At 51.6% G+C, this 288,358-nt stretch overlaps 2 protein-coding genes across 3 annotated transcripts; one reads left to right on the top strand and one right to left on the bottom strand.

The window, feature by feature from the left end:
- Positions 1-17,014: 17,014 nt before the first annotated feature.
- On the bottom strand, positions 17,015-130,494 carry LOC140188844 (mitogen-activated protein kinase kinase kinase 11-like). Its single transcript, XM_072245498.1, has 10 exons — positions 129,016-130,494; positions 43,216-43,396; positions 41,607-41,755; positions 38,249-38,424; positions 36,480-36,720; positions 34,063-34,185; positions 32,893-33,046; positions 26,722-26,819; positions 22,661-23,128; positions 17,015-17,951 (listed from the first exon to the last, which is right to left on the bottom strand). The coding sequence occupies exons 1-10, from the start codon at positions 129,749-129,751 to the stop codon at positions 17,404-17,406; spliced, it is 2,874 nt and encodes a 957-aa protein (XP_072101599.1). The 5' UTR covers positions 129,752-130,494; the 3' UTR covers positions 17,015-17,403.
- Positions 130,495-160,913: 30,419 nt separating this feature from the next.
- Positions 160,914-283,109, top strand: LOC140189267 (pecanex-like protein 3). 2 transcript variants are annotated; one of them, XM_072245961.1, is made up of 35 exons: positions 160,914-161,151; positions 172,639-172,847; positions 175,665-175,770; positions 185,601-185,640; positions 189,142-189,237; positions 191,508-192,794; positions 193,648-193,777; positions 196,578-196,747; positions 199,470-199,566; positions 204,730-204,865; positions 209,548-209,708; positions 213,384-213,537; positions 215,281-215,313; positions 218,476-218,647; positions 219,622-219,732; positions 220,928-221,019; positions 221,888-221,997; positions 225,607-225,712; positions 230,304-230,396; positions 238,160-238,310; positions 245,401-245,542; positions 246,905-247,082; positions 248,937-249,045; positions 253,629-253,758; positions 254,830-254,888; positions 257,476-257,691; positions 259,628-259,881; positions 261,411-261,641; positions 263,971-264,074; positions 268,810-268,960; positions 269,137-269,367; positions 270,907-271,181; positions 273,652-273,836; positions 275,945-276,375; positions 278,405-283,109. In XM_072245961.1, exons 1-35 carry the CDS (start codon positions 160,999-161,001, stop codon positions 278,573-278,575), a joined length of 6,474 nt encoding a protein of 2,157 aa, XP_072102062.1. In that variant the 5' UTR covers positions 160,914-160,998; the 3' UTR covers positions 278,576-283,109. The 2 variants fall into 2 exon arrangements, with proteins under 2 accessions (XP_072102062.1, XP_072102063.1); XM_072245962.1 differs by lacking the exon at positions 275,945-276,375.
- Positions 283,110-288,358: the final 5,249 nt, after the last annotated feature.

Here is a 288,358-nt window from a genome sequence, read left to right as displayed (position 1 = left end):
GGTTGATTTGCAGGTTGAGTCTGTGGTGAGGAAGGCAAACCCAAAGTCAGCGTTCATTTCGAGAGGAATAGAATATAAAAGCAAGGCTGTAACGGTGAGGCTTTATAAAGCAGTGGTGAGGCCTCACTTGGAGTGTTGTGAGCAGATTTTAGATTATGAAGACACGCAGTCCTCTTTTATTGTCTTTTAGTAATGCATGCATTAAGAAATGATACATTATTTCCTCCGGTGTGATATCACAAAGCACAGGACAAGACCAAGACTGAAAAAACTGACAAAACCACATATAGTTACAAACAGTGCGACAATACCATAACTTGATGAAGGACAGTCCGTGAGCGCAGTAAAGTTCAAAGTTTCTCAGATGTCCCACATCTCACGCGGACGGGAGAAGGAAGAAGAACTCTCCCTGCCTTGCCCGATCACAATTTTGGCCCCTTATCTCAGAAAGGGTGAGCTGACACTGGAGCGGATTCAGAGGAGATTCACAAAAATGAATCCGGGATTGAATGGCTTGTCATATGAAGAGAGTTTGATGCCTCTGGGCCGGCACTCACTGGGATTCAGAAGAATGATGGGTGACCTCGATAGGCCTTGGTAGAGTGGATATGGAGAGGATGTTTCCTATGGTGCGGGAGTCTAAGACCAGAGGGCACAGCCTCAGAATAGAGGGGCATCCTTTTAGAACGGAGATGAGGAGGAATTTCTTTAGCCAGAGAGTGGTGAGTCTGTGGAATTCTTTGCCACGGGCAGCTGTGGAGGCCAAGTCTTTATGTGTATTTAAGGCAGAGGTTGATAGATTCTTGATTGGTCGGGGCAGGAAGGGATACGGGGAGAAGGCAGGATACTGGGGGCTGAGAGGGAAAATGGATCAGCTCTGATGAAATGGCGGAGCAGGCCTGATGGGCCGAATGGCCTAATTTGCTGCTATACCGTATGCCCTATACACGTAAGTCACCGTTCCTCCTGTAATCCACAACCAGCTCATTTTGCAACAATGAGGGAGAGGTTGAGACGTGGGGAGAGGCATCAGAGGGAGGTGCTGGGCAGGTAGGGAGATGAGGTGAGAGAGGGAAAGGGAAATGGGGAACGGTGAAGGGGAGGAGTGTGTCTGGGGGGCGGGGGAGTGGAGATAATTACCGGAAGTTCGAGAAATCGATGCTCATGCCTTCACGTTGGAGGCTACCCAGACAGTATATAAGGTGATGCACATGAAATGCTGGAAGAACTCAGCGGGCCAGGCAGCCTCTGTGGAGGAGAGAAAACAGATGACGTTTCGGGCGGTGACCCTTCACCATGGGCGCTGCCTGGCCCGCTGATTTCCTCCAGCGTTGTGTGTGTGTCGCTTTGGGTTTCCAACATTGAGTTGAAGCGGGCGGCCACCGAGAGTTCCCGCTCTTGGTGGCGGACGGAGGGAAGGTGCTCGGGCGAAGCGGTCTCCCAATCCGCGCCCGGTCTCACCGATGTACGGGAGGCCGCGCCCACCGGGAGCACCGGGTCCGGTAGATGACCCCAGCAGACTAACAGGTGGACAACAACCGTAACAGAATCAATGAAAGACCGCCCGACTAGGATCTTCAACCAGAAAGCAGGAGACAACAACAGGCGTGATAGAAGCCGATGGAAAGGTTTAAAGAACAAGGAAACTAGATCTAAATACAGGTGTGGGGTTTGGAAGTTGTATAAGTTAACATAGTGAAACTTTTGAGTCGTTTGAACTAATTGCTGGCGTTGTATAAGGCGTCGGTGAGGCCAAATTTGGAGTATCGTGGGCAGTTCACATTGCCTACCGGCAGGAAAGATATCGATAGGATTGAAAGGGGACACGGAAAGTTTACAAGGATGTTGGCCGGGGTGTGACTTGCTTACGGCCCGTTACGCCGCTGGCGATGGAGGTCCTCCATCTCTGGCGGTGTTCAGGGTTTCCTTCATCGTGTCAGTAGCTTCCTCCCGGTTTTCACGACTGTCCGTCACGCAAGTCCCGGGTGGAGACTCAGGAATACTGTCACACTCGGATGGAGAAGGATTCTTCATTGCTGTTTCGGTAACAGTTTTGTCTGACCAGTCAGGGTTGTTGGCCCCGAACCTGGAAGACCGGTGGACCACTCTCAGTCTGACCTCTACCCTTGGCATGGGTGGCCCTCCCAAGAGCAGAACCATAAAGCCCTGACCCCAGCCAGCATAGCCCCCGGGTCACTGAGGCACGCATTGAGACAAGGTCGTGGTGTGAGGAGCTGAGTTACGAGGAAAGATTGAATACGTTCGGACTTTAATCCTCGGAACGTAGAAGAATACGGGGAGATTTGATAGAGGTGTACAAAATTATGAGGGGTATAGATAGGGTAAATGAAGGCAGGCCAGGGGTCGTGGGTTAAGGGTGAAAGGTGAAGTGTTTACGGGGAAACTCCTTCACTCAGAGGGTGGCGGGAGCGCGGAATGAGCTGCCGGCGGAGGTGGGTTCGATTGCGAGGAGGTAAGGTGTGAGCACCGCGCCGAGGAGGTGCGGAGGGAGGGCCACGCGATGGGAGGGGAGGCGGGGAGCCAGTGTTGGGGGGGGGGGGAGGACACCGCACTGTGAGAGGGGCGGAGGGGAATCTCGGCAAGAACAAAATGGCACAGGGAATGAATTCACGGAGGGTGAACTTGACGTCACGCAGGGGTCACGGCAGCGCCTCGACTTTCTTGGAAGTTTGCGTTGCTATGGCAACGTCGCCAAAAACTTTTGACAGTTCTACAGGTGCGCGGTGTTCTGCCTGGTGCGCCCAGGAACGGAAAGTGGTGGGACACAGGCTAGCCCAGCCCATCACGGGCAAAGCTCTCCCCACCACTGAGCACGGCTCCGTGGAGGGGTGCCCCAAGAAAGAAGCGTCCACAGCCAATGACCCTCCACCATCCGGGCCATGCTCTCTTCTCATTGTTACCATGGGGGAAGGAGGTACAGGAGCCTCAGGTCCCACACACCAGGTTCAGGAACAGTTATTACCCCTCAACCATCAGGAAGGAGGTACAGGAGCCTCAGGTCCCACACCACCAGGTTCAGGAACAGTAATCACCCCTCAACCATAAGGGAGGAGGTACAGGAGCCTCAGGTCCCACACCACCAGGTTCAGGAACAGTTATCACCCCTCAACCATCAGGAAGGAGGTACAGGAGCCTCAGGACTCACACCACCAGATTCATGGACAGTTATTACCCCTCAACCATCAGACTCCTGAACCAGCGTGGGTAACTTCACTCACCTCAACTCTGAACTGATTCCACAACCTGTAGACTCACTTTCTCCCTTTCTCTTTACAACCAATGGACTCACAGAGCACTACAGCACAGAAACAGGCCCTTTGGCCCATCTAGTCTGTCCTGAGCTGTTCCTCTGCCTCGTCCCATTGACCTCCACCATAGCCCCTCCATACCCACGTACCGGTCCAAACTTCTCTGAAACATTGAAATCAAGGTCCCCTGCACCACTCAGAAAGGTGAGAAGAGATCTTATAGAAACATATGAAATTATGAAAGGGGCAGGAAAATTGTTTCCGCTGGTAGGTGAGACTAGAACTAGGGGACATAAGCCTCAAGATTTGGGGGAGTAGATGTAGGACGGAGATGAGGAGGAACTGCTTTTCCCAGAGAGTGGTGAATCTGTGGACACCGTGGGAGGAGCAGTAATAGATAATAGACAATAGGTGCAGGAGTAGGCCATTCAGCCCCTCAAGCCAGCACCACCATTCACTGTGATCATGGCTGATCATCCACAATCAGTACCCTTTTCCTACCTTCTCCCCGTATCCCTTCACTCCACTATCATTAAGAGCTCTATCTAACTCTTTCTTGAAAGCATCCAGAGAATTGGCATCCACTGCCTTCTGAGGCAGAGCATTCCACAGAACCACACTCTGTGTGAAAAAGTTTTTCCTCAGCCCTGTTCTAGATTGCCTACCCCTTATTCATAAACTGCAGCCTCTGGTTCTGGACTCCCCCAACATCGGGAACATGTTTCCTGCCTCTAGCGTGTCCAATCCCTTAATAATCTTATATGTTTCAATCAGATCCCCTCTCATTCTTCTAAATTCCAGTGTATACAAGCCCAGTCGCTCCAACCTTTCAACATATGACAGTCCCGCCATCCCGGGAATTAACCTCGTGAACCTACGCTGCACTCCCTCAATAGCAAGAATGTCCTTCCTCAAATTTGGAGACCAAAAGTGTACACAATGCTCCAGGTGTGGTCTCACCTGGGCCCTGTACAGGGCTCCTGTAAGGAGGGAGCGCTGCGCTGTCGGAGGGGCGATGAGGAGGGAACACCATACTATGGAGGGGCAGTGAGTAGAAAGAACCACGCTGTGGGAGGGGCATTGAGGAGGGGACGCCACACTCTGGGAGGGGCAGTGAGCGCTCTGTTGCCTAGACTAATCATCTTAAAAGTGCGTCTTCCATATTAGCCATTTTCGCCGAGGGGGAGAAGTCTTTGGTTGTCCACTCAATCTTGTCATACTTTATACTTTATACTTTATTGTCACCAAACAATTGGTACTAGAACGTACAATCATCACAGCGATATTTGATTCTGCGCTTCACACTCCCTGGTTTACAAATATTAAATATTAAAAACATTAAAAATAGTAAAAGTCAGTAAATATTAAAAATTTAAATTATAAATCATAAACAGATAATAGAAAAATGGAAAGTAAAGTAGTGCAAAAAAACTGAGAGGCAGGTCCGGATATTTGGAGGGTACGGCCCAGATCCGGGTCAGGATCCGTTCAGCAGTCTTATCACAGTTGGAAAGAAGCTGTTCCCAAATCTGGCCGTACAAGTCTTCAAGCTCCTGAGCCTTCTCCCGGAGGGAAGAGGGATGAAAAGTGTGTTGGCTGGGTGGGTCGTGTCCTTGATTATCCTGGCAGCACTGCTCCGACAGCGTGCGGTGTAAAGTGAGTCCGAGGACGGAAGATTGGTTTGTGTGATGTGCTGCGTTGTGTTCACGATCTTCTGCAGCTTCTTCCAGTCTTGGACAGGACAACCTCCATACCAGGTTGTGATTCACCCTAGAAAAATGCTTTCTACGGTGCATCTATAAAAATTAGTGAGGGTTTTAGGGGACAGGCCAAATTTCTTTAGTTTTCTCAGGAAGTAAAGGCGCTGTTGGCCTTCTTGGCAGTGGACTCTGCCTGGTTGGACCAAGTCAGGTCATCATCGTAGTCGAGTATGATTCTTCTCCTGGTCATTGATCTGGTCACTTTTGGGTCTTGAGATGACTGAGGAGGCCGATCCGTGATCTACAAGTCTATTGCAGTGATGGCGGGTGTAGGTCACTGAGGTGGTGGTGGACATAGCTGGTTGGGCCTTTCCCAGTCTCTCCTCAGTCTCAGCAGCATGGTGGAAGCATTCTTCGAGCTGTGCAGTGCCCTTATAGACAGCTCTTCTCCAGCTTTCCCTACCCTGTGCTGATTCCTCCCATCCAGTCAAGTTGACGAGGTACTTCCTCAGGAGGGTGTTGGACCACTTTCCCGGGAGTGCGCTCTGCATCCCTGAGTTGGCAGACAAGAGATGTTTCGGGAGGCGGGCGCCAGGCACGCGGAGGATGTGGCCGACCCATCGCGGTTGGTGTTGAGTCGCTGTGGCCGTGGAGTTAATGTTAGCTTCCTCCAAGACGCTGGAGTTGGTACACCTGTTCTTCGCAGAATCTTTTGGAGGCATCTTTGATGGTAAGCTTCTCGGGATTTAAGGGTCCTGCTGTACATTGTCCAAGACCAGAAGCTATAGTCACCTCTCATCGTCCTTCGCTCCAAAAAGAGCAAACTTGCTCAGCCCATCCTCTTCAGACACGCTCCTTAATCCTGGAAGCGTTCTGGTAAATCTCCTCTGCACTGTCCCTTCCTTCCTTCGACGAGGCGACCAGAACTGAGCACTGTACTCCAACGTGCAAGACGAGCTTTTCAACGTACCTCGCAGACATCCCACCTCTCCCGGAAGTTCCGGGAGTCCCCCGCAAATAAATAGTGCCTCCCTGCTACCTTCACAACATGCTGGAGGAACTCAACGGGTCGGGCAGCATCCGTGGAAACGATGAGTCGACGTTTCGAGCCGGAACCTTTCGTCAGGACTGAACAGGGAAGGGGCAGAGGCCCTATAAGGAAGGTGGGGGAGGGTTGGAAGGAGAAGCCTGGTAGGTTCAGTTGAAAAGCCAGTAATTTGAAAGACAAATGGGTGGGGGAGGGGAAGCAGGGAGGTGATAGGCAGGAAAACAATGGGTAGTAGAAGGAGGCGGAACCATGAGGGAGGTGATAGGCAGCTGGGGGAGGGGGCAGAGTGAAATAAGGATAGGGGAAGGGAGGGGGAGGGAATTACCGGAAGTTGGAGAATTCTATGTTCATACCAAGGGGCTGGAGACTACCTAGACGGTATATGAGGTGTTGCTCCTCCAATCTGAGTTTAGCCTCATCATGGCAGTAGAGGAGGCCATGTATGGACATACCTGAATGGGAATGGGAAGCAGAGTTGAAGTGGGTGGCTACCGGGAGATCCTGTCTGTTGTGGCGGACGGAGCGGAGGTGCTCGACGAAGTGGTCCCCCAATCTGCGTCGGGTTTCACCGATGTAGAGGAGGCCGCACTGGGAGCACCGGATGCAATAGATGACCCTAACAGACTCACAAGTGAAGTGTTGCCTCACCTGGAAGGACTGTTTGGGGCCCTGAATGATGGCAAGAGAGGAGGTGCAGGGACAGGTGTAGCACTTACGCTTACAGGGATAAGTGCCGGGTGGGAGATCCGTGGGGAGGGACGTGTGGATAAGGGAGTCGCAGAGGGACCGATCCCTGCGGAAAGCGGAGAGGGGTAGAGAGGGAAAGATGTGCTTAGTGGTGGGGTCCTGTTGAAGGTGGCGGAAGTTGCCGAGGATAATGTGTTGGATCCAGAGGCTGGTGGGGTGGTAGGTGAGGACAAGGGGAACTCTGTCCCTGTTGTGGTGATGGGAGGGTGGGGTGAGAGCCGAAGTGCGGGAAATGGAGGAGATGCGGGTGAGGGCATCATTGATGACGGTAGAAGGGAAACCATGATCCTTAAAGAAAGAGGACATTTGAGGTGTCCTGGAACGGAAAACCTCATCCTGGGAGCAGATGTGGCGGAGATGGAGGAACTGGGAATAGGGAATGGCATTTTTGCATGTGGCGGGGTAGGAAGAGGTGTAGTTGAGGTAGTTATGAGAGTCAGTGAGCTTGTAGAAGATGTCAGTGGACAGTCTGTCTCCAGAGATGGAGATCGAGACATCGAGAAAGGGGAGAGAAGTGTCCGAGATAGGCCAAGTGAATTTGAGGGCTGGGTGGAAGTTTGAAGTAAAGTCGATGAAATTGACGAGCTCAGCATGGGTGCAGGAAGCAGCACCAATGTAGTCATCAATGTATCGAAGGAAAAGTTGGGGAGCAGTACCAGAATAGGTTTGGAGCACAGACTGTTCTACATAACCAACGAAGAGGCAGGCGTAGCTGGGACCCATGCGAGTTCCCATAGCTACACCCTTAGTCTGAAGAAAGCGGGAAGAGCCAAAAGAGAAGTTATTAAGTGTGAGTACCAGTTCCGCCAACCGGAGGAGGGTAGTGGTGGTGGGGAACTGGTGAGGTTTACTATCGAGGAAGTAGCGAAGGGCTTTGAGGCCTTCTTGATGGGGTATGGAGGTGTATAAGGATTGTTTTCTGCAGGGATCGGTCCCTCCGTGACTCCCTTGTCCACATGTCCCTCCCCACGGATCTCCCACTAGGTACTTATCCCTGTAAGCGTAAGTGCTACATCTGTTCCCACACCTCCTCTCTTGCCACCATTCAGGGCCCCAAACAGTCCTTCCAGGTGAGGCAACACTTCACTTGTGAGTCTGTTGGGGTCATCTATTGCACCCGGTGCTCCCGGTGCGGCCTCCTCCACATCGGTGAAACCCGACGCAGATTGGGGGACCGCTTCGTTGAGCACCTCCGCTCCGTCCGCCACAACAGACAGGATCTCCCAGTAGCCACCAACTTCAACACTGCTTCCCACTCCCGTTCAGATATGTCCATACATGGCCTCCTCTACTGCCATGATGAGGCTAAACTCAGGTTGGAGGAGCAACACCTCAAATAACGTCTTGGTAGTCTCCAGCCCCTTGGTATGAACATAGAATTCTCCCTCCCCCTCCCTTCCCCTATCCCTATGTCACTCTGCCCCCTCCCCCAGCTGCCTATCACCTCCCTCATGGTTCCGCCTCCTTCTACTACCCATTGTTTTCCTGCCTATCACCTCCCTGCTTCCCCTCCCCCACCCCTTTGTCTTTCAAATTACTGGTTTTTCAACTGAACCTACCAGCCTTCTCCTTCCAACCCTCCCCCACCTTCTTCATAGGGTCTCTTCCCCTTCCCTCTTCAGTCCTGACCAAGGGTTCCGGCCCGAAACGTCGACTGATTGTTTCCACGGATGCTGCCCGACCTGCTGAGTTCCTCCAGCGTGTTGTGAGTGTTGCTTTGATCCCAGCATCTGCAGATTATTTTGTGTTTATAATAGTGGCTCCCTGATGCCCACAATTTATATACAATATCACGGAAGTCAATTTTTGGAGAGCAAGTAAGCGAGAACGCGTCATGGCAGAGTGTTCCAAAAAAAGAAAATATGAAATGTACATCACCCCTGACTACACTAGCGTGTACCCCTGCCTAATAGAGGTCAAAATAATGACAGTGTTGCTCGCTGCACTGTTTGCAACAGTAACTTTTCTATTGCCCATGGTGGGTGAAAATGTAAAGACATAGAAACATAGAAAATAGGTGCAGGAGTAGGCCATTCGGCCCTTCGAGCCTGCATCGCCATTCAGTATGATCATGGCTGATCATCCAACTCAGAACCCTGTACCAGCCTTCCCTCCATACCCCCGATCCCTTTAGCCACAAGGGCCATATCTAACTCCCTCTTAAATATAGCCAATGAACTGGCCTCAACTGTTTCCTGTGGCAGAGAATTCCACAGATTCACCACTCTCTGTGTGAAGAAGTTTTTCCTCATCTCGGTCCTAAAAGCCTTCCCCTTTATCCTCAAACTGTGACCCCTCGTTCTGGACTTCCCCAACATCAGAAACAATCTTCCTGCATCTAGCCTGTCCAATCCCTTTGGGATTTTATACGTTTCAATAAGATCCCCCCTCAATCTTCTAAATTCCAACGAGTATAAGCCTAGTTGATCCAGTCTTTCATCATATGAAAGTCCTGTTGAGGTGAGTTTAACAGATGTCATTCGTTCATTAGCATAGCTAATGTTATTTAAACTAGCTGGCTAGCTGTTCAGGAGCTACTCTATTGCAGACATTCCACCTCTCCTGGAAGTTCCGGGAGTCTCCTGCAAATTGATGGTGCTACCTCCCTGAAATGGGTTTTTGCAGGGTGGGATGTCTGACCTCGGGGCATGAGATGATATCAAACCATTTACAGTGCAAATAAGAAACTCCACCATGGACAGTCCCAATCCTGAAAAAGAGGAGGGTTGGGCAACCCCGTCCCGTAAAAGCCCAGCACAACAGAGGCGTCGGCAGCGAAGCTCTGAAGGAGCTCATCCCTGGCAGAGGAGGGTGGACTACGCCTGGGGCCCAGGGCAGGTGACTCTGGTGATTGGCTTAAGAAGGAGAAGGATTCAGATTAGGAACTAATAAAATCGAACTCCGGCCAGACTCATGTAGGGTGGCGCGACGTTATTTCACTCAGGGTGTTGGGAGTTCAGAGTTCAATTCCCGCCACTGCCTGTAAGGAGTTTGCATGTTCTGTCCCCCATGACCGTGTGGAGTTTCCTCTGGGTGCCCTGGTTTCCTCCCACCGTCCAAAGACGTACCGGTCGGTAGGTGAAATGGTCATTGTGAATTGCCCTGTGGTTAGGCTGGGGTTAAATAGGTGGGTCACTGGGCGCTGTGGCTTGTGAGGCCGGAAGACATTTCCATGCAGGATCTCGGGGAAAAAGAAAACCACCCAGAAAATTAATACAGATCGCGGCTTTTGCAAGTTGCGAAAGGTAAACCAGAGACTTGCGAAACTAAAGAGTTAAGTAACTGCTTGAAATGATGCAAAGGATCTTTCCGAGTTGCCGGATCTATCACTGCTTGGCCGCTTTTGGACAAAGTCACTGAGTGTGTGTTATTGTGAGCGTTGGTAGAGCTGCCTGCCGGGCGGAGTGGTGGAGAGGTGAAAAGTTGAAACGTTTGCGGTAATCTAGGTGGTACTTGAGTGAGCAGGGTAGGGAGGGATAAGGAATTACTACAGGCAGGCGGCTTTGTCATAGTCATAATCATACTTTATTGATCCCGGGGTAAATTGGTTTTCGTTACAGTTGCACCATAAATAATTAAATAGTAATAAAACCATAAATAGTTAAATAATAATATGTAAATTATGCCAGGAAATAAGTCCAGGACCAGCCTATTGGCTCAGGGTGTCTGACCCTCCAAGGGAGGAGTTGTAAAGTTTGATGGCCACAGGCAGGAATGACTTCCTATGACGCTCTGTGCTGCATCTCGGTGGAATGAGTCTCTGGCTGAATGTACTCCTGTGCCCAACCAGTACATTATGTAGTGGATGGGAGACATTGACTAAGATGGCATGCAACTTGGACAGCATCCTCTTTTCAGACACCACCGTCAGAGAGTCCAGTTCCATCCCCACAACATCACTGGCCTTATGAATGAGTTTGTTGATTCTGTTGGTGTCTGCTACCCTCACCCTGCTGCCCCAGCACACAACAGCAAATATAATCGCACTGGCCACCACAGACTCGTAGAACATTCTCAGCATCGTCTGGCAGATGTTAAAGGACCTCAGTCTCCTCAGGAAATAGAGACGGCTCTGACCCTTCTTGTAGACAGCCTCGGTGTTCTTTGACCAGTCCAGTTTATTGTCAATTCGTATCCCCAGGTATTTGTAATCCTCCACCATGTCCACACTGACCCCCTGGATGGAAACAGGGGTCACCGGTACGTTAGCTCTGCTCAAGTCTACCACCAGCTCCTTAGTCTTTTTCACATTAAGCTGCAGATAATTCTGTTCACACCATGTGACAAAGTTTCCAAAGTAGCCCTGTACTCAGCCTCATCTCCCTTGCTGATGCATCCAACTATGGCAGAGTCATCTGAAAACTTCTGAAGATGACAAGACTCTGTGCAGTAGTTGAAGTCCGAGGTGTAAATGGTGAAGAGAAAGGGAGACAAGACAGTCCCCCTGTGGAGCCCCAGTGCTGCTGATCACTCTGTCGGACACACGGTGTTGCAAGCATACGTACTGTGGTCTGTCAGTCAGGTAATCAAGAATCCATGACACCAGGTGAGCATCCACCTGCATCGCTGTCAGCTTCTCCCCCAGCAGAGCAGGGCAGATGACGGAGAGAGGCATGGTGGTTGGCATCAGTGAGGTAGGCCGAAGAGCCTGTTTCTATGGCAACACACACAGAAACACTGAAGTTACTCAGTAGGCCGGGCAGCTTCTATAGAAAAGAGTAAACAGTCGACGTTTTGGGCCAGGACCCTTCCTCAGGCCTATTTAATTGAGATTCCCCTTTAATGGTGACTAACATACCAGTGGCCAGTTTGTTGTAACTATACAGGGTACTGGTGAGGCTGCACCTGGAGATCTGTGTGCAGTTCTGGTCTCCCTGCTTGAGGAAGGATATACTGACTTTGGAGGAGGTGCAGAGGAGGTTCACCAGGTTGATTCCAGAGATGAGGAGGTTAGACTATGAGGAGAGATTGAGTCGCCTGGGACTGTACTCACTGGAATTTAGAAGGATGAGAGGAGATCTTATAGAAACATATGAATGGGGTAGATAAGATAGAGGCAGGAAAGTTGTTTCCACTGGTAGGTGAGACTAGAACTAGGGGACATAAGCCTCAAGATTCGGGGGAGTAGATTTAGGACGGAGATGAGGAGGAACTGCTTTTCCCAGAGAGTGGTGAATCTGTGCCCAATGAAGCAGTGGAGGCTACCTCAGTAAGTATATTTAAGACAAGGTTGGATAGATTTTTGCACAGTAGGGGAATTGAGGGTTATGGGGAAAAAGCAGGTAGGTGGAGACGAGTCCATGGCCAGATCAGCCATGATCTTATTGAATGACGGAGCAGACTCGACGGGCCAGATGGCCGACTCCTGCTCCTATTTCTTCTGTAGGCCTTTGGTGGACAACCTCCTCACTCAGGGGAGTAAAAGTGACTGAAATTAGCTACTGGGCTTCTGAGGGAGTGGGGAGGGAACATCATGCTCTGGGAAGGGTGTTGAGGGCGGAGTTCCGCACAGTTGGAGGGGAGATGAGGAGGGAGCGCCCTGCTGTGGTGGGTGGGTGGGGGGTAGTGAGGAGGGAACGCCGCACCGTGGGAGGAGGGGGCGAGGAGGGAGGGCCACGCTGCGGGAGGCGTGGTGAGGAGGGGGTCTCGCACGGAGGGAAGGAGGTGAGGAGGGAACACCGCGCTACCAGTAGGGGAGTGAGGAGGGAGCACCGTGCTGTGGGAGGGGCGGCGAGAAGGGAGCACTGCGACGTCAGAGGGGCGATGAGGAGAGAATTTAGCGTGGTGGGAGGAATGGATCGCCTCGCTGTTTGGAGGAACGGTGAGTAGGGTTCACCTCACTGTTGGAAGGGCACTGAGTGCTCTGCTGCCTTGACTAACCTGCTCTCTTCCCTTTTCTGTCCCGATAAACAGTCTTCAACCTGAGACGTCAACCGTTTCTCTTTCCGCAGATGCTGCCTGACCTGCTGAGCTTTTCCCCACTTTTTTTTTCTGTTTTTCTATGCTGGGGTGGCCAGAAGGGGACAGAATACCCCAAAATGCGATCCAACAAGAGTTTTACAGAGCTACAGGATTACCTCGTGACTCCTGAACTCAACTCAAAGGCCAACACACCAAACGCTTTCTTAACAACCCTTCTGCTGTTGCCAGTCTTAAGAATACTCCTTGTGGAGGTAGTTTACAATTTTGTTCAACCTGGAGAATAAATATCAAGTTTTCTTACGGATGGTCAGGTTTCCGGCTAACCTTTACCAATTCAGGATGGAACCGTGGCGTGGCGGCTACCACGGTCACTCTGCGGCTGCTGTCTGCACGCTCTCCCCGTGACCACACGGGGTTTCCCCTGGGTGCTCTGGTTCCCTCCCACATTCCAAAGACGCACGTTTAAGGCTGGCTAGGTCACGGGTGTGGTACCCGTTGGCTCCTGAAAGGTGGCGGCACTTTCGGGCTTCCCCGGCGCCGTCCTCGGACCGTGCTGGTCGTGGACACTAAGAGAGCCGACGTTATCTGTGTTCTCAGACGGCTGGCTCCTTTGCTTCGCTTCTGGAGTTCATTGACAGGGGCTATTTCTGAGCTGGGAAGAGACAATTTGATGTCTTCTGTCTGTCGCGGTGAAGAGATAGTTTGACCTGGGAAAATATGTGCAAAGCTGGTTCTTTGCAATTCCCATCCTTAGTATTTTGGGGATGACCATCGGGTCTAGGAGTAGAATTAGGCCATTCGGCCTATTGAGTCTGCTCTGCCATTTCATCATGGCTGATCCAATTTCCCTCTCAGCCCCAATCTCCTGCCTTCTCCCCGTATCCCTTCATGCCCTGACCAATCAAGAATCTGTCAACCTCAGCTTTAAAGACTCGGCCTCTGCAGCTGACTGTGGCAATGAATTCCGCAGATTCGCCACTCTCTGGTTAAAGAAATTCCTCCTCTTCTCCATTCTAAGAAGACGCCCCTCTATTCTGAGGCTGTCTCCTCTGGTCTTAGACTCCCCCCCACCACAGGAACCATCCTCTCCACATCCACTCTACTGAGGCCTTTCGAAAGAGTTTTCAATGAGACAAATCCCACCCTTCCCCACTCTTCTGAATTCCAGTGAGTACAGGCCCAGAGAACATCAAACACTGCTCGTATGACAATCCCAGAATCCCCTGCACTATTATGCCAAGAGAGGGCCACCAACTTTACCGAAAATCTCCTCGGACCCCCCCCCCCACCCCTTACCATCAATAGACAATAAACAATAGGTGCAGGAGTAGGCCATTCAGCCCTTCGAGCCAGCACCACCATTCACTGTTATCATGGCTGATCATCCACAATCAGTACCCTTTTATTACCTCCTCCCCATAACCCTTGACTCCGCTCTCTTTAAGAGCTCTATCTAACTCTTTTTTGAAAGAATCCAGAGAATTGGCCTCCACTGCCTTCTGAGGCAGAGCATTCCACAGAACCACAACCCTCTGTGTGAAAAAGCTTTTCCTCAACTCCATTCTAAATTGTCTACCCCTTATTCTCAAACTGTGGCCTCTGGTTCTGGACTCCCCCAACATCGGGAACATGTTTCCTGCCTCTAGCGTGTCCAATCCCTTAATAATCTTATATGTTTCAATCAGATCCCCTCTCATCCTTCTAAATTCCAGTGTATACAAGCCCAGTTGCTCCAATCTTTCAACATATGACAGTCCCGCCATCCGGGGAATTAACCTCGTGAACCTACGCTGCACTCCCTCAATAGCAAGAATGTCCTTCCTCAAATTTGGAGACCAAAACTGCACACAGGGATCTGTGAATACAGATACAAAATTCCCTAAAATTGGCGTCACAGGTAGATAGGGTCGTAAAGAGAGCTTTTGGTACATTGGCCTTTAGTAATCGAAGTATTGAGTATAAGAGCTGGAATGTTATGATGAGGTTGTATAAGGCATTGGTGAGGCCGAATCTGGAGTATTGTGTTCAGTTTTGGTCACCAAATTACAGGAAGGATATAAATAAGGTTGAAAGAGTGCAGAGAAGGTTTACAAGGATGTTGCCGGGACTTGAGAAACTCAGTTACAGAGAAAGGTCGAATAGGTTAGGACTTCATTCCCTGGAGCGTAGAAGAATGAGGGGAGATTTGATAGAGGTATATAAAATTATGATGGGTATAGATAGAGTGAATGCAAGCAGGCTTTTTCCACTGAGGCAAGGGGAGAAAAAAACCAGAGGACATGGGTTAAGGGTGAGGGGGGAAAAGTTTAAAGGGAACATTAGGGGGGGCTTCTTCACACAGAGAGTGGTGGGAGTATGGAATGAGCTGCCAGACGAGGTGGTAAATGCAGGTTCTTTTTTAACATTTAAGAATAAATTGGACAGATACATGGATGGGAGGTGTATGGAGGGATATGGTCCGTGTGCAGATCAGTGGGACTAGGCAGAAGATGGTTCGGCACAGCCAAGAAGGGCCAAAGGGCCTGTTTCTGTGCTGTAGTTTCTATGGTTCTGTGGTTCTATGGTACAATACTCCAGGTGTGGTCTCACCAGGGCCCTGTACCACTGCAGAAGGACCTCAAGCAGGAGGTTCTGTAGCATTTGGACAAGGGCTCTCAGGATGGGCTTCTCCCCACCCCGCAGCCGTGAGGCGACTGAACTCCCTGCCCTCCACCCAGGTCTCGTCACATACGAAGAGCCAACAGCATTAGGCAGCTTGCTTTTTAACTTCCGCCATAAATGCATCTTCTGATAAATGCCAGTCTCCTGAAATACATTTCATTATTTGTTCATTTATTTGTGGTAGTATTACTTTATATTGTGTGTGTACAGTACTGTGGTAATTTTATGTATTGCACTGTACTGCTGCCAAATTTCATGACACGTGAGTGATTCTGATCTGAGTCTCTATTGTAGACAGAGAGTGGGAAGGGAGCAGGGAGAGGGGAATCATGGTTGGGAAAAGGGGGAGGGAGCGGGTAGCACCAGAGAGACATTCTGTAATGATCAATAAACCAATTGTTTGGAATCAAATGACCTTGCCTGGTGTGAGTGTGCCCATGACACCCCTCCCGACCCCTGGCGCTCCTCTGCCCCCTGTCCCTACACCCCCCTCCCGCCGTTGCCAACGTTGTTTGCTCTCACCAGATTTACAAACCGTTCCCCGCTGAGAAAAGAAATTCAGCAATGTGCAGGCTGATTTATACTTGTGCGTCAAATGTACGCCGTAGCCGCGTACCCTACGCTGTAGCCTAACCTCTCCCAAAATGTAACTACGCGTCGCGGCGACGCACACCACAACAACTGTGACTGGTTCGCCTGGTAATATCGCATTTCCCCCTATACTGCAATAGCTTGCCATTGGGCGACTGAAGGGCGGGGAAGGAACTCTGGCTGTAATGCTTTCCGTAAAGCTTTACAGACCTCCGAAATTATGGAGGACCCCGTGCTCGACGCCAGTTTGTAGCAAGCTGTTACAGCCTATTGACTTCCACCTGAAGCTAAAACTCGAATGGTGATTGCCAGTCTCTGAGTTTACTGATGCAAAATAAATGGTTGGAGACCATGAACCAAATTGTCAAATCTACCTGCCGACATCCGAAAATACTTGAAATGCGTTTCCTCGTCCATGTCTCTCAGTGGCCGGATGAGCACAGAAAATTCACCCCCCCCCCCCGCTTCAGTTTCAGTCGCCACTGTCTGAAGTTTGAGTTTCTTCGTGTTGAGTTTCAACACAGTGGCATAGAAACCCCACCGCCAACTAGCGTAAACAACAGGAATTCTGCAGATGCTGGAAATTCAAGCAACACACATCCGAGTTGCTGGTGAATGCAGCAGGCCAGGCAGCATCTCTAGGAAGAGGTACAGTCGACCCTTGGGTCTCGGCCTGAAACGTCGATTGTACCTCTTCCTAGAGATGCTGCCTGGCCTGCTGCGTTCACCAGCAACTTTGATGTGTGTTGCGCTAACTAGCGTTTTGGTGGTGAATTGCAGAGCGACGCAGACACACCAACGCACAAGTGTAAATGGTCCACAACAGCGTAAGCTAGTACGCACTAGTATAAATCAGCCTTTGGGCACCTAAGACTTTTGCAGGGCGCTGCATGTCTCGTGTTGTGCACCTTGGTCCGGAGGAACATTGCTTCATTTGGTATGTATACGTTTAAACAGCAAGACGTGCATCTGAACCAGTCGGTGTGGGGGAGAACGATATTCAGGAGGTAAAAATAATTCCAAAACGGATGTGATACCGGAGCTCAGGACCTGCAGTCCAGGCACTGAGAGCAAATAAATCGGCAGAGAGAGGTCAGAAAGTTTTATTTAATAATAATATTTTTTTTGGTCCCTCTTTTGTAAAACTTATTTTCCTAAAAATACCACGAGGCCCAGAAGGGCCAGCTGTGACCGCCCGCGGGTCTTGCTCGGCCCAGAGGCCGCGGTCCCCCGTTCTGCGTCCCCCTCCCACGCTCACGCTTTGCGGGCGGACGCACCGGCGAGGGAGAGTCTCACGCCCGCGCGTCCCAGTCTTTGTCCGAGCTCGATTGGGGGAAATGATTCCCAGCTGGCACCTGGCAAGAGGTGCCCGCCTTTCCCTCTCTGACGGTCCGGCGGATGGAGTCCAAGGTAAGGGGGCGGGGGGGGGGCGGGAAAAACGCTTCCAATCAAGATTGGCGAGTCCTCATCCCTGCACTGACTTTCCCACGTCCCAGCCGGGTGGCAGGGAGTCCTTGGCCCACGCCTCGGAGTCCAGGTGGATGAGGCTCTGGTGCTGGGCGGCTGGCGGCAGGAACGGCGGGGCCCTCCCGGAGGGGCTGAACCTCAGTCCGGAGAAGGGGCAGCTCGAGAAGCCAGCTCCGTCGGCGAGGGGGCCGGAGGCGGGCGCCGGGGCGAAGGGGTTCCCAGGTCCCGGGGTCCGGAGGCGCTCCCAGGGTGCGCCACCCTGCTGGGGCGGGCGGAAGGGGTTGCCGGGCGAGGGGGGCCGGGGCCCCGGCGTGCCGAAGGGGTCCGGCGCCGGGCCGCCCGGGGCCCGGCTCGGGTCGCTGGGGCCGGTGGAGACGCAGCTCCAGGGGTCGATCCTGGCACGCGCCGGGGAGGGCCGGGGCCGGGGGAGGGCCGCCGTCTTGGGGTGTTCCGCTCGCTGCCAGGCCCAGGGGTGCCGGTGTTCGGGGACGCGGGGGAAGCCAGACGTGTCCTGGTCCCTCAGCCTCGCTGGGGAGTTAGTCTCTCCTGGAAGGAACAGAGAAAGGAGGAGGTAAAAACTTTCTACTTGGCCAGTACAGACATCAAATAATTAATTTAAAAGTTTTCTGGATATACCCCTATTTAGCTCTAGCCTAATCATGTGGGAGGAAACCAGAGCACCCGGAGGAAACCCAACACGCACTCCTTACAGGAGGAGTGGGAATTGAACCCTTGTTGCCTGCACGCTAACCCGTTGTGCTAACCGCTACACTACCAAGCCTCCTGGGTCCCTGCGCCCCTGCAAGTGCCAGTAGCTACCCAACATTCAAATTTATTTCCAAGGGACTGGATCCAACAGAAATCTGACCATCAGGCTCCCCAGGATTACCAGGGACAAGGCGGTTGAGGCCACACACACACAGACAAAACTGCTGGAGGAACTCAGCAGGTCAGCCAGCATCTGCGGAGGGGAATCGACGGTCGGCATTTCCGGCCGAGACCCTTCTTCAGAATTGGGGAGGAAGGGGGTGGGGGCAAGATGGCAGGTGATTGGTGAGACCGGGTGAATGGGTGGGGTTTCAAGAGAGATGCTGGCAGTTGATAGGTGAATCCAGGTGAGTGGGTGGTGGTTGTAGTGACACGCTGGGAGGTGAAAGGTGAATTCAGGTAAGTGGGTGGGGTTTGAAGTGACACGCTGGGAAGTGATAGGTGAATTCAGGTAAGAGGGTGGGGTTTGAAGTGACACGCTGGGAAGTGATAGGTGAATTCAGGTAAGTGGGTGGGGTTTGAAGTGACACGCTGGGAAGTGATAGGTGAATTCAGGTGAGTGGGTGGGGTTTGAAGTGACACACTGGCAGGTGATAGGTGAATCCAGGTGAGTGGGCGGGGTTTGAAGAGAGATGCTGGCAGGTGATAGGTGATTCCGAGTGGGTGGGGTTTGAAGAGAGATGCTGGCAGGTGATTGGTGAATCCAGGTGAGTGGGTGGGGTTGGAACTAAGATATTGGGAGGTGATCAGTGAGTGGGTGGGGGGGGATTGAAGTGAGACACTGGGAGGTGATTGGTCAGTCCAGGTGAGTGGGTGGGGTTTGTAGTGAGATGCTGGCAGGTGATTGGTGGAAGAGTTGAAGTGCTGAAGGGGGAATCTAATTGGAGAGGAGAGTGGCCCATGGATCACGTCGCCGAGGCAAGAGGGCTGATGGCCTATATGTAGGTGGTTAGAGATGAACCTGGCGCGAAGTGTTAAGACACGTGCGAGAATTCAGGACGGGGGCGGGGGGGTGGGGATTGGCAGAGGAGGGGCAGGATTGGCAGAGGGAGTCTGTAGCACCTCCAGAGCCAACGAGCTGGGCACCGGCGCCCCCTAGAGGTGCTGGCGCACGGCTGCACTGCTAGATCCAGTTCGGACATCAAGTTCGCAGATGAAACCACAGAGAGCAACCTCATCGACACCAATGAGTAGGCGGCACGCAGAGAGGAGTTAGAGCGGCTGGTGGAACGCGCTCAGCGTGGGCCAAACTAACGAGACGACTGCAGAATCACCAACCAGAGAAAACCTGCAGGCTTGCTGGAAATCCAAGGCCACACACACTCAAAACGCTGGAGGGGCTTCGCGGGACTGAAAAGAGGGCAGTTGACATTTCGGGCCGAGACCCTTCGTCGGGACTGGAGAAAGAAGGTGGGGGGGGGGGGAGGGGAGGAAGATGTACGAGGTGGTAGGTGATAGGTGGAACCCGGAGAGGGGGAGGGGGTGAAGTAAAGAGCTGGGAAGTTGATCGCTGAAAGAGATACAGGGCTGGAGAAGGGGGGAATCCAATCGGGAGAGGAAAGAAGACCATGGAAGAGAGGGGAGGAGGAGGAACACCAGAGGGAGGTGCTGGGCAGCTAAGGAGAGAAGGTGAGAGAGGGAAATGGGAATGGGGCTCGAGAAGAAGATGACTGCGGACTTTAGAAAGGTGCAGGCTGACTGATCCTCTCTGTACATGGACGTCTCCTCCGTGGAGAGAGTTAGGAGCCCCAAGTTTCTGGGACAGCACATAACGGACAACCTCACCTGCTCCCTCGGCGCCACCTTTTTAGCCAAGAACAGCCTCCAGCAGACTGAGGCGAGCCAGGCTGCCTCCCCCGATTCTGACCAAGTTTTACAGGAGCACCAGCGAGAGTGTCCTGACCAGCTGGTAGGGGAACTGCGAGGCATCTGACCACAAGATCCTACGCAGGACAGCTGGAAGAATTATCGGGGGTCTCCCTCTTCCAACCATTTGAGATACTTGTCCCTCCCATCCATCCAGCAATCTGTCAGGCAGGAGGTACCGTAACCGTAGGACGTGGACTCTGGGGACGGGAAACTGCTTCTACCACGACCCCAACCCCGCCAGGCCGTGGGACGACTGAACTCCCAGATCTCATCAGGTCTGAAGTGCCATTACTGATGGACTGTTCACTTATCGACTTGGGTCGCAAATATGCCTTATTTGAGATGATATCGCTTTACGTGTTGTGTGTGGGTCATGTGTACTGTGTTGTGCACCTTGGTCCAGGTGAACGTTGCTTCGTTCCTGAATGTCACAAAACCAGAGGAGCTGGTTGTGGACTACAGAGGAATGGAGATGGGCTAACCCCTATTGACATCAGTGGATCTGGGGTTGAGAGGGTGAACCGCTTTAAGTTCCTCAGCATAAACATCACTGAGGACCTCACATGGTCTGTAGATACCGGCTGTGTGGTGACAAAGGCACAACAGAGCCTCTTTCACCTCAGATGGTTGAGGAAGTTTGGTGTGGGCCCCCAAATCCTTGCCCTGCCTAACGGATGTCGGTGCGGTTCGGGTGTGTGGATCGACTCAAGCTGAGCAGCTTGTCGGGCCCAGTCCCCACTATCTTATCCGAGAGACAAGTCCACACGACTTGAGCTGTCTCTCCTCGACACCCACAGTCCCATTCAGGGATGCAAGTAGGAGGTACCTTTATGGGCTGCTGCTCCACACCCTCCACTTCCTGGCCCTTGTCCACCGTTCCGACACGCCATGGCGGTCGGTCTTTCCACCTGGGGGTGAGAGGGGTCCCCAGAGGAAGTCCCTTTACGAGGAGGTTCTTCCCATGCACCTTGGGGATCTCGGCTGGAGGGTGCTGCACAGAGCGGTGCCCTGTAATAAGTTCTTTAGTTTGTACACGGATCTCCCAGCCGTGTGTCACTTCTGCGGGCTGGAGGAGACCATGTACACGGAGTGTGTGAGGCTGCAGTCCCTTTTTGCGTATTTGCGTGGGCTGCTTCTCACCTTCTGGTTGCATTTTAGCCCCACCCTATTTATATACGGTCATCCAGTAAGGAGGGGGGCACAGAGGGATGAGGATGTCCTTGTCAACTTGCTCCTGGGGCTGGCAAAAACTGCCATCCGTGGGTCTTGGGAACGGGTGGTGGGAGGATCTGCCCGGGCAGACTGCCTGGCAATGCTCAGGGGGTGTATTCGTGCCTGGGTGATTATTGAAAAGGAACACGGCGACCTTAGAGGCGTTCCGGGACCGTTGGGCTCCATGGGGGGGGGGGGGCGGGGGGTAATTGCCATCATTGATAGAGATGGAAACATTTTGGTTTAATGTGTATTGTCTATTTGTAGTAAAGTAATTGTGTTAGTCACTGTTTTGTATATATTGTATAGCACTGATATTTGTAATAAAGGAATTTTCTTATATATAAAAAAATCCTAAGAACTTTCTACAGGGGCACAATTGAGAGCATCCTGACTGGCTGCATCACTGCCTGGTACGGGAACTGTACCTCCCTCAATCGCAGGACTCTGCAGAGAGTTGTGCGGACAGCCCAGCACATCTGTAGATGTGAACTTCGCATGATTCAGGACGTTTACAAGGACAGGTGTGTAAAAAGGGCCCGAAGGATCATTGGGGACCTGAGTCACCCCAACCACAAACTGTTCCAGCTGCTACCATCCGGGAAATGGTACCGCAGCATAAAAGCCAGGACCAACTGGCTCCGGGACAGCTTCTTCCACCAGGCCATCAGACTGATGAACTCACGCTGATCTGAGTGTATTTCTATGTTACATTGACTGTTCTATTTATTATAAACTATCATAAATTACTATGACTGCACATTGCACATTTAGATGGAGATGTAACGTAAAGATTTTTACTCCTCGTGTGTGAAGGATGTAAGAAATAAAGTCAATTCAACTCCCAAAAGACCATAAGCTATAGGGGCAGAACTCGCCCATTTGGACCATTGTCATTCCCCCCATCCCCTCAGCCCCCAATCTCCTGCCTTCTCCCCATATCCCTTCACACCCTGACCAATCAAGAACCTGTCAAACTCTGCCTTAAATATACATAAAGACTTGGCCTCCACAGCTGTCTGTGGCAATGAATTCCACAGATTCAACACCCTCTGGCTGAAGAAATTCCTCCTCATCTCCATTCTAAATGGACCTGCCTCTATTCTGATGCTGTGCCCTCTGGTCCTAGACTCCCCCACCATGGGATATGGTTATAGGGGTGAATGACAATTAAACTCAAACTGATTGGACTGAATGAGCACAGTGCCACCTGCAGGCAGGGAGGGGATGGTGCAACCTATCGCCCTCATTGGATTAATTAGCACAAATTACTGGCCGTGATGGGAATTGCAGCCTGGTTAGTGATCGCTGGCACCGTATCAGTGCCAGGCTACTCCTCGGGGCCAACCCGTTGGCCGTGGCAGCACCATCGCTTCTTCCCTCCTCTACCCCTGCCGCAGCCTCACCTGCAGTGTCGGTGCTGATTTCCGACGGCCTGCTCCCGCTGATGACGCGCCTGCGCTCCCTCCTTGGGGTCACCGGGGGCCCGGGCAGTAGCAGCGGCCGCCCGCTGGCGGGCGCCAGGTCGATCAGCACCTCGGACGGGTCCAGGCCGTCGGAGAAGCGGATGAGGTCGCCGGGCGGCTCGCCGGCCTCCTTCCGGGCCTTCTTGCAGTGCGTCAGCTGTGGCGAGCCGCCATTGCCGCAGCCGGGGGGGGCCTCCTGCGTCGCGGAGTCGGCCAGGCGCAGGCGCTGCAGGCTGCGTCCCAGCGCGACCGAGGCCAGCACGGCGGCGCTGGCTAGCAGCGCCCGGCGCGGGCTCTTTAGCGGCCAGCGGCCTTCGCCCGGTCTGCCGTCGTCGGCGCGGTCGGCGGCGGCCTGAGGTAGGTGAGGGGCGTCGACGGGGAGCTGCTCGTCGCTCCTGGTGTCGTCGGCTGCCGTTTTTTTGTAAGAGAAAGAGAGAGGGGGGAAGAAATGAGATTACGATGTCATCCCGTGAACGTATTGCCTACCCATCGGGGACCCGGGACTGAGCGGATGGGGCAGCGTCCATACAGGGGTAGGGACAGTCGGGACCCTCCTCAGAGTGCTGGGGATCTGAGCCCTCCCAAATCCACAGGCCCTTCGGCCCTACTGTTCCATGGCAACCCAAGGTAGTTCCACCCCAACCTTTACCCATCTCAACCTCTCCTATCTACGTACCTGTCCAAGCGGCTTTTAGATCAAGTTTATTGGTGTCGTACACACACATACACAAATACCATGAAAAATATCTTTGGCTTTGCAAGGGCAAATTTGGGATGTTTCCTCCGGAGCACCGGAGATCTGACAGAGGTTTATGAGGGGCGTCGGTAGAGTGGACAGGGAGTATCTGTTTCCCAGGGTTGAAATGTCTAATACCAGAAGACAAGCATTGAAGGTGAGAGGGGGGATGTGAGGGGTAAGTTATTTTTACTCAGAGTGGTGGATGCTTTGAATGCACTTCCCGGTATGGTGGTGAGGCAAATACATTAGAATCAGAATCAGGCTTATTATCACTGTGACGTGAAATTTGTTAACTTAGCAGCAGCAGTTCAATGCAATACAAAATATAGAAGAAAAAAATAATAAAAAGTAATAAAAAAATAAATAGTAATTGGGCATCGGTTAGTCTTACGAGACCATGGATCTGCGCCCGGAAAGTGTTCACTCTCCAGGGCGCAGGCCTGGGCAAGGTTGTATGGAAGACCAGCAGTTGCCCATGCTGCAAGTCTCCCCTCTCCACGACACCGATGTTGTCCAAGGGAAGGGCATTAGGACCCTGCAGCTCAGCACCGGTGTCATCGCAGAGCAATGTGTGGTTAAGTGCCTTGCTCAAGGACACAACACGCTGCCTCGGCTGGGGCTCGAACTCACGACCTTCAGGTCGCTAGTCCAATGCCTTAACCACCTGGCCACGTGCCCACTTAAATAGTATTAGTAGTAATAATAATAAATAAGTAAATCAATTGTAGTATATGTATATTGAATAGATTAAAAATCGTGCAAAGAACAGAAATACTATATATTAATAAAGTGAGGTAGTGTCCAAGGGTTCAATGTCCATTCAGAAATCGGACGGCAGAGGGGAAGAAGCTGTTCCTGAATCACTGAGTGTGTGCCTTCAGGCTCCTGTACCTCCTCCCTGATGGTAACAGTGAGAAGAGGGCATGTCCTGGGTGGTGGAGGCCTTTAACAGACGTGTGGATAGACGTGAGGAAGATGGAGGGATATGGACATGCGGTAGGTAGGAGGGATTAGTGTTTGCATGTTTTTGCTTTGCTGGTTCAGCACAGCATTGTGGTCCTGTAGTCTTCACTACTTTTTTTTGCAGTTATTTAATTTAGCTGATATATTAGCTTTTTCTTGAAACTGTTTTAAGGAAAAGTTTGCGAACCCTTTGCAGTTACCTGGTTTTCTGCATTAATTACTCATAAAATGTGGTCTGATCTTCATCTAAATCACAATAATAGACAAACAAAGTTACAATAATAGACAAACACAAGTGGCCTAAACTAATAAAACACAAACAATTGTACTTTTCGTGTCCTTTTTGAACACATTATTTAATCATTCACAGTCCAGGCTGGGAAAAGTATGTGAACCCTTGTGTTTAATAACTGGTAAAACCTCCTTTAGCAGCAATAACCTTCACCAAACGTTTCCTGCAGCTGCTGATCAGACTTGCACAGTGGCCGGGAGGAATTTTAGACCATTCCTCCATACAAAACTGTTTCAGTTCATCAATATTTCTGGGATACCTTGCACGAACAACCCTCTTCAGGTCATGTCACAACATCTCAACTGGGTTAGGGTTGGAATGGACTCTGACTTGGCCATTCCAAAACAAAACTTTTCCATCTTTTGAAACCATTCTGCTGTTGATTTACTCTTGTGTTTGGGATCGTTGTCTCATTGCATCGTCCAACTTCTATTGAGCTTCAGGTGGCTGACCGCTACCCTGACATTCTCCTGGAAAATGTCTTGATACAATTTTGAATTCATTGCTCCCTCAACGATTGCAAGCTGTCCAGACTCTGAGGCAGCAAAGCAGCCCCAAACCATGATGCTGCTTCCACCATGCTTCACAGTTGGGATGAGGTTTTGGTGTTGGTGGGCAGTGCCTTTTTTCCTCCAAATAGAGCAATGTGCATTTCTGCCAGAAAGTTCACCTTTTGTCTCATCTGTCCACAGAACATTGTCCCAGAAGCGTTGTGGAGCGACCAGGCGGTCTTTTGCAAATTGGAGACGTGCAGCAATGTGTTTCTGGAGAGCAGTGGTTTCCTCCGTGGTGTCCTTCCATGAACACCATTCCTGTTCGGTGCTTTGCTTCTAGAGACTTTAGCAAGCTCCAGAGATCTCTGCAGGTCTTTTGCTGTTGTCCTTGGGTTCTTATTCACCTCCTTCAGCATTGCACGTTGAGCTCTTGGTGTGACCTTTGCAGGATGCCCGTCACAACAGTACTGAATTTCCTCCATTTGTAGACAATTTCCCCTACTGTGGACAGATGAACATTCGGGTCTTTAGAAATGCTTTTCCAGCCTTTTCCAGCTTCATGCAATTCTTCTAAGGTCCTCTGAAAATAATTTAGTTCAGGGCATGGTGCACATAGACAGATCTTTCTTGAGAAGAGCGGTCACCTGACTTTGTATGTCCCTTTTTTTTTATATAGGGCAGGGTACCTCCACAACCCCCACCCCCAATTTCATCTCATTGATTAGAACACCCAACTCCAAATAGATTTTGTAGAAGGCATTACCCCAGAGGTTCACGTACTTTTTTTGAACCTAGACTGCGATTGTTTAAATGTTGTACTCGGTATTGCCGAGAAGTACAATTGTTTATGTGTTATTAGTTTAGGCAGATTGTGTTTGTCTACTATCGTGACTTAGACGAAGATCAGACCCCATTTTATGAGTAATTGATTCAGGTAATTGCAAAGGGCTCACAAATATATACACACACACAGTTGCAAGAATAATAAAAACTGTGATTTTATATTTGCTGCAATTTAGTTTTTATTTTTACGTCCTGCTGCCGCAGAGACAACAAATTTCACAGCACATGCCGGTGATATTAAACCTGATTCTGACTCATCGATAACCCGTCGACGTTTCGAGCCGAAACCCTTCACCAGGACTGGAAAGGAAGGGGGGAAGCCGAATTTCGGACTCCCGTCCACTTCCTGGTGAAGGGTCTCGGCCCGAAACGTCGACTGTCTACCCTGCGAAGTGAACGCTGCAGACGCTGCCTGGCCTGCCGTGTTCCTTTAGCGTCTTGCCCAAGATCTCGTCTACAGGATCTTTTGGAATATCTGTCTCCAGGTCCGCCTGGGAGGGCAGGCGGAGCCCGGGGTTAAACGACCGAAGAGGCAGCACCCGCGCCGGGGTGGGGGGGTGCGTTTTAGATTGGGATTGGGGCTTACTGGACCGTGCACCAGCAAGTAGGCGGACAAGAGGATCCCGTCAAAGAGCAGGCGGTTATCGCGAGATGCCTGCTGTCTGCCTACCCGGATTAGAGTCTCCAGTGGAGTTAGTCGAAGACGGAGTTGATCCTTCGTCCCCAGATTCACCAATCCATATTTCGTTGTCCACTCGAGGTCTTGTCCTGAAGGCAGAATGCTCACATTATTCTCGGTATCCCGAGTTAACAAGGTTACTGTCCACATTGTCCCACCACGCACTCTGGGGACAGAAACAGCATGGATCGCACAGAGGGCGGGTACAACTTTCAATACCAAATGCTGAAAGGACTAGATAGGGAGGATGTTTCTTATGGCGGGGTGGGGTGTGGGGGATCCAGAACTGGACGTCACAGCCTCAAAATTGAGGGGCGACCTTTCAGAACAGAGGAATAGAGTATAAAAGAAAGGAGATAATGCTAAGCCTTTATAGGACACTAGTCAGGCCACACTTGGAGTACTGTCAACAGTTTTGGGCCCCACATCTCAGAAAGGATGGTGTTGTCATTGGAGAGAGTCCAGAGGAGGTTTACGAGAATGATTCCAGGAATGAAGGGGTTAACATGCGAGGAGCGTCTGGCAGCTTTGGGCCTGTACTCACTGGAACTTAGAAGAATGTGGAGGGCTCTCATTAAAATCTACCAAATGTTGAAAGGACTAGACGGGGTGGATGTGGAGAGGATGTTTCCTCTGGTGGGGTGTGGGGATCCAGAACCAGAGGGCACAGCCTCAAAACTGAGGTCAGGAGGAATATTTTTAGCCAGGGAGTAGTGAATCTGTGGAATACTCTGCCACAGACTGCGGTGGAGGCCAATTCTGTGGGTATATTTAAGGCGTTTCCTGTTCGGTTGGGGCATCAGAGGGTACAGTGAGGAGACAGGCGCATGGGGTTGAGCGGGATCCGGGATCAGCCATGATGGAATGGCAGAGAGACTCGATGGGCTGAATGGCCTGATTCTGCTCCTTTGTCTTGTCATATAAAAACGTGATTTAAGAAAACTCATTGTCATCCAGGTGACAACTTACTCTGGGGTTAAGCTGTGACTTGCGTGTGTGATTTGACCCTCACCCTCTGAAGATAACACTCACAAGAGGCTGGAGGAAACTGAGCAGGTCAGGCGGCTTCCACGGAAAAGAATAAACAGTGGACGTTTTAGGCCCAGACCCTTCATCTGCTGCCTGACTCGTCGAGTTCCTCCAACATTTTCTGTGTGTTACCGTGGGCTCCCAGCTTCTGCAGAATTCCTGTGGGATACAGCTTGGAATAGGCTCTTCGAGCTGAGCCACCCAGCAATCCCCCGGTTTAATCCTCGCCTAATCACGGGGCACTTTACAATGACCAATTAACCTACCAACCGGTCCGCCTTTGGACTGTGGGAGGAAACCGGAGCACCTGGAGGAAACCTACGCAGTCACGGGGCAGAACGTACAAACTCCTCGTAGAGCAGCGGCGGGAATCGAACCCGGGTCGCCTGCACTGCAAACCGTCGCGCTGACCGCCGCGCCACCGTGCCGAGAGCCGCTTGCGTCTCTGAAGCCGATGGTTCCTCTCACCGTCCCCTCTTTAACTTGCCCGATTCGATAGAAGTTAAATTGATTTATCCTTAGTAAATGTGGACGATCGCTCCTGACACGAATGGGTTGTGCAGGCAGTGAACTATCGGCCAGTTTGGTGGATCTGAATTCCGACAGGTGTCATCTTTTCCTCCCCAGAGAACATGGACGGACAAGGGGGCACAGTTTTAAGATGGTTGGAGGAAAGCACGGGGGGTGGGGGGGGGGATGTCAGAGGTAAGTTCTTCACACAGAGAGTGGTGGGTGCGTGGAACATGCCATCAGGGTTGGTGGTGGAGGCAGATACATTAGGAGCATTTAAGAAACTCTTGGACAGGGACATGGATGATAGAAAAATTGAGGGCTACGTGGGCAGAGAGGGCTGGATTGATCTTGGTACAGGTTAAAGGGTCAGCACAACATTGTGGGCTGAAGGGCCTGTACTGTGTCGTACTGTGCTACGTTCTATAAATGAACTAGTGTGGTTAGTCATTTTCCAAAGGACGTTGCCGAACCTGATGCATTTTTTTTAACAACAGTCTGATATTTTCACAGTAACTATTCATGATTTGTTCATTTTATTCGAGATTTATTATTAATTACTGAACATAAGGCCGTGAGACACAGGAGCAGAACTAGGCCCGTTGGGCCTGCTCAGCCTTTTCATCATGGCTGCTCCATTGTTCCTCTCAGCCCCAATCTCCCGTCTTCCCCCCCATCGATCTGCTCCACTATTCCATCGTGGATGATTTATTATCCTTTTCAACCCTATTCTGCCCAGAACCTTAGATGCCCTGACTCACCACCAACCTATCCACCTCCACTTTAAATACAGCCATCCTTGGCAGTGAATTCCACAGATTCACCATTCTCCGACTGAAAAAAATTCCTTCTCATTTCTGTTCTGAGTGAACTTCTCTCTACTCTAATCTGGTCCTAGAGTCCCCCACCATAGGAAACATCCCCTCCACACCCCCTCTGTCCAGGCCTCTCAATATCTAAAACTCCAACAAATCTAGGCCCCGGCACCATCAAATGAACGCCCTTCACATTGTTAACCCTTTCATTCTCAGAATCATTCTTGTGAACCTTCTCTGGACCCTCGCCAGTGCCAGCCCTAAACAAGGCCCCAACACTCCAAGTGCGGCCTCACCAGTGCCTTACAAAGCCTCAGCGTTACAGCCTTGCTCTTGTATTCCGGTCCTCTCGAAATGAACGCTTTCCTCACAGCCGGCTCAACCTGCAAATTAACCTTCAGGGAATCCGGCACAAGGACTCCCAAGTCCCTTTGCAACTCCAGTTTTTGAATTTTCTCCCCACTTAGAAAATAGTCCACACCTTTATTCCTTCTACCAAAGTGCGTGACCACACTATATTCCACCTGCCACTTCTTTGCCCCTTGTCTCGATCTGTCCAAGTCCTTCTGCAAATTCCCTGCTTTCCCGCCACCTATCTTCACATCACTTGGCCACAAGCCCATTAATTCCATCATTCAAATTGTTGACATATAACTTGAGAAGGAGAGGTCCCAATATCAAACCCCTGTGGTACACTGACAGACAACCAGAACAAGGACACTCTGAATCTTTGCCTCCTGCCAATCAGCCTTCTATCCACGCCAGTACCTTTCCTATAATGCCATGGGTTCTGTTCTTGTTAAGCAGCCTCAGGAGTAGCACCTTGTCAAAGGCCTTCTGAAAACCCAAACACACACCATCCCCTAACTCTCCTTTGTCTATCCCGCTTGTTATTTCCTCAAAGAATTCAAACAGATTTGTCAGGCAAGATTTCCCCTTAAGGAAACCATGCTGACCTTAGCCTGATTTGCCATGTGCCTCCAAGTACCCCGATACTTCACCCTCAGTTATGGACTCCAACATCGTCCCAACCAAGTCTTGCTGATTGGCCCATAATTTCTTTCCTTCTGCCTCCCTCCCTTCTTAAAAAAATGGAGTGACATTTGCAATTCTCCAGTCCTTTGGAACCATTACAGAGTTTAGTGAGTCTTGAAAGATCATTGTTAATGCATCCACAATCTCTTCAGCCACCTCCTTTAGAACCCTGGGGTGTAGTCCACCTGGTCCAGGTGACTTATCTACCTTCAGGCCTTTCAGATTCCCAAGCACCTTCTCCTTAGCAAGGACAACTCGACACACTTCTGCCCCCCGATACTCTCAAACCTCCAGCATACGGCTAGTGTCTTCCACTGTGAAGATTGATACAAAATACTTATTCAGTTTGTCTGCCATATCCTTGTCCTCCATTACTACCTCTACAGCATCATTTTCTGGCAGTCCACTCTGACCTCTGTTTTATTATCTGAAAAAACATTTGGTATCCTATTTGATATTTTTTTTGGCTAGCTTACCTTCGTATTCCATCTTTTCTCTTCTTATGGCTTTTTTAAGTTGCCTTCCGTCGTTTTGCAAAGCTTCCCAATCCTCTAACTTTCCACTAATTTTTGCTGTATTATACGCTGTCTCTTTTGTTTTGATGCTGTCTTTGATTTCCCATATCAGCCACCGTTGTCTCATCCTCCCTTTAGAATGCTTCTTCATCTTTAGTCTGTATTTATCCTGCACCTTCTGAGTCGTCCCCAGAAGCTCCAGCCATTGCTGTTCTGCCATCATCCCCGCTGGTGTCCCCTTCCAGTCAACTTTGATCAGCATCTCTCATGCCTCTGTAATTCCCCTTTACTCCACCATAAAACTGATACATTTGACTTTAGCTTCTCTCTCTTAAGTTGCAGGGTGAATTCTGTCATATTATGGTCTCTGCATCCCCAAGGATTTCTTTACCTTAAGCTCCCTAATTAAATCTGGTTCATTACACAACACCCAATCCAGAATTACCTTTTCCCTAGTGGGCTCAGCCACAAGCCGCTCTAATAAGCCATCTCGTAGGCATTCTACAAATTCCCTCTCTTGGTATCTAGCACCAATTTAGTTTTCTTAATCTACCTGCATATTGAAATCCCTGATGACTATCGCAACGTTACCCTTTTTTCACGTGCCTTTTCTACTTCCCATTGAAATTTATATCCTACATCCTGGCTACAGTCTCAGGCCTGTAAACAACTCCCATCAGGGTCTTTTTAGCCTCGTGGTTTCTCCACTCTCCCCACAAGGATTCTACATCTTCTGATGCTCGGTCATCTCTTTCTAAGGATTTAATTTCACTTTTTACCAACAGAGCCATGCCAGTCCCTCTGCCGACCTGCCTTTCGATACAACGTGTACCCTTGGATGTTAAGTTTCCCACTGTGATTTTCTTTCAGCCACGTCTCAGTGATGCCCACAACGTCACAGCTGCCAATCTCTACCTGCGATTCAAGATCATCTACCTTATTCCGTACACTGCGTGCATTCAAATATAACACCTTCAGTCCTGTATTCGTCACCCTTTTCGATTTTGGCCTCCTGTCCCACTGACTGCAATCTTGCCCCATCATCTCCCTGACCTCCCTCACAGTCTCACCACACACCCCATTGACTTGTATACCAACTGCCCCGTCCTCAGCCCTATCACTGGTTCCCACCACCACCCCTACCCCCGCCAAATTAATTTAAACCCTCCCGAGCAGCTCTAGCAAACCTGGCTGCAAGGATATTGGTTCAGGTGTAACCCGTCCTCTTTGTGCAGGTCGCACCTCCCCAGGAAGAGATCCCAATGATCCAGGAATCTGAAGCCCTGGCCCCTGCACCGCGACCTCCGGCTGGTCACCCTTCCTCTTCAGGATCTTCTGCAGCCGCTCCCAGACCACCCGGACCCTGGCACCTGGGAGGCAACACACCAGCCTGGCATCTCTTCCGTGGCCACAGCGTCTCCCTAACTACTGAGTCTCCCATTGCCTCCGCTCTGCCTGACTATTTTTACCCCTACCTCAGAGCCGGCCACAGTGCCACTGACCTGGTGGTCACCTGTCTCCTATCTGACACCTGAACTCTGGGTGTCACCACCTCAGTGAAAAACTCACCTATGAAACTTCTGCCCCCCGCCCCCCCACAGAATGTCCTGAGTGGATCCAATTCCAGCTCCAGTCCCTTGACCTTCTCGGACAGGAGCTGAGGCTGGGTGCACTTCACAGCAGGTACCCTGAGGAGGACCACTCCAATGCCTCACCTACCATCCAGTCTACGCTTTTTATGCCTCCAACTTCTCAAACTTCAGTTTTAGATTCTCCCCCATGCCTGCTGAGCCAAAGCCTGACTACTCTAACAATGGCCCGCTCCAATAATGGCCAATCCCAAAATGGCCGCTCCAAGTAAGCCTCGCTTCTTTTTATTGACCCTTGCTAATTACCCCTAGTTACTATTAACCTAGGCAATCTCCCGCCCGGCAGACCCCACTTGCTTTTTAAAACTGGCAGGTAATGTCCACAAGGAATTGCCTCCAACTCACTCTGTGGTCTCCCGCCCTGCAGGCAAGTCCCAACTGCCCCCGGTCACTTTTTAAAACTGGTGGGGAAAGACTGGAAGAAACTGTCTCTAACTCACTCCACAATCTCCCGGTCAGCAGGCAAGTCCCAATAGGGCACACTCGCTTTTAAAAAAAAAATCATGATTGAATTTGAATTCATGCCTTGCGGTTAACAGTCCGGCAATTTAACCTCTTGCCTTACCCCAGCCTAAATGAACTGTAATTGTTTCCCCACACCATTCCCACCTTCCATCAGCCGGCAGCTCCCAGGGCTTATTGGCGTTGTTTCGCTGGGCGCATCCAGGTCTCCTCTCTCCTTTGCCACAGTCCTCCCCATCGGAGCTCTCGGGACCCCAGGCAGGACACCTGCTCCACGCGCCATTGTTCTCATTGGGAATCACTGCCAGGGAGCAGGGGAGACAGAAGGGGACAAGACCGTGAGACAGACAGAGAAAACATTAAAAAATAGGTGCAGGAGTAGGCCATTCGGCCCTTCGAGTCTGCACCGCCATTCAGTATGATCATGGCTGATCATCCAACTCAGAACCCTGTACCTGCCTTCTCTCCATACCCCCTGATCCCTTCAGTCACAAGGGCCATATCTAACTCCCTCTTAAATATAGCCAATGAACTGGCCTCAACTGTTTCCTGTGGCAGAGAATTCCACAGATTCACCACTCTGTGTGAAGAAGTTTTTCCTAATCTCCGTCCTAAAAGACTTTCCCTTTATCCTCAAACTGTGACCCCTCGTTCTGGACTTGCCCAACATCGGGAACAATCTTCCTGCATCTAGCCTGTCCAATCCCTTTAGGATTTTATACGTTTCAATAAGATCCCCCCCTCAATCTTCTAAATTCCAACGAATATAAGCCTAGTCGATCCAGTCTTTCATCATATGAAAGTCCTGCCATCCCAGGAATCAATCTAGTGAACCTTCTTTGTACTCCCTCTATGGCAAAGATGTCTTTCCTCAGATTAGGGGACCAAAACTGCACACAATACTCCAGGTGTGGTCTCACCAAGGCCTTGTACAACTGCAGTAGTACCTCCCTGCTCCTGTACTCGAATCCTCTTGCTATAAATGCCAGCATACCATTCGCCTTTTTCACCGCCTGCTGTACCTGCATGCCCACTTTCAATGACTGGTGTATAATGACACCCAGGTCTCATTGCACCTCCCCTTTTCCTAATCGGCCACCATTCAGATAATAATCTGTTTTCCTGTTCTTGACACCAAAGTGGATAACCTCACATTTATCCACATTAAATTGCATCTGCCATGAATTTGCCCACTCAGTGGAGGAGAGAGGGAGGGAGAGGGGAGAGAGATAGATAGATAGAACCAGCAGAAAGAGGGACTGTATTTGCGGGAGGAAGGGTTGACAATTCTATCGACAGGTTGGGTGAGTTCCTTACACTGTATTGCCCTCAGCCGTGGGACAAAGGTCGAGTTATTGGCCAAGCTGGAGCTGACGTCAAACAAGCCTTTCTTCTTATTGAGAACCGGGGAGGCCTGGACGGTGAGCTTGTGCTGGAAATCTGCATCAGAGAGAGAGAGAGAGAGAGAGAGAGGGAGATCAGTTGGACAATTGTCTGCTGACAGAACAGTCACCGTCGCAAGAACTCACACATCCTTTTGGAGCAAGTTCCAACCTTTGCCAAATTGCGATCACCAAATCAGCCACAAGGGAGGTCTTTTCATTGGATCGGTCCAGTGGCCCATTTTTTTCTCTCTTTCTAAGTACAGTAGGGAGGTGTGTAGGTATGTATGCATTTATCCAGAAATACAGTGTGGAACTTGCTCTCTGGCCCAATGAACCACGCCAACCAGCAACCCAACTGTTTAACCCTAGCCTTTTAAAAATTATCTATTCATTTACGGGACGTGGGCATCGCCAGCTAAGCCAGCATTTATCGCCCATCCCTAGTTGCCCCTGAGAAGGCGGTGATGATCTGCCTTCTTGAACCACTGCCGTCCCTGAGGTGTAGGGACACCCACAGTGCTGTCAGGGAGGGAATTCCATGATTTTGACCCAGCGACAATGAAGGAACGGCGATGTGGTTCCAAGTCAGGATGGTGAGTGACTTGGAGGGGGATTTCCCAGTGGTGGTGTTCCCAGGTATCTGCTGTTCTCGTCCTTCGAGATGGTGGTGGTCGTGGGTCTGGAAGGTGCTGCCTTAGGAACTTTGGTGTGTTGTTGCAGTGCATCTTGTAGATAGTACACACTGCTACAACTGTCTGTCGATGGTGGGGGGATTGGACACGTGTGGAAGGGGTACCAATCGAGTGGGCTGCCTGGTACTGGATGGTGTTGAGCTTCTCGAGTGTTGATGGAGCTGCACTCACCCAGGCAAGTGGCGGGTATTCCATTACACTCCTGACCTGAGCCTTGCAGACGGTGGACAGGCTTTGGGGAGTCAGGAGGTGAGTTACGCACCGCAGAATTCCTAGCCTTTGACCTGCTCTGGTAGCCACGGTGTTTATATGGCTAGACCAGTTCAGTTTCCTGTCAATGGTCACCCCCAGGATGTTGATAGGGGATTCAGTGATGGTGATGCCACTGAATATGAAGGGACGATAGTCGGAGCCTCTCTTGTTGGAGATGGTCATTGCCTGGCACTTGTGTGGCTCCAATATTACTTGTCAGCCCAAGCCTGGATATTGTCCAGGTCCTGCTGCATTTGGGTGTGAACTGCTTCGCCATCTGGGGAGTCGCGAATGGTGCAGAACATCGTCCAGTCACTTGCGAGGCAAGGGGGCCTTGCAGGAAAACGAGCCACCGTGACCAGTGCCCCACCCCATCGTAGGACACTTTATAATGACCCATTAACCTGCTAGCCAGTACGCCTTGGGACTGTGTTGGGGAACCGGAGGAAACCCACGCGGTCACGGGGAGGAACTCACAAAGGGAACGCCGGAATTGAACCGTGAACTATGGCGCCCTGAGCAGTAACACCCTCTTGCTAACCACGATGCCTGAACACAGACATGAAAGTTATTTTCCCTCGCGAGCGTTTCCAATTCCCTGTGAAGGCCCGCGGATCAGGGCTCCCACCAGCTCTGCGGGCAATGATAATTATTCTGCAAAAGACATTTCTCCTCACACTTTTGCCTGTATCCTTTGCTCAGAACTCTAAATCTGTCCAAAAGTCGAGTCAGTAAACAATTTGATCTAAACATGGGACCTGGGTATAGACTGACTCCCCAGCAGTCAGTGCAGTAGTTCTGATAGTTTAGGAGTTTGTCAATCCATTTTATCGAAATGAGACCGGCACTGACCAATCGAAGGGCCCCTGAACTGCCTTGACCAATTGAGGAGGTCCCGGGACTGCTACCGACCAATCGCGGGGCTCCTGGACTCGCCCTGACCAATCAAGGAGTCACCGGACTTATACTGACCAATCGAGGTGCTCCTCGGCTGCCACAGGCCAATCCAGGAGACCCTACACTGCCGAGGTGCTCCTGGGCTGCCATTAACCAATCAAGGGACTCCTGGACTGGCTGTGACCAACTGGGGGTCCCTGATAGGCTCAGACTGATTAAAGGGCTCCTGGACTGGCACTGACCAATGAAGGAGACGCTACACTGCAACTAACCAATCAATAGGCTCTTCGACTGGCATTGGCCAACTGGGGGTCCCTGGTAGGTTCAGACCGACCAAGGGGCTCCTGGACTGGCACTGACCAATCAAGGAGACCCTACACTGCAACTAACCAATCAATAGGCTCTTGGACTCGTACTGGCCAATTGGGGGTCCCTGATAGGCTGAGACTGACATAGGGGCTCCTGGACTGGCGCTGATCGATGGTGGGGCCTTTGGTTTGCTCCTTACCGATGGGCCGGCTGATGCGATGGCCATCTTTCACCTTCAGCTTGTTCTTCTTGAAGGTGCCCTTCCGCTTCTTCACGTTGGGCTTCTCGGCGTTCATCTGGTAGATGAGGAGGCTGAGCTCGCGCTCGAAGACGTCCAGCTCCCACTGCGCCAGCGCGTGCTCCCGCTGGCGCAGGGACTCCTCGTGCGACTTCTGCTGCAACGCTGCCCGCTTCAGTTCCTCCTCGCGGCACAGCAGCTCCTGGCCAAACAAATCGGGCAGCTCAGCGCCGTAGCAACAGAACCCGATCGCTGCTCCGCGACGCAAGAGACACCGGAAGCCCATGGCAACGCACGCGAGATGCTACAGGAGCTCAGCAGGGCCGGGCAGCGTCTGGGGAGGGGGATAAGCAGTCGATGTTTCGGGCTGGACTGGAAAGGAAGGGCAGGGTGGGGGGGGGGGTGTGCGGCAGAAGCCAGAATAAGGAGGTGGGGGTGGGGGAAGTTGTACAAGCTTGCAGGTGAGGGGAAGAGAGGTGTGTCGGGGATGAAGTAAGAAACATAGAAACATAGAAAATAGGTGCAGGAGTAGGCCATTCAGCCCTTCGAGCCTGCACCGCCGTTCAGTACGATCATGGCTGATCATCCAACTCAGAACCCTGACCAGCCTTCCCTCCATACCCCCTGATCCCTTCAGCCACAAAGGCCATATCTAACTCCCTCTTAAATATAGCCAATGAACTGGCCTCAACTGTTTCCTGTGGCAGAGAATTCCACAGATTCACCACTCTCTGTGTGAAGAAGTTTTTCCTAATCTCGGTCCTAAAAGGCTTCCCCTCTATCCTCAAACTGTGGCCCCTCGTTCTGGACTTCCCCAACATCGGGAACAATCTTCCTGCATCTAGCCTGTCCAATCCCTTTAGGATTTTATACGTTTCAATAAGATCCCCCCCCCTCAATCTTCTAAATTCCAACGAGTACAAGCCCAGTTCATCCAGTCTTTCTTCATATGAAAGTCCTGCCATCCCAAGAATCAATCTGGTGAACCTTCTTTGTACTCCCTCTATGGCAAGGATGTCTTTCCTCAGATTAGGGGACCAAAACTGCACACAATACTCCAGGTGTGGTCTCACCAAGGCCTTGTACAACTGCAGTAGTACCTCCCTGCTCCTGTACTCGAACCCTCTCGCTATAAATGCCAGCATACCATTCGCCTTTTTCACCGCCTGCTGTACCTGCATGCCCACTTTCAATGACTGGTGTATAATGACACCCAGGTCTCGTTGCACCTCCCCTTTTCCTAATCGGCCACCATTCAGATAATAACCTGTTTTCCTATTTTTGCCACCAAAGCTGGCAGGTGGAAGAGGTAAAGGGCTGAAGAAGGAGGAATCTGATTGGAGGGGAGGGTGGACCATGAGAGGAAGGGAAGGAGGAGGGAGTCAGAAGGGGGAATGGAAAAAAAGAGGGAAACGGGGAAGTGGGAAGAGAGAAGTCGGAGAAGTCGATGCTCACACCGGCAGGTTAGAGGCTACCCAGACGGAATATGAAGGTGTTGCTCCTCCAACCTGAGTGTGGCCCCATCGCCACAGCAGAGGAGGCCGTGGACTGACACGGCGGGACAGGGATCGAAGTGTGTGGCCGCCGGGAAGTCCCGCCTTTGGCGGCAGACGGAAGGAGAGAGATCGGCCGGGCAGCAGTGGAAGCGGATAGCGGCGCAGGCGGCAGAACCACTCCGCGCACCGCCTCACGACCAGCACGAACCCGCTGGTGCAGATCGGCCCGCTTACCTTCTCCTTGGCCCTCAGCTCGTCAAACATGTCCTGGATCTCCAGCTTCCAGTCCTCCTGCATGGAGTGGAACGACTCCTGGGGCATCTCCAGCAACACCTGCTCCTCGATGGCGGTCAGCTGCTCCAAGATGGAGGTGAACTGCGGCCGCTGGTGCGGGTCCTCATCCCAGCATTCTTTTCGGGGTTAAAGTAAAATTTATTAGCAAAGTACGTTAATGTCAGCCTAAGATTCATTTTCCTGCAGGCTTTCACGGGAAGACAAAGAAATATTTCAAAATCAGGAATCGATAAATACAAGAGGTCGTCACTGAGCAAGGTTTATAAAGAGCCCAGGGCCTGTCGGAACTCTTTGGCAGGTTGCAATTGTCGCGATCTTCTAGGCGCTCAGCCAGTGAAAAGAAGTGAGGTGTAAGCGGAGCGGCCATTGTTGGAGTGGGCCAGTGGTAGAGCAGCCAGGCCTTGGCTCAACAGGCTTAGGCAAGAACAGGCGCAGGCTAGAAATTCGAGAAGTTAGAGGTATAAAAAGTGTAGGCAGGATGGTCGTTCAGTGCTCCTCCTGTGAGATGTAGGATTTCGGGGTACCGAGCGGTCTCCTCGATTACTACATCTGCAGGAAGTGCACACAACTTCAGTTCCTGACTGACAAGGTCAAGCAGTCAATGCAGGGTTCCCCTGTGGCTTTTCCCCTCAACAACAAGTATACCCCGGCTGGGGCAAGGTGACCTATCAGGGCACAACAGCAGCAGCAACCAAGCCTGTGGCACTGCACTGGGCTCCGAGGCTCAGCGGGGAAGGGTAAAGTCAGGCAGAGCGGTGGTGACAGGGGATTCGATAGTTAGGGGGATGCTGTGTTGTCTCCCAGGTGCCAGGGTCCAGGATGTCACAGAGCGACCACAGAAGATTCCCAGGAGGGAGGGTGAGCAGCCAGAGGTCACGGTGCACGTTGGCACCAGTGACATGGGTAGAAAGCACCAGAGTTGAGGTGAGTGAAATTACCCAATGCTGGTTCAAGAGCCTGCTGGTTGAAGGGTAATAACTGTTCCTGAACCTGCTGGTGCGGGACCTCCTTCCCGATGGCAGCAGTGAGGAGGGAGCATGGCCTGGGTGGTGGGAGACCTTGATGTTGGATGCTGCTCTCCTGTGACAGCACTCCTTTGTGGATGTGTTCAATGTGGGGGAGGACTTGACCTGTGATGGACTGCGCCGTCCACCACTTTTTGGGTGGAGGTAGTCAACTGTGACAAAATAAAAAGACTGCACTTAGTTCTTAAATCTCTTGTTTCTTCATATCAGTGCTCAAGAATCTAAAGCATCTCCAACATGGTAAAAAAAAAGTTCTTAAGCCATCTCCAACACCATAAAAAAGTTCTCAAGCCATTTCAAGTATGGTTAAAAAAAGTTCTCAAACCATTTCCAACACCATAAAAAAGTTTTCAAGCCATTTCAAACATGGTTAAAATAAGTTCTCAAGCCATCTCCAACACCATAAAAAAGTTCTCAAACCATTTCCAATACCATAAAAAATCTCCAACATGGTTAAAAAGAAGTTTTCAATCCATCTCCAACATGGTTTAAAAAAAGTTCTCAAGCCATCTCCAAAACCATAAAAAAGTTCTCAAGCCATCTCCAAAACCATAAAAAAGTTCTCAAGCCATTTCCAATACCATAAAAAAGTTCTCAGACCATCTCTAACATGGTTAAAAATAAGTTCTCAAGCCATTTCCAATACCATAAAAAAGTTCTCAAGCCATCTCCAACATGGTTAAAAAGAAGTTCTCAAACCATCCCCAACACGGTTAAAAAAAAGTTCTCAAACCATCTCCAACATGGTTAAAAAGAAGTTCTCAATCCATCTCCAATATGGTTAAAAAGTTCTCAAGTCATTTCCAATACCATAAAAAAGTTCTCAAACCATCTCCAACATGGTTAAAAAAAGTTCACAAGCCATCTCCGACATGGTTAAAAAGAGATTCTCAAGCCATCTCCAACACCATAAAGAAGTTCTCAATCCATTTCCAATACCATAATAAAGTTCTCAAGCCATCTCCAAAATGGTTTAAAAAAATTCTCGTCATTCCAACAGCATAAAAAAGTTCTCAAGCCATTTCCAACATGGTTAAAAAGTTCTCAAGCCTCGTACAACATGGCAAAAAAGGTCTCAAGCCATTCCTCCCCCTGGGATCAATAAAGTATGACTATGACTATGACTAAAAAGTTCTCAAGCCATCTCCAATATGGTAAATAAAATCTCAAGACATCCCCAACACGGTAAAAAAGATCTCAAGCCCTGTCACGAGTGCAAGATCAGAATCAGAATTAGGTTTAATATCAGGGGTATATGTTGTGAAATTTGTTAACTTTACGGCAGCGGTACAACATGATAAAAATACAATAAGGTAAGCCTACAGAGAGGAAGTCATCTCTCTGATACAGTGGTGTCAAGAAAACAACCTCTCCCTCAATGTAGCAAAAACAAAGGAGCTGGTTGTGGACTACAGGAGGAATGGAGACGGGCTAACCCCTATTGACATCAATGGATCTGGGGTTGAGAGAGTGAACAGCTTTAAGTTCCTCGGCATAAACATCACCGAGGACCTCACATGGTCTGCACACACCAGCTGTGTGGCGAAAAAGGCACAACAGAGCCTCTTTCACCTCAAACAGTTAAAGGAGTTTGGTATGGGCCCCCAAGTCCTAAGGACTTTCTACAGGGGCACAATTGAGAGCATCCTGACTGACTACATCACTGCCTGGTGTGGGAACTGTACTTCCCTCAATCGCAGGACTCTGCAGAGAGTGGTGCGGACAGCCCGGTGCATCTGTAGATGTGAACTTCCCACTGTTCAGGACATTTACAGAGACAGGTGTGTAAAAAGGGCCCGAAGGATCATTAGGACCTGAGTCACCCCAACCACAAACTGTTCCAGCTGCTACCATCCGGGAAACGGTACTACAGCATAAAAGCCAGGACCAACAGGCTCTGGGACAGCTTCTTCTACCAAGCCATCAGACTGATTAATTCACGCTGATACAATTGCATTTCTACGTTATATTGTCTGTCCTGTTGTACATGCTATTTATTATAAATGACTATAAATTGCACATTGCACATTCAGACGGAGATGGAATGTGAAGATTTTTACTCCTCATGCACGTGAAGGATGTAAGAAATAAAGTCAATTCACTGCTGCCCTCAACGCCAGTGGTGTAACGGACAGCAGGGAGGTGGGTAGACGCAAAGCAGCAATTCACTCCCGTCCTTTCAAACACGGAGCCGCGAGAGAGATGGCGGAAGCCACGGAGAACCAGGCCGGCTCCCTGATCGGAGCCAGGCACACCGCCGCTCGGTCACCTACCTGACATCAACTGAGCGAACATCTCCGGACACGTTGACGGGATTGGGAGCGTAAGCTTGTTGACCGCCACGCCGTAGGCAACAGCAAGGCCGTCAATCCCTTTGTAGGGGACCTCGCCTGTCAGCAGCTCCCAGAGCAGCACCCCGTAGCTGTAGAGAGAGCAAGTGTGTTCATCAGCAAGGCGAACGTAACACTGTCACTTTTAATATCGTAACATCAATCTACATATATAAACTATCTTGTGCATTTATATTTATTGTGTTTTTTGATCATTATTGCATTCTTGGGAGCGGACCGGACTGGTTTCGAACCTGGGAACCTCCGCTCCCGGGTCTGGTGCTGATGTCATTCTGCCACCAGTCGGGCCAGTGTTCTTTATCTTACTGTGTTTTTTTTGTATCCAGAATAAAAATTCTCGTTTACACTTGTGTACTGGAAATTATATTAAACAATCTTGAATCATTAAGGACCCCCACCACCCAGGACGTGCCCTCTTCTCATTGTTACCATCAGGGAGGAGGCACAGGAGCCTGAAGACACTCACTCAACGATTCAGGAACAGCTTCTTCCCCTCCGCCGTCCGATTTCTGAATGGACACCGAATCCACGACACTATCTCACCATTTTTTTTGCAATATGTATTTAATTGAACTTTTTACATGTATACACGCACGCACACACACGATTTTTAAAATCATGTATTGCATTGTGCTGCTGCCACAAAGACAACAAACTTCCCGACTATGCCGGTGATATTAAAACCTGATCTTGACTCTTGCAAACGTCCCGCAGTGCCGCCCCCAAGGGAATATCGATCAAAATAGCAGGCTGGATGAAAGGAAAGAACATAGAACAGCCCAGCATATTGTACAGGCCCTTCGGCCCACAATGCTGTACTGACCCTTTAACTTAGTCTCAGATTAATCTAACACTCCCCACTGGAAAGATGTAAAGAAGGATGAAAGAGTGCAGAGAAAATTTACGAGAATGTTGCCGGGTCTGGAGGACCTGAGTTATAAGGAAAGATTGAACAGGTTAGCGCTTTATTCGAGGAGATTGCGAGGAGATTTGATAGAGGTATACAAAATTATGAGGGGTATAGATGTAAATGCAAGCAGGCTTTTTCCACTGAGGTTGGGGTGGGACTACAATCAGAGGTCATGGGTTCAGGGTGAAAGGTGAAAAGTTTAAGGGGAACATGAGGGGAAACTTCGTCTCTCAGAGGGTGGTGGGAGTGTGGAAAGAGCAGATACGTTAGGTAGATTTAAGAGGCTCCTGGGCACACGCCGGCTGGTGGTGCAGTGGTGACAGCACTGGGCTTTGGGGCGAGTGGTCCCGGGTTCGATCCCTTGCGTGCTTTCCACCCGTGTTGGGTTGAGCTTCGAGCCTCGTGGATGGGCATGTGGATGACAGGAAAATGGAGGGTTATGTGGGAGGGAAGGGTTACGATCGATCTTGGAGCAGGTTAAAGAGCCGGCAGGACATTGTGGGCCGAAGGTGGAGAGCAAACAAGAGAGCCAGCTGGAGTCAGGTCAGAGGCACTGGCTTGTGATTCCCCGAACCCGCGGGTGCAATCCACAGCGACGATTACCGCGTGCCGGTCGCTCACCTCCATACGTCGCTGCCTTTGGAGAACGTTGACGTCTTGATCACCTCGGGGGCCATCCAGGCGTACGTGCCAGCAGTGCTCATTTTCGTGGTCCTGTGCCACTCGCGGGCCAGTCCGAAGTCGGTGATCTTTAGCGTCTTCCCCTCCATGTCATCATCCACGATGGGCTGGAACAGCAGAACTGCAGGCACAAGCGGACAGGTCAGTGATAAGACCGCGAGATCTCGGAGCAGAATTGGGCCATTCATCACGGCCAATCCATTTTCCCTCTCGGCCCCAGTCTCCTGCCTTCTCCCCAAAACGTTGGGGGGGGAGCAATCTATTCAAAATACGCTCAGTGGTAACTTTATTCCGGACACCCGTACACCTGCTCGTTAACACAAATACCTAATCAGCCAATCACGTGGCAGCAACTCAATGCATTAAAGCATGCAGACACGGTCAAGAGGCTCAGTGGTTGTTCAGACCGAACATCAGAATGGGGAGAAAATGTGACCTAGGTGACTTTGACTGTGGAATGATTGTTGGTGCCAGATGGGGTGGTTTGAGTATCTCAGAATCTGCTGATCTGGGATTTTCATGAACAGCGGTCTCCAGAGTTTACAGAGAATGGTGCAAAAAACAAAAAAAAAACAAAAAATCCAGTGAGCGGCGGTTCTGTAAGTGAAATCATCATCATCATCATTATGCGCCATGTCATATGACATCATCATTATGTGCTGTGTCATATGACGCGGATGATACATGGTCTTTCCACGACCATGATTGTTCCTGGCAAATTTTTCTACAGAAGTGGTTTGCCATCACCGCCTTCTGGGCAGTGACTTTACAGGATGGGTGACTCCACAACTTCCCCCCAGCCATTATCAATACTCTTCAGAGATTGTCTGCCTGGTGTCAATGGTCGCGTAACCAGGACTTGTGATGTACACCAGCTCCACGAGCTGGTCCCACGGCTTCACGTGACCCTGATCGAGGGGGGCTAAGCAGCTGCTACACCTTGCCCAAGGGCGACCTGCAGGCTAGTGGAGGGAAGGAGTGCCTCACACCTCCCCTGGTAGGGATGCACCCCCACTCCGCAACCCGCAAAACGCCTTGTTAACGGGAGAGGTCAGAGGTGAACGGCCAGACTGGTTCAGGCTGACAGGAAGGCAACAGTAACTCAGATAACCACCCGTTACAACAGTGGTGTGCAGAAGAGCATCTCTGAATGCACAACACGTCGAACCTTATGGTGGACGGGCTACAGCACAAAAGATCATGAACATACACTCAGTGGCCACTTTATTAGGTACAGGAGGCGGCCACTGACTGTAGTTTATCCTCTGATCCTGCATCAGTGAATATCCAGTTAAATTCTGTCCAGTCACACACAAGAGAAGATCTGCAGATGCTGGAAATCCCAGCAACGCACACAAAATGGTGGAGGAACTCAGCAGGCCAGGCAGCGTCAATGGAAGAATGTACAGTCAACGTCTCAGGCCAAGGTCCTTCGGCAGGACTGGAGAATAAAAGATGAGGAGTAGATTTAAGAGGTGGAGGGAGGGGGGAGAGAAACACCGGGTGATAGGTAAAACCAGGAGGGGAGGGATGGAGTAAAGAGCTGGGAAGTTGATCGGTGAAAGATTCAGAAACCATGGAAGAAAGAAAAGGGAGGTGGAACACCAGAGGGAGATGATGGGAGGGCAGGGAGATGAGGTGAGAGGGGGGAAAAGGGAATAGGAAATGGTGAAGGGGGGGCATTACTGGAAGTTAGAGAAGTCAATGTTCATGCCATCATGTTGGAGGCTACCCAAACGGAATATAAGGTGTTGTTCCTCCAACCTAAGTGTGGCCTCATCCTGACAGTAGAGGAGGGCGTGGATGGACATATCGGAATGGGAATGGGAGGTGGAATTAAAATGGGTGGCCACTGTGAGATCCCGCCTGTCCTTGCGGACAGAGCGTAGATACTTGGTGAAACAGTCTCCCAATCCACATTGGGTCTCGCCGATATGCAGGAGGCCACACCGGGAGCACCGGACACAGAGGATGGCCCCGAAAGGCTCACAGGTGAAGGTCACCTCACCTGGAAGGACTGAATGGTAGTGAGGGAGGAGGTGTAGGGCCAGGTGTAGCACTTGTTCCACTTGCAAGGATAAATGCCAGGAGGGAGATCAGTGGGGAGGGACGAATGAACAAGGGAGTCGCGTAGGGAGCGATCCCTGCGGAAAGCAGAAAGTGGGGGGGAGGGGGAAGGATGTGTTTGGTGGTGGGATCCCACTGGAGATGGCGGAAGTTTCGGAGAATTGTGCACTGGACGCGGAGGCTGGTGGGGTGGTAGGTGAGGACAGGAGGAACCCTATCCCTGTCCACTTACTTTGCCGTTTAACAGAAGACTTCTTTAACTGGCAGTTCTGTGTGAGGCTTGAAGGGGTCTTTTAGTCGCCACCCTTCACCCTCTCTGGGCCCAAGAGCACCCGGTGGGTTAACTTTGCCGGCTGGACGGAGGTGGCAGTGAACACTGGAGCCATCACCCCAGCGGCTCTGCTTTCGTCGGGGGTTTTAAGAGACTGCGCGCAGCAGCAAAGGCGCTTGCAAATTTCTACAGGTGTGTGCGGGGGAGGGCTGGGTGCGTCACACCCTGGGGGTGGGGGGTGTGGAGGCTCCAACACACAGGATTCGCGAGGGGCTGCGGAGAGTCGCAGACCCCAGCACGGGCACGACCGTCCCCGCCATCGCGGGCAACTTCAAAAGCCGGTGCCTCACTGAGGACTCTGACCGTCCAGGACAATCCGGGAGCAGGTACCAGAGCCCGGAGACCCACACTCAATGTTTTAAAACACAGTTTCTTCTCGTCCGCCATCAAGTCTATCAATCCTTTAGCATCTTCCAACCTGGTGGTATGATTGATTTCTCCTTCCGGTTAAAAAATATTCCCTCCCCACTCCCCTCTTCTTTTGTCTCCCACTCTGTCTTCCGTCTTGCCTATCACCTCCCCCTGGGTCCCCCTCCTCCTTCCCTGTCTCCGATGATCCACTCTCCTCTCCTATCAGATTCCTTCCTCTCCAGCCCTCGACCTTTCCCACCCACCTGGCTTTACCTGTCACCTTCCAGCTACCCCCCTTCCCCCAACCCCCACCTTTTTATTCTAGAGTCCTCTCCCCCTTCCTTCCCAGTCCTGAAGAAGGGTCTCGGCCCGAAACGTCGAGTGTTTATTCCTCTCCATAGATGCTGCCTGATCTACTCAGTTCCTTCAGCATTTTGTGTGTGTGTGTGTGTGTGTGTGTGTGTGTGTGTGTGTGTGTGTGTGTGTGATGTTTCAGATTTCTGCACTTTATGATCGACTACCTTTTATTTGCTCCTTGCTCCCCTTGAACAAACTTCACGACACACCTCAGTTTGAGGATAAACCCAATTCCGACTGGGAATCGACTCTTGGAAAACTATGGCTGCAGTGCAGCAGAGTGCCACCAGGTGGCACTGTCTGCCCCGCTCTACTTCAGGAGGTGGCCATCCGACCTGCTGTAATATTCCATCAGGACACAGGTTTGATTTCAAGATCTTCAGTGCCCCTTGTCCACTTAATAATTGTGTCCGAAAGGCACAGACAGAAATTCAAGAGGCTTGACGGGGGATCTGATATTATCTGCAGTATAATGCAGGAGGCCCAAAATATATACTGTAACACACAAAAATTGCTGGAGGAACTCGGCATTTTGCCTCCCCCCTTCACCATTCCCCATTCCCATTTCCCTCTCTCACCTTATTTCCCTACCTCCACATCACCTTCCTCTGGTGCTCCTCCTCCTTTACCCTCTCCTATCAGATCCCCCCTTTGCCAGCCCGTTATCTCTTTCACCAATCAACTTCTCAGCTCTTTACTCCAATGCCTCCCCCCTCCTGGTTCCACCCATCACCTGCCACCTTGTACGTCTTCCTCCCCGCCCCCCCCCACCTTCTTACCCTGACTTCTTATCTTCTTTTCTCCCGGTCCTGATGAAGGGTCTCGGCCTGAAACGTCGACTGTTTATTCCTCTCTGTAGATGCTGCCTGGCCTGCTGAGTTCCTCCGGCATTTTGTGTGTGTGTTGCTTTGGATATCCAGCATCTGCAGATTTTTTTTTTGTCCCCGAAATACCTACCGCTCACCCCTCTCCAAAGATGCTGCCTGACCTGACGAGTTACGAAGGGAGCTCCTGTACCGAATAAAGTGGCCACTGAGTGTATGTTCATGAACTTCTGCTGCTGTTAGCCCGTCCACTTCACGGTCCGACGTGTTGTGCGTTCAGAGATGCTCTTCTGCACACCGCTGTTGTAACGGGTGGGTATTTGAGTTACTGTCGCCTTCCTGTCAGCTTAAACCAGTCTGGCCATTCTCCTCTGACTTTTCTCATTAACAAAACATTTTCACCCACAGAACTGCCGCTCACTGGATGTTTTCTTTTGTTTTTCGCCTGTCTCTGTAAATTCTAGAGAATGTCGTGCATGTAAACCCCAGGAGGTACTGAGATACTCACACCACCCCATCTGGCACCAACAATCAAAGTCGCTTAGATCACATTTCTTCCCCCATTCTGATGTTCGGTCTGAAAAACGTTGAGCCTCTTGACCATGTCTGCATGCTTTAATGCATTGAGTTGCTGCCACGTGATTGGCCAATTAGATATTTGCATTAATGAGCAGGTGTACCAGTATACCTAATAAAGTGGCCACTGAGTGAATGATATTTCATCCTGAACGTATTTGCAAACTAGTGAATCGTTGCCGTCTTTGACGGGGGTAAATTGGGAGAAAGACCGAAGGAGTTCCTCGGCATTTTCTGCTTGTTTTTGGGGAAAATATCTGTCATGTACCCTTCACCATATCATCTCAAAAACACTCGTACAATAGGAGTGGATTACTGTAAATAACACAGCCAGTCTGGGTGTTGTTACGTGGAGGGAACTGAAAGGTGTCTCGATGTAATGTGACCGACAAAACTGGTTTCAAGGGAAGCTATTTCATGCACATCCATCTGCTAATGTAACTTGTTAAAAAGTTAGATTATTTGTCACATCTGCATTGAAACATACAACCCAGTCCATCAACGTGGAACGCTGTCACAGGAAAGCAGCATCCATCATCAGAGGTCCCCACCACCCAGGCCAGGCTCTCTTCTCACTGCTGCCATCAGGAAGGAGATACAGGAGCCTCAGAACGCACACCACCAGGTTCAGGAACAGTTATTACCCCTCAACCACCAGGTTCAGGAACAGTTATCACCCCTCAACCATCAGGAAGGAGGTACAGGAGCCTCAGGACACACACCACCAGGTTCAGGAACAGTTATCACCCCTCAACCATCAGGAAGGAGGTACAGGAGCCTCCGGACTCACACCACCAGGTTCAGGAACAGTTATTACCCCTCAACCATCACACTCCTGAACTAGAGGGGATAATTTCACCAAACTTCACTCACCCTATCACTGAACTGTTCCCACAACCTACGGACTCACTTTCAAGGACTCTTCGTCTCATGTTCTCGACATTTATTGATTATTTATTTATTTATTATTATTTCTTTTTGTATATGCACAGTTTGTTGTCTTTTGTATGCTGGTGGAACGCCCACGTTGGTGCAGTCTTTCATTAATTCTGTTATGATTATTGTTCTGTTGTTGGATTTATTGAGTACACCCGCAGGAAAATGAATCTCAGGGTTGTACATGGTGACATCTGCGTACTCCGATCATAAGTTTACTTTGAATCTTTGAAACATGCAGTGAAATGCATCGCTGTTGGGCCAATGACCAACGCAGTCCGAGAGCGGGCTGGGGGGGGCGGCCCGCAAATGTCAGCACCGCCTCTGGTGACCACGTGGCACGCCCACAACCCGCTGACGCTAACCCATACGACTTTGGAATGTGGGGGGTGGGGAACCGGAGCACCCGGAGGAAACCCGCGTGGGAAGAAGGCACAAGCCCCGCTCAGGCACCAGCGCAGGAAGTAAAGTTCAAAGTTCAAAGTGCATTTATGATCACAGTGTGCATATTTATACAACGCCGAGACTTGTCTGCTTACAGGCAGCTCCGGAACAAAGAGAGCCCCAAAGAGAGCCCCAAAGGACACGGTTTAAAAAAAAGGCATCAAGACATCGAGAGGAAGAAACACAAATCGCACAAACAATAAAAGTAAGTAAAGCAACATTTGGAGCTGAAGTTTTACGAATGGCGCGGGGCCAGGTTTCACGGCACCGGAGCAGGCCACAGGCCCAGTTCAGTGTGGAGCAGAGCGGAGAGAAGAACTGGCCTACTCCAGTCCCGATACCCTTCACCATCCACCCTGGCCCCGGTGCTTCTGGTTCTGGGACCGCACTGTAGCCCTGAACCCTGCCGCCACGGCGCGGCCCGTACCCGACCTCTACAATGCCACCCGGCCGCCCAAATCGACCAGACGCCGGGACTTTCCCCTCTCTCTCGACCCCACCTGCCACCTCAGCCTTCGCTTGCCTCGACCGGGCCTTCTCTGCTCCCCACGCCTCTGCTCGTTTCCGCTCCCCTCGACCGTGTCTCACCCGCATCCCCGCCACCGCTTCTCCGCCGTTAACACTCAGCACTTCCACAACGCGTTATTAATAGTTTGTTTTGTGCTTTGATGCCAATAAGTGGTCGCTGGGCATTACCCACTAGATCTTAACTACCTCCTCCCCATTCCTAGTCCGTTTTCAGCGGACGCTAAAGCTACCAACGTCGGAAACCGTTCATCAGTGCTTTAATCTAAAGCAAAGAGCAGATTATTATTGAAATGGTGAAAGATTGCAGTATGCTGCTGTGCAGAGGGACTCGGGAGTGCTTGTGCATGAATCACGAAAGGTTGGTTTGCAGGTACAGCGGGCTATCAAGCAGGCAAATGGGATGTCGGACTTCACTGCTGGAGGGATTGAATTCAAGAGCAGGGAGGTTATGCTGCAACTGTACAGGGTACTGGTGACGCGTGGCCAAGTGGTTAAGGCGTCGGTCTAGTGATCTGAAGGTCGTGAGTTCGAGCCCCAGCCGAGGCAGTGTGTTGTGTCCTTGAGCAAGGCACTTAATCACACATTGCTCTGCGACGACACCAGTGCCAAGCTGTATGGGTCCTAGTGCCCTTCCCTTGGACAACATCGATGGCGTGGGAGAGGGGAGACTTGCAGCATGGGCAACTGCCGGTCTTCCACACAACCTTGCCCAGGCCTGTGCCCTGGAAACCTTCCAAGGCACAAATCCATGGTCTCACGAGCCTATATAACATAGGGTACCGGTGAGGCTGCACCTGGAGTACTGTGTGAAGTTCTGGTCTCCGTACTTGAGGAAGGATCTACTGGCTTTGGAGACGGTGCAGAGGAGGTTCACCAGGTTGATTCCAGAGATGAGGGGGTTAGACTATGAGGAGAGATTGAGTCGCCTGGGACTGTACTCACTGGAATTCAGAAGAATGAGAGTAGATCTTATAGAAACATATGAAAGGGAATAGATAAGATAGAGGCAGGAAAGTTGTTTCCACTGGTAGGTGAGACTAGAACTCGGGGACAAAGCCTCAAGATTCGGGGGAGTAGATTTAGGACGGAGATGAGGAGGAACTGCTTTTCCCAGAGAGTGGTGAATCTGTGGAATTCTCTGCCCAATGAAGCAGTGGAGGCTACATCACTAAATATATTTAAGGCAATGTTGGATAGATTTTTGCATAGTAGGGGAATTAAGGGTCATGGGGAAAAGGCAGGTAGGTGGAGATGAGTCCATAGCCAGATCAGCCATGATCTTATTGAATGGTGGAACAGGCTCCGACGGGCCAGATGGCCGACTCCTGCTCCTATTTCTTATGTTCTTATCTGTTATGGTAGGGGATCCCAAACTCTTTATGCCAAGGACCAACACTATTAAGCAAGGGTCCGTGGATCCCAGGTTGGGAACGTCAGAGTTCTGGATTTGACTGTCACCCTGGATCTCGCACTCCGTGCTTTTCCTCTTCCTGCCCTACAACGTACCTGTACCTGCCCATGTCTCCCCCACCCCATCCTGTCCTTATCGAAGTTCAGAGTGAAGTTTATTGTCAGAGTACGTACACCACATCCAACCTCCGGAACCCCCTTCCCGCAGGCGCCCCAGGCACGCCATCGTATCCGCCAAAAGCCCCAGCCCCACGCAACAGAGGACAGACTGGACAAATAATTCGCAATAAAAAGTTGCACGAACAATATATATCGAACACGAACTGCAGAAAATGAGTCCCGGGGCTGTGGAGCCAGTTCAGCGCGGCGGAGAGCGAAGTCGGTCCAGGACAACAACTGCCCCCGACCCCGGCGGCGTGGGACCCAGGCCTCAAATCCTCCCCCTTGCGGCTCGCTCCTCTTCCATACTTTTCCCCGCTTCCCTCCCCGTCTCCTTTTCTGCTTCCTTCCAACGTCTCTGTTCTCACCTTCCTCCCATTTTTCCCTCGTTCGTCCTTGTTCTCTCCCTCTCGTTCCTCATTACCTCCGGCATCCCCATCTCTCATTTCCCCATCGTTCCTCTTTTTCCTTTGCTTTCGCTCTTGTTAACTATTTATCTATTTCTTGCAAAGCTCCCTTATTTTCTTCAATTCTTCCACTCTCTCACTTTAGCTCTTTCTCACTCTCTTCCGTTCTCTCTTTCTCACTCTCTCCACTTTTCTCACTCTCTTTCTCACTTCCTCCCCTTCTCTCACTCTCCCTCTTTCTCACTCTCTCTCCCCCCCCTTTTCTCACTCTCCCTCTCTTTCTCTCTCCCCTCACATTCTATTCGTCTCTCACTTTCCCTCTCTTTCTCCATCTCTCCCCCTCTATTTCTTTCTCCTCTCTCTCCCACATACTCTTTCTTACCTCCCCTTTCCCTCTCTCACACTCTCTCTTTCTCTCTCTCACTCTCCCTCCTCCTCTGTCTCACTCCCTCCCTCTCTTTCTCACTCCTCCTCTCTCCCCTCACTCTCTCCCTCTCTCACGTCTTTCTACTCTCCCTCCCCTTTATCCCTCTCACTCCACTCTCTCTCTCACTCCCTCCCTCTCTGACTCACTCTCTCGCACCCCCCCCCCACTCTGACATATCACGCCAGTTACCATGACAACTACAGAACACTAAGAACGACCGGGTGCAGACCGTAACATGTCAAAACACGCGCCGACCGGGAACTCCGAAACTTTATCCGACGCCCCTCGCGGTCTTTCCCGAGAAAGCGCGGAATTACGGACATCGCTGCTATGCTCGGCCTGCTCCTGACCAGGGCTGAGTTTAAACGATTAAAAATAAAAATGATCTGATGCCAGAGGAGACAATACGACTCACTGGGGAGAAACGATTTTCTCTGGCGGGGTAGGACCGGGATGTTAGCAAGCATTTTCTTTACACAAAGGGGAGTGGAGATCTGAAACTTAACTCCAGCAAAGCCGTTGAGGATGCAGAAGGTCAACTGGGATCTGAAAGCTGACAGATTTTTGTTTGATTATGAAGCTCAAGCCGGTCAGATAGAATTACCAAACAGCTCAGCTATGTTCTAATTGAATAGTGGGACTGAATGCCTCCTCTGTCTTGCTTGTTGTGAACGATTGGTGTTTGTATCTTAAACTTCCGGTTCCTGGGGAGCTGGTTTTTAACTCTTTCAGGCCCTCATCCCTGCAACCCCTCCACGCCACCTCTCCAACCTCCGCAGCCCCTCCACGTCACCTCTCCAACCTCGCTCCTCTTCATTGTCAACTGGATCCCCGGCTTCCTAACCAGAAGACCACAATCTATGCAGTTTGGACGATCAACACTGGTGCACCTCAGGGACGGGTGCTCAGCCCACTGCTCTACTCTCTCTCTCTCTCTGCACCCACGACTGTGGGGCTAGGCACAGCTCCAGTGCCAATCACAGATCTGCTGACCGTACAGCCATCATTGGCAGAACCTGAAATGGTGACGAGAGGGCGTACAGGAGCGAGACAGATCAGCTGGTTGAGTGGTGGGGTAAGTCGAGGGAACACACACCAGTCCTCGTAGAGGGGTCAGAGGTGGAAGGAGTGAGCAACTTCAAGTTCCTAGATGTCAACGTCTCTGAGGATCGAACCTGGACCCAACATATCGATGAGGCTACAAGGAAGGCAGAACAGCGGCCATATTTCATTGGGAGGTTGAGGAGATTTGGTTTGTCACCAAAAAACACGCAAATTTCTACAGATGTGCTGTGGAGAGCATTCTGACTGGCTGCATCACTGTCTGGTATGAGGGGCGGGGGCTACTGCACAGGATCGAAGTAAGCTGCAGAGAGTTGTAAACTCAGTCAGCTCCATCTTGGGCACCAGCCTCCGTAGTGTCCAGAACATCTTCAAGGAGCGGTGCCTCAGAAAGGCGGCGTCCATCATTAAGGACCCCCATCACCCAGGCCATGCCCTCTTCTCATTGATACTGTCAGGGAGGAGGTACAGGAGCCTGAAGACACACACTCAACGATTCAGGAACAGCTTCTTCCCCTCTGCCGTCCGATTTCTGAATGGACATTGAATCCATGAACAATACCTCACTACTTTTTAATTTCTATTTTTGCATATCTTATCTAATTTATATAAACTTACTGTAATTCTCAGCTTCATTCTCTATTATTATGTATTGCTTTGAACTACTGACGCAAAGACAACAAATTTCACTATATATGCCGGTGATATTAAACCTGATTTTGGCTTCACGCTCCACTGCCCCCTTTTCAGCCTTGGGTTACATTCCTCAAGCCTTGCTCCTGTGAGAAGGCATTGCAACCCTTTTTACAGCTGCTGTCAAAGACACACAACCAGGTGACGGCGGTGGGGGAATAGTCTAGGACTACCAATGACTGCCAATAACGTCTTTATTGATACAACAGAAACCAAAAGGACTGGAGACCGGACAATTGCGGAATCTGCACAGAGTTCGATTGAACTGAACTGAACTGGATGTGCCTGGACTGGTTGGAGGACTCTGTGGTTCGATGCTTTAGGTTCTGTGCCTGGTTTTTTGCCGTTCACGCAATTTGCTCTTTCGCTTTGCGTGTTGGAGGTTTGACGTTTGTCTTTGAATGGGTTCCATGCTCTTTTCTTTCGCTGTTTCGCAGCTGTCTATGGGGGAGTCGAACCTCAGGGCTGTACACTGCATGCGTAGTTCGGTAATGAATGCCATTTGAATCTTTGAACTGTGTTCAGGTCGAACAGCAATGAATCTAAAACAGGGTTCCCAGTCTTTTTTTATGCCACTGAGCCTTACCATTTACCGAGGGGGGGCGGTGTACGTGGACCGCAGAGAAACAGTGTAAAATAACAGGACGGGACTGTAGCGTAGCGCGTATGACAGCCCCAGCTGTATGATCAGGGTTCGATTCCCGCTGCTGCCCGTAAGGAGTTTGTACGTTCTCCCCGTGACCGCGTGGGTTTCCTCCGGGTGCTCCGGTTTCCTCCCACATTCCGGAGACGTAGGAGTGAGTAGGTTAACGAGTCATGGCAAATCGTCCCGTGAATTGGCCCGCCAGAGCAATGGATCTCAGCCAACCCGTTCCATTGCGAGGGCGTTACCCCATAGTTGGGGGTCAGCGGGCTGCCGGCGCGCTACGTTGGCGCCCGGAGGTGTGGCGCCACCCGCGGGCTGCCCGGCGCAGTCCCCGTTGACTCGCTTCGGCGCAAGCGACGTCCTTCGCGGTACGTAGCGATGTGCGCGCGGGGAAACAGCCGATCTTTTCCCCCTCTCTTTTGGCCCCTCCCCTGTCGAGGCCTTCCAACATTCGACAAGGCTGGGCGCAAACACGAAGCGGGTCATTGTCTTTGAAAGCGGATTCCTCGCCAGGTCAGGATGAAGCACGTGTGGAAGGAAGGAATTCAGGTAACCCCAGAGGCTCTGGCTGTACTTTTTCAACCTCTCCTCCCTGGCTAAAAAAAAACCAGGCCAGCAGCCTGAAGGCACGCACTCAACGATTCAGGAACAGCTCCTTCCCCTCTACCTCACTACTGAATGAGCAGTGAATCCATGAACACTACCTCACGACTTTTTAAATATTTTTTCACTGCTTAACTAATTTACCTCTAAGAGGACCACAACATTGTCGTAGAGTTTGGAGGCTTGCAGTCCTTAAAGAAACATATAAAATTATGAAAGGGGTAGATACGATAGAGGCAGGAAAGTTGTTTCCACTGGTAGGTGAGACTAGAACTAGGGGACATAGCCTCAAGATTCAGGGCAGTAGATTTAGGATGGAGATGAGGAGGAGCTGCTTTTCCCAGAGAGTGGTGAATCTGTGGAATTCTCTGCCCAATGAAGCAGTGGAGGCTACGTCAGTAAATATATTTAAGAGAAGATTGGATTGATTTTTGCATTGTGGGGGAATTAAGGGTTATGGGGGAAAGGCAGGTGGGTGGAGATGAGTCCATGGCCAGATCAGCCATGATCTTATTGAATGGCGGGGCAGGCTCGACGGGCCAAATGGCCGACTCCTGCTCCTGTTTCTTATGTTCTTATGAGCCAGGGAGATACGTTGGCTGGAGTCAGGGCTTTGTGCTTTGGCTCTTGGTAGGGTCACCCATGCCAAACAGGGTCAAAGGGTAGAGGTCAGGCTAAGAGTGGCCCACCTGTCCTAAGGGTTCGGGGCCAACAACCCTGACTGGTCAAACGAAACTGTTACAGAAACAGCAGCGAAGGATCCTTCTACATCTGAGTGACCAAGGATAGACAGAGAATGGAGGATCTTCATCGATGCCCTCAACACCAGCGGTGTAATGGGCAGTACATTATTTAATTTAACTTAAAAAAAATATATCTATCTACTTAATGAAATTCACATTTTTTTCTGTTATCGTGTATTGCATTGTGCTGCTGCCACAAAGACGACAAACACATTTCACCGCGTACACCAGTGATATTAAGCCCAATTCTGATCAGAGTGGACTGTAAGATTATAATATTATTTATAAAGGGAGGGTGTGAGCACGTGGCCAAGTGGTTAAGGCATTGGACTAGCGACCTGAAGGTCGTGAGTTCGAGCCCCAGCTGAGGCAACGTGTTGTGTCCTTGAGCAAGGCACTTAATCACACATTGCTCTGCGATGACACTGGTGCCAAGCTGTATGGGTCCTAATGCCCTTCCGTTGGACAACATCGGTGTCATGGAGAGGGGAGACTTGCAGCATGGGCAACTGCCGGTCTTCCATACAACCTTGCCCAGGCCTGCGCCCTGGAGAGTGAAGACTTTCCAGGTGCAGATCCGTGGTCTTGCAAGGCTAACGGACCCCGTTATTTATTTACACTTTATAAAGGGAGGACGGGATCAACTGAGAAATTTCAGATTTCCACCGTCTACATCGTTAAATTGATAGTGATTTCCTCAGACAGTGAGGCAGTTCACACCCAAATGCAGCAGGACTTGGACAATATCCAGGCTTGGGCTGACAAGTGGTAAGTAACGTTCGAGCCACGCAAGTGCCAGGCAATGACCATCTCCAACAAGAGAGGCACTAACCATTGTCCCTTCACATTCAGTGGCATCACCATCACTGCATCTCTTACTATCAACATCCTGGGGGCTACCATTGACAGGAAACTGAACTGGTCTAGAAATATAAACACCGCGGCTACCAGAGCAGGTCAAAGGCTAGGAATCCTGCAGCGTGTAACTCGCCTCCTGATTCCCGAAAGCCTGTCCACCATCTGCAAGGCTCAGGTCAGGAGTGTAATGGAACACTCGCCACTCGCCTGGGTGAGTGCAGCTCCATCAACGCTCGAGAAGCTCAACACCATCCAGTACCAGGCAGCCCATTCGATTGGTACCCCTTCCACAAGCATCCAATCCCCCCACCATCGATGAACAGTTGCAGCAGTGTGTACTATCTACAAGATGCACTGCAACAACACACCAAAGTTCCTAAGGCAGCACCTTCCAGACCCACGACCACCACCATCTAGAAGGACGAGAACAGCAGATACCTGGGAACACCACCACTGGGAAATCCCCCTCCAAGTCACTCACCATCCTGACTTGGAACAATATCACTGTTCCTTCATTGTCTCTGGGTCAAAATCATGGAATCCCCTCCCTGACAGCACTGTGGGTGTCCCTACACCTCAGAGACTGCAGTGGTTCAAGAAGGCAGATCATCACCGCCTTCTCAGGGGCAACTAGGGATGGGCGATAAATGCTGGCTTAGCTGGCGACGTCCGCTAAATGAAATATTAAATGAATGAATATAAAAATAATTACAGATCAGCGGAGGGGTGGAACTGACCCTGAGCGACATTTGGGTTGGTTTAGAAAATCACAGATCAATCAGGAAGAGTGATCCTTGGATTTATGAAGGTAAGATGCTCCCCCTCTGAGCAGGTTAAGGTTTGTTTTTGGTCTAAGTGGTGGAATACATAAAACTTTACGCGGGACGGTGGCGTAGAGTTTAGCGCGGTCGTTTCACAGCGACCCGGGTTAACCTCCCGCCGCTGCCTGTTGTTAGAGTGTAGATGATTCGTTTACACTTAAATGACTTTGGCCACCAGACTTCTATTTGACAAATGCAGGCCAGGCAGCGTCTCTAGGAAGAGGTACAGTCGACGTTTCAGGCCGAGACCTTTTGTCAGGACTAACTGAAGGAAGTAAGTAAGAGATTTGAAAGTGGGAGGGGGAGGGGGAGATCCAAAATGATAGGAGAAGACAGGATGGAGCCAAGAGCTGGACAGTGAATTGGCAAAAGGGATATGAGAGGATCATGGGACAGGAGGCCCAGGGAGAAAGACAAGGGTAGGGGGGAACCCAGAGGATGGGCAAGGGGTATAGTCAGAGGGACAGAGGGAGAAAAAGGAGAGAGAGGGAAAGAATGTGTGCATAAAAATAAATAATGGATGGGATACGAGGGGGAGGTGGGGCGACCCAACGCAGACTGGGAGACCGCTTTGCCGAACACCTATGCTCTGTCCGCCAGAGAAAGCAGGATCTCCCAGTGGCCACACATTTTAATTCCACGTCCCATTCCCATTCTGACATGTCTATCCGCGGCCTCCTCTACTGTAAAGATGAAGCCACACTCAGGTTGGAGGAACAACACCTTATATTCTGTCTGGGTAGCCTCCAACCTGATGGCATGAACATTGACGTCTCAAACTTCCGCTAATGCCCCACCTCCCCCTCGTACCCCATCCGTTATTTATTTTTATATACACATTCTTTCTCTCTCTCTCTCCTTTTTCTTCCTCTATCCCTCTCACTATACCCCTTGCCCATCCTCTGGGATTTTCCCCCCTCCCCCTTGTCTTTCTCCCTGGGCCCCCTGTCCCATGATCCTCTCATATCCCTCTTGCCAATCACCTGTCCAGCTCTTGGCTCCATCCCTCCCCCTCCTGTCTTCTCCTATCATTTCAGATCTCCCCCTCCCCCTCCAACTTTCAAATCTCTTACTAACTCTTCCTTCAGTTAGTCCTGATGAAGGGTCTCGGCCTGAAACGTCGACTGCACCTCTTCCTAGAGATGCTGCCTGGCCTGCTGCGTTCACCAGCAACTTTGATGTGTGTCGCTTGAATTTCCAGCATCTGCAGAATTCCTGTTGTTTCTATTTGCCAAAGTACTGTGGATTGAGTTCACAACAATGCGCTTCCTAAAAAGGTGTGAATACCAGACGCTTCTGGCGCTGTAGTTTGACCAGATGCTGTAGTTTCGAAGACAGTGTTATCTATACTTTATAAATATTAATTGTCTTCTATGTTAGCATGGGAAATGCCAAATAAATGTATGGTAGACTTAACTTACATTCCTAAAGGTTGTGGATACCAACCCAGACATGTTGGCGTCGGAAGGAAAGGATGGTGTGATATTTTGTATGTAGCTTCAAAGGGAAGCATTGTCTATAACTTTTTAAGTAGCGATTGCCTTTGTGTTTAGCATATAAATATCGAGCCACGTTGAGCTAGCAGACCTTTCTGCGGAAAGCGTCTCCGTCCGTATGATTCCTGCTTGTTGTGTCGAATAAAGAAGCTGCTTTGTATCTACCAGTGACTCTGTCTCTCCAGTGATTTCATCCACGCTACAACACCCGTGAGGAGTTTGTACGTTCTCCCCGTGACTGCGTGGATTTCCTCCGGGTGCTCTGGTTTCCTCCCACAGTCCGAAGATGTACCGGTCAGTAGGTGAATCACGGTACACTCAACTGGGATTAAATCGGGTTGGTGGGAGGGGGGGATGTGTGTCTCGAGAGGCCGGAAGGACCCACTCCACACAATAAACAAACAGATAGGTAGATAAATAAGCCCGATAAATTGGATCGAAAGATGCACACAAGAAGGTAAGGAAAAGGAGCAGGAGTCGGCCTTTTGGCCCGTCGAGCCTGCTCCGCCATTCAATACCATCCTGGCCGCCCTGGCACAAGTTCACACAGTGGATTCACTATCGAAGTACGTGTCTGTCACCGTATACTACCCTGAGATCCATTTTCTTGTGGGCATTCACAGGCAAGTAACGCCCGAGGGACTCAGCAGGTCAGGCAGCGTCTATGGAGGGGAATGAGCAGCCGCTGTGTCGGGCCGAGACCCTTCTTCGGGACTGACCCTGAGCTAATGAGGGACCCTGGTCCTGAAATATCGACCGCCCCCCCACCTCACTCCCCCCCCCCCGGTTCCCCTCCGCAGATGCTGCCCGACCTGCTGAGTTTCTCCAGCGTTATGAAGGGGGCACAGACTGGGTAAATGCAAGCAGACCTTTTCTTTCCCCACCTCCCCTCCCACCCCCACTGAGGTGGGGCAGGGCGACAACCAGAGGTCGGGGGTTAAGGGTGAAAGGTGAGAAGTTGAAGGGGAGCGTGAGGGGAAACTTCTTCACTCGGAGGGTGGTGAGAGAGTGGGATGAGCTGCCAGCACAAGTGGTGTGTGTGAGCTCGAGTTCAACATTTAAGTAAAGTTTGGATAGGTACATGGACGGGAGGGTTATGGAGGGCTTTTGTCCCGGTGCAGGGCGATGAGAGTAGGCTTCAGCACGGACTAGATGGGCTGAAGGGCCTGTTTCTGTGCTGTACCTTTATGATGAGTTTGTGCGTGTCACATGAGATTTAAGGTGACATTGTTGCCCCTCTCCCAGACCGAGCAGGGGTCGGAACTGGAAGCTCTCACCGCGCTTACACGCCACCTAGGTGTGCACTCGAGGAGCTTGACCCGGTGACAGAAGGCGGGATTACGCCGGGCGTCGCAGGCAACTGCCCCCACCCCCCCCCAACGCCCCCAGGCTGTGTTTAAACCTTCAACGATTTCGCGACAGGCTCCGAGGGAAGCAGAGTGGTTTCTGTCAAACAGGCCGGGTGAGTTTCACTCAGCCCCTGGACCTGCCCTGACGCAGATGGTGTGATCCAGGAATATACTTACTTCCTGTTTTTCTCTCGGCCAGACTGATTCAAAACCAGCCACTGCAAAGAGGAACCTCGGTCGGAGCAAGTCAGGACACAGACCTGTCACCCCCCCTCCCCCACCCCCGCCCCGGGGCAAAAGTCCGTCACCACATAACGCCAGGGGTACACGTCGGTCGATGTGTCCCGTCAACAGGCAAGGCATGGAAGGATATGGCGCGAATGGGACAGCGGGACTAGTGCGGACAGCCCGAAGGGCTATCATTGGCACGATGGGCTGAAAAACCCATTCTGTACCGTATGATACTCTGACCTTAAACACAGCAGGGGGCTCAGACAGGACTGACATGAAAACACCGGGCTCCTAGGCTGTTCAATACGACAGCAAACTTCCAAAGCACCCTTAACGTATAAATTATACAACCTTGAGATTCACCTGCCTAGAGGCAGTCGCAAGGCAAGAGACCTGAAAGAAGCCGGTTTAAGAAAAAAGACCAACACCAGATGCACATTTGGGGGGGGGGGGGTGCAAATAAATCACACAAACAACAGAAATGGGCAGCCGTTCCGAACCAAATTGAGATCTAAGGAGCAGCCCAGAGCAGGCCCGAAGCCTTGGTATCAGCCATCTTGTTAGCGGGCGCTGAGCATAGCAGGTGGGGGCAGCCATCATGGCCTCATGGACAGAGGACTTTAATAATTGAGTAATGCATTGGTTGCTACAGTACTGATAGAACATAGAACATAGAACATAGAACAGTACAGCACAGTACAGGCCCTTCGGCCCACAATGTTGTGCCGACCCTCAAACCCTGCCTCCCATATAACCCCCCACCTTAAATTCCTCCATATACCTGTCTAGTAGTCTCTTAAACTTCACTAGTGTACCTGCCTCCACCACTGACTCAGGCAGTGCATTCCACGCACTAACAACTCTCTGAGTAAAAAAACCTTCCTCTAATATCCCCCTTGAACTTCCCACCATTTAAGGCTGATTTATACTTGTGCGTCAAATGGACGCCGTAACCTACGCAAGTGGCCTACGTGCGTAGTGAGCATTTACACTTGTGCGTTGGCGTGTCTGCATCACTCTGCAATTCGGGCACATCATGGTAGTCTTTCTCGGGGTAAACAAGTTTAAAGCGAGCGTTTTTTTTCATAGAAGCGAGATGTGTCCTCCATAATTTCGGAGGTCTGTAAAGCTTTACGGAAAGCATGGCAGCCGGAGTTCCTTCCCTGCCCTTCAGTCGCCCAGTGGGAAGCTATTGCAGCGTAGGAGGAAATGCGATGCTACCAAGCCGACCAATCACAGTTTTTGCGGTCTGCGTTGCCGCGACGCGTAGTTACATTTTGGGAGAGGTGCGCGTCAGGCTACGGTGTAGGGATCCGCGTAGGGTTCGTGGCGACGCCGTACGTATGGCGTCGAGTTGACACGAAAGTATAAATCAGCCTTTACCCTAAAGCCATGTCCTCTTGTACTCTGGGGAAGAGGCGCTGGCTATCCACTCTATCAATTCCTCTTAATATCTTGTACACCTCTATCATGTCTCCTCTCATCCTCCTTCTCTCCAGCTACAGCTATCACCTGCCAGTAAAACCACATGTTCGGCAGAGCGTTGTACTGTGCTGTAGGTTTCCCATGTTTCTGTGCTTAGATTTATTAATTACTTATTGGGATATGGGGCGGAATATTCCGGCCCTTCTGCCCCCTAGCAACACCTCAGCCCCCCACCCGGTTTAATCCCGAGCCTAATCACGGGACAATTTACAACGGCCTATTAACCCACCAACCGGTACGCCTTTGGACTGCGGGAGGAAACGCGCGGGGTCACAAGGAGGGGGCGGCGCCGCAGTGTAGTGGCGACCGGGGTTCGATGTCCCGCCGCTGCCTGTAAGGGAGTTTGTATGTTCTCCCCCTCCGTGACCGCGTGGGTTTCCCCCGGGTGCTCTGGTTTCCTCCCACACAGCCCAAAGACCCACTGGTCGATAGGTTAATCGGTCACTGTAAATTGTCCCGTGACTAGGTTAGAGTTAAATCAGAGCAAAATGGCTCGGTGCCGGAATAGTCTCAATAAATAAATAAATAAATAAGGTACAAGTTCCTTACAGGCAGCGGCAGGAATTGAACCCGGGTCGCAGGTACTGTAGCGTTGTGCTAACCACTATTCTACCGTACTACCATACCAACCCCCCCTAACAGTATCGTAACCAGGTCTTTAACAGCATAGCTATGATATTTCTGGAAGGGGGGTAGCCAATTTCTTGGAACGCGCTGTGGAGTATAATCGGGTAATCATTCTTTCTTTTTCAATCTTTTTATTAATTTCAAAATATAGAAACAAAACATAGCAATAATACAGATAATATGAGATGTATTGTTACGTTTAAAAAAAGAGTAATTGCAAAACCAAATAGTGGAAATTACCAAAACTCCCATACATGTAGAACTGATCACGGATAATATAAAGCAAAAAAAAGAAAAAAGAAAGAAAAAGAGAAAAAAAAACCCATCCCAAAAGAAAAAAAAACAGCTAAACTAAACTAAAAGACTTGGGCAAAACTAACAACTTAAAAATGGAAGAGAAGAAAACCTCAGTGTCGACGATTCCATTCTCCTCCAACAACAGTACAGAGAAATAAAACAAGTTTGGAAATGATCAAATTACATCAAATGAAAATGCTGAATAAATGGCCTCCAAATTTTTTCAAACTTAATAGAAGGGTCATAAACTGCACTTCTAATTTTCTCCAGATTCAGACACACCATAGTTTGTGAAAACCAATGAAATACTGTAGGAGGGTTGATCTCTTTCCAATTCAACAAAATGGACCTTCTAGCTATTAAAGTAAGAAATGCAATCATCCTTCGTGATGAAGAGGTTAAATTATTTGAGTCTATCATTGGTAGTCCAAAGATAGCGGTAATTGGATGAGGTTGTAAGACTATATTTAGGACCGTTGAAATAATATCAAAAATATCTTTCCAATATTTCTCCAACAAGGGACATGACCAAAACATGTGAGTTAGAGAAGCAATCTCAGACTGGCATCTATCACATATTGGATTAATATAAGAGTAATAACGAGATAGTTTATCTTTGGACATATGAGCCCTGTGAACTACTTTAAACTGTATCAACCTATGCTTAGCACATACAGAGGATGAATTCACCAACTGAAGAATTTTTTCCCATTTTTCAGTCGGTATATTAATCTCAAGTTCTCTTTCCCAGTCAGCTTTAATTTTATTAGAGGCATCAGGACATAGATTCATAATTATATTATATATAATTGCTATTACACCTTTCTGAGAAAGATTTAAGTCCAAGATTTTTTCCAAAGTGTCCATTGGATATGGGTGTGGAAAATTAGGAGAGACAGTAATTAAAAAGTTTCTAATATGTAAATATCTAAAAAAGTGAGATCTGGGTAAGTTATATTTATTAGAGAGTTGATCAAAAGACATAAAACAGTTATCCAAGAATAAATCGCGAAAAGATATTATACCTTTGGTTTTCCAATCAAAGTAAGCTTGATCCATCATGGAAGGTTGAAAAAGAAAATTTGATATAATAGGACTTGCTAGAATGAATTGATTAAACCCAAAAAATCTTCGGAATTGAAACCATATACGTAAAGTATGCTTAACTATTGGGTTATTCATTTGTTTATATGATCATTACACCAAGGGACACAGCCCTTTACGACTGCGTTCCTAGTAGTCTTTTCATTTATCCGCACAACTTGTCCTCTTTTGCACCTTGGTTATTTGTCAACCTTTGTTTGTGCATGTTTTTCTTTTGGTAAATTCTATTGTATTCCTTTATTTTCCTGTACCGGAGGAGGGGTGATGCTTTGCTACTGCTCCTGTGCGGGAGGGGACTTCAGGGTTTTAACGCTTTCCTGTCGGCCGTGCTTTCCGGGTTTCTCTGGTTGCCGTGGATGTCTGTGAAGAGTAAGAATTCCAGGTTGCACACGGTGTACGTTCTTTGACATTAGAGGGAACCGTTGGACCAGGGGATTTGAATATCACCAAGAAAAGTGAACCTCAGGGTTGTATACGGTGACATATCTGCACTTTGACAATAAATTTGACTTGGTCATTGCACACAGTGCGTACAGGTCTGATATTGAGGCACGAGTTGGTAATTGTACTAACTAGCCCTGGAGTACTGTTAGGTAAAAACTACAGCACAGAAACAGGCTCTTCGGCCCATCCAGATGGGGGCAGCACACACCAATCCTCACAGAGCAGCAGTCCCCAACACCAGGCCGCGAACTGCTACCGGGCCGCAAGGAAACGATACGAGTCAGCTGCACCTTTCCTCATTCCCTGTCACGCACTGTTGAACTTGAACACAGGGTTGCCAACTGTCCCGTATTTGCCGGGACATCCCGTATATTGGGCTAAATTGGTTTGTCCCACACGGGACCGCCCTTGTCCCGTATTTCCCCCGCTAACGTACAGCGTTCCTATGAAACCTTTTGTGCCGAAATTGTGTGAAGCAAAGAAGCAATTACCATTAATTTATATGGGAAAAATTTTTGAGCGTTCCCAGACCCAAAAAATAACCCAACAAATCATATCAAATAACACATAAAACCTAAAATAACGCTAAACACATAGTAAAAGCAGGAATGATATGATAAATACACAGTCTATATAAAGTAGAAATAATGTATGTACAGTATAGTCGGGAAGATTAAGGCAAAACTGATTTGTGGGAAAAAAATTGGCACGTACGCGCATGTTCACACAGGTGCCCACGCAAGGCTTCATGGTCATGGTAGTCTTTCCTGGGGTAAAGTGTCCCAGGGTTTGACTGCTACTTTTGTCCCTTATTTGGGAGTGAGAAAGTTGGCAACCCGAACTGTAAAAGACATGTTGAGGTGAGTTTAACCCGATTTGAACTCCACCCCCTCCCCCAGAGTCGGCCGGTCCACAAGAATATTGTCAATATTAAACCGGTCCGTGGTGCAAAAAAGGTTGGGGAGCCCTGCCATACAGGGATCAGAAGTGAAGGGAGTGAGCAGTTTCAAGTTCCTGGGTGTCAAAATCCCTGAGGACCTAACCTGGTCCCAACCGATGCAGCTACAAAGCAGATGAGACGGTGGCCATTTTAGGAGTCTGAGGAGATTCGGTTTGTCGCCAAAAGCACGCAAATTTCGACAGATGTACCGTGGAGAGCATTCTGACTGGCCGCATCACCGTCTGGTATGGAGGGGGAGGGGGAAGGTGGGGAGGCCACCGCACAGGATCGAAATAAGCTGCCGAGAGTTCTAACTTCTCATCAGTGAGCCCACAGTCAGTCCCCGAGGGCAGCTGCGTCTCTCGTCCCGTCACGCCGAGCGCCGGCGCTCCCCGAGGCTCTGCGTGCTCAGTTCACGCTGCTGACGCAGGACTGTGTCGCGAGGTCCAGCTCAAACCATGCCGTCAAGTTTGCCGACGACACAACAGTGTCCTATCAAGAACAATGACGAGACGGAGTATAGAGAGGAGGTGGGGCGGCTGGTGGACTGGTGTGAGAAGAACAACCTGAGCCTGAACGTGGAGAAGACAAAGGAAATCATTGTGGATTTCAGGAAGGTGCGGTCAAACCATCCCCCTCTGTGAATCCATGGCTGCTCCGTAGAGAGAGTTAAGTGCACCAAGTTCCTGGGAATTCACATCACGGATGACCTCACCTGGTCCCTCAATATCACCTCTGTGAACAACAAGGCACATCAGTGCCTCCACTTCCAAGTGAGGCTTCCCTCCCCATCTTAACCGAACTTTACAGGAGCACCATGGAGAGTGTCCTGACAAGTTGCATCTCCATCTGGTCTGGGGGCAGCCGAGCATCGGGCCGGAAGTCACTACAAAGGACTGTGAGAATGGCCGAGGGGATCATAGGGGTCTCCCTACCGTCCATCGGGGACATTTATCAGGAGCGCTGTGTACGCAGGACCCTCAGTATTATCAAGGATCCCACCCATCCATCCAGCATCCTCTTTGACTTTCCACCATCAGGCAGGAGACTCCGATGCATAAAGAACGGTCAGGACGGGAAACATCCTCAGACCATCAGGCTTCTGAACTCCCTGCTGCATCACATTGGAACTGTCACTGGTTAATCTGTTCTGTACCTGACTCCAAGGTTGTCAAGCCGAGGGGTGGTAGTGGGGACAATCTCCCACTACCTAAAAGTGCTCCTCACGGCACGCGCCTCAAATAGCCTCTGACAACCGCGTCCAATTCCTGGCCTTCTCGTGTGGCTTAGCCTCTAAGCCCGGCGGAACTGTTTCTACTGACAGGAGAAGGGGCGAAGGCGGGTTCTGGCACCTTAAAACCAGTGCGTCGGGTAGATGCAGCTCGTCAGCCTGGGAAGGCAGCCCATCTAAGAGAGGATTTCAAACCTCCGCTGCCTTGCGGCCATACCCACTCACGGGAAAGGCTTCGGGAGTAAACCCTGAGGACAAATCCGGAGCTGGAGTCCCTGAGGCAGTCCGACGTTGCCTTCAACCTCGTGCTGGCAACTCCTGCGACAACACCGGTGTCAAGCTGTATCGGCCCTTGCATTTCCCGTGGACAACATTGGTGTCGTGGAGAGGGGAGACTTGCAGCATGGGCAACTGCCAGTCTTCCATACAACCTTGCCCAGGCCTGCGCCCTGGAGAGTGAAGGCTTTCCAGGCACAGATCCATGGTCTCGCAAGACTAACCGATGCCACCATCACCTGATAATATTTAATATTAATGCACTTTAGGTTGTTATTGATGTGTGATTCACCTGTAGATTTTATCTTCACCCCCATAAGTTATTGTATGTTATGTTATGTTCCAGTGGTTCAAAGAAACACTGTCTCATTTCTATATACGTTATATGATTATATACATTATAGACATATATATATAGTTAAATGACTTGACCTAAACTCAGTTGGCTCCATCTTGAGTACTAGCCTACGAAGTACCCAAGACATCTTTAGGGAGCGGTGTCTCAGAAAGGCAGCGTCCATTATTAAAGACCTCCAGCTCTCCCTCTTCTCATTGCTACCATCAGGGAGGAGGTACAGGAACCGGAAGGCACACACTCTGCGATTCAGGAACAGCTTCTTCCCCTCTGCCGTCTGATTCCTGAACAGACACTGAACCCATGAACACTACCTCTCTGCTTTTTTAATTTCTATTTTTGCACTGCTTATTTAATTTAACTATAACAAATACATCCACTTACATTTATATAGTGATTGTTATTCACAGTTCTTTCTCCCTGCTATCATATATTGCGTCGTGCTGCTGCCGCAAAAGACAACGACTGTCGCAACACGTAACGGTGATATTAGAGCTGATTCTCATTCTGACCGTCAGTGCTAAAGGCTGGTCTTGTATCTCGGTTCCATCTTTCACTAGTTTCCCACATCAGCTGCTTCGCTTAATGTCCAGAAATTCTCCAAATGGAATGAAGTCGTTCTCTGACCGTTACTGAGCACGCTGTCAGAGCAGTGCTGCCAGGATAATCAAGGACACGACCCACCCAGCCAACACACTTTTCGTCCCTCTTCCCTCCGGGAGAAGGCTCAGGAGCTTGAAGACTCGTACGGCCAGATTTGGGAAGAGCTTCTTTCCAACTGTGATAAGACTGCTGAACGGATCCTGACCCGGATCTGGGCCGTACCCTCCAAATATCCGGACCTGCCTCTCGGTTTTTTTGCACCACCTTACTTTCCATTTTCCTATTTGTAATCCAGGGAGCAGGAAGCGCAGAATCAAATATCGCTGTGGTGATTGTACGTTCTAGTATCAATTGTTTGGCGACAATAAAGTATAAAGTATAAAGTATTTGGGGATACTGCACGGAGTGGGCCTTTCCAGCCCTTTAAGCTGGGCTGCCCAGCAAACCCCCGGTTTAACCCCAGCCTAGTTTACAATGACCAGTTAACCTGCGAACCGGCACGTCTTTGGACTGTGGGAGGAAACCAGAGCGTGCGGGGACGGTCTGAAAACGTATCGGTTCGTAGGTTAATTGGCCTGTGATTTCGGTTGGGGTGAAATTGGCGGGTGGCTGGGTGGTATGGCTCCTCAGGCCGGGAGGGCCCGTTCCGGCCTATAACACCGTTGCTATGGTGATTTCCCACAACCTCTGTGGTTGAGAATCCAAAAGAGCTTCACCACCATTTGAACGGCAGGGTTTCTCCTCATGTTCTAAATGGCCTTCCCCTTACTCTAAGACTGCGGCCTTTGTTCTGGGTTCCTCAGTTTGCAGAAACCCGTCCTCCCCACGTCCAGTTTGCCAGGCCGTGTATTTCAATGTTTTTATGACAGTCACCTCTCATCAAGCCAAGAAGCAGGCCCCTCAGCCAACTTGAGCGCACCAACAAGTCGTCTATCAATTTGCCTGCGCTTGGCCATTATCCCGCTGAAGGTTTCGTGTCTAAGCGGCTTTTAATTGTCTCGTAATTGCGCCCAACTCCACAGTTTCCTCTTACGGTGCACCCACACAACGTACACCGCGCAGCACATGAGCTAAAATACTACCACAAATAGCACAAACAAGAGAAAATCTGCCGATGCTGGAAATCCAAGCCCACACACACACACACACACACACACACACACACACACACACGAAGTGCTGGAGGAACCCAGCAGGCCGGGCAGCATCTATGGAAAAGAGTGAACAGTTGACGTTTCTTGCCAAGGCCCCTCATCAGGGCTGGAAAAGAAAAGGTGAAGAGTCAGGGCAAGAAGGTGGGGGGAGGGAGAGGAAGTAGAAGGTGGTTAGGTGATAGGTGAAACCGGGAGGTGGGGGAGGAGTGAAGTAGAGAGCTGGGAAGTTGAACTTTGAGTAATTGTCCCCCCCCCATTCCCATTTCCCTCTCTTACCTCATCTCCTTACCTGTCCATCACCTCCCCCTTCCCTTTCTTCCATGGTCTTCTGTCCTCTCCTGCCAGATTCCCTCCTTCTCCAGCCCTTTATCCCTTTCACCAACCGACTTCCCAGCCCTTTACTTCACCCCTTCCCCTCTGCTGTTGTCTTCCATGCTCTTGATCTTTCATTGATCCTGTTTACAGTTACTATTCTATAGATTTGCTGAGTATGCCCGCAGGAAAATGAATCTCAGGGTTGTATGTGGTGATAATAAATTTCTATTTGAACTTTGAATAAGACCGTAAGAGATGGGAGCAGAATTAGGCCATTTGGCCCATCGAGTCTGCTCTGCCATTCCATCATGGCTGATTTATTTTCCCTCCCAACCCCATTCTCCTGCCTTCTCCCATGTGGTGTATTTAATATTACAGTAGTCTCCTGTATATAAGATTATAAGCATTCTTGTTCATTTAAATAATCAATTATGGGTTAGAAGTAAAAGTACACAAATGGCATACGTCATCACGTCACCAGGTGATACGTGCTTAACTTGCTTAAAAAATAAACTCGAAGTCAGATCCATATTCCAGGACTCCCGTGTCTTCCTTTGAGCTTGTCTAATGTTTTGAAGTTACGCCCTGTAACATTTTAAACCCCTTACTAATCAAGAACGTATCGACCTCTGCCTTCAATGTACTCAATGACTTGGCCTTCCGCGGCTATCCACGGCAAGGAATTCCACAGACTCACCATCAAGTACCAGAACTAGGTCCCAGGAGAAATGAGAAATTAAGCTCTGTTTTTCATTGCAGAGAAGCACCAGAGTGGTGACAGCAAACGGAACATCTGATTGGATGAAGAACAGGACGTCCCCACCCTATCACAGACACTGACAACCGTCCGCAGTAGCACAAGACACAGGAGCAGAATTAGCCACTCGGCCCATTGGTTCTGCACCATTAATCAGTCACGGATGATTTAATAACCCTCTCAATCCCATCCTGCTGTCTTCTCCCCATAACTTTTGACCTATCACTTTAATCAAGAACCTATCAATTCACTTCAAGTTCAGGTTTAATTGTCATACTCATGAATACAGCCAAACGAGACAGTGTTCCTCTGCGGCCAAGGTACAAAACATAATACCAACAGTCACACACAGCACAAAGCACGCATAGCACATACAAGACAGCAAGCACAGAGGCAATGGGTAGCGAGGAGAGGCTGTTAATCAGGCAAAATGCAGTCAACAGGATGAGTTGCAACATAAAAGGTGGGCTAACTCGAGAAGGGTGTAACTGAATGCATGCAGTATATGGAAGAAGGCAGATGAACGTTCAGCACAGTTGCAGACTGGTATGATGTTGTAGGCATCACTGAATCATGGGTCAAAGAAGATTATAGCTGGGAGTTTAATGTCCAAGCATACACGTTGCATCAAAAGGACAGGCAGGAAGACAGAGGGGGCAGCGTGGCTCTGTCGGTATAGGGTCATTGTGGATAGAGCTAAGGAACTGCAAGGGTAAAAAGACCCTGATGGGAATTGCATACAGACTACCAAACAGTGGTAAGGATGTGGTCTACAAATTATAACGGGAGATAGAAAATGTATGCCAGAAGGGCAATGTTACAGTAGTCATGTCAACATGTAGGTAGATTGGGAAAATCAGGTTGGTGCTGGATTACAGGAGGGGGAATTTCTAGAGGGCCTACAAGATGGCTTTTTAGAGCAGCTGGTGGTTGAGCCCACTTGGGGATCAGCTATTCTGGATTGGGTGTTGTGCAATGATCCAGAATTGATGAGCGAGCTTAAGGTAAAAGAACCTATAAGGTAAAGTGATCATAATATGATCGAATTCACCCTGAAATTTGAAAAGGAGAAGCTACGTCAGACGTATCAGTATTACAGTGGTGTAAAGGGAATTACAGAGCCATGAGAGAGGAATTGGCCAGAACTGATTGGAAAAGAACACTGGCAGGGATGATGGCAGAGCAGCAATGGCTGGAATATCTGGAAGCAATTCGGAAGGTACAGGAGATATACATCCCAAAGAAGAAGTATTCTAAAGGAAAGATAACACAACAAGACAAGTCAAAGCCAACATAAAAGCCAAAGAGAGGGCATATAATAGAGCAAACATTAACAGGAAGTTAGAGGACTGGGAAGCTTTTAAAATCCAACAGAAGCCAACTACAAAGTCATTAAGAAGGTAAAGATGGAATACGAAAGTAAGCTAGCCAATAATATTAAGGAGGACACCAAAAGTTTCTTCAGATATATACAGTGTAAAAAAGAGGTGAGTTGATATCGGACTGCTGGAAAACGATGCTGGAGAGGTAGTAATGGCGGAAGGACTGAATAAGTATTTTGCATCAGTCTTCACTGTGAAAGACACTAGCAGCAGGATGGAAGTTCCAGCTGTCAGGGGTCATGAAGTGCATGAAGGTACCATTATTAGAGAGAATGCTCTTGGGAAACTGAAAGGTCTGAAGGTAGATAAGTCACCTGGACTAGATGGTGTAGACCCAGAGTTCTGAAAGAGGAGGCTGAAGAGATTGTGGGGGCATTAGTAATGATCTTTCAAGAATCACTACATTCTGGAATGGTTCTGGAAGACTGGAAAATTGCAAATGTCACTTCACTCTTCAAGAAGGGAGAGAGGCTGAAGAAAGGAAACTATAAACCAGTTAGTCTGACCTCAGTGGTTGGGAAGATGTTGGAGTTGATTATTAAGGATGAGGTCTCAGGGTACTTGGAGGCACATGATAAAATAGGCTGTAGTCAGCATGGTTTCCTCAAGGGAAGATCTCGCCTGACAAATCTGTTGGAATTCTTTGAAGAAATAACAGGCAGGATGGAGAAGGGAGAATCGGTTGATGTTGTGTACTTGGGATTTCAGAAGGCCTTTGACAAGGTGACAGACGAGGCTGCTTAGCAAACTACGAGGCCATAGTATAACAGGAAAGATTCCAGAACGGATGAAGCAGTGGCTGATTGGCAGGAGGCAAAATGTTAGAGTAAAGGGAGCCCTTTCCTGGCCAGCTGCCGTTGGCTAGTGGCATTCCACAGGGGTCTGTGTTGGGACCGATTCTTTTTACACGTCCATTATTTTGATATTGGAATTGGTGGCTTTGTTGCAAAGTTTACAGATGATATGAAGATAGGTGGAGGGGCAGGTAGCTTCGAGGAAGAAGAGAGGCTACAGAAGGATTTAGACAGAATGGGAGAATGGTAAATAAATGGCAGATGCAATACAGTGTTGGGGAGTGTATGGTCATGCATGTTGGTAGAAGAAATGAAAGGGTTAACTATATTCTAAATGCAGAGAAAATACAAAAAAATGAGGTGCAAAGGGACTTGGGAGTCCTTGTGCAGGATTCCCTGAAGGTTAATTTGCAGGTTGAGTCTGTGGTGAGGAAGGCAAATGCAGTGTTAGCATTCATTTCAAGAGAACTAGAATATAAAAGCAAGGATGTAATGTTGAGGCTTTATAAAGCACTGGTGAGGCCTCACTTGGAGTATTGTGAGCAGGTTTGGACCCCTTATCTTAGAAAGGATGTGCTGAAACTGTAGAGGGTTCAAAGGAGGTTCATAAAAATGATTCCGGGATTGAACGGCTGGTCATATGAAGAGCGTTTGATGACTCTGGGCCTGTATTCACTGAATTCAGAAGATTGAGGGCTGACCTAATTGAATCCTATCGAATGGCGAAAGGGCTTGATAGAGTGGATTTGGAGAGGATGTTTCCTATGGTGGGAGAGTCTAGGACCAGAGGACACAGCCTCAGAATAGAGGGGTGTCCTTTTAGAACGGAGATGAGGAGGAATTTCTTCAGCCAGAGAGTGGTGAATCTGAGAAATTCTTTGCCACAGGCAGCTGTGGAGGCCAAGTCTTAATGTATATTTAAGGCAGAGGTTGACAGATTCTCTTTTGGTCAGGGCATGAAGGGATACAGGGAGAAGACTGAGAGAGAAAATGGATCAGCCATGATGAAATGGAGGAGCAGACTCGATGGGCCAAATGGCCCAATTCTGCTCTGGTATCTTAGGGTCTCAGGGTCACACAAAGGAATCAGGAAGATACGGCCACACAATAAAAGAGTCCAAGCCTGAGTCATCCAATGTGGCAGAAACCTGCAGCCCAGCGCAACAGAGCTTGCCTTCTGTTGAGCAAACACTGGGGGGCAGCACCGACCCCAGCCTGGACGCACCGTGGGGCGCACCGTCTCCGACGCCCCCCTCCTGGCGGCTGTAAGCAGGCGAGGCCGCGGCTCGAGGCCTACTCCCTGCACATACGAGGCAGCAAGCCGCAGACAATAAAAATAAACCACGCAAGGCAGAAGAGGGATAGTCTGGACCCCGAGTCCACCGCAGGTCGCGGAAATCTTCAGTCAACCACAATAGAGCTCGTCTTTTGCCCAAGTGAACTCCAGCTTAGTATCCGTGCCACACTGACCCCACAGCCGTCTGCGGCAAAGAACTCCACCGACTCACCACCCTCTGGCTAAAGAAATTCCTCCTCATCTCCGTTCTAAAGGGAATTAGAACTCTGGTCTTTTGCCCTCTGCTATGCCCAGTCCGTCTGGGCATCTTGCTGCATTTTCTTGTTGGTTTTCAGTGTACGCAGGACACCCAGGATCTTTGAACTATCGATATTCCCCACTCCCTCACCATTGTTACCCATCACGTGTAGATTGGCCGGTGTTTGGCTTATAACAAAATATTTATGTGATCTGATTAGCTTCACAGGAAAATTACAAAATCAAAATTTGACGTCAAAACTTCAGTTAAAATGATAAGATTAAAGTGGCACCTTAAAGAAGGAGAGAGGTAAAGGCTGAGGGAGGGGATTCTGGACCCTAAGGGACAGGTAGGTTAAAGCACTGATGTCCAAACAGAGAAATGAAATCTAGATTTTCAAACAGAGACACAGCACATACAGTCAGTGGCCACCTTTTTGGGTGCCTCCTGTACCTGATGAGGTGGCCACTGGGTGTACGCCCGTGATCCACTTCAAGCTCCAACGTGTTTGTGTGTTCGGAGATGCCCTTCTGCACCCCACTGTCAGCTCGAGCCAGTCTGGCCCTTCCCCTCTGACCTCTCACGTGGACGAGGTGTTCTCGCACACGGAACTGCTCTCTGCGCCATTCCCGGTGAACTCCAGGGCCGGGTTCCTAATCCCTTTTTTATGCCAAAGGGCCCCCCGGATTGTGAACCCCCTGCTCTGGAGACTGGTGTGCTTGAAAACCCCAGGAGTTCACCAGTTTCTGAGATACTCAAACCTCCCCATCTGGCACCAACAATCAAAGTCACATTTCTTCCCCGTTCTGATGCTTGGTCTGAACAACAACTGAATCTCTTGACCACGTTGGCATGCTTTTACGCATTGAGTTGCTGCCACCTGATTGGCCAGTTAGATATTTGCATTAAAGAACAGGTGTACCTAACAAAGTGGGCTACGTCAGGAATGCACGTTTTAAAACTGGGACACTGTTTAAAAGGAGCGGAGGGAGCAAGCACACAGACGATGGATCGACTGTGCTTGGTTAGGGCAAAGGGGTGACACGGTCGGCGTAACGCTCCCTCTGCTGTCCATAAGGAGGGGTGTCCTCCCCGCGACCGCGTCTGTTCACCCCCCCCCACCCCCCCGAGTGCTCTGGTCTCCTTCCGCGTTCGACAGATGGATAGGTCAGTAGATGAATTGGTGGCAACACGGGCGCATTGGGCCGGAAGGACCTGTCACTGTGTGGTGTCCCGACAACGGACCGTGAGAATGGCCGAGAGGATCGTAGGGGTCCCCCTACCACCCATCGGGGACATTTATCAGGAGCGCTTAGTATTATCAAGGATCCCACATCCATCCAGCATCCTCTTTGACTTTCTACCATCAGGCAGGAGACTCCGATGCATAAAAACAAGAATGGTCAGGACGGGAAACATTTTCTTCCCTCAGGCCATCAGGCTTCTGAACTCCCTGCCACATTGCATTCAAAGTGTCACCGGTTAATCTGTTCCATACCTGACAATGTTTAATATTAATGCACGTTACTCTGTTTATTGTGTGTTATGTGCAGTATTGTGTACTACGGTAGCACTCACATCGACAGTGATGAAATGCTTTGAGAGGTTGGTCATGACTAGACTGAGCTCCTGCCTCAGCAAGGACCTGGACCCATTGCAATTTGCCAATTGCCACAATAGGTCAACGGCAGACGCAATCTCAATGGCTCTTCACACGGTCTTTGACCACCTGGACAACACAAACACCTACGTCAGGATGCTGTTCATCGACTATAGCTCAGCATTTAACACCATCATTCCCACAATCTTGATTGAGAAGTTGCAGAACCTGGGCCTCTGTACCTCCCTCTGCAGTTGGATCCTTGACTTCCTAACCAGAAGACCACAATCTGTGCAGATTGGTGATAACATCTCCTCCTCGCTGACAATCAAAACTAGAGCACCTCAGGGGTGTGTGCTTAGCCAACTGCTCTACTCTCTCTATACCCATGACTGTGTGGCTAGGCATAGCTCAAATACCATCTATAAATTTGCTGACGATACAATCATTGTTGGCAGAATCTCAGGTGGTGACGTGAGGGCGTGCAGGAGAGAGATATGCCAACTAGTGGAGTGGTGCCGCAGCAACAACCTGGCACTCAACGTCAGTAAGACGAAAGAGCTGATTGTGGACTTCAGGAAGGGTAAGACGAAGGAACACATACCAATCCTCATAGAGGGATCAGAAGTGGAGAGAGTGAGCAGCTTCAAGTTCCTGGGTGTCAAGATCTCTGAGGACCTAATCCAGTCCCAACATATCGATGCAGTTATAAAGAAGGCAAGACAGTGACTATACTTCATTAGGAGTTTGAAGAGATTTGGTATGTCAACAAATACACTCAAAAACTTCTATAGTTGCACCGCGGAGAGCATTCTGACAGGCTGCATCACTGTCTGGTATGGAGGGGCTACTGCACAGGACCAAAAGAAGCTGCAGAAGGTTGTAAATCTAGTCAGCTCCATCTTGGGCACTAGCCTGCAAAGTACCCAGGACATCTTCAGGGAGCGGTGTCTCAGAAAGGCAGCGTCCATTATTAAAGACCTCCATCACCCAGGACATGCCCTTTTCTCACTGTTACCATCAGGAAGGAGGTACAGCAGCCTGAAGGCACACACTCAGCGATTCAGGAACAACTTCTTCCACTCTGCCATCCCATTCCTAAATGGACATGGAACCCGTGAACACCACCTCACTTTTTTAATATATAGTATTTCTGTTTTTTTCACAAAATTTTTAATCTGTTCAATATACATATACTGTAATTGAGTTACTTATTTATTATTATTTTTCTTCTATATTATGTGTTGCATTGAACTGCTGCTGCTAAGCTAACAAATTTCACGACACATGCTGGTGACAGTAAACCTGATTCTGATACTGATTATGTTCTGGTCCAGAGAAAAGTCTCGTTTGACGGTATACCATATGTGATTATATGAGACTATAGTTAAATGACAATGAACTTGAGCTGACTTGATAAGAAGATGAATGACAGGTTTCATGCACCGACAGCATAGATCAGGGTTCAGCTGTGGCTGAACTGAAGCAAAGGCAGGATTGGACAATGTTTTAACTCGTCTCTCCGCTGGGGAATTTAAATAAAAGCTTGCCTGCCCCCTCTTAAAGTATTCCTTGTCGGTGTTTCGAGAAGGAGTTGGCAAGTTATGCCTGGGGCCCATATTTACCCCTCTCCCGATGTTTCTGATGGTTCCTTAAGGTTGTTCTAGCCGGTGGTGGTAATGGGGACAAGCTCCCAGTACCTGTTAAGAGCTCCCAATGGCGTGCGTCTCAAACAAGTCCAGCTCCCGGCCTTCACGTGTGGCTTAGCCGCTAAACCCGGCGGAACCGTTTCTACTGACAGGTGAAGGAGCAAAGGCAGGTTACTGGTGCCTTAAAACCAGTCGCTTCCAGCTCGTCAGCCGTGGTTGGCAACTCATTTAGCAGAAGGAAAATTGATCTCCGACCGCCGCTGCCTTGCGACGGTCCCACTCACGGGGGAGGCTAGACAGCGAGGACACAACATCCACGGTTGACCCTGGCCGACAGGAGGCCTCATCCTCAATCGTTGCTTCTGCAATAAACCTGGGCCGCACCCATTTGCTCCTTGTTGGCAGATCGGTTTTAATGACGCTCGCACGACCCGAGGTATCGCGAAAACCCCGTCTTACGTGCCGTCCATCCAGACCGGAGTCTTACAGTCACACAGCGAGGGCGGCGCGGGCAGGCGCGAAGGCGCAAGGCCGCAACGAGGTAGGTTGTGATGCCAAGGGTCCGCCCATCAAACAAGGGAGCCGTTCAGCATCAGAATCCGGTTTAATATCACCGGCGCATGTCGTGAAATCTGTTAACTTTACGGCAGCAGTACAATGTAATTTATGATAGAGGAAAAAACTGTGAATTATGGTGAATATATATAGTAAGTATAGAAACATAGAAAACCTACAGCACAATACAGGCCCTTCGGCCCACAATGCTGTGCTGAACATGTCCTTACCTTAGAAATTACTTAGGGTTACCCATAGCCCTCTGTTTTTCTAAGCTCCATGTACCTCTCCAGGAGTCCCTTAAAAGACCCTATCGTATCCGCCTCCACCACCGTTGCCGGCAGCCCATTCCACGCACTGCGTAAAAAAATACTTACCCCATAAAGAAACTTCCCCCTGACATCTCCTCTGTACCTACTTCTAGGCACCTTAAAACCGTGCCCTCTCGTGCTAGCCATTTCAGCCCTGGGAAAAAGCCTATGGCTATATAGACTCAAATATAAAAACACTAAATATATATATAATTATATATTACACACAAGAAAATCTGCAGATGCTGGAAATCCATAACGCTGGAAGAGTTCAGCAGGTCAGGCAGCCTCCTTGGAGATGAATAAACAGTCGACGCTTCAGGCCGAGACCCTTCTTCAGATGTTGGAAATCTGGAGCGACACGCACGGCAAACCTTGGGAATGAATAGGTAGTTGACGCGTCGCGGCCCGAAACTTCGACGGGTTACTCTGCAGATGCTAAGTTCCTCCAGGTGTGTGTGTGTGTGTGTGTGTGTGTGTGTGTGTGTGTGTGTGTGTGTGTACACATATAAAACATTAAATTCAATAAGTAGTGCAAAAAAGTAGTGAGGTGGTGTTCACGGGTTCAATGTCCATTTATGAATCGGACGGCAGAGGGGAAGGAGCTGTTCCTGAATCGCTGAGTGTGTGTCTTCAGGCTCCTGTACCTCCTCCCTGATGGTAGCAATGAGAAGAAGGCATGTCCTGGATGGTGGGGGGTCCTTAATGATGGACGCCGCCTTTCTGAGGCTCCGCTCCTTGAAGATGTCCTGGACACTACGGAGGCTGGTGCCCGTGATGGAGCTGACTGAGTTTACAACTTTCTGCAGCTTCCAGAAAACCCACGCAACAAAGACTGTCGAGCATCCCAAAAAGAGCAAGCAATTTAAAAAAATTCAACAAATAACACGCAGAACGTGAACTGCGGAGTCCCCGAAAGTGAGCCCACACAATGAAGGAGTTAACGCCTTTGGAAGCCGAGGGTCGGGGAAAGTTGATTACAATATGTCCCGGTATGAGGCCGTCTTATTACCGGATTGCGAAGAGAGCACGACAGTGCCTGCACTCCATCAGGAGTCTTCGGGAAGTCATCAAAAAACCTTGGCAAACTTCTACAGATGTGTGGTGGAAAGCGTGCTGACTGGCTGGTACGGGAACACCGATGTCTTTGAGCGGAAAATCCGACAAAAGGTGGTGGACTTGGCCCAGTCCGTCACGGGTAAAGCCCTCCCAACCATTGAGCAACCTACGAGAAACACTGTCGCAGGAAAAGCAGCGTCCATCGTCAGACCCAGGCCGTGCTCTCTTCTCGCCGCTACCATCAGGTAGAAGGTACAAGAGCCTCAGGACTCGCACCACCAGGTTCAGAAACAGTTACCACCCCTCAACCACCAGGCTCTTAACCACACTCATTTAAGGACTTCGTTAAATTGTTAATTCACACTCACCATTCATTGCTATTTATTTATTATCTGCGTTTGCAGTTTGTTTACACTTCCAGTTTACAGCTTACAGATCCCGTTTACAATTACTGATCTACAGATTTGCTGGGTACGCCCGCAAGGGAAAAAGAATCTCAGAGGTTGTGCTTGGTGCCTCCGACAATAGGTTCAGCTTTGAACTTTGAACTTTATGAGCAAAGGTTAGGTTTAGGAGCAGAAGTAGGCCATTTGGCCCGGTTTAGAGTGAGGCCCCGAGGGATCTCTACAAAATAGAGGCAGATATAATTTTTCCTCTGGTAGGAGGATCACTATTTAAAAATAAGGAATTTCTATTTTAAGACAAAGATGAAACTGATATTTTTTTCTCTCAGTAGGCCGTGTGTCTTTGGAACTCCCCTCGGAGGGCGATAAAAGCCGAGGCTTTGAATATCTTTACCACATGGTTGATAATCGAGGAGCTTCCCAGGAGTGGAAGGGGTCACCACGTTGCCACGGTCAGATTCGCCTCAGCCTTGTCAAAGGCTGGAGGGGCCAAGCCCTCTCCTCCTGCTAAACGCCAAGCGATTCTCCAGAAGCCGGAAATCCAAAAGTAACACACACACACACACACACACACACACAATGCTGGAGGGACTGAGCAGGGCCGGCAGCAAACCGACAGCTGATGGTCTAGGCCGAGGCCTTTCTTCAGGACCCCTGCTCCGGGTTCACTGACTGGTTGCCTCACTCCCCGCACAGAATAACTACACCGAGTTTCCCCCGAAACCTTTAGGGACATCGGGCGCTGTGAAAAAAAAATGTAAATCCTTCTGGAAGGGCCTTTAGGTTACCGGAGAAATCGCTGGCAGGCGGTGCACATTCTTGACCTGCCACAGGTCAGACATCATCTGGACTCCCCTTGGCAAAATGCCTGACTGACAACGGTACCCAGACTGGCTGTGGACTTCAGAAAGGGTAAGATAACAGACATCCCACCTCTCCCGGAAGTTCCGGGAGTCTCCTTCACATTAATAGAGGCTCCCTGATGCCCGCAAGTCATACACAATGTCCTGGAAATTTATTTTTTTGAGAGCGAGCAAGAGAGAGCACGCGAGAGCGAGACAGCGCGCGAGAGAGAGCGAGAGAGTGAGCACGAGTGAGAGCGACGAGCGAGAGAGAGAGCGCGAGAGAGTTCCAAAAAAAATTCAGAGTGGCAGAGCGTTCCAAAAAAAGAAAATATAAAACGTACGTCACCCCAGACTACACTAAAGTGTACCCCTGCCTAATAGGGGTCAAAATAATGACAGTGTTGCTCGCTGCACTGTTTGCAACAGTGACTTTTCTATTGCCCATGGTGAGTTAAGACTGTAAAAGACATGTTGAGGTGAGTTTAACAGGTGTCATTCATTCATTAGCATAGCTAACGTTATTTAAACTAGCTGGCTAGCTGCTCAGGAGCTACTCTATTGCAGACATCCCACCTCTCCCGGAAGTTCCGGGAGTCTCCTGCAAATTGATGGTGCTACCCCCCTGAAATGAGTTTTTGCAGGGTGGGATGTCTGAGACGAGGGAACACCCACCAATCCCCATCGAGGGATCAGAGGTGGAGGGAGTGAGCAGTTTCAAGTTCCTGGGTGTCAGCTTCTCCGAGGACCTAACCATATCGATGCAGCTACAAAGAAAGTGTGACGGTGTCTATATTCCACCAGGAGTTGGAGGAGGTTCTGGATTTGCCACCAAAACACTCAAAAACCTCTGCAGAGCCCTCAAACTGGCTGGGCTGCCGAACAGAATCAGAAAGTTGTGAAATCAGCCAGCTCCATCACGGGCACTGGCTTCCGTAGTATCCAGGTCACCTTCGAGTAAGCGGGGCCTCAAAAAGGCTTGGACAACGTCTCCTATCCACTACATAACGTACTGGGTGGGCACAGGAGTACGTTCAGCCAGAGACTCATTCCACCGAGATGCAGCACAGAGCGTCATAGGAAGTCATTCCTGCCTGTGGCCATCAAACTTCACAACTCCTCCCTTGGAGGGTCAGACACCCTGAGCCGATAGGCTGGTCCTGGACTTATTTCCTGGCATAATTTACATTTTATTATTTAACTATTTATGGTTTTATTACTATTTAATTATTTATGGTGCAACTGTAACGACAACCAATTTCCCCCGGGATCAATAAAGTATGACCATGACTATTAAGGACCCCCATCACCCAGGACATGCCCTCTTCTCATTGCTACCACCAGGGAGGAGGTACAGGAGCCTGAAGGCACACACTCAATGATTCAGGAACAGCTTCTTCCCCTCTGCCATCTGATCTCTGAATGGATATGAACACTACCTCACTACTTTTTTTACTTCTGTTTTTGCACTTCTTATTTAACCATTTAATAAACTAGCTGCAATTCAGCATCTTCCTACGTTAATCGTGCCTTGAGCTGCTGCCGCAAGGTTAACAAATCCCACGCCGCGTGCCGGTGACGTTCAGCCTGCTGCTGACAAACGCAGCTCAGCGCCAGGTCCATCCCACCGAGGCGGTAGGGTTAGGTAGGCTGGCAAGCTCGAGAGCCTCCCGGCAAGAGTGTACACCTTCCTCTGCCTGTGAGTCTGCTCGCTGCGCCTGCAGCAGGAGCACAGGGCCGCGCGACGCCCTTCCGAGCTTCCTGCCCTAACCACCAGACGGGGCCGGGCCCCGGTTGGGGAACGTTGAGTGGCAGGCCTGGATTGCTGCCGTTTCACCCCTCCCACTTCCCGCCCAGCCGCGGGCCGAGAGGGCAGAGGTCGAAGGAGACTGTGCGGAAGAGAGTGGGAATTTGATACGGGGGGGGGGGGCGCGGAGGCCAGGGAGGGGCCAGCTGCTCAGCAACTTTACCAGGCACAGGAAGTACGCTCGTGGTCTTCTGCTGCTGTAGCCCATCCGCTTCAAGGTTCGACGGGCTGCGCACTCACAGATGCTCTCCCGCACACACCTCTGTGGTTATTTTGAGTTACTGTCGCCTTCCTATCAGCTTGAACCAGTCTGGCCATTCTCCTCTGACCTCTCTCTCATTAACAAGGCGTTTTCGCCCACAGAACTGCCGCTCACTGCATTTTTTTTTTGCTGTTTTGTTTTCTGCACCATTCTCTGTAAACTCTCAAGACCGCTGTGCGTGAAAAGCCCAGGAAAATCAGCAGTTGCTGAGACACTCAAACCACCCCGTCTGGCACCAACAATCGAAGTCACTTTGATCACCTCCCTTCCCACATTCTGATGTTCGGCCTGAACAACAACTGAACCTCCTGGCCGCGTCGGCATGCTTTCAGGCACTGAGACGCTGCCACGTGAGTGGCCGATTAGATACCTGCATTAACGAGGTGTACAGGTGTACCTAATAAAGTGGCCATAAGCCTAACGTTTCAGCGCACCAGCGACCTGGGTTCAATCATCACCGCAGAATATAAAGAGATTGTATGCGTTCTCCCCGTCACCGCTTGGGTTTCCCCTGGGTGCTCCAGTTTCCTCCCACATTCCAAAGACGTACCGGTTATTACGTTAATTGGTCATAAGGGTGGATATAATTGAGACATTCCCACAACCAATGATCTCACTTTCAAAGACTCTTTATCTCACGGTCTCGTTATTTACTGCTATCTATTTATATTTGCATTTGCCCAGTTTGGCGTCTTCTTGCACTCTGGTTGATCTTTCACCGATCCTGTTTACAGTTACTATTCTATAGATTAGCTGGGGATGCCCGCGAGAAAATGAACCTCGGGGTTGTGTGTGGTGACGCCTATGTACTCCGATAATAATTTTTCACTTTGACTTTGAGACCCCCCCAGCATTTTGTGTGTGGTCTTCCCACCTCCCCCTGTGAGCCTCACCCGGCTGTGACTGAATTCCTGTAAAATGGCTGTGAAAATCTCGGGGATGTACCGGGAGAGGCGCGTTGGAAGGTGCTATAGGAGCCCTCTCTGTTTTTTTTAAAAAAAAGCACAAAGATTTCAGTGCTCTAGCCAGGTCCCGATTGTCCCAGAAGCCTCCCGTGCTGCAGGGACAAAGGAATTTACAACAGGAAGTGGAGGGGAAACGAGGGAACAGAATCATGACTTGGCAGGGCGGGGGGGTGGGGGCGCGGTGGGTCTGTTGCTAAGTGGAGGAATGTCAAAGGTCAAAGCCAGACAAAAGCAGTCAGTTCCTGTCAAAGGGACAGGCTGCTTAACTTTGACAGGCTGTGGGCTGTCGGACCTCATGGGTCTGACACACACACACACACACAACTGACACAATCAGAAACTTGCTCGGCAACCAGAGAAATTCGACGTGGTTTTTTTTTCTCTCTCTCAGGAGCCCGGGGAGGCTGCTATTTTTAACCCCGATCCTGTTATTTTCTTCCCTTCCTCAGCTTCTGCTATCTGCACCTCAAGCCCCAACCACTAACATACTCTGAGTCGCAAAATACCGGGTAGCCAGCCGGTCTGCAACTGTGCCCCGACGGAGGGTCTGGGCCCGAAGCATGTCGACTGTTTACTCTTGACCACAGATGCTGCCTAGCCTGCGAGTTCCTCCAGCATTTTGTGTATGTGTTACTTTGGATTTCCAGCATCTGCAGATCCTCTCACATTTATGAGATGAAGAGTGTCTTTACTCTAAATAGCTTGGGGGTTGGGGTCGACAGTTTGACAGGACTAAAAGCATCCGTTAGCCTTGCGAGACCATGGATCTGCGCCTGGAAAGTCTTCACTCCCCAGGGCGCGGGCGCGGGCCTGGGCAAGGTTGTATGGAAGACCGACAGCTGCCCATGCTGCAAGTCTCCCCTCTCCATGACACCGATGTTGTCCAAGGGAAGGGCATTAGGACCCATACAGCTTGGTACCGGTGTCGTCGCAGAGCAATGTGTGATTAAGTGCCTTGCTCAAGGACACAACACGTTCCCTCGGCTGGGGCTCGAACTCACGACCTTCAGGTCGCTAGTCCAATGCCTTAACCACTTGGCCACGTGCCCACAACAGGATACAGCCTCAGAATAGAGGGACGTCCCTTTAGGACGGAGATGAGGAGGAATGTCTTTAGCCAGGGGGTGGCAAATCTGTGGAATTCATTGCCACGGGTGGCTGTGGAGGCCAAGTCGCTGGGTATAATTAAAGCAGAGGTTGATAAGTTCTTGATTGGTCGGGTGGGTGGGTCAAAGGTTATGGGGAGAAGGCGTGAGAGGGAAAATAAACCAGACTTGATGGGCTGAATGGCCTAGTTCTATTCTGACATCTTATGGACGTTACTCAGCACCTCTTCCATGCCCGAGTGTGATCGATGGGAAGCAGGAATTTTGCAAGTAATCAGCTGAACCAAGTCCAACTTTGTGACAGGTTGGAAAGTCGAAGAGGTTCCCTTCGCTTTTGCCAGGTCCCCCCCCCCTGCCCCCACCAGCGGGCACCTCCCATCCCCCCCGACGGCTTCCACCTTCCAGAGTCGGGCGATCCCAGGTCTATTTCTGTCGCGCATTTCAAGAGAAAACGTGAAAACAAGACGGGCGGCCGCTCACACAAAGGCAACGTTATTTAAAGTGCTCGTTCGCCTCAGTTTACTTCCCCTTGAAGCTTTGCTGTGCTTCCTCCCATTGTTGTTGCTGGGCTGAGCAGCTCGTGTTGTTTGTGCTTCAAAATTTCACAGTTTCAAGGTGTGTAAGTCTCTCTCTCTCTCTCAGACACACACACACACACACACACACACACACAGTGGCCGAGAATGGTCAACATAATTTTCAGTCCATATTATTACATATTATTAGTCCAACATATTATTCTCTGTAACTTCCACCGCCTCCAATGGGATCCCACCACTAAGCACACCTTTCCCTCCCCCCCCCCCCGCTTTCCGCAGGGATCGCTCCCTACGTGACTCCCTTGTCCATTCGTCCCCCCCATCCCTCCCCACCGATCTCCCTCCTGGCACTTATCCTCGTAAGCGGAACAAGTGCTACACATGCCCTTACACTTCCTCCCTTACCACCATTCAGGGCCCCAGACAGTCCTTCCAGGTGAGGCAACACTTCACCTGTGAGTCGGCTGGGGTGATATACTGCGTCCGGTGCTCCCGATGTGGCCTTTTATATATTGGCGAGACCCGGTGCAGACTGGGAGACCACTTTGCTGAACACCTATGCTCTGTCCGCCAGAGAAAGCAGGATCTCCCAGTGGCCACACATTTTAATTCCACGTCCCATTCCCATTCTGACATGTCTATCCATGGCCTCCTCTACTGTAAAGATGAAGCCACACTCAGGTTGGAGGAACAACACCTTATATTCCGTCTGGGTAGCCTCCAACCTGATGGCATGAACATCGACTTCTCTAACTTCCGCTAATGCCCCACCTCCTCCTCGTACCCCATCTGTTATTTATTTATATACACACATTCTTTCTCTCTCTCTCCTTTTTCTCCCTCTGTCCCTCTCACTATACCCCTTGCCCATCCTCTGGCTTCCCCCTCCCCCTTTTCCTTCTCCCTGGGCCTCCTGTCCCATGATCCTCTCATATCCCTTTTGCCAATCACCTGTCCAGCTCTTGGCTCCAACCCTCGCCCTCCTGTCTTCTCCTATCATTTCGGATCTCCCCCTCCCCCTCCCACTTTCAAATCTCTTACTAGCTCTTCTTTCAGTTAGTCCTGACGAAGGGTCTCGGCCCGAAATGTCGACTGTACCTCTTCCTAGAGATGCTGCCTGGCCTGCTGCGTTCACCAGCAACTTTGATGTGTGTTGCTTGAAATTCCAGCATCTGCAGATTTCCTCGTGTGGCCGAGAATGGTGTCTGCTTGCCACTCTGTCGTCAGTCTCTCTCAGGCAAGCCTTCCCCCATGATCATGGATTTCTCTAAATTCCCACAATTTCTCCCACCCCCAACTTCCCTCTTTGTCCATCCCCCCTTCTGACTCCTTCCTTTCTCCCTCTCTTCTTGGGCTGAAGGAGTGACACCTCATATTCCACCTGGGGAGCCTCCAACCTGACGGCCTGAGCGTCGATTTCTCTGACTTCCAGCGATTTCCCCTCCCTTCCCCTTCCCGCTTTTTCTGTTTCCCCAATCTGGCCCCCCCCACCCCTTCTCTTCTTCTCACCTCCCTCTGGCTCACCTCCCATGGTCCTATCGGATTCCTTCTTCTTCAGGCCTCTACCTTCTCCATCTATCACCTCCCAGCTTGCTATTTCATTGCCCCCCCCGCCCCCACCCAGTCTCACCTATCACATCCCAGCTTGTACTCCTTCCCCTCCCCTTTCCACTTCCTTATTCCAGCTTCTGTCCCCTTTCTTTCCAGTCCAAATGAAAGGTCTTGGCCTGAAACACTGACCGCTCATTCCCCTCCACGGATGCTGCCCGACCTGCTGAGTTCCTCCAGCAATTTGTGGGCCTTCCCCGGTACTCCTGGGAGAGAGCGAGGCAGCTCCCTCTCCAACCCCACAGGAAGTTGCTGACTCTACTCAAGACAATGGGAGCGGGGTCGTGAGTCTGTTGGTCTAACCTCACGTCTAATTCGTTCATTTGCAGAGAGATTCAGGACAGTTAGAAGAGTGGGCTGAAAGATGGCAGATGGAGCTTAATGCTGATAAAAGTGAGGCGCTACATTTTGGTAGGACTAATCAAAATAGGACATACATGGTAAATGGTAGGGCATTGAAGAACACTGTAGAACAGAGGGATCTAGGAATAATGGTGCATAGTTCCCTGAAGGTGGAATCTCATGTGGATAGGGTGGTGAAGAAAGCTTTTGGTATGCTGGCCTTTATTAATCAGAGCATTGAGTATAGGAGTTGGGATGTAATGTTGAAATTGTACAAGGCATTGGTGAGGCTAAATTTGGAGTATTGTATACAGTTCTGGTCACCGAATTATAGGAAAGATGTCAACAAAATTGAGAGAGTACAGAGAAGATTTACCAGAATGTTACCTGGGTTTCATCTCCGAAGTTAAGAGAAAGGTTGAACAAGTTAGGTCTTTATTCTTTGGAGCGTAGAAGGTTGACGGGGGACTTAATAGAGGTATTTAAAATTATGAGGGGGATAGATAGAGTTGACGTGGATTGGCTTTTTCCATTGAGAGTGGGGGAGATTCAAACAAGAGGACATGAGTTGAGAGTTAGGGGGCAAAAGTTTAGGGGTAACATGAGGGGGAACTTCTTTACTCAGAGAGTGGTAGCTGTGTGGAACGAGCTTCCAGCAGAAGTGGTTGAGGCAGGTTCGATGTTGTCGTTTAAAGTTAAATTGGATAGATATATGAACAGGAAAGGAATGGAGGGTTATAGGCTGAGTGCAGGTCGGTGGGACTAGGTGAGTTCAGCACGGACTAGAAGGGCTGAGATGGCCTGTTTCCGTGCTGTAATTGTTATATGGTTATATTTGTTACACACAGTGTTGTTTGACGTGGGCGATCATGCTCTTTCCAAGATCATAATTGTTCTTGGCAAGTTTTTCTACAGAAGTGGTTTGCCATTGCCTTCTTCTGGGCAGTGTCTTTACAAGATGGGTGACCCCAGCCGTTATCAATACACTTCAAAAATTGTCTGCCTGGCGTCAGTGGTCGCATAACCAGGACTTGTGATATCCACCAGCTGCTCATATGACATCAGAACATCAGAAATAGGAGCAGGAGTTGGCCATCTGGCCCGTCGAGCCTGCCCCGCCATTCAATAAGATCATGACTGATCTGGCCATGGACTCAGCTCCACCTACCTGCCTTTTTCCCATAAACCTTAATTCCCCTACTATGCAAAAATCTATCCAACCTTGTCTTAAATATATTTACTGAGGAAGCCTCCACTGCTTCATTGGGCAGAGAATTCCACAGATTCACCACTCTCCGGGAAAAGCAGTTCCTCCTCATCTCCGTCCTAAATCTACTCCCCTGAATCTTGAGGCTGTGTCCCCTAGTTCTAGTCTCACCTACCAGCGGAAACAACTTTCCTGCTTCTATCTTACCTATCCCTTTCATAATTTTATGTGTTTCTATAAGATTTCCTCTCATCCTTCTGAACTCCAGCAGTCCCAGGCGATTCAATCTCTCCTCATAGTCTAACCCAGTGGTCCCCAACTTCCGGGCCGCGGACCGACACATTGCCGCGAAGCATGCAGGGGTACAGCGGTAGTCGGACTGCACCCAGCACATCTTTAAGAAAAAAGCCGAATAAACAATCTAATTAGTTAGGTTAATCTCCCACCCGGCACTTATCCCTGTAAGTGTAAGTGCTACACCTGTCCCTACACCTCCTCTCTTGGCACCATTCAGGGCCCCAAACAGTCCTTCCAAGTGAGGCAACACTTCACTTGTGAGTCTGTTGGGGTCATCTATTGCACCCGGTGCTCCCGGTGTGGCCTCCTCTGCATCGGTGAAACCCGACGCAGATTGGGGGACCGCTTCGTCGAGCACCTCCGCTCCCTCCGCCAAAACAGGCAGGATCTCCCGGTAGCCACCCACTTCAAGTCTGCTTCCCACTCCCATTCAGATATGCCCATACATGGCCTCCTCTACTGCCAAGATGAGGCTAAACTCAGATTGGAGGAGCAACACTTCATATACCATCTAGGTAGTCTCCAGCCCCTTGGTATGAACATAGAATTCTCCAACTTCCGGTAATTCCCTCCCCCTCCCTTCCTCTATCCCAATGTCACTCTACCCCCTCCCCCAGCTCCCTCATGGTTCCGCCTCCTTCTTCTACCACCCATTGTTTTCAGGGCTACGACGTCAATGCTTCCCCTCCCCCGCCCCTTTGTCTTTCAAGATACTGGTCTTTCAACTGAAGCTACAAGCATTCTTCAAATCCTACCCCATCTTTCATTCTTCAGTCCTGACGAAGGGTTCCGTCCCGAAACGTCGACTCATCGTTTCTGACTGATGCTGCCCGACCTGCTGAGTTCACCCAGCGTACTGAAAGTGTTGCTTTGATCACAGCAGCTGCAGATTATTTTGTGTTCGTAATTAATTAGGTGCCGCCCGGCACGTAAATGTCGGCCCTGATCTGGTTGTTTAGCTTGTTTATTTCGGCTTTTTTCCTGAAGACGCGCTGGGTGTGTCCCGACTACCGTTGTACCCCGCCTGCTTCGCGGCAGTGTATCAGTCCGCAGCCCGAAGGTTGGGGACCACTGGTCTAACCCCCCATCTCTGAAACCAACCTGGCGAACCTTGTTCGTACCACCTTCAAAGCCAGTATATCCTTCCTCAAGTAAGGAGACCAGAACTGCACACAGTTCTCCAGGTGCCACGTCACCAGTACCCTGCACAACCTCCCTACTCTTAAATTCAGTCCCTCTAGCGATGAAGGCCAATGTTCCATTTGTCTCCTCGATAGCCTGCTGCACCTGTAAACCAACCTTTCAACGTCTGCCCACGTGGCTTCACGTGACCCTGATGGGGCTAGGGGGAGGGAGGCTATGCAGGTGCTACACCTTGCCCAAGGTGGCCTACAGGCTGCCTCACACCTCCCCCGGTAGAGACACTTCTCCACCCCGCCACCCACACGTATCATCCGCCCACCTTTCGTACAATCACCAAGTCCCCTGGAGCGCACAAAGAAAGATCACACAGCCTTCAACGACCACAGATCACGGGCGTGCACGGGCGAACAAAAATCACGCGACCCTCGGAAAACAGATCCCGCCCCCACCTGACGGTGGATTTCTTATCCCAGATCGCCAGCCCGAGAAGCAAAGATTCAGATTCAGATCCGTCTGTCAGCTGGACTGAATCAGAGTCACAATCAGGTTTAACGTCCGGCACACGCCGTGAGATGCGTTAGCTTCACGACAGCAGTCCAACGCAATGCGCGATACAGTGAGGTAGCGTTCATGGGTTCAATGTCCATTCAGACATCTGTTCCTGAATCGTTGATTGTGTGTCTTCAGGCTCCTGTACCTCCGTCCTGATGGTAGCAGTGAGAAGAGGGCATGTCCTGGGTGGTGGGGGTCCTTAATGATGGACGCCGCCTTTCTGAGGCACCTTGAAGATGTCCTGGATACTACGGAGGCTGGTGCCCATGATGGAGCTGACTGAGTTTACAACTCTCTGCAGCTTACTTCAATCCTGTGCAGTAGCCCCCACCACACCCCCCACCCCCCATACCAGTGATATAGCCAGTCAGAATAAGACCAAGGAACTGATTAAAGACTTCGGGAGAGGGGAACCAGAGGTCCATGAGCCAGTTCTCATCGAAGGATCAGAGGTGAAGACTGCCAGTAACTTTAAGTTCCTGGGTGTCACTGTCTCAGAGGACCTGTCCTTGACCCATCATATAAATATAATTGTGACGAAAGCACGACAGTGCCTCTACTTCCTCAGCAATCTGCAAACTTCTATAGATGTGTGGTGAAAAGTGTGCAGACTGGCTGCATCACAGCCTGGTGTGTAAACACCAGTGCCTTTGAATGGAAAATCCTACAAAAGATAGTGGGTTCGGCCCAGAACATCACGGGCAAAGCTTTCCCAACCACTGAGCACGTCTACATGAAAAGCTGTCGTAGGAGAGCAGCATCCATCATCAGAGATCCCCACCACCCAGGCCGCGCTCTCTTTTCACTGCTGCCATCAGGTAGAAGGTACAGGAGCCTCAGGACTCGCACCACCAGGTTCAGGAACAGTTACTACCCCTCAACCATCAGGCTCTTGAACAAAAGGGGATAGCTATACTCATTTCAGACTCTGATATCTTGTTATCTCGTGTTCTCGTTATTTATTGCTGTTTATTTATATTTGCATTTGCACAGTTTGCTGTCTTCTGCACTCTGGTTGATCTTTCACTGATCCTGTTTAGAGTTACTATTCAAAGTTGCTGGTGAACGCAGCAGGCCAGGCAGCATCTCTAGGAGGAGGTACAGTCGACGTTTCAGGCCGAGACCCTTCGTCAGGACTAACTGAAGGAAGAGTGAGTAAGGGATTTGAAAGTTGGAGGGGGAGGGGGAGATCCAAAATGATAGGAGAAGACAGGAGGGGTAGGGATGGAGCCAAGAGCTGGACAGGTGATAGGCAAAAGGGGATACAAGAGGATCATGGGACAGGAGGTCCGGGAAGCGAGTCTGAGTCAAAGTGTGGTCGAAAAGTTGAAGAGCCGAAGAAATTACAGATGGGGAGCAGTGAGAGATCGTTTCACTGAACTCCCGTCGAAGAGAGGATCTAAACTTCTTCGGTGTAGGCATCACTGGAAGAGGCTTCGCAGTAGTGAATTTAAACGCCACACTTTGACTCAGACTCACTTCCCGGACCTCCTGTTCCATGATCCTCTCGTATCCCCTTTTGCCTATCACCTGTCCAGCTCTTGGCTCCATCCCTCCCCCTCCTGTCTTCTCCTATCATTTTGGACCTCCCCTCCCCCTCCAACTTTCAAATCTCTTACTAGCTCTTCCTTCAGTTAGTCCTGACGAAGGGTCTCAGCCCGAAACGTCGACTGTACCTCTTCCTAGAGATGCTGCCTGGCCTGCTGCGTTCACCAGCAACTCCGATGTGTGTTGTTTGAATTTCCAGCATCTGCGGAATTCCTGTTGTTGGAGTTACTATTCCATAGGTTTGCTGAGTCTGCCCACAGGGTTGTATGGGGTGATGTGTATGTATTCTGCTAATAAAATTTGAACTTTGAATGCTCTCCACGGCACATTGGTCAAAATTTTCAAGTGTTTTTGGTGACATACCAAATGAGGGTGCGGGCATGTGGCCAAGTGGTTAAGGCATTCGACTGATGACCTGAAGGTCGTGAGTTCGAGCCCCAGCCAAGGTAACGTGTTGTGTCCATGAGCAAGGCACTTAACCACACATTGCTCTGCGACGACACCGGTGCCAAGCTGTATGGGTCCTAATGCCCTTCCCTTGGACAACATCGGTGGCGTGGAGAGGGGAGACTTGCAGCATGGGCAACTGCTGGTCTTCCATACAACCTTGCCCAGGCCTGCACCCTGGAAACCTTCCAACGCGCAAAGCCATGGTCTCGCAAGACTAACGGATGCCTTTACGAAATGAAATATACCCTTCATTGTAGCTACACCAATAAGCTAAGTCCAGACAGATCCATGAAACATTAAAAAACCCCGAAGAATGAAAGACAGGAAAACGTTTGAGCCACAAAGCCCTCTCCCCCTTCCCAGCCACCCCCCACCGTGCAAACAACAGCAAAGCCCCCCAGGGAGATCTGGAGTCCCATCGAAAGCTCCAGTCCACAACCCAGCACTCGGACAAGCCATGGGCTCTCTCTTGCCAAGGAGGGAAGGGGAGAGGTGTCACCCGTCACCGCGAGAGGGAAGCCCAACGTCTCGCTGTTCCGATGTTCTTGTCGTTGCCTGTACTGAGCGCTGTGTTGCCGCTGGAATGCGTGGCGACACCTGGCGCCCCTAGGCCATGCGGGCTGCTGACGCAAACAATGCACGTCCCTGTGCGGTTCAATGTCCACCTGGTGAATAAACCGGAACCTGAATCTTGCTTCACGGGCTGGTGTTCCAGGATAAGAAATCCACCACGGGATGCAGTGCAAACCGTTCTCTGACAGTGGTCAGTCTTTGGTAGTCTGTACGCCCGTGATCTGTGGTTGTTCAAGGCTGTGTGATGGTTTCTTTCTGTACTCTGAGGGAATTGATGGCAAGACCATAAGACGTAGGAACAGAATTGGGCCATTCAGCCCATCAAGTCTTCTCCGCCATTCCATCATGGCGGATCCCGGATCCCACTCAACCCCATACCCCTGCCTTCTCGCCCTATCCTTTGATGCCCTGACCAATCATGAAACGATCAACTTCTGTCTGCAGCAGAGCATTTCCACAGAGTTACTACTCTCTGGCTAAAAAAATCCCTCCTTACCTCTGTTCTAAAGCGTTGCCCCTCAATTTTGAGGCTGAGCCCTCGAGTTCTGGATACTCCCACCATAGGAAACATCCTCTCCACATCTGCCCTATCTAGTCCTTTCAACGTTTGGTAGGTTTCAATGAGATCCCTCCGCATTCTTCTAAATTCCAGTGAGTACAGGCCCAAAGCTGCCAAATGCAACTCATATATTAACCCCTTCATTCCTGGAATCATCCTCATGAACCTCCTCTGGACTCTCTCCAATGATAACACATCCTTTCTGAGATATGGGGCCCAAAACTGTTGACAATACTCCAAGTGCGGCCTGACTAGTGTCTTATAAAGCCTCAGCATTATCTCCTTGCTTTTATATTCTATTCCCCTAGAAATAAATGCCAATGTTGCATTTGCCTTCTGTACCACAGACTCAACCTGTAAATTAACCTTCTGGGAGTCTTGCATGAGGACTCCTAAGTCCCTCTGCACCTCTGATGTTTGAACCTTCTCCCCATTTAAATAACAGTCTGCACTATTGTTCCTTTTACCGAAATGCATTATTATACATATCCCAACACTGTATTCCATCTGCCACTTTTTCCCCATTCTTCCAATTTGTCTAAGTCCTGCTGCAATTACATTGCTTCCTCAGCACTACCTACCGCTCCACCTATCTTCGTATTATCTGCAAACCTTGCCACAAGGCCATCAATTCCATCATCCAAATCATTAACTACTACAACTACTGCGTCAACTCAGCCCTAGGGGGCCGGCGTCAGGCACGATGACAGACCCTCTCCCTCATCAGTGTGTTCAGTTCATCTACATTAGCCGCGCCGCTGTCTTCTAGCAGCGTGTTGACCACAGTCTTAGGAGGGCGCCCAGGGTTCATCCTCCCGTGCTTGGGCTCCCATATGATGACTAGGCTGGCAGGTAGCTCGGGGTGGCGTAGGGTTGCAGTCTTCTCGCCTCGATTTTAGTGGCGAGCGTCGGTAGGTCGTTATAGAGCTCGACGTTCGTCATGTGCGCTTGCCAACTCACGTCAAGAGCCATCCGGAGCATTCGTGTACAGCAACCATCTAGAGACTTCCGCATCGTCTTGGTGAGTGTCCACGTCTCACATCCGTACGTGAGAGTGGACTCTATGACTGCTATGAATCACGGACAAACAATGTGTAAAGCAATGTTCCCAATACTGACCCCTGAGGAACAACATGAGTCACCGGCAGCCAACCAGAAAAGGCCCCTTTTATTCCCACTCACTGTCTCCTGCCTGTCAGCCATTCCTCTATCCATGCCAGTATCTTTCCTGTAACACCATAGGATTTTATCTTGTCGAGCAGCTTCATGATTATGCAAAAAGGCAAGTAGACATGTGGCTGAGGGTGGCGGGGTGGAGATGCGTCTCGACCAGGGGAGGTGTGAGGCGCCTCTTCCCTCCGCCGGCCTGCAGGTCACCCTCGGGCAAGGTGTGGCACCTGCTTAGCCCCCCCCGATCAGGGTCAGGTAAAACAGGTGGGCGGATGCAGGTCACAAGTCCTGGTTACTGCAGGCAATCTCTGAAGGGTATTGATAATAGCTGGGGTCACCCACCTTGTAAAGACACACACAGAAGAAGGCAATGGTATACCACCTCTGGAGAAAAAATTTGCCAAGAACAATCACGGTCAATAGAGCCTGGTGGTCCGCAGACCGCGTGCTAAACGGAATTCGTGCAAGGCTAGCAAAAGCTTGGAAATCTATTTATCTATTTATTGAGATACGGCACGGAATAGGCCCTTCCGGCCCTTGGAGCCACGTCGCCTAGCAACCCCCGATTTAATCCCGGCCAAATCACAGGACAATTCACAATGACCAATTAGCCTAGCAACCGGTCGGTCTTTGGACTGTGGGAGGAAACCGGAGCACCCGGAGGAAATCCACGCAGTCACGGGGAGAACGTACAAACTCCTCGCAGGCAGAGATGGGAATCTAACCCGGGTTGCCGGGACTGTAAACCGTCATGCTAACCACTATGCTACTGTGCCACCCCAGGGAACCCCCGCAATAGGCCGCGATGGCCCACCTGGTACAATGACACGGCTCACAACGATGATGGCGGTAGTTACGGCTTCTGCCTCCTGGCGTCAGCGACCCACGTTCGGCCCTGACCTTTGCGTGGGCTTTCTTTGACACAATCCACTCCCACCCCCACCCCTTGACAGGTTGGGGTTCCCCTGGGGTGCTCCGATTTCCCCGTCTGACCTTTGGTCATGCAGTTCAGTCGGTCAACTGGCTGAGGTGCACTTATTCGAGTCTCTGAATGAGGGGCAGAACCCGGGGAAGTGGAGGGGTGTAAACTGGAGATAGTATCAATGATCCTTCACGAGGTCCACAACCTCGTCGTAGGGTTTGGAGGCTGGCGTGCCTCAGTGACCGGGAGAGCTATGCTGGCTGGAGTCAGGGCTTTGTGCTTTGGCTCTTGGTAGGGTCACTCATGCCAAACAGGTCAAAGGGTAGAGGTCAGACTAAGAGTGGTCCACGGGTCCTCCAGGTTTGGGGCTAACAACCCTGACTGGTCAAACAAAACTGTTACAGAAACAGTAATGAAGACTCCTCACTGTATAACACCGGGATACGGTACCGGTGGGGATGGGTCTGTCGTAACACCGGGGTACTGTACCGGTGGGGACGGGTCTGTCACTGTGTGACACCAGGGTACGGTACCGGTGGAGACGGGTCTGTCACTGTATGACACCGGGGTACGGTACCGGTGGGGACGGGTCTGTCACTGTGCGACGCCGGGGTACGGTACCGATGGGGACGGGTCTGTCACTGTGCGACGCCGGGGTACGGTACCGATGGGGACGGGTCTGTCACTGTGTAACACTGGGGTACGGTATCGGTGGGGAGGGGTCCGTCGCTGTGTGACACCGGGGTACGGTACCGGTGGGGACGGGTCTGTCACTGTGTGACACCAGGGTACGGTACCGGTGGGGACGGGTCTGTCACTGTGTGACACAGGGGTACGGTACCGGTGGGGACGGGTCTGTCACTGTATAACGCCGGGGTACGGTACCGGTGGGGACGGGTCCGTCACTGTATAACGCCGAGGTACGGTACCGGTGGGGACGGGTCCGTCACTGTATAACGCCGGGGTACGGTACCGGTGGGGACGGGTCCGTCACTGTGTGACACCAGGGTACGGTACCGGTGGAGACGGGTCTGTCACTGTGTAACACCGGGGTACGGTACCGGTGGGGACGGGTCTGTCACTGTGCGACGCCGGGGTACGGTACCGATGGGGACGGGTCTGTCACTGTGCGACGCCGGGGTACGGTACCGATGGGGACGGGTCTGTCACTGTGTAACACTGGGGTACGGTATCGGTGGGGAGGGGTCCGTCGCTGTGTGACACCGGGGTACGGTACCGGTGGGGATGGGTCTGTCACTGTGTGACACCAGGGTACGGTACCGGTGGGGACGGGTCTGTCACTGTGTGACACAGGGGTACGGTACCGGTGGGGACGGGTCTGTCACTGTATAACGCCGGGGTACGGTACCGGTGGGGACGGGTCTGTCACTGTATAACGCCGGGGTACGGTACCGGTGGGGACGGGTCCGTCACTGTATAACGCCGAGGTACGGTACCGGTGGGGACGGGTCCGTCACTGTATAACGCCGGGGTACGGTACCGGTGGGGACGGGTCCGTCACTGTGTAACACCGGGGTACGGTACCGGTGGGTCATGGCCTTTAACACATGGACAGAAAACTGGTCAGAGACGGGGTCGGAGAGCAGGCGCAGGAGGTTTTATTCGAAAACAGCACGGTTCTGGATGTTTCAAACCCTCTGTGTGAACTCCATTTCACCTGCGGTACCTTGGGGAACAAAAGTAAGCGTAACCTGCCGAGCTGCTGTTCTTGGAGCCGAGGTCGCTGCGAGCTTTGTTGTGTTTGGCTGGGACTGCCTGAGGAAGTCCCTTCTCCAGGGACACAGATGGTGCACATCTGATAAGCAGAGCCACACTAACCCCCGGAAAAGAAAACAAACAGCCACCAGAGCTTTGGCTGATTTTCCATCGCAGGCATGCAGCGAGGAGTCCTGTGCCCTGGGAGGACGTGCACAGAACTGCCGGAGGACCTCGGCCGATCAGGAGCGCCTGCGGAGGGAGGACCCCGGCCCGAGGTGTCTCCGTGGACGCTTCCTGATTTCCAGCTCCTGCAGTGGTCTGTGTCTGTTGCTCTGGATTTCTGGCATCTGCGGCCAATCAGCTGTCTCTCACCACCGGGGAGCTGGGGTTGGATTGGAGATGTGGCCTTGGTGAAGGGATAAACCCCACAGACCTCCGACAACTTGGCCCCGGCCTTCCCGATGGGAAGCAGGCGGGTCTTAAGGCATGCAAGCGTAAGAAATAGGAGCAGGAGCTTGTAGGATCTCCCCGGTGACCGTGACGGCTCGCCCCACCCCCCCTACTGCCCCCACCCCCGAGCGCTCCAGTCTTCTCCCATCTTCTAAAGAAGTACGGAGGGATGAATCGGTCGCAAGGATGCAATTTGGGCAGGCCCGCTAGGCCGGCAGGGCCTGCTACTGCACAAATACGGCTAATACGGGACATCCCTTATACTGGGCTAAATTGGTTTGTCCCATACGGGACCGCCCTTGTCCCGTAATCCCCCGCTAAGGTAGAGCGTTCCTATGAAACCGTTCGTAAGCCGAAATGGCGTGAAGCGAAGAAGCAATCACCATTCATTTATATGGGAAAAATTTTTGAGCGTTCCCAGACCCAAAAATAACCTACCAAATCATACCAAATAACACACAAAACCTAAAATAATGCTAACATACAGTAAAAGCAGGAATGATATGATAAATACACAGCCTATATAAAGTAGAATTAATGTATGTACAGTGTAGTCAGGAACATTAAGCCGAAAGTGATTTGTAGAAAAAAATCAGCACGTACTCGCATGCGCACACAGGTGCCCGCGCAAGGCTTCATGGTCACGGTAGTCTTTCTCAGGGTAAATTAAAGTGTCCCGTATTTGACTGCTACTTTTGTCCCTTGTTTGGGAGTGAGAAAGTTGGCAACCCTAACTGTAAAATACATGTTGAGGTGAGGCCTGCTACTGCGTAACTAGGGTCGCCAACTGTCCCGTATTAGCCGGGACATCCCGTATATTGGGCTAAATTGGTTTGTCCCATACGGGACCGCCCTTGTCCCGTATTTCCCCCGCTAAGGTAGAGCGTTCCTACGAAACCTTTCGTGCCAAAATGGCGTGAAGCGAAGAAGCAATCACCATTAATTTATATGGGAAAAATTTTTGAGCGTTCCCAGACCCAAAAAATAACCTACCAAATCATACCAAATAACACATAAAACCTAAAATAATGCTAACATACAGTAAAAGCAGGAATGATATGATAAATACACAGCCTATATAAAGTAGAAATAATGTATGTACAGTATAGATGGGAAGATTAAGCCGAAACCGGTTTGTAGGAAAAAAATCGGCACGTACGCGCATGCGCACACAAGTGCCCGCGCAAGGCTTCATGGCCATGGTGTCTTTCTCGGAGTAACCACAACTGTCCCGTATTTGACTGCTACTTTTGTCCCTTATGTGGGAGTGAGAAAGTTGGCGACTCTATGCGCAACACCTCCACATAAACACTCCCGAGCCTCGAGCAAGGGCCCCACAGAGCCACGTGGATAGAAGTCTCGTCTCCGTATTTATTTACTTCCTGAGGTACAGCACAGAATAGGCCCTCTGAGCCGTGCCACCCTGCCTGGTCACAGAACAATTTACAACGACCCACTAACCTACTACCAACCGGTATGCCTTCAGACTGTGGGAGGAAACCGGAGCACCCGGAGGAAACCCCCACGGTCACGGTGAGAGAACTTGCAAACTCCTCCCAGGAGGGAACCGAACGCGGGATGGCGGGACGGTAAAGTGTGGTGCTGCCTCCATGTCTGTCGCCCCCTTTCCCCCGAGATTAAGGCCCGGGGAACCTCCTGCCGCCCTGCCTCCGGCCTCGGCGTGACTTCCGCCAGCACCCGGTGCACCGACAACACTGGGTGTGGGCCAGCCAGAATGCCTGGCGGGACGCGGCTGCCGGCGGCAACACCGCGCTGTTAATAGCCAGCCGCTCTCGGCCTGCGCGGCAGCTTAGAACTTGGGGGAGTGTGTCGGCTGCGCTCTTGACGGCGGGCGGGGAGCCACACTGCATTACAGCGGGTACTCGGTCGGTGTCGGAACGGAGTCCGGCGTTGACCGGTCTGGTCCTGGTGCAAGATCTTAGACCCAGCAAGATCAAAGTGGATCAAAGTATTCACATGTTACCAGCATCTACGCCGAGATTAATTTCCTAGGCAGATATTCACTGGAAAAAGTAAAATACTAAAGAATCTAAGAAAAAAAAATGCATTAAAACAAGAGTGACGAACAAGCAATGTTCAAACAGAGGACAAACTCTACGGAGAACATGAGTTGTAGAGTCCTTGAAAGTCTGTGGAATCGGTTCAGGGTTGAGGTGAGTGAAGTTATCCTCACTGGTTCAGGAGCTCCTGTATATCAGTGAGACCTGACGCAGATTGGGAGACCCCCTCCGTCGAGCACCTGTGCTCCGTCCCCCAGAAAAAGCTGGATTTCCCCAGTGGCCGCCCACTTCAAATCTACCTCCCGTTCCCATTCCGACACGCCAGCCCACGGCCTCCTCTACTGTCGCGACGAAGTTGTGGGGAGAATTACCTTATATTCCCTCTGGGTAGCCTCCAACCTCACAGCCTCAAACATCCCCCCCCCCACTTCTTCTCCATTCCCCATTCCTGCTTCCCTCTGCGCCTCCCCGTTCCCTTTCGTCCACGGCCTTCTGTCCTCTCCAGACATCCCACCTCTCCAGGAAGTTCCGGGAGTCTCCCGCATTTCATAGTGGCTCCCTGATGCCCGCAAATTATATACAATGTCCCGGAAATTGATTTTTTTGAGAGTGAGTGTGAGAGAACGCGTGAGAAAGAGTGAGAGAGCGAGCGCAAGAGCAAGAAAGCAAGCACGAGAGAGCGAGCAAGAGTGAGCGACCACGAGAGAGAACGTGAGAGCGAGAAGCAAGCGCGAGTGAGAGCGACCACGAGTGAGAGGGCGCGCGCGCGAGAGAGAGCGAGAGTGTTCCAAAAAAAGAAAATATAAAACGTACGTCACCCCAGACTACACTAAAGTGTACCCCTGCCTAATAGGGGTCAAAATAATGGCAGTGTTGCTCGCTGCACTGTTTGCAACAGTGACTTTTCTATTGCCCATGGTGGGTTAAGACTGTAAAAGACATGTTGAGGTGAGTTTAACAGGTGACATTCGTTCATTAGCGTAGCTAACGTTATTTAAACTAGCTGGCTAGCTGCTAAGGAGCTACTCTATTGCAGACATCCCACCTCTCCCAGGAGTCTCCAGCAAATTGATGGTGTTACCTCCCTGAAATGAGTTTTTGCCTGCCTCTCCGATTGGACTCCCCCGCACCTTCTCTGGCCCTTTATCCCTCTCACCAATCGACTTCCCAGCTCCTTACTTCACTCCTCTCCCGGTTTCACCTAACACCTGCCACCCCGTACGCCTTCCTCTCCTCACCACCCACCCCCCACAACTTCCTAATCTGACTCCTTTCCCACTCCCTTCCCAGTCCTGATGAAGGCTCTCGGGCCTGAAACAGTTCGCTCTTTTCCACAGACGCCGCCTGGGGGGTGTGTGTGTGTGTGTGTGTGTGTGTATGTGTGTGTGTGTGGTGTGTGTGTGTGTGTGTGTGTGTGTGTGTGTGTGTGTGTGTGTGTGTTTTGCTCTGGACTCCGGAGATTCTATCGAATTTGCCGTTCAGAAGCCTGATGGTTGAGGGGGTAATAACCTGGACCCAGGAGGTGTGGGACCTCCTGTAGTGAGGGGAGGACATGGAGGGTGGGGACAGGGGGGGGGTCTTTGATCACGGATTCTGCGTTCTCGTGACACCAAGGACGAAAGACCACAACGAGACTTCAGTTTCCCCCGCAGGGCTGGGCGAACAGGCCCCTCCGTCACCAGGGGCCTGGTCTGAGCGTGACCGCTGGGGGAAGGCAGAGCCAGTCGGCCTTCCCTTGCAGGCTCAGAGCGAGCGAGAGCCCTGGGACTACAGCCGCCGCAGTTGGTCTGCCCTGACTCAGCACTCCCAGGAATCCTTTCGGAGGGAGCTGACTTAAAAGGCAGAGTGGGAGGAGAAAGCTGGCGAGGCCACGGAAGGCATTTCCTTCAGCACAGCCACTCCTCCCCTGTCAGCCAGCTGCCGTCAGCAGCACAACTCTGCAGAGTACTCCGATGTTCCCTGCCCTCCCCCCTCACCGTCAACGCCTGAGGAACCCCGCCGGCCCCACCCCACCCCCTCACCGTCACGCCCTGACGCACCCTGCGCCCTTCCGACGCTCACTGATCACGCGCCCCTCAGCAACACCCTGACCGACCCCCCGCACCCCTCAGTTTTACTCCATGTACTCCACCACGGGTGCTCCCGGTGAGGAGTTTTACTATCTCCTTTACGTAACGATTCAGGAGAGAAAGGAAGAAGAGAGGCCTGCTTTAATGGTCAAGGTTACACCAAAACACACGGTCGAATTTGTCGTTGGCGTCAAATCAGATCAGCTGGGACAGTGCCAGGCAGCCCGCGAGTGGCGCCATGCCTCTCGCACCAGTGCCGCGTGGCCACAACTCAGTAACACTAAGCGGGACGTCTTTGGACTGTGGGAGGAAACCAGAGCACCCGGAGGAAACCCACGCGGTCACGGGGAGGGAACGTACAAACTCCTCGCAGAATGAGGTGGGGATCGAACCCTGATCTTACAGAGGTGTAGTAACACTACGCCACCGTACTGAATGGAGGAGTCCATTCGGCCTATCGGAGCCGTGCCAGCCCCCAAGGGACCGGCTTCAAACCTATTCAGCCAGTTCCCCGTGCCTCATGCTACAAATAAGCTTTCGTGCATGCCCTTCAACCTCCCCTTGGACCAGCCCTGCATTAGAGAGAGGTTAAAAACTTCCAAGTGCATTTATTATGAAAGTATGTATGCCTTGTACAACCTTGAGATTCGTCTCCTTACAGGCAGTCACGAAACAAGAAACACAAAAGAACCCGTCATTAAAAAAGTCCAACAAACACCCAATGTAGGGAGGGGGGGGAGGGAGATAGGGGGACAGTGAGAGAGGGGGGAGGGGGAGGGGGAGAGGGGGGGAGAGAGGGGGAGGGGGAGAAAGAGGGGGAGGGGGAGAGAGAGGGGGAGGGGGAGAGAGAGGGGGAGGGGAGAGAAAGAGGGAGGGGGCGGGGAGAGAGTGGGAGAGGCAAGAGAGAGGGAGAGGGGAGAAAGGGAGGGGGAGGGAGAGGGGGAGAGGAGAGAAAGAGAGAGATGGGGGAGTGGGAGAGGGGGAGGAGAGGGGGAGAGGAGAGAGAGAGGGGGAGAGTGGGAGAGGGGGAGAGAGGGAGAGGGAGGGGGAGGGGGAGGGGGAGAGGGGAGGGGAGAGAGGGGGGGGAGAGAGGGGGGAGGGGAGAGAGAGAGGGGGGAGGGGAGAGAGAGTGGGAGGGGAGAGAGAAAGAGAGAGAGGGGAGGGGGGAGAGTGAGAGAGAGGGAGAGAGAGGGAGGGGAGAGAGAGAGGGGGGGAGGGGGAGGAAGAGGGAGGGGAGAGAGAGAGAGGGAGAGAAAACCGTAGATCGTGCAAATGATTAAAGGAAGCAACGGCATTTGGAACTAAAGTGAGGCCGTAGACATGAAGCCTGGAGCAGGCCCCAAGCCTCAGCCTCAGTTCGTCACCCAGCAGAGTGAAACGGGGCCATTTAACCTCTCCGCAAATCTCTGGCTGCAGGAGGAACCAGGCACAGGGGCACAAGGAAAGTGAGGGAATTAGACACACACACACACACACATAAATTGAACTCAATATCAGAATCACAGAACGCAGAGCAACGCTGCACAAGAACAGGCCCTTGTACGGCACACGGTGGCGCAGTGGTCAGCGCAACTCTGAACAGCGCCAGTGATTCGGGTTCAATTCCTGCCACTGCCCCTAAGGAGTTTGTACGTTCTCCCCATCACCACGTGGGTTTCCCCTGGGTGCTCTGGTCTCCGCCCGCATTCCAAAGGGTTAGCAAGCCGTGGGGGCGCTGCGTCGGCCCTGGACGGATGGCGCCGCTTGCGGGCTGCCCCCCCCCCCAGCATGCCGCCGGACGGTGCCGGTCGTCGACGGAAGCCACGCATTTCACGGTATGTGTCGAGCTCTGCAATGTCTATCTGATCCCACCCGCCTGGCACGGCCTGCGTCCCTCTGTTCACTGCCCGTTCACAGTCAACTTATTGTCAAAGTAGGCATACTGTACGTCACCACACACAACCCTGGGATTCGTTTTCTCGTGGGCATTCATAGTAATTACGAAGAAAGGCAATAGAATCAGTGAAAGACCGCCCCCCCCACGCCCCCCCCGACAAGACGGACAAACGCCACTGTGCAAAAGACGACAAACTCTGCAAATACACGTTGACTACGGATCTTTGCGCGAATGGCACCCGCCCTTGGGGTTTCACGGCTGGCTGGTATTTGACATGCCAAGGTCTGAGATTTCGTGGCTCTGGAGATGGGGGGGAATCGAAGGTCCATGTCCCGGCAGGAAATCAGTGCGTCATGGAGAGTCAGAAGATCTAAGGCCATGTTCCCAGAGACCTGAGATCTTCGGGCACAGAGCTCGAAAAAAGCGACGCAACGGACTTTTAACGCTATAAACCAGCGAGTTGTTTGTTATGTCTCCCCTCTCGCTGTGAAACGGGGGCACCTCTTTCTCCCTTGTTAGGGAGAGAGAGAGAGCCTGTGGTATGTCGAATACCGGGTGAAGGAGTAGTCTTTGGGGTACTGCAAGTCTGTGACTTTACTGTTGTTTTGCTGCACGCTTGAGTGCTCGGTGGTGGGTGCCGATGATTTATTTTTTGCTGGTGGGGGGAAGGGGATCGTTGCTTTGCTGATGCTTACAGCGGGAGGGGGAGCTGGGTGGGGAGGACTTTGGGGTTCTAACATTTTACTGTCATTCATTCTTTGGGGCACCCCTCTGTTTTCGCGGGTGTTTTGCGAAGAAAAAGTATTTCAGGATGTATATTGTATACATTTCTCTGACATTAAATGTACCAATTGAAACCTTTGAAATACACAAGGAGAGGGAAATAATGATAAATTAGTAAGCAATAAGTATCGGGAACATGAGACCGGCTCAAGGCGCGACTGAACCTGGGTCCCTGGAACCGTGAGGCGGCAGATCTACCGGTTTCTCATTTCCATAACCGTGACGCTCGGCCGCGTTCCACAACCCTCCTCGGGAGACGTTCGTGGTCGGACGTGGAAGGATTTCCAGAGGATGGGAAACCAGATCGCGGGCCGCATAAGGACAGGTGATCCAAGACCCCGATCGATGGGGTCTAATTCAATAAGGCACCCTAAGAACGGCGAGAGTGGAGGGGAGTTTTTTTCTTGGGCGGGGGAAGGTTTCCAGATGGCTTAAAAGTATGGCTGCCAGTTCTCAAAGGAGAATGGGAGGCCTGAGGTGGAAGAGCACGTCTACAAGGGACGCTGCCAAAAGAAATCCATGGACCCCCCCCACCCCACTATCTATCCCACGCTCGCTTCTCACTGCTGCCATTGGGGAGGAGGTACAGGAGCCTCAGGTCCCGCACCACCAGGTTCAGGAACAGTTATCACCCCTCAGCCATCAGGAAGGAGGTACAGGAGCCTCAGGTCCCACACCGCCAGGTTCAGGAACGGTTATCACCCCTCAACCATCAGGCCGCCGGACCAATGTGGATAACTTCACCCACCTCAACTCTGAACTGATTCCACAACCTACGGACTCACTTTCAAGGAGTCTAAAACTCAGGTTCCCAGTATTATTTATTTAATAATTATTACTTGTGTTTTTGTTTTCTATTTGCACAGTTTTCCTTCTTTTGCACATGGGTTGTTTGCCGGCCTTTGCAGTTCTTCATTGATTCTATTGTATTTCTTTGTTCTACTGTGGATGCCTGCAAGAAAATTAATCTCAGGTGATACATACATATTTTGGAAAATAAATTTGCTTTGAACTTGAACTTCTGATGGTTGAGGAAGATCTGAAATGCGGGGAGGGATTTTTTTTCAAAGGTTTGGTTCGTTGGTTATCAGAAATCTGTGTGGGTGGGTGATCTCACGGTTTGACGGGTTTGTGGAGCTGGGTGCAAGTTGGGACACCGCTGTTACTGTGCGGGGCCTCGGAGTTCAGAGCTCCATCTGTAAGGAGTTTGCACGTCCTCCCCCTGACCGTGTGGGTTTCCTCCACGTGCTCTCATTTCCTCCCACAGCCCAAAGACGTGCTGGTTGGTAGGTTAATTGGTCATTGTAAACTGTCCAGTGACTAGGCTAGGGTTAAATTAGCGGGGGGGTGGAGGGCCTGTTTAAATAGAGAGAAAGGTGAGAGAGAGATAGAGAGAGACACAGAGATAGATAGAGAGAGAGAGAGATTGAGATAGAGATATGCAGATAACATACATATATATGTTTAGATAGATAGACAGATAGACAGACATGCGCCACACACACACACACACACAGACGCAGACAAGTAAACGTTTCCGTCGACACCACCTGATTGAAGAGCACAGACGGTGTTTCCAACCGCACCGATCGTCAGGTTGCTCTTCAAGGTGACAACAGGGACTTGACGGGACGAATACCTTGTGTATTGCGGTCCTACGGTCTCCCCCAAGAACACCCTGAGGAGTGACTCTCCCACGTGCTAGAGCATCGGCCCACAGGTCCCCAGCTCCTGAGCCATTCCCCCGGGGTTGGGGACACAACTTGGGCAAATGCTGGAAGGAACGGCCTCGGGGACTGCTGGAATGATTGGCGCCTGTGGAATCTGCTCTCCTGGGAGGAGGGCGATGCAGGAAGCAACAGCCAGGAATTGACGGGAACTCTTGGGATATGCAGCAAACTACTAAGCTATTCGGCAACGCAGTCAAGAACAATACACTCCTGGTAAACTTGTTTCTGCAGCTCCGTCTCCAAACTTCACCAAAGGCTGGGCAGTCCGTAGTGAGAGATTTCAAAGTGTTGTACATTTATTATCAAAATTCTACAACCTTGAGATTTGTCTGTTTACGGGAAGCCACGAAGCAAGAAACCCGAAAGAACCCAATCAAAGGAAAAAAGTTTTAAAAATTTAAGAAGACCAACACCCGATATGCAAGAGAAAGAAAAAAAAAACAAATCACGCAAACAACAGAAGCCAACAACAAGATTGCCTCCTCAGATCCGAACTCCGGAGTAGGCCCGAAGCCTCACTATCAGTTCGTCATATTAGCGGGCATGGAGCACAGCAGCCAGGGCAGATTTCGTAGCGTCAGCGCCATGGAGAGAGATGGGAGTGACCACCGTGGAGATCGAGCGAAATCGGCTCTCGCCCCAGACCCCGACACCCTGTCTTTTCAGTTGATCTGGGCCGGCGTTTAAATTGACCAAATGACAGAACAGCAGAGGGCTCCGGCACCCTGGAGAGAGGCGAGAACGTCGCGGAGAGCGAGTGAAGTCGGCGCTCACCTCTGATCTGGGCCGCCGTTTAAACAGTCTAAACAGCGTATGGGACCTCGCCCTGGGACCCGGGCACCGCCGTCGCGAAAGGCTCCGGGCCTAGACCATGCCGCCCAGCGACGCGCCCCGGGCCCAGATTTCGCTGCCCAGCCTGAAGCCGCTCTCAACCTACTAGCGGGTACGCCTTTGGAAAGTGGGGGGAATGCACACCGTCACGGGGGGAACGAACAATCTCCTTACGGGCAGCGGGGAGAACTGAATCCTGGTTGCTGTCGCGTTAACAGGTTACGCTAAACACCCCGAATTTGTTGATTTATTATCCCTCTCAACCCCCATTCTCCTGCCTTCTCCCCGTCACCTTTGACGGCCTAACTAAACAAGAGTCTGCTTTAGTATCCTGCCAACCCGAACCAACGGCACTTCCTCCAGATTGACACAATTTGGAGCCAAAACAGATAAGATCATCCTGGACTAATTCGTTAGACAGACAGGCACAAGCGCACATTATACGTTCAAGCATTACTACAGAAAGAGAGAAAGAAAGAGGCTTTTTGACCCATCCTGTTTGCACTGATTCTTTCTAGGGCCTTCTAACCAGTCCCACTCCATTCCTTGTGATGCCGAGGCTGAGGGCCAAGGGCGAACCAGTGTTCAGCTTACTACTCTGCGAGGCTTCGCTTGCCTCCGCACTGAACTGACTCCGTGGCCTGCAACCATTGGCCCTCACCTGAGGGCCGAACTGCCTCGACGGCTGTGGTCTGTAACCATCAGCACTTGTCTCAGGGCCGAACTGCCTCGACGGCTGTGGCCTGTAGCCATCGGCATTCGCCTGAGGGCCGAACTGCCTCGACGGCTGTGGCCTGTAGCCTTCCGTACTCGCCTCAGGGCCGAACTGGCCTGATGGCTGTGGTCCGCAACCATCAGGCTCCTGGACTGGCCACTGACCTGAACTGGCTCAAACAAGAGTTCCACATTCACAAAACTATAATTTCAAGGTGATTGGAGGAAATAGTTGTGGGGGGGGGGAATGTCAGAGGTAAGTTGTTTTTTTTACAGGGAGATCAGTGGGTGCATGGAATGTGCTGCCAGGAGGAAGATACATTAGGGACGTTTAAGAGACTTGTAAATTGGCAAATAGATGATAGAAAAATGGAGGGCTATGTAGGACAAAAGGGTTAGATTGATCTTAGAGTAGGTTAAAAAAGTCAGCACAACACCATGGTCCAGAGGGCCAATGCTGAACTAAAATGTTCTATATCTATCAGTGACCTGGTTGGGGGGGGGGGGGGGTTGTCAATCATTCCCTGAAGGGCATTAGTGAACCTGATGGAGTTTTTTTAAAACAATCCAATAGTTTTACACTAACTATTACTAGTCCTGGTGATTTATCAATTACTGAATTCAAACCTAACGTGTCACGAGGAGATCTGAGCTCAAACCTTAGGATTAACCGTCTTGTGATTCACAAAGATAGAAGCTGGCCGAAGTTGACTGGAAGGGGACACTAGCAGGGATGATGGCAGAACAGCAATGGCTGGAGTTTCTGGGGGGCAATTCAGAAGGAGCAGGATAGATATTGTACCACCCAAAGATGAAGATGAAGGGTGGACATGGCAGCAAGTCAAATGGTCAATTCCTGTCCATTGGTTGTCTAACTCAAGAGTCTTAGAGCACTACAGCAAAGAAAGAGGCCTTTCGGCCCAACTAGTCTGTACTGAACTGTCATTCTTCCTTGTCCCATCAACCCACACCTGGACCACGGCCCTCCACGTTCTTATTCAACCTTCTTAAACGTTGAACCCACACCCACTTCGCACTCACACCGCTCCCTAAAGTGCAGAAGCTCCCCCTCAGGTTCCCCTTAAATATTTCACCTTTCAACCTTCGCCTATGACTCCTAGTTCTCGTCTCGCCCCCACCTCAGTGGAAAACGCTGGCTTGCGTTAAGCCTAACGGCTCGTTCGTTCGGTGCCACGTTGAATGACACCATCATTATGTGCCGTACCCTATGACGTCATCATTGTGCGCCGTGTCACATGACGTGGGCGATCACGGTCTCATGACCATGATCGCCCCTGGCAGATCTCTCTACAGAAGTGGTCTGCATTTGCCATCTGCTGGCCCAGCGTCCTTACAAGATGGGTGACACCCCCGGCCGTTATCAATACTCTTCAGAGGTAGTCTGCCCGAACCGGGTCTTGTGATCTGCACCTGCTCCCACGGCTTCACGTGACCCGGATCGGGGGGCTAAGCAGATACTACACTTTGCAGGCCTTTTTTTTCCCCAGCAATGTCCCCTTGTTCTTTGATTGCTTTCACGTTCAGAGGTCTCACCGACTGAGATTCTAGAGTGAAGCCATTCCTCCTCAACTGAACCGTAACCAGCTGACTTCCCGTTCTGAGACCGTGCTCCGCTGGTCCAAGGCTCAGGCACCATACTCCTTGCCAGCAGCCTATCACGCCTTTAAAGAATTCCGTACAATCCCTTCGCCTAAACTCTGCAGAATAGAGGTCTCGTCTCCTCTCTCCTCTTTCAGCAAATTGAGCATGCCGGGGATATCTATCATCAAAGATCTCCATCATCTGGCCCATGCAATCTTCTCACAGGTATTACGGAAGCGTGAAGACCCACTCTCTACGAAGCTCAAGAACAGCTTCTTTCCATTTAAAACTTTGACAAACTTCTATAGATGTATAATGGAGGGTACATTGACTGGTTGGCATGGAAACACCAACGCCCTCGAATGGAAAATCCTACAAAAGGCAGTGGATTCAGCCCGGTACGTCACCGGTAAAGCTCTCCCCACCACTGAGCACATCGACATGAAATGCTGTCGTAGGAGAGCAGCATCCATCATCAGAGATCCCCACCACCCAGACCATGCTCTCTTCTCGCTGCTGCCATCAGGTAGAAGGTACAGGAGCCTCAGGACCCACACCACCAGGTTCAGGAACAGTTACCACCCCTCAACCATCAGGAAGGAGGTACAGGAGCCTCAGGACTCGAACCACCAGGTTCAGGAACAGTTATTACCCCTCAACCATCAGGCTCTTGAACAAAAGAGGATAACTACACTCATCTATTGAGATGTCCCCACAACCAATGGTCTCACTTTACGGACTCTTTATCTCATGTTCTCGTTATTTATTGCTATTTATTTATATTTGCATTTGCACGGTTTGTTGTCTTCAGCACTCTGGTTGATCTTTCATTGATCCTGTTTAGAGTTACCATTCTATAGATTTGCAGAATATGCCCGCAGGAAAATGAATCTCAGGGTTGTATGTGGTGACACATATGTACTCAGATTATAAATTTACTTTGAACTTTGACCTCAACCATTTGCTACCCGGACCAACCTGCAAAATCCTAATCACTACCTTCTCAGTATAGGAGCACTATGACCACTCAGCACCACAATGGACTGTTTTGTTTTGTACAAACTTTCAAAAACGAGAAAAGTCTGTAGATACTGGAAACCCAAAGTGTTTGATTTTAAAAGCACTTCTCATTCAGAGAGGACATAGTTCGGGAACACCGAATTATAGGAAAAATGTCAACAAAATAGAGAGAGTACAGAGAAGATTTACGAGAACGTAACCTGGGTTTCATCTCCTAAGTTACAGAGAAAGGTTGAACAAATTGGGTCTTTATTCTTTGGAGCGTAGGAGGTTGAGGGGGGACTTGATAGAGGTGTTTAAAATTGTGAGGGGGAATTGATAGAGTTGCCTTTTCCATTGAGAGTAGGGCAGATTCAAACAAGAGGACATGAGTTGAGAGTTAGGGGGCAAAAGTTTAGGGGTAACATGAGGGGGAACTTCTTTACTCAGAGAGTGGTAGCTGTGTGGAACGAGCTTCCAGCAGAAGTGGTTGAGGCAGGTTCTATGTTGTCATTTAAAGTAAAATTGGATAGATATATGGACAGGAAAGGAATGGAGGGTTATGGGCTGAGTGCAGGTCGGTGGAACTAGGTGAGAGTAAGAGTTCGGCATGGATTAGAAGGGCCGAGATGGCCTGTTTCCGTGCTGTAATTGTTATATGGTTATAGTTTGGTTTGAAGTTTAAGAATTATTCTGGTTATCCTCCATAAGCTGTGGTGTAGCAACACTAAGCTGTGATTTGATAGGTGGAAGAACTGAAGAAGAGAGAATCTGATAGGGCAAACATGATAAAATTGGCAGTAATTGGAAATCCAAAGAAACACACACAAAATGCTGGAAGAACTCAACAGGTCAGGCAGCATCTGTGGAAATGAATGAACAGCTGACGTTTCAGGCCGAGACCCTCCTTTAGGCTTGGAAAGGAAGGTGGGGGGTCGGGGGGGGGGTGGGGAAGATGCCTGAATAAAAATGTGGAAGGAGGGGTTGGAGGTAGCTGGAAGGTGATAGGTGAAGCCAGGTGGGAAATGTTAAGAAGAAACAATCTGATAGGACAGGAGAGTGGACCATAGGAGAAAGGGAAGGGGGGAAGGACTGGGGGAAGTAATAGGCAGGTGAGAAGAGGTGAAAGGTCAGAATGGGGAATAGAGGAAGGGGAAGCGGGGGGAATTGATTAATCAGAAGGAGAAATCAATATTCCTGTCATCAGGTTGGAGGCTACCAAGACAGAATATAAGGTGTTGCTCCTCAACCTCATCTTGGCACAAGAGGAGGCCACGGATTGACATGCCAGAACGAGAACAGGAATTAAAATGTTTGAAACATAGAAACATAGAACAATACAGGCCCTTCAGCCCACAAAGCTGTGCCGAACATGTACTTACTTTAGAAATTACCGAGGGTTACCCATAGCCCTCTACTTTTCTAAGCTCCACATACCTATCCAGGAGTCTCTTAAAAGACCCTATCATATTCGCCTCCACCACCGTCGCCGGCAGCCCATTCCACACGCTCACCACTCTCTGCCCTTGGGAAGTCCTGCTTGTGACCGATGGAGGGGAGGTGCTCGACGAAGTGGAACCGCCCCCCCCCCCAAGTTACCAATGTAGAGGAGGAATCACTGTGTACCTTCTCGTAAGCATTCTGCACAATTTATCATTTTTTTTTCTTGTGTAGCTGCTGCTACGTGCCTGTGCTGCTGCTGCAAGTAAGTTTTTCAATTCACCCTTGAACTCGTGTACTCATGCACGTGACGACAAACCAGACTTTGACAACTGGGCGGGATTCCCTCCATAGCCAGAACAGGTAAGGAGCCTCGGGCCTACTCTGGGGATTTGGTTCTATGGACTCATTTTGGTGTGGAATGCTGTCGCTCGGGTCTACTGTTTGCGTGATTTGTTTTTTTTTTCCTCTTTCTCTCAGCATTGGGGGTTGGTCCTTTTCGTTAACTGGGTTATCTCGGGTTTCTTGCTTTGTGGCTGCCTGTAAGCAGACAAATCTCAAGGCCGTATAATTTATGCATAGCTTGATAACAAAATGTAACTGGGATTTAAATGGTTCACGATGCTCTAAGTGTCGTGCTACTGCTGCAAAGAAATTTCCTCACTCGGTGCCCTAGGTGGCACGGTAACGTAGCGGTTGGCATGGTAACGTAGCGGTTGGCATAGCGCCAGCAAATGCAATCGGGGTTCAATTCCCGCCGCTCTCTGTAAGGTTGTCACCGTAACCACATGGATTTCCTCCGGGTGCTCTGGTCTCCTCCCAACAGGTTAGGGTCGGTAAGTTGTGGGCGCGCTATGTTGGCGCCAGAAGCATGGCGACACTTGCGGGCTGCCCCCAGCACAAACCTCGGACTGTCGCGGACACAGACGCTGCATTTCACGCTATATTTCGTCCTACATGTGAGAAATAAAACTAATCTTTAACCCCTATGAACCTCTCTTGTAACAAAGGCTAACAGGCACTTTATCCAGTACACCCTGCTCGCTGACGCAAATATCTCATCAGCCAATCATGTGGCAGCAACTCAGTGCATAAAAGCACGCAGACACGGTCAAGAGGTTCAGTTATTGTTCAGATCAAACATCAGAACGGGGAAGGAATGTGATCCAAGTAACTCTGATCGTGAAATGATTGTCGGTGCCAGATGGGGTGGTTTGAGTATCTCGGAAACTGCTCTGATCTCCTGGGATTTTCACGCACAACGGTCTCTGGAGTTTACAGAGAATGGTGCAAGGAACAAAAAACATCCAGTGAGCGGCAGTTCTGTGGGCCAAAACACCTTGTTAATGAGAGAGGTCAGAGGAGAACGGCCAGACTGGTTCAAGCTGACAGGAAGGTGACAGTAACTCAAATAACCACACGTAACAACAGTGGTGTGCAGAAGAGCATCTCTGAACACACAACACGTCGAAGCTTGAAGTGGACGGGCTGCGGCAGCAGAAGACCATGAACATACACTCACTGGCCACTATGGTACAGGAGGTAATTACTAAAGTGGCTGGCGAGTGTAGGATCCCCTGCTGTGGCGAACAAGCACTCGGTCCCCTGTGACCGCCAGCACTCTCTGACCTACCATTTCACAAACACGGGTCCTTTCAAGATTACGGCAGGGTCCTGTTATTGTAAGCTGCTCACAGCCCAGGAAAGCAGCCATGAAACAAGTTCCCACACAGTACAAATCAGTGGTTAAGAATAGGCTGAACATAAGTCGGGCACTTGTGAGCTGGGGAGGACCTATACTTTGCAATCCTGTGCCTAACAGCGGATAAACTCATATTTTTCTGCCATCTTTCACACTCTCCCTCAATTACTCGTCCCCTCAAAGCCTCTCCCTGCCCATCATCTCGTCTAGGTTGGTGTCATTCGCAGACTTGGAAAAGTGACATTTGGCCAATTGTAGTTGACAGGGATTGTGGAGGGCTGGGGTGACTGAGCGAAGGCAGTTCTCCAGCGGTCAGCGACGGTCCATTTGAGAAAGGCATGCCTGTTCCCACTCCCTGGCTTCTGTCCGAAAATCCGAACATTACTCCCACAGCAGGGACTGGCAGGAGAGAGGGAGGCTGACAGACAGACAAAGACACGTGAGACGGAGGGTGGGAGAGACACACAGAAACAGACAGAAAGAGCGGGGGGGAGGGAGGAAGACAGAAAGAGAAACAGAGAAACTGAAAGAGAGAGACTCAGAGAGAGGGAGAGAGAGAGAGAGAGAGAGACAAAGAGAGAGAGAGGGAGGGAGGGAAGGGGACTGTCAGAGAGGCTCTGTTAGAGAGAGAAAGATACAGGGACTCTCTGTCAGAGAGAGTCAGAGACAGAGAGAGAGATACAGGGACTCTGTTAGAGACAGAGAGAGTCTGTTAGAAAGACAGAGAGACTCTCTGTCAGAAAGAGAGAGAGAGAGAGAGAGAGAGAGAGAGATGAGAGGGACAGGGACTCTCAGAGAGACAGGGACTGTCTGTCAGAGAGAGAGAGAGAGAGAGACAGAGAGATGAAAGAGACAGGGACTCTGTCAGAGAGAGAGAGAGACAGACAGACAGATGGAGGGACAGGGACTGTCTGTCAGAGAGAGAGAGAGAGATGAGAGGGACAGGGACTCTCAGAGAGACAGAGACAGAGAGACAGGGACTCTCAGATAGAGAGAGAGAGACAGAGAGATGAAAGAGACAGGGACTCTCAGAGAGAGAGAGAGAGACAGAGACAGAGAGACAGGGACTGTCTGTCAGAGAGAGAGAGAGAGAGACAGATGAAAGAGACAGGGACTCTGTCAGAGAGAGAGAGATGAGAGGGACAGGGACTCTCAGAGAGACAGAGACAGAGAGACAGGGACTGTCTGTCAGAGAGAGAGAGAGACAGATGAAAGAGACAGGGACTCTGTCAGAGAGAGAGAGAGAGAGAGAGAGAGAGACAGGGACTGTCTGTCAGAGAGAGAGAGAGACAGAGAGATGAAAGAGACAGGTACTCTGTCAGAGAGAGAGAGAGAGAGACAGAGAGATGAAAGAGACAGGGACTCTGTCAAAGAGAGAGAGAGAGAGAGAGACAGGGACTGTCTGTCAGAGAGAGGGAGGGAGAGTGGGAGAGACAGAGATGGGAGGGACAGGGACTCTCACAGAGAGAGAGAGAGAGAAAGAGAGAGGGACCCTGTCAGAGAGGGGGAGGGAGAGAGCGACAGACAGACAGACACACGTACAGAGGGAGGGAGAGAGATGGGAAGGAATGGACAGTAAGAAAAACAGGGGTGGAGAACGTAGCACATTACTGCTAACCGCCAAAACCCATAAAAGGGACACAGGCCGCTGATTTTAATGTTGTCCCTTTTATTTCGGCACTTGCCGCATGCAGACCCTACAATTTCTGCCCGTTTTCCTTACTGTGGCGGGCAGGCTCTTGCTGTTTGCCAGCCGTTGCAATGGTGACTCAGAGAAAGTGCTCAGTGGGCCGAGGAGCTTGTCGCAATGCCCCAGGGGCACGTGGAAGAGATGCGAGTCCCTTTATAAAAATATATCTTTAATTGCTACCCTGCGGTCCCTGGAAGGAACAGCAGAACCACAGAGAGCTCCAGTTACAACAATGCCGGCTGGGGCCTCCCTGGAAAGGCTGCCCACACAGATAGGCCGAAAGACGCCACAGTGACAATCAGCTTATTCATGCAGCCAGCCAGCCAGTGCCCCAGTAAACCCCAAGACCTCAGCCCCACGGGCTGTAAGCAAAGGGATGAGATCTCATTCCCACTTGCAGGAGTGGCAAGGCCAGAAGATTGGCTTTATTGTCACGCGCACCCTCGAAGCACACAGTGAAATGGCTCTGTTCTCCCTGCAGCCATCAGGAAGGAGGTACAGGAGCCTCAGGACTCACAGCACCAGGTTCAGGAACAGTTATTACCCCTCAACCATCAGGAAGGAGATACAAGAGCCTCAGGAATCACACCACCAGGTTCAGGAACAGTTGTTACCCTTCAACCATCAGGAAGGAGATACAAGAGCCTCAGGACCCACACCATCAGGTTCAGGAACAGTTGTTACCCCTCAACCATCAGGAAGGAGGTACAGGAGCCTCAGGAATCACACCACCAGGTTCAGGAACCGTTATTACCCCTCAACCATCAGGCTCCTGAATAAAATGGGATAACTATGCTCCTGTAGATCGGCCAAGTTATCTGTGATTTAACTACACTCAAATTCACTTTCCCCATCCACTGAGATGCTCCCACAACCAATGATCTCACTTTAAGAACTCCTTATCTCATGTTCTCGTTATTTATTGCTATTTATTTATATTTGCATTTGTAGTTTGTTGTCTCCTGCAGTCTGGTTGATCTTTCATTGATACTGTTTACTATAGATTTGCTGAGTATGCCCACAGGAAAATGAACCTCAGGGTTGTATGTGGTGAAACAGTGATGACAAATTTACTTCAAACTCTTTGAACTTTGAAAATCAAACCGGTGAGGTTTGTACTGGGGGGGCTGGGAGGCAGGGGGGAGCCCACAAGTCTCACTACGTTTCCAGTGCCAACGTAGCACGCCCATGGGTTACTAAACCCAGCCGTACATTTTTGGAATGGCGGGGCGAGGAGGGAGAACGGGAGCGCCCAGGGGAAACCCACGCGGTCACGAGCCGAAGGTGCAAACTCTTCACGGGAATCGAACCCTGGGTCACCGGCGCTGCAAAGTGTTGCGCCAGACGCTGCGCTACCAAGCTGGAGGAGGCCGTCCCCGCCGGGGGGGGGTGGGGGGGAGGTGGGGATGGGGGTGCACAGAGGTCTTCCGCCCAAGCACAGAGCGCCAGGGCAAGGATAGACACTTCCTCAGGAGGCCGCGTCACCGCGGCTTCGAGAAATCACAGGGCACTGCGAACGCCGCCCCGTCCATCGTGCAAACCGCCCTCCTGCCTACTAACTCCGTCTACGCCTCCCGCGGCCCCAGGAAAGCACAATGAAGGATCTGTCATTCCTCCCACACGGGTATTCGTCTCCTCCCCTCTCCCGTTGGATTTCTTTTCCTGTCTGTTCCTGGTGCTTTCCTTGTTCCTTGAGTACTTCTTGCCTGTTTCGTTTCTGAGACCGAGTCGCCAGCTCGACGCTCCACCCAGCAAGGGTAGAAAGCGTGCAAGGAGCCGGCGGGATTCGAACCCGGAACCACTCGGCTCAAAGCCCGGTGCGGATGCCACTACACCACCGGCCGGCCTTGCCCCATTGGATAGCAAAACGTATCACCTGACTCAAGGACAGATTCCATTGGCTGCTATCAGACTCTTGAGTGGATCTCTCAAAGGGCTAACGAAGAACACTGGATCTCCAAATCTACCCCATCACGGTCCCTCGGTTACAGTCTGTGCAACTGCAATCTGTTTTTCTCTTTTTCCTCCCTCCGTGTAAAGAGAGAGAGATAAAAGATTAGCTTTATTTGTCACGTGCACACCGAAATATACAGAGGAATGCGCCATTTTGTGTCACTGTCTCGTCTGGTGAGGGATGGAGGGGGGATGTTGCTACTGCACAGGATCGAGGTAAGCTGCAGAGAGTTGTAAACTCAGTCAGCTCCATCACGGGCACCAGCCTCCGTAGTGTCCAGGACATCTTCAAGGAGCAGTGCCTCAGAAAGGCGGCGTCCATCATTAAGGACCCCTGTCACCCGGGACATGCCCTCTTCTCATTGATACCGTCAGGAAGGAGGTACAGCAGCCTGAAGGCACACACTCAGCGATTCAGGAACAGCTTCTTCCCCTCTGTTATCTGATCTCTGAACCCATGAACACCACCTCACTACTTTTTTATTTCTGTTTTTGCAGTACTTATTTAATTTAACTTTCTTATACAATGTATATTTAAGACCATAGGACATAGGACATACATGGCAAATGGCAGGGCATTGAAGAATGCAGTAGAACAGAGGGATCTAGGAATAATGGTGCATAGTTCCCTGAAGGTGGAATCTCATGTGGATAGGGTGGTGAAGAAAGCTTTTGGTACGCTGGCCTTTATAAATCAGAGCATTGAGTATAGGAGTTGAAATGTAATGTTGAATTTGTACAAGGCATTGGTGAGGCCAAATTTGGAGTATTGTGTACAGTTCTGGTTACCGAATTATAGGAAAGATGTCAACAAAATTGAGAGAGTACAGAGAAGATTTACTAGAATGTTACCTGGGTTTCATCACTTAAGTTACAGAGAAAGGTTGAACAAGTTGGGTCTCTATTCTTTGGAGCGTAGAAGGTTGAGGGGGGACTTGATAGAGGTGTTTAAAATTATGAGGGGGATAGACAGAGTTGACGTGGATAGGCTTTTTCCATTGAGAGTTGGGGAGATTCAAACAAGAGGACATGAGTTGAGAATTAAAGGGCAAAAGTTTAGGGGTAACATGAGGGGGAACTTCTTTACTCAGAGAGTGGTGGCTGTGTGGAACGAGCTTCCAGCAGAAGTGGTTGAGGCAGGTTCGATGTTGTCGTTTAAAGTTAAATTGGATAGGTATATGGACAGGAAAGGAATGGAGGGTTATGGGCTGAGCGCAGGTCTGTGGGACTAGGTGAGAGTAAGAGTTCGGCACAGACTAGAAGGCCCGAGATGGCCTGTTTCCGTGCTGTAATTGGTATATGGTTATACGGTTACAGGAGCAGAATTAGGCCATTTGGCCCATCGAGTCTGCTCCACCATTTCATCATGGCTGATCCATTTTCCCTCTCAGCCCCAATCTCCTGTCTTCTCCCCGTATCCCTTCATGCCCCGACCAATCAGAAATCTATCAACCTCTGCCTTTAATATACCCAATGCTTACAGCAATTCAGTTTTTAAGAAGTTATTATGTACTGGTGTGGCAAAAACAACACATTTCATGACAAATGCTGGTGTAATTAAACCTGATTCCGATACCAAATCAAGTCCGCGTGGAATGTTATGGGCAGCCCGCAAGTGTCGCCACGCTTCCAGCACCAGCGCAGCATGCCCACAACTCACTCACCCTAGCCAGCAGGCCTCTGGACTGTGGGAGGAAACCAGAGCACCCGGAGGAAACCCACGCAGTCACAGGGAGGACGTGCAAACTCCTTACAGGCAGCGGCGGGGAATCAAACGCTGACTGGTGATTGTCGGTGCCGCACTGTTTTCACGCCCTCAGTGTAATTATGTATGGCCTGATCGCAGGGCAGACAAAAGAGTTTTTTTACTCTTTCTTGGTGCACGTGACAATATTAAACCTATAACAAGTGACGTGGACTTACAGCGATGACGACAGAAGGCAAAAGCACAAGAAAGTCTGCTGATGCTGGCAACACAGACAAAATGCTGGAAGAACCCAGCAGGTCAGGCAGCATCTGTGGAAATGAGTCAACATTTTGGGCCGAGACTCAACTTCACGACTGAGGAGGAAAATACCAGAATAAAAAAGGTTGGGGAAGTGGATCGAGGGTAGCTAGAAGGTGACAGGTGAAGCCAGGTGGGTGGGAAAGGTCAAGAGCTGGAGAAGAAGGAATCTGATAGGAGAGGAGAGTGGACTGTAGGAGAATAGGAAGGAAGTCACCAAGGGGAGGTGGTAGGCAACTGAGAAGAGATAAGAGGCCAGAGTGGGGAATAGAAGGTGGTGGGTTGGGGGGGGGGATTTCTTTTCAAAACTGGGAGGAGAAATTGATACCTATACCATTAGGCTGGAGGCTACCCAGATGGAATATAAGGCTCTGCTCTTTCACCTTGCTGGTGGCCTCATCATGGCACAAGAGGAGGCTGCGTCAGAACGAGAATGGGAATGGGAATTATAACATTTGGCCACGGGGATGGCCTGCTTCTGTCGGATGGAGCAGGAGGGCGCTTGATGAAACAGAGTGCAGAAGAAGCTGAAAGTGCCCAGGAGGTTGGGCAGCGGCCGCGGAGGAGGAAGCAGGGTTGATATTTCAGATTGACGGATCTTTGTTAGGGAGTAAACGCAGGTGTTTTGAGCGGCAGGGAAGGGTGGGGTTTGAGAGCACAAAGGCTGCAGCTGTGACAAGGCGGAGACCAAACAGGTGACACACATACTGCTTCCATGCAAGAACAAGTGATGAAAACCTGCCAATCACAATGAAACTCAGCTCGAGGAATAGCATCGCATCTACAGCTTGGAGCTCTGCGCAGAATCCAACCACTTCAGATACCCAGCCAGTCCTGTTTGTGACCAGTTCAGATACCCAGTCCTGTATGTGACCACTGCAGATACCCAGTCGGTCCTGTTTGTGACCAGTTCAAATACCCAGTCCTGTATGTGACTACTTCAGATACCCAGCCAGTTCTGTTTGTGACCATTTCAGGACATTCAAAGTTCAAAGTAAATTTTAGTATCAGAGTACACATACAAACTAGAGGTTCATTTTCCTGCGGGCATCCTCAGCAAATCTATAGAATAGTAACTGTAAACAGGATCAATGAAAGATCAACCAGAGTGCAGAAGACAACAAACTGTGCAAATGCAAATATAAATAATGAGGCCGTGAGATAAAGAGTCCTTAAAGTGAGATCATTGGTTTTGGGAACATCTCAGTGGATGGGCAAGTGAGTGTAGTTATCCCCTTTTGTTCAGGAGCCTGATGGTTGAGGGGTAGTAACTGTTCCTGAACCTGGTGGTGCGAGCCTTGAGGCTCCTGTACCTTCTATCTGATGGCAGCAGCGAGAAGAGAGCATGACCTGGATGGTGGGGGTCTCTGATGATGGATGCTGCTTTCCTACGACAGCACTTCATGTAGAAGTGCTCAGTGGTTGGGAGGGAAATCAGTGTAACATCCAACAATTTCAGATGTCCAGCCTTTCCTGTTTGTGACTCAGGACATTCCTGAACCCAGAAAGTTAATTCAGTTTTTTTCTCTCTGCAACGTCCTACTGTCTGTTATTTCCCGCCAGTCTAACTTGATGAATTTTTCAGCCAACTGCTGCAACCTACTTTTCGCCCTCCTCCTCTGCGTCATCGCCCTCAACTAATAGCTCCTCAAGGCAGCTCAGCTGGAAAGAACACTCACTCCCAGAGGGAGACAACAGAATTAGGAGAACCTCCCTGAAAACTGTTCACTTGTCACTCGTCACCCTCTCATTTCCAACCATCACAGAAACACATCCATGTGAAATCTTAACTTTGCTTCTATCTCCACAGATACTGCCTCACCTGATCAGTTTTTACAGGATGTAAAACTGGGCTGAGAAGTGGCAGATGCAGTTCAACCCAGATAAATGTGAAGTGGTTCATTTTGGTAGGTCAAATATGATGGCAGAATATAGTATTAATGGTAAGACTCTTGGCAGTGTGGAGGATCAGAGGGATCTTGGGGTCCGAGTCCATAGGACACTCTAAGCTGCTGCGCAGATTGACTCTGTGGTTAAGAAGGCATACGGTGCACTGGTCTTCATCAACCATGGGATTGAGTTTAAGAGCCGAGAGGTAATGTTGCAGCTATATAGGACCCTGGTCAGACCCCACTTGGAGTACTGTGCTCAATGCTGGTCGCCTCACTACAGGAAGGACGTGGAAATCATGCAAAGGGTGCAGAGGAGATTTACAAGGATGTTGCCTGGATTGGGGAGCATGCCTTATGAGAATAGGTTGAGTGAACTTGGCCTTTTCTCCATGGAGCGACGGAGGATGAGAGGTGACCTGATAGAGGTGTATAAGGTGATGAGAGGCATTGATCATGTGGATAGTCAGAGGCTTTTCCCCAGGGCTGAAACAACTAGCACAAGGGTCATAGTTTAAGGCGCTTGGAAGTAGGTACAGAGGAGATGTCAGGGGTAAGTTTTTTACGCAGAGAGTGTTGGGTGAGTGGAATGGGCTGCCAGCGGCGGTGGTGGAGGTGGAAATGATAAGGTGTTTGAAGAGACTCCTGGATAGATACATGGAGCTCAGAAAAATAGAGGGCTATGGGCAACCCTAGGTGGTTCTAAGGTAAGGACATGTTCAGCACAGCTTTGTGGGCCGAAGGGCCTGTATTGTGCTGCAAGTTTCCTATGTTTCTATATTTGTTTTTCTGTCACTTTTTGCTGGAGGGGAACAAGTCTGTCAGTGTGTGGAACTGGTGTACAATACAGAGGAAGCTGCTACCTTTGAATATTACGGCACAGAACTGGTGGGGACGGGTCTGTCACTGTAACACTGGGGCACGGTACCGGTGGGGATGGGTCTGTCACTGTGTAACACCGGGGCGTGGTATCGGTGGGGACAGGTCTGTCGCTGTGTGACACCGGGGTACGGTACCGGTGGGGACGGGTCTGTCGCTGTATTACACCGGAGTACGGTACCGGTGGGGACGGGTCTGTCGCTGTGTAACACCGGGGTGCGGTATCGGTGGGGATGGGTCTGTCACTGTGTAACACCGGGGCGTGGTATCGGTGGGGACAGGTCTGTCGCTGTGTGACACCGGGGTACGGTACCGGTGGGGACGGGTCTGTCGCTGTATTACACCGGAGTACGGTACCGGTGGGGACGGGTCTGTCGCTGTGTAACACTGGGGTGCGGTATCGGTGGGGACGGGTCTGTCACTGTATAACACCGGGGTACGGTACTGGTGGGGACGGGTCTGTCACTATGAACACTGGGGTACGGTACCGGTGGGGACGGGTCTGTTACTATGTAACACCGGGGTACGGTACTGGTGGGGACGGGTCAGTCACTGTGTGACACCGGGGTACGGTACCGGTGGGGACGGGTCTGTCACTGTATTACACCAGGGTACGGTACCGGTGGGGATGGGTCTGTCACTGTGTGACACCGGGCAACAGTACCAGTGGGGACGGGTCTGTCACTGTATAACACCGGGGTACAGTACCGGTGGGGACGGGTCTGTCACTATGAACACTGGGGTACGGTACCGGTGGGGACGGGTCTGTCACTGTGTGACACCTGGGTACGGTACCGGTGGGGACGGGTTTGTCACTATGAACACTGGGGTACGGTACCGGTGTTGACGTGTCTGTCACTGTATAACACCGGGGTGAGGTATCGGTGGGGATGGGTCTGTCACTATGAACACTGGGGTACGGTACCGGTGGGGATGGGTCTGTCGCTGTGTGACACCGGGGCACGGTACCAGTGGGGACGCGTCTGTCACTGTGTAACACCGGGGTACGGTACCGGTGGGGACGGGTCTGTCACTGTATAACACTGGGGTACGGTACCGGTGGGGATGGGTCGGTCACTATGAACACTGGGGTACGGTACCGGTCGGGACGGGTCTGTCACTATGAACACTGGGGTACGGTACCGGTCGGGACGGGTCTGTCACTGTATAACACCGTGGTACGGCACCGGTGGGGATGGGTCTGTCACTATGAACACTGGGGTACGGTACCGGTGGGGATGGGTCTGTCACTATGAACACTGGGGTACGGTACCGGTGGGGAAGGGTCTGTCACTGTATAACACCGTGGTATGGCACCGGTGGGGATGGGTCTGTCACTATGAACACTGGGGTACGGTACCGGTGGGGACGGGTCTGTCACTATGAACACTGGGGTACGGTACCGGTGGGGATGGGTCTGTCACTGTGTAACACCGGGGTACAGTACCGGTGGGGACGGGTCTGTCGCTGTGTGACACCGGGGTACGGTACCAGTGGGGACAGGTCTGATACTGTATAACACTGGGGTACGGTACCGGTGGGGACGGGTCTGTCACTGTATAACACTGGGGTACGGTACCGGTGGGGACGGGTCTGTCACTGTGCAACACCGTGGTACGGCACCGGTGGGGACGGGTCTGTCACTATGAACACTGGGGTACGGTACCGGTGGGGACGGGTCTGTCGCTATGAACACTGGGGTACGGTACCGGTTGGGATGGGTCTGTCACCGTGTGACACCGGGGTACGGTACCGGTGGGGACGGGTCTGTCACTGTATAACACCGGGGTGCGGTACCGGTGGGGACGGGTCTGTCACTGTATAACACCGGGGTACAGTACCGGTGGGGACGGGTCTGTCGCTATGAACACTGGGGTACGGTACCGGTGGGGACGGGTCTGTCACCGTGTGACACCGGGGTACGGTACCGGTGGGGACGGGTCTGTCACTGTATAACACCGGGGTACGGTACCGGTGGGGACGGGTCTGTCACTGTGTGACACCGGGGTACGGTACCGGTGGGGACGGGTCTGTCGCTGTGTAACACCGGGGTACGGTACCGGTGGGGACGGGTCTGTCACTATGAACACTGGGGTATGGTACCGGTGGGGATGGGTCTGTCACTATAAACACTGGGGTACGGTACGGGTGGGGATGGGTCTGTCACTATGAACACTGGGCTACGGTACCGGTGGGGATGGGTCTGTCACTGTATAACACCGGGGTACGGTACCGGTGGGGACGGGTCTGTCACTGTATAACACCGGGGTACGGTACCGGCGGGGACGGGTCTGTCACTATAAACACTGGGGTACAGTACCAGTGGGGTCGGGTCTGTCACTATAAACACCAGGGTACAGTACCGGTGGGGGCGGGTCTGTCACTATGTGACACCGGGGTACGGTACCGGTGGGGACGGGTCTGTCACTATAAACACTGGGGTACGGTACCGGTGGGGACGGGTCTGTCACTATAAACACCGGGGTACGGTACCGGTGGGGACGGGTCTGTCACTGTATAACACCGGGGTACGGTACCGGTGGGGACGGGTCTGTCACTGTGTGACACCGGGGTACGGTACCGGTGGGGACGGGTCTGTCGCTGTGTAACACCGGGGTACGGTACCGGTGGGGACGGGTCTGTCACTATGAACACTGGGGTATGGTACTGGTGGGGATGGGTCTGTCACTATAAACACTGGGGTACGGTACCGGTGGGGATGGGTCTGTCACTATGAACACTGGGGTATGGTACCGGTGGGGATGGGTCTGTCACTATGAACACTGGGCTACGGTACCGGTGGGGATGGGTCTGTCACTGTATAACACCGGGGTACGGTACCAGTGGGGACGGGTCTGTCACTGTATAACACAGGGGTACGGTACCGGTGGGGACGGGTCTGTCACTGTATAACACCGGGGTACGGTACCGGCGGGGACGGGTCTGTCACTATAAACACTGGGGTACAGTACCAGTGGGGTCGGGTCTGTCACTATAAACACCAGGGTACAGTACCGGTGGGGGCGGGTCTGTCACTATGTGACACCGGGGTACGGTACCGGTGGGGACGGGTCTGTCACTATAAACACTGGGGTACGGTACCGGTGGGGACGGGTCTGTCACTATAAACACCGGGGTACGGTACCGGTGGGGACGGGTCTGTCACTGTATAACACCGTGGTACAGCACCGGTGGGGACGGGTCTGTCGCTATGAACACTGGGGTACGGTACTGGTGGGGATGGGTCTGTCACTGTATAACACTGGGGTACGGTACCGGTGGGGACGGGTCTGTCACTGTGTGACACCAGGGTACGGTAACGGTGGGGACGGGTCTGTCACTGTACAACACCGGGGTACGGTACCGGTGGGGATGGGTCTGTCACTATGAACAGTGGGGTACGGTACCGGTGGGGACGGGTCTGTCACTATAAACACCGGGGTACAGTACCGGTGGGGATGGGTCTGTCACTATGAACACCGGGTTACGGTACCGGTGGGGATGGGTCTGTCACTTTGAACACCGGGTTACAGTACCGGTGGGGATGGGTCTGTCACTTTGAACACTGGGGTACGGTACCGATGGGGATGGGTCTGTCACTGTGTAACACCGGGGTACGGTACCGGTGGGGACGGGTCTGTCACTATGAACACCGGGGTACGGTACCGGTGGGGAGGGGTCTGTCACTGTGTAACACCGGGGTACGGTACCGGTGGGGACGGGTCTGTCACTATGAACACCGGGGTACGGTACCGGTGGGGACGGGTCTGTCACTATGAACACCGGGGTACGGTACCGGTGGGGAGGGGTCTGTCACTGTGTGACACCGGGGTACGGTACCGGTGGGGTCGGGTCTGTCACTATAAACACCGGGGTACGGTACCAGTGGGGATGGGTCTGTCACTATGAACACCGGGGTACGGTACCGGTGGGGATGGGTCTGTCACTATGAACACCGGGGTACAGTACCGGTGGGGTCGGGTCTGTCACTATGAACACCGGGGTACGGTACCGGTGGGGATGGGTCTGTCACTATGAACACCGGGGTACGGTACCGGTGGGGAAGGGTCTGTCACTATGAACACCGGGGTACAGTAACCGGTGGGGTCGAGTCTGTCACAATGAACACCAGGGTACAGTACCGGTGGGGTCGGGTCTGTCACTATGTGACACCAGGGTACGGTAACGGTGGGGACGGGTCTGTCACTGTACAACACCGGGGTACGGTACCGGTGGGGATGGGTCTGTCACTATGAACAGTGGGGTACGGTACCGGTGGGGACGGGTCTGTCACTATAAACACCGGGGTACAGTACCGGTGGGGACGGGTCTGTCACTATGAACACCGGGTTACGGTACCGGTGGGGATGGGTCTGTCACTTTGAACACCGGGTTACAGTACCGGTGGGGATGGGTCTGTCACTTTGAACACTGGGGTACGGTACCGATGGGGATGGGTCTGTCACTGTGTAACACCGGGGTACGGTACCGGTGGGGACGGGTCTGTCACTATGAACACCGGGGTACGGTACCGGTGGGGAGGGGTCTGTCACTGTGTAACACCGGGGTACGGTACCGGTGGGGACGGGTCTGTCACTATGAACACCGGGGTACGGTACCGGTGGGGACGGGTCTGTCACTATGAACACCGGGGTACGGTACCGGTGGGGAGGGGTCTGTCACTGTGTGACACCGGGGTACGGTACTGGTGGGGTCGGGTCTGTCACTATAAACACCGGGGTACGGTACCAGTGGGGATGGGTCTGTCACTATGAACACTGGGGTACGGTACCGGTGGGGATGGGTCTGTCACTGTATAACACTGGGGTATGGTACCGGTGGGGATGGGTCTGTCACTATGAACACCGGGGTACAGTACCGGTGGGGTCGGGTCTGTCACTATAAACACCGGGGTACGGTACCAGTGGGGATGGGTCTGTCACTATGAACACCGGGGTACGGTACCGGTGGGGATGGGTCTGTCACTATGAACACCGGGGTACAGTACGGTGGGGTCGGGTCTGTCACTATGAACACCGGGGTACGGTACCGGTGGGGATGGGTCTGTCACTATGAACACCGGGGTACGGTACCGGTGGGGATGGGTCTGTCACTATGAACCCCGGGGTACAGTACCGGTGGGGTCGGGTCTGTCACAATGAACACCAGGGTACAGTACCCGTGGGGTCGGGTCTGTCACTATAAACACCGGGGTACAGTACTGGTGGGGACGGGTCTGTCACTATGAACACTGGGGTACAGTACCGGTGGTGATGGGTCTGTCACTGTATAACACCGGGGTACGGTACCGGTGGGGACGGGTCTGTCACTATGAACACCGGGGTACAGTACCGGTGGGGACGGGTCTGTCACTATAAACACCGGGGTACAGTACCGGTGGGGACGGGTCTGTCACTATGAACACTGGGGTACGGTACCGGTGGTGATGGGTCTGTTACTGTATAACACTGGGGTACGGTACCGGTGGGGACGGGTCTGTCACTGTGAACACCGGGGTACAGTACCGGTGGGGACGGGTCTGTCACTATGAACACCGGGGTACAGTACCGGTGGGGACGGGTCTGTCACTATAAACTCTGGGGTACAGTACCGGTGGGGACGGGTCTGTCACTATAAACTCTGGGGTACAGTACCGGTGGGGACGGGTCTGTCACTATAAACTCTGGGGTACGGTACCGGTGGGGACGGGTCTGTCACTATAAACTCTGGGGTACGGTACCGGTGGGGTCGGGTCTGTCACTATAAACACCGGGGTACGGTACCAGTGGGGATGGGTCTGTCACTATGAACACCGGGGTACGGTACCGGTGGGGATGGGTCTGTCACTATGAACACCGGGGTACAGTACGGTGGGGTCGGGTCTGTCACTATGAACACCGGGGTACGGTACCGGTGGGGATGGGTCTGTCACTATGAACACCGGGGTACGGTACCGGTGGGGATGGGTCTGTCACTATGAACCCCGGGGTACAGTACCGGTGGGGTCAGGTCTGTCACAATGAACACCAGGGTACAGTACCGGTGGGGTCGGGTCTGTCACTATAAACTCTGGGGTACGGTACCGGTGGGGACGGGTCTGTCACTATAAACTCTGGGGTACGGTACCGGTGGGGTCGGGTCTGTCACTATAAACACCGGGGTACGGTACCAGTGGGGATGGGTCTGTCACTATGAACACCGGGGTACGGTACCGGTGGGGATGGGTCTGTCACTATGAACACCGGGGTACAGTACGGTGGGGTCGGGTCTGTCACTATGAACACCGGGGTACGGTACCGGTGGGGATGGGTCTGTCACTATGAACACCGGGGTACGGTACCGGTGGGGATGGGTCTGTCACTATGAACCCCGGGGTACAGTACCGGTGGGGTCGGGTCTGTCACAATGAACACCAGGGTACAGTACCGGTGGGGTCGGGTCTGTCACTATAAACACCGGGGTACAGTACCGGTGGGGACGGGTCTGTCACTATGAACACTGGGGTACAGTACCGGTGGGGACGGGTCTGTCACTATGAACACTGGGGTACGGTACCGGTGGTGATGGGTCTGTCACTGTATAACACTGGGGTACGGTACCGGTGGTGATGGGTCTGTCACTGTATAACACTGGGGTACGGTACCGGTGGGGACGGGTCTGTCACTATGAACACCGGGGTACGGTACCGGTGGGGACGGGTCTGTCACTATGAACACTGGGGTACGGTACCGGTGGTGATGGGTCTGTCACTGTATAACACTGGGGTACGGTACCGGTGGGGACGGGTCTGTCACTGTGAACACCGGGGTACGGTACCGGTGGGGACGGGTCTGTCACTGTGAACACCGGGGTACGGTACCGGTGGGGACGGGTCTGTCACTGTGAACACCGGGGTACGGTACCGGTGGGGACGGGTCTGTCACTGTGAACACCGGGGTACGGTACCGGTGGGGACGGGTCTGTCACTATGAACACCGGGGTACAGTACCGGTGGGGACGGGTCTGTCACTGTGAACACCGGGGTACGGTACCGGTGGGGACGGGTCTGTCACTATAAACTCTGGGGTACACTATCCTGGGGAGACGACAACACCCAATAGACATCCAGCTTCTGCAAGTTTTGCACAATCACAGAACAAGCCAACCAGATGCAGACTTGTACCATCACAACGTTCGTGCCCTCCGCACAACCTCGTTCAACGCGGACCACCCATTGCAGTGCACGCGCGGCAGGGAAATGCAACCGCCAGTGCCCGGCGGCAAACGGGTGCGGCCCCACCCCCAGACCCCAGCTCCTTACCGTTGTTGGACTTGAGGTCCCGATGGATGACCGGGACGATGGCTTCGTCGTGGAGGTACTTCATGCCCTGGCTGATCTGCACGGCCCAGTTGACCAGGACGTGGGGCGGGATCCGGCGGCCGGCCAGGGCCCGGTTCAGTGCCCCTCCCGACGCGTACTCCATGACCAGGCAGAGGTTGGGCTCCTGCAGGCAGACGCCCATCAGCCCGATGATGTTGGGGTGCCGCAGCATGGCGAACAGCCGTGCCTCCTGCTTGACGTTCTGGGCCGTGGCGCTGATGTCCTCGTCGGGGTCCTGCCTGGCGGCCTTCACGGCCACCAGCCGGCCCCTCCAGGTGGCGCGGTACACCTTGCCGAAGCCCCCGACCCCGATCACCTCCTGGAGGGTCAGCTCGCCGAAGGCCACCTCCCGCGGGGTGGGCAGCTCCTCCGCCTGGCCACCGGGCAGCTTGGCGAAGCCGGCCGGCTTGAAGGACACGTAGTTGGCCGGGAAGATGCCCACCCGGTCGTGCAGCTTGCCCGCCCACCAGCCCTCGTCGCCGGAGATGGCCGAGTCCTTGGAGAGGATCTCCACCCGGTCGCCCTTGCGCAGGGTCAGCTCGTCGGTGGCATGGGCCTCGTAGTCGAACAGGGCCGTCCAGATGGGGTTGACGTACGCCGCCTCAGTGTCCTCGGCCACGGGGGGCTTCGGAGAGTTCCAGGTGGCCCTCCCGAATATGTTCCGCAAAGGCTCCATCAGGGATGGAGGAAGATCTCGATCTCGGCCTCCTACCTGTTTAGAACCATCTCCATCTCGTCCCTCCCCAGCTCGGGGAACAAGAGCCCGCCACAAATCCCTTCCTCCTGCCAGCAAGAAGCACTCTACCGCCTCATGGGGAGCGCAGATCTCCTCCCAGCCTCGGGCGACTTCAGAACTACATCCACTCGGGACAATTTCCACCGGGGAAGACTTTCTTTAAGATTGTAGCCCCTCCTCCTCTCTCGCTCTCTCTCTCTCTGGGTGCTCAAACTTCCCGCAAAAAAAAAACAAACCTTCAGAATTGTCAGGTTGAAATAAATAAAGTTCTCGTCCGCCACTCAGCCGCCCCGTTGAAAATTCTTCCACGAAATCGGAGAGAAAGAGAGAGAGAGAGAGAAAATAACTTATTTGACTTGAAGTTAAAACTTTTCCTGTTGTCACTGCCGGTGAAGTTCTCGGCGCCGGACGAGTTTCAGGAAGTTTGCTTCCCTGTGATCTTAACTCGGAGTCGGTTTCTCCGGACGGCTCCTCCAGACCCGGTCGTCCCGATCCCAGTTCTGGCCGCTGAACTCTGTAACCGCTGGGACCGACTTTCTGTACCGGGAACTCAGAAGACTCCGCTCCGCCATTAGCGACAGCTCTGTCTTGTGCTCGGTCCGTGCACTTTAACCCAGCCCATCGCATCAGGGTGGGGCGTCGCGTTTCTTTTCCCCTCCCTGCGAAGGTTTTTTTTCCACTCTTCGCGCACAGGAAAGGGACGGACCGGTCGTGCAGGGGCGTGAAGACAGCCCCGACACCACCAGCGAGGCAATCCAGCCCCCTGACCAACTCCGCCCGGCCGGGTGCTCCGAGGGCAGCCGGAACCCGACTGTGAAAAGTTTCAGAAAGTCATCGGAAACTTCGGCTGTTTATTCCTCCCAGTGCCGCCGGCTGTCCGCATCTGAGTCGGAACAGGGCAAGCGGAGAGTCACGCCCCGGACCCTCACACTCCGCGTGTCCGTGTCACACCCCGGACCCTCACACTGTCCGTGTCAGTGTCACACCCCGGACCCTCACACTGAGCGTGTCGGTGAGTGTCACACCCCGGACCCTCACACCGAGCGTGTCAGTCAGTGTCACACCCCGGACCCTCACACCGAGCGTGTTGGTGTCACACCCCGGACCCTCACACCGAGCGTGTCGCTGTCACACCCCGGACCCTCCCACCGAGCGTGTCGGTGTCACACCCCGGACCCTCACACTGACCGTGTCCGTGTCACACCCCGGACCCTCACACTGACCCTGTCCGTGTCACACCCCGGACCCTCACACTGACCGTGTCCGTGTCACACCCCGGACCCTCACACTGTCCGTGTCGGTGTCACAGCCCGGACCCTCACACCGAGTGTGTCGGTCAGTGTCACACCCCGGACCCTAACACCGAGCGTGTCGGTGTCACACCCCGGACCCTCACACTGTCCGTGTCGGTGTCACAGCCCGGACCCTCACACCGAGCGTGTCGGTCAGTGTCACACCCCGGACCCTCACACCGAGCGTGTCAGTTCACACCCCGGACCCTCACACCGAGCGTGTCGGTCAGTGTCACACCCCGGACCCTCACCCCGAGCGTGTCAGTGTCACACCCCGGACCCTCACACCGAGCGTGTCCGTGTCACACCCCGGACCCTCACACTGACCGTGTCGGTGTCACACCCCGGACCCTCACACCGAGCGTGTCGGTGAGTATCACACCCCGGACCCTCACACCGAGCGTGTCAGTGTCAAACCCCGGACCCTCCCACCGAGCGTGTCGGTGTCACACCCCGGACCCTCACACCGAGCGTGTCGGTCAGTGTCACACCCCGGACCCTCACCCCGAGCGTGTCGGTGAGTATCACACCCCGGACCCTCACACCGAGCGTGTCAGTGTCACACCCCGGACCCTCACACTGACCGTGTCGGTGTCACACCCCGGACCCTCACACCGAGCGTGTCGGTGAGTATCACACCCCGGACCCTCACACCGAGCGTGTCCGTGTCACACCCTGGACCCTCACACCGAGCGTGTCGCTGTCACACCCCGGACCCTCACACCGAGCGTGTCGGTCAGTGTCACACCCCGGACCCTCACCCCGAGCGTGTCGGTGAGTATCACACCCCGGACCCTCACCCCGAGCGTGTCGGTATCACACCCAGGACCCTCACACTGAGCGTGTCGGTGAGTATCACACCCGGGACCCTCACACCGAACGTGTCGCTGTCACACCCCGGACCCTCACACCAAGCGTGTCGCTGTCACACCCCGGACCCTCACACCGAGCGTGTCCGTGTCACACCCCGGACCCTCACACTGACCGTGTCCGTGTCACACCCCGGACCCTCACACCGAGCGTGTCCATGTCACACCCCGGATCCTCACACTGTCCGTGTCGGTGTCACAGCCCGGACCCTCACACTGACCGTGTCGGTCAGTGTCACACCCCGGACCCTCACCCCGAGCGTGTCGGTGAGTATCACACCCCGGACCCTCACACCGAGCGTGTCAGTGTCACACCCCGGACCCTCACACCGAGCGTGTCCGTGTCACACCCCGGACCCTCACACTGACCGTGTCGGTGTCACACCCCGGACCCTCACACCGAGCGTGTCGGTGAGTATCACACCCCGGACCCTCCCACCGAGCGTGTCGGTGTCACACCCCGGACCCTCACACCGAGCGTGTCGGTCAGTGTCACACCCCGGACCCTCACCCCGAGCGTGTCGGTGAGTATCACACCCCGGACCCTCACACCGAGCGTGTCAGTGTCACACCCCGGACCCTCACACCGAGCGTGTCCGTGTCACACCCCGGACCCTCACACTGACCGTGTCGGTGTCACACCCCGGACCCTCACACCGAGCGTGTCAGTGAGTATCACACCCCGGACCCTCACACCGAGCGTGTCAGTGTCACACCCCGGACCCTCCCACCGAGCGTGTCGGTGTCACACCCCGGACCCTCACACCGAGCGTGTCGGTCAGTGTCACACCCCGGACCCTCACACCGAGCGTGTCGGAGAGTATCACACCCCGGACCCTCACACAGAGCGTGTCGGTGAGTATCACACCCCGGACCCTCACACCGAGCGTGTCCGTGTCACACCCTGGACCCTCACACCGAGCGTGTCGCTGTCACACCCCGGACCCTCACACCGAGCATGTCGGTGAGTATCACACCCCGGACCCTCACACCGAGCGTGTCGGTGTCACACCCCGGACCCTCACACCGAGCGTGTCCGTGTCACACCCCGGACCCTCCCACCGAGCGTGTCGGTGTCACACCCCGGACCCTCACACCGAGCGTGTCGGTCAGTGTCACACCCCGGACCCTCACACCGAGCGTGTCGGTGAGTATCACACCCCGGACCCTCACACCGAGCGTGTCCGTGTCACACCCCGGACTCTCACACCGAGCGTGTGGCTGTCACACCCCGGACCCTCACACCGAGCGTGTCGGTGTCACACCCCGGACCCTCACACCGAGCGTGTCGGTATCACACCCGGGACCCTCACACTGACCGTGTCCGTGTCACACCCCGGACCCTCACACCGAGCGTATCCGTGTCACACCCCGGACCCTCACACCGAGCGTGTCAGTCAGTGTCACACCCCGGACCCTCACCCCGAGCGTGTCGGTATCACACCCGGGACCCTCACACTGAGCGTGTCGGTGTGTATCACACCCGGGACCCTCACACCGAACGTGTCGCTGTCACACCCCGGACCCTCACACCAAGCGTGTCGCTGTCACACCCCGGACCCTCACACCGAGCGTGTCCGTGTCACACCCCGGACCCTCACACTGACCGTGTCCGTGTCACACCCCGGACCCTCACACCGAGCGTGTCCGTGTCACACCCCGGACCCTCACACCGAGCGTGTCAGTCAGTGTCACACCCCGGACCCTCACACCGAGCGTGTCGGTATCACACCCGGGACCGTCACACTGAGCGTGTCGGTGAGTATCACACCCGGGACCCTCACACCGAGCGTGTCGCTGTCACACCCCGGACCCTCACAACGAGCGTGTCCGTGTCACACCCCGGACCCTCACACCGAGCGTGTCAGTGTCACACCCCGGACCCTCACCCCGAGCGTGTCGGTGAGTATCACACCCGGGACCCTCACACCGAGCGTGTCAGTTCACACCCCGGACCCTCACACCGAGCGTGTCCATGTCACACCCCGGACCCTCACACTGTCCGTGTTGGTGTCACACCCCGGACCCTCACACCGAGCGTGTCCATGTCACACCCCGGACCCTCACACTGTCCGTGTCGGTGTCACACCCCGGACCCTCACACCAAGCGTGTCGGTGAGTGTCACACCCCGGACCCTCACACTGACCGTGTCCGTGTCACACCCCGGACCCTCACACCGAGCGTGTCAGTGTCACAGCCCGGACCCTCACACCGAGCGTGTCGGTGTCACACCCGGGACCCTCACACCGAGCGTGTCGGTGTCACACCCTGGACCCTCACAACGAGCGTGTCGGTGTCACACCCCGGACCCTCACAACGAGCGTGTCCATGTCACACCCCGGACCCTCACACTGACCGTGTCCGTGTCACACCCCGGACCCTCACACCGAGCGTGTCCGTGTCACACCCTGGACCCTCACAACGAGCATGTCAGTTCACACCCCGGACCCTCACACCGAGCGTGTCCGTGTCACACCCCGGACCCTCACACCGAGCGTGTCGGTCAGTGTCACACCCCGGACCCTCCCACCGAGCGTGTCAGTGTCACACCCCGGACCCTCACACCGAGTGTGTCCGTGTCACACCCCGGACCCTCACACTGACCGTGTCCGTGTCACACCCCGGACCCTCACAACGAGAGTGTCAGTTCACACCCCAGACCCTCACACCGAGCGTGTCGGTCAGTGTCACACCCCGGACCCTCACACTGACCGTGTCCGTGTCACACCCCGGACCCTCACACTGACCGTGTCCGTGTCACACCCCGGACCCTCCCACCGAGCGTGTCGGTGTCACACCCCGGACCCTCACACCGAGCGTGTCGGTCAGTGTCACACCCCGGACCCTCACACCGAGCGTGTCGGTGAGTATCACACCCCGGACCCTCACACCGAGCGTGTCGGTGAGTATCACACCCCGGACCCTCACACCGAGCGTGTCCGTGTCACACCCTGGACCCTCACACCGAGCGTGTCGCTGTCACACCCCGGACCCTCACACCGAGCGTGTCGGTCAGTGTCACACCCCGGACCCTCACCCCGAGCGTGTCGGTGAGTATCACACCCCGGACCCTCACACCGAGCGTGTCCGTGTCACACCCCGGACCCTCACACTGACCGTGTTGATGTCACACCCCGGACCCTCACACCGAGCGTGTCGGTGAGTATCACACCCCGGACCCTCACACCGAGCGTGTCGGTGTCACACCCCGGACCCTCACACCGAGCGTGTCCGTGTCACACCCCGGACCCTCCCACCGAGCGTGTCGGTGTCACACCCCGGACCCTCACACCGAGCGTGTCGGTCAGTGTCACACCCCGGACCCTCACACCGAGCGTGTCCGTGTCACACCCCGGACCCTCACACCGAGCGTGTCGGTGTCACACCCCGGACCCTCACACCGAGCGTGTCGGTATCACACCCGGGACCCTCACACTGACCGTGTCCGTGTCACACCCCGGACCCTCACACCGAGCGTGTCCGTGTCACACCCCGGACCCTCACACCGAGCGTGTCAGTCAGTGTCACACCCCGGACCCTCACCCCGAGCGTGTCGGTATCACACCCGGGACCCTCACACTGAGCGTGTCGGTGAGTATCACACCCGGGACCCTCACACCGAACGTGTCGCTGTCACACCCCGGACCCTCACACCAAGCGTGTCGCTGTCACACCCCGGACCCTCACACCGAGCGTGTCCGTGTCACACCCCGGACCCTCACACCGAGCGTGTCAGTCAGTGTCACACCCCGGACCCTCACACCGAGCGTGTCGGTATCACACCCGGGACCGTCACACTGAGCGTGTCGGTGAGTATCACACCCGGGACCCTCACACCGAGCGTGTCGCTGTCACACCCCGGACCCTCACACCGAGCGTGTCCGTGTCACACCCCGGACCCTCACACCGAGCGTGTCAGTGTCACACCCCGGACCCTCACCCCGAGCGTGTCGGTGAGTATCACACCCGGGACCCTCACACCGAGCGTGTCAGTTCACACCCCGGACCCTCACACCGAGCGTGTCCATGTCACACCCCGGACCCTCACACTGTCCGTGTTGGTGTCACACCCCGGACCCTCACACCGAGCGTGTCAGTGTCACACCCCGGACCCTCACACCGAGTGTGTCCGTGTCACACCCCGGACCCTCACACTGACCGTGTCCGTGTCACACCCCGGACCCTCACACCGAGCGTGTCCGTGTCACACCCCGGACCCTCACAACGAGAGTGTCAGTTCACACCCCAGACCCTCACACCGAGCGTGTCGGTCAGTGTCACACCCCGGACCCTCACACTGACCGTGTCCGTGTCACACCCCGGACCCTCCCACCGAGCGTGTCGGTGTCACACCCCGGACCCTCACACCGAGCGTGTCGGTCAGTGTCACACCCCGGACCCTCACACCGAGCGTGTCGGTGAGTATCACACCCCGGACCCTCACACCGAGCGTGTCCGTGTCACACCCTGGACCCTCACACCGAGCGTGTCGCTGTCACACCCCGGACCCTCACACCGAGCGTGTCGGTCAGTGTCACACCCCGGACCCTCACCCCGAGCGTGTCGGTGAGTATCACACCCCGGACCCTCACACCGAGCGTGTCCGTGTCACACCCCGGACCCTCACACTGACCGTGTCGGTGTCACACCCCGGACCCTCACACCGAGCGTGTCGGTGAGTATCACACCCCGGACCCTCACACCGAGCGTGTCGGTGTCACACCCCGGACCCTCACACCGAGCGTGTCCGTGTCACACCCCGGACCCTCCCACCGAGCGTGTCGGTGTCACACCCCGGACCCTCACACCGAGCGTGTCGGTCAGTGTCACACCCCGGACCCTCACACCGAGCGTGTCCGTGTCACACCCCGGACTCTCACACCGAGCGTGTGGCTGTCACACCCCGGACCCTCACACCGAGCGTGTCGGTGTCACACCCCGGACCCTCACACCGAGCGTGTCGGTATCACACCCGGGACCCTCACACTGACCGTGTCCGTGTCACACCCCGGACCCTCACACCGAGCGTGTCCGTGTCACACCCCGGACCCTCACACCGAGCGTGTCAGTCAGTGTCACACCCCGGACCCTCACACCGAGCGTGTCGGTATCACACCCGGGACCGTCACACTGAGCGTGTCGGTGAGTATCACACCCGGGACCCTCACACCGAGCGTGTCGCTGTCACACCCCGGACCCTCACACCGAGCGTGTCCGTGTCACACCCCGGACCCTCACAACGAGAGTGTCAGTTCACACCCCAGACCCTCACACCGAGCGTGTCGGTCAGTGTCACACCCCGGACCCTCACACTGACCGTGTCCGTGTCACACCCCGGACCCTCCCACCGAGCGTGTCGGTGTCACACCCCGGACCCTCACACCGAGCGTGTCGGTCAGTGTCACACCCCGGACCCTCACACCGAGCGTGTCGGTGAGTATCACACCCCGGACCCTCACACCGAGCGTGTCCGTGTCACACCCTGGACCCTCACACCGAGCGTGTCGCTGTCACACCCCGGACCCTCACACCGAGCGTGTCGGTCAGTGTCACACCCCGGACCGTCACCCCGAGCGTGTCGGTGAGTATCACACCCCGGACCCTCACACCGAGCGTGTCCGTGTCACACCCCGGACCCTCACACTGACCGTGTCGGTGTCACACCCCGGACCCTCACACCGAGCGTGTCGGTGAGTATCACACCCCGGACCCTCACACCGAGCGTGTCCGTGTCACACCCTGGACCCTCACACCGAGCGTGTCGCTGTCACACCCCGGACCCTCACACCGAGCGTGTCGGTCAGTGTCACACCCCGGACCCTCACCCCGAGCGTGTCGGTGAGTATCACACCCCGGACCCTCACACCGAGCGTGTCCGTGTCACACCCCGGACCCTCACACTGACCGTGTCGGTGTCACACCCCGGACCCTCACACCGAGCGTGTCGGTGAGTATCACACCCCGGACCCTCACACCGAGCGTGTCGGTGTCACACCCCGGACCCTCACACCGAGCGTGTCCGTGTCACACCCCGGACCCTCCCACCGAGCGTGTCGGTGTCACACCCCGGACCCTCACACCGAGCGTGTCGGTCAGTGTCACACCCCGGACCCTCACACCGAGCGTGTCCGTGTCACACCCCGGACTCTCACACCGAGCGTGTGGCTGTCACACCCCGGACCCTCACACCGAGCGTGTCGGTGTCACACCCCGGACCCTCACACCGAGCGTGTCGGTATCACACCCGGGACCCTCACACTGACCGTGTCCGTGTCACACCCCGGACCCTCACACCGAGCGTGTCCGTGTCACACCCCGGACCCTCACACCGAGCGTGTCAGTCAGTGTCACACCCCGGACCCTCACCCCGAGCGTGTCGGTATCACACCCGGGACCCTCACACTGAGCGTGTCGGTGAGTATCACACCCGGGACCCTCACACCGAACGTGTCGCTGTCACACCCCGGACCCTCACACCAAGCGTGTCGCTGTCACACCCCGGACCCTCACACCGAGCGTGTCCGTGTCACACCCCGGACCCTCACACCGAGCGTGTCAGTCAGTGTCACACCCCGGACCCTCACACCGAGCGTGTCGGTATCACACCCGGGACCGTCACACTGAGCGTGTCGGTGAGTATCACACCCGGGACCCTCACACCGAGCGTGTCGCTGTCACACCCCGGACCCTCACACCGAGCGTGTCCGTGTCACACCCCGGACCCTCACACCGAGCGTGTCAGTGTCACACCCCGGACCCTCACCCCGAGCGTGTCGGTGAGTATCACACCCGGGACCCTCACACCGAGCGTGTCAGTTCACACCCCGGACCCTCACACCGAGCGTGTCCATGTCACACCCCGGACCCTCACACTGTCCGTGTTGGTGTCACACCCCGGACCCTCACACCGAGCGTGTCAGTGTCACACCCCGGACCCTCACACCGAGTGTGTCCGTGTCACACCCCGGACCCTCACACTGACCGTGTCCGTGTCACACCCCGGACCCTCACACCGAGCGTGTCCGTGTCACACCCCGGACCCTCACAACGAGAGTGTCAGTTCACACCCCAGACCCTCACACCGAGCGTGTCGGTCAGTGTCACACCCCGGACCCTCACACTGACCGTGTCCGTGTCACACCCCGGACCCTCACACTGACCGTGTCCGTGTCACACCCCGGACCCTCCCACCGAGCGTGTCGGTGTCACACCCCGGACCCTCACACCGAGCGTGTCGGTCAGTGTCACACCCCGGACCCTCACACCGAGCGTGTCGGTGAGTATCACACCCCGGACCCTCACACCGAGCGTGTCCGTGTCACACCCTGGACCCTCACACCGAGCGTGTCGCTGTCACACCCCGGACCCTCACACCGAGCGTGTCGGTCAGTGTCACACCCCGGACCCTCACCCCGAGCGTGTCGGTGAGTATCACACCCCGGACCCTCACACCGAGCGTGTCTGTGTCACACCCCGGACCCTCACACTGACCGTGTCGGTGTCACACCCCGGACCCTCACACCGAGCGTGTCGGTGAGTATCACACCCCGGACCCTCACACCGAGCGTGTCGGTGTCACACCCCGGACCCTCACACCGAGCGTGTCCGTGTCACACCCCGGACCCTCCCACCGAGCGTGTCGGTGTCACACCCCGGACCCTCACACCGAGCGTGTCGGTCAGTGTCACACCCCGGACCCTCACACCGAGCGTGTCCGTGTCACACCCCGGACTCTCACACCGAGCGTGTGGCTGTCACACCCCGGACCCTCACACTGAGCGTGTCGGTGTCACACCCCGGACCCTCACACCGAGCGTGTCGGTATCACACCCGGGACCCTCACACTGACCGTGTCCGTGTCACACCCCGGACCCTCACACCGAGCGTGTCCGTGTCACACCCCGGACCCTCACACCGAGCGTGTCAGTCAGTGTCACACCCCGGACCCTCACCCCGAGCGTGTCGGTATCACACCCGGGACCCTCACACTGAGCGTGTCGGTGAGTATCACACCCGGGACCCTCACACCGAACGTGTCGCTGTCACACCCCGGACCCTCACACCAAGCGTGTCGCTGTCACACCCCGGACCCTCACACCGAGCGTGTCCGTGTCACACCCCGGACCCTCACACCGAGCGAGTCGGTCAGTATCACACCCCGGACCCTCACAACGAGCGTGTCGGTGTCACACCCTGGACCCTCACAACGTGCGTGTCGGTGTCACACCCCGGACCCTCACAACGAGCGTGTCGGTGTCACACCCCGGACCCTCACACTGACCGTGTCCATGTCACACCCCGGACCCTCACACCGAGCGTGTCCGTGTCACACCCCGGACCCTCACAACGAGCATGTCAGTTCACACCCCGGACCCTCACACCGAGCGTGTCCGTGTCACACCCCGGACCCTCACACCGAGCGTGTCGGTCAGTGTCACACCTCGGACCCTCCCACCGAGCGTGTCAGTGTCACACCCCGGACCCTCACACCGAGTGTGTCCGTGTCACACCCCGGACCCTCACACTGACCGTGTCCGTGTCACACCCCGGACCCTCACACTGACCGTGTCCGTGTCACACCCCGGACCCTCACACCGAGCGTGTCCGTGTCACACCCCGGACCCTCACACCGAGCGTGTCAGTTCACACCCCGGACCCTCACAACGAGCGTGTCAGTTCACACCCCGGACCCTCACACCGAGCGTGTCGGTGAGTGTCACACCCCGGACCCTCACACTGTCCGTGTCGGTGTCACACCCCGGACCCTCACACCGAGCGTGTCGGTCAGTGTCACACCCCGGACCCTCACACCGAGCGTGTCGGTGTCACACCCTGGACCCTCACACTGTCCGTGTCCGTGTCACACCCCGGACCCTCACACCGAGCGTGTCGGTGTTACACCCCGGACCCTCACACTGTCCGTGTCACACCCCGGACCCTCACACCGAGCGTGTCCGTGTCGCACCCCGGACCCTCACACCGAGCGTGTCAGTTCACACCCCGGACCCTCACAACGAGCGTGTCAGTTCACACCCCGGACCCTCACACCGAGCGTGTCGGTGAGTGTCACACCCCGGACCCTCACACTGTCCGTGTCGGTGTCACACCCCGGACCGTCACACCGAGCGTGTCGGTCAGTGTCACACCCCGGACCCTCACACCGAGCGTGTCGGTGTCACACCCCGGACCCTCACACTGTCCGTGTCCGTGTCAGTGTCACACCCCGGACCCTCACACCGAGCGTGTCGGTGTCACACCCCGGACCCTCACCCCGAGCGTGTCGGTATCACACCCGGGACCCTCACACTGAGCGTGTCGGTGAGTATCACACCCGGGACCCTCACACCGAGCGTGTCGCTGTCACACCCCGGACCCTACCACCGAGCGTGTCGCTGTCACACCCTGGACCCTCACACCGAGCGTGTCAGTGTCACACCCCGGACCCTCACACCGAGTGTGTCCGTGTCACACCCCGGACCCTCACACCGAGCGTGTCGGTGAGTAACACACCCCGGACCCTCACACTGACCCTGTCCGTGTCACACTCCGGACCCTCACACTGACCGTGTCCGTGTCACACCCCGGACCCTCACACCGAGCGTGTCAGTGTCACACCCCGGACCCTCACACCGAGCGTGTCCGTGTCGCACCCCGGACCCTCACACCGAGCGTGTCCGTGTCACACCCCGGACCCTCAGACCGAGCGTGTCCGTGTCACACCCCGGACCCTCACACCGAGCGTGTCAGTTCACACCCCGGACCCTCACACCGAACGTGTCGGTGTCCGTGTTGCACCCCGGACCCTCACACCGAGCGTGTCAGTGTCGCACCCCGGACCCTCACACCGATCGTGTGGGTGTCACACCCCGGACCCTCACACTGACCGTGTCCGTGTCACACCCCGGACCCTCACACTGTCCGTGTCGGTGTCACACCCCGGACCCTCACACCGAGCGTGTCAGTTCACACCCCGGACCCTCACACCGAGCGTGTCCGTGTCGCACCCTGGACCCTCACACCGAGCGTGTCCGTGTTGCACTCCGGACCCTCACACCGAACGTGTCGGTGTCCGTGTCACACCCCGGACCCTCACACCGAGCGTGTCGGTGTCACACCCCGGACCCTCACACCGAGCGTGTCCATGTCACACCCCGGACCCTCACACTGTCCGTGTCAGTATCACACCCCGGACCCTCACACCGAGCGTGTCGGTGTCACACTCCGGACCCTCACACTGTCCGTGTCAGTATCACACCCCGGACCCTCACACCGAGCGTGTCGGTGTCACACTCCGGACCCTACATTTTGAGCCGCGCTCCCTCAGTACCGCTCGGCTGGAGATGCCTGCGTCTCGCCTGGAAACGCTGCCCTCCCTTTGGTCTGTCGTCACGAGCTGGTCAGCCCGACGTCGTGGAGGGCCAGTCACTTCAAAATCCCACTGTGCTGTGGAGGACTTGTCTGGAGACCAGCACGTCTGTGCCGCGATAGCGTGTCTGCCTTCTCGGATGTTTGAATACGTTTGACATGTCACGTAAAACTCTGACAAACTTCTCGCAATGCTCAGTGGAGGGTGTCCTACCTGATAGAGGAGTACAAAATGATGAGAGGCATTGATCGTGTGGAGAGTCAGAGGCTTTTTCCCAGGGTTGAAATGGCTAACACGAGAGGGCATAATTTTCAGGTGCTTGGAAGTAGGTACAGAGGAGATGTCAGGGGTAAGTTTTTTACGCAGAGAGTGGTGAGTGTGTGGAATGGGCTGCCGTCAACGGTGGTGGAGGTGGATACGATAGGGTCTTTTAAGAGACTCCTGGATAGCTACATGGAGCTCAGAAAAATAGCGGGCTATGCAGTAGGGAAATTCTCGGCGGTTTCTGGAGTAGGTTACGCGGTCAGTACCACATTGTGGGCCGAAGGGCCTGTACTGTGCTGTAGGTTGCTACGTCTTATGTTTTTCACTGGTTGCATCATGGCCTGCTGTGGAGACACCAATGCCCAGGAACGGAAGAGTCCACAGTGTTAGATACAGCCCACACCACCAGGTTCAGGGACAGTTATCACCCCTCAACCATCAGGTCCCACGCCACCAGGTTCAGGGACAGTTATCACCCCTCAACCATCAGGTCCCACGCCACCAGGTTCAGGGACAGTTATCACCCCTCAACCATCAGGTCCCACGCCACCAGGTTCAGGGACAGTTAACACCCCTCAACCATCAGGTCCCATGCCACCAGGTTCAGGGACAGTTATCACCCCTCAACCATCAGGTCCCACGCCACCAGGTTCAGGGACAGTTATCACCCCTCAACCATCAGGTCCCACGCCACCAGGTTCAGGGACAGTTATCACCCCTCAACCATCAGGTCCCACGCCACCAGGTTCAGGGACAGTTAACACCCCTCAACCATCAGGTCCCATGCCACCAGGTTCAGGGACAGTTATCACCCCTCAACCATCAGGTCCCACACCACCAGGTTCAGGGACAGTTATCACCCCTCCACCATCAGGTCCCACACCACCCGGTTCAGGGACAGATATCACCCCTCCACCATCAGGTCCCACACCACCAGGTTCAGGGACAGTTATTACCCCTCAACCATCAGGTCCCACACCACCAGGTTCAGGGACAGTTATCACCCCTCAACCATCAGGTCCCACACCACCAGGTTCAGGGACAGTTATCACCCCTCAACCATCAGGTCCCACACCACCAGGTTCAGGGACAGTTATCACCCCTCAACCATCAGGTCCCACACCACCAGGTTCAGGGACAGTTATCACCCCTCAACCATCAGGTCCCACACCACCAGGTTCAGGGACAGTTATCATCCCTCAACCATCAGGTCCCACCCCACCAGGTTCAGGGACAGTTATCACCCCTCAACCATCAGGTCCCACACCACCAGGTTCAGGGACAGTTATCATCCCTCAACCATCAGGTCCCACCCCACCAGGTTCAGGGACAGTTATCACCCTCAACCATCAGGTCCCACCCCACCAGGTTCAGGGACAGTTATTACCCTCAACCATCAGGTCCCACACCACCAGGTTCAGAAACAGTTATCACCCCTCAACCATCAGGTCCCACACCACCAGGTTCAGGGACAGTTATCACCCCTCAACCATCAGGTCCCACATCAGCGTGGATAACTTCACTCATCTCAACTCTGAACTGATTCTGCAGCCTGCAGACTCACCCTCAAGATCAACACAACTCATGTTCTCAGTATTATTTATTCGTCTTCTTTTGCACATTGATTGTCAGTCTGAGATTATTCATAGTATTTTTCCATGCATTCTACTGTAATTCTTTTTTTCCCATGGATGCCTGCAAGAAAATGGTTTGCAGGGTGGTGATAGGTACATTCTTCAAAGGTTCAAAACCTTTTTTCCCCACTCTGACCAAGTTGTCCCTCCAAGGGGACCAGAACCTTGTCGTAGGGTTTGGAGGCTTGCGTACCTCAATGACCTGGAGAACTATGTTGGCTGGAGTCAGGGCTTCATGCTTTGGCATTTGGCCAGAACAGGGTCAAAGGGCAGAGGCCAGACTGGTCAAACAAAACTGATACAGAAACAGCAGCGAAGAATCCTTCTCGATCCAAGTGCGACGGTATCCCTGAGACTCCGCCTGGGACTTGCGTGACCGACAGTAGTGAAACCAGGCTACTGACACGACGAAGGAAGCCCTGAACACTGCCAGTGATGGAGTGCTTTCATTGCCGCCTGAAACGCCAGCGGCGTAGCGGACAGTGAGAAAGACTAAGTTGTCTACCGGGGTCGGTCCCATTTGCCTGCTTTTGGCCCACATCCCTGACTTCTCCTACCATGTATCAGTTCAAATGTCCTGGCCGTTGGGGTTGTAGCCACCTTCCCCCACTTACTCTGGCAGCTTGTTCTACATACCTGCTACCCTCTGCTTTTTTTAAAAAAAAATGTCCCTCAGGTTCCTTCTAAATCTTTCTCCCGCCACCTTAAAAATAATCTCTTGAGTTTTAGACTGTCCTGGATGAGGCCTCTATCTTGATATGCAAGGCTGGGCGGGACAATATAGAGAGCAAGTAGTCCATGTAGCAAGCCTCCACACATCTGATGAACCCCAAAGGAACGGCAGAGACCGGTACAGTTTGGTACCAGTGGCATCGCAGGAGTTGTCAGTCAGCGTTGAACTCAACGTAGGACTGCCCCAGAGACTCCAGCTCCGGATTTTTCCCTCGGGGTTTACTCCCGAAGATTTCTCCACAAGTGGGTACAGCCGCAAGGCAGCAGAGGTTTGAGATCAGAGTTTTCCTTCTTCCAGATGAGCTGATGAGCCCCATCTGCCCGGAGCGACAGGGTTGAAGGTGCCAGTGACCCGCTTTTGCCCCTTCTCCCGTCAGTAGAAACGGGCTTGGTAGCTCGGCCTCGCGTGAAGGCCAGGAGCTGGGGTTGGTTGTCAGAGGCTATCTGAGGTGCACGCCATTGGAAGCATTGAATGCGTAGAGGGAGCTTGTGAAAAGACTGCGACCACTCATCTTACCTCCGCCCTCTCAGATAATTGTATAAATCTCAATAAGGCCACCCCCTCAGCGTCTTACGCTCCAAAGTTCAAAGTAAGTTTATCACCAAAGCACATAAACAACCCTGAGACTCACTTTCTTGCGGGCATACTCAACAAGTCTACCCGAACAGTAACCATAACAAGAATCGGTGAAAGACTGTACCAACTCGGACGTTCAATCAGGGTGCGAGAGACAACAATCTGTACAAATACAAAACAGAAATAAATAATAATAAATAAATAAATGAACAATAAATATTGAGAACATGAGATGAAGAGTCCTTGAAAGTGAGTCCATAGGTTGTGGGAACATTTCAATGATGGGGTGAGTGAAGTTACCCCCTTTGGTTCAAGAGCCTGATGGTCGAGGGGTAGTGACTGTTCCTGAACCTGGTGGTGTGGGTCCTGAGGCTCCTGTACCTTCTACCTGATGGCAGCAGCGAGACGAGAGCATGTGGTGAAGTGTCACGAGTCACATAACTTACAATGTTCAACATTAATGCACTTTAGTTTGTTATTATCGGCACCCAATTGCCCACCATTGAGAACATCTACCATAAACACTGCCTGGGCAGGGCGAAAAGCATTATCGGGGAAGCATCTCACCCTAACCATGGACTTTTTACTCTCCTCCCATCCGGTAGGCGCTACAGGAGTCTCCGCTCCCGCACCAGCAGGCACAGGAAGAGCTTCTTCCCTGAGGCTGTGACTCTGCTGAACCTCACATCACAGCACCAAGCAGTATTGCACCCGTATTGTACTGTCTCAGTACTTTTATATTTGTGTGCTGTAGCACTTACTTTTTGTTCGCAGTTATTTTATAAATAACACTATTCTTTGCATTTCTGGTCAGATGCTAAATGCATTTCATTGGCTTTGTATCTGTACTCGGCACAATGACAATAAAGTTGAATCTAATCTAATGTATCTAATTTATGCGCGATTCATCTGTAGATTTTATCCTCACTTTCCCCAAGTTATTCGGAGTTTGGTGAATCTGACTGTGCTTCACACCCTGGTCGGGAGAGATGCTGTCTTGCTTGATGGCGTACAGGTATATAGCTGGATGAAAATAAACCTGACTTCGTGTCCTGGGTGGAGGGGGTCCCTGATGAGGGATGGTGCTTTCTTGTAACAGTGTTTCACGTAGATGTGCTCAGTACTGGGGAGGTTCTACCTGGTATACTGAAGGTAGAGCTCAGGAGGTTTAATGGTGCCTAACGGTGACTCCTTTCCCTACGTCTTCAGAAACAGCTCTATTTCCATCTTTAATATCTTTACTTTCCCCCTTCAGGGTTCCTTTGAAGACCCTGAACTGGGGTTACACGCTAACTGTGATTCTTAAACACAGAACACTCTGCAGATGCTGGGGTCGAAGCAACACTCACAACATGCTGGAGGAACTCAGCAGGTCGGGCAGCATCCGTGGAAAAGATCAGTCGAAGTTTCGGGCCGGAACCCTTAGTCAGGATTGAAGAGGGAAGGGGCAGAGGTCCTATAAAGAAGGTGGGGGGAGGGTGGGAAGGAGAAGGCTGGTAGGTTCCAGGTGAAAAACCAGTAAGGGGAAAGATAAAGGGGTGGGGGAGGGAATAGGCAGGAAAGGTGAAGGAGGAATAGGGGAAAACACAATGGGTAGTAGAAGGAGACAGAACCATGAGGGAGGTGATAGGCAGCTGGGGGAGGGGGTAGAGTGACATTGGGATAGAGGAAGGGAGGGGGAGGGAATTACCGGAAGTTGGAGAATTCTATGTTCATTCCAAGGGGCTGGAGACTACCTAGACGTTATTTGAGGTGTTGCTCCTCCAACCTGAGTTTAGCCTCATCATGGCAGTAGAGGAGGCCATGTATGGACATATCTGAATGGGAATGGGAAGCAGAATTGAAATGGGTGGCTACCGGGAGATCCTGTCTGTTTTGGGGGACGGAGCGGAGGTGCTCGACGAAGCAGTCCCCCAATCTGCGTCGGGTTTCACTGATGTAGAGGAGGCCGCACCGGGAGCACCGGGTGCAATAGATGACCCCAACAGACTCACAAGTGAAGTGTTGCCTCACCTGGAAGGACTGTTTGGGGCCCTGAATGGTGGCAAGAGAGGAGGTGTGGGGACAGGTGTAGCATTTACTGGTGCAGCATCTTTCCCCTTACTGGTTTTTCACCTGGAACCTACCAGCCTTCTCCTTCCCACTCTCCCCCCACCTCCTTTATAGGGCCTCTGCCCCTTCCCTCTTCAGTTCCGACAAAGGGTTCCGGCCCGAAACATCGACTCATCGTTTCCACGTATGCTGCCCGACCTGCTGAGTTCCTCCAGCGTGTTGTGAGTGTAACTGATTCTTTGCGGGAATGGGACCCACTTCCGGGGTTTCGCGACTGGACGTTGTTCGGCACAGCAAGGGCTCGGCCTAAGAGCTCCGCTTGCCTTCGGAGGGCCGAGGCTCTGGAGACGGGGGGTGGTGGGGGCAGGATTGTAGGTCAGTGTCCAGTCAGAAGACCGATGTGTCATGGGAGATGGAAGATTTAAGGCCAGAGACCTGAGATCTCTGGGCACAGAGCTCAGAAAAAAGTGACGCAGCGGACTTACAACATTGTAAACCAGCGAGTTGTTTGCTATGTCTCCCCTCTCGCTGTGAAACGGGGGCACCTCTTTCTCCCTTATTAGGGAGAGAGAGAGAGCCTGTGGTATGTCGAATACCGGGTGAACAAATAGTCCTTGGGGTACTGCAAGTCTGTGTTTTTGCTGCATGCTTGAGTGCTCGGTGACGGGTCCTGATGTTTTTTTTTGCCGGTGGGGGGAGGGAGGATTGTTGCTCACTGTGACGGGGGGGGGACGACTTTGGGGTTCTAACATTTAACTGTTATTCATTCTTTGGGGAGCACTCCTCTGTTCTTGTGGATGGTTGTGAAGAAAAAGCATTTCAGGATGTATATGGCTGCTTTCTCTGAACAGCGTTTCATGTAGGCGTGCTCAATGGTGGGGAACCTCAGGGATCTCTTCTGCACTCTCTCTCCACCTGTGCCCAGGTGGCTGGGACTGCGTGCAGTATTCCGCTCGCTCGCTCGTGATGTTCTCTCCTCCCTCCGCGGCACCGAGGCTGTGGGCCAGCTCCGGCTGCTTTCATTCTGAACGCTGTTGCCTGCTTTTACTGTTTGCAAGATTTGAGTTTTTTTTTCTCTCTCTCCGTACATTGGGTGTCGGTGTTTTTTTAAAATTGGGTTATTTCGGGTCTCTTGCCTCGTGACTGCCTGTAAGCAGCTGAATCTCAAGGCTGTATACTTGTACGTACTTTGGCTGTACGTACTTTGTCAATAAACGTACTTTGAATCTTTTGAAATTGAGGTCTTTTACACTTTCATTTTAAAATCTTCTTATTAATTATTATTGAAAATCAACAACAAAGAAAAATGCATCAAGATAATCAAAGCAACATATCCATATGTAGAATAAGAGTTAAACTATCAACCAAACTTAAACAGTATATCAATAATAATAAAAAAAAACGTTAAAGCTTTTTTTTTGGAAAAAAGAAAGAAAGAAAAAAAACCCCTAATAACAGAAAAAACAGGGAAAAAAAAAACCCATTTGAAGCACAAACCCGGAGCTATACGCCATACAAGCTTCCAAAAAAAAAGACATCAATCCGCCGACCAAATCCATATACCCAAGCATCAGAAAAGGACCATCTTAATTGACTCAAATCAAATGATAATAACGGGCAAAAGACCCCCACCCTTTCTCGAAGTCAAATCTAAGGATCAAAAGTTCCTAACTAAGTTTCCAAACTAAGACATAACATCACCTGACTGAACCATTGTATCAAGGTGGGAGCAAAGGCATCTTTCCATTTCAATAAAATAGCCCTTCTAGCCAATAATGTGACAAATGCAATTACGTGTTGGTCTGATATAGAAATACCATGAATATATTGAGGAATTATAGCAAACAAAACTGTCAATTTATTAGGTTGTAGATTGATTTTTAAAGCTTTTACACTTTCAAAGTGACCTCCCAACCGCGCTCCAGATGAATAAGATCACAAAGTATTCTTTTTTAGCATTGTTTTGTTTGTAAACCGCAGAGGGGTTCAGTGGATGGGAATGGTCACAATTTCCAGGAATTGGTAGTCAGCAAACCTGGCATTCGGTGACCAGGAAAATCCTTTTCCTTTATTGAGACACTTCATGTAGCCCCATGTAGGTCTGAAGTCTAATGTAGTGTAAGGGGGTTTCGTCTCTTATGTTACTGCATAGGCTAATTAAAATGGCTTCTTTGTTATGTTATACTTGGGAATGCTTCTTTGTTATGTTAAATGCTGAGAAGGTTTTTAGCGCTAGCTGTTTGTTTTGGGTTAGGTGGTGATAAGAAAATGTTACAAACCAATTGGGATAGTTGTTATGATTTTGGTGTATCTGGAAGATTTGTATGTGCGGGGTTTTGGTGGGAGAAGGTGGGAGAGAGAGAGAGAGAGAGACAGAGGATGGACCAGGTGCTGTGAGTCCGCTAACGGGGTCGGACCCCGAGGAGGGCGTTCGGCGAGGAGAGGAGACAGAGACGGACTTGTGTGGAGCGTCTGGTCGACCACCGTTGTTGGTCCCAGGCGGCCGGTCGAGGTGGTCCAAGGGGTCGCAGGGTGAAGAAGAAGGGTCCTGAGCTCCAACTGTTTGTGCACGAAGAGTCTGAACTTTGATAAGTGTGGCACCTTTTATTTTCCTTCTATATTTTATTCTCTATTAATTATATAGTTCCAGTAATATCTATAAACAGTAAATCATTTAATCGTATCTGGTGTATTGTCTGTTATTTGGGCGGGGTGGGGTACCTCACACAGCATCCACACAAACTATTACCCAGTTTGGCAGGGCCAAGGGCTGTTTCCCTAGACGACAGCGAGCCGAGCGACCCTGAGGCTGGCCAGGAGTGGCTACATAGTTTTATGTTGTTTCAGGTAGTCTGGTGTACTTTTGTGTTGTTTCCTGTAGCACCATGGTCTTGGAGGAACGTTGTTTCGTTTTTACTGTGTCCCGTACCAGCAGTTTATGGCTGAAATGACAGTAAAAAGCGACTCGAACTTGAACCTGCCTGTGGGCCGGCATCACAGAGCGCTGCTGCCATCTGCTGGCAGTACAAGGGATTTCAGTCAGAACAGAATCAAGTTTACCATTATTGACATGTTCGATAGATAGATACTTCTTTGATCCGAAAGGAAATTACAGAGTCACAGTAGCATTACAAGTGCACAGATATATCTCAAACATTGCTTGATACCTGTTATTGGAATTTTATCATACACTTCAAGATGAACACTTGATCTATCAAACTAATATGATGAGTCCCTTGTGCTTTGTCTGCCTGCACTCTGTCTGGAACCGAAACACTGTGCTCTGTCTGGTTTTCATTTTTAATACTGAGATACTTATGTGTGGAATGATTTGTCTGGATGGCATGGAAACAAAAGCAATTTACAGTATTCTGTACATATGACAAAAATAAGCCAACACATGCCTTCATGTTGAAAAGAGCACCGTTTTGACATCTGGTATCGCAAGAGGGGAGGAGGGTTAAATGAAGGAATACAATAGAAGCAGACACGAGAAAGAGACAAAAAGAAACAATGGAGTGAGAGCACAAGAGGTGGAAAGCCAGAGAGACCTAAAGGACAGAACTTGATTGTGACAGGCGTCCGACTTCCCCATCATTGGCGAACAAGTAAACAGTTTGGTGGCAGCATCGTGTCGTTGTAACAGGCAAGAAAATTGAGAATAATCCATCATTTACACTGAACCAATCTTCCGTCCTTGGACTCACTTTACACCGCACGCTGTCGGAGCAGTGCTGCCAGGATAATCAAGAACACGACCCACCCAGCCAACACACTTTTCATCCCTCTTCCCTCCGGGAGAAGGCTCAGGAGCTTGAAGACTCGTACGGCCAGATTTGGGAACAGCTTCTTTCCAACTGTGATAAGACTGCTGAACGGATCCTGACCCGGATCTGGGCCGTACCCTCCAAATATCCGGACCTGCCTCTCAGTTTTTTTGCACTACCTTACTTTCCATTTTTCTATTTATGATTTATAATTTAAATTTTTAATATTTACTATGGATTTGTAATTCAGGGAGCGGGAAGCGCAGAATCAAATATCGCTGTGATGATTGTACGTTCTAGTATCAATTGTTTGGCGACAATGAAGTGTAAAGTATAAAGTATGTACTGCATTGAACTGCTGCTGCAAAGTTAACAAATTTTCAAGACATATGCCGGTGATATTAAACCTGATTCTGATTCTGAACGGATTAATATCCCCTGATATGATGATGTCTGTTCTTTGTTTCTGTCGCTCCGCAGACTCTGGAGTTGCGGGGTGATCTCACCGAAACAGACGACATCCCTCCTGGGCTTCACAGGGGGCATGTTTCCCCTTGCCTGAGCATTTCACAACCGGCGATCGGAGCTTCGGGCTGTTCAGGACTGCGGAAAGGGAGAATTTTGCAGAGGGTGGTGAATCTTTGGATCGTCTGTGAAGGCTCAGAGCGGAGACCCGTCCAATTTCTGCTCCGTGGGAACTGAGGCACCGAGGTAACAGCATCCATCATCAGAGATCCCCACCGCCCAGTCCGTGCTCTCTTCTCGCTGCTGCCATCAGGTTAGAAGGTACAAGAGCCTCAGGACTCACACCACCAGGTTCAGAAACAGTTACCACCCCTCAATCATCAGGCTCCTGAACCAAAGGGGATAACCACACTCATCTATTGAGATGTCCCCACAACCAATGATCTCACTTTAAGGACTATTTATCTCATGTTCTCGTTATTTACTGCTATTTATTTATATTTGCATTTGCCCAGTTTGTTGTCTTCTGCACTCTGGTTGATCTTTCACTGATCCTGTTTACAGTTACTATTCTATAGATTTACTGAGTATGCCTGTAGGGAAATGAATGTCAGGGGTGTATATGGTGACGTATATGTACTTTGATAATTAAATTTTCTTTGAACTTTGAGCCATGACTTTCAATGGCTAATCGAGCAGCTCAAAGGGTTGGATGGGTTTCTTCCGGTTCTAATTCTTACTTTCCTTAGAACCTTGGGATGATTCTGTTCCATAAATTGACTACAGACACAGAAACTGCCAACAAGTGTTTGTGGACCCCCACCAGAACATTGCCGCTTTAAACAGAGCTCCACCCCCTTGGAAAATATTGATGGGTATGTGGATGATCAAAATTGGGCTGGATCAATAACTGAGGGGCAATCTTAAAGGCATCCGTTAGTCTTGCAAGAGCGTGGATCTGCGCCTGGAAAGTCTTCACTCTCCAGGGCGCGGGCCTGGGCAAGGTTGTATGGAAGACCGGCAGTTGCCCATGCTGCAAGTCTCCCCTCTCCACGCCACCGATGTTGTCCAAGGGAAGGGCATTAGGACCCATACAGCTTGGCACCAGTGTCGTCGCAGAGTAATGTGTGATTAAGTGCCTTGCTCAAGGACACAACACGTTGCCTCGGCTGGGGCTCGAACTCACGACCTTCAGGTCGCTAGTCTAATGCCTTAACCACTTGGCCACGTGCCAATCTACTCCTGTAGTATACAACTGATTTGTTATCCTCCACAGGATAGCGAACACTACCCATGGGGGTTGCTGTCACTGGGTGTTTCAGCTTCCAAATCACCTCAGGGCAGAGGAACTGTTTAAGTTTTTTGTTTGCATAGATTTTATTTACACGAGAGCTGCTCTGGCGGAGGTCTTTAAAATAAGGACACGATCCAGCTGGTTCAATTTAATATTGGAGGCTGTCTAAGGGGGTTTTGTCTCTTATGTTACTGCGTAGGCTAATTAAAATGGCTTCTTTGTTATGTTATACTTGGGAATGCTTCTTTGTTATGTTAGATGCTGAGAAAGTCCTCCCGCTAGCAGTTTGTTGAATCACATTACTGATAAGAAGATGCTATGAACCAATTGGGATAGTTGTTATGGTTTTGGTGTATTTGAAGATACTGTATGCGCGGGGTTTTGGGGCAGAAGGCGGGAGAGACAAGAGACAGAGGATGGACCAGGTGCTGTGAGTCCGCTAACGGGGTCGGACCCCGAGGAGGGCGTTCGGCGAGGAGACGGAGACGGACTCATGTGGAGCATCTGGTCAACCACCGGTGGTGGTCCCAGGCGGCCGGTCGAGGTGGTCCGAGGGGTCGCAGGGTGAAGAAGAAGGGTCCTGAGCTCCAACTGTTGTGCACGAAGAGATTGAACTTTGATAAGTGTGGCGCCTTTTATTTTCCTTTTATATTTTATTCTCTATTAATTATATAGTTCCAGTAATATCTATAAACTGTAAATCATTTAATCGTATCTGGTGTATTGTCTGTAATTTGGGCGGAGTGGGTTACCTCACACAGCATTCACACAAACTAATTACCCAGTTTGGTGGGGCCGAGGCTGTTTCCCTAGACGACAGCGAGCCGAGCGACCCTGAGGCTGGCCAGGAGTGGCTACATCTGTATTCAGAATACAACCTGAACTTCATACTCTTCACAGACGACCATGAAACGGAAGGGAAATCCGGAGAATGAATGACAGGAAAAAAACGTCAGAACCCCAAAGCCCCTCCCATGCACAAACAGCAGCATAAACATCGACTGTCTTCCCCGCCCCCAACTGTTCCAGCAGAAAGCATTAATCTCCCCGTCACCCACCATGGAAGCAACAGCAAAAGCCCCCAAAGAGCGGCCATGATCTACAGTCCGTCCAAAAGCACCGTTCACCCCAATAGTTCCACATGCCACCAGCTCTCTCTCTCTCTCTAGCAAAGGAGAGAGAGGTATCACTCCTTCCACAGCGAGGTAGGTGGGGGGGGGAGACGGACAGTTCGCTGTTCTGGTCTGCAGCGTCATATTTATTTTGAGGTCCCACTCGAGAATCGGCAGCAAACTCTCACCTGAGGGAGAGACCACCCGAGAACAGGGGCCTCCGACAGCCGCGCCCGCTCTCCCGCGGTGCCTCAGTTGGCGCCGCCGGCGAGAGGTTGGGCCCGCATGTGAACAGAAGGGTGCCCGAGAAGGGCCAGTGTCATCGGGCAGGATCATGCCCTCCATGCTCGCGGGCTGTTCGTCCCCGCGCCCGGGCTGCGCAGCACCCACACCAGGGCCGCCAGACCGAAAAAGCAGTTACGTCCCCCCCCCCCGAGCAGTGAGGCTCCACCCACAAACCCACCCCTCCACACCCCCCACAACCACCACTACTTCATCATTTCCTGTCAGAGTCGCCGTATGTACAGACACTCCTGCGCCCAGCGTCACGTAGTCACAGTCATACTTCATTGATCCTGGGGGAAATTGGTTTTTGTTACAGTTGCACCATAAATAATAAATAGTAATAACACCATAGATAGTTGAATAGTAATATGTAAATTATGCCAGGAAGTAAGTCCAGGACCAGCCTATTGGCTCAGGGTGTCTGACCCTCCAAGGGAGGGGTTGTAAAGTTTGATGGCCACAGGCAGGAATGACTTCCTATGACGCTCAGTGCTGCATCTCGGTGGAATGAGTCTCTGGCTGAATGTACTCCTGTGCCCACCCAGTACGTTATGTAGTGGATGGGAGACATTGTCCAAGATGGCATGCAACTTGGACAGCATCCTCTTTTCAGACACCACCGTGAGAGAGTCCAGTTCCATCCCCACAACATCACTGGCCTTACGAATGAGTTTGTTGATTCTGTTGGTGTCCAGTTCCATCCCCACAACATCACTGGCCTTACGAATGAGTTTGTTGATTCTGTTGGTGTCTGCTACCCACAGCCTGCTGCCCCAGCACACAACAGCAAACATGATCGCACTGGCCACCACAGACTCGTAGAACATCCTCAGCATCGTCCGGCAGATGTTAAAGAACCTCAGTCTCCTCAGGAAATAGAGACGGCTCTGACCCTTCTTGTAGACAGCCTCAGTGTTCTTTGACCAGTCCAGTTTACTGTCAATTCGTATCCCCAGGTATTTGTAATCCTCCACCATGTCCACACTGACCCCCTGGATGGAAACTGGGGTCACCGGTACCTTAGCTCTGCTCAAGTCTACCACCAGCTCCTTAGTCTTTTTCACATTAAGCTGCAGATAATTCTGCTCACACCATGTGACAAAGTTTCCTACTGTAGCCCTGTACTCAGCCTCATCTCCCTTGCTGATGCATCCAACTATGGCAGAGTCATCCGAAAACTTCTGAAGATGACAAGACTCTGTGCAGTAGTTGAAGTACAATCTATCTACTTATATAAGCTATCTTATGTTTTTCTTCTCTGTGGATTGTCACCTTGTCGTGGTGGAGAAGCTTGTGTGGTCCTGTGATCCCGAGAGCGATGCTGTCTGGAGCTATGCTCCTGGTAGGGTCACCCATGGCGGTAAGGTCGAGGGTGAGGTCCCTGACAAAGAACAATCCAACCAAGACCTCAGCGGTGGAACAGGCGAAGTTACTTCGAACTCAACGGCTGTGAAGGCGGATGAAGGCTGCGACAAATCCCTCAGCTCCAATCGTCGTGGTTTCCATGCCATTGGGATCAGTTGGTTGATTTGTGAAGTACCGTGTGCTTCTTGGAGTGCAACATCAAGTACACGTTAAACAAATACACGCACAGGCGTCTTCGCTCTGTGGGCCACTTCTTCAGAACGAAGACCATCATCCTCGACCTCGAGGGATAGCCACGACGACGACGACTTAGGTTTTTATATTTATTGTGTTTATTATTGTTATGCTCTTTATCTTACCATGTTTTTTTTCCTCGTGCTGTGCCTGATCCAGAGCAACAATGATTTTGTTCTCCTTTACACTTGTGTGCTGGGGATGACGTCAAACCATCTTGAATCTGCGGGGAGGGGGGAACGCGTGTGCGCCGTCTCTTGTCCCCCCCCACCCCCCGAGTGAAGGCCTCTGCCTCCCGCGCTGCTTTTGGAGGATGATACCGAAGTTCCGGGTCTACAACTTAACGGACCTGGCGGTAGCTCCTGCTTGATGTTTGAAATTCCCAGACAAGGGAAAAATCTGCAGACACTGGAAATCCAGGGCAACACAAGATGCTGGAGGAACTCGGCAGGCCGGGCAGCCAGGCAGGAGGACAGCTGGCGTTTTGGGCCGCGACCCTTCATCGCGACTGGGGAGAGAAAAGAAAAGACGAGGAATCTGAGTAAGAAGCTGCAGGAAGAAGTGCAAGGTGGCAGGTGACGCCGGGTGAAGTTGTTACGTACCCCGTAACTGGGTTGCCAAACCAGCAGAAATGGATCACTCAGTTGGAGGCTGGATTACTAGAACTAAGAAAGTTTTATTAAAGAAACAAGCAACACAGTACTCTTAATCCAAAGGATAATGAATGCAACAGTTCAGCAATGATAAACACACATGTACACAGAATTCAGATAACAGAATCAATCAAGCTCCATCGTTGTCTAGGGGTAAATGACCAGTTTCAAAGTGACACAAAGTCCAGTTCAATTTAGTTCAGTTCGCAGTAATCGTTGCCATGGCGATGGGCAGTGGGGGGGAGGAGAGAGAGCAAAACGAATGAATATTCAACACAGCTTCCACACACAGACCTTCGCAGTCAGCTGTCGGGCGAGTCCTTTGTGATGTCATCTGAGGTCACCGACCGTGACCCCTCCGTTTCCAGATACGACCGTTTCCCTGCGCTGAACCTGGCACCCAGGCAAGGGTGGACACACCCCAGGTTCCCGACGATCATGCCTTTCCACCCTGTGCGTTTATGGCTTGATCCTGCGATCAGCCGTCCAAAAGCTTCCCACCGACTTGTGAGAGGCGCACCGCTTCCAGGGTCTCGTTACCTCGGGTGTCGTGTGTGTTCTGCCTTAGCGAACCTGTTCCTTTTTATCCCCCTGCTGGGGTATCGCCTGTCCATCACTTCAAACAGTTCAGGGTTCAAAGGGGGAGCCGATCTTGACAATACCCAGACTGATGTCTCCTTCATTAACATCTCCAATTGCTGCTCCATTGTCTTCCTTATCTCTCTCTCTCCCGAAGACAGGCGGCAGACCAACTGCTGATCCCACAAGACAGCTAACATCTTAATCTATGTGTATTCTTGTCACAAAGTGAAGAGCTGGGAAGTCGACGGGTGAAAGAGCAACAGGGCAGGAGATGGGGGAATCTGGTGGGAGAGGACAGAAGGCCGTGGAAGAAAGGGAAGGGAGGAGGGGCACCAGAGGGAGGGGATGGGCAGGCTAGGGGATAAGGTAAGCAAGGGAAAATGGGAATGGGGAATGGTGAAGGGGGGGGGGGGAAATCAATGTTCCTGCCATCAGGTTTGGAGGCTACCCAGACAGAATCCAGCTCCTCCAACCTGAGCGTGGCCTCATCGCGGCAGCAGATGAGGCCGTGGACCGACGCGTCCGAATAGGAATGGGAAGTAGAACTGAAGTGGGTGGCCCCCCGGAAAATCCCGCCTTGCGTGGTGGACGGAGGTGCTCGACGAAGCAGTTTTCCAACCTGCGTCGGGTCTCACCGGTACTGAGGAGGCCACACCAGGAGCACCGGAGGCGGACTTGCAGGTGAAGGGTTGCCTCGCCTGGAAGCACCCTTTCCAGGTGAGGCGACACTCCTCCTGCGAGCCTGTTGGGGTCACCAGCTGCATCCCATTCCCACTCCAACATGCTCCTTTCTTCCCTGGTCTTCTGTCCTCTCCTATCAGCCCTTTATCTCCTTTCTCTAATCAACTTCCCAGCTACTTGCTTTCCCTTCTGAGGAAGATCAAAGATAGATAGATAAATATACTTTATTGATCCTGAGGGAAATTGGGTTTCGTTACAGCTGCACCAACCAAGAATAGAGCATAAATATAGCAATACAAAACCACAAACAATCAAACAACAATATGCAAACTATGCCAGATGGAAATAAGTCCAGGACCAGCCTATTGGCTCAGGGTGTCTGACCCTCCACGGGAGGAGCTGCAAAGTTCAATGGCCACAGGCAGGAACGACCTCCCGTGCCGCCCAGTGTTGTATCTCGGTGGAATTATGGCTGGAGTCCAACAGCAAAAAAGTTCAATATCCGGTCTACAAACACGTTCCTCGATTGTAATATGACCCGGATTGCACCATCCATTGTTAACCAGAACAGTAAGCACCCAACTCCTTTACGCTTACCGCTCTCAGTGCACCTCCGGTCAGCCCGAACGGTCTGGCAGCCGTCCATGGAAAAGTTTCGATCGGGGATGTCCTCGTGCAGCCCCGTTTCCAGTAAAACACATAACACTGCACTCCCGAAACGTTCTCGGACAATCTGTGAAAACAGAGGAGGCTGCAGAAGCTGGAATCTGGAGCCATAAACAATCTGCCGGGACGTCCTGATGCAAAGCTTCAGCTAAAAAAAAAATCCTGCTGTGGAACCTACTGAGTTGTTGCTCAAGCTAATCTGACAAATATCAGTTTGTCATCCAGATCATTAATGTAGATGACGATGTGGTTGATTGCATTAGCAAACTTGCAGATGACACCAAGATCAGGGTTGTGGTGGACAGCGAGGAAGACCATCAGAGCTCGCAGCGGGATCTGGACCAGCTGGAAAGATGGGCTGAAAAATGCATGGAGGGCAGGAGATGGGATGTTATGTTGAAGTTGCATAAGATGTTGGTGAGGCCGAATCTGGGGAACCATGGTCTCCTATCTCCAGGAAAGATGTAAACAAGGTTGAAAGAGTACGAAGAAAAAGGTTAGGACTTTATTCCTTGGAACACAATAGAGTGAGGGGAGAATTGATAGAGGTATACAAAATTATGAGGGGTATAGATAGAGTAGATCCAAGTCGGCTTTTCCCACTGTGTACAGTTTTGGTCTCCAAATTTGAGGAAGGACATTCTAGCTATTGAGGGAGTGCAGTGTAGGTTCACGAGGTTAATTCCCGGGATGGCGGGGCTGTCATATGTTGAAAGATTGGAGCGACTGGGCTTGTATACACTAGAATTTAGAAGGATGAGAGGGGATCTGATTGAAGCATATAAGATTACCAAGGGATTGGACACGCTAGAGGCAGGAAGCATGTTCCCGATGTTGGGGGAGTCCAGAACCAGAGGCCACAGTTTAAGAATAAGGGGTAGACAATTTAGAACGGAGTTGAGGAAAAACTTTTTCACACAGAGGGTTGTGGTTCTGTGGAATGCTCTGCCTCAGAAGGCAGTGGAGGCCAATTCTCTGGATCCTTTCAAAAAAGAGTTAGATAGAGCTCTTAAAGATAGCGGAGTGAAGGGATATGGGGAGAAGGCAGGAAAAGGGTACTGATTGTGGATGATCAGCCATGATCACAGTGAATGGTGGTGCTGGCTCGAAGGGCTGAATGGCCTACTCCTGCACCTATTGTCTGAGGTTGGAAGGGCCTACATCTGGAGGTCATGGGTTAAGAGTTTAAAGGTGAAAAGTCTAAAGGAATATGAGGGAAAACTTCTATCAAAATATTGATTGTTGGGCTTCTGCAACAATCAGATGAGAAGTTACACGCAGGTTGAGCAGAAGGAATAGGGACTAGTTTCTACTTTGGTGCCACGTTTTTACATATCTAAGCACAAGTTAAAAGAGATAAGCTGTTTCTATGTGGGACTGCTGATATCCACATTACATAGTAATAGGGAGCCACCTCTCTAATTGATAAGCGACCCAATTTAAATAGGGAGTCGCTCTGTTTTGATTAATCTTGCCTGCCTTTGATGGGCAGCGCCACGGACCAATAGTAATTCACCACGGATGATTGACGTACTCACTGTCCAGTCATCGATGGAAACTGTGCACCTTGCCGCCCTCATTATTCAAAAGGTGAAAATCAGCACTGACGGGAAAAAAGACGCCTCGGCTCTCTCACTCAAGGGACGTGAAAACAGTCTCCCGCGGGTACGGTTCTTAATTTCGTTCTCGCGGCGCTGGGATTATAAGAACCGTCGCTCTCAGTCGGAGTGACAGCACCTAAACGAATAGAAAAACGGAAGCAAAGTGATTGACAGGAAAGTTAACCAATGGTCCGCGTGTAACCGCACGTCGTTAAGAGAGTCCAATGAGGCGGGGCTTAGAAGAATAGTAATAAATTTAAAATAACATTTGTAAATAAGAAGTGTTAAAGTGGTAACAGCTAACTATTACACATCCTATAAATTCAATACGATTTAAAAAATATATATAATTTTAATTTCAGGTCGTGATCTCACGTTGACGTCGCCGTGAAGCGATAGCTCGCGCTCCGGCTGCTTCGCCCGCTGACCGACGTGGCGTCGGGCCAATAACGACGACCGCTTTCCTAACGGACGTGGATCCTGCCCAATAACCGACGCAAGGCCCGCCCCGGGTAGCAGTTCGGGCCAATCAGAGGGGGTCCATGGGGGGCGGGACAGTCTGATCGGCCGTTGTGTATGGGAGGGGGGGAGTGAAGGGGGGGCGGTGGGAAATATGGGGGCCTGGAGTCGGTGAGGAGGAGAGAGGCCGCCGCGGCGACGACGAAGACAGCCGCGGGAGCGGGCCGGCTGGGAGGATGGGCTCGCAGGTGCTGCAGATCCTCCGCCAGGGAGTCTGGGCCTCGCTGACGGGCGGCTGGTACTTCGACCCGCACCAGAGCAAGTTCTCCAACTGCTTCCACCTCTACGTCTGGCTCTTCCTGCTCTGCCTGCCCTTCCTGCTCTTCATGGTGAGTGCCCGGTCAAGGTGCGCCTTGGAGCGGGGCGAGGAGGTCCGGGGCTCCCGGGCTGGGAGGATGACCTGGGGAGAGGGGTCTGCGATCTCTGGGAGGTCCTGGAGCCAGGTCAGGAGATATCCCGGGCTTTAGGAGATCTTTGTGTGTGCTGGCTGGGGGGGGGGGAGAGAGAAGGAGATAGATAGAGAGAGAGAAGGAGGTAGATAGGACTGCTCAGTCTGCAGTCAAGGGTACTGGTCACCTGAGTTGTCCAGGCATGTGAAATCCTCCGGATGGGATCAGTGTCAGGTCCTGGTACTTGTCAGCAAGGGGAGTCCAGGGCACATGTGGACTTTTGAGGGGTCATTTTGGGCTGCAATGGAGGGTCTCCCTGCCCTCGTTCTCTCCCCCCAACCACCCCTGTCCAATTTTAATGTCTGGGTGGCGTTCTTCAGAAGCGTCCCCACATTCTCTGTGGGTCTTGGATCTTCCCATCCTCAGCCCCAGGTTTCGAAAGCTTCCTCTGGGTCCCCACCCCACCGTCCTGTCCCATCGAGTGGAAATGGAGATGGTGCAGGAAGATGAACAGGAGAGAAACTCTGAAGGTTTTAGGGAAACAAAAATAGATTATGACCATTGTGCTTGGGATATATCTACAATAGGATCATAAGCTTGTCACTGGGTTTGGAGGCTAGCGTGCCTCAATGACCCGGAGAGCTATGCTATGCTGGTTGGCGTCAGGGCTTTGTGCTTTGGCTCTTGGTAGGGTCACCCATGCCAAACAGGTCAAAGGGTAGAGGCCAGACTAAGAGTGGTTCTCTGGGTTCGGGGCTGACAACCCTGACTGGTCAAACAAAATTGTTACGGAAACAGCAGTGAAGAATCCTTCTACGTCTGAGTGTGACGGTATTCCTGAGCCTCCACCCGGGACTTGCGTGACTGACAGTCGTGAAAACTGGGAGGGAGCTACTGACACGATGAAGGAAGCCCTGAACACTGCCAGAGATCAGAGGGCCTTCATTGCTGCCCGAAATGCCGGCAGCAAAAATATTTTTGTAACTTGGGAAAGTCAGAAGACCCATAGTTCCCATATTTGAGGGAAATGCACCTGTTTGGCACACCACAGCCTGTAATTGTAGTCACAAACTTTTTTTGCTGGTGAGCTGTGCAGCAGAATAAAATATTTTCTATTCCACTTTGGATGGCTTCTGCCCGCGTGGGAGGTGGGACGGTCCCCAGTCCAATTTATCCAGTCCTGTTATTATTCAGCTTGCATCTCCTGCATGACCTGTTGTGATTCGGGGGATTTTCTGATTCAGAATCGGGTTTATTATCACTGGCATGCGTCGTGCACCGTGTCGTGTGACATCATCATTATGTGACGTGAGCGATCATGACCTTTCCATGACCATGATTGTTCTTGGCAAACTTTTCTATACAAGCGGTCCGCCATTGCCGTCTTCTGAGAGACCCCTGGCCATCATCAATACTCTTCAGAGACCTTCTGCCTGGTTTCAGTGGTCAGCTTCCGGAGGATTGGAGGGTTGCGGATGTTGTTCCCTTATTCAAGAGAGGGAGTCGGGATAGCCCCGGAAATTATAGACCAGTGAGTCTTACTTCAGTGGTTGATAAGTTGATGGAGAAGATCCTGACAGGCAAGATTTATGAACGTTTGGAGAAGCATAATATGATTAAGAATAGTCAGCATGGCTTTGTCAAAGGCAGGTTGTGCCTTATGAGCCTGATTGAATTTTTTGAGGATGTGACTAAACACATTGATGAAGGTAGAGCTGTAGATGTAGTGTATATGGATTTCAGCAAGGCATTTGATAAGTACCCCATGCAAGACTTATGGAGAAAGTAAGGAGGCATGGGATCCAAGGGGACTTTGCTTTGTGGATCCAGAACTGGCTTACCCACAGAAGGCAAAGAGCGGTTGTAGACGGATCATATTTTGCATGGAGGCTGGTGACCAGTGGTGTGCCTCAGGGATCTGTTCTGGGACCATTCTGTTTGTGATTTTTATAAATGACCTGGATGAGGAAGTGGAGGGATGGGTTAGTAAATTTGTTGATGACACAAAGGCTGGGGGTGTTGTGGATAGTGTGGAGGGCTGTCAGAGGTTACAGCGGGACATTGATAGGATGCAAAACTGGGCTGAGAAGTGGCAGATGGAGTTCAACCCAGATAAGTGTGAAGTGGTTCATTTTGGTAAATCAAATATGATGGCAGAATATAGTATTAATGGCAAGTCTCTTGGCAGTGTGGAGGATCAGGGGGATCTTTGGGTCCAAGTCCATAGGACACTCAAAGTTGCTATGCAGGTTGGCTCTGTGGTTAAGAAGGCATACGGTGTATTGTCCTTCATCAACCGTGGGATTGAGTTTAAGAGCTGAGAGGTAATGTTGCAGCTATATGGGACCCTGGTCAGACCCCACTTGGAGAACTGTGCTCAATTCTGGTCGCCTCACTACAGGAAGGACGTGGCAACCATAGAAAGGGTGCGGAGGAGATTTACAAGGATGTTGCCTGGATTGGGGAGCATGCCTTATGAGAATAGGTTGAGTGAACTCGGCCTTTTCTCCTTCAGAGCGATGGAGGATGAGAGGTGACCTGATAGATGTGTACAAGATAATGAGAGGCATTGATTGCGTGGATAGTCAGAGGCTTTTTCCCAGTGACGAAACGGCTAGCACAAGAGGGCACAGTTTTAAGGTGCTTGGAAGTAGGTACAAGGGGGATGTCAGGGGTAAGTTTTTTTACGCAGAGAGTGGTGAGTGCGTGGAACGGGCTGCCAGCGACGGTGGTGGAGGTGGATACGATAGGGTCTTTTAAAGAGACTCCTGGATAGATACATGGAGCTTAGAACAACAGAGGGCCATGGGCAAGCCTGGGTATTTCTAAGGTAAGGACATGTTCAGCACAGCTTTGTGGGCCGAAGGGCCTGTATTGTGCTGCAGGTTTTCTATGTTTCTAACCAGGACTTATGATATGCACCAGATGCTCATATGACCTTCCATCACTTGCCCCCACAGCTTCACGTGACCCGAAGCGTGTGCTACACCTCGCCCAAGGGCGACCTCCAGGCTAGCGGAGGGAAGGAGCGCCTCACACCTCCCCTGGTAGAGACGCGTCTCCACCCCGTCAACAAAAAGTTTGAGTAGAGCAAAAACAGTGAGGTGTAGTAAGTTCTGCCACACATCTTGGGCACGTATATTTATAGCAAGGGTGCTGAAGACTTCTGCGCAGTCCTGTATTCCCCAATGTGGAGCGGAGAGTGAGAGAGCATAGAAATCTACTGCACGTTACAGGCCCTTCGGCCCACAATGTTGTGCCGACCGCGTAACCCACTCTAGAAACTGCCCAGAATTTCCCTAGCACACAGCCCTCCATTTTGCTAAGCTCCGCGTACCTATCTAAGAGTCTCTTAAAAGACCCTGTTGTATCCGCCTCCACCACCGTCACTGGCAGTGCATTCCACGCGCCCCAGCTGGCAGGAACAAAGGATGTCGGGAACAGGGAGGGTGGAGCACGGCGGGAGGAGTGCCATGGGCAAGGTATGATGTGGGTGCAGACACACCCAGCCCTGAGACACCAGGCAAGGTCATTTGATTCCAAACAACTGGTTTATTGATCATTGCAGACTGTCTCACCGGTGCTTCCCGCTCCCTCCCCTCTCCCTTCCCCTTTTCCCAACCATGATTCCCCTCTCCCTGCCCCCTTCCCACTCTCAGTCCACAGTAGAAACCCACAGGAGAGTCAGGCTACGTCCACACTACGGCCGGATAAATTTGAAAGCGAAGCTTTTTCTCTTCGTTTTGACCCTCTGCCCACACTAAAACGGCATTTTCATCCCCCGAAAATGGAGATTTTCAGAAACGGTCTCCAGAGTGAATAAATCTGAAAACGCCTAGTATCCGTTGCAGTGTGTACGGGGTAACCAGAGGTTTTTGAAACCGCTGTCATGACGTGCCGGAACAGGTGGCGACAGCCGGGCATTTCATTGTTTTCTTATTATTACTTCATTGTCGCCAAACGATTGATACTAGAGCGTACAATCATCACAGCGGTATTTGATTCTGCGCTTCGCAGAACCTAACAATTTCAGAACAGACGGCAATGAGACTGAAGCCAGAAGAGTTAGAAATGTACTCACCAAATACTTTGACCCATAGCTTACTGAATAAATAAGTATACTCACTTTGCCCTGTTTTCTGTCCTTGCTTGTATGAAGGTGCTTTACCTATTTATGCAAGTACTTCTCTGACAATAGATGTGTAACAGCCTAATGTAACATTGTATGGAAATACGAGATAACACTGATGCAGACATGTTTTATACATTTAACAAGGTGCTTTATTAATGCAACAGAGTTGGTCAGTTTTTCAATGTTCATCGTCAGCCGGGTCGTACTGTCTGTGAACTCCCTGTCGGTTGCCTCCATACGCTTCAGTATTTGTTTTTTTTTAATTTAAGTCCTCTTGCGTGAGAGCCAAGAGCAATTCTTTTTAAGTTTTTCTACTCTGTAACTGGACAAACGAGCACTAAGTATATCGTTTCCTCTTCGCTTGTTTTCTGTGTGTCCTACGCATGCCCAGTAGAGGAGATTCGCCCAAATATCCGTGTTAGCGTGGACAGAGAAATTTAAAAAATCGCTTAGTGTGTACGCCTGTCATTTTTACTCGAAACCGGCGTTTTCAAAATTATCCGGCGCAGTGATGTCGTAGCCTTAGGTTTATCATCGCTCACATATGTCATGAAATGTGTTTGTTCTTTGTTTGTGGCAGCAGTATAATGCGATGCATATGTTGTTAACAGTCTTTGGCACCTTAGCCATATATATTTGTGCCTAAGACCTTTGCCCAGTGCTGTCTTATTCATGGATTGGGTTATTGTCCACTTAGTATTGTGAGGATCCCTCCCATCCATCCAGCATCATCTCTGACTTTCTACCATCAGGCAGGAGACTCCGATGCGCACAGAATGGTCAGGATGGGGAACAGTTTCTTCCCTCAGGCCGTCAGGCTTCTGAACTCCCTGCCGCATCGCATTCGAAGTGTCACCGGTTAATCTGTTCAGTACCTGACAGTATTTAATTTATGCACTTTATTTATGTGTAATTCATTTGGAAATCTTTTTTCCTTACTTCCCGAGGTTATTGTGTGTGCTACAGTGCTTTACGCCCTGGTCCGAGAAACGTCTCGTATGACGGTGTATGTGTATATAGTTAAATGACAATAAACTGGACTTGGTGGAGGGGAAGAATCTGTCCCTGAAACATTAACCGTGTGTCGTTGTGCTCCTGTGCCTCTGTGCGGGAAGGTGTATGATCGAATCATGCTGCTTGTTGGTGGATTTTAATGTTTTTATTTTTATTCCTTGTTTCTCTGCAACCCCGCTGCTTGCCTTCAATCCTCGTATCTGCCCGTCTGACTCCTGGATGTGCCCTCCGTCCTCCCCTGGAGAGCAAGCCAGACTGTTTGCAACCTCGGTGTCACGTATGACCCCACGGTGAACTTTCTCCATGACCTTGCTCAGCCTTACGGTGCACTGCAGTCTCTGCACCCTTCCACTTCCAGTCTCTGACACACTCCCTCCCCTCACCATTTTCACCGCTTGTCATGTCGTCAACTGTCTGGATTTGGAATTCTGCAATTCCCACCCCCACCTTTAGATACAGAATCAGATTTATTACAATAGACAATAGGTGCAGGAGTAGGCCATTCAGCCCTTCGAGCCAGCACCACCATTCACTGTGATCATGGCTGATCATCCACAATCAGTACCCTTTTCCTGCCTTCTCCCCGTATCCCTTCATTCCGCTATCTTTAAGAGCTCTATCTAACTCTTTTTTTGAAAGCATCCAGAGAATTGGCCTCCACTGCCTTCTGAGGCAGAGCGTTCCACAGATCCACAACCATCTGTGTGAAAAAGTTTTTCCTCAACTCCTTTCTAAATGGTCTACCCCTTATTCTTAAACTGTGGCCTCTGGTTCTGAACTCACCCATCAGCGGGAACATGCTTCCTGCCTCCAGCGTGTCCAATCCCTTGATAATCTTATATGTTTCAATCAGGCCCCCTCTCATCCTTCTAAATTCCAGTGTATACAAGCCCAGTCGCTCCAATCTTTCAACATATGACAGTCCTGCCATCCTGGGGATTACCACCGACATATGTGGTGAAATTTGTTGTTTTGCGGCAGCAATACATTGTTCAAAGTAAACTTATTATCAAAATCCGTATATGTCACCATACACAACCCTAAGATTCATTTTCCTGCGGGCATACTCAGCAAACCTATAGAATAGTAACTGTAAACAGGATCAACGAAAGATCAACCAGAGTGCAGAAGACAACAAACCGTGCAAATTCAAATATCAATAAATAGCAATAAATGATGAGAACATAAGATAAAGAGTCCTTAAAGTGAGATCATTGGTTGTGGGAACATCTCAATGGATGGGCAACTGAGTGTAGTTACCCCCTTTTGTTCGGAAGCCTGATGGTTGAGGGGTAGTAACTGTTTCTGAACCTGGTGGTGTCGAGTCCTGAGGCTCCTGTACCTTCTACCTGATGGCAGCAGCGAGAAGAGGGCATGGCCTGGGTGGTGGGGGTCTGCTTTCCTACGACAGCGTTTCATGTAGATGCGCTCAATGGTTGAGCAAACTGTGCAAATGCAGACATAAATAAATAGCAATAAATGACAAGACTATGAGATAAGCAGTCATTTAAAATGAGATCATATGAAAAATATATTGTAAATTATATTAAGATGTGTGGGACAAAAATACTGAGGTAGTGCTCACGGGGTCATTGTCTGTTCAGAAATCTGATGGTGGCGGGACTGCGTGTCCTGTTTGTGTGCCCGTGGCTCCTGTGCCTCCTCTCTGATATTAGTAATGAGGAGCGGGCGGCATCCGCACCGGGTTCCAAGGCGAGTGGTCCCGGGTTCGACGCCGGCCGGCTCCTCGTGCGCTTTCCACCTGTGCTGGGTCGAGCGTCGAGCTAGCAACTCGGCCCCGTTTTTAAAAAAAAAACGGCAGTGTTGCCGCCCGATGCGCCACAAGGTGCAGAGAGGAGCTCTAAATGTCCGGGGCGGTGGGAATCCTACGTGCTGGGCGCTGCTTTTATGAGGCATTGTCTTTTGACTGTGGTGAGGCTAGTGCCCGTGATGGAGCTGGCTGAACTTATAACTCTCTGCGGCTTTTTATTCCCCGATCCTGGGCAGTGGTGCCTCCAAACCGAGTGATGATGCAACCAGTTAGAATGCCCTCCATCTGCAGGAACCTGCTAAACTCCTGAAATACAGCTGCTGACATCTTTGTAGCTGTGTCGATGTGCTGGGCCCAGAGTCGACCTTCAGAGATGTGGGCTCCCGAGGACTGGGAAGCAGCTCACCCGCCCCACTGCTGACCTCCTCGGCGAGGTCTGCGGCGTGTTTCCGACACTTTCCCCTCCCGGAAGTCCACAGTGGTTCAGAAACACTGAAGCTTTCATGGAGCAAGCTCGTGAAACCAACCCCCCTTTTTGCTCGCCGTCTCCTTGTGTAAATGGCTGTCAGACATTGGCTTGATCCAGAGGTGGTTCCTGAGAATGGTCCCAGCAATGAAAGGGTTAATGTTAACCCTTTCATTGCTGGGATCAATGTATGAGGTGTGTTTGATGGCTCTGGGCCTGTACCTGCTGACGTTTAGAAGAATGGTGGGGGCCGGTATCTCATTGAAACCTATCGAATATGGAAAGGGGTAGATAGAGTGGATGTGGAGGGAATGTTTTCTGTAGTGGGGCAGTCTAGGACCAGAGGGCACAGCCTCAGAATAGAGAGGCTCCCCTTTAGAACAGAGATGAGGAGAAATTTCTTTAGCCAGGGGGAGGTGAATCTGTGGAATTCATTGCCACAGACGACTGTGGAGGCCAATTCATTTGGATATATTTAAAGCAGAGGTTGCTAGGTTTCTGATTAGTTGGGGGTATCAAAGATTACGGGAAGACGGCAGGAGAATGGGGTTGAGGGGATATTAAATCAGCCTTGATGGAATGGTGGGGCAGACTCTGGGCTGAATGGCCTAATTCTGTCCCTATGTCTTATGGTCTGATAGTTGTATATTTTGAGGAGCCTGGGGCCAGTGTTAAAGATGCAGTATACTGTAAACGCAAGTAGTTGATAACAGATAGCCCTCAGGAAATCGTGGAGTAGAAGGGTTGTGCTGGGAAGACTTCGAGATTGACAAGCAGGGCTTGGTTTTGGGAAGTATGCAGAGAGACACAGGACTTCAAGCCTGTTCACAGAGCCTCTCTGGTCCAAGATATTTGCAGGTTAAGAGATCTTGATAGAGTAGATGCTTCCCCTGGCTAGGGAGTTGAGAACCAGGGGTCACACCTGCAAGCCAAGTCAAGTCTGTTGTCATTTAACTATATGGATGTATGCCATCAAACGAGACAACGTTTCTCCGGACCAGGGTGTAAGGTACAGTTGTACACATAATGCACAATAACTTAGATTAGATTAGATTCAACTTTATTGTCATTGTGCCGAGTACAGATACAAAGCCAATAAAATGCATTTAGCATCTGACCAGAAATGCAAAGAGTAGTGTTATTTACAAAATAACTGCGAATAAAAAAAGTGCTACAGCACACAAATATAAAAGTACTGAGACAGTACAATACGGATGCAATACTGCTTAGCGCTGTGATGTGAGGTTCAGCAGGGTCACAGCCTCAGGGAAGAAGCTCTTCCTGTGCCTGCTGGTGCGGGAGCGGAGGCTCCTGTAGCGCCTACCGGGTGGGAGGAGAGTAAAAAGTCCATGGTTAGGGTGAGATGCATCCCTGATAATGCTTTTCGCCCTGCCCAGGCAGCGTTTATGGTAGATGTTCTCAATGGTGGGCAATTGGGTGCCGATAATCCGCTGGGCAGTTTTCACCACACGCTGGAGTGCTTTGCGGTCCGATACGGGACAATTGCCATACCCCACTGAGATGCAGTTGGTGAGTATGCTCTCAATGGTACAGCAGTAAAAGTCCGTCAGTATCCTGGGGCAGAGGTGAGCTTTCTTCATGCTCCGCAGGAAATAAAGGCACTGTTGCGCCTTTTTGATCAGGATGGACCAGGTGAGATCCTCAGAAATGTGGACACCAAGGAATTTGAAGCTTGATACACGCTCCACTACAGCTCTGTTGATGTAGATGGGGATGTGAGTGTGGCTTCTAGCATGCCTGAAGTCCACAATGATCTCCTTGGTCTTCTGGGTGTTAAGGGCCAGGTTGTTGTTGGCACACCACGCAGCCAGGTGCTGAACCTCGTCCCTGTAGGCCGTCTCGTCATCTCCTCTGATCAGGCCCAGCACCGTGGTGTCGTTGGCGAACTTGATTATGGAGTTAGAACCATGTACAGGAGCGCAGTCGTAGGTGAAAAGGGAGTACAGAAGAGGGCTCAGCACACAGCTTTGAGGCACGCCGGTGTTCAGGGTGAGAGTGGAGGAGGAGAGGTTGTCTAACTTAACTAGTTGGGATCTGTTAGTCAGAAGGTCCAATGTCCAATTGCAGAGGGATGAGCTGATACCAAGCTGGCGAAGTTTGGCGATCAGCTTGGAGGAGACCTCAGTACTGAATGCTGAACTGAAGTCAATGAATGCCATTCTGACGTAAGAGTTGGGGCTGTCCAGGTGGGTCAGGGCAGACTGAAGTGCCGTGGAGATGGCGTCCCCTATTGACCTGTTGGTGCGATAGGCAAATTGATGGGGGTCCAGGGTAGAGGGCAGACAGGATTTCAGATGCGATAGGAAAGTAAGGATGAAACCTAGAGATGGATTACACGTAAATAAACAAACTAAAGTGCATAAATTAAACATTGTCAGGTACAGAACAGTGACACTTTGAATGCGACGCGGCAGGGAGTTCAGAAGCCTGACGGCCTGAGGGAAGAAACTGTTTCCCATCCTGACCGTCTTGTCTTTACGCATCGGAGTCTCCTGCCTGATGGTAGAAAGTCAAAGAGGGCGCTGGATGGATTGGGGGCGGGGGGGGTATCCTTGATAATACTAAGGGCCCTGCGTATGGTAGATGTCCCCGATGGATGGTAGGGAGACCCCTATGATCCTCTCGGCCGCTTTCAGTCCTTTTCAAGTAAGGGGGTCAGCTATTCCAAATTAAGGTGAGAAATTTCCTTTCTTGGAGGGCAGCAAATTGTTGGGATTTTCTACCTCAATGGCCCGTGGAGACGTGGCCATGCGATTCCATTCAAAAAAGAGGTCGATAGATTTTTGGAGAGGTGCGTGGAGGAGAAGGGCTAGGAGGGTTACGGGCAGAATGTGGGCTACACTCTCCTATGCAGCTTAGCAATCTTTTTTATCCCCAGTTTTTCTGCAAGGCCTGTCAGATCAAAATCCGGTTTTGTATCACTGACCTAAGTCATGGAATTTGTTGTTGTGCGGCAGCAGTATATTGTTGAAAGTAAATTTTATTATCAGAGTACATATACAACCCTGAGGTTCATCTTCCTGCAGGTACACTCAGTAAATCTTTCGGCTAGTAACTATAACTGAATCAATGAAAGATCAATCAGAATGCAGAAGACAGCAAACTATGCAAATGTAAATATAAATAGCAATAAATAACGAAAACATGAGATAAAGAGTCCTTAAAGTAAGATCGTTGATTGTGAACATCTCAATAGATGAGCGTAGTAATCCCCTTTTGTTCGGGAGCCTGATGGTTAAGGGGTGGTAACTATTCCTGAACCTGGTGGTGCAAGTCCTGAGGCTCTTGTACCTTCTAACCTGATGGCAGCAGCGAGAAGAGAGCATGGCCTGGGTGGTGGGGGTCTCTGATGATGGATGCTGCTTTCCCACGACAGCGTTTCATGTAGATGTGCTCAATGGTTGGGAGGGCTTTAACCGTGATGTACTGCATGGAATCCACTGCCTTTTGTGAGATTTTCCGTTCAAAGGAACTGACGTTTTCATAGCAGGCCATGATGCAGCCAGTCAATATACTCTCCACTACACATCTATAGAAATTTGTCTAAGTTTTTGATGTTGTGTCAAATCTCCGCAGCCTCCTGAGGAAGTAGAAACAAAGACAGATCCTCTGAAATGGTAACACCAAGGAATTTAAAGTTGCTGATCCTCTGATGAGGACTGGCTGATGGACCTCTGATTTCCCTCTCCAGAAGTTCTCAATCATGTATTAGCATTGCAAAACATAATAATGACTAACATGGTAACTTACAATAAGTATATATCAAATTAAATTAACCAAGTAGTGCAAAAATTGAGCAAAAGAAAATAGTCGACGTAGGTTCATTGAAATGGAAAATGTAAGTTCCCAAGGATCGATTGAGGTGAGTGTCAATTTTGTACCGGAACAGTGTACCTGGACTGTGTACCCTGTCATTCATAGAACTTTCGAGGTTGGAATGAGTGGTGTCCAGCGATGGTCACCTGAAATGTGCGTTGGCTTGCTCAGGACTCACGCTGTATCTCCTTGCGCAACCCCCCCCAGGCTTTACCGCCCAGCACCTCCATTGCCGGCATCTACTGTGCTGTCGTCGCCCTGTTCTTCACCACGGTCAAGTCCGTCAACTACCGCCTGCACGCCATGTTCGACGAGGGGGAGATCGTGGAGCAGAGGAACCCCTCGCTGGCCGTGGAGGGCAGCAAGCTGGAGGAGTCCGAGCTGGGGGCCAGCGGCGAGGAGAGCAGTGGAATCAGGTGAGGAGATGGGACAGAGGTGTGCAGAGTTACAGGGGGTAAATGCAAGCAGGCTTTCCCCACTGAGGTTGGATGGGACTACAACTGGAGGTCATGGGTTAAGGGTGAGAAGGTGAAGCGGAAGATGGTGGGGGGGGGGGACTTCACTCGGAGGGTCATGCGAGTGTGGAACGAGCTGCCAGCACCAGTGGCGCACGTGAGCGGTATGGGAGTTTGGGTGGGAGTGGTATTGAGGGCCGTGGTCCAGTTGCAGGTCGATGGGAGTTGGCAGTTTAAATAGCTCGGCATAGACTGGATGGGCCAAAGGGCCGGTTTCTATGCTGTACTTTTCTATGACTCCCCACCCCTGAGTTTGTTTAAATTTGGTAGGGGTCACGATGTGTGACTTGCCCCACTTGGCGCGAGTATGCAAGCACACAAGAAATGGATGGTCGACTGCACTCTTCCATGGCAGTCGAGCCCCTCACTGTCGTAGGGGTGGGAACCTGATGTGTACGGAAAGGACTTGGACGGGTTAGGACAATGGACAAAGAAGTGGCAGATGGAATACCGGGACGTGTATGGTCATAAACACAAGAGATTCTGCAAATGCTGGAAATCGGGTGAGCAAGACCCACACACCATGCTGTGGGGGAACTCAGCAGGTCAGGCAGCACCTATGGAGGAAAATAAACAGTCTCTTTTCAGGCAAAGACCCTTCATCAGGGCTGGTATGGTCATGCACTTTGGTTGCAGGAATAAAAGCATAGACTGTTTTAGTCATAGTCATACTTTATTGATCCCGGGAGAAATTGGTTACTTATAACCATATAACAATTACAGCACGGCAACAGGCCATCTCGACCCTTCTAGTCCGTGCCGAACTCTTACTCTCACCTAGTCCCACTGACCCGCACTCAGCCCATAACCCTCCATTCCTTTCCTGTCCATATAGCTGTCTAATTTAACTTTAAACGACAACATCGAACCTGCCTCAACCACTTCTGCTGGAAGCTCGTTCCGCACAGCCATCACTCTCTGAGTAAAGAAGTTCCCCTTCATGTTACCCGTAAACTTTTATCCTTTAATTCTCAACCCATGTCCTCTTGTTTGAATCTTCCCCACTCTCAATGGAAAAAGCCTATCCACGTCAACTCTATCCCCCTCATAATTTTAAACACCTCTATCAAGTCCCTCCTCAACCTTCTACGTTCCAAAGAATAAAGACCCAACTTGTTCAACCTTTCTCTGCAACTTAGGAGATGAAACCCAGGTAACATTCTAGTAAACCTTCTCTGTACTCTCTCTTTTGTTGACATCTTTCCTATAATTCGGTGACCAGAACTGTACACAATACTCCAACTTTAGCCTCACCAATGCCTTGTACAATTTCAACATTACATCCCAACTCCTATACTCAATGCTCTGATTTATAAAGGCCAGCATACCAAAAGCTTTCTTCACCACCCTATCCACATGAGATTCCACCTTCAGGGAACTATGCACCATTATTCCGAGATCCCTCTGTTCTACTGCATTCTATTTTACTTAATGAGGAGCAAGTTCAGAAATTGGGGGTGTAAAGGTACTTGGTGGCTTCAACAAAGGATTTCCTGAAGGTTGTGTCAGTGCTAAGGAAAGCAAGTGCAATGTTGACCTTCATTTCGAGAGGGCTAGGATATTTATATTTTCATCGAGATACAGTGTAGAGTAGGTCCCTTTGAGCCTCACCACCCAGCAACCCCCTTTTTAACCCTAGCCTAATCACAGGACAATTTACAATGACCAATTAACCTACCGACCGGTACGCCTTTGGACTGTGGGAGGAAACCGGAGCACCCGGAGGAAACCCATGCAGTCACGGGGAGAACGTACAAACTCCTCACAGACAGCGACGGGAGTTGAACCCGGGCCGCTGGTACCATAAGGTGTTGTGCTAACCACTACACTACCGTGCGCCCCCCCCCCCCCCCCCACCAATGAAAGCAAGGATGTGATGCTGAGGCTTCTTAAGGCTTTGGTCAGACCGCACTTGGAGTATTGTGAGAAGTTTTGGGCGCCACGTCTGGGAAAGGATGCGCTGATGTGGGAGAGGAACCAGTGGAGGTTCACAGGAATGATCCTGGGAATGAAAGGGTTAACTTAATGAGGACTGTTTGGCTCAGAGCCTGTACTTACTGGGGTTCAGAAGAATGGGGGGTTGGGGTTGATCTATTGAAACCTATTGAATATTGAAAGGCATAGATAGGGTGGATGTGGAGAGGATGTTTCCTATAGTGGGGCAATCTAGAAGCAGAGGGCACGGCCTCAGAGTAGAAGGACGTTGATTTAGACAATAGGTGCAGGAGTAGACCATTCAGCCCTTTGAGCCAGCACCACCATTCACTGTGATCATGGCTGATCATCCACAATCAGTACCCTTTTCCTGCCTTCTCCCCGTATCCCTTAAGAGCTCTATCTAACTCTTTTTTGAAAGAATCCAGAGAATTGGCCTCCACTGCCTTCTGAGGCAGAGCATTCCACAGAACCACAACCATCTGTGTGAAAAAGTTTTTCCTCAACTCTGATCTAAATTGTCTACCCTAATTCTAATTTAGAACAGAGAGGAAGAGGAATTTCTTTAGCCAGAGAGTGGTGAGCCTGTGGAATTCATTGCCACAGACGGCTATTGTGACAAAGCCATTGGGTCTGTTTAAAGCGGAGGTTACTAGTTTCTTCATTAATCGCGGAGGGAAGCACGCTATCCAAGAATTTGTCTAAAAGGGAGGAGGTGAGAAAGGCTGGAGAGGGCAGGAAAGCCATGGTCGATTTACTCTTTGGTCTCCCTTAACGCCGCAGGGACCCGGGAGGAGGAGTGGAGATGACGGTTTTTCGAAAGGCGAACACCACTCCGCCTGTGCGATGCAGCTCTCAGCATTCTGTCTTTGGGTTCAACCAAGTCTCGGTGAGTACTACCCGCTGCTCTGCGGGAGGACAGGGGAGAGTGGCACGCGGGCAAACACTGGAGTCTATGTCGCGGTTACTCAAACAAATCGAAACCTCTGCGAGACTAAGCCAGGGTATCCGACTATGTATGACGCGCTTCCAAATAACAAATTTCCAAATTGAAGAAGATGCATTCGATCCTTGGTTACGAAACCAGCAAAGACAAACGATGGTGTAGCATTTAAAAAAGCTACAAAACTATATTAGCAATATAGCGGTCTAATGGCGGTGTATTATACTAAGCAGTATAATGGCATAATTTGCAGTTGAATAGTGTAACTAAGTGAAGTTAGCGATCTAGTTAGCGGTCAACAAAAAAATCATTCACCATGGTTCACTCCCTCTCTAGTACACTAAACTAAACTAGCTAAGACAAACCATGAATAAGTATTTACTCATTTTTTTTCTACCACCCCCCCAACCTACGTGACAGATTACCTTAATAAACCTGACGCAAAATACAATACAGACAGAAAATAGATACTTGGCTCCAGCAGTCGTTAGTTCCAAATATTAAGAGATTAGCTTACTTTGTCACGTGCATTGAAACATACTGTACATTGTGAAGTGGGTCGTTTGCATCAACGACCAACACAGTCCAAATACGTGCCGGGGGCAGCCCGCAAGTGTCGCCACGCTGCTGGCGTCAGCTGTGCGGCCATAATAATTGAAGTGGTGCACTCTCAACAGAGTGAGAGCGGGAGTTTGTCGGACGGGAGACAATATGGTGAAGTGGGGTTTAAAGACCAGCGAATCCTGTGAGCGTGGCGAAAGGGAGCAGAACATCGAACACGTTCCGCGCAGCTGCCCACTCTCACCTGATTTAGCTGACACTGACCTGCTCGACATCAACCAAACAACACTAGAGTGGCTGGCTGTCTGGTGCGACAAGCTATGATGATGAGCGTAGCGGCTAGCGACCCACAGGGCGTCGGAGTTCAGTTCCAGCATCCCTGATGAGAAAGTTTGTACGTTCTCCCCGTGAGAGCGAGGGTTTCCTCCGGGTGCTCTGGTTTCCTCCCTCAGTCCAAAGACGTACCGATAAGTAGGTAATTGATCATTGTAAGTTGTCCTGTCTCGGGTTAAATAGGTGGGTTGCTGGGTGGCGCAGCTTGTTGCTCCAGAAGGGCCTGTTCCATGCTGTATCTCTAAATAAGCAAGCACGCTAGCCCTAACCGGTACGTCTTTGGACTGTGGGAGGAAACCAGAGCACCCGGAGGAAACCCACATGGCCGCGGGAAGAACGTACAGACCCCTTGCAGGCAGCGGCGGAAATTAAATCCTCATCCAGGGAACTGCGTCTGCGTGAAGTGCATCCGGCTGCAGCTTATATAACCATATAACAACTACAGCACGGAAACAGGCCATCTCGGCCCTTCGAGTCCATGCCGAACTCTTACTTTCACCTAGTCCCACCGACCTGCACTCAGCCCATAACCCTCCATTCCTTTCCTGTCCATATATCTATCCAATTTAACTTTAAATGACAACATCGAACCTGCCTCAACCACTTCTGCTGGAAGCTCGTTCCACACAGCTACCACTTTCTGAGTAAAGAAATTCCCCTTCATGTTACCCCTAAACTTTTGCCCTTTTACTCTCAACCCATGTCCTCTTGTTTGAATCTCCCCCACTCTCAATGGAAAACGCCTATCCACATTAACTCTTATCAATCCCCCTCATAATTTTAAACACCTCTATCAAGTTCCCCCTCAACCTTCTACGTTCCAACGAATAAAGACCTAACTTGTTCAACCTTTCTCTGTAACTTAGGTGATGAAACCCAGGTAACATTCTAGTAAACCTTCTCTGTACTCTCTCAATTTTGTTGACATCTTTCCTATAATTTGGTTACCAAAACTGTACACAATGCTCCAGATTTGGCCTTACCAATGCCTTGTACAATTTCAACATTACATCCCAACTCCTATACTCAATGCTCTGATTTATAAAGGCCAGCATACCAAAAACTTTCTTCACCACCCTATCCACATGAGATTCCATCTTCAGGGAACTATGCACCATTATTCCTAGATCCCTCTGTTCTACAGTGTTCTTCAATGCCCTACCATTTACCATGTATGTCCTATTTTGATTAGTCCTACCAAAATGTAGCACCTCACATTTATCAGCATTAAACTCCATCTGCCATCTTTCAGCCCACTCTTCTAACTGGCCTAAATCTCTCTGCAAGCTTTGAAAACCTACTTCATTATCCACAATGCCACCTATCTTAGTATCATCTGCATACCCACTCATCCAATTTACCACCCCATCATCCAGGCCATTAATGAATATGACAAACAACATTGGACCCAGTACAGATCCCTGAGGCACACCACTAGTCACCAGCCTCCAATCTGACAAACAGTTATCCACCACCTTAATATTCACTGAGGGGGAGGATATTGAATTGTGTGAGATAAGGGAAACAGGTAGGGTAGTTATGGAAACTATGATGATTTGCTGAAACTTTCCAGCTCCTTGAAGACCGTGTTAGGGAGCCGGTGCAGCAGCTGGATGACCTTCGGCTTGTATGGGAGAGTGAGGAGATGATCGACCAGAGTTACAGGGAAGTCGTCACCCCGAAGCTGTGGGGGGGGGGGGGCGAGAAGCTGGGTGACTGTCAGGAGACATGGAAATGTGAATGGGGCAGTTAGCACAGAGCACCCCTGTGGCCATTCCCCTCAATAATAAGTGTACCGTTTTGGATACTGTTGTGGGGATGACTTCCCAAGGGAATGTCACTGAGATCGGGTTATTGGCCCTGAGCGTGGGTCTGTGGTACAGAAGGGAAAGAGGGAGAAGAGGCAGCTCTAGTGATGGGGGACTCGATAGTCAGGGGAACAGACAGGAGGTTCTGTGGACGTGACCAATGGTATGTTGCCTCCCAGGTTCCAGGGTCAGGGATGTCTCAGATCACGTCTACAACATTTTGGAGAAGGGTGGGGGGAGAGCAGCCAGATGTTTTGGTGCATATTGGTTCCAATGACACAGGAAGGAAAAGCAAAGAGGTCCTGAAAAGAGAATTTAGAGAGCTGGGCAGAAAACTGAGAAGCAGGACCTTCAGGGTAGTAATTTCAGGAGTGCTGCCTGTGCCACACACCAATGAGGGTAGAAACAGGATGATTTGGCAGATAAATGCGTGGTTGAGAAGCTGGTGCAGGGGGCAGGGCTTCAGGTGCTTGGATCATTGGATCTCTTCAGCGGGAGGTATGACCTGTTCAAAAGTTGAGCCTGAACCCAAGGGGAACCAATATTCTCATGGGCAGGTTTGTCAGAGCTGTTGGGGAGGGTTTAAACTGATTTGACAGGACTGAAGGGACTCAAGATAGGACAGATGGTGAAAAAGCAAAGATAGCGTGCAGTCAGACTGTCAGGAAGGGCAGTTAGATGATAGGACATAATTGCAGGCAGCAGGGTGAGTATCAGTGCATTAGGGATGTAGAATCAAAAAGTGTAGCAAATACAGTATCAAAATGTTGTATCTAATTGCACGGAGTATAAGAATTAAGGTGGATGACCTTGTTGCACTATTACAGATTGCCAGGTATGATGTCGTGGTCATCACTGAATCATGGCTGAAGGACGGTTGTAGTTGGGAGCTGAATGTCCAAGGTTACACGTTGTATCGGAGGGATAGGAAGGGAGGCAGAGGGGGTGGCGTGGCTCTACTGGTAAAGAATGGATCAAGTTGTTAGAAACATGTGATGTAGGATCGGAAGATGTTGAATCCTTGTGGGTTGAGTAAAGAAACCCGCAAGATCTAAAGGACCCTGGTGGCAGTTACATACAGGCCTCCCAACAGTAGCTGGAATGTGGACCACAAATTACAACAGGAAATAGAAAAGGCGTGTCGAAAGAGCAATGCTATAATAGTCATGGGAGATTTCAGTATGCAGGTCGATTGGGAAAATTAAGTTGGAAATGATCTCGAGAGAGTGAGTTTGTTGAATGCCTATGAGATGGCTTTTAGAGCAGTTTTCATTGAACCACCTATACTGGATTGGGGGTTACGTAATGAACCGGAGGTGATTAGGGAGCTTAAGGTAAAAGAACCCTTAGGAGGCAGTGATATCAATATGATTGAGTTGAACTTGAAATTTGATAGATAGAAAGTGAAGTCTGTATTTCAGTGGAGTAAAGGAAATTACGGTGGTGTGAGAGAGGAGTTGGGCAAAGTAAATTGGAAGGAGCTGCTGGCAGGGATGACAGCTGAGCAGCAATGGCGTGAGTTTCTAGGAAAAATGAGGAAGGTGCAGGATAGATGTATTCCAAAAACACAAATACTCAAAAGGCAAAATAGTTCAACTGTGGCTGACAAGGGAAGTCAAAGCTAATGTAAAAGCAAAAGAGAGGGCACGCAACAAAGCAAAAATTATTGGGAAGGCAGAGTTTTTGGAAGCATTTAAAAGCCTACAGGGAGCAGCTAGAAGAATCATTAGGAGGGAAAAGATGAAATATGAAAGCAAGCTAGCGAACAATATGAAATTTGATAGGAAAAGGTTTTTCAGGTATGTTTAAAACAAAAAATAAGAGAGATTGGAGTGGATATAGGACTGCTAGAAAATGAGGCCAGGGAAATAATAACTGGGGTCAAGGAGATGGCAAATGAACTAAATGAGTATTTTGCATCAGTCTTCAGTGTGGAAGACACTAATAGTGTGCCAAAATGTTGGAGGGTGTGAGGGAAGAGAGCTGAGTGCAGTTACTATGACAAGGGAGAAGGTGCTCAGAAAGCTGAAAGACCCAAGGGTACATTAGTCAGTTGGATGAGATCAACTGCACCCTACAGTTCTGAGAGAGGTGGCAGGAGAGATTGTAGAGACATTAGGAATGACATTTCAAAAATCATTGGACTTTGGCAAGGTGCCAGAGGACTGGAAAATTGCAAATGTCACTTCACTCTTTAAGAAAGGAGGAAGGCAGCAGAAAGGAAATTATGGACCAGTTAGCCTGACCTGGGAAGATGTTGGAATCGATTGTTAAGGTGGAGTGCTTGGTGACACAGGACAAAATAGAACCAAGTCAGCATGGTTTCCTTCAGGGAAAATCCTGCCTGACGAACCTGTTGGAATTCTTTGAGCAGATTACAAGTAGGGTAGATAAAGGAGATGCAGTGGATGTGGTATATTTGGACTTTTAGAAGGCCTTTGACAAGGTGCCACACATGAGGCTGTTTACCAAGTTAAGAGCCCATAGCATTACAGGAAAGTTACTGGCATGGTTAGAGCATTGGCTGATTGGTAGGAGGCAGCGAGTGGGAATAAAAGGATCCTTTTCTGGTTGAATGCCAGTGACTAGTGGTGTTCTGCAGGGGTTGGTGTTGGGACCGCTTTCTTTCTTTTTGTGCTGTATGTGAAGGATTTAGGTGATGGAGTAGATGGCTTTGTTACCAAGTTTGCAGATGATATGAAGAAGGGGCAGGTAATGTTAAGGAAATTAGTAGGATGCAGAAGGACTTAGGCAGATTAGGAGAATGGACAAGAAAGTGGCAAATGAAATACAGTGTTGGAAAATGCATGCTCATGCACTTTGGTATTAGAAGCAAATGTACGCATATTTTCTAAACGGGGAGAAAATCCAAAAATCTGAGATGCAAAGGGTTGGGAGTCTTTGTGCAGAACACCCTAAAGGTTAACTTGCAGGTCGAGTCGGTGGTGAGGAAGGCAAATGCCATGTTAGCATTCATTTCAAGAGATCTAGAATACAAGAGGGGGGATGTGATGCTGAGGCTTTATAAGGCACTGGTGAGGCCTCACCTTTAGTGTTGTGTTTTGGGCTCCTCATCTAAGGAAAGATGAGCTGGCATTGGAGAGGGTTCAGAGGAGGTTCACAAGGAAGGTTCCAGAAATGAAAGTGTAAGGGGGTTTCGATTTTTATGTTACTGCGGAGGCTAATTAAAATGGCGTTTTTGTTATGTTCATCTGTGGAATGCGGCTTTGTTGTGCTTTAACGCTGAGAAAGTTTGCACTGGCAGCTTATTGTGGTTTAGTGTGTGATAAGAGAGTGCTATTAACCAATTGGGATAGTTGTTATGGTTTTGGTGTATTTGAAGATACTGTATGCGCGGGGTTTTGGGGCAGAAGGCGGGAGAGCGACCCTGAGGGTGGCCAGGGGGGCTACATTGTGGGGGCTTTGTCCGGGATGCTTGAGTCTGTTGGTATGCTGTGTGGGTGCCCTGATTAAATCTGTAATGTGTGTCTCTGTGGGTTATTTGCTGTTGATTGCTGTATGCGTTGTGGGTGCGGTCTTCGTTCGAGTTCAGACTAGCATTGACGAGTTAGAGGTGGCACTCGGGGCTGTCCATGCAGTTGGGAGAGAGAGGAAAGAGTGGTCTGATTTGGAGGTAGAGTCTGCGAATAAATGTTCTAGCTCTGGCAGGCTCCGCCTGGCACTGGGGATAGTGTCCACCCCAGGAGGGGCGGAGACGTGTGAGACGTGGGCGGAGCGGATCTCTCAGTTGTTAGATGAGTGGCAGTGCTTGGTTGAGGGAGAGCGACAGGGATTGGTTGAAAGTTTGAGTAGGCGGGCTGGTGACGGTGTTAGAGCTGTCAGGTTCACTTACACCGTAGTGACAGCTGTCAGTTATTTGAAAGAGGGGGGAAAGTTTTCAGTGTGTCTTCTCTGGCGAGGAGGGCGGCTAAATTGCTTGTAGTGCCAGGGGGATCATTTCAGGGGATCAGTTGTTCAGCTGATCAGAGAGGTGTCGGGAAACTTAGTGGAGGCCCAGTGGGGGTACGGCCTGCGGTCTCTGGGGAAACACGTTCCTAGCAATGTAACACTGAACTTCCGCAAGGAAAAGACCCTATTCCTGAAGGCTTAGAGGGGCCACGCCCCAGGATGTCGCTATGGATAGAGAGAAGCGATGCTAAAGCTATCCTCGACCCCGGCGCACAGATCAAGTTGTTGGACAGTTCGTTTTACAACCGGTGTCTGAAGCATTTACCCTTGACAACCGCAAGGGCACTGGAGACTTTGGGTACTAGTGGTAGTAGTTATCCAGAAGACGATGATTGGTTAATGACCCTGGAGTTCATGGGGGCATTGTCTGGGCACCCAGCGTGTCGAGTTGCTTCTGAGGACGTGTGTAGCAGCCTTGAGCCGGTACCGAATTTAAACGAGACCCAGCGGTGGTACGGCTTGGGGAAAGTAGCTGAGGATGAGACCCTCTCAGTAGATGCTCCGAACCACCACGAGGGAGGGGAGTTGACCGCTGAAGACACCTCAGTGAGAAAGAGGTCGCGGCAACTAGACCCTGGCGGCGTGGAAGATGAAGGCAGCGTGTGTGTGGATGATGCGACGTGGTTTAATGTGCTGCATCTGAGGGGTGGATGTTGCCAGATCGTGAGGAGTGCGGCTGTTGAGCCGAAGATGGCCTTTATTAGTTCCCTAGGATTCTCCCGATCCGAAAAGATGCCCAAGGGCATATCCGGAGCCCCTGCATCCTTCCCGCGGGGCATGAGGAAAACCGTGGGGGAAGTGAAGGTGTGTGGAGTTTTGACGTATGTGGATGACCGCCTAGAGCTTGGATTCGCCTTGGGGGACTATGAGGCGAGACGAGTGGCTGAGCCCGGGCGACCGAAGCGAAGTGTCAAATGTGGAGGAGTTTTTGGCCGGAGGAGTTTGGTGCAATGTGAGGAAAATGACCCGACATACCAGTTGAACTTCCTGGTATTGGGACAGACGGTGGTGGACCGGGGGATGGAAACCCAGGTCATCAATCTGAATGAGACACAGGGAAGAGAGGGGATTTGCACCGCACTGCGGTCATATACTGACGAATTAATCCAGCGAGAAGAAACAATGACCCACCTTCGAAGGCATCAGCAGAAACTCAAGACGTCCATTCAGAACAGATTGGAAGATTTACAAGTTGGGGAAGATCAAGGAAGTGTTCTGACTAAGGTCAACAGAAAACCGAGAGCCCAGGGAGGGGAGTTTGACTACACTCCCGAGGAGGTAAAGAAATGGAGGACCGATCTCGGAAAAGGGAGGCGGACGCTTGAAAAGAACCTGAAGATGACTATCGCGAGTTTAAATGAAGTGGAAAAACTGAAAGTTGACCTGGAAGACGCCCTCAGGAAGAAACAACCGGAGGCTGAACATCCTTTAACTGCTGCTTTTCAAGTCAGGGTGGAAGAAGCTGGTGGGGTAACTGCGTCCCAGATTGAGATGGCCAGGAACCCTGAGTCAGAACTGCTGAGGCTGTGGCGAGAGTTGAAGGAGTCCCCGAAGAAGCTGACGTCTCGACTGCAGGAGGCTGAAGGGGTAGCCCCAGCTAAATGTTTCAGTTTGGAGAAACTCAAACAGCAGCTACCGATCGAAGGAATGAGGAAGAATACGGATTCGAAGGATGATGTGCTGCACATGTGGTACATGCTGCCTTTCGCTAACTTCCCCGTGATTGAGGAAGAGACCTTTGGCCCTTCTCCCACTGAGTCAGGTGTAGTGGGGAGGGCTAGCTGTGGGCAGTCTGAGTTACGGCAGGATCAGGAAGGAGGAGAGGCGGGGCCCCGGCCACGGGACAGGGGGCTCCGAGCTGTAGTGGTGGCCTGAGTGAGAGAGGAGTTGGCAAGCAGGCCCGAGGTATCCCTAGTAGTGTCTGAGCCTTGTGGGTTTAGGTGAGGGGGTACGGAGGTCTCAGAGGGTTAAGAAGCTCCCAGATAGGTTGGCCTATTTAGCGCCCGTGGGACGGGAGTAAGGTCTACTGTTTGGGGAGCACTGTCACTGTGTGTATCTGTGTATGTGTGTGTTGTGTGTCTGTAGGACTGGGTGGCGAGTTATTTAGAAGTCATGAGGACATGACTTTATTTGGTGGGGGGAGAGTGTAAGGGGGTTTCGATTTTTATGTTACTGCGGAGGCTAATTAAAATGGCGTTTTTGTTATGTTCATCTGTGGAATGCGGCTTTGTTGTGCTTTAACGCTGAGAAAGTTTGCACTAGCAGCTTGTTGTGGTTTAGAGGGTGATAAGAAAGTGCTATTAACCAATTGGGATAGTTGTTATGGTTTTGGTGTATTTGAAGATACTGTATGCGCGGGGTTTTGGGGCAGAAGGCGGGAGAGCGACCCTGAGGGTGGCCAGGGGGGCTACAAAAGGTTTATCAGACGAAGAAAGTTTGATATCTCTGGGTCTGTACTCACTGGAATTTAGAAGGATTTGGGGGGGGGGGGAGATCTCATTGAAACCTTTTGAATGTTGAAAGGCCTAGAGAGGGTAGATGTGGAAAAGATGTTTCCCATGATGGGAGAGTCTAGGACAAGAGGGCACAGCCTCAGGATAGAGGAGCATCCATTTAAAAACAGATATGGAGCAATTTATTCAGCCGAGGGTGGTGAATTTGTGGGATTTGTTACCATGGCAACTGTGGAGGCCAGGTCGTTGGATGTATTTAAGGCAGAGCATCATTGGTTCTTGATTGGACATGGTATCAAAGTTTATGGGGAGAAGGCTGGGGAGTGGGGCTGGGGAGGGGGAAAAAAAGGATTGAATGGCAGAGCAGACTCGATGAGCCCAGTGGTCTAATTCTGCTCCTACGTCTTATGGTCTTATCGCTGGTGCTGTGATAGATTTCGCTAACCACTATGTTACCGTGCTGCCCATATTGGCGTCTGGGACACAGTTGCGCAGGACAGAATTCCAAATGCAGAGAATGCGGGCTGACAAGTGACAACTGAAATGTTATTGGGGGAGATGACCCCCAAGACCTGAAACACAACCAGAAAGAAAATCAAACTGACTGTTCGGGTTTAATTTTTTAAAAAAAACTTCCCTTCTTTCACCCTAGGAACTGCTGACCCACCTGGAGGACCATGGTGCTTCTAAAGGTAGGCCGTGTCTTCATTCGAGTCACTAAAGGGGTCCTGGGGCTGGCTGAACCTGGTCCTCCACAAGGGATAGTGGTTTTCTGATTGTCAGAATCGGAATCTGATTCATCATTAATATCACTGACGTATGTTGAGAAATTTGTTGTTTTGCAGCACAATGATAAATATCTGTAGTACAAAAAGAAAGCTAAAAATAGTGAGGTATTGTTCATGAGTTGGCTCGTTGTCTGTATAGCAATTAGATGGTGGAGAGGGAGAAGCTTTTCCGGAGTGATTGAGTGTGTGCCTCTTCCTTGAAGGTAGCAATAAGAAGATTAGATTAGATTATGAGGACACTCAGTCCTCTTTTATTGTCATTTAGTAATGCATGCATTAAGAAATGATACAATGTTCCTCCAGAATGATATCACAGAAACACAAGACTAAAAAAACTGACAAAAACCACATAGTTATAACATATAGTTACAACAGTGCAAAGCAATACCGTAATTTGATAAAGAACAGACCATGGGCACGGTGAAAAAAAAAGTCTCTCGAAACTCCCGTCATCTCACGCAGTTGGTGGAAGGAAGAGAAACTCTCTTCCTGCCATGAGCTTCCAGCGCCGCAAACTTGCCGATGCAGTACCCTGGAAGCACCCGGCCACAGCCGATTCTTGAGTCCGTCCAAAAACTTCGAGCCTCCGACACTGAGCACCATCTCTGCCGAGTGCTTTGACCCCGGCCCTGGCAACAGACAGTAGGCAAAGCCGAGTATTTGGGGCCTTCCCCTCCGGAGATTCTGGGTTGCACAGTAGCAGCGGCAGCGAAGCAGGCATTCCAGAAGTTTCTCCAGATGTTCCTCCATGCTTCTCACGGCTGTCTCCATCAAATCAGGATTGTGCACGGCCCCCATTTAACAAATACGATATCATTTCGGAGCAGCCGCGCGCACTGCGTCGCGCCGCCATCTTCTCCTCCCCTCTTCCCCCTCCTCAGAGGGCATGTCCTGGGTGATGGAGGTCCCTAATGATGGATGCCGCCTTTTAAGGCTGTCCTCGAAGGTGGGGAAGGTAGCGCCCATGATGGAGCTGGCTGAATTTACACCCCCCTGCGGCTTCTTCCGACCCTGTGTAGTGGCCCCTCCACGCCAGACGGTGATGCAACCAGTCAGAATGTTACATCTGGAGTCTTCGGTGACATGCCAAATCTCCTTAAACTCCTAATGAATTATAGCTGTCTTTACTTAAATATATGACTAGTTGAGGGTTTTGTCCCAGCACAGGGCCACCAACCGCTGCCAGGTTGCAGTCTTTCCAAGGGGACGGGCAACCGATGCCTCAACCTAATTGCCTCTCGTAGGCATCGTGATACACGCAGTGCCACTTGATCACCTGCATTTTATCTAATCAGCCAATCATGTGGCAGCAATTCAATCAAACTCGAATCAAGTTTAATTATCGTACATAGACACAGCAGAAGGAAACAGAGTTCCTCTGGGGCCAAGGTGCGAAGCATACACGGCACTGTCAAGGTAGCAAGCCAAAAGTAAATAGTCTTGCAAAAAAAAAACACAATGGTCCAAGACCCTGAGGGACATGTCCCACAATTGATGGTACAGTCTCCTGGCAGTGTGCAGATGCAGGCCGATCCGGCCTGTCATTGCACTGCTTGAACACGGGAGGGCAGCACTGACAGGAGAGACCAGCCCCTAGCCGAGTGCGGGGTGGCACCACGCAATGTATACGAGCATGCAGTCGTGGTCAAGAGGTTCAGTTGTGATTCTGAATGGGGAAGAAATGTGATCTGGGTGACTTTGACAGTGGAATGATTGTTGGTGCCAGACCGGGTGGGATGAGTATCTTAGAAACTGTTGATCTCCTGGGATTTTCGCACACAAGTGTCTAGAGTTTACAGAGAATGGTGTGAAAGAAAAACATCCAGAGAGTGGCAGTTCTGTGGGTGAAAACGCCTTGTTAATGAGAGAGGTCAGAGGAGAAAGGCCAGACTGATGCAAGCTGACAGGAAGGCGACAGTAACTCAAATAACCACACGTGCAGAGGAGCATCTCTGAACCCAAAACGTGTTGAAGCTTGAAGCGGATGGGCTACAGCAGCAGCATACCATGAATGTGCCCTGAATGTCCACTTTATTAGGTATAGGAGGTGGCCACTGTAGAATTAACATGTATTTCACAGGAGCGAAACAATGAGGTTTATTATGACTGGCATGCATCGTGGACTTTGTTTTGTGGCAACAGATTTGCGGCATTGGCAATGGGTAGAGGGTAGTGAACGGAGAAGTAATGGAAATGAATTGTGTGTGGGTTGGTGGGTTATTGGTCAGTGGGAGAATCTGGTGTTGGGGGGTACTGATGAGAATATGGAGAAAACATTAAAAAATGGGATTAATATAGGACTGGTATAAATAGGTCAGTATGGAGTCAATGATAGACCAAAAGGTCTATCTAAGATAGTGTGGAATATCTGACCCAGGTCCATTTCTTGTAAGCACCTTGCAATGAACCCAGATGCATTTTATGGGTCCCACTGGACAACAAAGATTTTGCTTCCTGAATACTTTTGGTTGTATCTTATGGGTTTTGGGCTGCTGATGATCAAAATTACCATGAAATCTCCCTATCGCACACCTTTTTTAAAAAAAAATCTATATTTGTTATTTCAGTTCATTATTCAAGTCAGAATAATTGATGCCAAGATTAAGGAAGGCATTTTTGATGGTCCACAAATCACACAGGTCATCAATGATAGGCAATTCAAAGAGCTTCTAGAGGGACCGGAGAAAATCGCATGGAAGGCGTTCAAGGATGTTGTTAAAAATTTTCGTGGCAACTACAGAGCATCAAACTGGTTGATAAGAATACAAAACTGTGAAATGCAACATGTCACTAAAGATTCATTTTCTGCCTTCCAATTTAGACTTTCTTCCTGCCAAACTTGGCACTGTCAGTGACGAGCATGGTGAGAGGTTTCACCAGGATGTTGTAGTCAAATTCAGTGCTGGCTGATTATTGTTGGACACTTGAGTGAAAAGCCTCAGACACTGACTACAAATGAAAATCATCAACAAAACATTTTTAGCTTAGTTGAACTATTGCAAAGTGTCAGCATCACCATGCAATTAAATGCATTACATCCAATAAAAGTTAATTTCTTGTTTCTCCAAATTCCTACATGATACAAGTGGTCTGAAATTATATTTGTGTTCAGCTTCAAGCGGTCTATCATAAATTTAAAAAAAAAGAATTTCTGAGGAAGCAACGCTTTTGGGAAAAATTTGTTGTCCAGTGTTAGCGCGAGAGGAACACTGACGTGCAGCCCACTGCCTTAGCCGTGTTGAGGTAAACTTCTTTGCTTGAGAGTAGGCTTCATTCAGTTCTCTGCCGTTGCCACTCAGGTACCCCCTGTGTGCTTGGGGCAGGCTCCTCTGGGGTTTGTTTTACGTCTGTCCTTGACCCTGCTCTTCCCTGCTCACCGACTCCCGTTTCCTGTGTTTCCAACAGGTATTAGAGATCTGGTCCGTGAACAGGGCAGCAAAAACGTCATTGTCACTTCGGCCGACAGGGAGTTACTGAAGCTGAACGCGGTGGACGCGGCAGGTGAGCCAGCCCCGCCGCTTGCCCGTTGCCGACCGGGTTTGCTCCAGCTGTGTTGGCCGTTGTGGGGGGGGGGGGGAGGGTCTGTCCTGGGTTGAATGACGGTGTATTTGGGTGGGTGGGAGGGAGGGGCGGGGGCTTGTTTTTGCTGCTGTTTCCGCTGCTTGTTGTGCTTTTGTGTTGCTCTGCCGAGCATTGTGGGTGCAGGATGTTGGGCAACACTTGCGGGCTGCCCCCCCCTCCCCCCCAGCGCACCCTCGGGTGTGTGGGCTGTGAGTGCAAATGACACACTTGATTAACTGGTTCAATGTACACGTGATAAATGAACTTGAGTCTTGAGTCTCCCCTACTGGACGTAACACACTGGAGCAGAATTAGAACATTCAGCTCGGCCCATCAGTCCTGCTCCGCACTTACACTTCCTCCCTTACCACCATTCAGGGCCCCAGACAGTCACTTCACCTGTGAGTCGGCTGGGGTGATATACTGCATCCGGTGCTCCCGATGTGGCCTTCTATATATTGGCGAGACCCGACGCAGACTGGGAGACCACTTTGCTGAACACCTATGCTCTGTCCGCCAGAGAAAGCAGAATATCCCAGTGGCCACACATTTTAATTCCACATCCCATTCCCATTCTGACATGTCTATCCACGGCCTCCTCTACTGTCAAGATGAAGCCACACTCAGGTTGAAGGAACAACACCTTATATTCCGTCTGGGTAGCCTCCAACCTGATGGCATGAACATCGACTTCTCTAACTTCCGCTAATGCCCCACCTCCTCCTCGTACCCCATCTGTTATTTATTTATATACACACATTCTTTCTCTCTCTCTCCTTTTTCTCCCTCTGTCCCTCTCACTATACCCCTTGCCCATCCTCTGGGCTTCCCCCCTCCCCCTTTTCCTTCTCCCTGGGCCTCCTGTCCCATGATCCTCTCATATCACTTTTGCCAATCACCTGTCCAGATCTTGGCTCCATCCCTCCCCCTCCTGTCTTCTATCATTTTGGATATCCCCCTCCCCCTCCCACTTTCAAATCTCTTACTATCTCTTCCTTCAGTTAGTCCTGATGAAGGGTCTTGGCCTGAAACGTCGACTGTACCTCTTCCTGGAGATGCTGCCTGGCCTGCTGCGTTCACCAGTAACTTTGATGTGTGTGGCTGGTTTTATTTTCCCTCTCAATCCCTTTGCCTTAAATCAAGAACGTGTCAACCTCCGCTTTAAATATTCCCAATGTCTTGGCTTCCACAGCCGTCTATGGCAATGAATTCCACAGGTTCGCCACCCTCTGGCTAAAGAAATCCCACCTCATCTCCGTCCTTGTACTCAGAGACTGTGCCTAGACTCCCCACTATAGGAAACATCCTTTCCACATCCACTCTCTCTAGGCTTTCCAGTATTTGATAGGTTTTAATGAGATCCCCTCTCATTGCAAGTGAGTACATACCCAGAGCTGTCAAATTCCCCTCGTATGTTAACCCTTTCATTCCTGGGAGGACTCTAGTAAACCTCCTCTGGACACTCTCCAATGCCAGCAAGTTCCCCCTTAGATTGGGAGCCCAAAAGACACAAAAGTGTCTGCGGATGTCCGAAACCTGGAGACAGAGAGGTTGCTGCCCTTCCTACAGCGAGAGGGGACAGCAGCAAAATAAAACAATTGGCTGATTGCGATGTTAAAAGTCTGCCACGTCACTTTTATGTGCGGCGCGTGGCCAAGTGGTTAGGGCGTTGGGCTCACGATCTGAAGGTCGTGGGTTCGAGTCTCGGCCAAGGCAGCGTGTTGTGTCGTTGAGCAAGGCACTTAACCACACACTGCTCCAGTCCACCCAGCTGATCCGGGGGGGCGGGGGAGTCTCGTACTCTTAGTCGCTTCACGCCACGGAAACCAGCATAAACACTGGCCCTGATGGGCCATAAGGCTCGGGACAGACTTTAACTTTAGCTTTAATGTCACTTTTATACCGAGTTCTCAGATTCAAAAATCGGCAGCAAACTCTCCCCCACCATCGAGAGAAAGAGAGATCTGAGTAACAGAGGCCTGCGGCAGCCGATCGGCTGTTTGCAATGTTCAGTTTCTCCTGCAGCGTGACAGCCGGCAGCACCGACATGGAATTGGCTTGTCCACAGGGCTGCAGCGCCTCAGAACCCTGAAGTTGTACGACTTGCAGGCCAATTCCTTGGGATATCAAGAAACGGCCGGTCGGTGTAAATGAAAATAACCTGATCGGGAGACTGTCGAACTCTTCTCTTGGTTTCCTTGTCGTTTCAGACGCGCAGACGACCAAGGAGTGCCTGATGCTGCCCGAGGCCTGCCAGCTGGACACGTGCCCTGTGGCCAAAAGGCTGCCGCCACTACCCACCCAGACGGTGCTGCCTTTCCGCGCCGGACTGGAGCCTGCCCCGTCGCCCCCGCCACCTCTGACCCCAGCGCCGGCCGGCCCCCCCCAGCGGCCGGCCACCCAGCCTTGCGGCCTCCCCACTCTGCCCTTCGGACTGCTCGACCAGCTGGGGGGCTGGCGCCCCGGCGAGCCCCAGAGCCTGTGCGAGGCCCTGCTGGGCCCTCTGCTGCAGCGGCGGCTCGGGGCCGAGGACGACGAGACGGGGGAGGGCGGCCCGGAGACCCGGAGCCCCGCCAAGGCGGCGGGCTCCACTGACAGCTGCCTCAGCGCTGCCGGCCGGGAGTCACCTGGCACCGTCAGCGGCAGCTACCGCAGCGAGAAGACCGGCTCCACTCGCCTGGAGAGCCCCTCCCCGGCGGCGCCCGGGCCCGAGGGGGCTGGCGGGGGAGAGGCCGGTGCGCCCCGGGTCCTGGCCGGGAAGGTGGGAAGCGACACTGACCTGTCTGACAGCGAGCTGGCCCCCACGCCCGATCCCGGAGAGACCACCATCGCCGCCTTGCCCTTCCCTGGGACACTGGACCCTCTCACCACCTGGCTGGAGGGCAGGCTGTCCCCGTCACTCCCCCTGCAGGACGCCGAGCAGTCAGTGAGGCCCAAGGACCTGCGGCTGGTGAGGCGGCGGGGCCCGGCCGGGAAGAAGCCCAGCGGCAGGAGGAGGAGGGGCAGGGTCGGGGTGTTTGAGCGCGGCCCCCCGCCCCGCTCTTTCGCCGGGGGCTCCTCGGAGGACGAGGACTCGAGCGAGCCCAGTGACGCTTCCAGCCTGCGCTCCCAACCCCGCTACAGCAGCTCGTCCAGCTCCTCCAGCGCCACCTCCCCTTCTTGCTCCCCACCCGCCGCTGGCACCGCCGCCCGCCGCAGGAGCCGGCGCCCCGAGCGTGAGCCCACCCCTATGCCCTCGCCGCTGGCCCGCACCTCCGGGGCGAACCTCGGTGGGGCGGGGGGAGGGGGAGGAGGAGGGGGAGGGGCTGTTGAGCAGCTGTCCGGCAGCGCCCGCGCCCTGACTGCCTCCAAGTCGGACCTGGAGGCGCGGGAGGGCGAGCCGAGAGGCCGAGAGCGCCTCGCCCAGCGGCTGGAGTCCGTCGGCAGCTCCTGGGGACACTCCGTCAGCCCGGCCAGCTGGGCGGCCGCCCTCACCAGCGAGGGGGCCGTCGGAGGAGGTAGGTCAACAGGAGGGCCGGGGTTCCGCGGTGTCCAGTGACGGGGATGGGTGGGTGGTGTGCCTCAGTCTCAGTGGGAATAGTGGTCGGTGCTTTCGACAGGGTGAGGGGATGCAGTGTCCGGTGACGGGGATGGTGGATGGAATGAGAGATGGGGAGGGAGAGAGAGATATTTAAGGGAAACCTGAGGGGGAACCTCTTCACTCAGACTGCGTGTGGAACAAGCTACCAGCGCAAGGGCTGGATACGGGTCCGATTCCAACACTTAAGAGAAATTAGGATAGGGAAGGAGGGAACGTCGACTCAGACCATGAGAGGCCTGCGTTGGGCATTTTCATGCCTTACAAGGCGCGGTGTTGAAAGTCTGTGTGGGGCGCCACTCCTCACACAGACACTAGAGCAATGTGTGGTTAAGCGCCTTGCTCAAGGACACAAACACGCTGTCACAGCTGAGGCTCGAACTAGTGACCTTCAGATCACTAGACAAACGCCTTAACCTCTCGGCCACGTGCCCAGCACAAGATTGGATAAGAAATTAGGTTAAGTATGTGGATAGGAGGGGTGTGAGGGGCTGTGGTCCGGGAACAGGTCGAAGGAAAGGATCCTGTGCTGTCGTTCTTGATGGTTCTGTAACACAGAAACATGAGGAGCTTGCAGGAGCACAGCATTGTGGGAGTGGGACTGCCGAAATGTCAGAGGGCCATTGTTGACCAAACTCAGGACGTGACCGATGAGAAGTTTTAACGGCGGCCGTGTCTGCCTCCTGCAGTGGGCAGAGGGTAGGGTGGGTTGTTCGGGCGGTTTGGGGGGGTCAATCTGCACGTGGTGACGGCTTGCAACCCTTGGCTTTCAGCCCCCGTCCCCGACGATGTGGGAAAGCGGGAGCTCAGCAGCAGCATCAAACGGACGCAGGCGATGAGGCGGCGGCACAACGCTGGCAGCAACCCCACGCCTCCACCGTCCATCATGGGCTCCCCGCCGAGGTATGGCGCCCTGTGGCGGTTCGGGGAGGGGCCTGTGGTCACAGAGGGTGACGCAGAGCGAGCGGCACTGTGGGGGCAAAGTGCAGGGGGTGCTGGGAGCACGTGTTAGAATCTGGAGCGAAGGAGGAATAGCCGATCAAGTATTGCACACTCTTTCATTGGGACTTGCAGCTACCGATTAAGGAAACTTCCCTGAACACACTTAGAAACATAGAAAATAGGTGCAGGAGTAGGCCATTCGGACCTTCGAGCCTGCACCGCCATTCAGTATGATCATGGCTGATCATCCAACTCAGAACCCTGTACCTGCCTTCCCTCCATACCCCCTGATCCCTTTAGCCACAAGGGCCATATCTAACTCCCTCTTAAATATAGCCAATGAACTGGCCTCAACTGTTTCCTGTGGCAGAGAATTCCACAGATTCACCACTCTCTGTGTGAAGAAGTTTTTCCTCATCTCGGTCCTAAAAGGCTTCCCCTTTATCCTCAAACTGTGACCCCTCGTTCTGGACTTCCCCAACATCGGGAACAATCTTCCTGCACCTAGCCTGTCTAATCCCTTTAGAATTTTATACGTTTCAATCCGATCCCCCCTCAATCTTCTAAATTCCAGAGAGTATAAGCCTAGTTCATCCAGTCTTTCATCATATGAAAGTCCTGCCATCCCAGGAATCAATCTGGTGAACCTTCTTTGTACTCCCTCTATGGCAAGGATGTCTTTCCTGAGAATAGGGGACCAAAACTGCATACAATACTCCAGGTGTGGTCTCACCAAGGCCTTGTACAACTGCAGAAGTACCAACCTGCTCCTGTACCTGAATCTTCTTGCTATGAATGCCAGCATACCATTCACCTTTTTCAGCGCCTGCTGTACCTGCATGCCCACTTTCAATGACTGGTGTACAATGACACCCAGGTCTTGTTGCACCTCCCCTTTTCCTAATGACCACCACTCAGATAATCTGTATTCTTGTTCTTGCCATCAAAGTGGATAACCTCACAGTTATCCACATTAAATTGCATCTGCCATGACTTTGCCCACTCACCTAACCTATCCAAGTCACCCTGCATCCTCTTAGCATCCTCCTGACAGCTAACACTGCCACCCAGCTTCGTGTCATCTGCAAACTTGGAGATACTGCATTTAATTCCCTTGTCTAAGTCTAAGTCTTGTCACTGCCTGCCATTCTGAAAAGGTCCCGTTTATTTCCACTCTTTACTTCCTGTCTGCCAACCAATTCTGTATCCACATCAGTACCATACCCCCAATACCATGTGCTTTAAGTTTGCACACTAATCTCCTGTGTGGGACCTTGTCAAAAGCCTTTTGAAAATCCTAATATACCACATCCACTGGTTCTCCCCAATCCACTCTACTAGTTAACATCCTTAAAAAATTCTATGAGATTCGTCAGACATGATTTTCCTTTCACAAATCCATGCTGACTTTGACAAACTGTTTCCCATCCAGCCGTTTTACAGTATGGGAGTCCCAGTCAATATGTGGAAAGTTAAACTCACCTACTATCACAACCTTGTGCTTCTTGCAATCTCTCTGCAAATTTGTTCCTCTCAGTCCCATGGACTGATGGGTGGTCTATAATATAGCCCTATTAACGTAGTCGTATCTCTCTTATTCCTTAGTTCTACCCATAAAACCTCACTAGATTAATTCTCTAGTCTGTCCTGACTGAGCACTGCCAAGACACTATCCCTGACGAGTAACGCCACCCATCCCCCTTTAATCCCTCCCGCTCTGAGGCAACCAAACCCCAGAATATTGAGCTGCCAGTCCTGCCCCTCCTGTAGCCAGGTCTCGCTAATGGCTACAATGCCACAAATCCACACGCTGATCCATGCCGAGCTCGTCTGTGTTTCCTGAGATATTTCTTGCATTGAAATATACGCAACTCAGGGCATTAGTCGCACCACGCTCAACTTTTTGATTCCTGGTGTTGTCTGAGGTCTTAAGGACATGTGTCTCCACAAGCACTCCACTATCTGTTCTGGCTCTGATTCCCAGCCCTCTGCAACTGTAGTTTAACCCCACCCCCAGTGCTGCATGAACAAACCTTCCCGCTAGGATATTAGTCCCCTTCCGGTTCAGGTGCAAACTGACCCTTCTGTGCAGGTCCCAACTTCCCTGGAAGAGAGCCCAATGATCCAAAAATCTGAAGCCCTCCCTCCTAAAGCAACTCCTTAGCCATGTGTAAAACTGTATGATTTTCCTACTTTTGGTCTCACTAGCATGTGGCACGGGTAGCAATCTTGAGATCAAAGCCCTGGAGGTCCCATCCTTTAAATTACCTCCTTGAGCTTATTTTGCAGAACCCTGTCCCTCTTCCTGACTCTGTCATCGGCACCAATATGGACCCTGACCTCTGGCTGCTCATCCTCCCACTTAAAGAACGTGAGATGCTTCCCGGGCGCCAGGGTCTGGGAGAACATACCACCCAGAAGCTCCTGTCTGTTTCCCCTAACCAATAAATCCCCTCCCACCCCAGCTTGCCTCTTCACCCACCTTTCCCCTCCGAGCCACAGAGCCCAACTCGGTGTCGAATTCCTGACCACTGTGACTTTCCTCTGGTAGTCAATGGGCCGCAATTTCATTTTGCCCTTGTATGCCATTTGCATGAAATCTTTGGGCAATGCTGGTTAAAGGTGGTGTGCTCACTACCAGGGAGGGTAGAGAGAAGGAGAATGAGGTTACACCCGGTCCCGCTCCTCCTGAGGAGCCTTGGGATGCCACGCAAGCCCCCCGCTCTGCCTTGACCACGTGCCGATCTCTCCTTCCGTGCAGCCTGCAGGACATCCAGCGGAACCGCGCAGCCTCCCAGTCCCGCACACACGGGCTTCCGGCAGCCCTGCATTTTGCCAGCTCACTGCTGTTACCACGAGGCCCCGTGCACGAGGCTTCCAACTTCGACGACACCTCTGAAGGGGCCATCCACTACTTCTACGACGAAGCTGGTAAGTACTCTCCAACTTGAAGGACTGGGTTCGATCCTCAACTCTTCAGAATCGGGTTTAATATTACTGGCGTGTGTTGTGAAATTTGTTGTTTTTGTAGCAGCAGTTAAATGCAATATGTAATAAAAACTGAATTATGTTAAATGTGTATTAAATATGGATTGCAAGAAAGTAGTGAGGTCGTGTCATAGATTCAACGTCCATTCAGGAATTGAATGGCAGAGGGGAAGAAGCTATTCCTAAATCGCTGAGTGTGTGTCTTCAGGCTCCTGTACCTCCTTCCTGAGGGTAACAATGAGAAGGGGGCATGTCCTGGGTGGTGGGGGTCCTTGATAGTGGATGCTACCTTTCAGAGGCACTGTTCCTTGAGGATATCCTGGATACAATGGAAGCTAGATTTACAAGGATGTTGCCTGGGTTGGGGAGCACTCCTTATGAGAATAGGTTGGCCTTTTCTCCTTGGAGCGACGGAGGATGAGAGGTGACCTGATAGAGGTGTATAAGATGATGAGAGGCATTGATCGTGTGGACAGTCAGAGGCTTTTTCCCCAGAGCTCAAATGGCTAGTACGAGTGGGCATAGTTTTAAAGTGCTTGGAAGTAGGTACAGAGGAGACGTCCGAGGTAAGTATTTTTTTTCATGCAGAGAGTGGTGAGTGCGTGGAATGGGCTGCCGGCGGCAGTGGTGGAGGCGGATACGATAGGGTCTTTTAAGAGACTTCTGGAAGGGTACATGGAGCTTAGAAAAACAGAGGGCTATGGGTAAAGCCTAGGTAGTTCTAAGGTAGGGACGTGTTCAGCACAGCTTTGTGGGCCGAAGGGCCTGTATTGTGCTGTAGGTTTTCTGTTTCTCGTATCCGTGATGGAGCCTATTGAGTTTTCAACTTTCTGCAGCTTCTTTTGATTCTTTTGAAGTAGCCCACCCCCCCCACCCCCCATACCAGATGGTGTTGCAGCCAGTTAGAATGCTCTCCACGGTACATCTGGAGAAACTTGCGACTATCTCTGGTGACATGCCAGGTCTCCTCAAACACCTAATGAAATATAGCCGTTGTTTTGCCATCTTTGTAGCTGTATCGATATGTTGGGTCCAGGTTATTTCCCAGGGGATGTTGACATCCAGGATCTCAAAATTGCTCTCTCTCCACTTTTGGTTCCTCTGTTAGTGAACTTGTTGAATGTTGAACTTTGAACTTAGGACATCACAGCACAGCAACAGGCCCTTCAGCCCACAATGTTGTGCCGAGCTCATTAATCTAATACCTTAAAACTGTGAGATATAGGAGCAGAATTGAATCTCCTCCGCCATTTCATCATGGCTGATCCATTTTCCTCTCTGCCCCAGTTTCCTGCCTCTCCCCGTATCGCTTCATGCCCTGACTGTGACAATGGATTCCTCAGATTCACCACCCTCTGGCTAAAGAAATTGCTCCTGATCTCCGTTCTAAAAGGGCGCCCCTCTGTTCTGAGGCTGTGTCCTCTGGTCTTAGACTCTCCCACCATTTGCATGAGCCTAATAGTCATAGTTATAGTCATACTTTATTGATCCCGGGGGAAATTGGCTCTTACCAGGCTCTTACAGCGCTAGTGATCGGTGGTTGGGGTTCAATTCCTGCTGCTGTCTGTAAGGAGTTTGTACGTTCTCCTTGACCGCGTGGGTTTCCTCCGGGTGCTCTGGTTTCCTCCCACAGTCCAAAGGGCGTGCAGGTTAGGGTTAGTGAGTTGCTGACGTACTCCATTGGCGCCGAAAGCCTGCACCACTTGCGGGCTGCCCCCAGCACATCCTCGCGCTGTGTCAGTTGCTGACATAAACGATGCATTTCTCTGTCTGTGTGACAAACTAGTCTAAATGTGCACTACTTTGGCAAGACCTCTGGGAATACTCCGTGCAATTTTGGTCGTCTTCCTGTGGGGAAAGATTTAATTCTCTTGGAGGCAATGCAATCCAGTTTTTGCAATGGAGTCCCTAAATAGGGGGGACTGTCTGATAGAAGAATGCAAGGGAGCAGGAGCAGGAGTCGGCCCCCTGCCCAAATTTAGCCAGGCTCCTGAGCCCTCAAGTTTGTGGATTACCTACCTCCATTTTAAATATTTTTAAAACTCCAGTCTGCGCAATCCCTGAAGCTGGGAAAACTCCACAGAATCAACACCTTACATGAGAAGGAACTTCTAAGTTGCCTTTACCCTGAAACCACGACTGGGCTTTCAGCATTTTCCCTCCGATGAAAACGTCTCAGCATCTACCGCTCAGCGGCCATTCTATTTGGTGCCTCCTGTTGTGTGTCAGAATGGGGAGGAAACGTGATCTAAGTGGAGGAGCCACCTCCCCTTCCTGTACCATAGGAAATGCATGCCACTTGCTTTAATTTTACCAGTGGCACAGTAGCGTTGTGCTCGACAGCACCTGCAACCCAGGTTCGGTTCCTGTCACTCCCTGTAACCGCATGGGTTTCCTCCGGGAGCTCTGGTTTCCTCCCACATTCCAAGGCGTATTGGTTATTAGGTTAATTGGTGGCACAGGTGTATTTGGGCAGCACGGGCTCACTGGACCAGAAAGATCTGTTACCATTCTGTATCTAAATAAATTAAAATAAATAAGAACTTACTGCAGTTTTTTTTTGATCCTTTGTACTCACCCACCCGGCAAGGTTTTTTTTGGCCCGGCTGCCGACCTCGTACCTAACTTCTTTTTTTTCCCTCTCTCCCCCCCACCCCCCAAACAGGTGTCCGCAGGTCCTACACGTTTGGCCCGACAGGAGGAGGCTACGAGAATCCAGTGGGGCAGCAAGTGAGCCTGGAGCACGTCAATAACAATGCATGGCAAGTTAACCCAGGCACTCCTGTCCTTCCCCCACTTGGTGGCCCCACCAGGTTTACCTGCCCCCTGTGTATGCGCCCCCCCCACCTCATCAGTTTAAAATGTTCCAGTGCTGATTCATTACAATTTTCACTTGACGGTGTTCAATAGGTTCATTTCATGTAAGAGAAATGTATACAATATACATCCTGACATTCCGTTTCTTCACAAACATCCACAAAAACAGGAGTGCCCCAAAGAACGAATGACAGTTAAAACATTAAAACCCAGAAGCAGCAGCAAAGAAACGACTCCCCACCCCCACCCCCACCCCCACCAGCAAAAAAGCATCAGCACCCTCCACCAAGCACTCAAGCATGCAGCAAAGCATCAGTGAAGACTCAGACTTGCAGTACCCAAAGACTACTCGTTCACCCGGTATTCGACATACCATGGGCTCTCTCTCTCTCTCTCTCTCCCCCCCAAGGGAGAAAGGGGTGTCCCATTTCACGTTAAATCCTCGTTAAATCAATTTTCAAACGAGCCCGCCTCTTCACACCTGTGGAAACAATCTGGTGCTGTTTCTTCTGCTACAGACGACAAGAGCCGAATTTATTTACCAGATACACTTACTGTATTGTTGGATGATTGGGAAGCTTTTAAGATCCAACAAAAGGCAACTAAAAAAGCTATAAAAAGGGAAAAGATGAAATATGAGGGCCGACTAGCCAATAATATGAAGCGGGATACTAAAAGTTTTTTCAGTTATATTAAAAGTAGAAGAAGGGTGAGAATTGATATTGGACCACTGGAAAGTGATGCTGCTGAGGTAGTAATAGGGTCAAAGAAATGGCAGATGAGCTTAATGGGTACTTCGCATCTTCGCTTCAATGGAAGACACTAGGAGTTTGCCGGAGGTCTGTGAGTGTCAGGGAGCAGGAGTGAGTTCCATTGCTATTACAAAGGGAAAAAGTGCCAGGCAAACTCAAATGTTGTAAGGTGGTAAGTCATCTGGACCAGATGGACTATATCCCAGAGTCCTGAGAGAGGTTGCTGAAGAGATAATGGATGAATTGATCATGATCTTTCAAGAATCACCTGATTCTAGCATGGCCTCAGAGGAATGGAAGATTGCAAATGTCACTCCACTCTTTAAGAAGGGAGAAAAGAAAATTATAGGCCGGTTAGCCTAACCTCAGTGGTTGGGAAAGTGTTGGAGTCTATTACTAAGAATGAGGTTTTGAGGTACTTGGAGACTAATGATAAAATAAGTCAAAGTCAGCATGGTTTCTGTCAAGGGAAATCTTGCCTGACAAATCTGTTAGAATTCTTCGAGGAAGTAACAAGCAGGATGGACAAAGGAGGGGCAGTGGATTTCATTGACTTGGATTTTCAGAAGGCGGCCGCACATGAGGCTGCTTAACACGATAAAATTCTGTGGTGTTACAGGAAAGATTCTGGCGTGGATAGAGGAATGGCTGACAGGCAGGAGGCAGCGAGTGGGAATAAAGGGGGCTTTTCTGGTTGGCTGCCAGTGACTAGCGGTGTTCCTCAAGGGTCAGTATTGGGACCGCTGCTTTTCACATTATTTGTCAATGATTTAAATAATGGAATTGATGGCTTTATGGCCAAGTTTGCGGATAGGTGGAGGGGATGACAGTGCTGAGAAAGCAATGTGATTGCAGCTGGACTTGGACAAACTGGAAGAATGGGCAAAAACGTGGTAGATGGAATACAGTGTTGGGAAATGTACGATGATGCATTTTGGTAAAAGAGACAATAGTGCGGACTATTATCTAAATAGGGTGAAAGTTCAAACATCAAAGGTGCAGAGGGACTTGGGGGTCCTCGTGCAAGAGTCCCAGAAGGTTAATTTTCAGGTTGAGTCTGTGGTAAAGAAATGCAATATTGGCATTTATTTCAAGGGGAATAGAATATAAAAGCAAGAAGATAATGCTGAGGCTTTATAAGACACTCGTCAGACTGCACTTGGGAGTATTGCCAACAGTTTTGGGCCCCATATCTTAGAAAGGATGTGTTGTCATTGGAGAGAGTCCAAAGGAGGTTCACAAGGATGATTCCAGGAATGAAGGGGTTAATATGTGAGGAGTGTTTGGCAGCTTTGGGCCTGTACTCGCAGGAATTTAGAAGAATACGATTGATCTAATTGAAACCTACCGAATGTTGAAAGGACTAGATAGGGTGGATGTTGGGAGGATGTTTCCTATGGTGGGAGTATCCAGAACTAGAGGGCACAGCCTCAAAATTGAGGGGCGACCTTTCAGAACAAGGCTAAGGAGGAGGATTTTTAGCCAGAGAGTAGTGGATCTGTGGAGCGCTCTGCCACAGACTGCGGCGGAGGCCAAGTCCGTGCGTATATTTAAGGCGGAAGTTGATCATTTCCTGATTGGTTGGGGCATCAAAGGATATGGAGAGAAGGCAGGGTTGAGTGGGATCCAGGATCAGCTATGATGAGATGGCAGAGCATACTCGATGGGCTGAATGGCCTAAATCTTCTCCCGTGTCTTATGGTCTTAAGACCCGGGAACAGAATTAGGCCATTCAGCCCATTTCATCATGGCTGATCCATTTCCCTCTCAACTCCATTCTCCTGATTTCTGCCCGTAACCTTTGATGCCCTGATTAATCAAGAACCTATGAATCCCCACCTTAAAAGTACCCAATGACTTGCGTGGCACAGCAAAGAATTCCACAGAATCTCGTCTCTGCCTACACAGTCATTTTTCTCCTCTCTCTTCCAAATGGATGTCCTTCAATTCTGAGGCTTTGCCTCTGGGCCTGGACTCCCCCATTAGAGGAAACATCTTCTCCATATCCACTCTATCCAGACCTTTCAATGTTCGAGTGTTTCAATTAGATTAATTCAACCCCCCATTTTCCTAAACTCCAGTGAGCACAGATCCAGAGCCGTCAAGTGTCCTGGAATGTTAACCCTTTTATTTTTGGGATCAGTCACGTGACTCTCCTCTGAACTCTCCAATGCCAACGTATCCCTTCTTCTTGGATAAGGGGCCGAAGCTGCTCACAATGCTCCAAGTGCGGCCAGACCAGTGCCTTATAACACCTTAGCAATAATTGTTGTTTTTGTTTTCTAGTCCTCTTGAGATGAATACTATCATTGCGTTTGCCTTCCTTACCACTGACTTTAACCGCAAGTTAATCTTTAGGGAACGCGCACAAAAACTCCCAAGTCCCTCAGTACCTTTTGAGTTTTGAATTTTCTCCCCATTTAGAAAGTAGTCCATGCCTTTATTCCTTCTATCGAAGTGTATGACCATGCAAGTCCCTACATTATATTCCATCTGCCACTTTTTTGCCCATTCCCCCAATCTAAGTCCTTCTGCAGTCACCCTGCTTCCTCAGTACTTCTCCTTGGAGTGACGGAGGATGAGGGGTGACCTGATAGAGGTGTGTAAGATGATGAGAGGCATTGATCGTGTGGATAGCCAGAGGCTTTTCCCCAGGGCTGAAATGGCTAGCACGAGAGGGCACAGTTTTAAGGTGCTTGGAAGCAGGTACAGAGGAGATGTCAGGGGTAAGTTTTTTACGCAGAGAGTGGTGAGTGTGTGGAATGGGCTGCCGGCAACGGTGGTGGAGGTGGATACGATAGGGTCTTTTAAGAGACTCCTGGATAGCTACATGGAGCTCAGAAAAATAGAGGGCTATGGGTAACCCTAGGTAATTTCTAAAGTAAGTACATGTTCGGCACAGCATTGTGGGCCGAAGGGCCTGTATTGTGCTGTAGTTTCTTTATGTTTCTGCTACCTGCCTTCCACATATCTTCGTATGGGCCACAAACCTGGGCACTAAACAGTCACTTCCTTCAACCAAATCATTGACATACAACGTGAAAAGAAATGGTTACAATACTGACCCCTGCAGAACACCACTACTCATTGGAAGCCAACCAGAAAAGGCTCCCTTATTCTCACTCTTTGCCTCCTGCCAATCAGCCTCTGCTTTATCCATGCTGGTATCTTTCCCATAATACCATGTGCTCTCAGTTTGTTAGGCAGCTCATATGTAGCACCTTGTCAAAGGCCTTCTGAAAATCCAAATAAACAACATCCACTGACTCTCCTTTGTCTATCCTGCCTATTATTTCCTCAAAGAATTCCAGCAGTTTGTCAGGCAAGATTTCCCCTTTAGAAAACCATGCTGTCTTTGGCCTGTTTTGTCCTTGGCCTCCAAGTACCTCAAATCCTCACCCCTGATAATAGACTCCAACAGCTTTCCAACCACTGAAGTCAGGCTAACTATCCTATAATTTTCTTTCTTCTGTCTCTCTCCCTTCTTAAAGAGTGGGGTAACACTTGCGATTTTCCAGTCCTCAGGAACTATTCCAGAATCTGGTGATTCTTGAAAGATCATTGCTAATGTCCAGGATCTCCTTCAGTCCATCTAGTCCAAGTGACTTATCTATCTTCAGACCTTTCATCTTCCAAAGCACCATCTCCTTACTAATCAACCACAGTCACTTCTGCCCCCGACATTCTCTTTTTTTCTGTCATTCTGCTAATGTTGAGAGTGAAGACTGATGCAAAGTACTTACTCAGTTCGTCTGCCATTTCTTTGTCCCCTTGCCCTTCCTCCACGCCAGTCCGTCACGCTTTACAGTCTGCTGTTTGAGCGGTTTCTCCAGTGCACCCTCCAGAGGTGTCACACAGTTCGGGAACCGCTCCCCTGCAGTGCTTGCGCGCTGCACGTCCCTGTTCGGGCCAGCGCACGATTGATTCTTGGGCGTTCCCAAAGGTTTGCCAGCACGGTGTTGCGTTCTAGGTTGGGTGCGGCAGTTACACAGCAAGATCCACGTATCTGGGGACGATCGGTTGGCTCAGGAACCTTGGGGAGTCCCATTGCCCACCTTCGAACAACCATGGGGATTTTGAAACGTGTCCCGAAGCAGGTGATCTATTGATATGAAAATGGAGGGTTACGTAGGAGGGAAAGGTTAGACTGATCTTGGGGCAGGCACAGCATTGTGACCTGTACTGTGCTGTGATGTTCTACGTCCTAAAGACAGCGCCTCTGATGGTCCAGTACTCCCGCCGTGTTACACACAGCGCATTGGCTGGGCTTTGGGGTAGGGCCCAGGGCGCTTCTGACACTTTGACCAATTTCAGTTGTGTTGACTGTACTCTTTCTTCCTTTTGTTGGAAATCTAGGGATCACCACTCGCACTCTTCCAGCTTCACCTCGGCCGACGCGCCAGAAGGGATGCCAGCACTGCCCCTCCTGCAGCCCCGGCCGGTCGTGCTGCAGGGAATGCAGGTCCGCAGGGTCCCGATGGAAATTCCTGAGGTAACAGCGCCACGCCGTGTTTCCTTTCGCCCCCCTTCTCCCTCCCCACCCTTCACTTGCTCAGGTCCCTGGGTCCCTTGACCTTGTGGAAGAGTCCACCGTCGTTGGCAGCCGAGCACGATGCTTCACTCACCTCAACTTCGAACAGATTGCGCAACCTTCAAAGCTCACTTTCAAGGGCTCCGCAACCCGTATGAGGAGCCTTTGATGGCTCCAGGCCTGTACTCACTGGAATTAAGAAGAATGAAGGGGGAGCTCATTGAAACCTATCGAATGTTGTAAGGCCTTGATAGAGTGACTATGGAGAGGATGTTTCCTTTGGTGGGACCAGAGGACACCGCCTCAGAAAAGAGGGGTATCCTTTTTGAACAGAGATTAGGAGAAATTTCTTTAGCCAAAGAGTGGTGAGTCTGTGGAATTCGTTCCATGGGTAGCTGTGGAGGCCAAGTCAATAGACAATAGGTGCAGGAGTAGGCCATTCAGCCCTTCGAGCCAGCACCACCATTCACTGTGATCATGGCTGATCATCCACAATCAGTACCCTTTTCCTGCCTTCTCCCCGTATCCCTTCACTCCGCTATCTTGAAGAGCTCTATCTAACTCTTTCTTGAAAGCATCCAGAGAATTGGCCTCCACTGCCTTCTGCGGCAGAGCATTCCACAGAACCACAACCCTCTGTGTGAAAAAGTTTTTCCTCAACTCCGTTCTAAATTGTCTACCCCTTATTCTCAAACTGTGGCCTCTGGTTCTGGACTCCCCCAACATCGGGAACATGTTTCCTGCCTCTGGCGTGTCCAATCCCTTAATAATCTTATATGTTTCAATCAGATCCCCTCTCATCGTTCTGAATTCCAGTGTATACAAGCCCAGTCTTTATGTATATTTAAGGCAGAGGTTGACAGATTCTTGATTAGTCAGAGCATGAAGGGATACTGGGAGATGGCAGGAGTTTGGGGCTGAGAGGGAAAATGGATCAGCCATGATCAGACTCGATGGGCCAAATGGCCTAATTCTGCTCCTATATCTTATGGTGTTATGGAAATACGAATACAATAGACCTTTTAAACAGGAGATGCTTGAAACGTGGGGCTTCTCTTTTGTGGAAATGTGTAGTCTATGAGAGAGGGCACCAAAGCAGGCCCCTTGGCCTATTAAATCAGCGCTGACTATCAGCCGCACTTTTACGCCAGGGGTTCCCAACCTGTGACACCTTGCTTAAAGATATTGGTCCATGGCATTAAAAAAAAGGTTGGGGACCCCTGCTTTGTGCTAAACCAAGAGATTCTACACATACAACACCAAAAGCTGGAGGATCTCAGCAGGTCAGACACCATCTGTGGAGAGGAATAAGCAGTTGACGTTTCAGGCCGAGGCCCATCATCATGATTTTGCCTGACCTGTTGAGTTTCTCCAGTATGATGCTTTTTTTGGGTGTATTAGAATAGAATTTTACAAAGGACCGTACAGGCAAACTGACAAACACCAATGGCAAAGGAAGAAAAACCATGCAAATAAACATAAGCATTAAGAATAATGAGTGGCGGGGTGGAGATACGTCTCTACCAAAAGGAGGTGAGAGGCGCTCCTTCCATCTGCTAGCCTGCAGTTCACCCTTGCGCAAGGCGTAGCACCTGCTTAGCCCCCCGATCAGGGTCACGTGAAGCCGTGGGAGCAGGTGATGGACGGTTGTATGAGCAGCCGGTGCGGATCACAAGTCCTGGTTATGCGACCACTGATGCCAGGCCCAGAAGGAGTATTGATAATGTCTGGGGGTCACCCGTCTACACTGCCCAGAGGAAGGCAATGATAGACCACTTCTGTAGAATCACATGCCAAGATCGGTTATGGTCATGGATAAGACAGCGATTGCCCACGTCATACAACACAGCACAAAATGATAATGCCGATCGTAAAGCGTGCTTAAAAGTGAGAGTTCAGGTCGTAGGATGAGTTCGCAGCACTGATCGAAGCTGTCCACGCTCGCCGAGGAGCCTGATGGTTGTAGGGTTGAGCAGATGGACAGCGTGCGAGTGATGGTTGAGGATGATTGTCGGCGACGGGAGAATTGGCACCTCCAAGAGGGCAGATTGAGGTTATTAATACCCAGGGTGTAAGTACCATGGGGCCGGCTGGTGGTATAGTGCATCAACACTGGACTTCAGGGCAGAAGGTTCTGAGTTCAAACCCAGCCGGGTCCCAACCTGGGCAGCGGCAGTATCTGTGCGGAAGAAAGGCCTGGCAATCTACTTCCGTATCTTGCCATGGAAACCCTATGGACCCTGAGGTCACAAAGAGTCGGACTCAACGACTGAACAACACCACAAGTACCATGCTGTCCTCTCCAATAGTTCTGGCTCTCCGAGGTTGCCACACTATGCCTCAGCCCTGGCACCCTCCCCTCCACTGGCACCCGTCCGCCTCTCTGACACCAGCCCGGCGAGTTGGATCGAGTCCCGGGGCGGAAGGTGAGCGCCGATGTGTGCAAGTTACTCTCCGACAGGTGAACTGGTGTACTTCTCCCAGCCCTTGTAGATCCTAGCGCCGGTGATCAGAAGGCTAGAGTTCAGTTCCCCCTGCTGTCTGTGCAGTCTCCCCGTGACCGTGTGCGTTTCCTCTGGAAGCTCATTCCAAAGATGAGTTAGAGTTGGCATGTTACGTTGGCACGAAACATGGCGACACTTGTGGGCTGCCCCCAGCACATCCTTGGCCTGTGTAGGTCGTTGATGTGAACGATGCATCTCGATGTTCATGTCACAAATAAAGCTCATCTCTATCTTTTCCTTCGTTCCGTCCTGCGTACACCGTGACGTTGGGCACACCGTGTAGATAGTGACGTGGGACAGGCCCCTGCCCTTCCCGTTGTACTCCCCCCATATGGCATGTAATGTGACTTGCGTCAGGGGCCGATGATAGAAAGACGCAACAGGCAAACGGGCCCTTCAGCCCGTTTACACGGATCCTAGATCATTCCCATTTTACTTTTTCGATATTCCTGTCAACTCCCCCCACATTCTGCCTCTCACCCACAGACTGGGAGCATTTCACGGTGGCCAGCTGTCCCACTGACCCATGTCTTTCGGATGTTGAAAAAACCATTGCACCCAGGACACCCCGCGTGTTTGTATAAGACCACAGAAGCAATAACGGGCCACTCGACCCATCGCGTCTTCTCCACTATTTGGTAATGGTTGATTTATTATCCCTCTCAACCCCTTTCCTTCCCTGTGCCTTTAACCCCCAGTTAAAGCGAGAACAGTTCAAGGTGATTTGCCAGATCGCTCTTTCTGTGTGTTCTCAGACAGCTGAGGGCAAAGTCCGACTCAGGTTTGACATCACTGACGACTGTCGTGAAATACGTTGATTTGCAGCACTGGTACAGCACAATATGATTATGAAGACACACAGTTCTCTTTTATTGTCATTTAGTAATGCATGCATTAAGAAATAATACATTATTTCCTCCGGTGTGATATTACAAAACACAGGACAGACCAAGACTGAAAAATCTAACACACCCACATAATTATAACATATAGTTACAACAGTGTAACAATACCATAACTTGATGAAGAAGTCCGTGAGCACAGTAAAGTTCAAAGTTTCTCAAATGTCCCACATCTCACGCAGACAGGAGAAGGAGGAAAAACTCTCCCTGCCATGCCGACCACAATCTGACTCTGAGTCATCTGAAAACTTCGAGCTCTGATCAGCTCTCCGACACCGAGTACGGAGCACCATCTCTATCCGAACGATTCGACCTCCTTCTCGGTCGCCGAAAGCAGGCAAGGCCGGGGATTTTGAGGCCTACCCTCCGAAAGATTCCCGACCACACAGTAGCGACAGCAGCGAACGGGCGTTTCAGAAATTTCTCCAGATGTTCCTCTGTGCTTTCATGTCCATTCTCCATCAAATCAGAATTGTCCACGGCCCCGATTTAACAGATACAATATCATTTTTCACCGGAGAGTTGCGCACACGCGGCGCGCCGCTATCTTCTCCTCCCGTAAAAAACGGGAGAAGAAGATGTAAAAAATGCTATAAATTACAGTAAGAAAGATGCACTCAGACACCACTCTATTAATGGAGGTACATAATAAAGTGGCCACTGAGTGTATGTTGGTGCTGCAGCCCAGCCACTTCAAGGTTTGGCGTGTTGTGCATTCTGAGATGGTCTTCTGCACACCACTATTGTAACACGTGGTCAATTGAGTTACTGCCGCCTTCCTGTCAGTTTGAATCAATCTGGCCATTCTCCTCTGACCCGTCTCATTAACAAGGCGTTTTCGCCCACTGAACTGCCACTCCTGGGGTGTTTTTATTACAATTCTCAGTAAACTCTTGAGATTATTGTGCATTCAAAAAAAAAAAAAAATTCCAAGGGTAACAGCAGTTTCTGAGATACTCAAACCACCCCGTCTGGCACCAACAATCATTCTACAGTCAAAGTCACTTAGATCCATATTCTGATGTTTGGTCTGAACAACAACTGAACCCCCTGACCGTGACTGCATGCTTTTATGCACTGAGTTGCTGCCACATGATCGGCTGAGTAGACATTTAATAAGCAGGTATACCTGCTGAGCGACTCGCGTTCCTGGTTTGGTTCACTGTCCGTTCAGAAGCCTAATGGCAAATCAAGACACCAATCAAATAACGGTTGCTTCTCTTTTTAACGTTCCCAGTTAGATTTTCTGGACCAGGAATCGCTGCACGAGTCCCAGGAGAACACGCTGATGATCGAGGAAAAGACCAGGAACAAGCAGTATTACAAGTTCTGGCTGCTGCCCTGGAAGTGGACGCGGATTCGCTACGATCGATTGGCTTTGCTGGCCTTGCTGGACAGGTTAGATGGGTTGGGTCCCAGTAACACCCCGCAACGTTCCCCCCACCACCTCCACTGCCGTGCCTCGCAGAATCAGAATTAGGTTTATGATCACTCTCTGGGTCGGACACAGCGTGAAGCTCCCTCTACCCATCACGCACTCCTGGGGTCAGACACAAAGTGAAGCTCCCTCCACACTGTCCCATCACACACTCCTGGGGTCAGACACAGAGTGAAGCTCCCTCCACACTGTCCCATCACACACTCCTGGGGTCAGACACAGAGTGAAGCTCCCTCTACACAGTCCCATCACACACTCCCGGGGTTAGATACAGAGTGAAGCTCCCTCCACACTGTCCCATCACACACTTCCGGGGTCAGACACAGAGTGAAGCTCCCTCTACACCGTCCCATCACACACTCCCAGGGTCAGGCACAGAGTGAAGCTCCCTCTACACAGTCCCATCACACACTCCCGGGGTCAGAAACAGAGTGAAGCTCCCTCCACACCGTCCCATCACACACTCCCATCACACACTCCCGGGGTCAGACACAGAGTGAAGCTCCCTCTACACAGTCCCATCACACACTCCCGGGGTTAGATACAGAGTGAAGCTCCCTCCACGCTGTCCCATCACACACTCCCGGGGTCAGACACAGAGTGAAGCTCCCTCTACACAGTGCCATCACACACTCCCGGGGTTAGATACAGAGTGAAGCTCCCTCTACACCGTCCCATCACACACTCCCGGGGTCAGACACAGAGTGAAGCTCCCTCTACACCGTCCCGTCACACACTCCCGGGGTCAGACACAGAGTGAAGCTCCCTCTACACCGTCCCATCACACACTCCCAGGGTCAGACACAGAGTGAAGCTCCCTCTACACAGTCCCATCACACACTCCTGGGGTCAGAAACAGAGTGAAGCTCCCTCCACACCGTCCCGTCACACACTCCCGGGGTCAGACACAGAGTGAAGCTCCCTCCACACTGTCCCATCACACACTCCCGGGGTCAGACACAGAGTGAAGCTCCCTCTACACCGTCCCATCACACACTCCCGGGGTCAGACACAGAGTGAAACTCCCTCCACACCGTCCCATCACACACTCCCGGGGTCAGACACAGAGTGAAGCTCCCTCCACACCGTCCCATTACACACTCCCAGGGTCAGACACAGAGTGAAGCTTCCATCTCACATTCCTGGGGTCAGACACAGTGAAGACATCAAGGGACAATGCCTGAGAAAGGCTGCGTCCATCATTAAGGACCCCCATCACCCAGGACATGCCCTCTTCTCATTGCTACCATCAGGTAGGAGGTACAGAAGCCCGAAGACACACAATCAACGATTCAAAAAAGCCTCTTCCCCTCTGCCAGACGATTCCTAAAGGGACATTGAACCCATGAACACGACTTCACTTTGCTTTTCAATTACTTATGTTTTTGCACTTTTTTATATTTACTGTAATTGAGATATTTATTTTATTTCCACTCCCCTCTTTTTTTTTGCTTTCTGTATTATCATGCATTGCACTGCTGCCACAAAGTTAGTAAATTTCACGACACATGCTGGTGATGTTAAACCTGATTTTGAGCGGCCGAAGGCCAGGAATTCCCAGAAGCTGGTGAAGATGTTCCCCCTTCCCAGGGAAACGTTGTGAATATTTTTGAGATGCTTCCTGTGTCTACCTGGTTACATCCTCGTGCCGACAGAGCTCGCTCTTGTGGTAGGAGTCCGATGTACCGACGACACAGAGTGACCCCAGCCTCAATGTTGGCAACGTTGTCCCAGGAGAGGATGCCGACGCGGATTTGATTGCCCTGCCGGCAGGTGTTTTAGGGGCAACTTTGGTGGCGCCTGTCCAGTGCTCCGAGGAGTCTGCTGCCGGTCGTTATTGCCTCAAACGTGTCGAGAAGGGCAGGGCTGCTGCTATCCAACTGACCATGGGTCAGTATGGATTATCTGGGCTGAAGGGCCTCTTTCTGTGCTGTGCATCTCTGACTCTTATTAGCTGTCCACTGATGCTGCCTGGCCTGTTTCCAGCATTTTTCCATCGTTTTTGTCGGAGCTACATTTAGGCCAGACTGAGCGAAAATGGGGGACTGCCTTCCCGAAAGAACATCTGAGGCCGTTTGGTTTCACAACTTGATCAACGTGGCTGGCACAACTATTTTCTTAATTCCAGGTCTACTTTCAGCTCCCCAGCTGCTTTTCCAATGCTTCAACCCTCTTTGTTCCCCGTCTCTATCATTTCTCATCCATTCTCCTCCCCCGGCCCCTCTGCCCGGACATAAGACACACAATATGCCGGAGGAACTCAGCAGGTCAGGCGGCAACTACGGAGAGGAATTAACAGTCGATGTTTCAGACCGAGATCCTTCATCAAGGCATGGAGTTGACAGTTTGTCTCTCTCCATAGATAGAAACATAGAAAATAGGTGCAGGAGTAGGCCATTCGGCCCTTCGAGCCTGCATCACCATTCAGTATGATCATGGCTGATCATCCAACTCAGAACCTTGTACCTGCCTTCTCTCCATACCCCCGATCCCTTTAGCCACAAGGGCCATATCTAACTCCCTCTTAAATATAGCCAATGAACTGGCCTCAACTGTTTCCTGTGGCAGAGAATTCCACAGATTCACCACTCTCTGTGTGAAGAAGTTTTTCCTCATCTCGGTCCCCTAAAAGGCTTCCCCTTTATCCTCAAACTGTGACCCCTCATTCTGGACTATCCCCAACATCGGGAACAATCTTCCTGCATCTAGCCTGTCCAATCCCTTTAGGATTTTATACGTTTCAATCAGATCCCCCCTCAATCTTCTAAGTTCCAGAGAGTATAAGCCCAGCCGATCCAGTCTTTCATCATATGAAAGTCCTGCCATCCCAGGAATCAATCTGGTGAACCTTCTTTGTACTCCCTCTATGGCAAGAATGTCTTTTCTCAGATTAGGGGACCAAAACTGCACACAATACTCCAGGTGTGGTCTCACCAAGGCCTTGTACAACTGCAGTAGTACCTCCCTGCTCCTGTACTTGAATCCTCTTGCTATGAATGCCAGCATACCATTTGCCTTTTTCACTGCCTGCTGTACCTGCATGCTCACTTTCAATGACTGACCTGCTGAGTTCCTCCAGCATTTTGTTCAAAGTTGAAAGTGTATTTATTATCGAAGTATGTATACATTATACAACCTTAAGACAGGCAGCCACGAAACAAAGAAACTCAAAGCAACCCATTTTTTAAAAACAAAAAAGACATTTAAGCACCCAATGTGCAGAAAGAAAAGTAACTAAATCATGCAAACTATAAATGCAAGCGAATAGTGTTGTGAACTGAAGTCCACAGACCCTTTGTTCAACGCAGAGTCGAGAAGAGATCTGAACCAGCCCATCCCGCGCCTCGGGCCCCAACACCCTGACCTTTTCGATCTGGCCCGGTGCCGAAATTGTGCAAAGATTGGGTTCAGTTGCTTCGATACACTCCGAGGCCTGGTCCCCGCCACCTCGATTTGGCCTGTACCCGGCCTTTCTGATTCGGCCCGGCGATTAAACCATCCAAACGTCGGGTACAGTTACTTCAGCACCTTCTGTATTTTACTCCTAATTTCCAGCATCCGCGGAATCTCTTGTGTTTCTGACTCCCTGGCACGACGTGTTCATTCACTCTCCTCGTTCTGTGTGTTCCTCGCAGAAACCGGCAGGCCTTTGAGAATGTGGTGGCTGTCGGCCTGGCGGCGCTGGTCGCTTTCCTGGGCTTCATGCTGCTTCTCGAAGGCTTCTTCCGGGACATCTGGGTGTTCCAGTTCTGCCTGGTCATCGCCAGCTGCCAGTACTCGCTGCTCAAGGTAACGTCTGCGCCCGAGATTCACTCCGGAGTCGGATTCCGGCCCTCCTTGCCCCTGCTCAAGACGTGCGCTGCCCCCTTTTATAACTCGGCAATCCCCGTTTAGAAATTAGTTCCAGTTTGATTGTCACTCAACCACACACGTGTATACAGCTGAATGAAACATCATTCTTCCAAGGCCAGAGGGCAAGCATACAGTCTCACACAGCACACATTAAGACCATAAGATATAGGATCAGAATTGGGCCGTTTCATTGTGGCTGATCCATTTTCCTCCCAACCCCAATCTCCTGCCTTCTCCCCACACCTCTTCATGCACTGACCATTCAAGAATCTATCTGCTTTAAATGTACCCAATGACTTGGCCCCCACAGCTGCCTGGGCAACAAATTCCATAGATACACCACTCTCTGGCTAAAGATCATCTCTAAATAGACGTCCCTCTGTTCTGAGGCTGTGCCCTCTGGTCTTAGACTCCCCCACCATAGGAAACATCCTCTCCAAATCCACTCTGTTGTAGCCTTTCAACATTCGATAGATTTCAATGAGATACCCCACCCCTCACTCTTCTGAATTCCAGTTAGTTCAGACCTGAGGCCATTAATTAGATGTCGTATGGTAACCCTTTCAGTCCCAGAATCATTCTCGTGAACCTCCTCTGAAGCCTCTCCAACGTCAGCACATCCTTTCTTAAGATAAGGGGCCCAAAACTGCTCACCAGTGCCTTATAAAGCCTCAACATTACATCCCTTGCTTTTATATTCTAGTCCTCTCGACGTGAATGCTAACATCGCATTTTCCCTCCTCACCTTAGTGAATCCTCCACGAGGACTTCCAAATCCTTTGCACCTCGGAGCTTTTGGATTTTCTCTCCATATAGAAAATAGTCTGTGCTTTTATTTCTTCTAACGAAGTGCGTAACTATACACTCCCTGACACTATATTCCACTTCCCACTTCTTTTCCCACTCTCCTAATCTGTAACGCACAGTGCTGGAGGAGCTCAGCAGGCATGGAAAAGAGTAAACAGTCGATGTTTCTGTACTGATTTCCCAGACGCGCCTGGCCTGCTGAGGTCCTTCAGCATTTTGTGTGTGTTGCTCGGATTTCCAGCCTCTGCAGATATTGCTTGCTCCTAGTCTGCAAGTCCTTTTATCAGCCTCCTTGCTTCCTCAACGCTACCTGCCCCTCCACGCAAACTTGGCCACAAATCCATTGGTTTCATCATCCAAATCATTGAGATATAAACGTAAAAAGAAGCGGTCCCAACGCCGACCCTTGCGGAACACCACTAGTCACCGGTACCCAATCAGAAAAGGCTCCCTTCATTCCCACTCTTTGCCACCTGCCAATCAGCCACTGCTCTCTCCGTGCTAGCATCTTCCCGCCTGCTTCCTCGTTGTGGAGTGGTGCACAAGCTTCGGGAAACCTGCGCCTGCCCTTCCGAATCCTCCGTCCCGCTCGGAGTACTGGGCCATTCATTGTAACTCTCCCTCGATGCTTCATTCTAATTCTGCCGTACGTCTGACAGATGATAACCGTGGAGCATTTTGGAGCCCGCAGGCGACTTGTACTTTATCTCTGCCAGTCCTTTTGCTTACGCCCAGTTTTAGATATCGCAGTCTTGTATATAGAATAAATTAATTGCTCCTCCTCCTAACGGCCATCACACGGGAGAGGAAGGTGATGGGTTATTGGCCGTCGGGAGCCTCTGGTACTGATAGTGCTGTGTATTTATTTTGCAGAGTGTTCAGCCTGATGCTGCGTCCCCTATGCACGTGAGTACTCGCCTGCGCACGATATAATGCGTCCTGTCCGCAGCCTTGCGGTCAATGAAGCGACCCCCTTCTGTGCAAGCACTTCAGCAACCTAGCTGCCGCGCTGCGCAGAGCGAGGCCGTGCGCTCACTCGTGGGATACTGACTGGGCGCCGGTGGGGGGAGTTAATATTGGTTCTGGTGCCTGTGTCTCACTGGGGAAGGAACACGTGGTATCCACGGGTACACTGGAGGGTCTTTCTGGGACTGGTGACTGCCACGGGGGCTTGAGTGTTCTGGATAGCGATGACTGTGTTGGGTCTCTGTTACACTGGGGACGTGTTTTTGGGACTGGTGACCGCCACGGGGGCTCGAGTGTTCTGGATAGCGATGACTGTGTTGGGTCTCTGTTAGTTTTTTTTGATCCTTAGCATTCTTTGTGGAGTCAGGGGTCACGAACAGTCCCAACTCTAGCGATCGTTTATTTCAGAGTACAAACAAATTAAAGAGCTAAGAAGCGATGCTAAGAGGTTAATGAATGGCAAAGAATGCTATAAGATGGCACCACTGGAAAAATCCATCACTTTTATAGATAAGATGAGGAAATTCCTTAGACAGAAATAAAGTAGTTAACAGGCTACGTATTTAAAACAATTACATCATGTGGGTCATGTGCTAATAATTAGCCAATGAAAAATGAGAAAGGTGATAAACTGTTAGTTTAGCTGCCATACCGCTTTCTGCCCATGGGTGTGAGAAATATATGAGTTTGTTTAAAAAGTACAACTCTTCTATAAAGTATTAAACTAAAACATAATTTCCAGCCACTGTGATACGGAATGCAAATAGTGTGAATTGTAGAATACTGTAGTATTTTAATAAGGTATGCTGAAATCACCGAATAAGCCTCCTGTGGCAAAAGAAAAGAATAATATGTTTTGCCTTGGGCATACACCTCCGTGCTTTCAGTGGCCAAGGGAGCTTACCGGTGCTGGATTCAAAGGATTGTTGCCTTTGTGTTCCAAAAATTCTTCGGAAGTCGAGCACGAGGCATAAAGCTTGTTGCTTATTGTTGTTTTATTAAGTATTACAAGAACAGAAATCAAACAAAGAGGAGCTGAGAGAACCAAGATAAGGAAGTCCTGGTGGTCTTGTACTCAGACTAGAGATGAGCAAAATCTCCAGTGGTGACAAATAACCCATAAAATAGCCAAATTCAAGAAGCGTGACACCTGATACAGAAGGTTCTGGAAAAAATAGAAGCAACTGTTCTGTAATTACTGGAAAAATCACTGATCGGTTGCATTATGTAGGTGGTTTTATTAAAATGCAAGCATAGACCACGAGACATGGGAGCAGAATTAGGCCACTGAGGCTCCTCCGCCATTCCACCATGGCTGATTTATTATCTCTCTCAACCCTATTAGAACATAGAACACTACAGCACATTACAGGAACTTCGACCCACCATGTTGTGCTGACCTTTCAATCCACTTCTTCTGCCTTCTCCCTATAACCTTTGATGCCGTTACCAGTCAAGACCTTGTCAACCTATGTTCTAAGTATGCCAAAAGACCTGGCCTCCACAGCCGTCTGTGGCACTGAATTCCACAGATTTGCCACCCTCTGGCTAAAGAAATTTCTCCTCATCTCTGTTCTAAAGGGACGTCCTATTATTCTGAGGCTGTGCCCTCTGTTGCTAGACTCCCCCACCATAGGAGACACCATTTCCACTCTTGGTGAATATTGAATCCTTAATATCTCAATATTCAATGAGAGCACCTCTTCATTTTCCTAAACTCCAGCAAGTATAAGAACAGAGTCATCAAAGACCCCTCATACATTAACCCTCTCATAGCTGGGATCATTTTCATGACCTTCTCCAATGCCAGTGCATCCTTTCTTGTATAAGGGTCCCAACACTGCTCACAATACTCCAAGTGTAGGCATTATAAAGCCTCAGCGTTGCATCCGTGCTCTTGTGCACTAGTCCTCTCAAAATGAATGCTAACATTGCATTTGCCTCCCTTACCACAGAATCAGTCTGCAAGTTAACCTTTTAGGGAATCCCGCACGAGGACTCCCAAGTCCCTCTGCACCTCTGATTTCAGAATTTGCTTCCCATTTACAAAATAGTCCACGCCTTTATTCCTTCTACCAGAACGTATGACCATACTCTTTCCTGCACTGCATTCCGTCTGCCACTTCGTTGTCCATCCTCATAATATGTCCAAGCCCTACGTAGGGAAGTTAAACTGCACAAAAAAGTAATACTGCAACTCAATCCACTGCAACCCCATTCCCCTCGGAGGGACCTGGCACCTGGGTCGGTGCCATACTCACTCACTGCTGTACTGAACTGCTGTACTACTGCCTTGGCGAGACCACACCTGGAGTATTGGGTGCAGTTTGGGTCCCCTAATCTGAGGAAAGACATTCTTGCCATAGAGGGAGTACAAAGAAGGTTCACCAGATTGATTCCTGGGATGGCAGGAGTTTCATATGATGAAAGACTGGATCGACTAGGCTTATGCTCTCTGGAATTTAGAAGATTGAAACGTATAAAATCCTAAAGGGATTGGACAGGCTAGATGCAGGAAGATTGTTCCCGATGTTGGGGAAGTCCAGAACGAGGGGTCGCAGTTTGAGGATAAAGGGGAAGCCTTTTAGGACCGCGATGAGGAAAAACTTCTTCACACAGAGAGTGGTGAATCTGTGGAATTCTCTGCCACGGGAAACGGTTGAGGCCAGTTCATTGGCTATATTTAAGAGAGTGTTAGATATGGCCCTTGTGGCTACGGGGATCAGGGGGTGTGGAGGGAAGGCTGGTACAGGGTTCTGAGTTGGATGATCAGCCATGATCATACTGAATGGCGGTGCAGGCTCGAAGGGCTGAATGGCCTACTCCTCCTATTTTCTATGTTTCTATGAAGAACGTCAGAGGGCCCGGTCCCTGGAGTGGAATGAGCCTTCAGGGTCTTGGGGGATCTTCCGTGTCCTGGTGGTCACCAGTTCCACCGGCTGTGTGATGTAGGCATCGTTCCTGGGTCGATCTGGCTGAGGGGTTGGGGGTGGGGGTGGAAGGACGGGTGGGCTGGGGTGACGAGGCAGGGTTTGTCCGGGTTGTCTTGTGAGCGGTGGCCGGTATGATCTTGCGTGACGCATCTGTCCTCCACCCCCCCAGGGCCACAACTGGATCATCGCGTACAGCCGCCCGGTCTACTTCTGCCTGTGCTGTATGCTGATCTGGCTTTTTGACCTTGCCAGCCAGAGCAACCACCTCCACCCCATCAGCCTCTACGGGATCACTCTCTTCTCGGCCCCGTCCTTCGCTTGCGCCAGGGACGTGGTGGTCGGTGAGTTTGCGCCTCGGGGCAGGCAGCGTTATAGTCAGAACTTTACCGTGTCTGCATGGCCCTCTGCTGTGTGCCAGTATTTTCCCTCCCACCCCTCTCTATCTCCCTCTTCACTGTACCTCCTCCCCCAGATTCCTTTCTCTCTTGTACTCACCTAGGGTGACACGGTGGTTAGTGTAACGCCAGTGATACGGGTTCAATTACTGCCACTCTGTGAGGAGTTTGTACGTTCTCTCAGCGACCGCGTGGGTTTCCTCCGGGTGCTCCGGTTTCCTCCCACAGTGCAAAGACGCACGGGTCAGGGTTAGCAGGTCGGCGCTGGAAGCGTGGCGGCACCTGCGGCCTGCCCCTCCCTCCCCCGGCGCAGTCTTCGGGCTGCATCGGTCACTGACGCAAGCAACACGTTTCACTGCGCCACACGAGATGCTGGAGGAACTCAGCAGGCCAGGCAGCACCTACGGAGGGGAATAGACAGCTGATGTTTCGCAAGGAGACCCTACCAGTCCTCATGAGGGGTCTCGGCCCGAAATATCAACCGTTTATCCCCCTCCATAGATGCTGCCTGACCTGCTGGGTTCCTACAGCACTTTGTGCGTGTGTTGCACTGGATTTCCAGCGTCTGCAGACCCTTTTGTGTTTATGTTTCAATGTATCTGGACTCTTCAACTCACCTGCTCCAGTGGGAACCATTACCACTTCTTCCCTACTCTCAGATGTTCGAGTCATAGAAAGCAGCAGCACAAAAACGGGCCCTTCGGCCCATCTAGCCCATGCCAAAACCACTTAAACTGCCTCGTCCCATCAACCTGCACCGGACAATGTCCATGTCCCTATCCAAACTTGTCTTCAACGTTGAAATCGAGCTTCCAGTAGCCGCGGATTTCTTTTTGCTTTGCCTTGCGGGTGTGAGCCCTCTGTGGTAGTCTTACCCGTGCGCCCGCTGGTGGTTAAGATCCCTGTTGTTTCCCTTGCAGTCTTCACGCTGTGCTTCCCGGTCATTTTCCTCGTCGGCCTCATGCCTCAAGCCAACACCTTCTTCATGTATTTGCTGGAGCAGCTGGACATGCACGCCTTCGGGGGCACCGGTAGGTCGAGACGCCGGCTGGTCGCAATCAGACGCACCCGGGAGATTTAATGTCCTTTGATGTTGGTTCTGCCCCTCTTCCCCCCCGCCCCGCCCCGCCCGACGCAAAACCTCCACAAGGAATCAAGCAAGGAGAAGCATTGTACAATAAGTTGGTCCGCACCACTGGGGAGCCCAGGCGACAAGACATAGGAGTAGAATTCGTAAATTCAGCCCACTGAGTCTGCTCCACCATTCTACCATTTGACCAGCTAGCACAGAGCAGAGTTCGGCTATTTGGCGCATCGAGACAACGCTGCCGTTCCACCGTAGCCGATTTATTATCTCACCAACCCCATTCTCCTGTCTTCTCCCCGTAACCTTTGGTGCCCTGATTAATCAAGAAACCTATCGCCCTCGGCCTCACATATACCCAGTGACCGGGCTGCATGGCCGTCTGTGGCGATGAATTCTACAGATTCGCCACCCTCCCCATTTCCGTTCCAAATGGACGTCCCTCTACTCCGAGGCTTCACCCTCCCATCATGGCTGATTCATTATCCCTCTCCTGTCTTCCTCCTGTAACATTTGATGACCTTACTAATCAAGAACCTGTTAGCCTCTGGTTTAAATCTACCCAATGACTTGGCCCCCACAGCCGCCTGTGGCAATGATTCCCACGGATTCACCGCCCTCTGGCTAAAGAAATTCCTCCTCATCTTGGTTTGGAAGGGACGTCCCTCTGTTCCAAGGCTGTGTCCTCTGGTCCTAGACTCGCCCACTGTAGGAAACATCTCCTCCACATCCACTCTTATCTCGGCCTTTCAGTAAACAATAAGTTTCAATGAGACCTCCTCCCCTATTCTTCTAAACTGCGGCGGGTACAGGCCAGGGCCATCAAGCGCTCGGCACACATTAACCCTTTCATTTCCGTGAACCTTCTCTCCACCCTGTCCAACACCCACCGCTGTAACAGCTCCACTCCATCTGCCAGCTGCCCTGTCAGCTCTGTTACCCGTTGTGACTCTGGAGGCCCCTACCCACCTGAGGAGAGCTGCTCTATTCTTGGAGTTGTTCCCGAGAGAGAGAGATGGTCCGTTCCCCTAGTGAGACAGAGGTCCACTCTACCCCAGGGGCTGGCGGGTTGGATACAGAGGCTGATGGGTTTGAGGACTGTTTCCCGCAGTGGTGCTGACTGTGTCCCATCCTCTTCACAGCCACAACCAGCCCGGTGTCAGCCCTCTACAGCTTTGTGCGCAGTGTCGTGCTGGCTGCTCTTCTGTACGGATTCTGCTTTGGTGCTGTGAAGGTAGGGGAGGGGGCAATGGGGTTTGGGAGAGGGGGGAGGCTGAAGGAGTGACTGAGAAGATAGTGGAGGGAAGGAGAGTGAATGGATGTGCTGTGTTGAGAGGGAACACGGAGTGGGATTTGTTGGGTCGCTGTCTTTGGCGTTGATTGGGACAGGTGAACAGGTGGAGGCCACCTTTCATCATTGTGATTTCTCTTCCCCCTCCTCTCGGCACTCTGTCTATCCTCTCCCTCCCTCCCTCTCCATTTCTACACTCTTTCCCTCTTATCCACCCTTGTCTTATCTCCCTTTTCCTTCCCCATCTCTCTCCCACTTCTCCCCTCATTCCCTTTTTCTATCCCATCTCTCTTGTCCCCCCACTCCCTTTTGCTTTTCCTATCCCATCTCTCTCCCTCTTCCTTCCCCACCTCACTCCCTCTTCCTTCCCCACCTCACTCCCTCTTCCTTCCCCACCTCACTCCCTCTTCCTTCCCCACCTCACTCCCTCTTCCTCCCCCCCACCCTCTCCCTTTTTCTATCCCATCTCTCTCCCTCTTGCCCCCTTGTCTCCTCTTCCATTTCTACCCCATATCTCTTTCCCCCATTTCATCCCCCTTTTCTAACCCATCTCTCTCTCCCTCTTGCACCCTTTGTCCCCTCTTCATTTTTCTATCCCATTTCTCCCCTCGTCTTCCCGTCTCCCCTGCCTTTTTCTACCCCACTCCCCTTCTTGCACCTTTTCTCTACCCTCATGCTCCTCCCTTGTTCCCTGTCCCTTTTTCTACCCCATCTCTTTCGCTCGTTCCTCCCTCTCCATCTCCTGCCCTCTGTCCTCCTACTTCCTCTCCTCTTTTCTACCCCCTCCCCCATTGCCTCTCTCCGTACACAGTTTCCATGGGAGCCCCAGCACGTGCCTGTTCTGTTCTCAGTGTTCTGTGGTCTTCTAGTCGCCCTGTCGTACCACCTCAGCCGACAGAGCAGCGACCCCACCACCCTCTGGTAAGTAGCTGTTGGGGCTGCGCTCGTTGGATGGTTGGGGGAACCTTTCCTTGGAATAGCCACAATGGGATTGGGTTTACAGATTGGAAACGTAAGATTTTCAGAAATGCAGGGACCCTATTAAGGATTAGCTTCACTGTGAACATTCAATGGCCACTTTTTAATTTTTAGGTACTTCCTGTACCTAATGAAGTGGTCACTGCGTGCATGTTCGTGGTCTGCTGCTGCTGTTAGCTCATCCGCTTCAAAGCTCGATGCGCTGTCCATTCAGAGATGTTCTTCCGCACACCGCTGTTGTGATGTGTGGTTATCTGAGTTACTGTCGCCTTCCTGTCAGCTTGAACCAGTCTGGCCGTTCTCCTCTGACCTCTCTCATTAACATGGTGTCTTCACCCACAGAACTGCTCACTAGATTTCCCCCCCCCAAAACACCATTCTGTGTAAACTCTAGATCAGGGGCTCCCAGTTGGGGTCCAGGGACCCCTTGCTGAATGGTATTGGTCCATGGCGTAAAAAAAAGGTCGGGAACCCCTGCTGTTGTGTGTAAGAATCCCAGTTCTGAGATACTCAGATCACCCTGTTGGCACCAACAATCATTCCACGGTCAAAGTCACGTGGATCACATTTCCTCCCTGATTCTGATGTGTGGCCTGAGCCTCATAACTGAACCCTCTTGACCGTGACTGCGTACTTCTACGTGGTGAGTTGCTGCCACGTGACTGGCATTAACGAGCAGGCCCTCAGTTGGCTGGGTTCGGCCATGGACGTTGTGCCTGCGCAAGACAGGGCAGTGCGGTATGGAGAGCAAGCTTTTGCCCGTGCAGCAGCCTCCCACCCACCCCCCCCCCCCAACGGCCTTTCGCTGGCCCTGTCCTGCGTAACCGGAGGTGCCAGCCTTGGGGTGGGCCATGGCACTGGTCGCTGGATGGCAATAACAAGACAGGCCAAGCCTTTGGGTACACTTAAAGCGGAGGTTGACCGACACTTGGGTATTAAGGGCACCAAAGGCTACGGGGAGAAGGCAGCAGAATGGGGCTGAGAGGGAGAGATGGAATGGCGGAGCGGACTCAATGGGACGAAAGGGTTAACTCTGGTCATATTGGACCACCCTCGTCTGAAGGAGCAGGCGGGCGCCTGAAGGCCGCATTCAGTACAATGTCACAAGCCATGCACAACCGTTGACTTGCTATTGAAATAAAGTACCCGCTCTCCTAAGTGGACGTGAAAGTTCTCATCAGGGAAGTTGAGTACAACTTATACCATCCTTAAGGTTGTTATAGCCAGTGGTGATAATGGGGACAAGCTCCCACCACCTATTAAATGCTCCCAAACAGCCTCTAACAACCAAGCCCAGCTCCCGGCCTTCACGTGTGGCTTAGCTACTAAGCCTGGCGGAACAGTTTCTACTGACGGGAAGGGGCAAAGGCGGGTTAAAACCAGTCGCTTCAGGCAGATGGGGCTCGTCCACTGTGGTTGGCAGCTCATCTAGGAGAAGGAAAGCTCTGAACTCAAACCCCTGCCGACTTGTGGCTATAGCTACTGGCGGGGAAGGGTTCGGGAGTGAACCCTGAGGGAAAAATCCGGAGCTGGAGTCCCTGAGGCAGTCCTATGTTGAGTTCAACGCTGACTGGCAACTCCTGGTGCCAAACTGTATCGGTCTCTGCCATTCCTTTGGGTTCACCAGATGCGTGGAGAGGGGGAGCTTGCTACACGGGGGCAACAGCTTGCTCTCCATATCGTACTGTCCGGGCTCGCGTATCTAGACAGCTAGGACACAACATCCATGGTCGACCCTGACTGGCAGAGGCCTCACTATTCCTTCATCAAAGCCTTGAAAAGCCATCTGATTGTGACCATGAAACTGGTGCTCTGTGTTCAAACACCAGAAATATTTTGAGTGTGCAGAGCACAGAGGTACATTGAGGTTCTGAAAGTTTCTGCGTAAAATCAGACTGTCCGGCACCACCTTTAGGAAGTTACTGCAGCAGTGCGATTTCCTCATATAAAAGCAGAGTGCGGTAGAAGAGGGGCATCTGGGGATTCAGACTCCTAATTCCTTGGAAGTGGTGTCACTGGTAGATAGGGCCGTAAAGAGAAGTTCTGGCACGTTGGCTTCCCAAATTGAATATTGTGCAGGAGCTGAGATGTTGACGTTGGTGAGGCCTAATTTGGAGTATTGTGTGCAGTTCTGGTCACTACATACAGGAAAGATATCAATGGATTGAAAGAGTACAGAGAAAACTTACAAGAATGTTGACAGGACTTGAGGACCCAAGTTAAAGGAAAAGGTTAGGATTTGATTCCCTGGAGCGTAGGAGAACAAGGGAAGAATTGATAGAGGGGTACAAAATAATGAGGGTTATAGACAGGATAACCCTCTGCGTTGGCGCATGGCCAAGTGGTTAAGGCGTTCGTCTAGTGTTTGGAAGGTCGCTGGTTCGAGCCTTGGCTGAGGCAGCGTGTTGTGTCCTTGAGCAAGGCACTTAACCACACATTGCTCTGCGACGACACCGGTGCTGAGCTGCAGGGTCCTAGTGCCCTTCCCTTGGACAACATTGGTGTCGTGGAGAGGGGAGACTTGCAGCATGGGCAACTTCCGGTCTTCCATACAACCTTGCCCAGGCCTGTGCCCTAGAAACCTTTCAAGGCGCAAATCCATGGTCTCACGAGACTAACGGATGCCTATATAAAAAAACACGCAAGCAGGGTTGAGATGAGAACTAGAGATCGTGGGTTAAGAGTGAAAGGTGAAATATTTAAGGGAAGCATGATGGGGGACTGCCGGCTGGTGGCGTAGTGGCATCAGCGCCGGACTTCGGAGCGAAGGCTCCCGAGTTCGAATCCAGCCGGCTCCCTGGCACGCTTTCCATCCGTGCTGGGTTGTGCATCGAGCTAGCAACTCGGTCTCATAAAAATAAGAAAGCCTGCTTAAAAAAAAAACGCTGTCATGGTGGCGTCCCGATGACTCCACTTGGAGTTAAGGGCTATCTTATGACGGGGAACTTCTTCACTCAGTGGTGAGAGTATAGAATGAGCTGCCAGTGGAAGTGGTGGTTCAATTTTAGCATGTAAGAGAAGTTTGGCTAAGAACACGAAGGGCAGGTCGATGGGACTAGACAGAATGATATTTCGACACAGGTCAGATGGGCCGAAGGTAACTCTAAAAAGGAGCAAGAGGGCTACAGAGTTATGGTGGGCAGCACTGAAGGAATCAGAGGTCGTGTCCCTGAACACGAGAGATTCTGGAGATGTTGGGAATTCCAGAGGAACAAACACAAAACGCTGGAGGAACTCAACAGGTCGGGCAGCGTCTACGGAAAGGAATAAAGTCAACGTTTTGGGCTGAGACCCTTCATCAGGACGCAAGTCGACTGGCCTGGAACGTCAATTCTTTATTCCTTTCCGCAGAAGTTGCCTGACCTGCTGAGTTCCTCAGAGACTGAGCTCCTGTTGGTTCGGACGCACTTGTCCACACAGGAGCGTTGGTGAAGGAGAGACAACAGTCAACATTGGGTGACCGCAGTCGAGGCTGTGGATAGGGGTTAAGGGCAGAGCCATCATACCATCGTACTGAGTGGATATTGACCCATTGCTTCTCCTGAAATTTAGGTCCCTGATCCGGTCCAAGTTCTTCCCTCAACTGGACAATCGAAACCCGGAGGACCCACTGCTAGAAATCCAAGATCCGCTCCCAGCTAAGCTCAGGAGCTCGGTGGTAAGTCCTCGGAGGCACCGGCTTTTAAGTAGCTGCTCTTGGTGGGTCTCCCATCCTGCGTGTTCGTTCATCCAGGAGACTCTCCTGACCTTTGCCGAACTCATTCAAGCCACTCGTCCAATCCCACCACCCCAGGCCATGCCGTAACTGCCTGTGTGCATGGTGTAGCGTTCATTTGAGAGGACTACAATATAAAATGGGTGGCGGGGTGGAGATGCGTCCCTACCAGAGGAGGCGCGAGGCGCTCCTTCCCTCCGCTAGCCTGCGTGTCACCCTTGGGCAAGGTGTAGCACCTGCTCAGCCCCTCGATCCGGGTCACGTGGATCCATGGGAGCAGGTGGTGGATGGTCGTATGAGCAGCCAGTGTACATCACAAGTGTTGGTTATGCGACCACTGATGTCTGGTGGAGTATTGATAATGGCTGGAGGTGAGGGGGTCACCCGTCTTGTAAAGACACACTGCCCAGAAGATGGCAATGGCAAGCCACTTCTGTGCTTGCCGAGAACAATCTTGGTCACCAAGATCGCACGCGGCACGGCACATAACGCCGATGACAATATAAGAGCAAGGTCGTAATGCTGAGGCTTTATCAGCCGTTGGTCAGACCGTGTACGTTTATTGTGAGCAGTTTTGAGTCCCTTATCTGAGGGGGGCAAAAACGAGCTGGCATTGGAGAGGGTCCAGAAGAGATTCGTGAGAATGATCCCAAGAATAATGGGGGGTGGGGGGAATCTCATTGAAACGAACCACGAATTGAAAGGGCTAGGTAGAGTGGATGTGGAGAGTGGGGCAGTCTAGGACTAGAAAGCACAGTCTCAGAATAGAAGGGCATCCCTTTAGAACAAAGATGAGGAGGAATTTCTTTAAAAATGCAAACACGAGGAATTCTGCAGATGCTGGAAATTCAAGCAACACACATCAAAGTTGCTGGTGAACGCAGCAGGCCAGGCAGCATCTCCAGGAAGAGGTACAGTCGACGTTTCGGGCCGAGACCCTTCGTCAGGACTAACTGAAGGAAGAGCTAGTAAAAGATTTGAAAGGGGGAGGGGGAGATCCGAAATGATAGGAGAAGACAGGAGGGGGAGGGATGGAGCCAAGAGCTGGACAGGTGATTGGCAAAGGGGATATGAGAGGATCATGGGACAGGAGGCCCAGAGAGAAGGAAAAGGGGGAGGGGGGGAAAAATACCCCAGAGGATGGGCAAGGGGTATAGTGAGAGGGACAGAGAGAGAAAAAGAATGTGTGTATATAAATTAAAAAACAGGTGAGGTATGAGGGGGCAGTGGGGCATTAGCGGAAGTTAGAGAAGTCAATGTTCATGCCATCAGGTTGGAGGCTAACCTGGTGGCATGAACATTGACTTCTCAAACTTCCGCTAATGCACCTGGGTAGCCTCCAACCTGATGGCATGAACATTGACTTCTCAAACTTCCTCTCATGTCCCTTCTGCCAATCAACTGTCCAACTCTTGGCTCCATCCCTCCCCCTCCCGTCTTCTCCTATCATTTTGGATCGCCCCCCCCTCCCCCTCCCACTTTCAAATCTCTTACTAGCCCTTCTTTCAGTTAGTCCTGCCGAAACGTCGACTGTACCTCTTCCGAGGAATTTCTTTAGCTTTTTTACAATAAGAGCCAATACCATTAAATGAAGGGATGCGTGGACCCCTGGTTGGGAACCAGTGGTCTAGACTGAGTAGACATGGAAGAATGTTTCCCGTAGTGGAGGTGCCTAAGCCCAGAGGGCACAGCCTTAGAATAGAAGGACGTCCCTTTAGAACAGAGACGAGGAGGAATTTAGCCAGTGGACGGTGAACAGGTGGCGTTCATTACCACAGAAGGTTGGGGAGGCCAAGTCATTAGGGATATTTGAAGTGGGAGTTGATATGTTCTTGATTGATAAGGGCATGAAAGGTTACAATAGGCCGAATGGCACACTTCTGCTCCTGTATCTTATGGCACCCAGTGAAGGCTGAGCAGTTCTCTGCGGGGCTGGCGTGACTGAGGTAGCAATTAGTTCTGGGCTGAGGCTGGCTGCTTGGGACGAGTGGATTTACTGGGGTCAGGACGATGTACTGGAGAGCTGGTCAGCACGGTGAATCGAAGAGATTTATTTGTCACACGTAGGTCGAAGCACACACTGAAATGCACCACCTGCGTCAAATCAGATCAGCGAGGATTGCGCTGGGGGCGGCCCGCAAGTGCCGCCATGATTGCGACGCCCATGTGCCATACACACGACTCACTAACCCTAACCCGTACGTCCTGTGGACTGTGGGAGGAAACCTGCAGGGTCAAGGGGAGAACGCCTTACAGGCAGTGGTGGCAATTGAGCCCCGATCCATGATCACCGTAAAGCGGTGAACTAACTGCTGTGCGACCGTGCTGCCATCCCCACCACTCCCCCCACTCCTTAGAAGGCCATTGGGCCCATCAAGCTGCTTCTGTACTCTGTTCCATTTTGAAAGGCGCAATCAAATCGACTTCCGGTGCCCCATATGATCTGAGAGGGGTGGTTGGGGCCGGGTGAGATTAGAGTGGGCGATTGACTTGCTGTCGGGTGGCTGGGGATTACTGAGTAGCTTATTCAATTGTGTCACGTTTACCGACCACTGACCACCCTCTCTGCACCCTCTGCCTTTGACTTCTAGTCCACAGTTTCTCGCCCTTCCCTGTACCCCCACACCAAGCACGACAGTGTCCCCCGTTTACGACTGAGTAAAGCTGGGCTGTCAGTCCACTCGGATTCACTTCTTTACCACAGTTAGTGGAGGTATAATTTGTCCCATCAGTGCTGATCACCCCATCCTTGAGCAAGCTGTTCCACCGTGAGCACGATCTGTTGTGAGTCAACATGACGCTTTCAGATCAGGTCTTGCACAGCACGTACCTCCGCCGCACCGCTGGGGTGTGTTTCTGGGGTACAGGGGCTAGCGACCCTTGTCCCTGTTTCCTGAGCAGCAGTGAACCATCTGATTGGCCTGTCAGAGTTCTCTCTGGGAGTTAGTTGACTTGATCAGCATTTCTGATCTGGCTATTGTTCACGACTGCACTCAATAAAAAAAAAAAGTTCAAAGTAAATTTATTATCAAAGTACGTTTGTCACCATATACAACCCTGAGATTCGTTTTCCTGTGAGCATAATCAATAAATCGATAGAATAATGGCCATAACAGAATCAATGAAAGACCACACTACAGCTTTCAACCAGTGCATATGACAACAAACTGTGCACATACAAGAAGAAGAAATGATAATTAATAAATAAATATCGAGAACATGAGATGAAGAGTCCTTGAGTGTGAGTCCTGACGGAGGGTCTCGGCCTGAAACGTCGACTGTACCTCTTCCTAGAGATGCTGCCTGGCCTGCTGCGTTCACCAGTGTGTGTTGCTTGAGTGTGAGTCGGTAGGTTGTGGGAACAGTTCAGTGATGGGCTGTGAAGTTTATCCCCTTTTGTTCGGGAGCCTGATGGTTGAGGGGTGGTACCTGTTCCTGAACCTGGTGGTGCGAGTCCTGAGGCTCCTGATGGCAGCAGCGAGAAGACAGCACGACCTGGGTGGTGGGGATCCCTGATGACGGGTGCTGTTTTCCTGCGGTGATGCTGAGTGTAGATGTGTTCGATGCTGGCGAGGGCTTTACCCGTGATGGACTGCACCACTCTTGCACTGAAAAACGCAGCGATTTGCGTTAGCAACCAGCACAACCAAAGACTGTGCTGGGGGGGGGGGGGCCCGCAAATGTCAGGCATTCTGGCACCGACACAGGATGCCCGCGGTTTTCAGCAGAACTAACGGCAACAAAGCAACACACACACACACACAACGCTGGAGGAACTCAGCAGGTCAGGCAGCATCTATGGGTGTGAATAAGCCATTGATCTTCTCGGTCCGAGACCCTTCTTCAGGGCTGGAAAGGAAGGGGGAAGACACCAGCATAAAATGGTGGGAGAGAGGGGAAAGAAGGTAGCTAGAAGGTGAAGGCGGGTGGGTAGGGAAAGTAAAGGGCTGGAGAGGAAGGAATCTGATGGGAGAGGAGAGTGGACCATGGGAGAAAAGGAAGGAGAGGATAGGCAGGAGAGAAGAGGGAGAAGACCACAGTGGGGATAGAAGAGGGGAAGTAGGAGGAAATTTTCTTTACCAGAAGGAGAAATCAATGTACATACAGTCAGTCGGAGGCTGCCCAGATGGAATACAAGGTGTTGAGATTGCCCTCATCATGGTGCAAGAGGAAGCCATGGACCAATGTCAGAATGGGAATTGGAATTGAAACGTTTGGCTACCAGGAAGTTCCACTTTGGGCAGTTGGTGCGGAGGTGCTCGGCAAAGCAGTCCCCCAATTTACGACGGGTCTCACCCAATGCAGAGGAGGCCGCATCGGCAGCGCCGGGCTCCAGCAGATTTTCAGGTGAAGTGTTGCCTCACCTGGAAGGACAGTTTGAGACCCTCCCATCCCCCTGCCTGCCCCACCCAATCCGGACTCCGATCTCCGTCTTTCTCCTGCCCAGTCCGAGTAGTGCCCAGTTGGAACAGCAGCGTGTACCATGTGCCCAGCGCTCTGTAATTGGTTATCCCCTTTCCTTCCTGGTGTCTAGCGGGAGATGCTCCACTCGGACCTGGTCATGTGCCCGGTGATTGCCATCATTACCTTCGCTATCAGCGCCAGCACTGTGTTCATTGCACTTCAGGTAAGCGTTTGGAGATGTTGCTTACTGTGTAGAGAGAGTGAAGTTCTGTGTGCTAGTGTTATACAGTGACAGACCTGTCCCCACCGGTACCGTACCCCGGCGGCACACAGCGACAGGCCCGTCCCCACCGGTACCGTACCCCGGCGTCACACAGCGACAGGCCCGTCCCCACCGGTACCGTACCCCGGCGTCACACAGCGACAGGCCCGTCCCCACCGGTACCGTACCCCGGCGTCACACAGCGACAGGCCCGTCCCCACCGGTACCGTAACCCGGCGTCACACAGCGACAGGCCCGTCCCCACCGGTACCGTACCCCGGCGTCACACAGCGACAGGCCCGTCCCCATCCCCACCGGTACAGTACCCTGCTCTTATACAGTCACAGACTTGTCCCCACCAGTACCGTACCCCAGTATTAAACAGTGACAGACCCGTCCCCACCGGTACCGTACCCCGGTGTCACACAGCCACAGGCCCGTCCCCACCGGTACCGTACCCCGGTGTCACACAGCCACAGGCCCGTCCCCACCGGTACCGTACCCCGGTGTCACACAGCCACAGGCCCTTTCCCACCGGTACCGTACCCCGGCGTCACACAGCGACAGGCCCGTCCCCACCGGTACCGTACCCCGGCGTTACACAGTGACAGACCCATCCCCACCGGTACCGTACCTCGGCGTTACACAGTGACAGACCCCTCCCCACCGGTACCGTACCCCGGCGTCACACAGCGACAGGCCCGTCCCCACCGGTACCGTACCCCGGCGTTACACAGTGACAGACCCGTCCCCACCGGTACCGTACCTCGGCATTACACAGTGACAGACCCCTCCCCACCGGTACCGTACCCCGGTGTTACACAGTGACAGGCCCGTCCCCACCGGTACCGTACCCCGGTGTTACACAGTGACAGACCCGTCCCCACTGGTACTGCAGTGTTATACAGTGACAGATGGGAATCAACATGCTAACTGTGATGTTAAAGTCAATTGTTACCACTGACAGTGATGGTGAAGTATGTCATTTTATGGGAGCAGTACAGCTGGACATAAAAAAATTGCTATGGTTTACAATAGATAAATAGTGCAAAAGGGGATTAATTAGGGAGTGTTCCTGGGTTTCTGGACCTTTCGCAGATCTGAAGGTGCTGTTCCTCAAATGACGAGTCTGTGTCTTGTACCTCCTCTCTGATGGTGGTAATGAGCAGGAGGCATGTCCTGGTTTGTGAGGGTCCTCACTGACGGATACTGCCTTCCTGAGGCACTGCCACTGAAAGATGTCCTCGGTGGGTAGAGCTGTGCCTCTGATGCTCCATCAACCTGTGTCCAACAACCCTCGGCTCCCTCTTTCGGTCAGACTCCAGACGCCAATCCACCATACGTGTATAGAAATTTACAGGAGTCAATTCAACAGTAAAATGAAAATTGGGAAAAGAGTCAGGCTCTACCCACGGACAGAGAAACCGAACGTTCTGCGTCTACGATCCGTCGTTAGGACTGATGACTGGCCAAGCTGCAGTGTTGCTCCTCCGCCACTGGATGGAGCCGTTGTCTGCTCGCAGCCCACTGAGCTGGTGCCTTACTCCGGCTAGACCCATAAGACATAGGCTACTCGGGCCATCGCGTCTACTCCACCATTCAATCGATCACCTCTTCATCCCATCTTCCTGCTTTCTCTCCATAACCTTTGACACCCTTACTAATGAAGAACCAGTCAGCCTCCGCTTTAAATGCACCCAGTGACTTGGCCTCCACAGGTTCACCACCCGCTGGCTGAAGAAGATACCCCTCATCTCTGTTCTAAAAGGGACCTCTTTCTATCCCTCTGTTTCTAGACTCCCTGAATATAGGAAACATCCTGTCCACGTCTGCTCTGTCTAGGCTTTTCAATATTTGGTAGGTTTCAATGATATTCCCCCAACCCCCCCCCCCCCCATTCTTCTAAACTCCAGAGCCATCAAAAGTTCCTCATAAGTTAAGGCCAGCCACTCACCGGGAAGTGGCCATTTCAGCACCCGACCGTCATATTTTATCCTGCCGGGCATCCGGCCAAGGTTCTGGGGGCAGTCCCAACCCTCCCCAACCACTTTGAGCTCAGGGCGCGGAGCGGGTTGGGTGGGAAGTAACCCTGTACGGTCTCCGGTCACCGGAGGGGGAGGCAGTCGTTTAATGCAGAACTGCATCGGGATTCCTTCTTGCAGAGGGTGGAATTCTGCACCTGAACTGGGGATTTGAGCAGTGGGACTGGCAGACCGGGGGCGGTGGAACCCCGGCAGATCGGCCACGAGGGGAGGGGGGAGCAGGCTTGAGAGGCCTGACAGCCCAGACCGATTCCTTTTCTCTGGTGTCCCGAGAGCTGAGGTGAAGTCCGGACCGGTCAGGGATGCTCTTTGTGGTTGGTGGTGATAACCGGGGTGAGGATGTGTGGGACGAGCCCAGGGTCACTGGCCCTACACGTCACTCAGTGTAAATCAGTGGTTTACAGGGACGTAGAACAATGCAGAGAAAATAGAACAGTACACACCCCTCTGCCTTAATGTTGTGCTGACTTTTTAACCTTTTCAATAGGTACATTTAATGTCAGAGAAATGTACACAATCGATATCCTGAAATTCTTTTTCTTTGCAAACATCCATGAAAACAGAGTGCCCCAAAGAATGAATGACAGTTAAACGTTAGAACTCCAAACCCCCACCCCAGCTCCCCCCTCCCACGCACAAGCAGCAGCAAAGCGATGACCCCCCCCCCACAAGCATAAAAACATCGGCGCCCTCCACCGAGCACTCAAGCGTGCAGCAAAGCATCAATAAAGCCACAGACTTGCAGTACCCCAAAGACTACTCGTTCACCCTGTATTCGACATACCACAGGCTCTCTCCCTCCCTAATAAGGGAAAAAGAGGTGTCTCCGTTTCTCAGCGAGAGGGGAGACATAACGAACAGCTCGCCGATTTATGATGTTAAAAGTCTGTTGCGATGCTTTTCCCGAGCTCTGCGCCCAGCGAATTGGCCCCAGGGCTCAGGTCCGTGGACCCACAGCCCACGGCAGCAAACCCGTTGCTCCCGATGTTCCCTGTTAGAAATATAGAAAACCTACAGCACAATACAGGCCCTTCTGCAGGGTTACTCAAAGCTCTCTATTTTTCCGAGCTCCATGTACCTGTCCAGGAGTCTCTTAAAAGACCCTATTGTATTCACCTCCACCACCATCGCTGGCAGCCCATTCCACACACCCACCACTCTCTGCATGAAAAACTTATTCCTGACATCTCCCCTGTACCTACTTCCAAGCACCTTAAAACTGTGCCCTCTCGTGTTAGCCATTTCAGCCCTGGGAAAAGCCTCTGACTATCCACACGATCAATGCCTCTCATCACCTTATACACCTCTATCAGGTCACCTCTCATCCTCCGCCACTCCAAGGAGAAAAGGCCGAGTTCACTCAACCTATTCTCGTAAGGCATGCTCCCCAATCCAGGCAACATCCTTGTAAATCTCCTCTGCACCCTCTCTATGGTTTCCACATCCTTCCTGTGGTGAGGCGACCAGAACTGAGCACAGTACTCCAAGTGGGGTCTGACCAGGGTTCTCTGCGATGCTTCAGTCCGGGGCCTCAAGTCTGCCCCTCTCCAGAGCCATGAAATCCGGCACCCTGAAGGCGTGCTAGTCTTCTAGGCCGCGTCCTTGGGATATCAAAGAGGGTGAGGCCCTGACAGCAGGTCTCATTCCGGCAAAGAACCAAAGTCGGACTGTAACTCCAGGTCGGAGTCTTGAAAAGAACCTTGAAAAGGAAAACCGGAGATATCAAAGGTAGAAATAGAGCTACTTCCAAAGATGCAAACAAAGGAGTCGCTGTTTAGTGCTTTCGTCACTTCGCTCTGCTCCTTGAATGATTCTAAGATCAATCTACCCTTCCCTCTTACATAGCCCTCCATTTTTCACAAGAACATAAGAAGCAGGAGCAGGAGTCGGCCATCTGTCCCGTCAAGCCTGTTCCGCCATTCAATAAGATCATGACTGATCTGACCACGGACTCATTTCCACCTACCTGCCTTTTCTCCATGACCCTCAATTCCCCTTCTATGCAAAAATCTATCCAGCCTTGTCTTAAATATATTTACTGCTTCACTGGGGCAGAAAATTCCCCATATTCACCACCCTCTGGGGAAAAACAGTTCCTCTTCATCTCCATCCGAAATCTGCTCCCCAAATCTGGAGACTATGTCCCCGAGTTTGAGTTTTCAATCATCCATGTGTCTATCTAAGAGCTTCTTAAATGCCCCCAATGAATCTGCCTCTACAAACACCCTGGCAGTGGGTTCCACGCACCCACCGTTCTTTGTGTGGGGGGGAAAGCTTCCAACATCCCCTCTTTACTTTCTTCCAATCGCCTTATAATAATCCCTCGTATTGGTTATTTCCACCTGGGAGAAAAGTGTCTGGCTTTCCACTGGATCTATGCCTCTTGTACACCTCTATCAAGAAGGCACCTCTCATCCTCCAAAAAGAAAAGCTCGAGCTCACTCAACCTATCCCCATAGGACACCCTCTCTAATCCCGGTAAATCTCCTCTGCACCCCCCCACCCCCCCCCAATCCAGGCAGCATCCCGGTAATTCTCCTCTGCACCCCCCCACCCCCCCCCCAATCCAGGCAGCATCCCGGTAAATCTCCTCTGCACCCCCCCACCCCCCCCCCCCCAATCCAGGCAGCATCCCGGTAAATCTCCTCTGCACCCCCCCCACCCCCCCCCCCAATCCAGGCAGCATCCCGGTAAATCTCCTCTGCACCCTCTCTAATCCAGGCAGCATCCCGGTAAATCTCCTCTGCACCCTCTCTAATCCAGGCAGCATCCCGGTAAATCTCCTCTGCACCCTCTCTAATCCAGGCAGCATCCCGGTAAATCTCCTCTGCACCCTCTCTAATCCAGACAGCATCCCGGTAAATCTCCTCTGCACCCCCCCACCCCTCCCCAATCCAGGCAGCATCCCGGTAAATCTCCTCTGCACCCTCTCTATTCCAGGCAGCATCCCGGTAAATCTCCTCTGCACCCTCTCTAATCCAGGCAGCATCCCGGTAAATCTCCTCTGCACCCTCTCTAATCCAGACAGCATCCCGGTAAATCTCCTCTGCACCCCCCCACCCCTCCCCAATCCAGGCAGCATCCCGGTAAATCTCCTCTGCACCCTCTCTAATCCAGGCAGCATCCCGGTAAATCTCCTCTGCACCCTCTCTAATCCAGGCAGCATCCTGGTAAATCTCCTCTGCACCCTCTCTAATCCAGGCAGCATCCCGGTAAATCTCCTCTGCACCCTCTCTAAAACTTCCTCATCCTTCTCGTAATGAGGCGACCAGACTGAACACAATACTCCAGAGTGTGGTCTAACCTGAGTTTTCTAGGGTTGCAAATATTACCTTGCTGCCTTTGAACTCAATCCCCGAACTCATGAAGGCCAACACACCACATGCTACCTTAACAACCCTGTCAACGTGGCATGGATACGGTCTCTGGAACAAGTCTACGTTGGGCTTACTGGGATACTCGTTTGCTCTGCTCGTCATAAAACATACAACATAGAATAGTACAGCACAGTACAGGCCCTTCGGCCCACGATGTTGTGCCAACCCTCAGACCCTGCCTCCCATATAACCCCCACCTTAAATTCCTCCATATACCTGTCTAGTAGTCTCTTAAACTTCACTAGTGTATCTGCCTCCACCACTGACTCAGGCAGTGCATTCCACGCACCAACCACTCTCTGAGTAAAATACCTTCCTCTAATACCCCCCTTGAACTTCCCACCCCTTACCTTAAAGCCATGATGGTGGCGGTGGGGATAATTGGGGAATGAGGCTGGGGTCATGGTCCCTATGTGTCTCCCAGAAGCACTGACAGCAGTGCTTTGTAGAGTTATGGAACAAATCAGGCCCTTCGGTCCGACGAGTCCATGCTGACCTCAGTGCCTAACCAGCATGCCTCAGTGTCCTGCGTTTGACCACATCCCCTCTAAACCCCACCCCAGCAGGTACCAATCTAAGTGTTTTTTAAATTATTCTATTGCCTCAACCTATCGTCCCTCTAATTGCAGCCAGTTTCCCATCCTTCAGCAATGTAGGTTGTGTTTTCAATGGCCTGAGCCCGGTCTGAAATTCCAGCCGCAGCAGGTGGGGACAACCGGACTGTCCCACAAACCGTGTCAGTTCAAAGTAAATTCTGTCATCAAAATACACGTATGTCACCACATACAACCCTGAGATTCATTTTCTTGCGGGCATAGTCAGCAAATTTATTGAATCGTAACTATAACAGGATCAATGAAAGATCAACCAGTGTGCAGAATACAACAAACCGTGCAAATGTAAATAATTAGCAATAAATAACAAAAGCCTGAGATAACAAGATTAAAAGACCTTAAAGTGAGATCATTACTTCTGGAAACTTCTCAATAGATGAGCGTGGTTATCCTCTTTTGTTCGGGAGACTGATGGTTGAGGGGTAGTAACTGTTCTTGAACCTGGTGGTGTGAGTCCTGAGGCTCTTGCACCTTTTTCCTAATAGTAGCAGTGAGAAGAGAGCACGGCCTGGGTGGTGGGGATCTCTGGTAATGGATGCTGCTTTCCTACGACAGTGTTTCATGTGGATGTGCTCAATAGTTAGGAGGGCTTTACCCGTGATGTACTGGGTTGAATCCACTGCCTTTTGTAGGATTTGTAGGATAGGTCTCGGGGAGGAGGGAACATTTGGCCCTTGTTCCCCTTGGCCCTCTGGTCATGATGAGCAGCCTTTGAGCTCTAGCCCCGATGATGTTGCCAGGTAACATGCATTTGCTCTCCCGTTGTGGTCCTGGCCTTGGAGACTTGGGGGCTCCCACCCCACTCTCCCTCCCGCTCCCTTTACTACTGATGCTGATTAACCCACTGAGAGCAGCGAAGCGTGGACGCGGCCCAGCTCGCCATGGACGCCAGTCTTCCCTCTGTGGACTCTGTCTGCGCTTCCTGCTGCCTCAGTAAAGCAGCCAGCACAATTGGAGACCCTCACCCACCCCAGGCCTTCTCCCCTCTCCCATTGGGCACAAGCTCCAGGCTCAAGCACAGAGAGAGCCTGTCTGAGATGTCGAGGTGTTGGGATGGAAGGTAGTTTTTGATGGGCTCTGGATCATGGTCTCTGGGGGGTGTTTGCAATTGCTTGAATGGTAGGTGGTTGGCGGGGGTGGGGTTGATACCTTTGCTGGAGCAAGCTGGGGGAAAATTAATGCTTGTGTGTGGGAGGTGGTTCTTTGGGCTTCTAACTTTTTTTTCTGTCATTCATTCTTTGAGTTTTTCTCTGTTTCGCGGATGTCTGTGAAGAGTAAGAATTTCAGGTTGTATTCTATATACGTTCTCTGATATTAAATGGAATCAGTGAACTGTTATCAGGCTATTGAATGGCTCTCTAGTACAATGAGATGGATTCTTGGCCACGCAGTCAACCTTGCAACTTGGAGTCTACCATTTTATTCTGTATTTTCTTAGTGTATTACCTCAATGCATTGTGTAGTGATTATACAAGACGAGCTTTTCACTGTACCTTAGTACGTGTGACAATAATGAGCCAATTTTACTAGGAATTCCAAGAGCGGACATCTGCAGCCCACTCTGCGATTGGTACCTGCTCCGTGTTGGATCACAGCGCTCCTCCGCTCAGGCGGTTGATCAGTTTTCTCTCCCTTCCCGCCCGCCTCATGCTCTCTCTCTTTCTCTCTCTCTCTTTGCTCCCTCGGTGTAGCCGGTCCTGAGTTACGTGCTGTACGCCCTGGCTGGCCTGGTTGGCTTCCTGACGCACTACCTCCTGCCACAGCTCCGCAAGCAGCTGCCCTGGTGCTGCCTCTCGCACCCGGTCCTCAAGTCCCGGGAGTACAGCCAGTTCGAGGTTCGAGGTGAGTGACCATCCGCACTCTGGCCGGGGGGAGAGGGTTTCCACTCCGAGACGCCTCTTGGTAGCATGTGGGTGGGGTGTCTGTTGGAGAGAGAGTGTGTCTGTCTGTCTTTTGGGCGTTGTGCATGTGTCTAGATAAGGGATATGTCTGACATTGTGTGTCTGTGTTTGTGTGTCGGGAGTTTTGTGTGTGTGTGTGTGTCTGGACAAGAGGTGTTTCTGACACTATTTGTGTGTTGGGAGTTTGTGTGTGTGTCTGGACAAGAGGTGTTTCTGACAATATTTGTGTGTCTATTGGGAGTTTTGTGTGTGTGTGTCTGGACAAGAGGTGTTTCTGACAATATTTGGGAGTCTTTTTTGTGTGTGTGTGTGTCTGGACAAGAGGTGTTTCTGACAATATATGTGTGTCTGTTGGGAGCTTTGTGTGTGTGTGTGTCTGGACAAGAGGTGTTTCTGACAATATTTGTGTGTCTATTGGGAGTTTTGTGTGTGTGTATCTGGACAAGAGGTGTTTCTGACACTGTCTGTGTGTCTGTTAGTAAAGGGATGTTTATGACGTTTTACTTGTCAGTCGGAGCATGTGTGTGAATGTTATCCAGTGGTGTCATTTATTGTATTGGTGCTCCTGGTGTGGTGAGACCGGACACAGCTTGGGCAGTGGGGGGGGGGGGGGGGGCGGCGCGGGGTGGTCGGTTGCTTTGTCGAACACCTTTGCTCAGTCTGCCTGCTCTGCCGAAGCAGCTGGGATCGCCCGGTGGCCATCAATTTCAGTTCCACTCCCACTTCCCATTCTCACACTGACATGTCTGTCCATGGTCACGTTGAGACCAGACACTGGCTGAAGGAGCCAAAGCTCATGGTACGTTCCAACCTGATTTCTCGATGTGGCCTTGTCACCCCTTCTTTCTCCCCTCCCCACCCATCACCTTCCTCCTCTCATTCCCATCCCCTTCCCTCATTCCTTATTCCCGTTCTCTCCGATCTTTTCTTCTTCACCCCTTTTTCCTTCCTCCCCTGTCACCTCCCAGATTTTCACGTTATTCCTTTTTGCCCTCTTCCCCTGACCTCCCTCCCCACCCCTCCTGGTTTGAGCTATCGCCTGCCTGCTGTCACCCCCTCCCCTCCCCTCCCTCCCACCTTCTCATTCTGGCTCCTGCTCCTTCCCTTTCCCGTCCCGATGAAGGATCTTGGCCCGAAATCTCAGGCAACGCCTGCGGAGGTTTGTCTCCCTCCACGGATGCTGTCCGACCTGCCGAGTCCCTCCAGCGATTTGTGCGTGCTGATCCAGATGGCCTGCGTCTGCAGTCTCCTTTACATGGCTGTGTGTGTGTGTGTGGGGGGGTGTATGGGGGTGTTAGGTCTGTGGGAGGGGCTGCACCCTCGTGTGGGTGGGGTGTGTTCTGGGCATGGTGATGAAGGTGTGTATCCATGGGGGTCTGGAGGTGGGGGGACTCGATCTCTTTTGGCCATAATGAGCAGGGCGGTGTGGGTCATGGTGTGAAGGGCTTAATGATGTAGGCTGAGCGTCTGTTATGGAGAGAGTGTTATTTCTTCACGATGGTGCTGTGGAGAACAGGTCATTGCTTTGATCTTGAGTGCTAATTAGACCACAAGATACAGCAGCAGAATTGGGCCGTTCGGTCCATCAAGTCTGCTCCCCCATTTCATCATGGCTGAACCAATTTTCCCCTTCAGCCCCAATCTCCTGCCTTCTTCCCGTATCTCCTCATGCCCTGACTAATCAAGAACCTATCAACCTCTGCCTTGGGCATACAAAAAGTCTTGGCCCTCACAGTTGCCCGTGGCAAAGAATTCCACAGATTCACTGCTCTCTGGCTAAAGAAATTCCTCCTCATCTCCATTCTAAAAGGATGCCCCTCTATTCTGAGGCTGTGTCCTCTGGTCTTAGACTCTCCCCACCATAGCATCCTCTCCACATCCACTCCATCAATGCCTTTCACCATTCATTAGCTTTTAACGAGGTCGCCCCTCATTCTTCTGAATTCCAATGAATACAGGCCCAGAGCCATCAAACGCTCCTCTTAGATAGATAGATAGATAGATAGATGGATAGATATACTTTACGGATCCGGAGGGAAATTGGGTTTCGTTACAGCCGCACCAACCAAGAATAGAGCGTAAATATAGCAATACAAAAACCACAGACAATCAAACAACAAAATGCAAACTATGCCAGAGAGCTGCACGTTGGATGGCCACAGGCAGGAACGACCTCCCGTGCCGCCCAATGTTGTATCTCGGTGGAATATGGCCGAAGTCCAACAGCAAAAAGTTCAATATCCGGTCTACAAACATGTTCCTCGATCGTAATATGACCCGGATTGCACCATCTGTTGTTAACCAGAACAGTAAGCACCCAACTCCTTTACGCTTACCGCTCTCAGTGCACCTCCGGTCAGCCTGAACGGTCTGGAAGCCGTCCATGGAGAAGTTTTGATCAGGTATGTCCTCGTGCAGCCCGGTTCCAGTGAAACATATAACACTGCACTCCTGAAATGTTCTCTGACGCCCGGCTAGCGCCGTGAACTCTTATGACAATTCATGATGGTCTGGAGAACAGGACGTTGGGTTGACTCTGAGCGTTAATTGCTGCTGATCTAATTGAGAACCAGAATGCCCTGGGGACCCTTGGACTGTCTGTGTGGAGTTCTGCACGTTCTCTCTGTGACCACGCCAAGTGCCAGTCTTCTCCCACAAGCCACAGATGCTGGTGGGTCAGTGTGCGGGTGAAGCAGGGGGGTGTGGAAGCTGATGGGAATGTGGGGAGAATAGAACAGAATCAATAAAAATAAGTCGGCGGGGCTTGCTGGGCCGAAAGGCCTGTTTCTGTGCCAGTGACTTGGGGCCCTTTCACCCCTTTCAGGTTTTATAATGCACCATAAATCTTCGGTCACCAATTCTTCAGCCTTTAGGGATTACTTTACCAAAACTTCCCTTAAATTACTCAATCAAGTCGTCGCTTAAACTCCTCTGTGGTCGAAGTGACAAACCCCATCTTCTGTAGCCAAACAAGATTCGTCCTGTTAAACCTCCCAAGTTTAGTTTTTATTTTCATAGGCACTCGCACCCGGGGTGCACAGTAGCATAGCTGTTAGCATAATCATTTTACAGTGCCGGATGCAAGATTATTTATAGCGATCTTGTTCATGGCCTTGCGTGTTACACGCTTGGGCGATCATGGCTCTCCACATCGAACGATCCCATGCAGCGTCAATGATATCTGGCACACTTAGATCTGTTAGTCCTTTCACATATTTTCTTCTTTGCCTTCCTCTTCTGCGTTTCTGAGGCATACAGCCTTGTAATGTAAGGCATTCTATTTCTCCCTTTCTGATGACATGGCCCAGGAATTTAAGTTTCCTCTCATTTCATGTTCTCATGAAAGATCTTTTTGTTTGGGCACTTTGGAGTACTGTCTCATTAGTTACCCGATCTCTGTATGATATTTTCAGCATTCTTCTAAGAAACCACATTTCTGTTGCTTTGAAGTTTCTTTGGAGTTCTGGTGTTATAGCCCGTAGTCGATAGCAATACAGCGTGGAATTGGCTCTTGGTGCCGCGCCACCCAGCAATCCCCCAATTTATTCCTAGCCTAATCACAGCACAATTTAGCAAGACCAATTAAATCTACCATCCGGTAGGTCTTTGGACTGTGGGAGGAAACCAGGGCACCCGGAGGAAACCCACGCAGTCACGAGAGGGAGCGGACAAACTCCTTACCGGCAGTGGCGGGAGTTGCACCCCAGTCACCGGTACTGTAAGGCGCTGTGCTGACCGCTACGCTACCGCATCACCTCGAGATCGGGGTTTGATTCCCGCCGCTGCCTATGAGGGGTTTGTACGAGCTCCCCCGTGGGGTTTCTTCCCACAGACCAGAGGCGTACAGGTTGGGGCTAGTGAGTTGCGGGCTGCCCCCAGCACACGCTAACTGATTTGACTTGATGCAAATGGCGCATTTCACCGTGCAGATAAAGCCAATCTTTAATCTCCACCCAGGCTATAACATGCCGTGAAAATGAGCTTTTAGCGCCAACATCACTGTGAAGTACAAACATAAACCTGGCTTAAATTCTCCATGATAAAAATAAACCTTATTACATCAGTGCTTGTTGATGGAGTTGGGGGGGTGCGGGGAGGTGATGAGAGATGGGCAAGAGTGGATTTGGGAGGCAGGACAGAGATATGTCTCTACCAAAGGAGGTGAAAGTCACTCCTTCCCTCCGCTATCCTGCAGGTCACTCTTGGGCAAGGTGCTTAGTGCCTTGATCAAGGTGACGTGAAGCCGTGAGAGCGGGTGGTGGCTGGTCGTACGAGCAGCCGGTGCAGATCACAGTCCTGGTTATGCGGCCACTGATGCCAGGCAGACATTCTCTGAAGAGTATTGATCATTTAGGTTCTTGACTGGTCAGGGCATGAAGGGATGCGGGGGGGGGGGGGGAGCGGGAGGCAGGAAATTGGGGCTGAGAGGGAAAGTGGATCAGCCATGATGAAATGGTGGAGCAGACTCGATGGGCCAAATGGCCTAATTCAGCTCCTATATCTTATGGTCTTGTGGATAGTGGCTGGTGTCACCTGTGTCGTGAAGACGCTGCCCAGAAGAAGGCAATGTCGAACCACTTCTATATAAACATTTGGCAAGGAGGATCATAAGACCGTGATTGCCCGTGTCATATGACAGGACACAAGATGATGAGTCAAGTGTATGATATCTCTGACTGCACGGGAACATGATGTGTGGCTTTCAAAGTTCAAAGTAAATTTATTATCAAAGTACATGAACAGCCCTGTATATTTAAGGTGGAGGTTGACAGGTTCTTGATTGGTCAGGTCACAAAGGGATACGGGGAGAAGGCAGGAGATTGGGGCTGAGAGGGAAAATGGATCAGCCATGATGAAATGGGAGAGCAGACTCGATGGGCCAAATGGCCTAATTCTGCTCCTATGTCTTATGGTCTTGTTCATTTTCTTGCGAGCATTCCCGGTAAATCCAAGAACCGTGATAGAAGCGATGAAAGACTGCATCCAACCAGATGGACGGACAGCCCAACGTGCAAACACAACCCTGCAAATACAAAAGAGAAAAGAAATAATAAATCGGCAATAGATATCGAGAAAAGAGATGAGGGGCCCTTGAAAGGGAGTCCATAGGTTGGAGGAACAGTTTAGTGATTGGGGCGAGTGAAGTTATCCCTACTGGTTTAGCCTCTGTATGTCCGAGGTTTCTGGGCACTTGCCTTCCCAATTAATCGCTCCGTGGAGATTGGAGCTCCCCCCCTCCCACCACCACCACATGTTAGGACTGCCAGGTCAGGCCTGCCAATTTTTAAAAAAACTAACTTATTGTTCCGCTAAGTTAAAAAACTTGAGCGTTTAGCAGCTGTGTAGTTCCCAGCTCGAAAAGGGGGAAGTTTAAGTCAGCGTGCGATTTCTGCACAGTTCCTGTTGCCGGTTCTCCCCCCCCATGTTCCTGTCTGTGGCTGTGGCAGCCAGCCATCCCTGGCTGGGAACGGAGTTGAAACTTCCCCCTTCAGTGAGCTGAGGGTGGGGGGGGGGGGGGAGTGGGGGTGAGGTGTAGTCACCCGAGGGGGCTCCAGGCCACCCTCCCCGTATTTCTCCTGCTGCCTGACTTGCAGCAACTTTTCAACAGCGAGGTCTGTCCGCCCGTAGCGCGCGAGGGTAGGGGCAACACTTCACTCTCCTTCCTCGGTGACCAGGCAGAGAGGTGAAAGCTTTTAGACCACACTGACAGTGAGATTCCGGGTGCAAAAATTTGGCCATTCAGCCCATCGCAGCTGCTCTGCCCTTCAATCCTGGCTTCTAACTTTTTTTTTCTCTCTACATCACGAGAATCACAGGGCGCCACAGTGCAGAAACGGGCCGTTCGGCTCCCGTAGTCCTTGTTATTCTGCTTAGCCCCATCGACCTGCACCTGGACCACAGCCCTCCAACCTCTCATCTGCCTGCTTATCCAAACTTCTCTTAATTGTTGCAGTCGAACCCACATCGACCACTTCTGCTGGGAGCTCGTTCCACGCTCGCACCACCCTCTGAATGAAGAAGTTCTCCCTCAGGTTCCCCTTCAATATGTCACCTTTCACCCTTAACCTACAACCTCCAGTTATGGTCTCACCCAACTTCATTCTCTTCCTCCCTCCCGATAATCCTTTACCTTATTAGCCAATCTCTACCTTCATATAGACCGAATGACTTGGCCTCCACAGTCGCCTGTGGTGGTGAATTCAATGCTTCCTCCAGTCTGTGAAGAAATCCCTCTGCAACTCAGCTTTAAAGGAGCGTCCCTTTATTCCGAGGCTGTCTGCTCAGATCTCAGACTGTCTTGCTAACAGAAACATGCACGTCTGCTCTATCCAGAGCTTTCGGTATCTAGTAGGTTTCAGTAAGAACCCCCCCAGACTCCGGTGAGTACAGACCCAGAGACATCAAATGCTCCTCGTACATTAACTCATTCCTGGGATTGTTATTCTGAACCCTGTCCCGGTCCAGCGCTTCCTTCCTCTGCTACAGAGCCCAAACCTGCTGTCGATACTTGCCTTGAAACCCTGTGCCATTCCCTTTCACCCAGGGGCAGCCTCTCGGTTGAGATACTCTACCACTTGCCTCCTTGTTTCTGCGCCTCTCACCCAATTCCCACGACAGCCGCGCCCTTGAGGATTCCGTGATTCCTCCGCCGATCCCGGCCTCGTGCAGAATCCCTGCTCTCCATCGCTCCGCCAGTGGCGGCCGTCTCCGTGATCTGGACCACCCCCTCCCAGGCTGCTTAAGTCACTTGTTGTCATCTGTCCCACATGTCTAATGTCCCCTTCCCTTGCACAGCTCCTGTTTACTATGTTAACGATGCTGTAGAAATGCATCATGCAACTCGAGGAACCCTGGCGAAAGCCCGCCGGAGGGGTCCGGAGACTCGTTCAAGTTGACAGTAAACGTGACCCGACTGTACCGTGGATATGTGATTGACCGACTATACTGTGCTTGCATTAATCCCCCCCCCCCAACTCCCAAATTACTCTCCTCACCGTCCCCCCCCCAACCACCTCCACCCTGTTTCACAGACGCGGCGCAGCTGATGTGGTTCGAGAAAGTCTACGCCTGGCTCCAGTGCACAGAGAAATACTTCATCTACCCGGCCGTCATCCTCAGTGCCCTCACCACGGACGCCAGCGCCGTCAGCAGCCGCCACAAGCTGGGCAAATTGTGAGTAGGAGCCGGGCTGGGGGTGGCGGGGGGTGGGTGCCTGATGTATCGAGGGAGGAGGAAGAGTCCCAGCAGGCGCGTAAACGGAGGCAGATCGTCCCCCAGGCCAGCGCGTCCTTCTTGTGGGCCAGCCGTCGCTATTGTGGAGTGACCAGTCCCTGAGCTTACGGTCCAGGTTCACCATACTGTGCGTCTCAGCCAAGGCTCACAAGGTCAAGTTCTTCATGTCTCCCGCACCGGTCTCCCCCTCCGTGGGTTTTTTTTTTAGATTATGAGGACACTCAGTCCTCGTTTATTGTCATTTAGAAATGTTGCATTAAGAAATGATACAACGTTCCTCTAGAATGATATCACAAGAAAACACAGGACAGACCAAGACTAAAACTGACAAAACCACATAATTATAACATATAGTTACAACAGTGCAAAGCAATACCATAATTTGATAAAGAGCAGACCATGGGCACGGTAAAAAAAAAAGTCTCAATGTCCTGATAGACTCATCATCTCACGCAGACGGCAGAAGGGAGAAACTCTCCCTGCCATGAACCTCCAAGCGCCGCCAACTTGCCGATGCAGCACCATTGGAAGCATCTGACCGCAGCGGACTCTGAGTCCATTCGAAAACTTTGAGCCTCCGACCAGCCCCTCCGACACAGCCTCTCCGAGCACCATCCTCTGCCGAGTGCTTCAACCCCGCCCCGGCTGCCAAGCAACAAACAAAGCTGAGGATTCGGGACCTTCCCCTCCGGAGATTCTGGATCACACAGTAGCAGCAGCAGCGAAGCGGGCATTTCAGAAGTTTCACCAGATGTTCCTCCGTGCTCTCGCGTCTGTCTCCATCAAATCAGGATTGTGCACGGCACCCTACTTGACAAATAACAAACATCACCACCGGAGTGGCCGCTGCGTGCTGCATCGCACCGTCATCTTCTTCTCCCGTTTGAGACCCTTTCTGCGGACTTGCAACACTCTTTCACACTAGATGTCAAACCAACCAGCAGGAGATGGGCAGAGCAAGTTCCCCTGAGCCCGAGTCTACCCGACGAACCATTGTAACCAAAACACTGAGTCATCCATCTCCTCTGTCGTTGGTCTCCGTGGGATCTTTCTGAAAACATATTGCCCAGCCGTGGTTCATGAATTATGGTGACCTGAAGGACCTTTGTCGTCCACAAGAGACCGTGGGAGTGCATTACTGCATTCACCTTGCGTTGTGCCTGGTGTAACCGCGTGGCCAGTGTTCCTTCACTTGACACCTCTCGCCTTGGGCGTGGCGCAGACGAGGTTGAGGCTGGTGGGGATGAATGATTTGCTGTGGCCTCCTGTTTAATTCCCTTCTGTCTCCCCCGTCCTTCACAGCACTGACCCGCTCTTCATAACAGTGGCGGGCATGAAACTTCTCCGCTCCTCCTTCTGCTGCCCGTGTCATCAGTACGTGACCCTCAGCTTCACCGTCCTCTTCTTCCGCTTCGACTACAGCCGCTTTTCCGAGACCTTCCTGCTCGATTACTACTTCATGTCCATCCTCTGTAGCAAGGCAAGTATCTCCCCACCCGCGTTGCGCCACCCCTTCCCCTGGTCTCCCGTTTAAATGAGGTCCAGGATCGAGTGCGCCAGGGGATAGGGCTCTGAGGGGAATCGAGATCGGGAGGGAGCGTCTTCACCCAGAGGGTGGGGAGACCACGGAATTCTCCGCCACAGAGACAGTCATTTAATAGGGTCAGACCGCACATGGAATACTGTAAACGGCTTTGGGCCCCTGGCACTTGAGAGGGCCCAGAGGAGGTTCACAATAATCCCTGGCTTGAAAGGGTTAACATGAGAATTTGATGGCTCTGGAGTTCAGAAAGATGAAAGAATCTCATTGAAACCTATCAAATATTGAAAGGCCTAGATAGAGTAGATGTGGAAAGTATGTTTTGCATATTGGGGCAGTCTAGAACCAGAGGGCACAATCTCAGAATAGAGGGTCATCTGATTAGAGTGGAGATGTGGAAGAATTTCATTAGCCAGATGGTGGTGAATCTGTGGAATTTATTGCCACAGATGCTGTGGAGACCCAGGACACTGGCTATATTTAAAGCGGAGGTTTATAGTTCCTTGATTAGTAAGTGCTGATAGATTCTTGATTGGTGAAGGTGTCAAAGGTTACAGGGAGAAAGTTGGAGAAGGGGGTTGAGAGAGCAGTTAAATCAGCCACGATTGAATGTTAGGACTGACTCAATGGGCCGAATGGTCAGCTTGCGCTCCTGCCTTCCACACCCCTTTATATTGTGGTCGGGGTTTTCAGCTTTTAAGGAATAACTTCAGGGGCATGGCCTTGTGAGCAGAAATTGAGTGTGCAGTGTTGTATTGTTTAGAAGGCAGGAGAGGAGATTCCACAGAATCATGCTGAACTTTGAAAGGGCTTGGAGGGTGTGTCCACGGCTGGGGGGTGTCCAGGACGAGGAGGCACGGAGTGAGAACAAGGAGCCCAGCCACAGGGTTGGGTTGGAAAATCAGAATCAAGTTTATTATCACCGACTTGCGCTCAGTGGCCACTCGTACACCTCGTTAACGCAGGTATCTAATCAGCCAATCATGTGGCAGCGGCTCAGTGCACAAGAGCATGCAGGCATGGCCAAAAGGCTCAGCTGCTGTTCGCACCAAACATCAGAATGGGGAGGAAATGTGATCTAAGTGACTTTGACCGGGGGAAGATTGTTGGTGCCAGACGGGGTGGTTTGAGTATCTCAGCAACGGCTGATCCCCTGGGATTTTCACGCACAGCAGTCTCTAGAGCTTACAGAGAATGGTGCGGAAAATAGAGGAAAAAAAACATCCAGGGAGTGTTGCCTGGTCAGAGGAGAATGGCTAGACTGGTTCAAGCTGACAGGAAGGTGATGGTAACTCAGATAACCACACGTTACGACGGTGGTGTGCGGAAGAGCATCTCTGAACGCACAACACCTCGAACTTTGAAGTGGACGGGCTACAGCAGCAGAAAACACAAATGTACTTTCAGGGGCCACTTTATTAGGCACAGAAGGTGGCCACTGAGTTTATACAGTGAAATTTGTTTTACTGCTGCAGTACAGTGCAAAACATTAAAAAAAAATTATTAGTTACAGAAGAAATATAAATAGTGCAGAAAGGGAGCAACATACTGAAGTATTGTGCACCACCTTGGTGAACGATGGAGTAGGATTGAGAGGGTGGGTGGCCTCCGGTTCTTCTGAAACATCATTTTCAAAGGCGTGTGCTGTCAATATTTCTTTACCTGTGGAACATCTCCGCGCCAGCGTTAAAAGTCAGCCTTGCGCGAATTTTCCGTTCGCTCGGCGTGAGGAAAGCCCGTAGGCACGCCTGTGTTGTAGGCGCGCCTCTGACTCTGTCTCCTCTGTTCTTCCAGCTCTGGGACCTGCTGTACAAGCTGCGCTTCGTGCTGACGTACATCGCCCCCTGGCAGATCACGTGGGGATCCGCCTTCCACGCCTTCGCCCAGCCCTTCGCTGTTCCTCGTATCCTTTCTTTTTAACCTGTCTGATAGTGGGGGGCACAGCGCCGGTTAACGGGCGGCCACGTGACCACATCCGCTCAAAGACCGTTCGTGGGGAAAAGTGAGCAGAGCCGTTATAAGCCGGCTGGGGTGGTTTTAACATGGGTGTCAGTGAAAGTCTGTAGGCAAATTATCGATGACTGGTTAAATTGGCGCGGCTGTTTTAAAATAAGTAATGACATAAGCGTGGCACCGTGACGTAGCTGGTAGGGCCGTTGCCTCAGCGACTGCAGTTCACCCGTCTCCAGTGGCCTGTGATGCTGTCTGAATGTGTAGTTGGTACATTCTTGCTGTGACCCACAGGGATTTCCTCTGAATGCTCTGGGCCCCAAAGGTATGTGTATAGTCATACACTTTGGTAGAAAAATAAAAGTGTAGACGATTTTCTAAACGGAGAGAAAATTCAGAAATCTGAGGGACTTGGGAGTCCTCATGCAGGATTCCCCAAAGGGCGATTTACAGGTTGAGTCAGAGGTGAGGAAGGCAACTACAATGTTCGAGAGGACTAGGATACAAAAGTGAGGATGTAATGTTGAGGCGTTGTAAAGCACCCGTGAGGCCTCACTTGGAGTATTGCGAGCAGTTTTGGGCCCTTCATCTTAGAAAGGACGTGCTGATGTTGCAGAGGGTCAAAGGAAGTTTGCAAAAGTGATTTCGGGAATGAGTGGCTTATCATATGAGGAACGTTTGATGGCTCTGGGTCTGTAGTCACTGGAATTCAGATGAATGAGGGGCGATCTTATTGAAACCTACTGAATGTTGAAAGGCCTGAACAGAGTGGATGTGGAGAGGATGTTTCCTATGGCGAGGAGTCTAAGACCAGAGGGCACAGCCTCAGAATAGAGGGGCGTCCTTTTAGAACGGAGATGAGGAATTTCTTTAGCCAGAGAGTGGTGGATCTGTGGAATTTGTTGCCACAGGCAGCTGTGGAGACAAAGTCGTGCAGAGGATGATAGATTCTGGATTAGTCAGGGCGTGAAGGAGTACGTGGAGAAGGCAGGAGATCAGGGCTGAGATGGGAAAATGGATCAGTCATGATGAAATAAGGGAGCAGACTCAATGGGCCAAATGGCCTCATTCTTTTCCTGTGTCTCATGGTCATACCGATTGCTGATTTAATTGGCCGTTGTGAATTGTGCGTAGGTGAGGGGGTAGAAATTGGGGCGCGTCAGATGATGGGGGACTGTGGGAGAGGAAAATAAAATGGGATTATATCTGGGTTAGATTAGCCGTAGTTTTATTTGTCACCTGCACATAAAAACGTTGTGAAATACGTTGTTTTGCGTCATCGTCCAACACAATTGGAGTATGTGCCGTGGGGGTGGCCTGCAGGTGCGACCATCCCTCTGGCGCCAACATCGCATGCCCACAACTCACTAATCCTAACCTACACGTCAAGTTTATTGTCATTTAACTATATACATTTATACCATCAGATGAAACGATGTTTCTCCAAATCAGGGTGTAAAGCACAGTAGTACACATAACACATATATAACATGCAGTAACTTAGGAAAGTAAAGATGAAATCTACAGATGAATTATGCATAAATAAATAAAGTGCATAAATCTAATATTGTCGGGTACAGAACAAGTTAGCCGGTGACACTTCGAATGCGATGCGGCAGGGAGTTCAGAAACCTGATGGCCTGAGGGAAGAAACTGTTTCCCATCCTGACAGTTCTTGTCTGTACGCATCGGAGTCTCCTGCCTGATGGTAGAAAGTCAAAGAGGATGCTGGATGGATGGGTGGGATCCTTGATAATACTAAGGGCCCTGCATAGGCAGCGCTCCTGATAAATGCCCCGATGGACGGTAGGGAGACCCCTATGATCCTCTCGGCCATTCTCACAGTCCTTTGTAGGGACTTCCGGTCCGATGCTCGGCTGCTCCCAGACCAGATAAAGACGCAGCTTGTCAGGACACTCTCCATGGTGCTCCTGTAAAGTTCGGTTAAGATGGGGGAGGTGGTGTCTCGCTTGCCTCAAACTCTGAAGGAAGTGGGGGCACTTCCTAATGTTGAGAACGTGTCTTCAGGCTCCTGTACCTCCTGAGGTCCAGTCTGTTGCCCTTTGCACAAGTGCACGTTTGGACTGGTGCAATGGAAAAGCCTGCTCGCAGTGGCATCACAGACACGTAGCATCAGATGAGCAGCATTTGCAAAGTGAGCATTAAATTACACAACTTACACAAGAACAACCACAATGAGAAGGAAAACCAGTATTCTGGTGCACAATGGTCCTCGTGTTGCAAAGCTAGTCATAGTCATACTTTATTGACCCCGAGGGAAATTGGTTTTTGTTACAGTTGCACCAACCAAGAATAGAGTATAAATAAAGCAATATAAAGCCATAAATAATTAAATAGTAATATGTAAATGCCAGGAAATAAGTCCAGGACCAGCCTATTGCCTCAGGGTCCTGCAGTGATTAGGGTTGTGCCCATTGACTGGAATGGTTGAAGGGAAGTCACTGTTCCTGAACCTGGTGGTGTGGGACTTCGGGCTTCTGTACCTCCTGCCCGATGAGAAGCTGGCATGGCCCAGATGGCCTGAGGAAGCCCATCCTGTAAATACTCCCGATGGTGCGGGGGGTGGCCTTGCCCTTCCTCTGAAACATCAATGCCTTTGAACAGAAAATTCTACAAAGGGTAATGAATCACGGGTGATGCCCTCCCAACCGATGAAACACTGTCGTAGGAAAGCAGCGTCTATCATCAGAGACCCCCACCACCCAGGCTGCTGTCAGGTAGGAGGTACAGGAGCCTCAGGACTCACACCACCAGGTTCAGGAACGGTTATTAACCCCTCAACCATCAGGAAGGAGATACAAGAGCCTCAGGAATCACACCACCAGGTTCAGGAACAGTTATTACCCCTCAACCATCAGGAAGGAGATACAAGAGCCTCAGGAATCACACCACCAGGTTCAGGAACAGTTATTACCCCTCAACCATCAGGAAGGAGGTACAGGAGCCTCAGGACCCACACCACCAGGTTCAGGAACAGTTATTACCCCTCAACCATCAGGAAGGAGGTACAGGAGCCTCAGGACTCTCACCACCAGGTTCAGGAACAGTTATTGCCCCTCAACCATCAGGAAGGAGGTACAGGAGCCTCAGGACTCACTCCACCAGGTTCTCGAACAGTTATTACCCCTCAACCATCAGGAAGGAGATAGAAGAACCTCAGGAACCACACCCACAGGTTCAGGAACAGTTGTTACCCTTCAACCATCAGGAAGGAGATACAAGAGCCTCAGGACCCACACCATCAGGTTCAGGAACAGTTATTACCCCTCAACCATCAGGAAGGAGGTACAGGAGCCTCAGGACCCACAGCACCAGGTTCAGGAACAGTTATTACCCCTCAACCATCAGGAAGGAGGTACAGGAGCCTCAGGACTCACATCACCAGGTTCAGGAACAGTTATTACCCCTCAACCATCAGGAAGGAGGTACAGGAGCCTCAGGACCCACACCACCAGGTTCAGGAACAGTTATTACCCCTCAACCATCAGGAAGGAGGTACAGGAGCCTCAGGACCCACACCACCAGGTTCAGGAACAGTTATTACCCCTCAACCATCAGGAAGGAGGTACAGGGGCCTCAGGACTCACAGCACCAGGTTCAGGAACAGTTATTACCCCTCAACCATCAGGAAGGAGGTACAGGAGCCTCAGGACTCTCACCACCAGGTTCAGGAACAGTTATTGCCCCTCAACCATCAGGAAGGAGGTACAGGAGCCTCAGGACTCACTCCACCAGGTTCTCGAACAGTTATTACCCCTCAACCATCAGGAAGGAGATAGAAGAACCTCAGGAACCACACCCACAGGTTCAGGAACAGTTGTTACCCTTCAACCATCAGGAAGGAGATACAAGAGCCTCAGGACCCACAGCACCAGGTTCAGGAACAGTTATTACCCCTCAACCATCAGGAAGGAGGTACAGGAGCCTCAGGGCTCACACCACCAGGTTCAGGAACAGTTATTACCCCTCAACCATCAGGAAGGAGGTACAGGAGCCTCAGGACCCACACCACCAGTTTCAGAAACAATTACCACCCCTCAACCATCAGGCTCCTGAACAAAAGGGGATAACTACACTCACCTATTGAGCACATCTACATGAAATGCTGTCGTAGGAAAGCAGCATCCATCATCAGAGACCCCCACCACCCAGGCCATGCTCTCTTCTCGCTGCTGCCATCAGGTAGAAGGTACAGGAGCCTCAGGACTCGCACCACCAGGTTCAGAAACAGTTACCACCCCTCAACTCTTGCACAAAAGAGGATATCTGTTGAGACGTTCCCACAACCAATGATTTCACTTTAAGGACTCTATCTCATGTTCTCGTTATTTATTTATATTTGCATTTGCAGCTTGTTGTCTTCTGCACTCTGGTTGATCTTTCACTGATCCTGTTTACAGTTACTATTCTATGGATTGGCTTGAAGGAAAATGAATCTCAGAGTTGTATGCGGTGAACTCTGATAATAACATTTACGTGGAACTTTCAGCTTCCTTAGCCGTTCCCTCCTCTCAGATTCTGCCATGCTCTTTGTGCAGGCTGTGCTCTCGGCCCTGGTCTCCACTCCTCTGAACCCCCTCCTCGGCAGTGCCGTCTTCATCACCTCCTACGCCAGGCCAGTGAAATTTTGGGAGCGCGATTACAAGTAAGGACCTCGTTGTAAAGACGTCGGGATGTGTTTTCATTGTAGTGAAGGAGGGATGAGCCTGCATCTGGAATGGGTTACAGGGAGTAAAGGTGTTGTATTAGATTTAATTCCTTCATCCTCGTGGTTGGTGAAGATTGCAGACTGCTCAGGACCAGTGCTGGTGGAATCCACTAGCACTGCCTTCCATCCTGAAAAGAACCCATTCTTCTCAGTGGGGAAGGGTTTCTGACCAAAATGTCGGCTCCTTATTCATCTTCATAGCTGCTGCCTGACCTGCTGAGTTCCTCCGGCATTTTGTGTGTGTATTACTCTGGATTTCCACCTACTGCCTGTTAGGCTGCTGGTGTTTAGGGCTGGAATGAAGGCCCTCCATCTCTGGCAGTGTTCAGGGCTTCCTTCACCGTGCAGGTAGCTCGGTGTTCACAGCTGTCAGTCACGTAAGTTCCTGGTGGAGGCTCAGGAATACCATCGCACTCAGGTGTAGAAGGGTCCTTCATTGCTGTTTCCGTAACCATTTTGTCTGACCAGTCAGAGTTGTTAGCCCTGAACCTGGAGGACCGGTGGACCACTCTTAGTCTGACCTTTACCCTTTGACCCATCTGGCATGGGTGACCCTACCAAGAGCCAAAGCATAAAGCCCTGACTCCAGCCAGCATAGCCCCCGGGTCACTGAGGCAGGTAAGCCCCCAAACCTTACGACAAGGTTGTGGCCCTCATGGTCTAGATTTCCAGCATCCGCAAAATCTCTTATGTCTATAACCTGTTTCTCCCTACTTTTTTTCGTGGGGAGGGTGCTAATAACTAGTCCTCAATCTGTGGTATGTACATTAATTTTGTTTAACAAACTTTAGGGCATTGCCTTACTGAAGGTCTTCAGAATCCAGATGCTTTATGGGTGGGATTGGATGCAAATATAGGTCTAATGTGAAAGGGGTTGACACAGATTTGATGGGATTGTTTCCCTGCCAAATCTCTGTGACAGATTTGGGTTCTTTGGCTGTGGATACCAGCAACAGCCTTGGTGTGAGACTGTCCACTGACTCGCGTCTCTCCGTCTCTCCCACTCAGCACCAAGCGGGTCGATCACTCCAACACTCGGCTGGCAACCCAGCTGGACCGGAACCCAGGTAACGTTCGCAAACCTCCGCTGGGGGGGGGGGGGGGGGTGTCAACGTCTGTGTGCCTCCGCTGAGGTGGTGCGGGAGAAATGCTCTTGTAGCTCGTATTCCCCCCACCCCCTTCCCGGCCCCGTCTTTGAAACACCTCCAGCAGTTCACGTGCCTGCCCAGTCCTGATATTCTGAAATCTGCTCAGCCCTGTGGACCTCGCTGATAAAGGTGAAAAAGGCCCAGCAGAGAACGTACTTCTTGTGGCGGCTGGTAAAATTCCATCTTCCCCAGAACGTACTGGTGCAATTCTAGACAGAGTATCATCCCATCAGCCATTACTGTCGGGTTCGGTGCAGCGTCCTCTTGCAGTGTGCGAAAACTACAGTGAGCAGGCAGGACAGCAGAGAAGGGTCATTGGCTGCAGCTTAGCATCACAGCAGGACTTGTATGTGCCCAGGACAAAAAAAACAGGCACCACCCCACCTGCAAGCTCCCTTCTGGCGAGTGCTGTTAAAACGAAAAAAAATCTTCATGCCATCTGAAAAATTTCTCCCCCCAGGCAGTTAATCCAAAGTTCAAAGTACATGTATTATCTAACTGTATATATACTATATACAGTACAACCTTGAGATTCGTCGTAAGACAAAGGAGCAGAATCAGGCCATTCAGCCCATTGAGTCTGCTCCTCCATTCCATCACGGCTGATCACTCAACCCCATACCCCTGCCTTCTCACCACAGCCTTTGATGACCTGACTGATCAGGAAACAATCGGCTTCTACTTTAAATATACCCACGGACTTGGCCTTCCCTGCCGTCTGTGGCAGAGCATTCCACAGATTCACTACTCTCTGGCTAAAAAAAATCCCTCTTTACCTCTGTTGTAAAGAGTTGCCCTTCAATTTTGAGGCTGTGCCCTCTAGTTCTGTCCATATCCACGCGCTCTGTCCAATGGCTACACATCCTTTCTGAGATATGGGGCCCAAAACTGTTGACAATACTCCAAGTGTAGCCTGGCTAGTGTCTTATAAAGCCTCAGCATTATCTCCTTGCTTTTATATTCGATTCCCCTTGAAATAAATGCCAACATTGCATTTGCCTTCTTTAACACAGACTCTACCTGTAAATTAACCTTCTGGGAGTCTTGCAACAGGACTCCTAAGTCCCTCTGCACCTCTGATGTTTGAACCTTCTCCCCATTTAGATAATAGTGTGAACTATTGTTTCACCAAAATGTATGCGTACATTTCCCAACAGTGTTCCATCTGCCACTATTTTTGCCCGTTCTTCCAATTTGTCTAAGTCCAATCGCATTGCTTCCTCAGCACTAACTACCCTTCCACCTATCTTCGTATCATCTGCAAACTTTGCCACAAAGCCATCAATTCCATTACCCAAATCATTGACAAACAATGTGAAAAGCAGTCGTCGTCTTGCAGTCAGCCACAAAACAAAGAAACCTAGTTTAGAAAAAAGACCACCAAACACCCAGTGTGCAGGAAAAAGACAATTCATGCAAACAACATTCAGAACTGAAGTTTACGAAAGGGAGTTCACAAGCACGAAGCCACAGCCTCTATGTAGGGCAGAGACGGGTAAACCTCGTGAGCAGTGGGCTGAACACTGGCCTGCCTCTCTCCTCCGGCCCTGACACCCTGACTTTTCGAATCGCCTTCCGAGTGTGCCCCAGCAGCCAAGCATTCCCCGCTCTCGGGGCCCGGCGCCCTGCCGCCTCCATTCGTCCCGGACACGCCAGGCCACCACCGTCCTGCACCAGACTGCAGTTCACACTGCAAAAAAAAAAAAAAAAAAAAATGCCAGGTCTTGCAGGCAGTTCAAAAGCTCAACTCCAAAAGGGAAGTAACAGTGATCATTTTCGAGAAAGTGTGTAATCTAAAAGCTGAGTTTGCTGCCAGCAAGTCGTCGCTGTACTTCACCAGAAGAACCATCAACCATTCTAGTTACCCTATCCACCACCCCCCCCATCTATTAGCTCTATCACTATACTGCAGTATAAACACCTTAAGCCACTTTTTTTATCATGCTGTTTACATTGTATAGACATGTTGGTATTTAGGCAAATTTTATTCCACGTTTATACTTTAACCTCTTAACTCTATATGTAATTTTTGAAAAATTACATTTAAATTTGTTTTTACATACAGCTGGAATATTTTAATATAATTTGTTTTTGATAATTGAATTTGAACAGTAGAGCACAAACAATCGGAGCAGGTTCCACCATTGAATAACATCGTGACTGATCTGGCCATGGACTAGTCTCCTTTTTCCCCGTAACCCTTAATTCCCCAACTATGCAGAAAAATTTGCACTCTGACCAACACACCGCAGCTAATTCCGAATACATTAAATGTTTTCTGCTGAATGAAGTTGATCCCTGATAGCCCCAAATCTTCCCGGACATCCCTGCCACCCCCCCCCCCCCCGGCATTGTGGGAGTGAGGAAGAGCCATGCCAATGTAGGTATGGCTTTCTTATACACAGTCTGAATGGGGAAGGGGAGGGTTTTTGGAGGGGGGAGCGAGGGAGGAGGTGACGGACGGAAGGTCGGACCGCAGCCTAACCCGTAGGGTCTTGCGTTGCAGGTGCGGACGACAACAACCTCAACTCTATCTTCTACGAGCACCTGACCCGCTCGCTGCAGCACAGCCTGTGTGGGGACCTGCTCCTGGGACGCTGGGGTAACTACGCCATGGGCGACTGCTTCATCCTGGCTTCGGACTACCTCAACGCCCTGGTGCACCTCATCGAGATCGGCAACGGAATCGTCACCTTCCAGCTGCGGGGGTTGGAGTTCCGAGGTACCAGGGGATGTTCTTGGTAGCGGCAGAGTCTAGGACCAGAGGGCACAGCCTCAGAATACAGGACCAGAGATGAGGAATGTCTTCAGCCAATGGGTGGTGAATCTGAGGAATTCGTTGCCACAGACAGCTGTGTGGGAGGGTGGGGGTGGCGTCATTGGGACTGCACGGTAGCATAGTGGTTAGCGTTATGCTATTTTAGCGCCAGCTGTAAGAGCGAATCTTCGATTCCTGCTGCTCTCTGTAAGGAGTTTGTATGTTCTCCTCATGACCACGTAGGTTTCCTCAGGGTGCTCCGGTTTCCTCCTACATTCCAACGATGCATTGCACACTTGGGGTTAGTGAGTTCAGGGCAAGCTCTGGTGGCGCCAGAGGCGTAGTGACATTGCGGGCTGAGGAAGTAGTCACTGTCGTGTTTCCTTTGCAATTACGTTGGTATGTAATGTGTCTGATGTGGTGTGGGCGCGTGGCCAAGTGGTTAGGGCATTGGACGAGCGATCTGAAGGTTGTGAGTTCGAGCCTTGGCCGAGGCAGCGTGTTGTGTCCTTGAGCAAGGCACTTAACCACACAATGCTCCAGTCCACTCAGCTGAAAATGGGTACTGGCAAAATGCTGGGGGTTAACCTTGCGATAGACTGGCGTCCTATCCGGGGGGTGGGTGGGGGGGAGTCTTGTACTCTCAGTCGCTTCACGCCACGGAAACCGGCATAAACACCGGCCTGATGGGCCACAAAGGCTCGGGACAGACTTTAACTTTAACTACGTATGATGTGGGAGTAAACTGGATTTCCCAGGAAAACCAACATGGTTTTAGGAGAGCAAACTCCATATACCGACAGCGCCAGAGGTCGCTAGAGATGTGAGAGCAGTGCCCCGCTCCTCATCTCGATTCCCCCCCCCCCCCCCCCATCTCCTGAGTTCAGAAAGCTGAGAATTTCAACCCAGTCACGGGAACTTGAGCCCACAATCCAGTCTGACCTTCCCAGTGCCGCAGGTGAGGCAAAGCAGCGTGGACCCCTGCTTGGGACAGATCTGAAAGATCCCGTTGCCACACTTGGAGGACAGGCCCATTGATTCCTGAAATGAATGGGGGGAAGAAATACCTTGTAAATACTAAAAAAAAAAACAGAAAGCTGCTGGAAACTCTCAGGCCAGGCAATATCTGTAGCGAGGCAAGCTCAGTTAAAGTTTCTGACCCAAGGCCCCGCATCAGAATTGATGCCAACCTTTCCTCATAAGGCAACCCTCCCATTGAGGGTGTCCAGGGCTAATATTTAATCCCACAGCTAAAATTAGTGACTGGATATCACATTGTTGCAGTTTGTGGAGTCTTGGACCCTAAGACATAGGAGGTAAGACTATAAGACATAAGACAAGTCTTGCTGTGCATAAAATAGCAATCCTGCTGATGGTAGCTGTGCAGGTACGGGGGAGCCTGGGATAGGAGGACAGCAGAGAGAGACGCACAAGGGACAAGAATGTTCCTTGTTCTTAGACACGCTGGCACCTAGTTTGTTGTGAATCCCCCCCCCACCCCCACCCAGCACATTGTTTGGAATTCTTGCTCTCCCCCTGTGTTCCCTCTCTCCCCACCTCCCTGAATCTCCCTTCCGCCCTCCCGCTCTACCCCTTCGTCAATCCCTCTCTCCCACCCTCCACCCCCCTTTCCTCCCAACAGCATCCCTTTCCTATCACCCTTCACTCCCTCCTCCCTCCCTCCCACCCTCCACCTTCCCCCTCCCTCCCATTCCCCTCATCCTCCTCACCCTCCCCCTTCCCACACTCCCCGCCAGACTCTTTCTCCCTTGCTCGCTCTCTCTCTTCTCCCTCCCTCCTTCCCCCCCCCCCCCTTTGCTCTCTCACTCCTTCCCTCTGACACTCCTCTCTCTCCACCTCCCCGGCTCATCCTGACCGGTGTTTCTCCGTGTCCTACCAGGCACCTACTGTCAGCAGCGAGAGGTGGAGGCCATCACGGAGGGCGTGGAGGAGGACGAGGGCTGCTGCTGCTGCGAGCCCGGCCACCTGCCCCACATGCTGTCCTTCAACGCTGCCTTCGGTCAGCGCTGGCTTGCCTGGGAGGTCGCCGCCACCAAGTACGTCCTGGAGGGCTACAGCATCAGCGACAACAACGCGGCCTCCATGCTCCAGGTGTTCGACCTGCGCAAGATCCTCATCACCTACTACGTGAAGGTACCCCTGTAACCGCGCTACGGTCCCATCCAGGCCCTGGCAGGTCCGATTCTCGTCTCCCCTGCTGGTCTACCACGTGGTTCACCTGGAGGCCGCCCACGATGTGATTCAAACTCTGCGAGGCGACTTACAGAGCTGCCGCTAATTGAAAACCACAATGCGGGGAAAAAAAACATTGCAAGTGCTGGAAATCTGCGGGGGGGGGTGGCGGGGTGGGAACAAACAAAAATGCTAGAAACACTTAGCGGGTCAGGCAGCATTTACGGGGAGAGAAACAGAGTTGGTGTTTCCGCTCGGAGGCCCTTCTTTCTGCCTTAACTCGTAAAGTCAGCTGGCTCTTTGCAGGCATCAGTCTAGTAACAAACGAGAAAATCTGCCGACGCTGGAAATCCGAGCAACGCACACAAAATGTCGGAGGAACTCAGCAGGCCGGGCAGCATCGGTGGAGAAGAGTAAACAGTCGACGTTTCAGGCTGAGACCCTTTAGCAGGACTGTAGGGAAAAAAAGCTGAGGAGTAGATTTAGTAAGAGTAAATCTCTTAATAGCTGTTCCTTCAGTTAGTCCTGACGAAGGGTCTCGGCCCGAAACGTCGACTGTACCTCTTCCTGGAGATGCTGCCTGGCCTGCTGCATTCACCAGCAACTTTGATGTGTGTCGCTTGAGTAGATGTAAAAGGTGGGGAGGAGGGGAGAGAAGCACAAGGTGATGGGTGAAACCGGGGGGGGGGGGGAGGGGATGAAGTAAAGAGCTGGGAAGCGGATTGGTGAAAGAGACAAGGCCACGGAAGAAAGAAACGGGGGGAGGAGCACCAGAGGGAGGCGATGGGCGGGCAGGGAGGTACAGTGAGAGAGGGAAAAGGGAATGGGGAATGGTGGAGGAGGGGTGGGGGGCATTACTGGAAGTTTGAGAGCTAGTCTAGTTCATGTGGTTAGGGGCAGGGGGGAGGCTGCCGTGTTTCTCCCCTTCATAACACTTTGTTGGCAGAATTAGAAGACTATAAGATGCAGGAGCAAAGTTAGACCACTTGACCCGTTGTGTCTGCCCCACCGTTCCATCAGGGCTGAGTTATTTATTATTCCTCTCAACCCCATTCTCCTGCCTTCTCCCCGTAACCCTTGACGCCCTGACTACTCAAGAACCTATCAGCCTCCGCTTTAAATATACCCAATGACTCGGTCTGAGGCAGCGACTTCCACAGATTCGCCACCCTCTGAAGAAATCCCCCTTCATTCCTGTTCTAAAGGGTTGTCCTTGTATCCGGAGGTTGTGATCTCTGGACCTAGACTTGCCCACTATAGGAAACATCCTCTCCACATCCACTCTATCCAGGCCTTTCAGTATTTGATCGATTTCAGTGAGACCCCCCCCCCCCGCCCATTTTTCTAGAGCCTGTTTCTCTACTGTAGAGGTTCTACGTCCTGAAGACTAGTTAATCTATCATTATGCTATCTATAATTTAATGATCCCTACCAGACGTGGCCCCCCTGACCTCTCTCTGTTCTCTTCCCCCACCGCCCCCCCCCCCCAGAGCATAGTCTACTACGTGAGCCGCTCGCCAAAGCTGGAAGAATGGCTGAACAACGAGGCCATTCAGGAGGTGCTGCGGCCCTGTTCCAGTCCCGGCTACGCCGACAGCGACCCCACCTTCAACCACAACATCGATGAGGACTACGACCACCGCATGCAGGGCATCTCCTTGGCCTCCTTCTGCAACGTGTACCTGGACTGGATCCAGTACTGCGCCGGGCAGCGGGACAAGGTGGGGCCTACACGGCGGCAGGGGAGCCTCGGGCCGGAAGGCCGCCACCCGCGACAGATTGTTCGGTGGTGTGGAGATGTGGGATCCGGGGGTGTGGGGGAGGGAGATGGGGCAGCAGGGGAGGTGGAAGACCAGACACCCCCACCTTACTTCTGAGCCACGAGGAGCCCACTCAGGGTGTCCAACTTGTTACAGGTGAAAGGAGGCTGCAGTTACTACAGTCTCCCTGTCCATTCAATGAAATTTTATTCGTATACGTTCTACAGCATAGAACGATGTTGTGCCGAGTTTTTAACCTACTCTAAGATCAATGTAATCATTCTCTCCTACACAGCCCTCAATTTTTCTGTCATCCACATGCCTATCTTTCTAAAGTGTCCCTAATTTATCTAATATATTCGTACGGTCTGACACCAGTAGAGAAGCGGTTATGGGTGAACTCACAGTCCCCTGGGAAGACAACATCGATGAAGCTCATGAGCGCAAGTTAACCAAGTATGCAGAGTTAAGATTAGACAGAGGGTGGAAGGTCTCATGCTATCCATTCAAAGTAGGCTGCCGTGGGTTTATTGCGTTCATTTTCCAGAAGTGGCTGCATGACCTTGGCTTCACTAGAAGAGAGATCAAGTCAACCAGCAGGGCTGTAGCTGAGGCAGCAGAGACAGGATCATCATGGGTGTGGACCAAGTACGTCCAGAGAGGCAGATAGTCAGACAGTGTATACGTATCTTGCAAACCCTTCAGTAGTTGCATAGACACCTGAAGAGCAGACTATCTGTTGGATGGAAGTGACTAATAGAGGCAGATGCCAAGTTTTTAAGCTCACCAGTGGGAAGTGGTGCTTTAGCACTGCTGCCCCACCACCTCGAGGGAGTCTTGATCATAAGCGGGCCGAAACTCCTGAAGACAGGTGGCAGATCAACTGATGATCCCACTGGTGATAGCACAGGACAGTTAACATCTTAGTCCACGTGTATTTTTAACTCTGCCTCTATCACCACCTTTGGCAGGGCGTTCTACTTGCCCATCACTCTATGTACAAAAACAAAACTACCTCTGACATTCCCCCCCATATTTTCCTCCAAACACCTTAAAATAAAGCAGAGCACATTCACAGCCCAGTACAGACCCTTGGCCCGTAATGCTGTGCTGAGCTTTTAACCAAGTCTAACCCTTCCCTCCATTTTCCTATCGTGCACGTGCCTACGTAGGAGTTTCTTAAATGTCCCGAATATATCTGTGTCTGCCACCAACCCTGGCGGATCATTACAGTCTGTGTGTAGAAGAAGAAAAGATCTTGCCTCTGACACACCCCCCCCCCCCAATCACTTTAAAATTATGCTTCCTCGTATTAGCCATTTCCACCCTGGGGAAAAGTCTCTGGCTGTCCACTCGATCTATGTCTCATAGCATCTTGTACACCTCTATCTTCTTCGCTCCAAAGAGGAACAGCCCTAGCTCGCTCAACCCAAGCCATGCTCTCTAATCCAGGCAGCATCCTGGTATATCTCCCCTGCACCCTCTCTGAAGCTTTCACATCCTTCCTGTAATGAGGGGACCAGATCTACCTTCACACCTTTCAATGCCGTTCCTTACTGTAGAAATGTAGCTAAGAAATAAGACAACGTTGATGTTTTTGCTTTGTTTTAGGCTCTTTCCATCTTATCGTCATCTCCTTCCTCCTAACCATTTCCTTCTCTTCCTTTTTCCCCTCTTTGTATCCAACTTGTCCATCTTTGTTCCTGGCTTGTAGGTGTTAAAAGGTCTGGGGGGATTGTTGGGCATATTTATCCTACCAACCTTCGACCTTGATTTAAAGACTCTATCTGGCCTCCTCTCAATCTCCAAGAGAGTAATACTCTATTGTTACTCACCTCTGTACAAACTGCCCCCTCATCTCTGTTCCATCTTCTATTCTCAGGCTGTGCCTTCTGGTCCTAGATTCCCCCACTGTAGGAAACATGCTCTCCACACCCACCCTATCTAGGCCTTTCGATATTCAGTGAATTTCAAAAAGGTCCCCCCCTCACTGATTTCAATGAGATCCCCACTACTCTCTGGGCCATCTCTGGATGTCCAGACCTGAATATCCCACCAGGAAGATACTTGCATAATGTAAGTTTGCTGCAGGCTTGTTACCCTTGTCTGGTGGTGCGTCGTACAACATGGGAGCTGTGTAGCCTCACTTGTAGTGAGATCCAGGCCTCAAGCCGTGGGCTTGCCTGCTGCCGCAGACCGAGTGAGGAGCCGCCCGAGGCAGTGCGCTGTCTCGTTTGATGTATGGTTTGAGTGATAATTAAACTTGGCTTGATTTGTCTCCCCACTGAAGCCCGTGGAAAGTGACAGGGATTCCCGGCTCGTCGCCTTGTGTTTCGGGCTCTGCATCCTGGGCCGCAGAGCGCTGGGGACGGCCTCGCACAGCCTATCGGCCAGGTAAGGACAAGAGGCTGCCTGCTGCAGTTCTCCTCTCACCCCCCTAAAAAAAAAACCACGAACCCCGCCTGGCTGCCGCAGTGTAGGGTGAGGGAAGTGAGCCGGGACTTGGCAGGTGACAGAGTTGGGGTGAGCTGGGGGGCTGGGTAGAGAGTCATGGTTGGGTCGGGGGTGTCACAAGTAACATTCGGAGGGCCCAGGTCTTGTCCAGTTCAAAAGGAATCCGCCTGGGTCCAAAGGCCAGAAATACTCAGGTGCTCGTTTGACCAGGGGTTTTCAAGGTTCCCAACAGAGGACATCTTCCTGATCTGAGCTGCCGAATAGAGCTGTTCAGATACAGCTCCAGTGACCTTCGGTGCTGTCGCTGTGGAGTTTGCATGGGTTTTCCCCATAACTCCAACTCCCTTCCACGTCCCAAAGGGTCGGTGAGTCAGTTACCTACTCGCTGCCTGTTACGCCGCTGGCGTCGAGGGCGGCAATGAAGGTCCTCCATCTCTGGCGGCGTTCGCGGTTTTCTTCATCGTGTCAGTAGCTTCCTCTCCATTTTCCACTGTCAGTCGTGCAAGTCCCCGGTGGGGACTCGGGAACCTGTTGCTCTCAGATGTAGAAGGATTCCTCGTTGCTGTTTCCGTAACAGTTTTGTTTGACCAGTCAGGGTTGTCAGCCCTGAACTTGGAGGACCGGTGGACCACTCTTAGTCCGGCCTCTACCTTTTTGACCTGTTTGACATGAGTGACCCTACCAAGAGGCAAAGCACAAAGCCCTGACTCCAGTCAACATGGCTGTCCGGGTCACTGAGGCACGCAAGCCGCCAAGAGGACCACAACCTTGTCGTTGGGTTTGGAGGGGCGAGTCAGCTGGCCGCTGTTAAATTCCCCAAACGGGCATGCAGTGTTGGCGCCAGAGTATGTGGCGACGCTTGCGAGCTGCCCCCAGTACGTCCTTGGGCTGTGTGGGTTGTTAACGCACATGACGAATCTTACCGTACGTGAAGAGCGGAAGAATCTGAAGGGGCGCGGTGGAATCTGAGGAGGAGATGCTGAGAGTGTGAGGGAGAGCGAAGTGGGACTAGTGTAGAATCCTGAAGCAGGATCTCGGCCCGCAGCGTCGACCGTTTATTCCCCTCCACAGATGCTACCTGGCCGGCTGAGTTCCTCCAGCACTTTGTGTGTGTGTGTGTGTGTTACTCTGGATTTCCGGCCTCTGCAGAATCTCTTGTGCTTATTAGTGTAGGTGGTTAGCTAATGGCCAGCACAGACTTGCAGGGCTGAAGGGCCCATTTCAGTTGGCTCCACAGTGGCCAGTTACTAGCCAAGTAACTCCCAAAACCTCCAAACACTAATCCCTCCTCAACACACAATGTCCATATCCCTCCATCCGTGTGTCTATCTAAGCATCTGTTAAAGGCCTCTGCCTCTACCAACATACCAGGCATCCACCAAGCTTACCCGTCACATCTCCCTCGAACCTACCCCCTCTCACCTTCAACGCATGCCCTCTGGTATTAGACATTTCTACCCCGGGAAACAGATACTCCCTGTCCACTCTACCGATGCCTCTCATAACCTTGTAAACCTCTGTCAGATCTTTCTTCAGCCTCCAGAGAATTCCAAGAGAAAATATCCCAAGTTTGTCCAGCCCCTCATGATAGCACACGCTCTCTAAACCAGGCAGCATCCTAGTGAACCTCTTCTGCACCCTCTCCAAAGTCTCAACGTTCTCCCCATAGAGGGGCGACCGGAACTGGAAGCAATACTCCAGATGGGCCAGGGTCCTGCATGGTGGAACTGTGAACACTGTGCTCAGCCCGTTCAGTCCTCTCACAGATCCCCAGGGGTCGGTGAGGGGGTTGGGGTGGGGGAACTGTAGGAGCAGATGGGGAGAGAGAAAGTGTCAGGAGAAAGAGGCCCCTGTTTTTCTTCTCTCACTCTACCCTGCACTCCCTCTCTCTCCCTCCACCATCTTGCCTCATTCGCTCCCTCTCTCCCCCCACTCTCCTGCCTCCCTCTCCCCCATCATCCTGCTCACTGTGTTTCCAACCCCCAGCCAGCCTCCCCCTCCCCACCCGCCCCATGGTCCAATGGTCCAGCCTCCCCTCCCAGGGTCCGGCCTCGCTCTCAGTCCCCTCCCCTCTCCCCTCCCACGGTCCGGCCTCGCTCTCGGTCCCCTCTCCCCTCCCACAGTCCGGCCTCGCACTCGGTCCCCTCCCCTCCCAGGGTCCGGCCTTGCTCTCGGTCCCCTCCCCTCTCCCCTCCCACGGTCCGGCCTCGCTCTCGGCTGTCGGTCCCCTCCCCTCTCCCCTCTCCCCTCCCAGGGTCCGGCCTCGCACTCGGTCCCCTCCCCTCTCCCCTCCCAGGGTCCAGCCTCGCACTCGGTCCCCTCCCCTCTCCCCTGCCACGGTCTGGCCTCGCACTTGGTCCCCTCCCCTCTCCCCTCCCAGGGTCCGGCCTCGCACTCGGTCCCCTCCCCTCTCCCCTGCCAGGGTCCGGCCTCGCTCTCGGCTGTCGGTCCCCTCCCCTCTCCCCTCCCAGGGTCTGGCCTCGCACTCGGTCCCCTCCCCTCTCCCCTGCCAGGGTCCGGCCTCGCTCTCGGCTGTCGGTCCCCTCCCCTCTCCCCTCCCAGGGTCCGGCCTCGCTCTCGGCTGTCGGTCCCCTCCCCTCTTCCCTCCCAGGGTCCGGCCTCGCACTTGGTCCCCTCCCCTCTCCCCTCCCAGGGTCCGGCCTCGCTCTCGGCTGTCGGTCCCCTCCCCTCTCCCCTCCCAGGGTCCAGCCTCGCACTCGGTCCCCTCCCCTCTCCCCTGCCAGGGTCCGGCCTCGCTCTCGGCTCTCGGTCCCCTCCCCTCTCCCCTCTCCCCTCCCAGGGTCCGGCCTCGCACTCGGTCCCCTCCCCTCTCCCCTCCCAGGGTCCGGCCTCGCACTCGGTCCCCTCCCCTCTCCCCTGCCACGGTCCGGCCTCGCACTCGGTCCCCTCCCCTCTCCCCTCCCAGGGTCCGGCCTTGCACTCGGTCCCCTCCCCTCTCCCCTCCCAGGGTCCAGCCTCGCACTCGGTCCCCTCCCCTCTCCCCTGCCACGGTCTGGCCTCGCACTCGGTCCCCTCCCCTCTCCCCTCCCAGGGTCCGGCCTCGCACTCGGTCCCCTCCCCTCTCCCCTGCCAGGGTCCGGCCTCGCTCTCGGCTGTCGGTCCCCTCCCCTCTCCCCTCCCAGGGTCTGGCCTCGCACTCGGTCCCCTCCCCTCTCCCCTGCCAGGGTCCGGCCTCGCTCTCGGCTGTCGGTCCCCTCCCCTCTCCCCTCCCAGGGTCCGGCCTCGCTCTCGGCTGTCGGTCTCCTCCCCTCTTCCCTCCCAGGGTCCGGCCTCGCACTTGGTCCCCTCCCAGGGTCCGGCCTCGCTCTCGGCTGTCGGTCCCCTCCCCTCTCCCCTCCCAGGGTCCGGCCTCGCACTCGGTCCCCTCCCCTCTCCCCTGCCAGGGTCCGGCCTCGCTCTCGGCTCTCGGTCCCCTCCCCTCTCCCCTCTCCCCTCCCAGGGTCCGGCCTCGCACTCGGTCCCCTCCCCTCTCCCCTCCCAGGGTCCGGCCTCGCACTCGGTCCCCTCCCCTCTCCCCTCCCAGGGTCCGGCCTCGCACTCGGTCCCCTCCCCTCTCCCCTGCCACGGTCCGGCCTCGCACTCGGTCCCCTCCCCTCTCCCCTCCCAGGGTCCGGCCTCGCACTCGGTCCCCTCCCCTCTCCCTTGCCAGGGTCCGGCCTCGCACTTGGTCCCCTCCCACGGTCCAGCCTCGCACTCGGTCCCCTCCCCTCTCCCCTGCCAGGGTCCGGCCTCGCTCTCGGCTGTCGGTCCCCTCCCCCTCCCCTCCCAGGGTCCGGCCTCGCACTCGGTCCCCTCCCCTCTCCCCTCCCAGGGTCCGGCCTCGCACTTGGTCCCCTCCCCTCTCCCCTCCCAGGGTCCGGCCTCACTCTCGGCTGTCGGTCCCCTCCCCTCTCCCCTCCCAGGGTCCGGCCTCGCACTCGGTCCCCTCCCACGGTCCGGCCTCGCACTCGGTCCCCTCCCCTCTCCCCTGCCACGGTCCAGCCTCTCACTCGGTCCCCTCCCCTCTCCCCTCCCAGGGTCCGGCCTCGCTCTCGGCTCTTGGTCCCCTCCCCTCTCCCCTGCCAGGGTCCGGCCTCGCACTCGGTCCCCTCCCACAGTCCGGCCTCGCACTCGGTCCCCTCCCCTCTCCCCTGCCAGGGTCCGGCCTCGCACTCAGTCCCCTCCCCTCTCCCCTCCCACGGTCCGGCCTCGCACTCGGTCCCCTCCCAGGGTCCGGCCTCGCTCTCGGCTGTCGGTCCCCTCCCCTCTCCCCTCCCAGGGTCCGGCCTCGCTCTCGGCTGTCGGTCCCCTCCCCTCTCCCCTCCCAGGGTCCGGCCTCGCACTCGGTCCCCTCCCACGGTCCGGCCTCGCACTCGGTCCCCTCCCCTCTCCCCTCCCACGGTCTGGCCCCGCTCTCAGCTCTCTGTTCCCCTCCCCCTCCCCTCCCAAGGTCCAATTTCGCGCTCTGTCCCCCCCCCTCCCCTCCCACTGTCCTGCCTCGCGGTCTCTGTTACCTCCCCCCGCGGTCCTGCCTTGCATTCTCTGTCCCCCCTCCCCTCTCATGGTCCCGTCTCGCACGCTCTGTCTCTCTCTCTTCCGCTCCCCCCCCCCCACTGTCCTGCCGTCTTCCCCGTGCGTTTTAACCTCCGCCACCTTGGCCCCTCCTGTTTTGCAGCAGTCTAGAGCCGTTCCTGTACGGGCTGCACGCTCTGTTCAAGGGGGATTTCCGCATCACCTGCCCGCGGGACGAGTGGGTTTTCGTTGACATGGAGCTGCTGCAGAAGGTGGTGGCCCCGGGAGTCCGCATGTCCCTGAAGTTGCATCAGGTACCCAGCGCCATCCCACCATCGGGGCGGAGGGTCGAGGGGGGGGTGGGGGTGGTCTCTACGGTGCCGGCTGTGGGGTGAGGTTGGTGGAGGGAAGGGAATGGGCATCCGCACCTGGTTCTGACCAGCAACCCCCCCCCCCAAACAACCTCTCTCCCCCACCCCTCTCTCCTCAGGACCACTTCACATCCCCGGATGAGTACGACGACCCAGCGGTGCTGTACGAGGCCATTGCCAGCAACGAGGAGAAGATGGTGATCTCGCACGAGGGCGACCCGGCCTGGCGCAGTGCCATCCTCACCAACACGCAGTCGCTGCTGGCCCTGCGGCACGTGATGGACGACGGCAGTGACGAGTACAAGATCATCATGCTCAACAGGCGTTACCTCAGCTTCCGCGTCATCAAGGTGCCCCTCAAATACCCCTCCTCCCTGTCGCTTCTCCATTAGCCTTCGCCTGTCCCCTCAAATAGCCCTCCTTCAGCCTTCGTCCACGCCCCTCAAATACCCCTCCTTCCTGTCGCTTCTCCATTAGCCTTCGCCTGTCCCCTCAAATACCCCTCCTTCAGCGTTCGCCTGTCCCCCTCAAATACCCCTCCATCCTGTCGCTTCCTCCTTCAGCCTTCGTCCGTGCCCCTCAAATACCTCTCCTTCCTGTTGCTTCTCCTTCAGCCTCCACCTGTGACCCTCAAATACCCCTCCTTCAGCGTTTGCCTGTCCCCCTCAAATACCCCTCCATCCTGTCGCTTCCTCCTTCAGCTTTCGTCCGTGCCTCTCAAATACCTCTCCTTCCTGTCGCTTCTCCTTCAGCCTCCACCTGTGACCCTCAAATACCCCTCTTTTAGCCTTCGTCCGTGCCCCTCAAATACCCCTCCATCCTGTCGCTTCCTCCTTCAGCCTTCGTCCGTGCCTCTCAAATACCCCTCCATCCTGTCGCTTCCTCCTTTCACCTTCGCCCGTGCCCCTTAAATTCCCCTTTTCCCTATAAGTTTGCTGCCTTTCCCCATAGCTTTTGCCCCCCCCAGCCTTTTCTACACCCCTCAAATCCCCGTGCTTTTCATCCTCCCATCACCTGCCCCAGCCCACTACAACACACACAAAATGCTGGGGGAACTCAGAAGGCCAGGCAGCATCTGTGGAAAAGAGTTAAGGCCCTTGTGCGTCAAATCTACACCATAGGTACGGCATAGCCGCGTACCCTACGCCGTAGCCTGACGCGCACCTCCCCAAAAATGTAACTACGCGTCGCGGCGACGCAGACCGCAACAACTGTGATCGGTCCGCTTGGTAGCATCGCATTTCCGGTTGTTTCTGAACGATGAACCGAATCGTCCAATCTACCTGCCGACATCTGAAAATATTTGAAATGCATTTCCTCGTCTCTGCCTCTCAGTGGCCGGACAAGCACAGAAAATTCACCCTCCTTCTGCCTCGATCCGTTCAATGGTCGTACACACCATCCCCTCCGACGTCTTCTCTCTCTTCTACGTTGCAGTAATTTCAATAAAAGTAACTTCTGTTCAACATTTATTGGCTCCAGCCCCAACGTGATGCGCTCAGTTTTGTCGCCATTGTTTAAAGTACACAAAGAAACTCAACAACGATGTAGGCCACTTGCTACAGCATAGGGTACGGCGTAGAGCCTACACAGAAGTATAAATCAGCCTTAAGCAGACCAAGATCGGGCCAAGATCGTTCTTCAGGGCCCTGATGAAGGGTCTCGGCCTTAAACGTTGACCGTTTACTCTTTGCCACAGATGCTGCCTGACCTGCTGAGTTCCTCCAGGATTTTGTGTGTGTTGCTTTGGATTTCCAGCATCCGCAGATTTCCTTCCCCTTCCCATTTCCCTTCCCCGCTGACCCCTCTCAACGCCTTCGCCCCCCCCCCCACATCTTTCCCCGTCTCCTTTTGTCGCTCACTTTCCCACCATTTCTCTCCCTCTGCAGGTGAACCGGGAGTGTGTCCGCGGCCTGTGGTCGGGCCAGCAGCAGGAGCTGGTGTTCCTGCGGAACCGGAACCCGGAGCGCGGCAGCATCCAGAACGCCAAGCAGGCCCTGCGCAACATGATCAACTCCTCGTGCGACCAGCCCATCGGCTACCCCATCTACGTCTCGCCGCTCACCACCTCGTACGCCGGCCAGCACCGCCAGCTCCGCAGCATCTGGGGCGAGCCAGTCAGCCTGCGCAGCGTCTCCAGCTGGTTCATCTCCAGCTGGGAGAGGTGAGTGTTGACGCCGGGGGGAGGGCAGTTCACGTGCCGGAGAGGGACAACCGAGGCTGGCTGTTCAGCCCGTCAAGTCCATGCTGGCCTTCAGCCACACAGTGAGACTAGAACTAGGAACACCTAGCCTCCAGATTCAGGGGAGTAAAATTAGGACGGAGATGAGGAGGAATTGCTTTTACCGTTGAGTCGCGAGTCAGTGGAATTCTCTGCCCAGGGAAGCAGCTGCAGCTACCTTGTTCGTTCACAAACAAGAGAAGATCTGCAGACGCCAGAAATCCAAGCAACGCACACAAAACGCTGGAGGAACTCAGCAGGCCGGGCAGCATCTCTGGAAAAGAGTAAACAGTCGATGTTTCGGACCAGAACCCTTCAGCAGGACTGGAGAGAAAAAAGGATGAGTAGATTTAAATCTCAACCTTTGGAACCTACTCCTCATCTTTTTTTTTCCTCTCTCTCCAGTCCTGCTGAAGAGTTTTGGCCCAAAGTGTCGACTATTTACTCTTTTCCACAGATGCTGCCCGGCCTGCTGAGTTCCTCCAGCGTTTTGTGCGTGTTACCTCATCCATTTGTTGTGTTGCCATGTCATATGACGTGGTTGATCATGGTCTTTCCATGACTATAGTTGTTCTTAGCAAATTCTACAGAAGTGGTTTGCCATCGCCGCCTTCTGGGCAGTGCCTTTACAAGACGGGTGACCCTCGGCCATTATCAATACTCTTCGGAGATTGTCTGCCTGGTGTCAGTGGTCATATAACCAGGACTTGTGATGTGTACCGGCAGTTCGTAGGACCATCCACCACCTGCTCCCACAGCTTCACGTGACCCTGATCGGGGAGGCTAAGTAGGTGCTATACCTCGCCCAAGAGTGACCTGCAGGCTAGCGGAGGGAAGGAGCACCTCACACCTCCCCTGGTAGAGACGTATCTCCACCCCGCCACTCGAACCTCATTAAAAACAATGAGATATGTTTTTTTGCGTAGTAGGGGAATTAACGATTATGGGGGACGGGCAAATAGGTGGCGCTGAGCCCACAGCCAGATTAGCCGTGATCTCACTCAATGGCAAAGCAGGCTGGACGGGCCGAATGGCCAGCTCCCGCTTCTGTATCTTGTGTTCTTGTATTATGTTGGCCAGTACTGTGTGTAATTTTGGTCACCTACCAACAGGGAAGATGTAAGTAGGGTTGAAAGAGTGCAGAGAAAATTTATAAGGACGTTGCCGGGTCTGGAGGACCCGAGTTATAAGGAAAGGTTGAACAGGTTAGGACTTTATTCCTTGGAACGTAGAAGATTCAGAGGAGATTTGATAGAGGTATGCAAAATTATGAGTGGTAAATGCAAGCAGGCTTTTTCCACTGAGGTGGGGTGGGATTACAACCAGAAGTCATGGGTTAAGTGTGAAAGGGATAAAGTTTAAGGGGAACATGAGGGGAAGCTTCTTCACTCAGAGGGTGGTGAGAGGGTGGAACGAGCGGCCAGCACAAGTGGTGCATGCGAGCTCGATTTCAACGTTTTAGAGAAGTTTGGATAGGTATATTGGGGGAGGCGGGTGGCATGGAGTGTTTTGGTCCTGGTTCAGGTCAATGGGAGTGGTTTTTGCATGGACTTGATGGGCCAAAGGGCCTGTTTCTGTGCTGTACTTCTCTACGACTGAGTATCTTCCTCCCAAGATTGAAGTGTTGTATACTTGAGGGCCCGCGTTTGAGTTGAGGGGGAGTAAGTTCGAAAGAGACGTGTGGGGCAAGGCCGGTGTCTGGAATGTGCTGCCTGGAGTGGTGATGAGGGACCCATGAATGTGCAGAGAATGAAAGGATGTGGATATTCTGTAGGCAGAAGGGATTAGTTAGGCATTTGATTCTAGTTTAATGAGTTTGGTGCAACATTGTGGGTCAAAGGGCCTGTTTCTGTGATGTATTCTACGTTTGGAGGTGAGGGGCCACCTGGTACTGTAGTGACTGAAATTCAGAACGGGAGGTTCCTTTGTTACTCAGACCAAACATCAGATTGGGGAAGAAACGCGATCTAAGTGACTTTAATTGTGGAATGATGGCCGGTGCCAGATGGGGTGGTTGGAGTATCTCAGAATCTGCTGACCTCCTGGGATTTTCGCACACAACAGCCTCCAGAGTTTACAGAGAACGGTGTGAAAATCAAAGAAATGTCCAACGAGCGGAGGGTCTGTAGTCGAAAGTGTGCACCTTGTTAATGAGAGAGGTCGGAGGGGACTGGTTCAAGCTGACAGGAAGGCGACAGTAACTCAGATAACCACCCGTTACAACAGTGGTGTGCAGAAGGGCATCTCTGAATGCACAACCCGTCAAACCTTGAAGAGGATGGGCTACAGCAGCAGAAGACGTTGGTTTAACTAGTAGTGATTACCTAACAAAGTGGCCGCTCAGTACATGTTACACTGTCCGTGAGACAAATGAAGCTGATCTTGCCTTTCTCGCTGTGTGTTTCCCCACCAGGCTGCAGAAGGGCTGCGGGGCGGGCTGTAACAGCGGGGGCAACGTCGAGGACTCCGACTGCGGAGGGGGCTCCTCGTCCGTCAGCAACAACCCAACAGTGCACGTGACCCACAGCAGCACCTCGCAGAGCGGGCTGGGGGCTTCAAACCCCCAGGGTCCCGTCACCACCAGCCAGCCTCAGTCAGGTGAGTCCTCCCTCCCCCCCCCCCCCCCACCTCACCGGCTGGGCAGGAGACCTCCTCCCGTGCGATCTCACCCACCTCCTGCCGTGCCATAAACCAGATGACCACCCCCACCCTTCAGCCCTGTGTCCCCAGCCACTCATTAATGTCCGTAAACCCATCCGCAGCCTTGTGCTTCCAGCCCTTCAGTGGCCAAGATCTCTCTGCACCTCGCGGTGTCTGGCCCCCCCCCCCATCACTCTGCTACTCGCGGCCGTGGCCGAGCTCTGGGATCCCCTTCCCTCGCCTCCCCTCTCTCGGGTCTTGGTGATTATCGATCCCTGGGCTCTTTCAGGAGATCAGGAATGAATGAGAAACTTCGATTCATTGATTCTTCACGGCTGTTCATTTTAAAGTTTAAACAAAGATGCAGAGAATTTGAAACTTAAGTGAGGAGCCCAGTAGCAAAGCGGAGATTCAATAAAAGCTGGCACCTTTGGAAAAATCTATCACCCTAATACACAAGATAACAGCAATTCCTTAGATAGGAATAAACCAATCAACGGTTGTACAATCCTAGCAAGTGGGTTATATGCTAATACTTCACCTCCCCGCCACCCAATTATTTTTATATACCTCTATCAAATCTCTCCTCGTTCTCCTGCACTCCAGGGAATAAAATCCAAACCAATTTAACTGTTCCCTGTAACTCAGGTGCTTCAGTCCTGTCAATATCCTTGTAACTTCTTTTCTGAATTTTTTTCAATCTTATTGATGACTTTTCTCTAGGTAGGTGATCAGAACTTGCCACCCTTTGTGTTTTTAAAAGAAGAATGTAGTTGTCCCCCCCCAAGTCTCTATTAAATCTCTCCCCTGCCGCCTTAATCCTGTGCCGTCCACCTCTTGATTCCCCAGCGCCAGGGTGAAGACTGTGCATTCACCCTTCGACCCTCACGGTTTTATACACCTCTGCCAGATCACCCCTCACACGAAGTCCCGGCCTGCCCAGGTTCTCGCTCCGCTGTGACACGATCCGTCAAGTCTCGTCAATCCTTTCTGCGTTCCTTCCAGTTCAGTCCAAGTTCAGAGTCAATTTATTATCAAAGGACGCGTATGAACCTCGAGATTCATTTTCTTGCGGGCATACTCAGTAAATCCAAGGACCGTGATAGAATCAATGAAGGTCTGCGCCAAGCGGACGGACAAACGACCACTGTGCGAAGGACAGCAAACTGCAAATACAAAAGAATAATGAGTAAATAAGCAACAAATATCGAGAACGTGAGGTGAAGAGTCCCAGAAAGTAGCCTGCGGGAGCAGTTCGGTGATGGGGCGAGTGAAGTTATCCCCTCTGCTTCAGGAGCCTGTTGGGTGAGGGGTAATAACTGTTCCTGTGGGTCCTAAGGCTTCCTGGTGGCAGCAGCAAGAAGACAGCATGGCGCGAATGGTGGGGGTCTTTGACGATGGACGCTGCTTTCCTATGGTGGGGAGGGCTTGACCCGTTATCGACCGGACTACATCCACGACTTTTTCGTAGGCTTTCCCACTCAAGGGCGTTGGTGCTTCCATACCAGGCCGTGGTGCAACTAGTCAATATAGTCTCCACCACACGTCTCTAGAAGTTTGCCAAAGTTTTAGATATCATGCCGAATCTTTGCCAACTTCTAAGGAAGTAGAGGCGTTGCTGTGCTTTCTTCGTAACAGCGCTGGCGTGCCGGACCAGCAGGACAGGTCTGCTGAAGTAGCACTGAGGAGTTGCTGACCCTCTCCGTTAATGGTCGTCAGAGCATCGACAATAACTTCAGAACGGCCAGAACTGAGCATGTTACTCCAGGTGCCGCCACACCATTGTCTCGTACAACCACCTGCCCCCTGTCCTCGATGCCCCGGCTGGTGAAGGGCAGCATGCCAAATGCCTTCCCCACCTCTCCGCCTCCCTGTGATGCCACTCCCGCAGCACCCTGTGCCGTCACACCGAGGTCCCTTTGGCCCAGCGTGTCCGTGCTGTCCCTGGTGCCGTTCTACATGAAACCTGCAGTCCCCGTGTTCGTCTGGGTGCCGAGTTGTTCGTCGGGTGCAGGGGCCGCGTTGCGGCAGAGGGGGCAATCACTGACGCTCTTTTCCGTCCGCAGGGAGTGACGCGGGTCCCCAGCTGGGTCCTCCCTGGGCCACCAGGCAGCTCTCGCTGGCGCCCCCGACGGAGCTCCGGCGGGAAGGCGGCCCCCTACAGCGGACCTCCTCCGCCCAGGGCCTGCAGGCCCACCGGCTCTCCTCCAGCCAGCTCTCCTTCGCCAGCTCCCTGGCGGCGCAGGCCGAGCGCTTCGGGCTGGATGGCGCGGGGCCAGGCCGGCTCCTCCACCGGGGAGGCCTCTCCTCCTCCTCCGCCGCCGCCGCCACCACCTCCTCCTCCTCCTCGTCCGCCGCCAACCTCCCCGGCGACGGGCCCCCTGGCAAGTGGAGCCTGCCCGTGCGGAGGGGGGCCAGCGGCTCCTTCGCCAGCGACTGGGACACGGGCTGCGGGGCCCTGGGCACGCCGGCCAGAGGAAGCCTACCCAGAACCCAGGTAGGCCCCCGCCGGGACGGAACAGGGCACTGGGTGGGGCAGGGCAGCAGGTGATGCTTGCTCACCAGCGGCGGGCGGGGGAAGAGTGGGGAGAGGGGAAAGAGTCTCGTTCCTTGCTGGGGGACCGCCACTGTACAAACGCAAGCAACTGAGTAGAGATGAGGCCATTTGCCCCCTCAATCTGCGCCCTTTCTGTATGACCACAGCCTCATCTGTATTGGCCTCACCTTCCCTGTAGTCCTCAGTCCCCTGTTCATAAATATTTTAAAAAATTACACCGCAAATACTTCTGACGATCCAGCCTTTACTGGGGTGGAGGATTCCACATGCTCCCCTCTACAAGGGAATCCCTGACCCACCAATTCTCGAACCAAAGGTCGGGGAGTCACCAGCAAATTGTATCGCACAGCAAGTGGAAGGCAGGCAGTTGCCATGAGGTGAGCTAATGTTACGTACAGACTTTCCGAGTTTGGAATGGAGCCTCTTAATCCAATCGAGTTTCGCCCCACCACCATCGACACATCCCTCCAGCTGCTCCCTCTCTTCTGTTTATCCAGCTCCATCCTGTGGAACTTGGGAAAGAACTTCCCGCCACGATCGTGCTCCCCCCACCCTCTACCCCACTTCACTTGGGGAGGCACAGTGTCAGAGGTGCTACCTCCCAACTTCGACAACTTGGGTTGTAACGGGAGGTTATTTGCGTTACTGTCGCCTTCCTGTCAGCCTGAACCAGTCTCCTGATCTCTCCGATCTCTCTCAATTACAAGTTATTTTCACCCTCAAAACTGCTGCTCACTGGATGCTTTTTGTTTCTCGCACCGTTCTCTGTAAACTCTCAAGACCGTTGTGCGTGAAAATCCCAGGAGATCAGCGCTCTCTGAGATACTCTAACCACCCTATCTGGCACCAACCATTATTCCACATTCAAAGTCACTGAACACGAGGAAAATCTGCAGATGCTGGAAATTCAGGCAACACACATCAAAGTTGCTGGTGAACGCAGCAGGCCAGGCAGCATCTCTAGGAAGAGGTACGGTTGACGTTTCGGGCCGAGACCCTTCGTCAGGACTAACTGAAAGAAGAGCTAGTAAGGGATTTGAGAGGGTGAGGGTGAGAGCTGGACAGTTGATTGGCAAAAGGGATATGAGAGGAACATGGGACAGGAGGCCTTCAACCTGGGTAGCCTCCAACCTGATGGCATGAACATTGACTTCTCTAACTTCCGCTAATGCTCCACCTCCCCCTCATACCCTATCCGTTATTTATTTATATACACACATTCTTTCTCTCTCTCTCCTTTTTCTCCCTCTGTCCCTCTGACTATACCCCTTGCCCATCCTCTGGGTTTTTTCCCCCTCCCCCTTTTCTTTCTCCCCGGAGCTCCTGTCCCATGATCCTCTCATATCCCTTTTGCCAATCACCTGTCCAGCTCTTGGCTCCATCCCTCCCCCTCCTGTCTTCTCCTATCATTTTGGATCTTCCTCTTCCCCTCCTAGTTTCAAATCTCTTACTAGCTCTTCTTTCGGTTAGTCCTGATGAAGGGTCTCGGCCCGAAAACGTCTTCCTAAAGATGCCGCCTGGCCTGCTGCGTTCACCAGCAACTTTTACATGTGTTGCACAGTCACCAAGATCACATTTCTTTCCCATTCTGATGTTTGGTCTGAACAACAACTGAACCTTGTGACCAGGTTAGCATGCTTTTGTGCATTGAGTTGCTGCCACATGATTGGCTGATTGGTATTTACATTAATAAGCAGCTGTACCTAATAAATTGGCCACTGAGAGTATATGGCAAGTAAAGTTGTTCTTCGATTGCCTCTCCCTCTGCCTCCTCCAGATCTCTTCACATATCCAATAATCCTTCTCAAGTCGGCTCCTTTCATGCCCGGACGTTGCAGCCTAAACTTGTTCAGTCCTACAAGTTCCCACCTCTGTGTGAATATCCGTTATTACTGAACCTAGGTATCCGCAGGGTCTCCGAATAATTCCAGCCCCTCTACCTCTTTCTGCTCCTCCCCTCCCCCCACAGGCGCCGTGCGACCTCAGCCAAGTCCCCGAATCGGACGGCTCCTCGCCGCGGTCGGAGCAGGAGCTGGCGGACCTGGCGCCCCAGGTGGGGGTCCCCGAGCTGAGGGAGTGGGAGCCGAAGAAAGAGCCGGAGGCCGTGGCAGTACAGTCGCTGCTGGACCACCAGTTCTGACCGAGCGGAGGTGCCGTTGACTCCCGGATTCTCGAGCTCCGATCCCGCATCTCCCTCCCTCTCTTTCCTCGGTCCCTTTTGTGCCTTGCACTTGTGAGAAATCTTTAAATTAAAGATGCGACTGCGTGCGTGCTGAGGACCTCTGATGGTGCCCGCCGGGGGGGCCATCCACGGCGGGATTTTGCCCACGAGCCAGTGCTGACCAGAACTCCCCTGTCCAGGATCCTCCCCACCCACCCACCGCTGTAGCTTGGGCTGGTTTCCAAGCCCTGAACCCCCTCCGCCGTGTTGCCCCACCCCTGCCACAGAGCCTGAACTGGCTGGGCACAACCCCCGAGCTACGCCAACGTGGAGGGCCCTCCTCGCTTCGTGCTTTCCTCTGCTTCTGGATGCCGAGCTCGCTCCACGCAGTGGAGGACCAGTGACAGCAAGGCAGGGGAGTGGGTGGCCGGTCTTTCGATCCGACCTAACTTTGGCCCCTTTCACGAAATCCCTCAAGCCTCCCAGCGTCTTGGGCTTGCTAAGCCCGAAGGCCTTGAGTCCCAGCGGTCGTCCCTATCAATGCCTCCTGGTGAAGGGGCTGAGCTCCTGGGCATCAGCAGGGCTCCCTTCCAGGCCCGACTTGGCTGATCCCGTGTCCGAGTAGTCTCCTGGTGAACGAGTGGTGGGCTCCAGTGAGACGCAGCCTTTCCCCGCTCTGCTCCCGAGTGAGTCGGCGCGCGGTCGTCTGAGCCCCCCCAAGGCGCCCCACCCGTTGGAGACGTAGCTCCCAGGAGTTGTGGGGGGGGGGGGGAACCCAGAATCCAGCAAGGAATGAACGGGTACCCCCATCACCGAGATCAGTGCAAACCAGCGAGTTGAATCCTTCAGACGGATCACCGCCCTCCCCTCCATCCCCCCTTCCCCGGGGTCATCTAAAAATGCCCCTTGCATCAGGGTGATGGCTTCAGTGATCCCACCCGAGCCTGGTAATCTGCGCCCCCCCCCCCCCCGCCGGAAGAGTGACGGTGGACTGGCATTCAGCTGCGGCTCCTGCGGAGGATCCCGGACAGCGTCTCCACGTTGTGGGCCGGAAGAGGCGAGGAGGAGGAGCCTCCTAGTCTGATGGTGCCCTTCCGGCACCCCAACCAGACCGATCACCACCAGGCACCCCTGGTCAACTGCAGAGTCCTGCACCTTAACCAACGTTCTAGTTGGGAACTGGCGACAAATTTGTTTTTTTTTAATATAATATATGTACTTCGGTTTTGAATGAACTTTCTTAACAAGAGAATTGAGCTTTAAAAAAAAATGTTTCTGTTTCTAATTTAAAAGTTGTTGATCTCTGAAATCAGCTGGCATATGATTGCATCGGAATTATCAGCCTTCCCTCCCACTCCTCCACGAGTTTTGTTTTTGCATTTGCAGCAGGTATATTCTCCAGCACAGGCCCTGGCAGTAGCGGAAACTCTAGTAAAGTATTAAATTTGTGTGAGGGGAGGGCCACGGGTGGGTGGGGGAAAATAAAACCTAATTATCTAAGGTACACCTTTGCACGCCATTTTGTTTCGTGGCGTCTCTTGGCCATCTTGGTGTTTGCATTCTAGGTTGCATCTCGAATGTTGATCTTGAAACGGGGTACAGTTCTAGCAGGAAATCGTGGTGCTGTTTCAGTGGAGCACCTGGGTTTAAATTAAAAAGCATTTGAAATTCCTGTGCGGGTTTACACGTCTGCTTCTGTAGGCCAATAATTCCCCTGTGATTTTTTTTCTCTCTATGTCACATCGCAGTTCAGGCTTTTGGCCACCAGGCGGTGCTGCAGGGTACTTTTCAGAAGCCTCTCTCCCTCTTTTGTGTGGGGGGAGAGGGTGTGGTGTGTTCGCATCATGGTTGTTTGCTATATATTATTGCTATTTCAGGCATAGTTAGTATTGGGCGTTATCCCTTGCCCTCTCACTGCCCTGGTACACATTTCCAACAGGTCTGACCCATTAACTGCCAAGCCCTTCTGTTTTAAAAAAAAGCAGCCAGAGGAGAAATGGAAATTTGCTTGAGTCAACTGTGGACAAAATCCACTTTTGCAGACTTTCTTTTGCTTCCCCCCCTCCCCCCCCGGCAAAAGACTCCCCAAAAACAATAGAGCACAGAAGATGCTGTGTAGCTCCTTGGAAGAGTGATCCAATTAATTGGCCTGCTCTTTTTCCCCAATTCCCTGCTCGATCAAAATTTACACGGGGCTCTCTCGTGGTTTCACCCTACACATAAAGTTGAGTAAACTCCAAACTAAACCACCTTAAACATGCAGTTTCTGTTCTTTTCAATCAAATCGGGTTTAATTATGCACAGATACAGATGGATGAGACAGCATTGCCCTAGGGCCAAGGTGTAAAACGTTCAAAAACAGCGAGCAAACATTCAAAAATTGCGTGTAACATAACTGAAAATATCAGCTGGAAGCTGGCGCACGGGGAATTTAGACTGTGCTCCTGCCTGCAGGTGTGTTGGACAGAGCCTAATCCGTACCATGCCTGCCTTCAGTCTGCCTTGACAGGATAGTGTAGAGGGAGCTTCACTCTGTGTCTAACCAGCACTGTCTCTGCCTGGGGTGTGTGTGATGTGATAGTGTAGAGTGAAAGCCCTTCGACACCAGACTGTGCCAAATGCAGTCTGGTAACCTGCGCTCTTTCCTGGCACTGCCCAACCCCTTGTGTACTCCAGTAAACTGGCATCAGATTAGTAGGGCATCCCACTATAAGTGGCTTTAGTGTTAGCACCCATTCAGCATGAGGCCAAGCACACAACAGGATTTCAGAGTTCCACTGGCCCCCTTGCAATTTACTGATTATTTCCTGTTTTCTTTCTCTACCCCCCTCACCCACCTTCCCTTCTCCCCTCCCTGCCCTACTGCCACCTGTAGTCAGCCCGTATTCCCTCAGTTGTCACAGCGTTCCCTGGCCTACCCATCTCCATCTAAAAGTGACCAGGAGTGCTAGACCACCACCATTGTGATTTCTGAAACAGCAAATACCCCACTCGGACTACAGTACCGTACCCCCTCTACGTCCCCATCCTCCACCCCCTTGAAGTCTAAATCAAACCTGCCGGATTTCTTGAGAAGTCCGCATGTTCCTACCTCTTCCCACCCCCCCCCCCACCCATTGTGTAAATATTTTCTTTAATCTCGCCCCACGTGTAAACTAAGGTTAACATTACACAATCCTATGTCAACAGTCACACTGCAGTTCTGAACTCCGGCCACTAGGTGGTGCATTTTTTTTAAAAAAAAATTCAACCAGGTCAACAGGGACATTAACCAAGGGGAACATTGCTGCACATGTTCTGACATTTCAGTATCCAAACTCTAAATTATTAATGAATAATTATTCTAATGTGAAAATCTGACGCACACTTCCACTCTCACCGCACACAGAGTTGCATTTGTAAGTTGTACACTGCAGGTCAGTGATTATCCTTCATGTACAACCCCAGCCGCCAGCGTATGCCCCCCGATGCGCACTCCCCTCTCGTATTCGCTACCTGCAGCTCGTCCCAGCCAGGAGGGGGATAGGCGAATGTGTTAGCCTTGGCAGGTTGCTGGCAAATTCAGCGGCTCTTTGGTATCAGAGAGTCATGGCCTCTGGCGTCCAGTTGGAGAGAGGGGAACAGGGGTTAGCAGCTGGCCCTTTGCCACCCCGTGGCCCATCCGGTGAGCACCACTGATGGGTAATTGGAATCCTGCGCCCCTGTGCCGAGACTGTCACCCCGTGAGGCAGTCCCACCTCCTCCCCTGGGGTCTGCAGTCCGTCCCCACCACACTACATAGTAGGGAGGTGCTGGAGTCCCTCCGCGCCCTACACTCCTGGGGTGGTAGTGGGGAGATGTCATCTCACTCCCTTCCCTGCGGCAGACTCGACTGCAGGGTAGATCTGCCTCTGCAGAAGAGAGCGTGAGGAGGAGCTGATCAGTAGGGCCTGCCACCCTCTCGCTGTGCCCCCTCCTCGTCCAGTGCCACCACCGCCGCCGAGGAGATGAGACAACTTCTTTATAACACTATCTACCCCTTCAGGCTGCCACCGCCCGAGTGGGGGTGGGCTTTGGCCCACCGGCCCAATCTGCAAATGACTTTGGCTCCTCGCCGTGACTGTCAGGCATACCACCCACTTGCAAGCCCTCGTGGGAGATAAGGGGAGGAGCCGAGGCCAGAGGAGAGAAAGGGTGCTGTCCCTGTCCCGGTGTACGGAGAGTACCTTTGGGACAATCCCTGAAGATGCAGACAATCTTTTTTTGTAATCAGTGTACAGTCTTGGCAGGGCTTGGTTTGATCACCTAGCTACTGGTTTTATTTATATCCCAATGAGCTTCTGTCTCATTTCTCTTTTTGATTTGTAGAAATTGAAATACAAACTTCTGTAAATAACTTTGGAAGGGAAAAAAATATCGTCCTGTAAACTTTGAAATGGCGACTTGTTTTATACAGCATTGTTAAGAGAGCTTGTACACTATCAGGAATTGTTCAAACTGTATTGTAATAAAAGGTTATTTCTAAATTTTAGAAGCTGTTCTCTGTGTCTTGAATTCTGCACACGGTGCCGAGAAAGCGTGCCTCTTCTTGCAGGGTTAGATAGAACATAGAACAGTGTAGCACAGGGACAGTCCCTTGGAAAGTTCAAAATAAATTTTGTTATCAAAGTACATATACGTCACCACATACGACCGTGAGATTGATTTTCCTGTGGGCAAATTCTGCAAATCTATAGAATAGTAACTCTAAACAGGATCAATGAAAGATCGACCAGAGTGCAGAAGACAACAAACTCTGCAAATGCGAATATAAATAAATAGCAATAAATAACGGGAACATGAGGTAGTGTCCTTAAAGTGAGATCTTTGGTTGTGGGAACATCTCAATGAATGGGCAAGTGAGTGTAGTTACCCCCTTTTGTTCAAGAGCTTCTTGATCCTGGCGGTGTGAGTCCTGAGGCTCTTGTACCTTCTGCCTGATGGCAGCAGCGAGAAGAGAGCATGGCCTGGGTGGTGGAGATCTCTGATGAAGGATGTTGCTTTTCTACAACAGCCTTTCAAGTAGATGTGCTCCTTGGTTGGGAGGCCTTTCCCCGTGGCCTAAATCCACTACCTTCCGTAGGATTTTCCATTCAAAAGCATTGGTGATCCCACACCAGGCCGCGAGGCAGCCAGTCAATACGTTCCACTGCACACCTAGAGAAGTTTGTCAAAGTTTTAGCTGTCACGCCAAATCTCCGCAGGAAGCAGAGGTGCTGCTGTGCTTTCTTCGCAATTGCATTTACGTGCTGGGCCCGGGATGGGTCCTCTGAACTAGTAGCACCAGGAGTTTGAAGTTGCTGACCCTCTCCACCGCTGGTCCTCCCGTGAGGACTGGCTCTTGGACCTCTGGTTTCCCTCTCCTGGAGTCTACATTGGTTCACAATGTGCCAAACCAGCTAAAAAGAAACAAAAACTAATCACTCCTACCTACACAATGTCCATATCCCATCCATCTTCCTCATATTCATGTGTCTTATCTAAATGTCTCTTAAAACACTAACATCTTAACTACAATCTACAGAGGCGTGGTTGAGAGTGTGCTGACCTTTTGCATCACAACCTGGTACTCCAGCTGCAGTGCTGTCGACAAAAAAGCCTTGCAGAGGGTGGTTAGGGGAGCAGAGAAGGTTATTGGGGTCTCCCTACCTTCTGTCCAAGACCTCTTTCAGAGTCGATGCCTCCAGGAGACACGGTACATCATTAAAGACCCCTCACACCCCTCTCCATGAACTGTTTGTTCTTCTGCCATCAGGCAAACGTTACAGGAGCATCAAAACTAAAAGCACAAGGCTACTAAACAGCTTCCTCCCACAGGCAGTCAGACTGCTAAATAGCTGCTCCACCTGACTCTGCTTTGGACACTTTTAACTTGCACTGGACACTTATAACTGATTTTAACTGACATGTGGCTGTTGTGTTTTACTATTTATTGTTATGCTTATTATTTAGTGTTGCGTTTGTTATGTTATGATTGCACTGCTCCTGGGAAACGCTGTCTCATTCTGCCCTGCAGAGCTGATGTACGGTTAGAATGACAATGAAGTTTTTTGAATCTTGAATCTTGAAAAGCCTCTAATGTTTTTCCCTCTACCACCACGCCAGGCATCCACCACTCTCCGAGTAAAAAAAACTTGCCCCTCACATCCCCTTTGAACCTAACCCCCTCCCACCTTCAGGGTGGAAATGTCTTAATACTGTAGTATTTGACATTTCTACCCTGGGAAACAGACACTCCCTGTCCGATCTATCTGATGACTGTGGCATCCGTCCGTCTCGAAGGACAGCGGAAAGCAGCACTGGAGTGACCATTCCAGGGTACTGGGCAGGAGGTGTGGAGATCCTGAGATGCCCCAGTCATCAAGATCCCCCTCTCGGTCTCACCGGTGTAGTCCGAAGGAAAGCTTATGAAGCGACACGTCTGTCACCAGCTCGGCTGCAGGAGCTGCCGGAAGGATGTTCGGTGACGTCCGGCTGCCCTAGGGGCTCCACTCCGGATTTGCTGTCTGGGTTTTACTCCCGTAGTCTTCGTCTCTCCGAGGCAGTGGGGCTACTCTTATCATAATCTTATAAACCGCTATCAGATTGCTCCTCGGCCTCCGACGCTCCAGAGAAAACAACCCAAGTTTGTCCAGCCTCTCATGGTAGCACACGCTCTCTAAACCAGGCAGCATCCTGGTGAACCTCTTCTGCACCCTCTCCAAAGCCTCAACGTCCTTCCTATAGTGGGGTGGACCAGAACTGGATGCAATGCTCCAGATAAAAGACTGTATCTGTAAAGCTCTCGATATTAAGAAGAAAAATTAGAAAGGACGGGTTAGAGAGAATAAAACTCAAAAAAGAAACTATTTAAATATTAGCTTTATTTGTCCTGTGTATGCATCAAATTAAATCAGCGAGGGCAGCCCGCAAGTGTCACCATGATTCCAGTGCCAATACAGCATGCTCAGAACTCACTAACCCTAACCGGTCGGTCTTTGGACTGTGGGAGGAAACCAGAGCACCCGGAGGAAACCCACGTGGTCACGGGAAGAACGTACAACTCCTCACAGGCAGTGATGGGAATCGAACTGCAGATGGTGGTCTCCAGCTCTGCCAACGTGATGGTGCCAACCATGCCACCTGGAAGTACAGGTTAGGCACAGAAGTAATCTCCCTCACCTCTGTTCAATCACACACTCTCAGGGCGCAGACTACAGAGTAAAGCTCCCTCTACGCTCTTCCATCACTGGGCTGAGATAGAACAAGTTCGATACGCAGAAAAAATGCCCAATGTACATCCATCTCTGTCTCGCTGTCACTTCTTCTCCTTCCCTCCTCTCGCTCCCTCCCTCCCTCCCTCTCTATCTCCTTCCCTTGTCTCGCTCCCTCCCTCCTGTATTTCTCTCTGTCTCTCTCCATCCCAATGTCTTTGTCTCCCTCCCTCTCACACTCTTTCCCTCCCTGTCCCCTCTCTCTTTTATATCTCCCTCCTTCTCTCCTTTCTCTGTCCCCCTCCATCTATCTCCCTCTCCCTCTCTCTCCCTCCATCCCTGTCTGTCTCTCCTCTCTCCCTCCTTCTGTCTTTCTCCCTCCCTCTCTCCCCCTCCCTCCCTCTCTGTCTTCTCTCCCCTCCCTCTCTCTGCCCCATCCTTGTCCCCCTCTCTCTCCGCTCCCTCCCACCCTCTCTCTCTCCATTCCTGTGTCTCTCTCCCTCCGTTTCTCTCTCCCTCCCTCTCTCTCCATCCCTCCCTGTCTCTCCCCCCTCTCTCCCTCCTTGTCAGTCTCTCCCCTCTCTCTCCCCTCCCCTCTCCCTCCCCCCTCCCCCCCTCCCCTCTCTCCCCTCCCCTCTCTCCCCCTCCCCTCTCTCCCCTCCCCTCTCTCCCCTCTCCCCTCCCTCTCCCCTCTTCCTCACTTCTCCCTTCCCCTCCCTCTGCCTCCCTCCCTCTTCTCCCCTCTCCCTCCCCTTCCCCTCCCCATCCCCTCCCCTTCCCCCTCTCCCCTGTCCCCCTCTCCCCTGTCCCCTGTCCCCTCTCCCCCCTCCCCTTGCCCCTATCCCTCGCTCCCCTCCCTCTCCCTCCCTCCCTCCTCCCTTCCATCTCTCTCCCCTCCCCCTCCCTCCCCCCTCGCTCCCCTCTCTCCTCCTCCCTCCCTCCTCTCACCCCTCCTTCCCTCCTCTCACCCCTCCCTCCCTCTCTCCCTCCCCTCTCTCCCCCCCTCCCCTCTCCCTCTGTCCCCTCCCTCTCCCCTCCCTCCCTCCTCCCTCCCATCTCTCTCCCCTCCCCCTCCCTCCCCTCTCACTCCCCTCTCTCCCCCTCCCTCCTCCCTCCCTCCTCTCACCCCTCCTTCCCTCCTCTCACCCCTCCCTCCCACTCTCCCTCCCCTCTCTCCCCCTCTCTCCCCCCCTCCCCTCTCCCTCTGTCCCCTCCCTCTCCCCTCCCTCCCTCCTCCCTCCATCTCTCTCCCCTCCCCCTCCCTCCCCCTCTCACTCCCCTCTCTCCCCTCCCTCCCTCCCTCCCCCCTCTCCCCCTCCCTCCCCCCTCTCCCCCCTCTCCCCCTCTCCCCCTCCCCCTCTCCCCTCTCCCTCTCTCATCCCTCCCCTCTCCCCCACAATCTATCTATCTCTCTCTCTCTCTCTCTCTCTCACACACACACACACACACACACACACACACACACAGTAGAAACAGCATGAATGAAATAAGCAGAAAGGCAGGACAGATCCAGAGTAGAGCTCCCCGTTGGCACTGCCAACTGCTGGCACGGCGAGGTGAAAGACTTTGAACAATTATGTAAAGCCAGCGATGAAGCCAAGGTAACTGGGAGTTGGCGGATTTGTTGAAGATGTCACTGATAACCTGACTGTGGAAGCGGAGACTGAGAAAGGGGAAGGAGATCTCGGAGATGGATGAAGGGTGGGGTGGAAGTGGGGGGCAAAGTTGGTGATATTGACGGGCTCAGCGTGGGAGCAGGAGGCACCAATGCAGTGGAGAAAGACTCGGGCAGAGTTACAGGTTTAATGGACTTCCACATAGTGAACAAATAGGCACAGCTGGGACCCATGCAAGTGCCCAGAGCCACAGCTTTGCTCCAGAGAACGGGAAAGGAGCTGGAAGGGAAATTATTATTCCTGGGAAGTACCAATCCTTCCAGACGGAGGAGGGGGAAGTGACTGGGTCTGCTCTCAAGAAGCAGAGGACCTTAAGGGCCGTTCCTGATGGGGGATGGAAGTGCAGGGGGACGGGACACCCCCAGTGAAAACAAGACGGTCAGAGCCAAGGAACTGAAAGTCGTTGAAGTGGCGGGGGACGCGCGAAGAGTCACGGATGTAGGCAGGAAGGGGGACTGGGATAGAGTTGGAATCAAAGGGCCTACCATGGATCTTGGGTAGGAGGTAGAGATGGAGGGGCAGGAGAGGGACGAGGTTGGAGGCAGTAGATGGGAGATCTCCAGAGGTGATGGTGGGGGAGACCGTGGCCCGATGCTTCGGGTTCAGGTGAAGAATTTTGGAAAAGTGTGGAAAATCAGCCCAGCATCGGGTTACACTACAGACGGCGCGGCGCTAGGGAGTGTAATAGAACAGAGGGGCTTGGGGGTGGGGGTAGAAAGTCCATCGTTCTCCAAAAGCAGCGTCACAGCTCGACAGCTGATAAAGGCGTGTATAGCGTGATGGTCTTCACCACGCAAGGCACTGAGTGCAACAAGTTATTGGTGAGGCCACCTCCGGGAGAACTGTGTGCAGTTTTGGTCATCCTGTTATCGAAA

This window comes from Mobula birostris, chromosome 28, assembly GCF_030028105.1.
Source record: "Mobula birostris isolate sMobBir1 chromosome 28, sMobBir1.hap1, whole genome shotgun sequence".
Classification (NCBI taxonomy): domain Eukaryota; kingdom Metazoa; phylum Chordata; class Chondrichthyes; order Myliobatiformes; family Myliobatidae; genus Mobula; species Mobula birostris.
The sequence above is the reverse complement of the archived record's forward strand: the minus strand, read 5'-3'. Positions and strand labels throughout refer to the sequence as shown.

What these genes read in the sequence shown, in the direction of transcription:
- LOC140188844 (XM_072245498.1), bottom strand. Translation starts at nt 129,751, where the DNA reads ATGGAGCCTTTGCGGAACATATTCGGGAGGGCCACCTGGAACTCTCCG. An exon ending in TCGCATCAGCCGGCCCATCG is followed by an intron (nt 34,186 to 36,479) that starts GTAAGGAGCAAA and finishes TCTCTGATGCAG; the next exon opens with ATTTCCAGCACAAGCTCACC. An exon ending in GAGCTGCCGGCTGATGGAAG is followed by an intron (nt 26,820 to 32,892) that starts GTGGGAATGGTG and finishes TTCTGCCTTCAG; the next exon opens with GACAAGACCTCGAGTGGACA.
- LOC140189267 (XM_072245961.1), top strand. Translation starts at nt 160,999, where the DNA reads ATGGGCTCGCAGGTGCTGCAGATCCTCCGCCAGGGAGTCTGGGCCTCG. An exon ending in TCCCGATGGAAATTCCTGAG is followed by an intron (nt 204,866 to 209,547) that starts GTAACAGCGCCA and finishes TAACGTTCCCAG; the next exon opens with TTAGATTTTCTGGACCAGGA. An exon ending in TCAGCTTCCGCGTCATCAAG is followed by an intron (nt 269,368 to 270,906) that starts GTGCCCCTCAAA and finishes CTCCCTCTGCAG; the next exon opens with GTGAACCGGGAGTGTGTCCG.